The sequence below is a fragment of the Danio rerio genome, chromosome 17 (genome assembly GCF_052040795.2).
Source record: "Danio rerio strain M-AB ecotype USA chromosome 17, GRCz13ab, whole genome shotgun sequence".
Classification (NCBI taxonomy): Eukaryota; Metazoa; Chordata; class Actinopteri; order Cypriniformes; family Danionidae; genus Danio; species Danio rerio.
In genome coordinates, this window is record NC_141037.1 from 26,018,823 (window position 1) to 26,307,180 (window position 288,358).

General features: G+C 35.3%; 21 protein-coding genes and 1 long non-coding RNA gene across 57 annotated transcripts in view; 11 read left to right on the top strand and 11 right to left on the bottom strand.

The window, feature by feature from the left end:
• The window catches only part of selenon (selenoprotein N), a 7,726-nt gene extending 7,487 nt beyond the window's left edge, over nt 1–239 (top strand). Inside the window, 1 exon segment of the mRNA NM_001004294.4 lies at nt 1–239. This exon segment is cut by the window's left edge and continues 949 nt beyond it. The gene's annotated coding sequence lies outside the window, so the exon portion shown is untranslated.
• Nucleotides 240–634: 395 nt separating this feature from the next.
• On the bottom strand, nt 635–8,590 carry LOC110438041 (uncharacterized). Its single transcript, XM_087290523.2, has 6 exons — nt 8,217–8,590; nt 4,817–7,186; nt 4,548–4,700; nt 3,917–4,012; nt 3,087–3,160; nt 635–1,956 (listed from the first exon to the last, which is right to left on the bottom strand). The coding sequence occupies exons 1-2, from the start codon at nt 8,526–8,528 to the stop codon at nt 6,665–6,667; spliced, it is 834 nt and encodes a 277-aa protein (XP_087146649.1). The 5' UTR covers nt 8,529–8,590; the 3' UTR covers nt 635–1,956; nt 3,087–3,160; nt 3,917–4,012; nt 4,548–4,700; nt 4,817–6,664.
• On the bottom strand, nt 635–23,430 carry si:ch211-15d5.11. 5 transcript variants are annotated; one of them, XM_087290518.1, is made up of 15 exons: nt 23,339–23,430; nt 20,683–20,915; nt 20,419–20,582; nt 18,562–18,629; nt 15,060–15,194; nt 14,779–14,910; nt 14,506–14,690; nt 12,892–13,214; nt 12,662–12,809; nt 11,984–12,158; nt 4,817–4,927; nt 4,548–4,700; nt 3,917–4,012; nt 3,087–3,160; nt 635–1,956 (listed from the first exon to the last, which is right to left on the bottom strand). In XM_087290518.1, the coding sequence occupies exons 2-15, from the start codon at nt 20,742–20,744 to the stop codon at nt 1,821–1,823; spliced, it is 1,962 nt and encodes a 653-aa protein (XP_087146644.1). In that variant the 5' UTR covers nt 20,745–20,915; nt 23,339–23,430; the 3' UTR covers nt 635–1,820. The 5 variants fall into 5 exon arrangements, with proteins under 5 accessions (XP_087146644.1, XP_087146643.1, XP_087146645.1 ...); XM_087290517.1 differs by having other exon boundaries at nt 12,662–12,812; XM_087290519.1 differs by having other exon boundaries at nt 635–2,194; nt 3,024–3,160; nt 12,662–12,812.
• A 480-nt stretch (nt 23,431–23,910) lies between these two features.
• Nucleotides 23,911–33,009, top strand: mtfr1l (mitochondrial fission regulator 1-like). Of its 2 annotated transcripts, XM_087288644.1 has the most exons (8): nt 23,911–24,046; nt 24,609–24,724; nt 24,820–24,927; nt 26,560–26,669; nt 27,013–27,224; nt 28,012–28,378; nt 31,266–31,409; nt 31,552–33,009. In XM_087288644.1, exons 2-7 carry the CDS (start codon nt 24,710–24,712, stop codon nt 31,375–31,377), a joined length of 924 nt encoding a protein of 307 aa, XP_087144770.1. In that variant the 5' UTR covers nt 23,911–24,046; nt 24,609–24,709; the 3' UTR covers nt 31,378–31,409; nt 31,552–33,009. The 2 variants fall into 2 exon arrangements, with proteins under 2 accessions (XP_087144770.1, NP_956178.2); NM_199884.2 differs by having other exon boundaries at nt 31,266–33,009.
• Nucleotides 33,010–44,905: 11,896 nt separating this feature from the next.
• Nucleotides 44,906–46,695, bottom strand: LOC147833089 (uncharacterized). Its single transcript, XR_015513402.1, has 2 exons — nt 46,254–46,695; nt 44,906–45,495 (listed from the first exon to the last, which is right to left on the bottom strand). It is a non-coding gene; the product is annotated as an uncharacterized LOC147833089 (long non-coding RNA).
• A 6,305-nt stretch (nt 46,696–53,000) lies between these two features.
• stac (SH3 and cysteine rich domain) lies at nt 53,001–94,735 on the top strand. Of its 2 annotated transcripts, XM_087290581.1 has the most exons (12): nt 53,001–53,323; nt 62,713–63,067; nt 72,322–72,351; nt 74,595–74,695; nt 80,019–80,100; nt 80,223–80,329; nt 81,577–81,658; nt 83,804–83,871; nt 86,915–87,009; nt 89,251–89,302; nt 91,360–91,497; nt 91,583–94,735. In XM_087290581.1, exons 1-12 carry the CDS (start codon nt 53,216–53,218, stop codon nt 91,679–91,681), a joined length of 1,317 nt encoding a protein of 438 aa, XP_087146707.1. In that variant the 5' UTR covers nt 53,001–53,215; the 3' UTR covers nt 91,682–94,735. The 2 variants fall into 2 exon arrangements, with proteins under 2 accessions (XP_087146707.1, XP_087146708.1); XM_087290582.1 differs by lacking the exon at nt 72,322–72,351.
• On the top strand, nt 91,632–102,501 carry gnly (granulysin). Of its 2 annotated transcripts, XM_087290592.1 has the most exons (7): nt 91,632–94,852; nt 97,802–98,126; nt 100,891–100,942; nt 101,175–101,240; nt 101,856–101,944; nt 102,043–102,114; nt 102,198–102,501. In XM_087290592.1, exons 4-7 carry the CDS (start codon nt 101,189–101,191, stop codon nt 102,357–102,359), a joined length of 375 nt encoding a protein of 124 aa, XP_087146718.1. In that variant the 5' UTR covers nt 91,632–94,852; nt 97,802–98,126; nt 100,891–100,942; nt 101,175–101,188; the 3' UTR covers nt 102,360–102,501. The 2 variants fall into 2 exon arrangements, with proteins under 2 accessions (XP_087146718.1, XP_087146719.1); XM_087290593.1 differs by lacking the exons at nt 91,632–94,852; nt 97,802–98,126; nt 100,891–100,942 and having other exon boundaries at nt 101,056–101,240.
• Nucleotides 102,502–104,619: 2,118 nt separating this feature from the next.
• Nucleotides 104,620–109,804, top strand: LOC147833090 (uncharacterized). Of its 3 annotated transcripts, XM_087290590.1 has the most exons (7): nt 104,721–104,848; nt 104,936–105,027; nt 105,117–105,203; nt 107,095–108,734; nt 108,827–108,909; nt 109,066–109,140; nt 109,331–109,804. In XM_087290590.1, exons 4-7 carry the CDS (start codon nt 108,692–108,694, stop codon nt 109,472–109,474), a joined length of 345 nt encoding a protein of 114 aa, XP_087146716.1. In that variant the 5' UTR covers nt 104,721–104,848; nt 104,936–105,027; nt 105,117–105,203; nt 107,095–108,691; the 3' UTR covers nt 109,475–109,804. The 3 variants fall into 3 exon arrangements, 2 of the variants coding, with proteins under 2 accessions (XP_087146716.1, XP_087146715.1); XR_015513405.1 differs by lacking the exons at nt 108,827–108,909; nt 109,066–109,140; nt 109,331–109,804 and having other exon boundaries at nt 104,620–104,848; nt 106,608–107,614; XM_087290589.1 differs by lacking the exons at nt 108,827–108,909; nt 109,066–109,140; nt 109,331–109,804 and having other exon boundaries at nt 107,095–107,614.
• A 3,368-nt stretch (nt 109,805–113,172) lies between these two features.
• Nucleotides 113,173–114,155, top strand: LOC147833091 (uncharacterized). Its single transcript, XM_087290591.1, has 4 exons — nt 113,173–113,360; nt 113,457–113,569; nt 113,652–113,732; nt 113,813–114,155. Exons 1-4 carry the CDS (start codon nt 113,318–113,320, stop codon nt 113,954–113,956), a joined length of 381 nt encoding a protein of 126 aa, XP_087146717.1. The 5' UTR covers nt 113,173–113,317; the 3' UTR covers nt 113,957–114,155.
• A 130-nt stretch (nt 114,156–114,285) lies between these two features.
• spdya (speedy/RINGO cell cycle regulator family member A) lies at nt 114,286–120,295 on the top strand. 2 transcript variants are annotated; one of them, XM_087288351.1, is made up of 7 exons: nt 114,286–114,532; nt 114,786–115,029; nt 115,177–115,235; nt 115,960–116,045; nt 117,385–117,556; nt 117,645–117,930; nt 119,889–120,295. In XM_087288351.1, exons 2-7 carry the CDS (start codon nt 114,825–114,827, stop codon nt 119,948–119,950), a joined length of 870 nt encoding a protein of 289 aa, XP_087144477.1. In that variant the 5' UTR covers nt 114,286–114,532; nt 114,786–114,824; the 3' UTR covers nt 119,951–120,295.
• Nucleotides 120,292–125,827, bottom strand: trmt61b (tRNA methyltransferase 61B). Its single transcript, NM_001327933.2, has 7 exons — nt 124,942–125,827; nt 123,180–123,282; nt 122,849–123,039; nt 122,662–122,753; nt 120,796–120,986; nt 120,591–120,674; nt 120,292–120,460 (listed from the first exon to the last, which is right to left on the bottom strand). Exons 1-7 carry the CDS (start codon nt 125,581–125,583, stop codon nt 120,426–120,428), a joined length of 1,338 nt encoding a protein of 445 aa, NP_001314862.2. The 5' UTR covers nt 125,584–125,827; the 3' UTR covers nt 120,292–120,425.
• Nucleotides 125,828–126,648: 821 nt separating this feature from the next.
• Nucleotides 126,649–140,732, top strand: wdr43 (WD repeat domain 43). Of its 2 annotated transcripts, NM_001018166.1 has the most exon segments (18): nt 126,651–126,876; nt 128,401–128,535; nt 128,698–128,819; nt 130,306–130,426; nt 130,514–130,632; nt 133,533–133,635; nt 133,736–133,800; nt 133,898–134,060; nt 134,145–134,231; nt 134,777–134,902; nt 136,381–136,524; nt 137,194–137,280; nt 137,874–137,905; nt 137,995–138,058; nt 138,177–138,290; nt 138,388–138,457; nt 139,759–139,814; nt 139,908–140,732. In NM_001018166.1, coding segments are annotated over 18 exon segments (1,953 nt in total). In that variant the 5' UTR covers nt 126,651–126,675; the 3' UTR covers nt 140,052–140,732.
• A 1,782-nt stretch (nt 140,733–142,514) lies between these two features.
• On the bottom strand, nt 142,515–146,718 carry LOC137488100 (uncharacterized). Of its 4 annotated transcripts, none has more exons than XM_087290576.1 (4): nt 146,312–146,718; nt 143,857–144,452; nt 143,595–143,771; nt 142,515–143,517 (listed from the first exon to the last, which is right to left on the bottom strand). In XM_087290576.1, the coding sequence occupies exons 2-4, from the start codon at nt 144,395–144,397 to the stop codon at nt 142,565–142,567; spliced, it is 1,671 nt and encodes a 556-aa protein (XP_087146702.1). In that variant the 5' UTR covers nt 144,398–144,452; nt 146,312–146,718; the 3' UTR covers nt 142,515–142,564. The 4 variants fall into 4 exon arrangements, with proteins under 4 accessions (XP_087146702.1, XP_087146703.1, XP_087146701.1 ...); XM_087290577.1 differs by having other exon boundaries at nt 143,857–144,296; nt 146,312–146,710; XM_087290575.1 differs by having other exon boundaries at nt 143,857–144,953; nt 145,071–146,611.
• Nucleotides 146,719–146,809: 91 nt separating this feature from the next.
• gjb10 (gap junction protein beta 10) lies at nt 146,810–152,070 on the top strand. 2 transcript variants are annotated; one of them, XM_087288826.1, is made up of 2 exons: nt 146,810–146,863; nt 148,488–152,070. In XM_087288826.1, exon 2 carries the CDS (start codon nt 148,532–148,534, stop codon nt 149,429–149,431), a length of 900 nt encoding a protein of 299 aa, XP_087144952.1. In that variant the 5' UTR covers nt 146,810–146,863; nt 148,488–148,531; the 3' UTR covers nt 149,432–152,070. The 2 variants fall into 2 exon arrangements, with proteins under 2 accessions (XP_087144952.1, NP_001124108.1); NM_001130636.1 differs by lacking the exon at nt 146,810–146,863 and having other exon boundaries at nt 148,468–149,503.
• A 1,973-nt stretch (nt 152,071–154,043) lies between these two features.
• Nucleotides 154,044–158,982, top strand: gjb3 (gap junction protein beta 3). Its single transcript, NM_001017685.2, has 2 exons — nt 154,044–154,092; nt 156,934–158,982. Exon 2 carries the CDS (start codon nt 157,026–157,028, stop codon nt 157,938–157,940), a length of 915 nt encoding a protein of 304 aa, NP_001017685.2. The 5' UTR covers nt 154,044–154,092; nt 156,934–157,025; the 3' UTR covers nt 157,941–158,982.
• A 1,762-nt stretch (nt 158,983–160,744) lies between these two features.
• On the bottom strand, nt 160,745–171,794 carry hmgcl (3-hydroxy-3-methylglutaryl-CoA lyase). Of its 2 annotated transcripts, none has more exon segments than NM_201215.1 (8): nt 160,745–161,766; nt 163,931–164,056; nt 166,151–166,403; nt 166,533–166,681; nt 168,929–169,024; nt 169,153–169,260; nt 171,272–171,361; nt 171,631–171,794. In NM_201215.1, coding segments are annotated over 8 exon segments (1,023 nt in total). In that variant the 5' UTR covers nt 171,730–171,794; the 3' UTR covers nt 160,745–161,664.
• A 2,643-nt stretch (nt 171,795–174,437) lies between these two features.
• Nucleotides 174,438–184,446, bottom strand: zbtb8a (zinc finger and BTB domain containing 8A). 3 transcript variants are annotated; one of them, XM_087289483.1, is made up of 4 exons: nt 183,375–184,446; nt 179,291–180,114; nt 177,658–177,827; nt 174,438–175,382 (listed from the first exon to the last, which is right to left on the bottom strand). In XM_087289483.1, the coding sequence occupies exons 2-4, from the start codon at nt 180,084–180,086 to the stop codon at nt 175,062–175,064; spliced, it is 1,287 nt and encodes a 428-aa protein (XP_087145609.1). In that variant the 5' UTR covers nt 180,087–180,114; nt 183,375–184,446; the 3' UTR covers nt 174,438–175,061. The 3 variants fall into 3 exon arrangements, 2 of the variants coding, with proteins under 2 accessions (XP_087145609.1, NP_001035340.2); NM_001040250.2 differs by having other exon boundaries at nt 174,560–175,382; nt 183,744–184,118; XR_015512722.1 differs by lacking the exon at nt 174,438–175,382 and adding an exon at nt 175,640–176,166 and having other exon boundaries at nt 177,247–177,827; nt 183,744–184,446.
• Nucleotides 184,447–185,435: 989 nt separating this feature from the next.
• gale (UDP-galactose-4-epimerase) lies at nt 185,436–195,971 on the bottom strand. Of its 7 annotated transcripts, none has more exons than XR_015512731.1 (11): nt 195,885–195,971; nt 194,820–194,949; nt 194,389–194,501; nt 192,507–192,620; nt 192,152–192,328; nt 190,016–190,129; nt 189,446–189,512; nt 188,668–188,753; nt 188,492–188,569; nt 187,185–188,379; nt 185,436–186,203 (listed from the first exon to the last, which is right to left on the bottom strand). XR_015512731.1 is itself a non-coding variant. In XM_087289486.1 (11 exons), the coding sequence occupies exons 2-11, from the start codon at nt 194,938–194,940 to the stop codon at nt 185,745–185,747; spliced, it is 1,053 nt and encodes a 350-aa protein (XP_087145612.1). In that variant the 5' UTR covers nt 194,941–194,949; nt 195,885–195,971; the 3' UTR covers nt 185,436–185,744.
• Nucleotides 195,972–196,871: 900 nt separating this feature from the next.
• si:ch211-195o20.7 lies at nt 196,872–221,776 on the bottom strand. 3 transcript variants are annotated; one of them, XM_087290580.1, is made up of 12 exons: nt 221,671–221,776; nt 220,635–220,696; nt 217,876–218,238; nt 216,248–216,321; nt 202,981–203,348; nt 201,313–201,397; nt 201,154–201,220; nt 200,939–201,017; nt 200,745–200,850; nt 199,006–199,122; nt 198,377–198,436; nt 196,872–198,070 (listed from the first exon to the last, which is right to left on the bottom strand). In XM_087290580.1, exons 2-12 carry the CDS (start codon nt 220,672–220,674, stop codon nt 197,981–197,983), a joined length of 1,449 nt encoding a protein of 482 aa, XP_087146706.1. In that variant the 5' UTR covers nt 220,675–220,696; nt 221,671–221,776; the 3' UTR covers nt 196,872–197,980. The 3 variants fall into 3 exon arrangements, 2 of the variants coding, with proteins under 2 accessions (XP_087146706.1, XP_087146705.1); XM_087290579.1 differs by having other exon boundaries at nt 202,975–203,348; XR_015513403.1 differs by lacking the exons at nt 196,872–198,070; nt 198,377–198,436 and having other exon boundaries at nt 202,971–203,348.
• A 1,100-nt stretch (nt 221,777–222,876) lies between these two features.
• Nucleotides 222,877–224,317, bottom strand: zgc:193593. Its single transcript, NM_001128717.1, has 2 exons — nt 224,223–224,317; nt 222,877–223,534 (listed from the first exon to the last, which is right to left on the bottom strand). The coding sequence occupies exons 1-2, from the start codon at nt 224,271–224,273 to the stop codon at nt 223,226–223,228; spliced, it is 360 nt and encodes a 119-aa protein (NP_001122189.1). The 5' UTR covers nt 224,274–224,317; the 3' UTR covers nt 222,877–223,225.
• A 6,939-nt stretch (nt 224,318–231,256) lies between these two features.
• Nucleotides 231,257–242,990, bottom strand: erich1 (glutamate rich 1). Of its 4 annotated transcripts, none has more exons than XR_015513404.1 (7): nt 242,513–242,646; nt 242,333–242,389; nt 241,403–241,543; nt 241,173–241,313; nt 237,802–238,167; nt 233,945–234,335; nt 231,257–233,904 (listed from the first exon to the last, which is right to left on the bottom strand). XR_015513404.1 is itself a non-coding variant. In XM_087290584.1 (7 exons), exons 2-7 carry the CDS (start codon nt 242,349–242,351, stop codon nt 231,891–231,893), a joined length of 939 nt encoding a protein of 312 aa, XP_087146710.1. In that variant the 5' UTR covers nt 242,352–242,389; nt 242,667–242,990; the 3' UTR covers nt 231,257–231,890. The 4 variants fall into 4 exon arrangements, 3 of the variants coding, with proteins under 3 accessions (XP_087146710.1, XP_087146711.1, XP_087146709.1); XM_087290584.1 differs by lacking the exon at nt 242,513–242,646 and adding an exon at nt 242,667–242,990 and having other exon boundaries at nt 231,257–231,970; nt 234,144–234,335; XM_087290585.1 differs by having other exon boundaries at nt 231,257–231,970; nt 234,144–234,335; nt 242,557–242,646.
• The window catches only part of dlgap2a (discs, large (Drosophila) homolog-associated protein 2a), a 249,872-nt gene continuing 204,288 nt past the window's right edge, over nt 242,775–288,358 (top strand). For all 7 annotated transcript variants that reach the window (XM_087290537.1, XM_087290539.1, XM_087290543.1 and 4 more), the window contains exons 1-2: nt 242,775–242,869; nt 258,559–258,613. Coding sequence is in view for 3 of the 7 variants with exons in the window: in XM_087290543.1 (XP_087146669.1) it covers nt 242,852–242,869; nt 258,559–258,613 (73 nt within the window). In the remaining 4 variants the exon portion in view is untranslated. The remainder of the gene's footprint in view (nt 242,870–258,558; nt 258,614–288,358) is intronic.

Here is a 288,358-nt window from a genome sequence, read left to right on the forward strand (position 1 = left end):
GGGCGTGAGCAGGCCTGATGTTGTTGTTTCAGTCTGTGGAAGCGACGCCCGCTTTTCTGTGTCTGAACAGAACTCTGGCAAAAGTTGAAAACCACACAGCTGCAGGAAAGCTGCCATGGGCTCTATTAGATCACCTCTGTAATCTGCTTTTGTCAGAGGGAGGAGATGCAGAATGGTCAGTTAGGAATATTACTTTTGTGTTTTTTATAAATTAAATATAATAAAATGAAAGCTCACATGCTGTCGAGTCTTATTTCTAACACATTTAAAGTGTAAACAAAACTAAATATACAGTGTAAGTTGGCATATTAATTGTGAAATAGGTTGTCACCCTATTCTGCTAAAAACTTAGGACTATAAAAAATTGGGGTAGTATATTTTTGTTTGCTTTGGTAAATCTTAAGCTCAAACCTTTATTTATTTAAGTGGAACTATTACTGTTGTTACATCTTTAAAATATACCATTTTTATCATACCATCAAATGCAATTAGTCAATTTTGAATGTACTTTCTGACCCCAAACTTTAACAATTTCCAGTGTCTAAATATAAAATCATAACCCTATAACCACAGTTTTGTGTAACTTATACTCTAAAAATGTCTAAAACAATATTCTTTTTATGAACAAAACAGCAAGTGTTAATCTGCTTTATTAGGCAATGAGTTAATGAACACTTCCAGTATTGAGTGATTGCATTTTCACATGTATAAATATTGCATTAGTTTGACTCTTATTTACGATTTGCAGATCTATTGTTTTTGCACAGACATCTTTGTGAACTGGTGTTATTACCATTTTAAGAGTTATTTACAGAAAGAAGGTTTTCCTACATGTCAGTAATCATCCTTCCACAGGGATTTTTAAGACTTGATGTGAATTCCTAAGAAAGGATTGTGAAGCCAAAAGCCTCTCAAGACATTAAAACATGCAACTGAGGTTTGTCTGAGAGTTTATGCTTGTGGTATTCAACCCAAAGTCATTTCAGTGTTGGTTTTGTTTTGGCTTGAGTGATGCGAAAAATTTTCCATGTGTAAAAGTGCAGCTGTGGCTTTAAACTAACGCCTAAAGCAGTGTATACAGCCAATGGCGTGCTTACTAACAGCACACAAGACTATAATCAGTGGTGTTAAAGGGATAGTTCACCCAAAACTGACAATTCTGTCATAATTAACATACCCTTTAGTTTTGACTTTCTTCTGTTGAACACAAAAGAAGATATTTTGAAATAAGATGGAAACCTGTAACTATTTCTATAATAGTATTTTTTTTTATCCAGCTATCGAAGTCAATGTTTTTTTTTTCAAAATATATATTTTAGATTAAGGTATGGAGCCACTTGAGGGTTGGAAAGAAGTAAATTGACATTTTTGTGCATTTTTGTTTGAACTATCCTTTTTAAGTCAGGTTTAGAGTCCTACAATAACAGATTTAGACAAAAATGTACAGTATTCACACTGTAACAAAATGGGATTCTTCATCAACTTCAATGTTAGAAACGTACCATTGAGATAATGTTAGGTATAAAGTCCTTCATTCAGCCCAAAACTATTTCTTGTCCGATGATGTGCACTTATTTAAGTCCTGAACTCAAATCCTTAAACTCAAATACATCTTAATCACAAGACAAAGCAGTTTTTTTCTTCTTCATGATGGTAGTAAACACGATGGGTGAGCTTTCATTTAATGTAAAACTCTTCCCTTGACTTCACAGTTCGCAGTGTCTCATTCCCTTCTTTTACCAGTGTCAGTAAACTCATGATTAATGGCCATATTTTCCGCTAAATCAAGATGTTTCGAATTATTTACAATGTTTGTTCTGTCAGCCGAATGTCCAGGCTTCCAGGTCCAGAATGGTGAAATCGTTGGTCTCCGACAGACTGCAGTTGTTGAAAGTGAAACAAGGGCTGCTCCTGCCCAAAAACAACCTCTCATCCACCCACAGACCGAAATGACCACTGAGGAGAAAAGAGGCAAGTGAAATTTACAAGTAAGCTTAAGTGTTGAAGTCTGAAATGATCATAAGTCATTTGTTTTGTATTTGACAACAGGCAAATTGTCAGAATATTCTATAAATTATCATCTGATTTCATGAAGGTGATGTTGTACAAATAAATCCATCACACACGTGCTTTCTTTAGAATGTTAATATACACTACCTGACAAAAGTATTGTTGTAAGAGCAACAAATAATAACTTGACTTCTAGCTGATCATTTGGAAAAGAGGCAGAAGGTAGATTTTTCTGATGAATCATATGTTGCCCTGCATTCCAATCATCACAAATACTGCAGAAGACCTATTGGAACCTGGAAGGACCCAAGATTCTCATAGAAATCAGTCACGTTTGAAAATAATGGTTTGGGTTTGCATTCAGTATGGGGATATGCGAGAGATCTGCAGAGTGGATGACAACATCAACAGCCTGAGGCATCAAGGCATTTGTGCTGCCCATTACATTACAAACCACAGGAGAGGGCAAATTCTTCAGCAGGATAGCGCTCCTTCAGCCTCCACATCAAAGTTCCTGAAAGCAAAGAAGGTCAAGGTGCTCAAGGATTGGCCTGTCCAGTCACCAGACATGAACATTATTGAGCCTGTCTGGGGTAAGATGAAGGAGGAGGAATTGAAGATGAATCCAAAGAATCTTGATGAACTCTGGGAGTACTGCAAGAACACTTTCTTTGTCATTCCAGATGACTTTATTAATAAGAGATTTGAGTCACTGCAGAGATGTTTGGATGCAGTCCTCCAAGCTCATGGGAGTCATACACAATATTGATTCTTCTTCCACTTCACCAGGACTTTATATTCTATACTGTAAATTATTTCTTGTAAGTGACAAGATTTTTGTCAAAGTAAAGACATACCTTACTGTCCTAAATAAATAATAAAAGAATTATGGCATGATTATATTTTGTTTTAATAAAATAGGTGTAATCTAGAAGCCTTTGCCTTTCATATAAGCTACTTCTGACACCAAACGATCAACTAGAAGTCAAGTTATTATTTGTTGTTTCTTAAACTTGGATAGGCGACAAGACTTTTGTCAGGTAGTCTGTATCTGCACATGCAAAATGGTACTGTACCTTCCTCCTCCAATGGCAAAAGAGTCCAAATCTCCTTTGATGAAAAAGGAGTTTTCACCAGTCCACTTGAAACACTTAAAATAAATGTAAATCTGTTAAAGCGTATTTACCACAGATTTCCATAAAGAAATTGATTCTCATTGAAGGCCAATCCATTTGTTTAACCTCAATGAGTTCATTATACACTCTGCCTAGTTTAACAACAGCACTAACTCCAGAGCTATTTTTCACAATGGAAATTTAAAATAGGTCTTTGATAAAGTGTGTTGAGCTGTAAACTAATTCAAGCAGCTAAAAGTTTAATCTCAACAATACAAACCGCGAAGCAAACAAATGCATGGAGGATTTCTATTTCAAAATAGAAAATTGTTCAACACTACTTTATTGAGAGAAGTAGCTTCAATTCCACAATGCCTTGCGAATTACAGCAATCAAATACAGAAAATAGACAGTATATTAAACCTTAGATATTAAACGTTTATTTGCAAAACATCTACACATTTTGGACAAGGTGTCCAAACAAAAGCATTTAGTTTCTTTAATTTTATCCCTTAACATTTATTGGAGTATGTTTAGAATGCGATCCAAACTCAAGTGTATATATATATATATATATATATATATATATATATATATATATATATATATATATATATATTTTTTTTTTTTTTTTTTTAATTAAAATTAATCAGTGAGCTGAGTTAAAGATCTCTTTGCATAGAGCCACAATGGCAACTTATTGTTATGAATCCGTTTTCGTTTGGAGAATATAGACGTTATTATATCTGGAACCCAACCATTGTGCTCAATGTAAATGTACTGGAATTTACCTTAAAGCGTGGGTGAGACAGGAATAGGAAGGTCTCTCCAGTACCATAAAATGCATCACTGGGATGTAGCGGGTGTGAGAGAAAGCTCCCAAAAACCTGAGGGGAAGTTCAAACCACTCAAAGAGCTAATATACCAATATTGACCAAATTAAATCAACTGACTAATTTAAACTGATGAGTTGTGGGGAATCTTTTTTTAATCAAATCAAATGTAACCCTTGTTCATAAGATGTCCACTCTGACCAGAGCTGTGAATAATGACTAGGGCCGAACAGAATCTGTGGACATGTTTTTGGTATTTCTGTGCAGAATTTTGTAAATTATTTAGAGAGTATAGTAAATAAAAACTTACCAAATTAAATAAAAAATAATTACTTTTATTTAAGGTTTATAACGCAAATCCAGTTAAATCAACTTGTTTCGTAAACAAAGCAAGTCTCTCATATATCTACTAAAACCCATTAAATATTACTTTACAAACTGCAATGTAAATAAACTATATAACCGTTTGCATAACAATCAATATTAATACTGAATTTAATATAAAACTGAATCTGTTTACACAATGGTAGACTAAAAAAATATGTAGAAATCTGCAAGCAATTTCCATGTGGGCCTAATAATGACTGACCTGCTGGTTGTGGTCCTTGATGAGAATCAGCACAGGTGAGTCCGTGGCGCTGAGTTTCCTGTAAAGAGTCTTGAGGCTGGCACCATGTTTGTCTGTGCTGTACGACAGCTGCCATGTGTATCCAATTGTACGTGGAGGAAGCTCTCTGGAGATCTGAGAGAAGAGTCATATAGCGCATATCAAACTCTCTTAACTGGACAACCTGACTCAGAGTCTCCATTCAGAGAGAGTTGTGCTGTGACTTTGGCTATGTGCAGGTGCATACTGACCTCTTTAACTTGTTGAGCATCCAGTATGACACTCTGGCTCAGTATGTAACTCAAACTATCTGGTTCAGTAGAGCCTGGAGCTTTCAGCGCACTCTCCTCCGCTGACACAATCTGTACAGGAACAATGTGTGCGTGACAAACCACCACTGTTGTAAGCTTTAGGTCAACTACTATAAAATAATATCTCATTAGGATACAAGGATAAAACCAGTACATTTAAAGAGTTATACAGTTGCAAAAAAGACTATTACTTCTAGAAAGATGTTATATTCATTAAAGAATCTTTTAAAAAGTAAAAGTTCGTAGACAAACTTTATAATGTCTTGAGAAAGCCTAGCCTGAAAGTTTGAAGTAGTTTTAAAGTTTAAATCATTGAAGTAGATTTTAAGAAGTTAGAAACAGTCGGCATACATAGATAAGTACATGTGTTTGTATTTTTCTAGTATGGATTGTCATGTTTCTTACTAGGGTGTTTTGAGTGGTTACTAGATGTTGCTAGGTGGTTGCTAAAGTGTTCTAATTAGCATGTTACTATTATGATTAGTATGTTAGTATGTTTGTTAGTATGTTTTGAAAGATGATGTGCATTTTAGTTCAGTTGCATTTACATTGATTAAACTCTGATGTGATAAGATGGGGTGACCTGTGCCTCGACCCCCACAAACTGATAGGTGTGAACTAAATGACCCTTTTACAATCTCAATGGGTATTAGCAAAACAACAGCTGAAACATCTGAAGAGGGTCCTGCTGAGCCTCGTAAACAGAATGGTTTTTTTGATGCTAGTATACTGTCTCACAGACAGTACTTTGGGTTAAGTTACTTGAAGACCGACGGGTTAACATCACTGCTGAGGAACTGCACTATTGATTGTCTTCAATAAAGTCTTCTCTCCATAAGAACTTTGGTCAGCTTACTTATTTTATGTATTAGAGTAATCTAATACATTGGCGAGCCACCCAAGAACGGTTAAGCCAAATACAGCAAAATCTAACAGTTTCCAGTATGGATTGGTATATTGCTAATATGAATTGCTGTTGTTAGTATGTCCAATGTAAAGCCAATGGCAGTTTTTTTTATTATGGAAGTCAATGGGACAGTTGTTAGGGTGCCATAAGTGGTTGCTGGGGTGTGGCTAAAAAGTTTAAAATGATCATTGATTGGTAGTCAAAGGTAAATCAGCCCACACTTAAGCTTGTATGACAGTCTGGCGTAAAGTTATGAGGTCACAAAGTTTGGTCCAATGGGACTTTTCCAAATTTTCCAGGTCAGTTTTCAGAAAAAACGTAAGTCTGATTGGTTGAAAAAGATTTAGCAACCCGAGTCAGACCAGTTTGGAAGAGACGATGCAAACCACCATAATAAAACCGATTAAGGTTTTTACTGCAGTATAAAAATCTTACCAAACATAAAAAGTGCTGATGCTGGAACTACACCCTGCTATGTAATTAAAACAGCTGTTGTCACCATATAAGTACATTCAATTTCCATTTTGCTGGCTCTTATTCATCCTCGTGGTGTACTTAATTTAAGGTAAAACCTTTTAATAATGTATGTAGTTTGTGGACTCATTAAGGTATGCAGTGTAGTTTCTAATCTATTAAACTGAACTCTAATACCACATAAAAACTGATCATATTCTTTGACTTGTGTTCACTTTGTGTCTTCACATATAGCAGCAATACACAAAGGAGTTTTGAAATTTTATTAAAAATAAAATCATACTATTAATAGTACTATTAAATAAAACTATTCACAATTGTAATGCTGTGCAAACTCTATTTGCAAAATGGCCATATTCAAGAAAATAATCTTTCTGTAGTTCAGAGTCCTCAGTGAATGCTTTCAGTTACTTGTTGGTTCGCTCAGCCTCATATAGCATTTGATATATCTTGAACTTAACCTCGGATTTCATCCGAGGGTCAATTTTGGCCAACATGTCCACGACGACAGAAGCGAATCTGAAATCCTCACTGTCCTGATGTGGGGTCTTCTCCCGTGTCCATTCCATCTGCTCCAGCATATTCAACAAGCAAGCTTCAGAGGTGGACTTCCTTTTAGGCATCAATTCTGAAGAAGATGGTGAGGCATTGGGACTGGGTGAGATGTTTGGGACAGAGAAAGCTGAAACTAAACAAGGCGAGGGGTAACATTTGGACGATGGACAGGGTGGAGGCGGTGTGGACGAGGTAGCAGGAACAAGAGTAGATTGAGTAGGGAGAACAGGAGTGGATGGAACTGGCGATGATGGCATGAGGGACAGAGGTGAAGGGTTGTCTGAAGTCCCAGTCTCTGATGTTCCTGATGCTGAGGACATCTGTAAGTTGTCTGTCTTCATGAACTCCTCAAACGTGACTCCTTTACATCCATCCTTAATGGAGAAAACACTATTACATTCAGGTCTAAACAGCACAAATTGTAAACATACAAAAAAATAGATTTGTTTTTACAAATATCCCCATATAATACAATTAGGCATGGGACGATAACAGTTTTTAAGGTATACCACAATTTGGAAAAGCTTTAAAACAGCCAAAATTTTCTGTTATACCATTCCTACGGTATATGTAAGATTTCTTTTTATTTTATTTTCATTTTTTAGGACAACAGTATCAAGACGTCAAAAGAGGCTGTTTTAAATTGTACAGACATTAGTTTGAAACTATTAAAGACACCAAAAGTCAATGATTCATCTGAATTATTTAGCCTGACATATTTACTGCTCTAAAATATTTTAAATGTCTCTTAAAGTAAAATGTATTATGTTCAAAGGGGAAAAGGTATCTGTTTTACCCAGACATTTAAAAATAATATATTTTAGAGCAGTAATTGTGAAGTAAAACCATAATAAAAAAACGTGATATTTTTATTCATAGTTATCATACCGTCAGAATCTCATACCAGCCCATGCCTAATTACAATCTTGAATCAATATATTTATTAATTATCTCTATAGTTTGAAAGCCACTATAAATAATTTATATAGTTTTTAGATTGACCGAGGCAGATTTGAATGCGATCAGTGTATTCATGCTTTAGTTTAAAAGATTGTTCACCTAAAAATGAAAATTCTATAATCATTTACTTGTTGTTCCAGTACTGTACACATTTCTTTGCTCTAAATATATTTTGCTCTAAAGATATTTATAAGCATGTCAGATAATAAACAGATCATGAGACTCAGTAAGTGAAAGGCTTCCCAAGCCATGCCCCCTTGTTTACTTTCTGACAGAACTTAAGAAGATTTTTACAGTACGACTGTATAAAGTCTATTGATCATATAAATCATACAAGACAACATGATACAATTTAATCAGCTAGAACCGGGTGTACTTAATTAAATAGGAAGCTAATAATCTCCAGGCAGTCACGTTACTAATAAAACAACTTGCGTTGCTTACCTTCGCATTCAGACTTTTTTCTCGATGTTTAACATATTGGCACAACCACCCCAGCTCTGCCACGATCTTCCTGTATGAGCCTGGATCCTTGCTGTTCGTGTGGATCTTCCTCTTGATCCGCACAAACTTGTCTCTTAGATTTTTCCACGCTTTACGGCACACCGCTTCGTTCTTCCCCGTGGCGGCGGAGATATCGTTCCACGCACTTTGTGTCAACTCAAGATCACCATGATCGTGCAGATTCGGGTCATAGATGATCCTGTGTCGCCGTACGTTCTCCGCCAACGTCTTCTCGAAGTTACTTAATTTCATTTTAGCTGCGAAAACACGATAAACATCAACGCGCAAAGGCTCCTGGACACTGCGATGACGTCACTGCTGTGCGCGGACGCGAGTGTTTGAGGTAGAGCTGCAGTTCTCCACTCTCACGACCGAAGGCGCTGTGGTACCTGTAAAACAGCCTTTTCTTTTTCGATGAATATAACTTTTTTACAGTCATTGGGCTGGCCTTCTTATCTAGTAAGTACTTATAGTCATTTCTTATTTGTAAAACAGCTATAGGTTCTTTAAGATACCATTTATCCTCTAATCATCTTGGTCTGTTAAGGTATTTTACACATACATTTTAAAATCATAATGTATGAACATTTATCATCTTGTATAAAATGAGAATAAACAGATATATCTGAGAGGATAAAAGACGCATGTACGTAAGAGGTGACCCGCTGTGTCTTGTAAGGCCAGCAATCTAAAGATAATATAAGATAAAGGTGAACGAATGTTTCGGGTTTGTAAAAATTCTTCAAGGAACAGCAGTAATATTGTAACATTTAAAATGCTACTTTAATGCACAGGAAACATTGTAATGTATGTAATTGCAGGAAACATCATCAATGTTGAAAACAAATTTGCTGAATAAAGCAAAAGCATCTGCAACATGTAAAATTCTGAATGATTTTGTTGTTAGTTTTGACACATTTTGTGGTAAGAGAGAATTTTGAGGTTATTGCTATATCAACTTCTCTGGCTATGTCATGGCAAAAAAGGATAAAGTTTACCACATTTCATATATAACACTTTTCTAAAATTATACAAATATTCTAACAATTAAAAGTCATCAACAGCAATAAATTATACACAAGATAAAATACATAAATAATAATAATTATAATATTATTTTAAGGGGCAGTAGGTGATTGTCTAAAGAAACATGTCGTATGTTTCAGATTCGGACTTCTGCGCATTTGTTCACGCAGATCTGCCATTCGCGCGTGCCCGTCTATCAAATGCTGAATTGAAACTTTTAAAAACCTGAATCAATATTTGAGTTACTTTAGCACGCTGGAGGAAGGACGACACCATGGCTGAAGTATTACTGTTAGACAGGTAATGTTCTGTTTTAAAACTATTTTAGTCAGGTTAAGATATGTTAGATTGTGTTGTGTTATGAATGACCTATATGCACAGACCTGTTGTTCAGCCACTGAAATCTCCAGGTGAAAGATTGATGTGATTATTTTCAGTTTCATAAGGTCCTTTTACAGCATCGATAATAAAGATTTTTATTTAGTTTAACAACAAAACATCAGTAAATAGCGCTATTCCGCCTAACCTGCTTTATTGAGCTGAAGTTGCTTTTATATTCACATTGGGTAATTTTTGAACAATGACAGCCTTCCTATACTGTTTACCATGCTACTCTGAATATTCACTGTAAAATAGCATGTAAGTGTGGCTAAGTAATAAATGTAATTCCTGCACGGCGCTGGCTAAACACTAACTAACTGGCGAAGACATGAACTAGTGGGTTGGCTGCCTGCTGTTGTGACGCAGTGCACGCGCTCGCGATTTCAGGGGGTTAGACTTTGAATCACAGTCCTTCCCCGCCGTCCAAAGATAATAAGCTAAGCGGTTAGCATTTTTTATCAGATCACCTACAGCACCTTTAATAAAATGTACAAGTTTAGAAGGATTCACATTAAAATATATTTCAAGAGTTCACACTTAGCTGATGATTAATTATAAAAGCTTGTTTGGCATGCTGTCCCAGGAGAGAGCCCTGAGCTCATAGGATCCTCGAGCCCAGGTCTCCCTCCCGTTGCAAGGCGGGAGGGGAGTTTGAGCTCAGGTAGATCTCGAGAACTCCCCTGCTGTAGTAACCAATGAACAGTAAGTGATTGCTCTTGAAGGTAACTCCGTACTAGAAGCATATCTATGGTGCCAATTTAGATTATTCAATAAAAAACTTAATTGCATGTTTTTAGGCAGTGGGAGGAAACCGGGGAACCCGGGGGAAACCCACGTGAGCACGGGGAGAAGTGCAAACTCCACACAGAAATGTCTGCTGGTTTGGTAAAGCCTGGAACCAGAGACATTCTTGCTGTGAGGCAACAGTGCTATGCACTGGGCCACCGTGTCACCCATCTAAGAAGGAGGAGTAGGGGTGGAAGGGGGGACTCTTCAAAACGAAGATAGCAGTGGAATGAAACCCAGGGTATTTATAGTAGTTTAGGAGTCATCTGATTGGAGCGTACTGAATTGGATAATGCGGATCCAGCCGCTAGCAATCATAAGCACGTGATCCTCTCGAAATTTGTTTATACATAAACTTCACTTAATTTAAATTTTCTCCAGATAAAAAAAATGATGTCTAAAAACATTAAACACAGGGCATTCCACAAGAATGTGTTTTATAGTTTGGTTTCTGTTACAATATTGACATTTTTTTTCCTCTCATTTTGTGGTAAACAGGGGCAGATTTAGTGATTTTTGGGTCCTAAGCAATTCCAGCTACGGGGCCCAAAAGTAAAAAAAATTCACCTTTTAGTGTTTATTTTTTTATTATTATCATTTTGCAGATTTTTTTCTTATATCATTCCATCTTCTTTTCTACATTTTATCTTAATGCAAAATAATAATAACATGTAAAGCATGTAAAAAACCTTTGTAACGATTTGTTTTCTTAGATGAAATTCTTTACGGATTTGATTGCTGGACTGGTCCATGATTGAAGGTGGGGGAGCCTCACTATACAAAATATGATTGAAAACAATGTTGTATATATTTCATAGGTATTGTTTATATTCCTAGGTATTTATTTGGAAGCCTTCAGATTTCCTGGGGCCCTAAGCGCCCGGTTAACTTGCTTATTGGTTAAATTCACTCCTGGTGGTAAAGCAGTTTGACTTTCTGTTTTTCTGAGCCAGTCTTTTGTGATTTTAAAATGTTTGTCAAGGCTGTGGATTAAAGGTAACAATGTTCTAACAGACTCTTTTTGCCTCAATATATTGTCAGTAGCCACTGGATATCTTTTTGTTGTTGTTTTGACTGTATATGATTTTTTTACTCTCAATGTGCTTGTGGCAGCTGACTTGGATTTAATAACTCCAATGACTACAATTTAAGCAAAAAATCTTCTTTAACTGAAGACAAGTAGGTATCTACTTCTTGGATCCCTTGAAGGTGAATAAAATAGCAGCAGATTCATTTCTAAGTACTATGAACTACCCCTTTAGGAGTATTAAAGGGTAAAGATTATTAAATGTCTCTATTTACAGATACATACAGTCCAGCCCGAAAATATTCATAAACCTTGGGCATGAATAACTTCAGTGCTTGACTGTATATTTACAAAGAGAGTTTTTAGTGTTATTAAAGTTAGAGAAATCAATTCCTGCATATTCTACATGTTCTACATCGTTTTCAAATTATTTATTTGGTTTGCATTCTCTCAATTTACTTGTTCAATCTATATCTATAAAACTAACCTCCCAGTCCTCTCCAGTGTGGCTTGCTCGTGGAGACTCATCTTCTTCTTCCTGCTCCTCTTCATCCAGAAGCACAAAATCCTCTTCATCACGCTCTGCCTCGTCCTCCTCATCTCCCTCCAGGATGCACAGGTCAGGCCGATGTTGACTCAGGTAAGCGTACAGCTCATCTGACCTACAGACAGAGAGAAGGAACAACACAGAGAGATTAAGCACTGTGAACTGTGACACTTTTCATTTCACCAAGAAGGCCGGTCTATGTCAATGATCTACAATATTTTCTTCAAGAGACCTCTATTTAAAAAATTCTAAAGCCTTTTTTACCCTTAAGTTAGACAAAATATGTTTAAACTGTTTTTTTCATTTTTGTAAACTGCTAAATCTGCATGAATATTAAAATAATAACATTAATAATGGTGGCCAGATTTTAGATTAACAAAAAAAAAATGTTTATCCAGTAACATTACATAAAATTGCTACATTTTTTCAATAACTCCTGCACACATTTACGCAGTATACAAAAGTAAGATTCAAAAAAATATTTATTATTTTATTATTTATATATAAATTATTATAAATGTAATAATAATTCTTTATTCATAAAAGTTGATTTATTTGTACCCTTCAAATTAGATTGAGTTTAGTGATCCTTAATGCATGTCAGGACCCCTTAAGTACCTTTCCTGCTGCATGGTGAACCAGGCGTCTCTAGAGGCAATTTTAGATTTAGAAAAAGCCCTTTTCTTCCCATGCTGCAGTTTCTGTCGAATTCTCACAAACATCAGAGATCCGTTTATGCCACAATTTGATGTTGAAGTGCATGGATCTGCTAAGTAAAGAGAGAGATATCTAAAAGCATAAGGTGATGAGTAAAAAGATAACTTTATTGATGAAGTTCTTTAGTTTACCTAATAACTGTCTTTCCCAATACGACTGCTGTTGGGTTTTGTCTGAGTGTTCAAATGGGTTGTTTCCTCTCTGGACGCTGTCTGGTCCTCCACAGCAGAAAGTAGCAGCCGCAGTTAGCATTCCTCCGGATTGTAGAGTCAGCTGTCTCTCAGCATCGGCCATGTCTCCAGTCTCTCCACTTTCCTCATCCTCTACTTCAGCTTTCGCACTCGGAGCTGCTGTGGGATCACATGAATCAGGAGCAGGTATGTCCTCTAATGCCGAGTGGTGGGGTTTCTTGTTGCTATGCGTTTTGCTCTTTGATGTCTTAGAACTGTTACATCTGGAAAACATAAGGTTAAAAAATAAGATCTGCATGGGATAAATCTCAACTCAATAGTTGTGAAATTATTTTGATTTCAATATGTCTGTAAAAAGATTGTATTTGTATATAAACTATTTTTGCACTAAATGAAATGTGATTTTATGTAAAGAGTGTTAAAAATATGGCAATCATTATGCTGTCCTTAAAAATACAATTAAACAATCTAAAAGCTAATTTAAAGCTCAGTTACAGTTTTGTTTTTAAAAATATATATTTTTCTACCTTTTAAGGGAACTCAAATAATTTTTAAAAATGAAAGGGATAGTTCACTTAAAAATATAAAAATTTACTTACTGTTTGCTCTTCTTCAAATGGTTCCAATCCTATTTGAGTTTGTTTCTATATTCTGTTCAACCCTAAAGTTGATATTTTGAAAACCAAAGCTATATTGAAAAAACAAGTACTACAGCAGTCAATGGTTACAGGTTACCAGCTTTCTTCATAATAAATTGTTTTGTGTTTAACAGAAGAAAGCCAAACGGGTTTGAACAAGTAATTAAGAATAGAATTTTCAGTTTTGGGGTGAACTATAAAGGGCACCTATTATTTCTCATTTTACAAGATCTAAAATACATCTCTGATCTTTTTTGAGTGTAAATGTGACATTTCAGCACAAAATACAACACAAATAATGTTTTATAACTCTTTGAAACTGACTTTTTAAGGCTTCTGGTTGCTTTAATTGTGCCATTTTTGTGACTGTTGCTTTAAATTCAAATGAGATTGTGCTCCCAGCAATTCAAAAGTAGGTGGAGCTACAAATGCCTGTGTGCCAGCATAGTGAAACATTGAAAACAAGACTAACTCCTATGCTAATGATATAGAGATTGTCAATAATGGGCGGGGCTTTCCCCCTTCTGATGACATGTACAAAAAGAGAATGTCAATCAAAGTGTTTGTGCAGACTGTTTTTATGAAATGTGATCATACAAAATAAAATTAATACTTTTTACCATTAGAACCTGCTTATATTCACAGACTGCTGCCACACAACTGTGTTTAAACCCCTTATAAAAGTGTTTTTTGCATAAATGGACCCTTTTAATGACATTATAAATTGTAGAAATGTTATAAAACTTTGATATTACAAATGAACTCGGCTGTCTGCCTTCTATTAAATCCCATAAAACATTTTGTAAAAGTAAGCATATCTTGTTTAAACTTAAGCTCACCTAATTCCTTAACTGTATGAAAATAATATGTAAAAGCAACTTTTCGATTTCGTAAACAGCAGTGAAGCAGGAAGCACCTGTATGTGGTCTTGCTGAAGTAAACATGAGAGATATCCGTGTAGAAGGACACCGAGGCAAGATCATCCACAGGGCAGGAGAACACATATTCCTCACAGCCGTTCTCCTGAACCAGTGGGTGAGACTTCTGAGGGTCAAAAAAGATCTTACTGGATGTCACCAGCAGTATTCCAGACACCACCCCCTAGTGAGACACGGAGAGTTGCATGTGCTACATTCGATGAAACACAATTGAAATACAGGCCAGCATAATGTAAACAATACACTCAGACCTTTCTGTCTGTGATGTAACGAGAGAAAAGCTTTAGGCAAGACAAGCCGGCTGGATCCTCCCCTTGAGAGCATTCAGATGGAAGAGCCAATAAACACACATTTCCATCAGGTAAAGGAACCGCCTCCACATCCTAAGAGTGATGAGTACATATCACACAAAAGCAGCAGAAGAGTCAACGCATTACTGTATGCATGGCGTCACAAAGAGCTGTATTGAGGCTATGTTTACACTCTAATGCTTCAACCAACAATGTCTCTAAGCAGACTATTACTCACTCACCGTCAGCTTGTCATATTCTGCATCTGTGGAGGGAGACACAAGAGTTGCTGTTCCCACCACACAAGTGTCCAGCGAGGGATTGAGGCTTGGGACAGAAGCTGTTGGCGAAGAAGTCGATGCCTTTTTCTTGGGTAACTGTTTGAGGTGGTGCATAAGGAAAGACATAGTCAGACTGCCACCGATTTCACTTCCCTTGCTTCCAACCAGCTGTCCAACCCATTCATTTCCTTATTCATAGACCCGTGATATCAAATGACTAGAGAGAGTCACAGTGGCCAGAAACTATGAGCCAATCATAAAGGTGTATATTTCAGGCAAAAGGAATTATAGAAGTCAATGGCATTAAATAAAAAGAAGAAAAATAATGACATGTCAGCAGTTAAGGCTATTTTCATGGCAAGAACATTTCAATAATAATTATACAATAAAAAATAACAAACAAATGAATACATAAATTAAATAAGATTTTTATTGTTAATGTATAATAAAAAATTCTAACATTTTTTTTTTTTGGTGTCACTTTGTCAGAAATGTTTTTAAGTGAGTTCATTTCATAAAAACGCCTTCTGGAATAAGTAAAAGCAGGACAGTCTAGTAAAATGTGATTTACAGTAAGGGGAACAGTGTAGTATAAACATCGAGTGGGGTCTTCACTTTTAAGCAAAAAGTCATGGGTTCATCTTGTATGTCCTCCAACAGGACTGGTAAAAATCACTTGATCAAATCTACTCGTAAGATGTCTTAATTCAGCTTGAGATTTTCAGGTTGTATATCATGCAATTTAACATTTTTCAATGCATCCCACTCCTCGTGCTGCTTTTTTCAAATGTAAACGTTGGCATTTGCTCACCACTTGTTTCAAAAAGTACTTAGCAGCAGTTTCAGCTTGCTCATTTACTGAAAGGCCAGCATGTCATTGAACCCAGCAAAAAATGATATGATAAAACTGGTTTTGTAGATGTTGAACTTTGGTTAAAATACTATGAATCAAGGGATGATCACTTTTGGAAGATTCCATCCCTTGGAGGCATTATTTAGAGTCCGTAAAAATGAGTTCCTTTGTTGAACATTTTCTATATATTCCAAAGCTAAAAGTAAAGCACAGGCTTCAGCTGTGAATATTGAACATTTTTTAGGCAGACTGATTCCATAATGTTGTTCATGTAAATAATAAGTTACAAATTTGATCTCTTATTTGTTACACTGTAAAACCCGATAGGTTAACTCAAACTGTTTGAGGAAACTGATTGCGGCAAACTGTTTAAGTTTTGAAACCAAATGGTTTGAGTACTGTAAACTTATTTATATTGAATCATATACACTTAAACTATTTGAGCTGATATTGTCAAACATTTAGAATATCAGCCACTGCCACAACGTCTACATGCCATGTGGTCTTGAGGGAGAAATGTGCAAGGCTTTCCGTTCTGATGCCTGAATAATGTGCAGTTTTTTTCTATTTCTCAGACATGAACTTTTTCATTAATAGTTTTTAACCTGATTTAAATAAGGAACCCTTACTTTAAGTGTACTTCTTTGTAATATCGATTAAATATTAATTTGTTGTATGCTATAGACGAAAACTAGAATAAATAAATTTAATGTAAATTATTAGAGTTAACACAAAAAACTTCATTCATAAATCATCCAGCTTAATTTAATCAGTTTATGAGTTATTAAGTCAAAAGTAACTTTAAAAAAAATTAGGAGTTAAACTAACTCATTTGATTTAGTGATTTTCATTGTTAGGTTTTACAGTGTATGAACTAAATAGATATATGAGGGATGTCCTATTATGGTGGCCACCTAAACATAACTATAAAAGTGATATTTTAATGTTTCAAATAGATTTACGGTATTCAAATTAAAATATCAAAAAATGACTAAAACAATATTTAATCTTTATTCACTGTATACATCCTGATGGTTTATGTAAAGCTTAAACCACATACTTATTCTGACCTGTATTGAATTATATAAAATAAAATATTTATGAAGATTAAAAACTAGCGTCACGGTGGCGCAGTGGGTAGCACCATCGCCTCACAGCAAGAAGGTCGCTGTTTTGAGCCCCGGCTGAGTCAGTTGGTATTTTTGTGTGGAGTTTGCATGTTCTCCCCGTGTTGGTGTGGGTTTCCTCCGGGTGTTCCGGTTTCCCCCACAGTCCGAAGACATGCGCTATACAGTAGGTAAATTGAATAATCCAAATTGGCCGTAGTGTATGTGTGTGAAAGAGTGTGTATGGGTGTTTCCCAGTGATGGGTTGTGGCAGTTGGTGGTTTATTCTGCTGTGGCAACCCTTGATTAATAAAGAGACTTAGGCAAAAAGAAAATAAATGAATGAATGAAGGAAGATTGACAACTCAGCCAAAACAATTAAGACTTCTGATTTCATTATTTCTATATACTGAAAAGTACATACTATAGATTTTCTTCCATAAATGTTACACAAATCCATGAACTCTGCACAGTGTAATACCTGATTGGCTTTTGCAACAGAACAGAACTGTCTCCAAACATGCAAATACCGTTGGATAACATGTAAATGTAGAATCCACACAAAAGTCAGTTGTTCTTAAATAAGTATCTAATAATTTGCATATATTAAACTCTTAATGGTCACCCCACATTTGGAATTCACACTTCAAAATTATTGTTTATACATGTTTTACATCATTTGTCAAATTAAGTTCAGGTTTAGAAAAAAAAAATATATATATATATATATATATATATTGGAAAGACATTACTGAAAAACATCTGGAAAAGGTGTTAGTAAAGTATTCAAGGCAACGGTTAAGGGGTTAACTTCAATTGTTAAAGCTTTAAACCTACAGCGAAATGTTCCACACTTTGACAATCATTTAGACCTGAAATGGGTTGAAACCAGCACACTATATAGCAACCTAAGATCAGTTTGTTTCCAAATAGCAGAACAACCAAACTGAGAATCCATGTGTTACACTCTTATAATAAATGTCATTTGGTCGAGATTGAATAATTAGTAACACAATAAATAGTATTTTAAAATATTCTGTCTCTGTGGAACACAAACAAAAAGCATTCCTTCTTGCACACACAAGACACTCAATGGACATCAAATTTAGGAAATGAGAAGAAAAGAGAACATTGGATATGAACCTAAAGCATTTAGCTTGATCATCAAATTAGCCTAGTTTATCATCCTTGCTTTATTAATTACTTTTAAAATGAATAAATATTAGTTACCAAAAACTTAGTCCATTTTCTCTCATTGTATTTGCTGTAAAGTTCCCAAGTTCTCCTTGAAATATCCATTTAAGTGCTTTCATTAGAGAAGAGAAATTTCAAAGCTTGACTTCACTGAACGGGGTGTTTCAACAACCTTTGCTCTTAAGTTATCAGTAGATGACAGATATGTATGACATAATGCTGGCAGTTATATTATTGTTTTATATTATATTTATTGGCAGGAGTGTAAAGGTGGTGGAGTGTGTGAACAGGTTTAAAAACTTTTACTCACACCATCTTCATTGTTTGTGCATAACGCCAAAGTCTTCATTGTTGGATCTTTGGCTGGAAACGCTGCCTCTAAAAAGATAGAGCAAAAGTATTTAAACAGCATGAAAGCAGATGTGTTTGTTTATTCAGCTGTTCACTACAAACACACTGGGCATGTTAGGCTAGTAAGAAATATAATTTTAAACTAGTGTCATAGTCACAGTCAAATTTGAGTTCTAATTAGCAACGACTGAAATGTTTTAATTTCAGACTTTAATTCTATGTGTACAACTGGCCTTAATGTACTTTTAAAAATGTACTGTAAAAATACAGCAATATTTTTTTATATTTATATTAACATTTTAACAACTAAAAGTAAATATTTTATACGATTTCCTTGACGTAGGGTGTCGTAGGGAGTCGTAAATGACAAATTGGCGTTGTGACACAAGATTCAATCTTTTCTTGTCATGTAATGTGGCATAGTTCACAACTGTCTGCTACACCTCACGACACCATCGCAGAAAGTCTAGCATGTTTAATTTTTTCCCTGATCTTCACGACGAGCTCTGTCACGTGGGTGACACTAGACAATAGAAGCACATAATTTATCAGTTATATCTGCAGGTGCTGGTGTTAATACATGGGTCAAGTCAAAAAATAGGCTGCACATTCACTTATGGGTGGGTCGCCGGTGGATAAGATCAATCATTGATATCTGATTGATCTTATCTGATAAAGTGGCACAAATATGCAGACATCTTCTTTCTAACAACTTGTTTCTGAGTTCTCTTAGCCTTCCAAACGAGTTCGTTCTTCCGAGGTATTCTGCAAACATGTTCAGTGTTGCAAATACATTATAAAAGCCTGTTTTGCTTATTCAAATTACTTAATTAAACTGGCAATGTATGATTTTGTCATTAAAAATGAAATGTTTAATATAAATTTCTCTAAAATTGTGAATATATCACTGTAATTTTATTTAGGCTAGGTTTTATTTTATTTAACAAACCATGGCTGGTTTTGAACCACGTCACCTTAGATGCTATTCGTTATTCTTGTCTATCTAGTAGATGACTGATGAACAAAAAATACATTAAAGTTGAGATGCAAATTATACCAAACAAAATTCATTTAAAAAAAGATTTTTTTTCCAAGAAAAATACACAAATCATATTTTTGTTCCTGCCCGTACATTACTCAGCTGTGCAGGTGAATGTTTTTTTTTTTCTAAGCTCAGTTGAAAATAGGAATTTAATGAATGCTTCACTGTAATTGTTGTATCACAAACCTCTGTCATATATTTGTCCTTTTTTTTAAAATATGTCATTATTTTAAGATTATGTCTTGAGCATTTGGTTTGTCCTTGCTGATGATGTGCTTTAATTTTTCCGTCTCACTTAAGGCAAGTTCAGGCGAGGGAGTGTTCAATAAGCAACCCTAGCTGGAAAATATGCATTTAGATGTAAAAGAAACTATCTTAATATTAAAAGGAAAAATATGTTTGATCCCATCGATGTCATAATGAATGCCCTTAAATAATGTAGCCTAGCTGTCAGCAAGCGTGAGCGTTTATTGAGATTGACTTAAGATAGAAAAAACATTGAAATTAAGATGAGAAATATTGTTATAGCAACACTTGTGACTGCTTTGGGAAATAATGCTCGTCGTAGACATCGCGGGATGACTGATCGTGAAAGAACGTGTATTCTGGCCCATTTGTTACCCATGACAAGTCAAGATTTTATCAAGATTTATAAAAAAAAAAATAATAATAAATAAAAATAATTAATTATTTAAAAAAAAAACGCAGAATTTGACATAGTGACTTTCGTAACCGACAATAAAAATAGTGTGATCTGACCGGGGCTTTACAAACCTTTCAGATAGTATTGTCTTAGCTTGGGGTTTCGGATATGGTGATGTCCTTTGACGCCCTCCTGTCCAACACTCCTCCCCATCGCACCCGGAGCACCAATGGAGCACTGAGCAGAAATGAAGCCTGGAGTCTGCGAAATTCCAGCTGGCAGCTTTGATCCCAGTCTAATGACAAAATGACAGGTCGCTTTGTGACTTAGTTTGATCTATACATTTTTAACGTTTCTGTTTTATATCTATCACTTTTGACCCAACCAGACCGTACCTGTTTTTAACATTTCCAAAATAGCTGGCCCTGCTCTTGTCTCTCGGAGCTCTGTGGTCCATGAGGTCTCACTGCTGAGATTGAGAACTGGTCAGTTTAAAAAAAAGTTCACACTTCCAGTGCAGGAATCAGCGATGAAATGACTGCCCACTGCTGCGTCGGCATCTGGAATACTTCCTCTTCCTCCTCACCATCCTCATCATCATCAGCATTTTCTGAACTCTACAGTAAACCTGCAATATGAGACCAAGAACGGTGAGTGTCCGTAACTGAGTTTTATTTAGTTTTAGTTAATTGATAAGTCCTGTTTCATTATTTCTTACCTGAAAAACTGACATTTTATACATTTTACAATTTACAGAAACAGACACCCATCAAAATGCCATTCTTTCAAAGTTTGTAATTCATATACCAAAAACATCAGGTACATTATTAAGAATCATTCATTCATTCTCCTTCAGCTTAGTCCTTTTTTTTATCAGGGGTCACCACTGTGGAATGATACACCAACTATTATGGCAAACGTTTTATGCAGCAGATGCCCTTCCAGCCACAACCCAGTACTGGGAAACACCCATACACTTTCACACACACACAAACACACACATACACACACACACACACACACACACACACACACACACACACACACCATATGGCTAATTTAGCTCATTCAATTCATTTATACTGCATGTCTTTGGACAGTGGGGGAAACCGGAGTCCTCGGAGGAAACCCACACCAGCACAAGGAGAACATGCAAACTCCACACAGAAATGCCATCTGGCCAAGCCGGGACTCAAATCAGCTACTTGCTATGAGGTAACAGTTCTTACCACTGTGCCACCCTAATAAGGATCATTTGATTACATATTAAAATACTCTATTTAAAGGCAGAGTAGCTAATTTTGCTGCTAGAGGCGGCTTATTTACAACAACAATAAAGCTGTAGTTTGATAACAGCGTGACTGAGTGTGAGAATTATGGGAGTTGTCGTCTTCATTACATTCTATACGAAACACTAAAATCTGAAGCTGAAGTATTCAAAACTTATTATCATGATAGTATGAAGCAGAACAAAGCTGAAAGCCGTGGAAGCCAATTGAGATCGCTGAAGCAACTGCTGATGAGAGAAGAGCATAATGTGGCATGAAAGCAGCGGAGCTTTTATTATGCCACAGTCATTCTGCCATTTACGGTTCTTCAGCTTGTAATCACAAACAGAAGAAGCAATGCTGTTCATACAAAATTCATTCATTCATTCATTCACTTTCTTTTTGACTTAGTCCCTTTATTAATCAGGGGTCATGACAGTGGAATGAACCGCCAACTTATCCAGCACATGTTTTATGCAGCAGATGCCCTTCCAGCTGCAACCCAGTACTGGGACACACTAAATTAATTTGGCATTTTTGTTATAATGCTGCTCTGTGCAGTCTAATAAAACACACAACATATCAAATAAGTATCTTTGGTGATTCCCTGTTGTCTATGAAACTAGAAATCAATAGTATATTATGTCATTACCATGTTGACAGAACACAGCCTGTGTCACCTGTTGAAATTGCTTATTTGGTGTAATGTTCAGTTGAAGTCAGAATTATTATCCCCCCTTTGATATTCTTTCTTTTTTAAATATTTTCCAAATTATGTTTAACAGAGCAAGGAAAATTTCACAGTATGCCTGATAATATTTTTTATTCTGGAGAAAGTCTTGTTTGTTATATTTTGGCTAGAATAAAAGCAATTTCAAAATCATTAGCCCATTTGAGCTTTTTTTTTTTTGTTTTGAGAAAATTAACAGGGGGTAATAATTCAGGGGCTTTGATAATTCTGACTTCAACTATGCATATAAGTCAGCAACATATATAGCACTGTTCCAGTGCTTTTAATGTAAATAAATCTTACACATTGCGTCTTTAAGGAGGACACAGTTCAAACCTAAAACATGGATAACCATTTTAAATCTTTTTTTCCCCACTTTCCTAAAATTTAGGATGATTCTTTTATTCATTCAATATACAAAAATGTTATGCTGAACGATTTAGGTATTTTATTTCACCCATATTGTCATATTTACTTTTCACAAATGTGATTTGAAACATTTAAGCAGACGTTTGTTCTATAAACAATTAAAGCCATGCAAAAAAAAGTAAGAACCCGCTAAATATATACCCATACACATTTAATAGGCTACTCTGGAAGTGCATGTGGTCTAACAAAACCCAAATAAGCGGATTTTTGCAAACTGACTCGCTTATGCAAACATTAAATTTCAAAGTCCAGAAATGATGTGCTTGATTAAAGCAATATAACATAAAAGAGACGTCGAAGCAACAATCGGGCCCAAAACACAGCTGAAGTTGGGGATTTTTAATGCAGTGCTGAAGGCCGAGCAGCATCACAATGTCGCACTTCTGTGTCCAGCAGCAACTCTAACGCATATAAACATCATTAATAATGCTTAATGTCACTAACAACTGTCTCTTTTCTCAATAATACAGAAACTGATGATTAATGTCTGCATCTGATTCAAATTCTTCAGCAGTCTAAGATGGATCATTCATTGTGCTGGGCTCTTTTGCGCGTTTCTCTCAACTTGGCTCTAAACTTTGGTATTAATGCTGTAAAACCACCAAATATATCAACCGAGCTTACCTTGGTCTTTAATGATGCCAGAAAATGAGCAGCTGATCGGGACGCTCCGCATGATGGGCTGTCATGTGTTTTGATGCCGCTGCAGTGAATCTGTCACCAGTCATGAGATAAGAGCACAACACTGCGATCAAAATCTCCTAAATTCTCAAGTACATCAGCTAAATGTCCACATAGAATGCATTGGATAAAATATATATCTTTATATGAGTGAATCCATATTTGTAGCTATCAGTGCTTTATAGCAAAGCAGCTATATTCATTTTTTAATAAGGTGACTTTTATTTTATTTTCGATCACCGAGGGTGCATATAACAGGTGTAAATAAAAACAAATTCACTTTTTTGTAAACATAAAAATCTCTAATCTACTGTTATAAACATTCGCTTATTTCAAAACTCTATAATTTAATCTTCCGTGCATTTACTTACGTTATTTACTTTTATTTTGTATTTAAAACGCTTCTGCCAAGGACAAATTCTATTGGACTGTGAGGTAACATATGCGGAATTTGAGCCAATCGCAGAACGATGTTCCCACACACGTTCTTCCGACTCATGCACTTCTTGCAAATTAGCCGGGGGCGCGCTGGGCTATCGGCTAAACGGCTAACGGAAGAGGGATAAAGGAAGATCAGACATTTCTCACACAGTAAAGCAGAGTAATCTGCACCAGTGCAAAAAATATTCTGATCTACTCTTACCACACACGGTAGGTCTTCTATTTCATATCGATGCATAGTAAGCAGGTGCACTTTATGAGGTCGTTTGTTAGCTGAGATGCTAAAGGAAGAAATGAGGGTCACAGGACGCTTTTGGTTTGTTTACCTTGTTTATGCTATAGATTTTAGTGTATTTTTAAGTGTTCTCAATTTTAAGTGTTCACTGTTAAATAGCTTTTTTTTAAAACCCTAATCGCCTGTTCAATTAATTAATTGTTTTAATTTTTCCACTCTTATTTATTTTATTTCTTTGCTTACCTCTTTATTTAGTATTTAATGTTTTGTTTACTTGACTTGTATTTTACTTGGGTATATTTAATGTAATAGCTGCTGTGTATTGTAAAACATCAGTAATTACACTGTGCCCTCATCACTTTATTTATTTTGTTGACTAAATTTGCACAATCCGTAGCATAAGGGAGGCACTTAATATGCAGCCACTGCAAAAACATAATTGCTGTGCTCATTTAAACTGTGCATAATTGATAAGCATTGACAGTGGTTTTCATAAGAAGTATTGACTATTTCAGGTTTTTCATTTAATTTTTTTAGGCCAAGCAACTCCCATCTCAGATAAACATGTTCAGTGTGCTGTAATATAATCAAAACCCCACTACAGTCTAGGCAGCGGTGCTTTCTTTCAACACTTCAAAATGGAAACAGAAGCAGTGAGTAAATAAACAGCTTAAAGAACTGTTTTATTTATGTTTTGGTAATGTTTATGTATTTTTTGGTACTTATTTTCTGTTTATTTGCTCCTCAGGAGGTTATCCCTATTTGGCAAAATAAACCGCATGGATCAACTCGTAGCGTGGTGAGACGAATCGGCTCTACGCTGCCTCTTAAACCATGTCCCAGAGCTTGTTTCCAGGTATGGGAATGAAAAATAAAATAAGTGGTCTATACAAGTTTCTTGAACTCAGAATAGTGGACTGCTAGAAACTCCAAGGTTTTATTCCCAGAGAAAACAAGAACTGTTGAAAAAAATCTTCAATGCAGTAAATGTTTGTATATTAAATGCTATACAAATTTGTTTTTACATGTGGTGATGAAATTATAACAATTTTTTCCAAGGATTTTAGGTCTTTTAGATCTTAAAGATTAGATGACAATTTAAATATTATGCCTGGAAAACGTACATTCGGAAACTTATTTAGATATTATTAATTGATGGTTTGGTTTATATTTAAAAAACAAAGTATATTAGATTTTTTTTGCAGGAAAACTTACTGTCATATACAGTAAGTTGTGTGACTAACATATTTTTAATTAGCTAATGATGTACAGATTTAATTTAACATATTTAAAAAAAAAAGAAGTTAATATTCCTTTTATTCCCTGGGGGCAGTCAGCTATGACTGCAAATAGTCAGTGTGATTTTATTTGTTTACTCTTTTGACTGATTGAATTAGAGCCATATTTAAGATAAAGAAAGTTGTTTTTTATCCACCAAGACTGAAAAAAATGTTGTTTATTACAATTGTATATATAGTAAAATCTTTCAAAAAGTTATTTAGAATTTATAAGGGTAAAAATGTTACTTTATAGAGATGCTTTAAATCAGGGGTCACCAATCTCATTCCTGGAGGTCCGGTGTCCTGCTGTGTTTACCTTGCCTCAACACACCTGCCTGGGTGTTTCAAGTATACCTAGTAAGACCTTGATTACCATGTTCAGGTATGTTTGATTAGTGTTGGAGCAAAAATCTGCAGGACACCGGACCTCCAGGAACAAGTCTGGTGATCCCTGCTTTAAATGGTCATGATCCCCCCCCCAAATCCCCAGGTCTGAATGCAGACACAGTAGATAGCAGTGCAGCAGGTCTCTTTCCCTCTCTATTCCAACAATTAACCCTGCCGGTAATGCAGAGGATTTTAAACATTGGCGAACACAGCAGCACTGACAGAGGTGATGTGTCTGAATGGTAACGAACTCAACTGATAAAAGACAAAGTCTGCCATTCTTTAACTCTCGTACGGCTCTCCCGACAAAACTGCTTTCTGCAAACAATCAGTTTTGCTGTATCGGCCCTGACAGAATCGCGGAGAAAAACATGCAACAAACCCTGTGGATCATGGAAACAAACACATGCGACCCGTGCATGGACGCGGTCTTACCCAGTCAATGGCTGTCTCACAGCTTGGCAGGTCTGTCTTGCCTTCGGAAAGCTTGTGCTCTTATGAATAATTAAGAAGCAGGGTCTTCTCATAGGATAAGAAAACTTCGCTATGAATAATAATGAGAAACCGAGGCGTCATCACTCCACTAGCAGATTCGAGCTACATCACCGATTTTGATTCTGCCACAAAAGTATTTTAAACCTGGAAGACTAAATTAGTTGACAAGCTCAAAATTATCCAGTTTTTCCCTCAATTAGAGCTGATAGGTGCTAATGTTGTCTTACCTGATGCTCAAGACACGCAAATCTGTTAAAATGTCAAAAAAAAGTACTCCAGGGTGTCTTGAACCTTTAAAGAGATGTTTTTGGTCTTATGTTTTCCAGGAACTCCCAGGCCTTCCTTCAATGCGTTCACTTGACGGTCCGCTTGTGCCCACGCTAGCAGACATTGCCTGGATTGCAGATGATGAAGAGGAGACATATGCGAGAGTCAGGTAAGTCTGTCAGACTGATGCACTTTTCTTCACTGAGTGCATTGATTCTTAATTCCGGTCCTTGGGGGGGGCCCCCAACCCTGCACGTTTAGTATGTCTTTCTTATTTTACACACAAGGATCAGTTCATTGAAATATATGTTAATAAGCTGATGATCTGAATCAGGTATGTTAAGGAAGACATAAGGTACACGAGGTCCGGAGTTGAGAAACACTGACATATAGTCAACATGGCAACAACACACTGCTAGCACATCTTAAGCAAGCCCATTTAACTACTGAGATATTGTGACATATAAGTTTCTTAAAGAAAATTCCGGACTGCAATTGTGTATATTTTTTAGGAGTGACACTCGTCCACTGAGGCATGAGTGGAGACCTACGCCACTGCTGGTGATGCACAGAAACTCATCTGTACCCAACTTCAGAAGAGAAGGCCGACGCGTGGAGGGATTGAGGAAACCAGGAGTGACTGCTCTGAACCGCACCACAGCATTACAGGATGAGCTGAGTCGACTCCGAGCGCAGATTGCCAAGATCGTTGCTGCAGATTCAGGTTGAGCAGCTGAATAAAGCTAATTCATTTGTCTAGCTTGTTTTATTTATTTAAAAAATATTTTATTTGTGGTAAATTAATGCTTAAAGCACACATGAAATCAAAACTAACCATATTGATTTTGTTAGCTCGCATTGCTAGTTTCGTGGTGAACAATCTAAAACATCTAAAATTGAAATCTGAAAATGCATTCCTGTTTGTTTTCAGTTAAATTCTGAAAGGTATTCAGGTATTGGGCATTGTTAACATACTTAACCACCCCTCTCCAGCTGTCAGTTTTGACAGCGCTATAACAAAAGAGAAATGGTGAAAAGGAGATGTTTAATATGAAACTCTCCCAAAACTCTTTTCTGGATATTTACTGAATAAAATGCCTATTTTACTACATCCTATCAGCTCACAGTAGAAAAAACAACCCACGCCCACAGTTTTCTCATTTATTATTCGGTTTTTCCAGGAACTGCATCACAATCTGAAAAAGATGGTCATAGTTTCCAGTTTATGTGGCCTTTAAGGCAAGACATTTATGCTGAATAGGTTAAAAAAACAACTCTGTTCATATCCATGCTTCCCTAATTGAGTTGATTAAGTTAAGAATAAAAATAAGGTCATGATGAGTTATCTAAAAATCTGCTTTAAATATGCAAATTAGCCATTTTTACGGAGCACAAAATTGGCTGCAGTGTCTCGCTTAAAAGGAATGTGCATTTAGAAAGCACTTTTAAGACTGTCCTCTGGCATCAGAAATGTTATCAATTTGATGTGTAACAACTTTGACCTGTTTCAGATTCAAACCCCATCACCCCTGATCTGCTGTCCCCTGATGACACTAGTATGGGCTTCTCCATGGCTCCATTTGAGACTGCTGCTTACCAGCCTCCTCCCACAGCCTCTTTTGTCATCAGTGATGTCACAGAGGAGGACGAGGAGGAGGAGGAAGAGGACAGAGAGGAGGAGGAGGATGTGTCCGAACTGGTGCCTGATCCAATGCCTCCAGTGTCTATGACGGCATCTGCCACATTTGATCTTGATCGCCCTACGATGGACTTCCGGGAGCCTGAGGAGGACACTGTATCTCTGTCCAAATCAACAAGCTTTGCTGATGTCATGGACATGCTGAAAGACATGAACCGCTTGAAGATGAGCAAGGACAGGTGAGAGCTGCTTCAATCACTATGATATTGACTACGCAGGTTTTATGTATACATTTTTTAAATTTTTATATATATATATATATATATATATATATATATATATATATATATATATATATATATATATATATATATATATATATATATATATATATATATACAGTTGAAGTCTGAATTATTAGCCTCCCTTTGAATTATTATTTTTTTAAATATTACCCAAATTATGTTTTAACGGAGCAAGGAAATTTTCACTGCATGTCTGATAATTTTTTTTTTTCTGGAGAAATTCTTATTTGTTTTATTTTGGCTAAAATAAAAGCAGTTTTTAATTTTTAAAAGCCATTTTAAGGTCAAAATTATTAGCCCCTTTAAGCTATACTTTTTTCGATAATCTACAGAACAAACCATCATTATACAATAACTTGCCTAATTATCCTAACCTGCCTAGTTAACCTAATTAACCTAGTTAAGCCTTTAAATGTCCCTTTAAGCTGTATAGTAGTGTTTTGAAAAATATCTAGTAAAATATTATGTACTGTCATCATGGCAAAAATTAGTTATACGAGTTGTGTGCGTGTGTGCGTGCGTGCGTGCGTGCGTGCGTGTGTGTACTATTTATTTTACTACTACAAGTTAAAACATTGTTATTATTTGTATAACCTGAAATGGTTGACGATTATTACTGTTATTTTTATTATTATTGTAACTATTATAAAAATAATAATGTTATAGCATTTTGGTTTGGTTTATTATAAATAAATGCAAAAATAATAAAATAAAATGATATTTATTTACCTTTTTAATGTTCACTTGTAATATTATCAGTAAAATGTGTATTCTAAATATTATCATCATTGTAAACATGTTAATGTGTAAGTAAGCTGCATTGGTATTATAAAATTAATATTTAATAATAATAATAATAATAATAATCATCATTATCTTTAATAATAATATAGCAATAAACAATTAAATTGATGATGGTAGTCATATTAAAAATATACACTGATACAGGGTATCTGCAGGGTCTTTAAGTCTTAATGTCTTAAATTTCAAAAGCACTACTTTAGTCCTTAAAACGTTTTAAAATCACTGAAATATTTTCTTGTAGGTCTTAAATCATTTTAAACGGGTCTTAAATTTCCTTTGTTTATATAAAGCTACCCTATTGATTTACTGTAAAACACATCCAATTACCAACAACATATGTCAATAAAACTATTAGCAAAACTACTCATAACTAATATTAAAACTGTAGTTTGTTGTGCAAACATTTAGTTTTTAAAGAGTTTTTTAAGTAGTGTTGAGCAAAAATGTACAGTTAAAGTCAGAATTATTAGCCCCCCCGTTTTTTTTTTTCCAATTTCTGTTTAGCGGAAAGATTTTTTTCAACACATTTCTAAACATAATAGTTTTAATAACTCATCTCTAGTAACTGATTTATTTTATTTTTGCCATGATGGCAGTAAATAATTCATTCATTCATTCATTTTCTTGTTGGCTTAGTCCCTTTATTAATCCAGCAAGTTTTTACGCAGCGGATGCCCTTCCAGCCGCAACCCATCTCTGGGAAACATCCACACACGCATACACACACACACACACACACACACACACACACACACACACACACACACACACACACACACTCTCATACACTCTGGACAATTTAGCATACCCAATTCACCTGTACTGCATGTCTTTGGACTGTGGGGGAAAATGCCAACTGAGCCGATGTTTGAACCAGCGACCTTCTTGCTGTGAGGCGACAGCACTACCTAGTGCGCCACAGCCTCGCCGGCAGTAAATAATATTTTATTAGATTATTTTCTAACTGTATTCAGCTCAGAGAGCAATTTAAAGGCTTAGCTAGGTTAATTAGGTTAACTAGGCAGCTTAGGCTAATAAGGGAAGTTAATGTATAATGATGATTTGTTGTTTACCAAAATAAAACAAATAAGACTTTCTCCAGAAAAAAAATTTAATTGGACATGCTGTGAAAGGTTCATTGCTCTGTTAAACATAATTTGGGAAATATTTAAAAAAAGAAAAAAAATCAAAGACGGGCTATTAATTCTGACTTTAACTGTATGTATAAAACTAAGGTCTGCTTGTTTTGAGACATTATTTAAAATATATGTCTAAGAAATTACTAATTAGATTTTTTTTGTCTTCTGCCATTAAAAAATCCTTGGGGTCTGCCATCTAGCCCTATATTAGTCTGAAATTTCATTCTTCATGGTCTTATTTTGTTTTAAATTTGACATGGTGAAACCTGAAAACAACCTGTGATAGCTAGTAATTATCAAATGTTGTTTGTTTGTGTGCACGTGTGTGTGTGTGTGTGTGTTTAGATATAAAATGTTATTGTGATGTGTGTGAAACGAAAACAAGTAGGCTATATTGGTCCTATGAGGTTGTATGTATTCATTATTATTATTAATAATAATAATGCTGATAATAAAAATAAATAATTGTTGCATTTGTCTAGTTTAAAAAAATTATAAATGCAAATAAAATAAATATTTATTTACCTTTACTATTTTTTTTTATAATATATTATCAGTAAAATATATATTGTAATAATTATCATCATTGTAAACATGCTTTTTTGTTTTGTTTAAAGTTAAGTGCGATATATTCATGGTAAACATTCATATTTTATCATTATAGTAATTTATAAAAATATTAAAATGTGCATTTATTAATATCATTTTGTGATTTTAAAATGTATATCAAAAATAGAACTATATGTTGGTATATCCTAAATTTTTTATTTACAATATAGCTATAAACAATTCTAATGATGATGGTAATTTGTGTTAATATTATAAATTTATAGTAAGAGTTTATTCATCAAATTGTTGCGTTGTGTGTGTGTGTTTAGATATAACCGTGGATGCACTTCACTAAGAGAGGAAGATTCTGCCTCTCTAATATCTGAAGCGCTGAGGAAAAAATTTGTCCTGAAAGACGATGACATCAGCATGAGGAAATAATCTAGAATCCAAACCCTCTGCAGACTCTCCATGTAAGGCTGAACTGCATGGATATATCTCATATTCGGTTTAAAGTCGCATTTAGACCTACAAAACCAAGTGAATAAAGCATGGACGTGGAATTTTAACTACTTTTCTGTTCTTAAGTCTTTTTTTTTTCTACTGGCTCAATAGGCCTGTGCCTGTGGACTGTTGCGATGGAAACCCCATAAAGCCTCTGAATAGATGGAGATCTTCTGCATTCTTCAGCGCTCCCACACTGGTGGTGACATGGCTAGAAGCAAAAGATGAAGCTCTTTTCAACAAACACGTGCACACACACATACACACCCACTCCAACATATGTGTGTGCAGGTGAATAAGGGTCCATAAAGATAGCCTTTACACACAGCAGATCACTCGACCTCCAATTCTGCAAAAAATCCAGCACTACTTCCCAAATTCTTTAATAATCCAAATTTCACGGCGTATTATTCAAGCCACGAAACCAGAGAAGATTCCTGGGAGAGCCCGGTTTTGTAGACGTATAGTTTGAAGCTGTATCTCTTGCCTTACACGTTCCCTCATTCTCAACCCTGTTATACTTGAAGCCGTTATGAAGAGTGATCTGATGATATGCTAACACACTGACTTTCCATTTTGTGACAAAGCAAGGCGACGTTCTTCTATTTAAAGGGTTTTTGCGTGTGTGCATGTGCACCGAAGACTTCAAGATTACATTCACTTGTAATTAGCACTCTGTGATGTTCCCTTTTTTGAAGCGTGTATATTTTGCCAGAAGACTGATGTGGTACTGTTACATGAGTTTGAGTTTATAACGCGTGTGTGGTTTACTTTTAGCAAGTATATTGAGAGAGCTATTTTTGTTTTGTTTTTTATTGCGTGTGCAGACAGGTTGTAAGAATTTGTGTACGTCTGAATAGCATGTGTGATGTGATGCTGGATGTGAGCCAGATTTGCGGACGCCTCATGTTTTATATGATGATGAAGGACGCTACATTTTTCTTGTTTTGCAGTGTGTAACAAGCAGTCGTTTTAAACCATACACAGCTTTTGTGCCATGAATACTTACTTCCAAGTGGGAATCAAACCTAAAATGTGCTTTGACACTCTTGTTTGGACCTGCTTGCAGCCTTTTCTTACCTGTCTGATATGATGTGTTACGCCACAGTAATCTAGCTTTGTTAAATTCCTTACTATTTAGTTCTCTTCATCATTTGTTTCAGAGCCACAACTACCAATAATTCATGCACTAGTTTACAGTATAACTATTTTCATATCAGAGTTCTATTGGTATATATGAATCTGATTAAAGTCATCATTAATGATAATAGAGCTGTAATTGAAACTGTTGTATCATGCACTGAACATACTAGCATATGTTCCTGTACCCGTCAGAGTAACGGGTAAACGCGTGTGTGTGTGAGATTCTGAATGCTGGGTTTCATTTCTAGGCTGAACCATAGGACACACTTCAAAATTGCTTTCATTTAAGGCAGCGTTGGCGGTTTCATGGTCTCTTTTAGAGGACAGAATCTTGTGTAATTGCGTGTTTGCCGTTTGTCAAATAAGGGAATTCTGTTTGTATGTTGTTTGTTCGTAAGACAGGAAAACAATAAATGGTTAAAGTCATTATAGTACGTTCAATTTTGTTCAGTGTTGTTGTGACGATCAGCAGCCACGCGGGCGCGCCATTTTCTATAGTTTCTACAAATGTTAAATGTCCACTTGTCTTGCGCTATGATACATTAAGATAGCAAACAGTGACTAGAAAAGCATAATTGTTTTTAAAATAAGCTTTGCGACTTAAAATATCATGATTTCCACAGAAAAGACCATCAAGTCAGCATATTTTAATGATACCTGGAGAATCATTTGACCCTATGAACTGCTGAAATCCAGCTTTACCATCACATAAATTAATGACAATTAAGAATATATTAAAATCAGTTTTAAACAGTAGTTTGGGCATGCAATTTCCTAAAACCATTTTAGTCAATTTTTTTGTTGCTCATTGCGGGTTCACATTGGGGCTGCACAATATATCGTTTCAGAATTGGAATTGATATTGCGATATGCGCATCCGCAATAGTCACATCGCAAAGATTTTCGATGTTAAGTCTGGATTATAGTTGACCAGGAACAACAAAAATGTATTTAATGACTGTCGTTTATATGATTTAAGCAAAAAAATAAATAAAATCTTTCGAGTCCTAATATCTTAATTTCAATGTGAAAACAGGTTTATTTACCTTTATTTTTTTATTTACCTTACCCCACTGGCAGATTTGTGTTAAGGAAAAAATCTTATTTTTTCCTTATTTCATCTGAATTTTAAAACAATATTAATCTAAGACATTTTTTTTAGATTTTTGGACTAGAAATGAGACGAAGCAAAGCATTTTTTTGCATTGTGATTATTCAATTTCTGTACCTGAATACTATTAGACTTCCAAAAAAACAGTCCAATAGTGCTAATCAACTATCTTGTGAAACTGTAGTTACTTCACAACATTTATCACAGAAAACTAAAATATTGAGATATCAGATTTTTTCAGTATCGTGCAGCCCTAGTTCACATGTAAAAAAAGTTTTTACATGTGAAAATTTTAAATTGTCTGTAATGTCTATAATGTAGACTCTCCTGTTTCCTGCTGAGGTTGGAGTTGTTTTAATCGCAACTGTTATGCATCTCAGTGCTTGTGCTTGAATATCATCTCACCTCTTAAGCATACTGACTAATGCAGATCAATAAATAATTCATCCATAATCTAAAACAGATCATAGAGCTCCACAGTAAGTGATCATTGATTGTTTATCTGCCCCCCATTCTTGGCCTACTTTGTCATCAAGGGGTATTTATATGCTGGAACAAGTGTGCACTAATGTAAAAACTTACTTAATTGGCTGCTTGATCAAAAGAGAATAACACAACTCTAAGCCTAGTATAAAATACTATGGTATTTGTCAGTAGGTTGTTTTGGTTAGACCAGGGCTGTCTTAACTCAGTCCTGGAGGGCCGATGTCCTACATACTGTAGTTTAGCTCCAACTTCCTACAACACACCTCCCTGGAGGTTTCTAGTATACATAGAAAGAGCTTGATTAGCTGATTCAGGTGTTTAACTGGGGTTGGAAACAAAATATGCAGGGCACAGGCCCTCCTGAACTAAGTTTGGACACCCCTGAGCTAGACTGACGTTAGATTACTCTAAATCAGGGGTGTCAAACTCAGTTCCTGGAGAAGCGCAGCCCTGCACAGTTTAGTTCCAACCCTGCTCCAACATACTTGAGCATCACACTGCACTTTTCTCCCCATAGACTTCTTTTCATACACATGCGAATGTGAACTGCGACAAGTTTTCGCCGTTCACTGCGTTGCAAAGTTCAAGTTTGGTAAACTCTGAGCTGCGAAATCGCATCACATGATCGTGTGAGGCCAACTAATATCAAAACATGACCTCTCTGGACAGAAATTTAAAACATAAACTGATCGCTCGCTTTTTTTTAATGTCTAATCATCTTGTTTAATCATGCCCCTTTTTGCAGCGCTGTACTACAGAATTTTGCACGCACAAACTTTAGTGTGACCGCACCATCACCTGTAGGTTTCAAACAAGCCTGAAGGACTCAATTGATCAGGTGTGTTTGATTAAGGTTGGAACTAAACTGTGCAGAGCTGTGGCCCTCCAGGAACTGAGTTTAACACATATGCACTAAAGCACAGCTGAAACAAACACAACTTTTGAGATCATGTATGATCAAGTCCAAAACTTGCCAAAGACACCTTTTTAATCTTTTTTTGGAGGCTTACGTGACCGATAAAAACTAACAAACATAGAAAAAACACAAAACCATCATACAGATATACCAACAATATTATCAGTGCAACAATACTGATTTTGGGAAACATTGTGTTTTAAGCTACGATTCTCGCTATTAACAAGCATTAACTAAGACTTTTCGCTCAAACTACTAATATGCTGATCATTAATAGTAAGATAGTTGGTAGAAATTAATTATTGGGTAAGTTTAGGTATATAAAATATAATGTAATATAATAATATACCAGTAGTTAAAGGGATAGTGCACCACAAACTGAAAATGTACTCATTTATTCTGAGTCTGTACGATATACTTTATTCTGTAGAAAACAAAATAATGCACTTTCAAGCAAGTTGAAGACAACCATTAACTTCCATAGTAGAAACAAATACAATGTAAGAAAATGGTTACAGATTTCCAGCTTTCCTCAAAATATTTTCTTTTGTGTTCAACAGAATTAAGTCAAACAGGTAGAGGAAGAGTAAATGATCACAGAATATATCTGTTTAATTGTGGTAATTGGTACTTATTAAAGCGTTATTGGTTATGTAGTTTTGCCATTGATAGCAGTATATTACATTATTTACGGTATAGCACTCACAGAAGGTTTGTATCTTCAGCCATTTTAGGTTGAAGTTTTAATGGTTTATTAAGTCCCACCATTCTCTCTGAATGCAACAGTTGCTAAACTAGACATTACCGGTTGCTAAAACAAGCAATTACTTTTCTGTGACACCTGATAAACATGTCAGCTAGTGTCTGCGTTCAGTGTCCTGTCAGGGAAAATGATGAGGCCTCTCTACCTCTACTACTGAATCTCCTGCACCTATCAGAGCACAGGGACCCTCATTACTCCTCAGGGATGCCCGTGACTTCGAAGATTCTAGTTAGCCTCCTTTTTTAATTTTTTCGCAAAGACCTGATTTGATCCAGGCCAATTTCAGTGTTCAGTCTATTTTCTGTGGCAGTCCTTGGCCTACTTTATTACACCTCACCTCTGGAAAGCAGATTCTGTCTATTTTAGATCAGAGAGGATTTTTAGACGCCTGTGGAGATTTTGTTTAATGGAGTCCAGTGACACAGTGGCATTGTTTGACTATAAATATTGACCTTTGCGTGACATTGACACAATAATTTAGCCTGTTGCTCGAAGGTTTCACAAATCATTTTCCGGGTACTTAATCTACATGTTGAAACTGGTTTGGATTTTTACAAGTCTGTCAAATGGGATTAATTCCAGGTGTCTTTATGTTGAAAAAAGATATTCAACAAGCTCCTGAAAACTTATTTTCAGACCTTGAAATATTAAAGATTGAAATAAATCCATCATATTTAGCAATTTATGAGCAGAATAACAAATAGAGCTTTTTTTTTGCTTGTTACTTACTCATTGGACAAGAGATGATCACTTACACTAAGAAAACTAAAAACAGAAAAAGACACCACAGGAATCCAGTTACAATCTGAAAGTTAGAATAGACATTTAAAAAATAAATCGTATATAGTTAATATATAATAATAATTTTAAAAAGTAATGTCTAATAACTGATTTCTTTTATCATTGGCATGATCACATTACATGATATTTTACTAGATATTTTTAAGAAGGCTAATATTACTGATCTTAAAATGTTTTGAAAAAATTTTAAACAACTTTTATTCTAGCCTAAATAAAACAAATAAGACTTTCTCCAGAAGAGAAAAATATAATAGGAAATACTATGAAAAATTTCATGCTCTGTTAAACATCATTTGGGAAATGTTTAAAAAAGGAATTCACAGAATATTCACAGGAGTGCAAATAATTTTGACTTTAACTGTACATGTTGAGACTGTACATGTACCATCTGTGTAGTTATATCACAATGAGGAGCTTTGCTTTGACAGTTATTTGAAAAACAAAAAAGGTGGGAAATGAGCTCTAAGCACAAACATCACATAGAAATTGTTTCTTCAGGGCAACGGGGACCCAAATATAGCTGTAAGAACTTAAAAAAAAACTTTTTGAAGAGAGAAGTGCAAAATAAAACATTTGTTCAACATACTAGGTGGCTGTCTACATAGAAGGGTTGCTCATTCTGAAAATTACCTCTATATACATTTTTGGAGATTGTTTACATCCCAGGAGGTATATATTTTGTAGTTTTTGTTTACTGTAGTTTTGTTTTTTTTGTTTACATTAGCACCTATCGTGTAAATCCACAAGAGGCAGCTGTCGACTGACCGATCGACTGACCCCCCCTTTTCCACCCGCACTGTTTATCCAGCGCCCACCCACTTCCCTAAACCCAACCGACAGTTTTAAAAAGCAATACAGAAAAAGAAGAGCCCTGGCCTGATTTTTATCACGTTTTCATATTTTATCACATTCTCAACCTGTTATTTACTTGTTTTTTTATTTTTTGGCTTCTGTTTTTGTCTTATCCACTTTCTGGAACTGTATTTTGCAGACTCGAATGTCTTCATCATGGTCAGATTCTCTCTGCGTCTCAAGTCCACAACGTACATGGTGAGCTAATTGGATAAACTGGTAACAGCAGGAAAGCCTTCTACACAGAGGTAAGTGGTCAGCTGGTAAGCACAAAAAGGAATGGTGTCATACTGCCCCGTAGCATTCGTTAACAAGACGAAATGCAACCATATGTAGTTCTGGGTATATAATTTGTGATCTCCACAAAAGTAGATAGGGTTACTTTTTTCTGAATAAGGATGTGTTGATTAAACTACTCAATTCAAATGGATTTTATGAATGCTCTAAAGCATCGGTCTCCTGGAGGGCCACAGCTCTGCAGAGTTCTGCTCCAACACTAATCAAACAGAGCTGATCCAACTAATCAAGGTGTTCAAGAGTATTGGAAACTATTAAGCAGGTGTGAGTTGGAGGTGGTTGGAGATAAAATCTACAGAACTGTGCCCCTCCAGGAATTCAGTTTGAGACCATTGCTTTGAAGCATCAGAGTTCTGAGTGATCAGACTGATGGGTTGGAAAATCTTTTAAATTTGATTAAAATATATATTCATTTGTGTTTTGAAAGTGAAAAAAAACATTCTTATGGTTTTGGAAGAAGAAAACTAACCTTAAAGCAACTAAACACTTTTCTATAAAACCGTTATCATCAAATAACACCTTGATGTTTTATGACTCTTCAGATGAGGAGTTGCGGACTGATTTGTGTTACCAACGTAGTAATTTTCTTCCATAATGAGCTGGTGATTCAACATGCAGTTTCCTTTATTAAAACATACCTGAAGCACAGAGACAAACCAATAAAACCATTTCCTTAGAAACAGACAGACTTAAATGTGGCTGTAGTGGTGCAGAGGCCTATGTAAGAACTATAATGGGCCCAGAAGAAAAGACATTACCAGGGCACACTTCGTATGAAAAATGCAGAAGTCTTTCAATAATACATTTAGCATTTTTGCATGTTCTTTCATGGTTGCACACTGCAAGACGTCCTCTGCGGGAGAGTTTCTTCACAGAGAAACACAGTTTGTTCATATGTGTGAATACACTGTGATCAATTTTTCATGTTCTATGGCATTACAAAAAAGATTTCTGTTGAAAACCACAAAGGATTGAAAATGTACAGCTTGCATATACAATGTGGTTGAAAAGTCTAAGAGCTCATTGAAACCATTCATTCATTTTCCTTCGGCTCAGAACCTTTTTATCAGGGGTCGCCAGAGCAGAAGAAACAACCAACTGGTATATGCTTTACGCAGCAGATGCCCTTCCAACCACAACCCAGTTCTGGGAAACATTGAAAATATGTGAATTCAATTGTAAACTAAACCTGTACATATAAAGGATGTTAAATATCATAAGCAAACACTTACGATTCTTCACGTAAAGGTTTCTAATCAAAGTGCTTTTCTTTTAGAAAAAAATAGTTCCTCTCATAAAATATTTTAAACTTAGCTGCGTTTTCATTTATTTTGAGCCTGAGTGCTGTCCTTTCCTATCATTAAAATAAAGCAAGCCAAACACTCAATTTATAATTGAAAACTGATCATTTATTTTGTTAAATTATTATAATTTTTGTAGACATTTTTAAATAATTCTATTCTTAACTTTCACACTTGTTTTAAACAATTATAATTACCAAAGAAAAAAAAACTGAAAATAGAGAAATTTTTACAAATTTATCAAATTTTTTTCAAGAATTTATTAAATATTTTGATTAGTATCTTGTAAAATATTGTTTTTTTTAATAGTTGTCTGCAGTTTGTAAATAATGGGTATTTTCATTTTATTTACACAGATTGTATTAGGTAAGTATTTTTAAAAGTCACATCAAGAGTGAACAGAGATCAAATTTTAATAATAGTAGCTTTAATAATTTGTAAAAAAAAGTGTATAAACTGAAAGTACCAGTGAAATATATATGGATAACTTTTATGTTTTAGAGTGAAGTGATCTCAGGTTTTTTGCACTTAAGTAATCAATCAGTGACCTTCATAAGCAATTTCCATTGCTAATAGTCACACACAACACACCTTTCTGTCCTGCATCCTTACAGCTGCACAAGTGTTTTATTCTCTGCATGCTAGAATTCAGTGTGTTTTAACGATATGTCCTTGACTGTTTGAGGTCTTGTAGACACTACCGCTTCGAAAACACAGACCACAATCCATGCAACATATTCTTTGTGCTTTAAAAGAGAACTGTAGCCATGCACACACATGGGTAGGAGGATAAAGAGGTTTGTCTTCTGCTCTGAATAGAGTGATAAATAGTCTTTCAAAGAGTTCCAGATGTGTTCCAGCTGATATGTGTTCAATGCAGTGTGTGTGTGTGTGGGGGTGGGTGTCATATTAGGAGATATCAACAGTCTCAGACAGATTTGTCTTGTGCACTAAATAGAACCTTTCAAAGCTTTCCAAATGTGTTGTTAGTAGATATGTGTTTGATGTGGAGGTGTGTGTTATATTAAGAGACGTCAACAGTCCCAGACAGTGTTTGGAAAACATACTACATGTCCTAGTTTCACGGGTCTGTGATGTATTGGACTGTGTTGTGATCTTGATACTGTTTTTTTTTCTTGCCTTTAATAAATGCATACGCTTCAGCTTGACTCTCACACCTTTGGTTGCCAGTTGCGTAATTAAATCTTCTTTCATGTCTCAGTTCAGCCATCTGCCTTTATACATCTGAGGAAGAGCGAAAGACAGACGGAGACTGTTTTCTTGGCATGTTTTTATTACTGGCTTGGAGAGTTTTATTGTTTGAGTTTTGAAAACAACAGACCTCTAGAAGATCAAGGCTTGCCATGAAGCTTCAGGTTGATCTGATGTTTAAATTGCATCATCAAGTGCCTGCTGAAAGTGCTATATCTATGTCTTTGAGAGATATTGGCACAGCTTTTTTGATGCATTAAAGGAATGGCTGAGGACTGACTTGTGAACAGTAAAACCAATAAACATATTTGCAGTATATATATATATATATATATATATATATATATATATATATATATATATATATATATATATATATATATATATATGTATATATATATATATATATATATATATATATATATATATATATATATATATGTTTGCCCCTAAAGCTAATTACTGGTTGGACATCTTTGGCAGCAATAACTGCAATCAAGCATTTTTCCATAAAGTGGAATGAGTCAGTTACAGTGATGTGAAAACCCATCTTTGCAGAATTGTTGTAATTCAGCCACATTGGTGGGTTTCGGAACATGAACCACCTTTTTAAGTTCCTGGCACAGCATCTCATTTGGATTCAGGTCAGGACTTTGACTAGGCCACTCCAAAGTCTTCTTTTTGTGGTTTCTCAGCCATTCAGAAGTGGACTTGCTGGTGTGCGTTGGATCATTATTCTGCTGAACACAAGTTTGCTTCATCTTGATGTTACCAAAAGAAAGCTGGACTTGCTCCTTTCAAACTAGCACACAACTATCTTTCAAACACACAGCCATTTCGAACAGGGCTATGTAGCGTTGGATTTTGTTTTCCCTTCATTTAATAACTGCATGATGTGTTTAGCTGTGTTGTCTTAGACTAACATTTAAATTAGTTTGATGATCTGTGACATTAAAGTATGATAAACATGCAAAAGATTATAAATCGGTAAACGGGCAAACACTCTTTTACACAACATTTTTTTACATCACTAGAAGGTAAAATAAGTATTGAGTGCGTCTTGATTTTTCATGGTAAATATATTTCTAAAGGAGCTGTTGATATGAAATTGATTCAGTATTCTGTAAAAACCCAAACAATACAAACATACAACTAAAACAAAACAAAAAAAAAGTGACACAATCAAGGTATTAAACATTGGAAATGTATACTTTGTATTAAAGGCTTTTTTTTTTGGTAATGACAGCTTGAAGTATGAAGAATAGTCACATGCAGATGCCATTTCTCAAAGCTATATATATATATATATATATATATATATATATATATATATATATATATATATATATATATATATATATATATATATATATATATTTATATATATATATATTGATAACTTCCATATATGAAACATATGCAGAATATTCTGTATAAAATATACACAAAATAACAAATTATATTATAAATTCTTTAAACATAACAAGTATATTTAATGGTTTTATTCTATTGTTTTTCTTTTTTAAAGGGGGCAGGCGTGGTTAAAAATAGTTGACTAATATGGTTTTAAAAATCATGTGAAGAAATGTTGGAGAATTTCTGAAAACTATTTAAAACATTTCAGCAGTTTCATGAGTCATGAGTCTTTTCATTAGAGCTGACAGATGTGCTTTGATCTTTAACAAACTGACTGAAACTGCAACAAAATTTCCAGCAGTAATCAGAGGAGTCATTATGTAATTGTACCCATAGTCACCCACTCACTTCTAACACACACACATGCCAATAACCGTGCAACACTCGTGTGTTTATGTAGCAGTGGTAAAGCCGATGCAAAGCATTTGAAATATTTATATACAGAAGCATGGAATCCTCCAGTGAAATATTATATGAACTACAAATCAGGCTTCAAATGCATTCTGAACCAGAAGACTGAATAAAAAATGTCACAAGCATGTCAAGTTACCAAAAAAAAAAAAAAAAAAAAACTGAAACTACACAAAATTGCAGCATAAAATTTGATCAGTTAAAATATGATTTAAGTTTCACTGTATCCGCTCTGAAGCCAGACAGTCTAGATCAGCAATTAAAATTGATAAACACCTTTAAGGCATTGGTTCATCAGGTCTAAAGTTTTCCAATAACTGTAATGTCATCTGTAACTGATACAGTCAATTCAGATAAATGATCCATTTAGAGAAGTAACATGTAAAAAATACAGCTCTATTATTGTATTGCTGTAATTAAGATGCCCTGTAATGCACAGAGCAAAGAAGAATCTGAAAATGTATATGACAAAAGGACAGTTAGTAAAAAGTGTTTATTTCTTATTTGTTTACATCTGATTTGTTCACAAAAATACTAAAACTTCCATTTCAGATGTTTTTTTTTTTTTAACTCATAACTTGTTTTTATCCTTAAAAAATTATATGTAATAATATTATAAAGTTATATGATTGCAGTGTAAGATCTCTGCAAGATGTATCTCTGAAAGAAAATAATTCATTTTGTGGTTCCAGATGTTATAATAACTGTTTTTTTAGGGGGAAAAGAAATTATATATATATATATATATATATATATATATATATATATATATATATATATATATATATATATATATATATATATATGTATGTATATATTGAAGTGGATTTTGTTTTAAAATGAAAAAACAACATATTTTACCGTTGCAATTAAAAGTTAATGTTCTTATTTTAGTTCTTGTAAAAGCAAGTTTATTTTAACGGGATAATTTTATTTCATAAACCGACATCATTCTGATAATTTCTCTTAATTGAACGCAATTTATTTATCATAATAGTAACTTTATTTATTATGATTGCACATTATATTTCACAATGTGATTTCATATCCATCAACTTTTTAATTTATATAACAATAATGGCTTTATTTCTCATAAATGTATCTTCAGGGTGGCGCGGTGGCGCAGTGGGCAATGTTGCCTCACAGCAAAACAGGTCACTGGTTTGAGCCTCGGCTGGGTCAGTTGGCATTTCGTTGTGGAGTTTGGATGTTCTCCTCAAGTTCGTGTGGGTTTCCTTCAGGTGTTCAGGTTCCCCCACAAGTCCTAAGACATGCGCTATAGGTGAATTGCGTAAGCTAAATTGTCTGTTGTGTATGTGTGTAAATGAGAGTGTATGGGTGTTTCACAGTGACTGGTATGCTGAAGTTTGCTGAATGCCCCTAGTGGGCCCCAGTCCCTTAATAGAGAATCACAGCTCTCACAGACACCACTAATCCATAGATATAAATCAGCCTTATCTGATCTCTGTGCTATTTATCTATCACAACCAGGAATTACATTCTATTTCTGGATGCATAATGTTTACAGTCATGCTGTTCCATTAATGAGCAACTGAGGGTCTCCCTTTATCTGCTCCATTTAAACAGAAGATCTTACGCTCAGTCTACTGTATAGGGGGCCGTTGCATGCAGATGTTTTATAAAAACTTATAAACAAAACATCATGAAGTCAGAATCAATATAAATCTACAGGATGTTTTTACGGATGCATTGTGGGCTAAAAACAACCCGTGCCTTGTGCTATATTTTTCATTTTCCAGTCCAACTTGCATTTAATTTATCTAGGTAATGAGTTGTTTTCTACATTTCTTTATTAAAAATATGACCTATAAAAAAAAGTGCAGTTTTTTTTAGAGTCAAAAAATTCCCAGCCAACACCAAAGGTGGCAAACAAAGGAATTAAAAACACAGGATAAATTGCCACTTCACAAACTACACAGATGGATCCAAGCTGTTGCATGTGTAGATGGATACAAGTTTGTGAATAAGCCTCTGCCAGGAACATATGTGTTACAGAAAAGATGTCCCTCTGGTAGACACACAGTGCGCTGTTTTTAGCTCCAGTCTCATTAGCGATGGCCTGAACAAGCAGAGCGGTCTTAGGGGTTCATTGTGCGTCAGAGCCCTGTTTGCGCTCCCCAGACGAGAGGAAACATCGTTCTTTACTTCCAGACTCAGTACTCTGATATGACATGCTTCATTAATTTGCCTGTATTATAGGTAATGACAAGATGCTATATATGTACACAAGCAACCAGCGCAGTGCTGTGTGTATCAGTTTATTGATTTGTTAAATAAAATCTGAAATGTAATGGTAACAGGTATCTCTAAGTCTTGGGATAAATGAACAACATGTATAAATATAAACACTGTAAAACCCAATAAGTTGAGGTAACTCAAACCATTTGAGCAAACCGATTGCTAAACCATTTAAGTTTAAAAACTAATCTTAATGAGTACTGTGATATTAAAACTCTATTTAATTTGAAGTAATGAGGTATTTGACTAACGCATTACCTTCAACACTGAGTTTAAAACTCTTTTCAAACAAGTAGAATTAACTATCAGTATATTTTGAGTTAACAACACTCATTTCATTTGATAACGTTGGCTGTTTGGCTTCACAGCGCAGATAAATTGTTTAGGAGCTTTGGTTCTAGAAGTATCTTTCTTTTTTCATATGAAATAAAAGGATTTATTAAAGAGTTAAAAGCCAAGCCAAAAAACAAAGTACGCAAGATGTCACTGGCACGGTATTCTTTCAAAAGGTACACTTTTTTACCTAAAAGATCTTTATTCATAACTTAAAGGTACATATTCATACCTAAAAATAGTAAAATAGTATGCCTTTTAAACGTTATTGTATCTTTAAGATATCAATATGAACCAGTGGCCCAGTGACAATGTGTGCATTTTTTTCTGAGAGTACAAAATGATTCAATTCAATTCATGTGTATTTCATTAGCAAACTGAAATCCAGTTTTCAGAGTTTGTTCAGTTCAGTGTTGTGTGGTTTACACAAGTCCCAAACCAAGCAAGCCAGTGGTGAGGAACAAAACTTTACTAACTGACGAAAGTGAAGGAAAAAACCTCTAAGAACCAGGCTCAGTTGGGCATGGTTACTGCTCTGGCCAATCTTCTTGTGCAGAGCTGCAGTCTAGGCGTCCATCATGGAGAAACTGCAGGTGTGAGTTGGTCCTCAGTGGGTTTTCAGGCTGGCCCACAGGATCAATGCAAAGACTCGTCTGTCATTGTGGTCTTTTAGGAATCATTCTCATGCTCTCCACTCCACTATGACCACCACAGCATCAGCTCAGGTTACGGCCAGGTCCTGGACTATGGATACCTTGGCATCAAAATGAGTCACATGATTACAAATATTGATTTTAGGCAAATTAATTATTTAATAAAAAAAAGACTAAACATACTACAATGAACAAATCTTCTAGACTGATAAGATTGTGTTTTCTGATATGGATGCATGCAAAACCAGGATGCAAACCAAAGCTTACTATCAATAAACAACCTAAAGGTTGACAGATGGTCTAGTAAAATGTTAAGGTAAAAAGTGATTATCTTTTCTTTTGTCATTCATCTGAGAAAAGTGGCTTATTGAACAAGAAATAATACAAGCCATGAATAATTTTGTTCAATGGGCATTTAATAGATGATTGTTGTTTGCTATTTCTGTGAATCTAATGTGACTGACAGGTTATCGATTTTGATGCCCAGATCACTTTAAATCTTTATAAGTTTCTATTACAAGTTGATAACTATAAAATAAATGTAAATGTCACTATTACACTAGTGTAGCACAAAGACAACATGTTTATTCTTAAAAACAAATCTAGCAAAAACCACCTTGCGTAAAGTTCAGGCTGGTTAAGCTGGCTTACTGTCTAAGCAAACTGAACTGGAGTGGGCTCAGCATTCCCCCAGTTTCTACAGTATGTTGATGATCTGCAAACCATCCCCTTTTGCAGACAAATTTATTACAGAAACCCCCTTTATGTTATTTATCAGCAGGGGTATCTACAAACATGCTGCCACAAGAAAACAGCACATTAGGAACCAGATAGGGCTTTTGAAAGCATTGAACTTTACCTGAAGAATGTTGAATAGTGTTAGTCATGACTGCAGCCCCCTTTCCTCCAGTGCTCTCTTTCCTGCTGGGATGCTGGCTTAAATCCCTCATTAGGGGGTGGTTTAATTGGTACTAATGCTCTGGAGAACTTCTCAGGAAATCCATTTAACACATTCCCGAGTTTTCCCGCTGTTCAGTCTGTCTAACTGTGGCACTAGAGGACTCTGTTCACCGTGTGGGCGGCTTGTTTTGGGTTCACATTGAGTTCAGTTTACCACCTAAGCTGTTTAATTTCATGCCCTTTGTGAAACAAATTGCTTACAACGTGTGAGGAGTCATTATTTTGTTAATTTTCTAAAACAGTAGTTTATTGAAGCGAATTACTCAACAAATGCGGATATGAGTCGATAGAGAGATCAATCTTTGGACTGTGTTCCTCGTCAATGAATGCACTTGTCTACCGCCCTCTTGTGGAGCTAGTCATTACTGATTTGCCTTTCTACAGAACCTGTCTTTCTCATTAGATCTCTCATCTTGCGACAGGCTCGATCATCATCTGCTTTAGAGGACATGGTGTGTTGTGGTTGTAGCATTGTGTTTAACTTTCTATAACCGTGTGTCGTGGTTGTTTGCTGCATATTTTCAATGCTCATTGAAATTGCATTATGCAGGCTACTGGTTGTGTGCTGGGCTTGAGATGTTTGTTTCTTTGTGTACTTTGGAACTCTCTTCAAATGTTACCTGATTGATTTTGTTTCTTATTTTAATGTTCTCTTGATGTATTTCTGAAGCAACTAAGGCTTTTTCTTCTCTAGAAAGTATTGCAAACTTATATCAAACTGTTGCACAGGCATGCAGTTTGCAATCTGTGCTCTGTTGGCATCTGGTTATGCATGTGGCATTTAATATTTGTGTGTTTGCCTTAAAATGTTCTTGGTTTTCCGCTGTCTGCTTTGATGTAGTTTCAATCAGAAGTGTTCAGAGCATGAGCACGGTGACCTGTTTCATCTCCCAGCCTGGTGAAAACGATTAGAGTAAAATGTCATTACCGCTAGAGGTGTGTGTTGTGAATGTGTGTGTGTGCTTTCCCTTGAAGGCATTTTAACAAATCTTGAGAGGCTTTTATGTTTGTGACTCCCATAATTCATGTGGAGCTTCGAAAAGAACAGATGGAAAAATCCTGAATGCAGTTTCATCAGATTCTTACACTGAGAGTTTAAGATTTCTCTGTTTTTGGTTCAACAGTAGATGGAGGGAGGGTAACAGTTCAATGAGGCTCCACAGCACTGAACTAGCATAATATCTAGTCAAATAACTATCATTTTATACATCCCATAAACTGATTTAAGAAGAAGTACAATATTCAGGAGTGTGTTTAGGATAACATGGACATTGCGATACTGTACTCAACAGAAAATCGAGATACTGTCCCGATTATCTCCTGTTTATTGAATGCACTGTCACACTACGTGGGATGTTATTGAATATTCAGTGTCATAGTGGATCTCTGTCTGTGTGTCTGTCTGTATCTCGGCGTGTGTTTATGTTGAGTCATCAGACAAACAAGCAGCAAAAGCGCAATTACCACAGTCTATTATTCACAGTTGCTAAGCTTAGCAGGGATCAGAGGTAAAACCGATGACAAGAAATGGTTGAATCCATATATAGCGCGAGCCATGGTTATATTTAGAGTCAGAATGACACTATTTTAAGGTGAGCATACATAAGGAAGTGTGTGGATCACAAATTATTTTTCATGCTTATATTTTTGGATTGAGTCATTTTATTTTCAAAGCAGTGCCAAATCAATCACTGTAGTCATGTACACTCAACACTGGGGAAATGTTTGAGCGGTGATTTCATATGTCATTGTTACTAACAGATGAAATGCTTATTTTAGAATGGGGATGAATGAGCTAAAAAAGGCTGAATCGTGTTCAGAGCTGATGTAATACATTAGTCTGAGAAGTACATCATGATTCAAATGTTTGATTCTGATTGGAGAAGGACTAAATTTCCTCCTGTGTCCAAAATTGCTGCTGAATTGATATGACCTTGCTGTGATTGGCTTAACCTATGAAGGACTCTAAAATAATTGCTTCTTATTCTTTAAAGGTGCTGATCCAGAAACCTTTCTCATTAGTGATGCTGGTGCTCTTGTAGATGGAGTGTTTGAGATTCAATGCCCTGATATATAGACAGCAAGTTTGTTTTTCATTCTTTGATTAGAAAAATAATTAAACACTTATCCAGCAATAAACTGACAATGAACAGACAATTTTAACTGATGAATCTGTAAAAATGTGTTGCGTTCAATTCTATTGATTTTAAAATAAGCAAAAATTATAAGAAAACAGCAGTTAAGAAAGCATCTGATCACAGCAGTGTTTGCACAATCATTGCAATTGACCCGCATTATGTCATCAGATATTTAGTGGTTGTGATAGTTTGATTATTAAGTATGTTTGAGACTATTAGACTTTATAGAATATAGAAGCCCAAGGTAGGGCCCGCAGGCCAAAGTTGGCCCATTTTAACCTTTGCTTTGGCCCACCATCCCATTTGTAAAGAGAGGGAGAATGCTGGGGATGGGCTTAGAGTGAATATATTTGACAAATTTAGTCGTTTTGAATCTAACATAACCTTTTGTTTGTTTCGTAAATTAATCAGATTTTTTAACAATGTAAATACTTTCACGCGACGAAGAGATTGCAATGCACAAGACAAGACAAAAGCAGGTGGCAGCTTAGTAAATTCACTCCATTGTGTCATTATTGGCATTATTTATGTTTTTACTTTATAAATTCATTATACTTTTATTCAAATACACTGCATTAGTTATAGAATTTGGAAATAAATTAGGTAATTATTTACTCATGGAAACTTTGGTATATTTTTTACCTTCAGCCCACAGCCCTCAATCAGGTTTGGTTTTTTGCCCTTTATAAGAAAAAGTTTGGGCACCCCTGATATTATACATGCATTTATCACTTCTCTTTGCTTGACACATTGTCATCACGGTTCAGAATGGCTTTTTCATTCTTATGCTGAACATTATAACTAGCATTCAATTAGTAGGTTGTATGGAAGAGAGGTTCTTGAAGCATATGTAAATGTAACATCCTTTTGATTTTCCTTCAAATAAATATGAATCTACAGGCACGCATTTTGTAGACAATCCAAGTTGAGGAATATCCACAAATCATTAACAAATCATTAGTAATTAAAAAAATAAAAATAATTTAAACTTATGTTGGGCAACGCAGTGGCGCAGTAGGTAGTGCTGCCTGTCGCCTCACAGCAAGAAGGTCGCTGGTTTGAACCTCGGCTATGTTGGCGTTTTTTTTTTTGTGGAGTTTGCATGTTCTCCCTGCATTTGCTTGGGTTTCCAACAGATGCTCTGGTTTCCCCCACAGTCCAAAGACATGCGGTACAGGTGAATGGGGTAGGCTTAATTGTCCGTATCAGTGTGTGTGTATGTGTATTTGTGTGTGGATGTTCCCAGAGATGGGTTGCGGCTGGAAGGGCATCCGCTGCGTGAAAATTTGCGGTTGGCGGTTCATTCCACTGTGGCGACCCCGAATTAATAAAGGGACTAAGCCGACAAGAAAATGAATGAATAAATGAAAACTTATGTCATGGAATGTTGCATAAAGAACTTCATCCCAAAAAATGGAAACTTACAGACAGTTTATTTACCCTTAACTTGTTAAAAACCTTTGTATTCCTTTACTTCTGTTAAAAACGAGAAAACGAAAAAGAAGATATTTTGAAGAATGTTGAAAGTCAATGATATACTGTACATGGTAGGGAAAATTACTTTTGGAAGTCAATATTTTTCAAAATACCTTATTTTGGGTTCTACAAAAGAAAGAAGCAGGTTTGAAACAATTTAAGGATGAGTAAATGATGACAGAATTTTATATTTTGGGGTGAACTATCCTTTTTGCATTCTTTTCATTACAGAAAAGATTCTTTATTTTCTAAAAAAGTTTAGACTATAAAAGTTTCACAGTAAGAAAATATGCATCTTTTAAGAACTCTTCACATAAATATTGAACAATATTCTGAAACCCAAACATAAATGCATGAGCCCATATTTGCAAACGTTATTTTTAGGAGTGTGTGTCTGGTGTATGTGGCCTATTAAGACATTTTATATTTAACGTCAATCAAACTAAGACGGATTAAAAGAAATCTCAAGAAAATGGTGATGCTGGTAAATTTTAGTGTCACTGTGCAAAATCTTGAACTAATAGAGTAAAACCCTTCTTTCCTCTATAATTAAGACCCTGCTTTCCTTCCCCGTGGCCTTCACTCCTCTTCTGCAGCTGGGGGTGAAAATTACAGCCCTTCCTCGCTCTCTCCACTGCTCTCTTATTCCTTCTCTCATATAAATGAGATGCCATCTGTTGCCATCACAACTGATGGATTTTTTTTTTCTTCATCTGATGTCATTGTAACACATTAAGTTGGTTATTTGTGCTTATTTTTGCCAAATCTGTGAAAATAAATGATGGGATTAACTGGTTTTGACAGAGGAGATTTCTAGAATGAATGAAAACTGCACAATGTTTTTGTGCCCGGGATCCAGCAGCTCATAGGATATTGATGCAGTAGAATATCCCACATATGGTGAGACTAATTAAATAATGATGGGAATTAATCAGATCAACAACCTTGAAAAAACAGAATGTGACGTGTTTTAAAGCATATTTACAATATGGAAAGCTCCTGGATGCTCCGAACTGTATCGCTTATGGCGTCTTTACACAGTTATGCAGGTGGCTTCTTTACATAAGAATAATTGATGTTCATATTTTTTTAAATCTATATCACAAAAAATTCATATTCATAACAATTTCATTTATTTTATCATTTTATCTTTTATAGTCAGGGTAGGCTCATATACATTTTTACATTTTACAAAAAAAACTCTTGGTGTAAAAGCTTTTTATGACAAAACATTATTTTCCAGGAGAACACATATTTTTGACTGAAGAATCTGTAAAAGCACATTCAATTCTATTCTAAGTCTTCTTGTATATACACTCAAAAAGGTTTACTGCTGCTTGTTCAAACTAGCTGTTTAAATGAGCTGAACCAACACAATTCTTGTAATTTTTTTTTGCCAATTTATTTGTTTTATGTTCAAACTTAAATTTGTAAATATTAAGTTAGCAGTGTTTTGTGTTGAGACAACATGAAGCAATTGCGTTAGTCCAACTACCTCGTTTGGGGATTTGTAGTTCCCAGCATGCTTTGCATGGTTTTGAGAGGGAAATGTTGACAATAAAAGTAATCTTAAAGTTAGAAAGAAAAGAAATAGAAATAATAGAATAATTAAATCTTCATTTTAGTTTGAAGATTTAGAAGATTTTCATGCAATGCTTTGAGTTTTATGATTACCACCTTGCAGAAGTACCACTTTTTTATGTTTGCAGCTTAATAAGCAAAAAACGCAGTTTGTTGCATTGCTCAGTGAGCAATAACTGTCTCAAACAACTGTATATTTAACTGATGAAATATGCTTAAAATAGTTAAAATAAAACTCAAAAACCTCAAAATGAATCATACGTAAGCATACATGATATTACCAGACCTTTGAGTTTAAGTTAAATAAAAATACAAATTCATTTCAACTTTTATTTAAAATTATGTTGGACCAACTTAATTTCACTTAATTGTGTAAATAGATTTTTCTTGGTGCTAAACAAATTTACTAGATGGAAATCCTGCCCTCAATTAAATTAAGCTTTTGTCTGTGCGTGTGTGTGTGTGTGTGTGTGTGTGTGTGTGTGTGTGTGTGTGTGTGTGTGTGTGTGTGTGTGTGTGTGTGTGTGTGTGTGTGTTTGTGTTTGTGTTTGTGTTTGTGTGTGTGTGTGTGTGTGTGTGTGTGTGTGTGTGTGTGTGTGTTTGTGTGTGTAATTGGGAAAGCTAATGTCACCAGTTTAATGGCAAAGTATGAGTGATAACATTGACACTTTTTATGGACACACATTTCTATAAAAAACATATGCTAAAGAATTGAAATAAATTAGGTATGTTGTGGCTTTTATAATAAATCAAATAATAATACGCCAAGAGAAATGAGCAATACAGTTGCTGTATGTGTTACAAATTGATAACAGAGTTGTATATAATGAAAAACATATACTGACAAATATATATATAAACATGATTTTTAAGCTATATAAGACAATTTTGGTAAATAATATTATTTGTTATAGCCTGTAACATAAACACTGTAAAAAATCCTGGTTGAATCAGATTAAACCTATGAGTCCATTGAACTCATATAATGTTAAACTGACTTAAAACAGCTTTCGTAACTCATAAAATTAAGTTAGAACATGATTCACTTAGTTTAATAAGTTACAATGACATAAAAACATATGCTGTTACACATATACTTACACATAAATTTGAATGTTAAAATACTTTTTGTTTTGAAAGGTCTAATTATTTAGACCTAATTGGGAAACCATTAAATTAAACTAGGTTAAAAAATCAACCCAATACTTGAGAGAAAAATGAAAAGAAGGAAAGAAAGATGTTAACATTATTTGTATTATTAAATATTATTACTTTTTATAATCACTAATACTTTATTGTTGAATGTGAATAAGATTAGAGACACGTCTGCTCACTAAAAAATAAAGCAACGGAATCCATCAAAGCTGAACTCCTCCTTTAGCGGGAGTTGATTGGCTGATCCACAGGCTGACAGTCAGATCCAGTCAGTCTGCTGGACGGACGACGATCCTGACTAATGAAGAGAGCAGATCTGGAACGGACTGTGCGTCTCCACTATGCAATGAACAAACCGATGGAAAGTCGATAGGCGAGTGCGACTGTGTGCATTCAGACCCGTTATCCTCAGCGCGTTCGCCAGTTCAGAACTTCCAGCTCAACTCAACATGTAAAGTGCGACTGGCACCAGACGTACCCGACAGATTGGTGCTGTTGAACTGTTATCGGCATGATTCCGCCAGCAAACATGATTCAGGAGGACACGATGGGCAAGGAGAACGAGCGGGACCACCGGGAGCCTCAGTCCCCCTCATCCATCAGCCAGCAGGAGTCAAAGGTTGGAGAAACACACACCTCAGAAACCGACAATTATGTGTGCGGTTTACACTTTATTATTAGAGAGAGCGAGGGTTTTGGCGTTTTGTGAAACTTTGATTTAATGGTTCATAGTTTTACTTGTCTGCTTTATATTAAAGTGGTTATATGTCACTTATACTCGTGTAAACTACATTACGTCAAATGTAAAGAGTAACGTTTGTGTTGTAAATCTTGTGACACTGTAACGTACTGTGTTACTGAAAACATGGCCGTTTAAAATCCATGGCAAGCTAAGGATTTACTTTATGAAATAATTACTCCACACATTAAACAACAACACTCAAGTTTTATTTTATATACTTTAATGTAATATGTTTAATTTAATATGTAGGCCTAACATTTTAACCAACATTTAGTATAAAAATAGTTAACTAATTAGTAAACAATAGCATATTGAACCACCAATACACTAAATTAACCATCGTTTTACTACAAAAACATGTTTTTTCTTCGTAGTTAATCAATGGTAACGCCAAATTAACAATCGTTTTGCTACACTAATGAGTTTAACCATGATAAAACTGTGGCCGTACAAGTAAATACACAAAAAAACATGGTTAATGCACTTTCAATATATGCAATAGATCATAGCTCATGATTCAAGGGTAATTAACACACAAAAGGCTTTCACACAATGGAGCTGTTTCAGATTTGGTTCATGATACCAGTTCTGCTATAAAAATGATCGCAGGTCACATGTCAAAACATAGATACAATTTTAACTTCCTACCCCACAAATTAGGGCTGCACAGTATATCGGTTCAACATCGATATTGCAATGTAATTGCATAAGTCACATCGCAGGATCTGCAAGTTCAGCTTCAGTTGATTCATCCCTCACAAAATTTGAGTGGAATTATAGCTGACCAAGAACTATATTTTTAGTGATTATAATAGAGTGAAAGAGTGCTTGTTTGATTTGTTTAGAGGCCTTTAAGTAATTATAACAATGAAGATATATTGCATTAACTTTTATAAATTGACGACTATGCAGTTTTATTTGCTTACATTTGATTATTTAGCTTATACTCGAATATAGTTAGACTCCACAAAAAATGCAACAAAATTTAAGCAGGTTATCTGGCCTACGAGATCATCTCAGTTAATATAAACGTTTGAGTTATTTCCAAATTGAGCTATTCAAGTAATCTGGTGAAATTAATATTATAAATATTGTAGAAAATCAAAATGTCGCAATGTCAAATTTTTCCAATATCGTGCAGCCCTACCACAAATAGTTTTCTGATTGCCTTGTGAATAATTTTTTTCCCACAAAGGAATTTTTATTTTAACTGCAAATTTTACCCCAGTTTTGTTATTTCTAATTCATTATGCAATACAAAACTCTTTAACTCAATTTCAAGCGTTCATTTGTCCTGTGAAATACTGAATTAAAGTGATTGATGATAGTTTTAGTATTAAGAATATGTTGATTTATGTTTACAAATAACACTGTTTAATCATCTGAGCAATTATAGTTCAGATACTACTCCTATACTGGCAGTAATATCATTTGATTGATATTGTCTGCGTGCAGTCGGGCTCATGTGAGAGTATAAGTTATATTTCATTTCGCTAGGGGAAAATTGTGCTGCATCTGTATTTGTTGCAGTGATATTTAGTTTCTGCTCAACCTTGGTGTATGATTTGTTGTGTCTGATTTAGGAGTTTGTAGTGGGTGGCGTTTTGTCACATTGGTGCTGAGTTTGAGCTCATCTGTTTTTCTGGGTCATCAGTGGCCCTGAGTTCCACATTCAGCCCAGAAATGTTGGACGGGTCACTGTGCTTTTAGAGCTCAATGCCAGTTGGGAATTTTGCATATTTATTGTCACTGAGTCAGTAGAGATTGGGTGCTGAAAGGCAGTAGTGCTTTATTTATTTATGCAGTTGTTCAGAAAACTGATTCATTATTTACATTTACATTGTGTCATTCTCCTTCTCCCCATGGAATATGTGATGCTTCAGTCAAATTAATAAAATATTTGTATGAAAAGAAAAAATATATATACAATTGCCATATGGAGTTAAATGTTGACTTGATCAGAAGTGTCGTGAGGAGGGATTTGTGTGTAATTGAGAGCTGTTATTTTGAGCATTAGGAGCACTAATATTATTTATCAGAAGTGCTAGAATCAGATTATTAGGTTTGAGTTGTTTTTAAAAAGAAGAGTTCTTTTTAAAGAAACAAAATCCACATTATATTTGATTTATGAGCTTTCATATAAGTTATTTTGGACCGTTCCATTGCAGAACACTCCTGAGAATATGCCTAATAAGGATGAAGTAGTCTCCTAAGAAAGATTATGACTCATTAGTTGTTAATGGATGACTTTTGATTCACAATAAAAAAATATATATATATTAATATTTTAATTTCCTGAGCTGGTTGTGCTCCACAGAATTTCCAAGAAGCAAAAGGGGATGAAACCATCACTAAAAGAAAACACTAATAGTGAAGACAATATTTAGAGAGAATATAACTTGTGCACAATAATCAGAGGATTATCATCAGTGTCTGGGGTTTTATTTGATAATCTATCAAGCATCTCAGAGCTTAATTACTAAAACGAGATCCCGTTATTTTTGTCTCCAATTAACATATTCATGAGCACATGGCACCTTGAACTGATCCAGGGACACCTTTTATGACTGCAACCCAAAGTAAATCATCTTTCTACGTGTCTGTTCTCTTTGTATGACTATGTTTGATAAGATTAAAATGTGTTACAAGTAAAGCCGGCCTAATAAATTGTGTCCCTTTTTTGCTAAACACAGTAATCTTTTGCTAGAAAAAATACCTGACTTCCAGCTTAATCAGCTCCGTCTCTCAAAGTCGTCCTTCAGGGCAGAGCAGGACACGCGTTTGGTGCTGACAGCAGCAGAATTGATTCCTAATAGATGTAGAAGATTCGTGATTTTCTTGCACAAGTGGTCATTCATTTTGGAAAGAGGCACTTCCGTAGCATTTTTAATTCAAGCCTTATATTTGAAATTGTGTTAAACGATCTGGTTGCTCTTTTATAAAGATCAGGCATATTTCCCTCATTAACCATTGTAATCAGTGCAAATGACTTGGGGAAATCTATTGACATTATACTTTTCTCTAATATATAAAGAACCTTGCCACAAAATCTCATAATGAAGATCCAGACGTGTGCATTTATCAGCAGCAGTAGTCTCAGGCATCATTGATTTATTTATTTTTTTGGTTGTTTCATTAAATTTATTGGAACTGGCAGAAAAAGTGGAACTTGAACTTCAGCAATGGCCATTTTGATAGCCAGTTATTTACAGTCAGTTCTGCCACAAAACAAGTGCCTTGTAAATGTCAGGGGGGTGACTTGAAACCACCTTTTAAACCAATAGCATGCTTTCATTTGCTTCACAGTGATTTTAGTCTGCTTTTAAGACTGAGTTTGCAAGTAAAGGGATAATTCACCCAAAAAGGAAAATTTACTCACTATTTGCTCACCCTCAAGTGGTTATAAAATATTTTGAAGAAAGCTGAAAACCTGTAACCATTGATAGGCTTGTCACAATGAATTTTTGTTGTGCGATAAATTTTCACATGTTGGGATATTATTGTTATTTAAAAAAAAAAAATGATGCCACTAGTTATATAACGATTGTATAACAGCATAATATTGCAAATAGCCATAAACACTTTACAATACTTAGCATTCTTATGGTTAATTAAATTTTGCCTGTATAATTTGATGCTAAAAAGTAAATGTTCTACTATAAATACTATTAAATTAGATAAACATTCAATTTAAAATTTTGACACAGATGAGGTAGAACAAAAATGTCATTATAAAATGGCTTTAACATTATTTTTGAATTTGTAAATATATCTTGCAATGGCAAAGATTATTGAGGTCATCTCCAAGTATTGCACGATAAGTGGATATATTGATTGTTGTGATAAAACCCAACCATTGACTTCTATATTAGGATAAGGAAATACAATGGAAGTCAATAGTTACAGGTTTCCAGCTTTCTTCACAATATGTTCTTTTGAGTTCAACAAAAGAGTGGAACTCAGGTTTTAAAAAAGTGAAGGGAGAGTAAATAATGACATGGGTTGTAATTTTTTAGGCGAACTGTCCTTTTAGTTGACAGCGAACTATTAGCACTGATGAACTCGATTGGCGAGAAAGGGACTAATCAATAAATTACTCTCTGTCAGGCATTAGAAATCAATATGGCGTCATCATAACACACTGGCATGCGGCTCACTAAACACACTGCACTGATTCTTTATTTTGATTAGTGGAAATCTAATGTGAGAGGATTATCCAAGTGGGCCATATATCACTCACGTGCACTCAAACACACACACGGAAACATAGAGCTCAACAACAAAGATGGCCTGATTTGTGGGCAGAGTTGTGGACAAGCTGATAGAACCATCAGTTGCCTGATCAGACGAGTTCTGTATTATCAGTGTATATACATTTTTATTGATAATGTACATGCATTTTTTAATGGAATTGCAAAACTGGCTTCAAAATATCAGTTATAATGCAACCAACTGCCTATTATAATTTGAATGATATTGTTTTCCAGTAAAAGTGTAAAAATGATGCTTTTGTATAATTCTATTTATGTTAGACTTTTAAGTAATGCATTTCAATCAATTTTACATAAACACTGAAATGAAAAATGTCAGAATAAGAAAGCAAAGTTGATCTTAAAATAACAAATTATTCATTCATTCATTTATTCATTCATTCATTCATTCATTCATTCATTCATTCATTTTCTGTTCGGCTTAGTCCCTTTGTTAATCCGGGGTCGCCATAGCGGAATGAACTGCCAACTTATCCAGCACGTTTTTACACAGCAAATGCTCTTACAGTCGCAACCCATCTCTGGGAAACATCCACACGCACGCATTCGCTCTCATACACTACGGACAATTTAGCCTACCCAATTCACCTGTACCACATGTGTTTGGAAACCGGAGCACCCGATTTTTAGTTCTATTTTGGTTGCTAAGATAAGTGACCAAAATTTAATGATAACTTTCTGTCTGATACCAATGTCAGCTGACATCTAATAGCAACAACATCTGGTGTTGGTATTTGGTTGGTTTTAGACTGTGGCATTAACTAAATAAAATCCAACATCATTTTAACTCCATAATATGACATCCATAAAACGTCAGAGTCTAACATTAGTAAACGTTTATCTTTGGTTGGTTTTATGTTGTGTAATTTCCTAACTAAAATTCTGTGTCAATTTAAAGGGCACCTATTTTACCAGATGTAAAATTAGACTTTGGTGTCTCCAGAATGTATTTGCAAAGTTTCACCTCAAATACTCATCAGATTATTTATTATAGCCTCCAGAATTTGCCCATTTTGGTGTCTGAATACAGCTGTTTTTGTAGCCTGTGGCTTTAAATGCAAAAGATATTCTTCTCCTTGCGCACTATTACCATATGCGTGTTTACTTCTCATACGTTATGATAGATAAACAGCAGTCAGTGACAGAGACAGACTCGGATGAAGCTAAAATACACCTCATTAGTCAAAAATACCAAGTAAGCTTATTTAATTTATTTGGGGTGGCGTTTATTCAAGTCTTTCTGAAATGATGAGTCTCACACACATGCCGTTTGCAGTACACAAACACACACACACACACAAACAAACATTATCATTTACTGACACCATGCGGCCGGGGGGATTAAAAAGTTTGAGAATTACATAACGATTTAACTGTCTTTATTATAAACATGCTCTGTTTTATAATGTTTTAAAGTTCTAAAACGTATAAAACACAGATAACAGATAGTTGGAACAGATAGTTGGAACAGATAGTTTAATGGAACAGATAGTTTAATCTCAGTTATTTGCAAAACAAATGTTCTGTGGACTTGTGTTAACATGTTTTTATAGAAACATGGCACCTGTCAAACAATTCGGTTGGCGGGGAAACTACACTCCTACGCCACATTGGTGTGGGTCTCAAAATCTCTGGGATTTGGGTCCTATTTTAACATTAGGAAAATTTTAAAAAGAGACTTGTTGGGTTTATATCACTCCAATATGACAGTGGACACACTATGCATGCAGTTTTGTCCAAATAGCTTACAGAAGTTGATTTTTATCATAATGTGATGTTCATACCTTGTCAAAAGCTAACATCATTAGCCGTTGATCATTGGTTGACTTTGTTGCATCAACCTGATTTTCATATACAACCAAAATTCAAAGTTAGTCTGATGCTGCAGTCCCAATGTCAATTTTATGTCTGTGACATCCAGTGCTGTGTGAAGTTCTTGTGCAAAAAACAGAACAACAATCCTTATGAATATGGACTTCAATAAAGAAACTAATATTGCCAACCCAGCTAGAATCCAGGTTTAAATAATACATTTTGTCCACATTTTTAGCATGAAGAATCCGAATGTGACATTGTAGAAAATTACACTTTTTCAGTCCATATTTTCTTCCTTGCACAATCATGTCAACCATGAAATTAAATGTTTCAGATGCCATAATTTTGATGAGTCCTTAATTTTGAATGTTCCAGGTTTTGTAGAAAGAAATGTGTAAGATTGTTGATTGTTGAGAAGTCTGACCTTTAGCGCTTTTCATTTTTGTTCAGATTTGAATTACATTCCTGTGCACAGTACTTACTTGGACTGGTAGTGCAGGTTAGTGTGGCCTAGAGGACATTTTTAGTAGGCAAAGATGATCCTGGTGGGTGTTGTCAGCTAATTTAGAGGGCTGTCAGCGAATGACTGATATCATGGGTAATGTGCACCGCACAAAGAGGCTACGTACCAAGAGACATGACAGCCCATCTTTCCTTCCATTTCCTCTATTCTCTTTTATTAAACCTTTTGATGCTCAGTGTATTACAGGAACATAAATGATACGCAGTGCTCTCCTTGCTGAATTAGGTTAACATATTATGAGGACAGGAGAGGTCATGTAATCATATGGAGGTTGTTTAAGTGAGAATGTCCTCATTTGACACATGCTAAGCAAAATTGCCCGCTCAATCACTCAGAGTTGTTTAATGCTTTGAGGGATACTTGCGTCATATTGGGTATAAATGTCTTTGCACACTGATTAGATTTTTTTTGTCCTGATCATTCTAAAAATTTATCATTCACAGAAACCTTGCCTCATGTTCTTATGCTGTGAAGAAAATTCCAAGAAAAAAAACAACAACAACCGAGTAACCGAGCCTTTTAATCAATCAACCGTTATTTATATAGAACCTTACTACAACTAAGGTTGTCCAAAGTGCTTTACACCAGTAAAACCAAATTATACAACACAACTAAAAATCAAACAATGCAAAAACAATACAAGAAATATCAATACAATACAGCAAAACATTCAAACAGAGAAAAGTGTCAGTGCTACTATGTAGGCCTGTCACGATATATATATATTTTTTATTATACGTTATATTGAACCAAAATATATTGCCATAAACAATATTATTGTATTTGTCATTTTAAAATTTCAACAATTATGCACTAGAATCAGAATGTGAAAGCGCATATACTAAATAAATGATAATAAATGCTAACAAAAAAAAGTGCAAGGTTAAAAATAACAGAGGCTGCAATATCTGCTACCAGATCTGTTTTTAGTTGTCAGACACCCACATGAAAATATACTATAGTAATTTATAGTAAATACCATAGTGTTTTTTTTTTTAACTACTGACTCTGACACCTCCAGTAGAGATAGAAATCTTACACAATCAGCCAGAATTTTTTTTTATGTGTGGGCGATATATATTGCATCCCAAAAATGATCATGTCCATGTGGGATAAGCAGATGTATTCATTATTGTGACAGACCTACTACTATGCATTAATAGCTATAATAAAGCTTGGCTTTAAAAAGTTTAATTTAAAAAGTAATTTTGTTGTGCTCTAATTTCTTTTAAAGTAAGAGCGCAAATATTGGGTTCATCAAACCTGATATTTAACGTAAGAAGGAGAGTTCACCTCCTTATTAATAATGGAATATCTTAAACAATTCAAAGTTTACTTCAGGATAGTAGTAGGAATCAGAGACAGGCTGTATGTCTAAGTTGTGGAAATGTACAAATTAATTCACAATACACTGCTCGGAGTACTTGTATGCTCTTGTGGCTAGTTGTTGTGACTTAAAGGCACAGTAAGTTACAATTTACCCACTACTAAATATTTTTGTGTTGCAGCACTGAACTTAGTTTAAACATAACACTACGTTCAAACTAAATATTTACGGCAGCCTTCCCCTATTTACATAATGAAGAATAATCTCCCTCTACTCACAGCCTTATTTTCCTCCCAAATCTCTTTTTTTTCAGTTTTTTGAAAGATTAAATTTTCTATTATGGAGTTATTCTTTCTGCTCCTCACATGTAGATATGATAACTTTGTGTATTTCGCGTGCATTCACGTCTCGCGATGCAGCTATGTGCGTCAACTTATTACCCTGCAAACACAGGATGTCAACATGATGTCATTTTGACGTTGTACCATAACATCTTGGAGATGTTGGAGTTTGTTGGGAAATGAAAATCGGGTTGACTTCAGAACCCAACGTCAGGCTGACGTCAATGTCCATTGTCCAAATTAACCAAATATCAATGTCTAATCATGTTACACCTTGACATTGTGTGGACGTTACCACTATGACATATGTCAGCAATAGATTTTGGTCGTTTCTCAACAAGTCCTAAAATATACCAAATATCATTTGGACGTCAAAATAACGTTGTCCTTGGAGGCTGGCTAGACATTACATTTTGGTCACCTGGTGTCATGACCTAAATCGAACCTAATATTAACGTCTTAAGATGTTGTGTGCCTGCTAAGTAGTGATTGACTATAATGTAACTATAAAAAATGTATTTATATATATATATATATATATATATATATATATATATATATATATATATATATTTATATATAGACGTATTAGTTGCAGAATTTTAAAGCAGCTTAATGATTTAAATGCTCTTTATTGGATATTATGTCATTCAATGCGACTACACATGACTTTACGGAGAGCTTACAACCTACTAACTATGGTTTACCTTAAAAACATGTGGTGCAACTGAAGTAAGAACAAATTTAAAAAACAAACTACCTATTAGTTAGTAAGCTGTGTACTTTATGTTCTAGTTTAAGAAAGAACTAACGAACAGCTGGTGCAACCCTACCCAGTTCTTAATGTTTTTGTTGCCAAATATTCAGAGGCAATGACTCAACTAGAGCTGCAAAAGATTCCAGTCAAGAAATGTTTAATAAGTTTAAAAGAACCTTTAATAAGATGCTAAGAGATGCCTGTTGAAACATTAGTTTTCTGTTTATTTCAGCTGCAGAGGCTAAAGCGTTCGCTGTCCTTCAAGACCAAGAGTCTTCGCAGCAAAAGTGCTGATAACTTTTTCCAGCGACCGATCGAGGATGTGAAGTTTCAAACAGAACTCCTCTCAGATGTCAGCAGCAGCACAGGTCATCTGAGCAGCATCGGTGTGTCTGTGACGGCCTCCCCAGCGATGTCTCTTCCTCCACCACCTCCTCCGCTGCCCACCGTCATCCCGGGCAACCTACCAATCACAATCTGCTCTCCATCCCGTGCCCCTCGCCAGACAGACCCCAATGCCCACACCTTCCTGGAGCACATCTTTAAGAAGCCTCATTTCTGTGACATCTGCAACCACATGATTGTAGGTAAGAGGATGTGTGTTTCATGTTTACTCGATGCTCATTTTTAAACAGAGCTGTATTTGTTTTGACCGAGGAGAGTATTATGGTTCCTATTGTAATGACTATAGATTAGATGACATGATTGATAGATTAGAAATGCATAAAACTTTCTGCTCCCCATCTGCTGTCTGTCTGCCAGACACTGATGTTTTGCTGCTGTGGACGACGCCAGTGCACAGGGATTTTAGCATTTGGAGAACAGCGAACGATGATAGATTGGCACGACATAATGAGTTAAAGGCTCCCATGAGATAAAAATCGAAGTATTGTGGCTGTTAGTCAGTGTCTGTTGGCTTTAAGGTCATATATGCCAGTGTACTCGTGATGCATGACAAAACTTGTAGTATTACAGTTCACAGGTCTTGGATCATAAGCGTTCTTGTGTCTGCTTACTAAGACTATTATCTGTACAGCAAAATATAAATACAGTAATATTATAGTATAAAAGTTATAATATCACTGTTTTAGATGTATTTCAGAAAAGCTGACTAGTTATTATTACTCCATTCTTTAATGTATTACTACATTCTTTACTGATAGTTCTCTTTTAGTTTGCAAATGTATATGTCTTTACAGTTGTATTATACAATTTAATGTATCCTTGTTGTTTTTTATTATTTTTATTTTTTTTATTAACTTGCTGATCCTAAACCTGCATAAAAATACTTGACCACACTGTACATTTACAATAGGTCTCATTTGTTGCTGTTAGTTAATGCATTGAGCAACACGCTCTGACAATGAACAGTGTTACTGATTTACTGGATGTGGGTTTTTTGAAGGCCGATGCCGATATCTTGGGAAGCATGGTGGTCTATGGCCAGGGTGCGAATTACAGGGGGGTTTGGAGGGTTCTGATCCCCCTAATTAACGCTTGATCCACGATGAAGGACATCAAAACAAGATGTATGGGGGCCTGCCCTTTAATAGTTAAGAAATAGTTTGCTCTTATCTGTATCTTAAATAATATTAATAATTAAAATAATAGATACACATTTAACCACCCCTATTATGGTTTATATGAGTGCACATTTGCGCCAAAAATATTAATTCATCGTTTTGAAACTGGCAAATATAGAGCACAAAAACACAGAGTTAGTGTTCACAAAACATGCTTCTTTAAAAAAGGTGGTTGTAGGTGTCAAACAAGATGCATAGTCTGTATTTTATTATACACTGGCTCGTACATGGAAGTTAAACAGCAAAAATAAAAAATATGTGCTGTCTTTCATGGTCATCCATTAATAGGTGCAGGAAAGCAAACCTGTCACCGTTTATTAAATATCACAAATTTCATTAAGAACCACTCAATATCCCTCAAAACACTAAAAACATAATAATACACTTAATTAGAAAATTAGATGTAAGTGAATTAAATATATAAATTTGGTTCACTGAGGAACATAACTGAAAAAATTGACCCCCCTGTTCCCCGATTATCAAAGTATAACTCACACCCTGGCGATGGCAGATATTTAGCCAGCATCATTTATTTCATTTTAATGAATAATTACATTTTAATGTAATAAAAGAATATTAAAATTAAAATTAATTTAAAATTAATTGGGAAAAAAATAAATGTGTAATTTAACTCATAAATTAAACTGGTTATCAAGTGGTGTTGAGTGAAAGAGAGAGAATTATTTATTACGAATCATTTTACAATAATAGTGAACAAACAAACAATAAGAAAATTACCTCACCATTTACCCTGTTTAGTGGTTTTTAACCTTTATAAACTTTGTTTTTCTGTTGAACACGAAAGAAGATATTTTTAACAAAGCAAAAAAAAAAAAACATGTAACCATTGACTTCCATTGTAGCAAAAACAAATGCAATAGAAGTGGGTGGTTACAGGTTTCCAGCTTTCTTCAAAATATCTCAAGCAGGTGTTTGACAAGGAAAGAAATAAAGAGTGAGTAAATTATGACCAGTGTTGGAAAGAGTACTGAAAAATCATACTCAAGTAAAAGTACCCTTACTTACCCAAAAATGTAGTGCAAGTAGAGTAAAAGTGTCTGTTTTAAATATTACTCAAAGTATGAGTAAAACGTAGCCCTTTAAAAAAACTCAAGAGTAGTGAGTGAGAGTATTACGCTGTGAAATGCTGATGCATTTACATGCAATTTGTGCAGGAATGTGTAAACGTAACATTCTGTAGTGCATTTAGTTATTAGGACTATTTGAAGAGTTTAGATGCAAAAACCTCTAAAAACCATTTGATATTTTCTTCTAAAATAAACATTCTTCACCGACTCTTGTATGTAGACTCAGTAATTTTACTTTTATAGTGACAAATAAGTTTTTTTATTGCCTTTTAAGTGAAAAGACTGAACATAAACATTGAAGGCTGACAAAAATGCTTATTTTAGGAGAACATTTCAGAGGACATTTAGAGGTTTTTGCATCTGAACATCATTCCTTGATTTCAGTCATCATGCAGTAAACATCCGCCATCTTCTCATCAGTGACATGCAGTCTAAACAGTCATTGCATGTAAAGATTTTGGGCATCTTCTAGGACGCTTGTCCTAAACATGTCCCAAAATTGTTCAATATGATGCAAATTTATTATTATTTTAGCCCATCCCCATAGACTAGGAAAAAATAAAGTATAGTGACTGCAGGTTTAAGGAAAGTAGTCAAGTTAAACTACTAATAAAGCACTGAAAATGTTCTGAAGGGAAAATAAATGTACACAAATTTAAAACTACTCAGTAAATTACAATTTCTGAGTTTGAGTATTTGTAATTTGTTTCTTTACAGTACACCACTGATTATGCTCATATTTTAGGTGATCCATCCCTTTAACTGATCTTAAATCTGCATTAATATTTGCTCTGATTAACATGAACTAAGGTCTGTGGATTACAATAATATAATAATAATAAATCAGTCTTTTGTCATTTTAATTAACCGATACTTTCATGGACAGATGTTTTTATCATATGAAATTATTGCAAACCATGTTTCAATAGTGCATTAAAATAGGATGTATGTGTTGAAAAGACAGAATTAAGTCAAATAAGGTCAACTGCAGCCCATTCAGAATTTCATATTTATGCATTTTTTCAGTCGTGAGATAGTTCTCAACCTTGAGATGGTTTAGAGATTGTAAACTCTCTACTTGTGTGTGGTATTTAAAAGCATATGTCTCAGCTAAGCCAGCATTATGGTATTTGTGGGCTTATCCTAATAGAGGGCAACAAGGAGTTGTTGCTCTCAGTTTGTGTGTGTCTGTGTGTGTGTGTGGTGAGGTGAACAGATGTCCACCTGTTGAAAAAAAAAGATTTATTTATCTGACAGCAATGAGGAACACACACACACACACACACTCACTCACACACACACACACATGCTGCGTCCCAATTCGCATACTTGTACTATACCCTAAAAGTATACACACACACACACACACATTAAAAAATAATAATAAATATGGCAAAGAAAGTGAGTATTGAGGAGTGTTAGATAGGTGTGTGTGTATGTGTTAGATGTGTGGCGAGTGTGTCTAGTCTAGTTGTGGCTGGCATATGGATCTGTCAGGCCTCATCACCTTTTTACCTCACTAACACTCCCTCAGAAGAGCACACTAATGAGGGCAGGGCTCCAGATCCAGTCCTGGCACATCCTCATGAAAAGGACATCAAGCGGCCAAATGATGCATTTCAAAGCTTTGTGGTGAATGCAGAGAAACCTGAGCTTGCGCAGCGATAGATGAGGAATGATCTGTCGGTTCATTATCCCTCAGCATTCTGATTACTGAATTTTATGAGATCTCACCAGCTGCCTGAAAAAAAAGAAGAAAAACAGAGTGGAGTGTGTGTGGCTGTTCTGCTTCTTTGTGTTGAATCTCAGTTTCTTGCTGTGACTAACAGGTAATTACTAAATAGCAAACCATGACATCTCCACTTGTAGACTGGATATCAGGACACCTGTGTGTGACCTGAATCTCCACAGGTGGACCAGATACCTGTTCACTTGTGCTCGACCCAAATCTCTACAGCTTGATTAAATATGAGCTTGCACGTGCCATTGACCCAAATCTCTGCATGTGGATCAGATATCAGGATATCAGGACACCGGAATTACACCAGGCTTTCAGCATCACATTCCTTTGTTTTCCATGTTCTAACCAGTGGTGTGGTCAGCGGGATATTTGAGCTGCTGATACTGAAACCCAACCTGTTGCTGTGCTGTTCAGTTTACAGCTCAAGTTGAGGATTTTTATGTCTCCTGTGAAACTGTTAAAACTACCTTGATTATTTATTTATTTTTATATTTACATATTCAATTCATCTTTATTTCTATAACACTTTTACAATGTAGATTGTGTCAAAGCAGCTTAACATAGAACGTCTAGTAAATTCCAATTAAAACCGTGTCAGTCTAATTTTCAGTAGTAGTAGTTCAGTTCAGTGTGGTTTAATTTTTACTGCTTAAAGTCCAAACACAGAAGAACAAATCCATCGATGCACAGCTCCACAAGTACCAAACCAAGCAAGCCAGTAGCAACAGTAGCGAGAAACAAAACTTCACCAATTGACGAAAGTGAAGGAAAAAATCCTTGAGAGAAACAAGGCTCAGTTGGGCACGACCATTTCTCCTCTGGCCAAACTTCCTGTGCAGAGCTAGGCGCCAAATGCTTTAATAATATTTATATTTTTATTTAATGTTTATTTATGCATAAAATGTTTATTTATGCATCTATTTGTATAATTTGCAGCCTATTCTGCTGTGGCGACCCCTGATAAAACAGGCACTAAGCCAAAAGATAGCGTTTATTTATGCATTAATTGTTTATTGATTTAGCATTAAAAAAAAATGTATTGATCATTTATATATTTATGCGCTTATTGTTTTTTCTAGTTTGTTTAATCATTCATTTAACTTTAGGCATATTTTTAACACAAGATTAATTTTTTTATATACTTTTCCTTAAAATATATTTTTAGTTTATGTGCAGATTTTGTTGTTTCACCTTTGTCTTTGTATTATTTTTTCGTTCATAAACTATGATGTTCATCATAAGTGAGGAATTATTCTATTTACAGCAATTTTGCTAAACCGGTCTATTCAATTGTGTCTTTTTTTTCCGTAGTTTCACTTGAAAACTATTAGTTTTTATTACTTAGGAAATTATTTTGATTGAGTAAAAACTGGATTTAAAGAAAATAATTCTCTGGTTGCAAATAGTTTTACTGTTGAACATTGCAGTTGAATTAGAGGGATAGTTTAATCAAACATTTACATCACATTTAGCTTTGAGTTAGTAAATTAAATCTGTATGAGTTTCTTTTCCTGTTGAACACAAAAGAAGGTATTTGAAAAAATGATGATAAGCAGACATTTGCTGCAGCCTTTGAGCTTTAATAGTAGAAAAAATACGGTAAAGTCACTGGGTCTCTTATGTTTGATTACCAGCATTCTTCAAAATATCTTCTTGTGTTCAGCAAAAGAAAGAATTTCACACAGGTCTGGATCAAGTGGAGAATGAGTAAAATATATATTCATTTAATGTGTAGATTTAGTTCTTTTACCTTTGTTTTTGTGTTTCTACTATGAGTATTCATTGCAAATTAGGAATTTTAATATTTTCAACAATTTTATTATATAATATTATTCTAACATATTTATTCAATTGTGTCAGTGTTTTTTGCAGCATCACTCGAGAACCATTTATTTGGAGATCATTTTAATTGAGTAAAAAACTACAGATATTTAGAAAGTATTTAAAACAAATCTTCTGGTTGCAAAAAGTTTGCACTATTGATCATTGCAGGTGAATTAGAGGGATAGCTTTATCAAACATTTACATTTGTTCTCATTTACTTACCCTTGAGTTGTTGCAAACCTGCATGAGTTTAATTTTCTGATGAACACAAAAGAAGATGCTTAGAAAAATTATGGTAACCAGACATTTGCTGCAGCCTTTTAGTAGAAAAAAGAAAGTCGCTGGGTACCCTCTACTGATTGATTTCTAGCATTCTTTAAAATATCTTCTTGTGTTCAGCAAAAGAAAATAATTATTTTGGTTGCAAATATTTTCACTGTCGAACTTTGTAGGTGTGTTAGAGAGATAGTTTAATCAACATTTTTACTTTTTACTTATTTAAGTACTTATTGCATATGCTGAACCTGCACCTGCACCTATATACGCACCTGCATATTCTGAAAAATGATGGAATCCATACATTTAAAGTAGAAAAAAGACTGTAAAGTCACTGGGTACCCTCTACTGTTTGGTTACCTGCATTCTTCAAAATATCTTCTTCTTGTGTTCAGCAAAAGAAAGAATTTCAAGGGTCAAGTGTAGGACAAGTAAAAGATGACCAAACTGTTTAAGTAGTCAGCCGTTTAAGTAGTCAGCAGGTGAAAAGTGTGCCTTTTCAAAAAGACCAAAATTGAAGAAACACCCACTAAACACCCACTCAGCTGTGTGGGTGACAAAACGAAAGGACAAATGTTTTAATGATCCATCGTGCAGCTGTAAAGATATTCATTTACTGACCAAGAACTGACTGTGTGCTTCATCAGAATAAGATGATTAATTCTCGGCATTAAGTCTATTGAAAAATGTCAGTCATCAATTTACAAAGCAATTTCTGGATGGGCGAGCTGCATGTTTTTCATGCTGATGTTCTCTCTCATGTTTGGCTGGAGCCGAGGCATCTATTTCTAAAGACACTGAAGCCACGCTGTATTTCGAAGCACAAAGGAAGGCTTAGCACATTGGGAATATGGTTGGCTGTCTGTGTGGGTGGATTCTCATCCCATTGGGCAACTGATGACATTAGCAACATTAAAATTAAGTCTGCATAACATCCAAGTGCTGTTGAATGCTGAAATATATTTCTCAGTTCCTTCAGGCCAAGAAAATCCAAAGTTGGAGTCTAAACATTTCATGACTTTGACAAAATATTGTAATGTATAATTCAAGGAAGTTACTGAAGCCTGGTGTAAAATAGAATTTTTTTATTTGAGTTGTTGTGTCACCTCTCAACTCGAGAAAATCACACATTCAGCCATAAAAGATGCATAAAAACATTTTTTGCAAAGGCTGAAGTGATCAGCAGAGGGATGCATGAGAGAGTCTGGACTGGGCATGTGATGTTTGATTAATCGATGGACGGTTGGAAGCAGCTTGTTGTAGCAGACAGGGGCAAATGAGCCCTGTGACACAGTCATTCTCATAGCCACAGGGCCTTTTGTTTTCACCCTATTAATCATTTCACATTCGTGTTTCATTAATCAAAACAAAAGCTACATCTAACAATTAAATTTTAAAGCTACTCCAAATCTGAAAATATTTTAATTGCTGCTCCTAATTAAAAGCATTGATTGCCCTCCCCACAAATTTCTTTCTCTGAGGAATATATTTTAAAAAGAGTCCACACAGTGAATATCTGAATAGTTGTTTGCTTGGACCTCTTTTGGTTTGGACATCGATTTTTTCAACGTATAGACATTTCTCATAATGGCATCTTTTGTATTTCACATAAAAAGCAAAATCATAGAGATTTGTAAAAACAAAAGGGTTTGTAGATGATGACAGAGTTTTAAGTTTTTATTTTTTATTTTTAATGGACTGTTCACACAAACTGTATAAATAAATAGAGTTAGAAAAATAAGTAATGTTGTGCATTAATAATTGTCTATAGTGATATTAATTGTTGTTTTAACAATGTGTAATGTTATTATGTGCAGAATACAAACCAAACTATGGGATGATGTCAATGATCCTACAATTCAAGTTAGGCTTAATATCTGAATGAATCAGCTCTTTTGAACAAATCAGTTGAATTAGTTATGATTTTGTGATTCACTTCTCAGGACAGGTACTTGCCACTACCTACTGATGATTTCAGTGTCATTTTTATATATACATGACAGGCATAAACTAGCCTATAGGGACCAGCACAAAACACTCTTCAAAAGAATTATTAATTAATTGTTATCATAAACAAATATAGTAGTGTTTTATGTCATTACTGCATATCTGACTTTTTTCTCCTTTTACACTGCCTGTGTTTTTTTTTAAAGGACAAATGTGTTTTGGGTAAATGACAGCAGTGCTTTTCACACATAGACTTTACTTGGGCAGGTCGCCTAGGTATTTTTAGTGATTAGTATTTTTAGTTTTACTGTTATTAATCTCCTTACATTTTTTGTATCCGCCCAATAACCAAACATCTGCAATCAATTCGGTAGTGGAAAATCTTCTCTCGTTTACCAGTTTCGCTTTGTGTGAGCGAGACCTGTCAACACGCAGTCTCACATGCTCTGCAGACCCACAGAGGCGTGTCTTTTTGGGACTTTTTGGTGAAATTTTTCCGGCCCTGGTTCTAAATCTCATAAAATGTCCAGGATTCAACTTTTCCTTTTGTTTTCTAAAGCTCGTATGGGTTTTTGAGTTACCTTTTTACTTAAGCCTGTACTTTTACTTGGCTTTGCAGCTGGCTGCACATGCACAGTCACGAGAGCCAGAGAAACATTAAATAAATCCTTTTTTAATCTAAACGACTCAGAAAAACTTTATACTCAAAGAGGATGAAATGACTGGTCTGAACTGGCTGCAAAATATATGTACACCATTAGTAATGATTAATCAATGCATTTGCCTTGTTTAAATAATATAATGGTTTTAATCTTGCAATTATCATATTTTTAGAGATATTGTCTGTTTTTATTATTTTTTCTGTCATTTATTTCACATTTGCTTTTTATTTTATTAATTTGATGATGTTAATATATATATATTAGGCTATTTTATATACATATTTAAAATGCTTTGCCATTCAAGTTTATTTTGAATGTGAAAGAAAGCAGATTTGACCTGTCAGTGGGTGCACATGGTTCTGAATAGCATAAAAGTAAGAGAAATTATGGATGTCTTTTTCTTTTAAACATAAAAAAAGAAACAGTGTATAACAGTGTCATAATACATATAAAAATAGTTTAAAAAATTAAATAATATATTGTTTGTCGCACATAGTTACCTATATATGTGATTTGGGTAAATGTTGTGTTTCAATTCGGCAACCACTGCAAGTATATTTCAAACCTGTGGGAAGCACTGGACAGTTAGCATGTTTATTTTAAAAATCAACATCAAAAGAGCTATAAATGAAGTCAGGTTGTCATGTATGACCACCTTTTTCTTTTTCAACACATGAAACAACTGTAATACAAGAGGGATTTTCTCCTGTAATTTTTTAGCTTGCCAAGGTGGAGCTGGCAAGGTCTTCGGTAAGTCTGTTCCGTTTGATGATGAATTGAGCTCTTTAGAAACCCAATCCAACTCTGTTCGCCCACCCCCAACCCCAGCCCACCCTCGTCCTGCTTCTGCACTCATTATGACTTCTTCAGCACTCCCAGGAAATGCATATGAAGAAGAAACTCCTCATATGCTTGCCAGCCTGATGCTTGATACAATTTTTCCTCAGAGCGATCGATCTCAATCCGCTTACTCTGTGAAGGAATTGTTTTTTCTGATGTTTCTTGTTACAGTCATAGGAATATTTTTATTTTGTGTTTCGAGCTTTGCTATATGCATGCCGTTGTTATAAAGTGTAAACAAGGTTTTTTTTTTTTATTACCGAGGTTTAAAGTTAATGTAACATTGGAGAAGAGAGTAAAATGTTATTATAACCAGTAGGTGGTTTTATTTTTCAATAAGGCTGCTCTCAGAAAACAGCTGGAAAGGTGAATATAATTTCAGTTATTAGTATTTATTGACTCACCACAACAAAATCTGTTTATGTTTAAATTGCCTCTGTGCAGGATTTTAATTTCTGAGAGGCAATTAGGCCTGATTAATTCTCCATTACTCAAAGATCATACAAAGACCGTAATTGGTGCGAAAGAGGGTTTTTTTTTTGTTTGTTATTGAATACATTAAGCACTAGCTGTAAGAAAGAAGAGTGATTTAATGTTAATGTTTTAACAAATCATTGGTGGAGCATTTAGAAGAGTGTTTCATTATTATTTAATTGAGCCAGAGTGAAGTGCAGAGAATGTTTGTTGTCCCTTGGTGGATTTGGCTATCATTATTTTTTTATTTTAAATGCAATGTGATCAAATGTTTTGTTATGAACATAATATTATGTACAAATATTGAAATCAAAGAAATTATACTCTTTCTTCTATCACTCTTCCTTCTATTGAATCAATAAAACAGCATCTCTTAATCCCAGTTCTCAGCACCAGGTGTGATGATATCAAACTGTAAAATTGAGCAAACAGAAGAACACAATTACATTAAGAGCGCTGTTTTATTAGATGATGTCTTGTACAAATGTACGCTTTGCTCTTGTTTGTCTTCAGCTGTTTCTGTTCGGTTCAGCATTAACACCTGCTTTTCCTGTTTCCAGTTTTACTAATAAGTTTGAATTCTGCAAGTGTTTCTGGGACTGTGAATCGATCATTTGATGAGCTGCTTTTAAGGCATCTTCTTTTTTAGGCATAAGAAATGGAAACTGAAGCAACCTAAACACTTGCAGAATTGCAGCCCTTTAATGTTTTAACCCTTTAGTAACAATATGCAAAACACAGTTATTTGAGATTACATGTTGTGAGATGTAATAGTGAATGAAAATAAGGAAACTTTGATCTTAATAATACTGCTTGTCAATTACCATGCATTTATTATTCATGTGTTTTGCAATAGATTTTTTATTTATTTAATTTAAAGATACACTCTTATAAATACACTAGTTATTCAGTCTGAACAACATTTATCGTTCATGCACTGTAAACCCTTATAGGTTAAGACTACTCAAATGAGTTGAGGATAGTGATTTTCTCAGTTCGTTTGAGTAATGGGAACTCGATACCTCAATTAATTGAGTTGACCAAATGTGCTGTCTTCTTTGAATTAACTTAAATGTTTAAATCCCGATAACTTAAAATAGATTAAACTTCCAAATTTTTCAGCTTTAATATCTTTTACTTACTTATTACAAGCGCTGTTTATATTGAAGTTGATATTTAGCCACACCATGTTGATGTTTCGTAACATCTAATTTTTCAGGGTGGGTTGTTAGCCCAATGCTCAACCCCCAACCTGGAGGACCAGGACATACACACATACACTATGGACAATTTAGTTTGCCCAATTCGCCTATAGCACATGTCTTTGATCTGTGAAGGAAACCGAAGCACCTGGAGGAAACCTATGCCAACACGGGAAGAACATGCCACACAGAAATGCCAAGTGACCCAGCCGGGACTCAAACCAACAACCTTCTTGCTGTTAGGCAACAGAGCTACCCACTGCACCACCCTGCGTGTTTATCAATAAAAAAATGTATATACAGTAGGCATTTAAATATAGTCTCTTTATTACTCTGGAGTCGCCACAGCTAAATGAACATCCAGGAAAAATTGTTTTTGGAAGCTTTATTTTTAAGAGTGTATCTTTCATGTTCAATATATTTGTTCTCTGAAGTCTTTTAACCCTGATAATAATCGAAAATGATCTCGATTGCTAGGCACCAATGCTAAGCTGGGCCTTCGGTGCAAAGCCTGCAAGATGGGAATCCATCACAAGTGCCTAGATGGAGTTGGACAGCAGAGATGCATGGGGAAACTGGTGAGATATTTGTTTTCTGTGTGATTTCCGTATTTGATACTTTGTTTGTTTTTGTTGATATTTGGATAATCTTGAAACTTGAATGTGAAGCTAAACAAGTATTCATTGGTATTTACTGGTCAGTGCTTAAAACTGATACTGTTGCAAAGAAAACACACTAAAAGCAGCCTACATATAATTTGTTATAGCACTTTCCTTGTGTTCCTTTCTGGCAGTAGGTGAAGATTTGTAGTGTGTGAGTGTAAAGATATGTTACTCTTCGCAGTGATATTTTTGGTTATTTGAAAGTGTGATTCATCAGTCTGTCTTTTCCTTCTGTGAATTGGTGTGCGAGTATGAATGCTAATGATCCTCCAGTGTGTACTAGAGAAAGTGAGATAGAGGAAGGATGGGATAGTTGATACGCAATATCAGGATGCATCTATCATGTAAACACCTCTGTGCTCTACTCAGGGGACCCACAAGTCACGACTCTTCAGGGAAATTCACACGCCCCCGACACACACTAAAAAAATGGCAAATAGGAAAAAGAGTGCTAAAATTTCCATTGGTTTTTCCATGGCTTCAGTGCAGAACAGGAGTGAGTCAGGTTTCTCAGAGAACGATTGACCTTAAGAACAAGTTTACAGCTTTCTCAAAAACCTATTGGCATGTAGAACTAAAAGTCTGAGTTGTACTAAAATTATGTAAAAAGTTCACCTGTAGAGTCTTAAAAAGAAGTTTCCTCCAAAAAACATTAATCAGCCCAACTAGTTTTAACATGAATGTTAAAAGTTTCTTGAGCAGCAAATCAGCATATAATAGTGATAACTGATGGATCATGTGACAAGACATCTGAAAAGTGTAGTAACACTAATAACTGACAAATTATTGTCAGTTATTTGCCATCACAAAAACAAACAGAAATAAGAAAATACAATAGAATACAAATAGAAAAGAACAAAAGAATAGAAGACAGTTATTGCTATTTACTGTAATGCTACCTTGAAAAGTATAAGACATCTTTCAGAATCATTTAAGAATCTTGCTGAGCCTAAACGTTTTAATGCTAATGTACTGTGTTTATACAATACTGTATATTCTATTTGTTGGCAGTAGTTCTGGTGAGTTCATGTCTAGTTCATGCCAACCTGAGTTTGATTCCTGCTTAAGGTCCTTTGCCAATTCTTTGCTTTCCTGTCTATATTGTTTTATCTAAATAAAAGATGTAAACTCTCCTTAACCTCCTAGGGCTTAGTGGCCACATATGTGGACAGCACATTTTAGCTCTTAAGTGGCTATTTAAAGTATTTTGAATGTTTTGTATTTTGTTACAAACATACAATGTCAACCTGCAACTGTTTTGCAGCACATGAAATGTCCCAAACACTATTTTTAACTGTACAAAATGGGCAAAACATGTTGTTTTCACTCTCTGATAGTCAAAACATGTTAAAAAATATGTATGTTATTAATGGATTAAAGAACAGTCAGGAAAAAGTGTTTTATGTAAATTCGGACATGGAGTCCACATATATGGAGATAATTTTTTCTCTAAAAGTACATCATTGTAAAAGATGATACTTAGGTTTTATTCTAATTAGGTTCCTATAAGCCCAAATAGCAAAAAGAAATAAAAAATGCTGTAAAAAAACACCTTGGGCCTTAAGAGATTAAATATGCTTTTAAAAATACTATATTAGGGTTGGGTCAATAGACGATGCCATCGTCCATTGCCGATGGCCAATAGACATCACAATGCTGAACCGATGAAAATATCAGGTTGCATTATTTAATTAAAGAAACGCTCAATTATTTTTGAAAATCAACACATTTTAAAATTCTCCTACACTGTCAAAAATATGTTTATTATAGTTTCCATTTTTTGTGTTTTCCATCTATTTATGGTTGTTAATATCTTAATGGGATATTAACCTCTGCTCTGTCTACTTTTGATTTTAAAAATTCAACTCTACAGTTCAACAAAGTGACTTTGATTACCATTTTTGAAATAATATAATTTATAAGAAAAATATAGAGAAATAAGTCTGTAAAATAACAGAAAATGTGTTGACAGCTTATCACAAGATTTCTGCAGCATAAAATAAAACATCATCTTAGATAATATATCACTTTTAACTATTAAACTATTACATTTTCCAACTTTTTAAGGTTAATGTGATTCAAAAGAATACATATTAAAAAAATAAAAACATGAATCACAAAATAGCGAAATCTGTTAATTTACGGATATTTTTACTGAGTAAACAATTGATGTTTGAACCTATTTTCAAGAGTTTCTTGATTATTACGCTAGAACGAGGCTATAGTTCCTTGACATATCAGTCTACAAAAAACTTTTCTTTTTTTTTTTTGTCATTTTTTTACACAATGTAACTACAGAAGGATTAAGATTTCAATAGTAAAACTATTTGGTTATTTTGAAGCGAGATGCTCTAATCTGATTCAATGATCTATGCTAATGTAAGCTACAAGTGCTCCTGACCATACAGTCTACTGAATTGATTAAAAAATGGAAAAAAAAAAAAAATTGTAGAGAGTTCCTCTAAATACTCTCTTGCTATAAAATATGCAATATATGTGACAAAAATCCTTTCAATTTATACTAACTCTCTGTAAGTTTTCGCTTTAAAATCAATAGCCCTATTAACAATGAACTTTGGATAGAATCTTTGATCAGTGTTTTGATTTCTGGAACCAAGCACTTCTGATTCTGTTACTACACTATGAGGTCATCAACACAGGAAATGGAAAAAACACTGTGCTTCAGATTGTGTGGTGGGTTGAGTCTGGAGTTGTACGAGTCTCCCCGATGATGATGTAGTGGACTCTCGCAGATGGAAAATATGGCTGTGGGGGGTCAGGATTAAAAAGAGAACAACTCCCCACAGGATTCAGCTCTAATTCCACTTTTGCTCTATTTTTATACTCTGTTTATTTCTTTTGGCTTGTCTGATCAGTGAGAACCTTTGAGCTGTACGAGTGCTGTTCTACCAGCATGACATGAGCTCAGTCCTGGTTGTTGTTAGTCAACCATTAAAACCCTCATTATGTGCCAAGCGAGCGTCGCATGGTGTGGCTATTATTGTTCTTTTGGTTGATTAAACAAATTAATCACATGGAAGTTTATTTCGGTTGACTCACTTCATTCTTAGCGGGTACGTGCTCCCTGACACTTCACTTGTGTTAAATGCATTTATTAGCATCTACTTCATGTCTCTTTGCACGCTTCCTCCAGCGAGCTCTTGGAGAAATGTGACGTAGCAGCACTAGAGAGCTCGTCTCTGGGTTCAAGTGGTACTTAAATTAGTCTCCAACCCCAGTCGTGGCTAACGATGAAGTCTTCAAAGCAGATTTGTGATGCTGATTGAATAGACACCCTGCTTGGATTTAACACAACAAATACAAATAAGGGCTTGGTGAGCACAGCGAGTCTTTTACAAAGGCTGTGCATTTGCTCCATGATGCTAAATATAATGCTGCAAGTGCTTGTGTTTTAATCATTTGAACCAACGAATCCCTGTGGAAATTTGTCTTATGAGTATATAATCATTCAAATGAGTTTAGACACTATAATCCAGTTACTTTGCCTCATTAAGGATCATTTAAACAGTGCTTCTGAAAATGAAGATGAATGCTGTCGGACTAATATTGAATTAAGTCATGACAAAACCCCTGTTTTATTAGACTTGAACCACATGTAGTAATGCAGCAGTTATACTAGTGTACATTATGACTGAATATATACACTGTAAAATATCTGTTCATGCGTATTTAAAAACAATATTAAACTAAATGACTTTTATTGACATTTGAAGAAGTTTAAAAAGAAAATTGGGTCTGGGTTAGTCATATACATTTTGGTAAAAAAGGGTAATGACCTTTTATTTAGCATTTTACTGATTTATTTGTGAAATGAAAATTACTTCAAACTATTTTAAGATTTTTTGATGATGTACAAAACTTCCCTTAATGTATTTGCTCTGAAAGGAACCAAACCAACATCAAATCAGGGCATATAATGAGTATATATATAACACGGACATGTTTAACACGGGTTTCACAAAACACGCAAAGAAATAATTAGCAATTCTGAAATTTTTTATTTCTTAGTTTAAGAATACTTTGTAAAAATCAATGTTTACATCTCTTTTGTGGTTTGTTTAGATGTACTTTTTTACAATAATTGATGCTGGTTTTATTTTGTGATAATAAGCAGCCATATTTGTTCAGGGGTGCATTTCCCAAACACCAACGTAACTTGCGGCTGAACTATAATAGTACGATGCATCATTTGGGAAAAGAACGATGTAGTGACCAGTATTTCTCCAAAAGTTAATAATAATGGTGATGATGATTATTATTTTTATCATTATTATTATTATTATTATAGTAGTAGAATATTGTGTATTTTAAATTTTTTTTGAAAAGTCTACTATTACAATTTGACACATGCAAACCACTGCAGAAATGTTCTAACCAACAGGCCCATGTCATATACAGTACAGATACTTAATAAATAACCTACTATAAATTAAAAGCATTACCGTATGATATGTTTTTGTTCTCACAAGCTTTGGAGACATAACCTAAATTCCGCTTTTAAATAATAGGTCACCTATAGCTTTTGTTATGAGCCATGGCTGTGTTCAAAATGACTATAATGTTTTCAAAGTGTACTACATTGGCAATGTAATTGTAAACATGAAGAACGATATAAACTGATCTGTAAAAATACTTTGAATGCAAATTACACCTAAGAGAGATGACCTTAATTCTTTTTAAAAAATTATTCCATGTTAAAATGTTGGAATGTTCTAAATGAATATGGCATAGGGGGATAACTGTGAATAGAATACAGCCAGGGACTATGTTTCAAACTACAGCTTCAGAGGTGGAGTTGCAAGCATACAAGTGTGCAACACAGTTTGTGAATGTTCGTTTGGTTCATGGATTTGGGAAACGGCAAATCAACTAACTATGTTTGTAACGACGCAGCTTGCGACCTTAGTTGGGTAAAAATTGTTTTTGGAAAGGCACCCCAGATTGAGAAATAAGAGTGGTTTGTTTAGATGTACTTTTTTTTTTACAATATTTGATGCTGCTTTTTTTTTTTTTTGACAATAAGCAGCCATAATTGTTCAGATTGGGAAATAACTGATGGTTTAAACTATTGATTCAAGTGTTTAAAATAAATAGACGTGATATTTTTATTTATTTTTTTTACCATTTAACATGATAAAAATGGCCATGAAAATCTATTCTGCCTATAAAAAAGTAAATGAAAAGACTAAATCCAGTGACCCTGTTTATGTGATTGCAGCCAAAAGGTTTTCGAAGATATTCTAGCTCCCCTCTGCTGATTCAGGAACAGTTTGGGTGCATCAGGGAGGTTATGCCTATTGGTGAGCAATACCTACATTTTGGTTTGTTGTTCGTTTTTGTGCACTAATGTATAACATTATTAGTTAAATAGTTGTGTTCACTGATATTTTGTGGTTCCTTTTGTGTTTCCTTTTTGTTCTAGCTTGTGGCAGCAAAGTTGACCCAGTGTATGAGACTCTGAGATTTGGAACTTCTCTGGCACAAAAAAACAAGCGAACCAGTGGATCAGAGTCACCACAGAGAAACTCTGTACGGAACACTTGCTTCTTTTTTTATACCTTTAAAATACATATATAAATATATATATAGCAATTAATGTGTTTAAGTGCAATATTTACAATCCAGTTAAGAATATTATTAACATAAAAAACTGCAAACATATTTTACTTATGAAATTAAAGCAAAATAAATCCAAAATGACACTTAAAAACAGTTTAGTAAAATAAAACTAACTCTAAATAACATTTATCTAGAAACGCAAAAAGGTTTTTGTGAAGGTTTGATTTAGCAGGTAAGTATTCATAGGCCAATGTAAAAACAATAGACACAAGTCTATGGTGGATGGCCAGAAGGAAACCTGTACAAAAGTTTGTGTGTGTGTGTATTTTTAAAGGAGAGATGTTGTTTGACTGGTCAAGGCTTATCATAGTAAACATGCATCCATCATTTACCTGCAGGCAATTTGCTTCAGTTCAGGCTTTTAAAAAGATTGATATCTCATTTTAATGTGCGTCTGCTTGGCTGCTCGTGTGGAAACTGAAGTTCTCATGGTAAAAAATAGTGATGATTATTATGATTAATTCAATAAAACACTCAAAACAATTCAATTTCATCTCCTTGAGCTGCTCTCTGTCTTAATTCACAATCATTATGTCCTCTCTGCTTTAGAAGTGCTTCTTTCTTCTATTGGAGGCATTATCACAGGACTGCTGTTTCTGTAAACAGCCTGTTATAAAACTCGAATGTTGCCATCATTATGTTATTTATAGCAACATGTTTGCTCCCTGCCTTTTGCACTCAGTTGTTAATACTTGAGTAGTTTTTTTTTTTATCTGTGTGCATGAACATGTTTATACCACCTAATATTCAGTTACTGCAAGTTAATGGAAATGCAGGAGGCCCAGATGTACTGTTTTACTGTTTGAAACAAACACAGGCAAACATACACCCTGGAAGGAAGTGATGGTCCGCTTCAGATAATGCCTCTCTAAAGCAAATATGACCAAAAAAGGGAGAGAATGAGATGAAAGAAGAAGAACAGGCAGAAAACATAATTTGACAGGGTGAAGTAAATCAACCGTGAAATTATTTGCACAGAAAGATTAAACTATGTGAAATATGATATTCAATAGATGTAAATCTCTAAATAGTAAACAGTCAACGTGAATATTTTTTGCGTCTGAAATCCATAACAGACACAGTGCTTTGTTAGGACAAGTTGTGTTCATATGTGTACATTATGTGAGAGATTCATTTGTGTTTACTCGTTTGTTCAGACCAGTGATGTGGCTCAGGTACCAGAAGAAAAGGCTGCCCACTGCAGTCGAGCTCAACTCATCAGGAAACCCAGTGACAATGGTGAGAATATGTACACACACAAAGAATAGATACTACTACTACTAAAAATAATGGTAAAAAAAATATTTGAGCATTTTTGTTGCATCAAATTCCTAAAAATGAGGATTTAAAATACTAATTTGAATATTAAATTTTATTTTATAATGAAGCATATGTATTTTTTTGCATTAATGTTTTTTTCACTTATGAAATGTGTTTTATTATTGTTTTAGAAGCACAATTTGGGGCTCTATTTTAACGATCTAGGCACAAAGTCTAAAGCGCATGGCGCAAAAGCATTAAGGGCATGTTCGAATCCACTTTTGCTCTTTTAAGGACAGAAAAATACGGTATGTGCCCTGGTGCATGGTCTAACAAGGTTGTGCTTATTCTCTTAATGAGTTGTGGGTGTGTTTTGAGCATAATGTGCATCTCACATTCCCTTTAAGAGTCAGACATGGCGCATTTGCTATTTACATGGAAGACTTTGTAAGTGGTAAAACTGAATGCTTCACTAGCAAGAAAACAGTTAAACAGAGCTTCTGCAACGCGAAGATAAAGAATGAAGAATTACTCTACTCCTTTACTTTCGTGGAAAAGGAAACAGTGTTGTACGCATCCATTAGCCTACATATTTAATTTAATTTATTAAGCGCAAAGATTTGTTTCAAAACTATTTCTAAATTCAGTTTGTAATTTCCAGCAAATTAATAAATGAACAATGATAATGAAGTGCGGTCAAAAAGTTATATCCAAATACATGTCCTGTTCTTAAGTCTCAAATGGTCCAAAACCCAACAGGTGGACAAATCTAAACTTGTTTTTATTAAAACAAATAGAAATATGCAAATAATAAATATAACTGTTAATAATAATAACATACAACTGCAAATTGTCATGAAATAAACTGACAAAAGCCCCTCGAGATGAAGAAGGCATGAAAGTAGTGGTTTTTATATTTATGTTGAAAATAGTAAGTTTTGTAATCCTTTAATTGTTTTCAAATGTAAAGATATTTGTGCATTGCTGTACATCTTGTGTGTATAAAACAATGTGTAAGCGTTTGGACCTGCATAGGCGCATAACTAACGCACTCTGCGCTGGAAAAGCTAGACCAGCTTTTTGTTTTCAGTCTATTTGAGTTCCTTAAAATAGCAACGCACCAACAATGCGCCTCAACACTCCCCCTTTATAGACTGGCACACCCATAAGTCTACAAAATGGCGCAAATGGATTTGCTATTTAAACAACACGGTGCAAAATTAGAGTTGCGCTGATCTGAAAATAGAAACAAATCATGCCAAACACGTCTTGCGCCTTATTGCGCCAGATGTATGACAGGGCCTTTAATGTTAGAAAACTATGACTCTAAAACTAAACTTGTAAAATTCACCACAACTTCTTGACCACCTAATAGTTTTAATATGCTAATAATTTACTAATTATATATCAATAAAACAAACTATTTATTATTTAGTCACTATTATTTTTTTCTTTACTATTTATTGTCAGAAAACTATGACTAAAATCTAAACAATAATAACTAGTAATATTTGAATAAATCTAATTATTAATTATGTATGTATCTGCTTTTTTCTATTTATTTTTATTTATAAGTTTATTTATAGTATTAGCACTATTTATTGTTCATCTCTTTTCTTATTAGTACTATTTACGCAGCTATGATCAATCTGACCATCAATGATCATCTATCCCACAATGCCCTGTTTAAATACAAACTGAGAGCTTTTAATCAGACTCATTGTCCACACTCATTAATGCTTTAGTTATCATGATACAGCGCTGTTTGTATGGATACATGTAGTATTATTGAAATGAATGGCCTCGATCAGGGTTGCATCCTGTTGATCACAGATTGACCCCAAGTCTGAGTGAATTCATGTGCCCATAGCTGTGTGTGCTGGCACGGAAGACGTATATTTATTCTCTGGTGCCACAGAGATGACCGAGAAATGGAGGTATTTTTGGCTAATCAGTCCAGCACTCTGAACAATGACCCACTACAACTGCATCATTAATTTAGCCTCGTGCAATGATGAGAAAACAAGTGAGGTTTGTTTTGCTGTGAATTACTCATGATCAACAAGTCTAGACTCCAATTACTGTCTTAGCTCATTGATTTTTTTTTTCTGTGCTGTGTTTCAGTTTTTATGCCGTTGGAGAATGGAACTGAACATTTTCATGTTGCAGAAAGGAAAGCAGAAGAATCACTCGTGAGCACTTTTTTTACTCAGTTTAGGAATGTTCAAACTTACCCAGACATACCCAAACAGAATTCTGAAGACTTGCTTTTTTTCACACCCATTGTATGGTGTGTCTACATCCGACTAAACCATGGGTATATGAGCAGGGTATCCGCAGGGTCTTAAAAAGTCTTAAATTGACTGAAATATTGTGTTGTAGGTCTTAATTAATTTTAACAAAAGTCTTAATTTTCCTCTGTCCAAGTAAAGCTACCCAATCGGGCAGACATCCATTCAATCACCAACAATCCATCTTAATAAAATCAGGGAAAGAAAACCAAAAACATTTACACACTTCCTCAGGAAAATAAAAGAGCAATTTATTACTTTACATTACCTTTCATTCATACAAAAACTATTTATATAGGTAAGGGGGAGTAGACAAAATAATTATAAATAGACATAAAACGTAAAGCTTTATAACAGAAATGCAATAGTTTGAATAGAAGTTATACTCGATCAATTTTCACCAAAAGATTTTTGATTATTTATGTAATTGCCTCCATAATAAATATACTTTTAACAAAGTTAAACTTGTCAAATAATAAAAAAGAAATATTATGTTGAAAAAAGTGTATACAACTAGGTGAAGTTTATTTAGGAACTAATTTCAAGAGGATCACGTCCTTATGATTGCTTGCAGCCGGCCCCGCATTATTCAATTAATGATTCACCAATCAGACGATTCCTAAGGCACTATAAATATCCTAAGTTCCATATAACAGCCATCTTCATTTTGAAGAACTCCCCCTTCCACCCCTACTCCTCCTCCTTTCCTGGATGGGTGGCACGGTGGCCCAGTGGTTAGTACTGTTGCCTCACATGCAAGAACGTCACTGGTTCTAGTCCTTACCAAGCCAGCTGACGTTTCTGTGCGGAGATTACAAGTTCTTTCCAGGCTCACATGTCTTTCCCCTGGGTTCCCCGGTTTCTTTCCACCGTCCAAACTTCAAAAAACTTAAGTTAATTGACTAATCCAAATCGGCACCATAGACATGCTCCTAGTAAGTAGTTATCTCTTAAGATCAATCACTATCTGTTCATTGGCTACTACAGCAGGGGAGTTCTCGATATCTCCCTGCGCTCAAACTCCCCTCTCGCCTTGCAAACGGGAGGGAGCCCCGAGTTGAGGATCTAATGAGCTCAGGGCTCTCTCCCAGGACAGCATGCCAAACAAGCTTTACAATCAATTATCAGCTAAGTGTGAACTCTTGAAAAAAATTTTTTTTGACACATTAAAGTATGTCGCTAAAAAATATTTTGTGATTAAAAAAAAATCCATTGCCCCAACCAGGCCATTAGAAATAATCAATAGAGTTTAGCCCGGTATAAATTAAAAATTTAATTCATAAAGGTCTTAAAAGGGTCATAAAAAGGCTTAAATTTGACCTGATGAAACCTGCACAAACTCTCTATGAGGGGTGTACACCAGGGTTGTGTTTTATAACCCTGAGTAAAAAGTGGTGCTAATCATGCTTCTAAATTCATTCTTTTTCATTCAGCTTAGTTCTCTATTTATCAGGGGTCGCCACAGCAGAATAAACCGGCAACTATTCCAGCATATGTTTTACCAGCCTGATCTCACAGGAAAACATACGTGTTTTATGTTTTGTTAGTTTAGTGGTTAATTCGTACGAATTCGTACAAGTTCAGCCGTACGAAAAAGATAAGATTCTAAAGAGAAGGCGTGGCACCCACCCCACCCCTAAACTCAAACATCATTGGATGATGAGCAAATCATACTAAATTGTATGAATTAGATCCTAATTATATAAATTTATAGTTATTCAGTTTTTAAATTAATTTCAGTAATATTATTGACTAATATGAAAATATTAATATGATTTATTTAAAATACAGTTTGTAAAGTAATATTTTCTGTCTTTTAATAGATATATTATATCAGAGACTTGCTTTGTTTACCAAATAAGTGGATCTAATTGAATTTGCATTGTAAACATTAAATAAAAATTTTAAAGCTATCTTTTTTTATTTAAATATATAAGGTTATAGGTATGATACTCCCAAAATCATTTCACATAAATCCACAGATTTTTAATAAAATTCTCTTAAAATATCACAAAATGTCCGCAGATTCTGTCTGTCCCTACTTTATGATTTATCAAATTAAACAGTAAGATAATTACGTGGATCATTGTTTGCATTTTCGGGGACAGTTTTTTATTTGATGCTTTCATTTAGCAAGAATACTTATAAACAACAGTAATTTAACAGACATTTTCATTGATACAAAAGATTTATCAAGTTTAATAAGTTTCAATTCATTAAACAATCGTATTTTCCACAACTGTTTTCAAGCTTGATAATAATAGGAAATGCTTCTTGAGCATAAAATCAGCATATCTGAATGGTTTCTGAAAGATTGTGTGACAAAAAGCAAAACTAAGAAAAAGAAGCACAACTCAGCCTTTATAGGAAACAAACATTGATATAATTGAACTCCTGACTCAAATCTGTAAAGCTCTGGGTTTTAGAGCTTTACTGAGCCCTGGTCTACAGTGGTTTCTCATCTAGAAAATCAACCTATTTTCCAAAGTCTCTGCTGTTTGCACAAGTGCTTGAGACACAGAGGTCATGAAATTTCAGCCAGAGGAAAGTTACACTTTTTATAATGAAGCTCAGTCAATGTAATAATTGTGTGTGTGTATCTCTCTTTTTTCTGTCTTTTTTTATGTTGAAATGATACAGTCTGCCGCACTTCTTAAACTCATGTGCCTTCTAAGGCAAGTTGAGTGTATGTGCGGCTGCTTGTATGCACAATTTCCCAAGAGCTAATGGAAAAATCCAAATTTATGTAACGCCTCTCCCACCTTAGCCAATGTCTGCAGACCAGTAATATCTGGATTCTGAAATCAATCCTTGTTCAGTCACAATATATCCTAAATAATAATATCTTTTTTTTAGGGTGTAGGGTTTAGGGTATATATATATAATTTTTTAACCTATAATAATTTTGTTTAGTGTTTTCCTCTTTATATCTCTGTATATGTAGTCAGAAAGGGAGCTGAAGAGAGACCCCTTGCTGCTAAATACCTATGTGGCTTTGTTTGGATTCACAGCCCAAGACAACCAAGATCTAGAAATGAGGTAAGTGTAAATAAAACACACACACACACACACACATACACACACACATACACACACAGTCACTCATCCAGTGCTTAGTTATTTTCTCAGTTAATTTGAGTCTTCACACCTGTATTATGTGAAAATTTGTGATCTCCCCCATTTCCTGCTTACTATATTATCATCAGGAGATGCAGTTAGTTTTCAGGAGGAGGTTGTTGGCCTTTTGCTGGACCATTAGCTTAAGATTTCTTTGTATGCACAATACACTGTGTGCTTAGTAATGGAAATGTGCATGTAGCATATGTGCATAACTAGCAGTATAAGAATTAAAGGTGCAATAAATTACTAATTCAATCATTTATTTTTCTTCGGCTTAGTCTTTTTATTCATCAGGGGTCGACACAGCAGAATGAACCTCCAACTTATCCAGCATATGTTTTATACAGCAGATGTCCTTCCAGCTGCAACCCAGTACTGGGAAACATCCATACAAACTCATCTACACACACATACACTAGGGAGAATTTAGTTTATTTAATTCACCCACGCCAACACAGGAGAACATGCAAACTCCACACAGAAATGCCAACTGACCCAGCTTGGACTCGAACCAGCAACCTTCTAACCACTGAGCCACCATGTCGCCCTAAATGACTAATCCTTTTATTAAATGTAAAGAATCATGGCAGAACAGAGCATAAGCTTTGTATAATTCAGTCTATATGAATATACTCACAGTCAAGATGATTCGTTGGTCCTGGATGAGCCTGTGCTATTAGTTTTAGCGTTATCTGGGAATGGCATATTTGTTGTGAATCAGAATCAAGTATTGTAGAGAGCCATGCAAAAAGCCACTCTAGAATGAACATAAATTTTCTTGTGAGAAAAGTTGTAAAAGTTTTAGCTTTCAGGTTCTTTCTTAAAATATGTTATTAGTTTTTTATGTAAACATTTTTTTTCAGTGAACTTTGTTTTTTAGCGAAGTTACTAAGGTGCATTTTTGCAGTGCATTAAGGCAAGAAGGCAGAGTTTCTATTTAGAAAGTGCCCCTACTGTGTTAAAACACTCACTTTTTCATAATAGAAATTACACCATCACATTATTTATCACAGTGTCTGAAAGAGTTCATTCAAAAATGTGGTTTTTGGTCAAAGTCCCTCTTCATATAGAGTCTGCTCTGCTCAAATTGATCAAATGACAGTCTTTTGTGATTGTTCTACTACTTGCATTGTGTGCTGGAAACCAAACATTATGCACAATAACAGGGATGTCAGTTTCCTTATCAGTTCAGGTGTCTTCATTTTTTGGAAGTGTTTGCAAAATAACTTTGTTTTCACAGCACAGAAAACAGCCATTATGTTGGCAAAACCAAGGTTACTTGTGTTTGTGTACTGCAAAAAAATAATTTTCTTACTTACATTTTTTTTGTCTTGTTTCTAGTCCAAATATCTAAAATTTCTCAAATCAAGAAGCATTTTCTAGACAAGCAAAACATATTGTCTTGTTTTAAGAAATAATATGCCAAAGTAAAGTGAGTTTTTCCTTAAATCAAGCTAAATGCCAATGTGGTAAGCAAAATAATCTTATCACAAATCGAAAAACTAGATTATTTTGCTTATCCCATTGGCAGATTATTTTGTTTGATTTAAGGAAAAACTCGCTTCATTTTGCATATTATTTCTTAAAATAAGACATAATGTTTTGCTTGTGTAGAAAATGCTTCTTGATTTGAGAACTTTAGGATATTTGGACTAGAAGCAAGACAAAAAATTTAAGTAAGAAAAGCATTTTTACGATGCTTAATAAATACGAATAATAATAAATTAAATTAAATTAAGCAATCTTTCCTGCTGTAAAAGCTACTTAGGTTCTTAAACTGTATGAAGCTGGAGTTTCAGTGCTAAAAAGAAATGATAAACCTTTAAATTTGTGGATTCAGCAGAGGTTAAACTCGCACAGTTCGACCTGGTACTTTGAATATGACTGCTGTGTTATTTTTCTCCCCAGACTTATTCTGATTGCATTGCACATCCATTTGTCTTTACAATTACTCCCCCAGTAGTAATTTCAGGTCTGGTTCTCAGAAGCTCTCCGGGAGGCATATGCATGTGCAGGTTCATTCTGGCCTTGTGATATATCATGAAGCTATCGCAGAGTTTCAGAACAGCCTCATCAAAGCTTTCAACCCAATTCCAAAAATAATTTCTAACTGTTGAGAGGGGTGATGCAGGTTCCTAATGTGTTACTCTCTCCCTGTAGACCCGGAGATCGTATAGTCCTGGCAGATGATTCCAACGACGATTGGTGGAAGGTGAAGTCATGATTTTTTTTGATTGTTTGTTTCAAAAAAGACATGGATGAATCATTCTGCTTTACTAGAAAGAAAGTTTAAAAAGTTCATTTTAAATTTTCAATATTTTTTACATTACAGTATATTTAAAATAACATCAGTGTTGCTCAAAAAGTCTTTCTGCAAAGACTTTTTTTTATCAAAAGCATATAAAAGTGAAGCTATTCCAAGACTTTTGAAGGGTACTTTAAATTACAAATTCAGTAAAAGAAATATAATGCAGACTAACTATGTTTCGTACACTTTTCGCTATTAAGCGCACTCAAATGACCTCTCCTCCGTCATTGAAAGCCAGATAAGCATGTTTGTGTGATCATTCTCTAGGAGAATACCTATTGCACAATCCAAATTTTGATTGATGTATTTTGCACCAGTAGTTTTTTCGAGAAAAGAGGGAAAAAGTACTGCCTCAGCAAGTGTACAGAAGATGTTAGGTGTTAACGGTGTTCCGTACAGGATTAAAATAGTGTTTTGTACAGAGCGCATAACTTTATTTCACCAGCAAAAATGGACATTTTTTTGTCTTACTAGAAACCAACATCAGAATATACTATTATTGTGTTTAACTTATAGATTGTGATATTTAATAACTTTTTATAAAAGTTTGAAATAAAATAACTTTACAATCATTTGATTTTCAGATCATGTTTATTTTATCATCCACAATATAAATTTAAATATTGCCCCCAAAGCATTTATTCAACAAAACATCATCTATAAAACAATTTGTGATAACATGATATCAATTAGATAAAGACTGTTATACCATGTGATGCATAAATTAAATGCAAGTGCATATTGTCGTTGATCAAAATATCTCCCCTCCCAAGCGACACTCGCCCTTTGCTTGCCCACTGTCAATTTTCAAGTGGATTAGGTGGACGTACTTACTGAATTTTCTCAGAAACATTTGGTAGGAGGGTCTCTGCTGTGCTCAGGGGTGAAAGAGTGAGAAACAAGATTACACAGATATACTGTTGAAGTCAGAATTATGAGCCCCCCTTTTTTTCTTTTTAAAATATTTCTCAAATGATGTTTAACAGAGCAAGGAAATGTTCACAGTATGTCTGATAATATGTGTTTTTTCTGGAGAAAGTCTTATTTGTTTTATCTCGACTAGAATAAAAGCAGTTTTTAATTAAAAAAAAAAAACATTTTAAGGTCAAAATTATTAACCTCTTTAAGCTAATGTTTTCAATCGTCTACAGAACCAACCATCGTTATACAATAACTTGCCTAATTACCCTAACCTGCCTAGTTAACCTAATTAACCTAGTTAAGCCTTTAAATGTCTGTATAGAAGTGTATCTAAATAAACGAAAATATCTAGTAAAATATTATTTACTGTCATCATAGCAAAGATAAAATAAACCAGTTATTAAAACTATTATGTTTAGAAATGTGTTGAAGAAATCTTTTCTCCGTTAAACAGAAATTAGGGGAAAAAATAAACAGGGAGGCTATTAATTCAAGGGGGCTAATAATTCTGACTTCAACTGTATAGCTTGTCTACGGCCTGTAAGGATTTATTCAGAGATTGGTGTTGAAAGGTAAATTGTATGGAACGTTGTTGCGTACAGAACATGGTAAGTCTACGTTATAGATTTTTGTTTTTAGTGCTGCAATGCAGTTTGTAACGTAGTTCGCTTGGTTGTTTCCTTTTAAGTATTTTAACTTTGAATACAAAAATCTATTGCTGAACTAAAATGAAGGAATGAGTCCAAAAGGAGAAAATATGAAAACCATTTTCAGTGCTCTTGTCCATGAAATTATATATTAATGAAGACTGAAGCTTTCAGGCTTTAAAAAGACACAAAAGCACCATTAAAAAATCATTAAAGTGGTCTGGATGAATCTTACACCCTATGTGTGCTATATTCCAGTCCAAAAATTCAACTCTGAAAAGTAGTTTTGTTGTTATTTTGATATACTTTTTTTTTTTTTTTTAAATCAACTGTTTAATTTATTGTGCATTTCTATGAGTTAATTTGCCTTATGTATGTTGCTAACAATTTCAGGGTGTGATTGAAGATAGAATTGGATTTTTCCCAGCAGCCTTTGCACATCAAGTGACGTCAAGTGACAGGGTGTTCAGGTGTAACCGAACCTTTATTGGCTGTAAGGAGCAAGGACAGATCACCCTAAAAGAGGGACAAGTGAGTACATGTGAGCAATGTTATCAGTCTAAACATTTCTAACCACAAACAGCACAATTTAACTGCTTCATGATCATGATTTCAGATTTGTGTCAGCGGTGAGAACGAACACAATGGCTTCATCAGAGTAGCCAGTGGGAAAAAGAGAGGATATGTGCCCTGTGACGTCCTGGAGAATATATGAGGTTCAAAGAACACTCAATGGTAAAGTAAAAGAGACATTTCAAAACGATGGCTCCACCACTGCCTCAAGAACCTGGAGGGCTCTCAGGAGGGGCCGGGAGACTCCACTGACACAAAATGAATGTACAGTGACCCGGAAGAGTATTTGGATATTTAAAAATGTATGCATTTCATTTATTAAAATAACAAAACCATTAAATTCTGCAATCAAATAAAGCCAGAGCTTTTCTCAGAACTAATTTCACTAAACTTAAAAAAAGTTTTGCCCCCGTTTACACTTGATGTTCAACCGAATATCTTGTCATTGTTTGCTCACCCCCAACTTGTTCCAATCTTATTTGAGTTTCTTTTTTCTGAAGGAAGTTATTTGGAAGAATTATGGAAGCCAAGACAAATGACTTAAATATGATTTCTTTCATATATTTCAATGCAGATTTTGGAATATTCTATTAAAAATGCTTAACTTTTGAACCAAATTTTGAAAATGCACATAAAAAGTTATGTGCCCAAATTACAGCATGTGCATCAAAAAGGCCATGTGATTCTGTTTTATCAGATCTTGTGATAACACAAATTGATGCAAATGGACAAACCAGCAGACTGACCACATTATAAAACACAAAACTGTTGGCGCCAATAGCCTGACATATAGCACTGAGAGGTGCTCACAGCAGCGTGATTTCAGTTCCTAGCTCAAGATCTTTTGCCAATCCTTCCCGTCTCTCTGCTCCCCACACTTTTCTATAATCTCCACTGTCCTGTCCAATAAAAGGTGAAACATAGCTGAAAAATAATAATAAAAATAAACCTTGGTCTTAGTTTTGGTTATTCTAAAATGCCTTAGTTAAAGTCCGTCAACAAAGTTGTTTAGTGTTATCACCATACCCAGACAGAATCTGCAGACATCTATGTGCAATGATTTTGGGAGTATTGTAACTAAAACCTTAATATACGAAATAAAAAATAATACCTATTTTACTTTTATTTCATGTTTACAATGTAAATCCAATTAGATCTACTCATTTGGTAAACAAAGCAAGTCTCTCAAATAATATACCTACTAAAAGACTGAAAATTTACAAATACATTTTCTTTACATTTTCATATTAGTCAATAATATTACTGAAATCAACTTAAAACTGAATAATTTACTCACATTTACACAAGTAAATAAATAGACTTAATGATGGGCTAAAAATGTGTGGAAATCGTGCAGATTCCATGCAGGCCTAGTCATTATCTTCGAGAACTGTCTGCTCAGCCGAAAGAGAACTATCACATCTCCAAAAGTCACGATGTGTTCATTGCATTTCATCGACATCTTCTGAGGCAAGTAATTTCTTATATAAAAAAGCCCCACAGTGGCTTCTCCTACCACAAATTTTTTTAATATTTGCAGCATGTTTATCAGCAAGTGATGGTTTTATTGTCTTTGACTCGTTGCACTGAAACAGTGCTTTATTCACAAATGTTTTATGCGATATTTCATTTTTGTGCAGAAATCTAATTTGCATATTTGGAAGAAAACAGCCAATGGCTACTTGTTTTCCCATTTCAGGATTTTTTTACATTATCCTTATTTGTGTTTAACTGAAGAAAGAAACTTAAAAAGGTTTGGAACAAGTGAAGGTAGTAAATAATAGCCTTTTTTGGGGTGAACTGTTACTTTAGGGTGCATGGCTGTTGTTTGAGGAATTACACCAAATGTTATTGATTTGTATTAGAATCAGCAATGATTAGAGAGTGTTATGTTTTTTATTTTTGATTCTAGATTTACACTCAGATGACAAAGTTGGTTTTGAAAAAACACTTCAGCAATGCATCATAATATTGACGAATTAACTTAACAGGCAGAAAAGTCGACAGTTTTTTTTTGTAGCATTTCGAAAGCAATCTGCAATTTAGCATTGTCTGCTTTTAATAATAGACCAATATGTGCATCCGAATGCCTTTATTCTTAATGAATGTCTTAATTCTTTATAATTCAAAACCTTCAGGAAGTTGTGCATTTCATTAAATGCCACTCGGTTTGATATTTTGTTATTCTATTGCAATGATATGCTTGCTTAATTATCCAAATACTTCTTGGGGCCATTGTATGCGTTTTAACTGCATTAACTGCTGAATGTAAGTGTCATTTATTTTACTTTTCTCATCTTTTTGAAGGAGAATTGTGTTTTCTGTATTTAATTTATTGAATGTTAGTACATGGGGGTCATCAACCATGCTATTTTTTTCCACTATCAGATATTCACTATAGCATTGCAAATCACTGCGCTGCTTTTTGAATTATCTTAATGTTAAGGCAGCATATTTAATGCTTCATTTTTTTCAGTAATTTATTATTATTGTTATTGTTTTTTTCTTCCATAAAAATGTTTCAGACATTTTTTCAATAAACATACAAGTGCTTTTTTGGTTGCTGTCAAAAACACTTTGAACAATTTGACAACTATGTTAATTTAACTTGCTCTTCCAGAATATTATTTCCCACTTACGCTTCTGAGAGTAGTGCAGAAGAGAACAGATCTATTCAGATGCAACTTCTAATGAAAAATAGAAAATAATTATTCTTTAATTAAAAAAAAAACACTGGGCTGATAAAGCTTCAGCAAACAAATCTCAGCAAAAAAAAACATCTGTTTTTTCAATGTCTGCGTATTGGGCTGTCTTGATATTTCAAACATATGTCATCTGTACCGATTATCTTTTTATTAATAAGATATTTTATTTTAGGACAAAGAAACATTTTCACATTTGAATTTTGATTATTGAAGGCTGCATGACGCAGGGATATGTTTTTGCTGCACTATAATAGTAAGGATATTTAAATGGATGTTTAATTTATTTGAGTCTAGTCACGGAGGTATAGGCATCATGTATTGTCTGGTTAAAAGGATACATAATCTCTGTCTCTTGATAAGATTTTTAAAAAATATGTATAATTTAACTCATTTGGTCTTTTGATAATGTTTTCATTTGAGCGAAATGAAGCTACAGCATCATGCTTTGTATATACTTTATGTACAGAATTAAAATTTATTTATTGATTTAATTGTGATGTGCTTTTGTGTGTCAATAAGTCTACATCACATTTATTTTTTCAGATAGACATGATGTGAGGTGTGACGTTAAAAGACTTCTTTTAAGAGCATCATTGCTGATTAAAAATGTAACTATGACTTTTAATTTTCCAGAACTTTGTTCCAGTGTTGTGGATTACTTACAAAAAAGTCAGTAATCTACAGTGTTAGCCTGTTACTGTTTACGAATTACATGATCAAATCACGCTTATTGTGATTTAGTGTAGGAATATTTTACAGTTTAACCCAAAAATGACCATCTATCAGATGAGGAAGAGCTGGAGTCAGAGATTCAAATAAATAAATCAAGTTTACTAAAGATAGTTTCAGTCTCATCAGCAGAAGCCAGCTTCAACCCTCGCAATGAGATCGTAGACTGCTCTGCTTACAATTATAAGTCAATAACAATTATACTCTAACATAACATCATTAACTGCCTTATACATATAGGTGTTTTAACCTGACTGCTTAAAACACAGATAGACTAGGAAAAGTTCAATGTGGGTGCGTACATACAATTGTGAACAATATCTCAAACATATAAACGTCAGACATCCACTAGACTGTTTAGAGCTGACCTCGGACCTGTTAAAAGGATCCAAAATTGAATAGAACACACACACTCAAAGTACAATCTGTTTCTTACCCAAGGCTGAGTGTACTTTCAGCCGTCTTTATCAAACCTGGTTAAAAACTGGTAAAAATCTACATTCAGCCAGTTATATTCTCACTACACAAAGTTTATATGAATAAACAAGAAAATCACTGTAAACAGAATTGGCACATAGCACTACAAACAGGAAAACAGTTGTTTTCAATCATCAAGTCCTTCGGTTCCACTTAAGGTCTCCAAGACCTCTGACCTGGTTAGGTCATCCTACAAATAAAGTAACAAAGAGACAGGCAAATGCACTGAACATTCATATATTAAAGAATGTGTTAACTTTATTCATTAGTCAAAATCATTTAAAGATTGAATACTGATTAAAAAAATCATATTAATAAAGTAATGAGAAAAAGGATAAACCTTGATCCATGCTGGACGGATTGGAAGGCAGAAATCTGAATCCATCACTAGAAAACTTATCTTAAGTCATTTTAAGACTACCTTTGAATTAATTTAAACTACTTCTGATATAACCTAATTATTTTTTGGTTAAAAAAAAAAAAACATTCAGAGGTATGAATTGCAAATGAGTTGACAAGACATTCACATGGCCAACTTTTACGATCATTTATGAAAAAAGTAACTCATTTTATTCTAAGCTTTCAAATGAATATTGTAACAGAAATAACATTAGTCTCGTAAGGCAAAAATAGTTGATTTTTTATATAGCAGTTACTAATTCTTTTTTGTTTTAATGAATTATAAATGCCTGCCGAGACCTTAATATTTAGCTTCAGAATCACTACTGTGCAGGCACCAAATGACAACATCAATGCAAAGATGTCAGCGGCTATATCTTTAAAGGTTAATTCCCTAAACCTTTCTACTAAATCCTTTTTTTTGTCAACAAAATAAATAAAACCATACAGAAAGATTCTAAGAATCCACCCATGTTAAAATTTCAATATTATTCACTGGGTCTGTCTGTATTTGACCAAAGAACACACAGATTTTAGGTTGCGTTAATATTATTGTTTTGCAGGCTTTTTCTTGTTTTATGCTCATTCAGACATACCGCGTCATTAGACATTAATATTAGGTTAGATTTAGGTCACCATCATCTAAGATCAACATTTTTTTGATGTCCAATAATGATGTGAAATGATGTTAATATTTGGTTGGTTTAAGACCAGAATTCAATGTCGAATCAACATCTTAAACCAACGTCATATTGACATAAAATAATGACATTTATTGGTCAGTTATTGCAACCGTTGCCATCCAATGTCTGATAGAAGTCATATTTGTAACGTCCACACAGCATCAAGCTGCAAAATCATTATACGCTGATATTTTGTTGTTTTTAGGTTGCGTTGGAAAGAAACCAAAATGCAACCTGATGTTTGACATTGACGTCAGCCTGACATTGGGTTCTGATGTCAACCAATTTTCATTTCCAAACAAAATGCATCCTTCTACAATGTTGGGGAACAACCTAAGATTATAGTACACAAGATGCGTCACTCATATAGTTTTGAATTGGGAAGAGTGTAATGGTTATCATGGTGAATGAAGCCCCGCCCTCTAGTGCAGAAGCCAATCAGCGATCGCTATAGACTGACCAGTCTCTGGGAGAGGGGCTCCAACCAGATGGAAATTTCTGCAGATTTTGTGTGGTTCCAACATTTAAAAATGAAACTAAAGATACAGTTTTTTGGTTTTATTATGTATTCCTAATTCAAAATTGAATTGTAATTTAACCGTTTGATGTTTTCCCATGCTCAATGCCTGAGCATACTGCCTGAGATGGCCGCCGAGGGAAATGACTTGCCTTGAAGCATAGGTCTTAAACTCAATTCCTGGAGGGCCGCAGCTCTACACTGTTGTGCTTCAACCCTAATAAAACACAGCTCATCGAGTTGTGTCTACTCTGGAATGCCTTGATTAGTTGGATCATCTATGTTTGATTAGGGTTGGAGCAAAACTGTGCAGAGCTGCGGCCCTCCAGGAATTAAGTTTGAGACCTATGCCTTAAAAGGACTTTGGTACAATGTCAATATGATGTCTAGTTTAAGTCCGGTGTGTGCAGAAAATGAGCACAAGAAAAAGCCTGCAAAACATTACAGTAATATTAATACACCCTAAAATTGTGGTGTTCTTTGGTCCAATACAGACAGACCCAGTGGATAATATTGAATTTTTATTTAACCCAATGTTTGGGTTTGTCCATATTATTACCATATTTGAGTCCTAACAACAAAGCATTTTTACATGATCATTTTCATTGATAACAGGACTTAAATAAATACTTTTACAGGACTTTAAATAAATGAATCAATTATTTTACAGTCTTTCATAAATAATAATATCCAAATGCACATATGAATGCATAAGGAAGTAAGAGTGCTGAATGCTTGTTTGATAACTGCAGGTACACGTTCAGCATCATTACTTGATGAGAGACGCTGTCCTGTCTGATGCCTGCAGGAGGAATTCACTAAATGAGCCGAGAGCAGACATTGTTCATCTCTGACTCCTTTTCGCCATCGTCCTGTTCTTTGTCACTGCCGTCAGCGAGTCTGAAGTGAATCTGGTAATAGAGTTGGCCTCCTTAATTAGTTTGATCAGATGCCTGGAAAGGCCTGAGCTGCTGCTGTTCACCCAGCACAACACAGCGGTCATTAGCACACGACTGGCAGAAGAAGAAGAAATCTCTCTGGAACCACTGGTGCTCTTCAAAACAATGCATCGTTCAGGTACATTTACATAACTGTGACACTTCACACCATCTCGATGTCTTCTACTTTCTCCACACCGAATATAAATTCTCTGAGGCGTATTTGGTTGAATTGTCTACAAACCAAGGGGAAAAAAAACGAAATAAATGACGACAGAGATCGAAACATTATTAAAATCCCCTAAGGCTGCTTTTTTTTTTTTTGATGGAGAGAATACAGAATAATCAAGTCATTCATGCTTTCAAGAGAATATTATCAGTGTAAAAAGGACTGAAAAATCATACTCAAATACCATTTCTTGGCAAGTTGAGTAAAAGTATGTGTTGTGAATAAATACTACTCAATATATGAGTAAAAAGTAGCCCTTTTAAAAGAACTCAATAGTAGCGAGTTTTACGATGTGAAAGGTTGTTGTGTTTGCATGCTATTTGTGCATTTGTCTGTGAAAACATAACCTTTTGTACAAAATGTAGTGATTGTTTAAAGCCATAAGTGAAGATGTATGAGCCAAAGTCCTCATACATCTTCATCATCATCTTCTAGGGCAGGGGTGGCCAATCCTGTTCCTGGAGATCTTCCTTCCTGCAGATTTCAGTTGCAACCCTTATCAAACACATCTGTCTGTAATTATCAAGTGGATTTCAGGTCCTAATTAATTGGTTCAGGTGGATTTGATCAGGGTAGGAACTAAACTGTGCAGGAAGGTAGATCTCCAGGAACAGGATTGAGCACCAATGTTCTAGGGTACCTAAATTTCGTATGAAGGGCGAAAAACCGAATATAATTGAAAGCTGTGGGCCAAAACTACATATACCAAACAGTTTTACAATAAAGTTGCCATGGGTAATTTCATTACTTAATTTCATTTTTAATTCATTATAATTTTTCATAATATTACAAAAAATAAGTAGAAAACTTTACTTTGAATTGTATTAACTAATGCAGTATACCTTTTTTAATTATAACTTATTGCAATAAAGAAATATTTATTATTATTTTAAATATTATTATTATTATATTTAATATTATAAAATTCATATTTATAACACAGTGGAGTTTAATGCTGAACAACACTAGTCAAGCAGAAGCTGTCTTAAATAGTATCTGGTTGCAGCCTTTATGATGCAAGCTGAGACTGCATCACTCAGCAATGCAATGTCAGACACAATGCACTCAATGGAGTGAGTGACGTCACTGTGACGGGTTGGGTTAGGGGTGGGGTTAGGTGAGTGCATTAAAAATCATTGGATGCAGCTCAGATTGCACTGGACCAGGTCTACATCCAGACCCCTCTAACTGTCTTTGCCTTGATTTACTCACCAAAGTCTCTGCATTTTCCTCTATCTGTCGTGTGCACATTTTAAACTAAATCTGATTCATTTACACCATTTAAATTGAAATGTTTAATTTCAGATAGCCTTTTTTCTTAGCTTAACAATAAAATAAATAAAAGGTTACATTAATTTAAATGGGTGACGAGGTTTCACAGTGGGTAGCACGTTCACGTTCATGGGTTCGAGCCTCTGCTGGGTAAGTTGGCGTTTCTGTCTGGAGTTTGCATGTTCACCCACAGTTCGCGTGGGTTTCTGAGTGCTCCGGTTTCCCTCACAAGTCCAAAGACATGTGCTATAGGTGAATTGGCTGAGCTAAATTTCAGTGGTGTATGAGTGTGAATGAGTGTGTATAGATGTTTCCCAGTGATGGGTTGCGGCTGGAAGGGCATCTGCTGCGTAAACACATGTGCTGGATAAGTTGGTGGTTCATTCCGCTGTGGCAACCCCAGATTAATAAAGGGACTAAGCTGGAAAGAAAAATAATGAATAAATTAATTAATTTAAATTACAATCTTGAAACTATTATCAGATGAGATGGCCCGCAGGTCCTAGTTTGGGCATCTCTAACCTAAACAGTCAGTATTTGCATGTAATGGGACACTTGGACACTTTCAATGGTTCCACACTGTACATGTTTGCTGCATATAAAATCTAATTTAAAATTAAATTTTGTAATGCTCAACTTAATTTGTTTGTTTAAATTCAGCCCAAATAAGTAGTTTTTTTACTGCATGTGTCTTGAGATCCTTCTGTATGATGTGATTTTTCCATGCATATTGGATGGGAATCCCGGGACTGATTATTCTACTAAGCCAATCCAATATAAGTGAATTTTATTTATAAACTAATTTCAAGAGGATCACATGCTTATGATTGTTCACGGCTGGTCCCGCATCAGCTCACAATTGATTCACCAAACATGATTCCTAACTCACTACAACTAACCAGAGTTTTCTTATCTCAGTATCTTCGTCTTGAAGTAGCAAGGATGATGCAATCCTGGATTTACATCTGTGTTGATCCTGGAACATCATTTTTGTTGAAAAATGTAATTCATACCTATTATCTACCCCTAAACACAACCATAACTCTCAATTATTCCCAATATCAGAGGGAAATAATAGTTGGATAACAATCATGTAGAAGTGCATAAACCTAACTGTAAGCCTAAACATAAATGGGAAACGTATATCCCTTAATTCTGATTGGCTGATTGGAATGTTGTTCCAGGGTCAACATATATGTTAATCCAGGAACATGTCTTACTTAGTGAAATCATGTTGGTGGTAAAGTAAAAGTACACATAAAATTACTAAATTATTCCTGAGAAAAACTACTCAATTACAGTCATTTGTGTATTTGTAATTTGTTACATTGCACCACTGAATAATATCCGACTATAACCACTGAATTTCATTGTATTTTTAAATATTTTTTATTTCCTACAGTTTCATCAAAATTTCAACTTCAACAGAAAAATAACTCTTTGGAACCACTTGAGTGAGTCTATTTTCATTTTTATGGGTGGACTTGTGAACATTTTTTCGCAAAAGTCATGAAGTGTGAATTCATACCTTTCACAGTTTTTGGTGTGCGTGAAATAAGCTGACAGTAGTATTGCATGTCAACATTTTGTATGTCAGCAAATGTAACGTCCGCTCTAATTTGGAAATACAAATATAATTGTTGGCCAAAATAACAGGCAGGCAGTTTACTAGATTGCTTATTGCAGACGGTGACACAAAGATGACAAAAATAGCACTTGTTTTCCTTTTGGGGTCTCTGCTGTTCTGTTCAGGTGAGATTCACTCTAATATTTATTGAAATAAACACCTAATAAAGGACTTAAAGTATTCTGTTTTTTTCATGGTTAGTTTTCAAAATATTTCATATTTGAGCACTCAGATTAATTAAGTGCAAAAATGTTTTGGCAATTTAAAAATAATGTGTGATTCGACTGGATCAAAACAAGTCTTTTGTTGCACTGCTTGATATTTTGGAATAGCCAAAAATACATTGCATGGGTCAGAAATTTTTTATTTTTTTTGTAATAAAGTATTGTTTAAAGACCATAATCCACTGAGATATTTTGTTCTGTAAATCTGTCAAAATATTTTTTTTTATTAAGTATTACATTTTTTATTCTCAGATTTCATATTTTCAACTAGTTTTATCTTGGCCAAATATAGTCCTATTATTTTCCCAGTTATTCTCAATTTCCAATTCCCATTGACACTTATGACTGATTTTGAAATCCAGAGTCACATGAAATATTTTTGCAATGTCAATAAATTAAATAATTGCTCTGTCAGTTGCTGTATACAGAACCACTCCGTATACAGTTGTTTTACATGTGCAGTTGTCATATCTATTTGTGTTCCAAAGTTTTACCCTATTTTGTGATTTCTTTAAGGTGTTTCAGATGTTCAGATGGAAATCTTGCAGCAATCGGACCTTCTGGATGTGCAGGGGTTGAAAATCGATGATTATGACAACAAAATGGTAAAAAAAGTTATCATCTTCACATATTTAACAAAGGAAACTGCTAAACACTCTTGTCTTGCCCAACATTTCAGCTTCTGTGTTTATTTCTCCCTCAGCTTGCCATTTGTGTTATTTGTAAATATGTCATGAGGAAAGTAATAGTCGGTGTTGGAAAAACTGTTTCTAAGGTTTGTAAAACATATTTGTCTGCTAAACTCATTATATAGTCAGTGTTTTTCCTTGACCTTGATTTATTGTTGTCTCTGTGCAGGACGAGGTCAATCGGCAGCTTAATACGATCTGTAGAAAAATAAGAATACCCGGATGTAGAAACTTTGTGCGAAAATATAGAAATAAACTGATCAATGATCTGCTCGCTGGTGCCCGAGCCCACACCATCTGTGTTCACCTGAAACTGTGCAAAAATATGTAACTGTGTGAATGTTCAAGCATGATTTGTAATTGATTATTTTTTTTGTCATTTCCTCATCTTATCATTTGTTAACCTTTATAATTTGTAACTTTGAAACCTGTAAGTTAAACATTTGATCAAAATAAAGGTAAATCAACAGGCAGTTTTTTTTTGTTTAGTTTTCTTGGGATAATCATGATGAGTGTCTTCTGCAGGTGATTATTACAGCTTTATAACTCAGGAATTTATTCTTGTGCTTTGTCACATGATCCTCAATAATCATTCATTTATTCAGTAATTTTTCTTCAGCTTAGTCTCTTATTTATCAGGGGTCGCCACAGCGGAATGAACTGCCAACTATTCCAGCATATGTTTTACAGAATGGATGCCCTTCTAGCTGAAACCCAGTACTGGGAAACAACCATACACGCTCACATTTACACACATACGGCCAATTTAGTTTATTTAATTCACATATACTGAATGTCTTTGGACTGTGAAGGAAACAGGAGGAAACTCACATAAAATTAGGGAGAACTTGCAAACTCCACACAGAAATGCCAACCAGCTCGAACCAGTGACCTACTTTCAGTTAGGCAACGCAACAGTGCTAGCCACTGAGCCACCATCCTGCTCTACTCAATAATCTTTTTTTTTATTGTTATAAAAGTAAGGGCAGTTTTGTTGTTTAAAATCTTTACAGGAACATTTTTGAGGTGTACAAAGTTCAAAACAATTAACAGTGTTACTTTAAAAATATTTTGTAATATTTCAAATGCAATTTAATTATTCAAATGTAAATGCTTTTGTAAATAAAAGTGGTTTGAAGAAAACAAACATGAACGATTTCATTTTTTTCATACATGTTTATATTATTTTTTTTAGACGTTAACACCACATTTAAAGTTCAGAAATGTTAGGAAATTAGTATTTTAAAAAATTGATATTTTGAAGGCAACACAGTGACTCAGTGGTTAGCACTGTCGCCTTACAGAGAGAAGGTTGCTGGTTAAAGGCCTGGTTGGATCAGTTGGCATTTCTGTGTGGAGATTGCTTGTTTTACCCGTGTTTGTGTATGTTTCCTCCAGGTGCTCCGATTTTCCCCAAAGTCCAAAGACATGCACTATAGGAAAATTGCATTAACTAAAATGGCTGTAGTATTTGTGTGTGTGCATGAATGAGTGTGTATGGATGTTTCCCAGAACAGGGTTGCAGATGAAAGGGCATGCGCTGCATAAAACATATGCTGGATAAGTTGGTGGTTCATTCCGCTGTTTGTCCCCTGATGAATAAATGGACTAAGCCGAAGGAAAATGAATGAATGAATGGTATCTTGGAAAATTCCCTTTTTTCTTTATAAATTCACACTAAAATTCATTGAAAATCATTGAAAAAGACTAAGTAATAAATGAATTAAAATAGTCTGTGTTAATTTACTTTTCATATTTGAGCAGTCAGATCAATCACAAAAATGTTTTAACAATTAAAATATAATATGTGATTTGGATCTCTATCTGAAAATAAAGAATAAATGCTTTTAAAAATGAAAATATTTTTACACCTTTACAGAAAAAACCAATAATCCACAGTAAATTGAAAAATTCTGAAAAAGACACTTTAATGACAAAACCAGGGGAAGATGTTGTTCCAAAAAATAATAATAATACAAATACATTCAGAGCAGCATTCATTCCTCCTTATGCCATGTCTATAACATTTATGGCCAGTCCAGCTGGAAAACTCAAGTTAGATTTATCTAAGCTCAAATCTCAGGTAAAGGAGTTTCTTTGCTTAAAATATAACTTCAGATGTCTTTCATATATCTAAAGTTATATTCACATTGATGTTTGTGTAATTCCCAGCATGTAAAGTTAAATACATTTTAAAGAAACACTTATTGAAACAGTGTTTAGTAACACCTTTGGTTTGATCTTTGTTGTTTTAAATGAATTGTATGTTATATATTTACTGTACTGGTTTCTGTAGTTATGGTTCAGTCTGTTCAGTTTGTAAGTTTGTCTATATTTAGTCGAGGTATTGGTGTCTACAGTTTAGTGGAAATTTGTCTTTTTATTTGGTTTCAGTATTGTTCCTATTGTTTTAGTTTAATGATATTCTCTCTTGTTTTGGTATTGGTTTTGATTATAATTAGTTGTAAATTTGTCTTTATTTGTTGGACTCCATAAAGAATTGCCACCACCTATGAGATCCAAATACACAATAAAGTCAAAGTAACCGTTTAGCACTGTGGTATATTTTCACTTTCTTTCAGCTATTTTACAGGACATGAGTAAACAGTTTAACACACCAGACCAAAAAAAAAAAAAAAAAACAGTTAACACTGCAAAAAAAAAGAAAAAAAAAACTGACCATGAAGTTTTCAGTGCACAGTATAGCTATTTTTCTATTATTTTTTCTGTGTGTGCATATGGATTTTTTTTTATCTTAACCAGGGTAATCTGACGAAATGTTTTCTGTTATTAATTTTCTTCTTCTGATCTCTTGCTCAGGTAAGATAACAGCAACTAAATTTTCCAATCCGTCGATTGCATATCTAAAATGAAGTAACGATTTCATTACTTTCTTTACTTGGAAAGCCCTTGCAAACATTGAAAATGAAGCTCCCGAGATGCCTTCACAGCTCGAAAGTCTACACAGTTTGATGAGCAACTATGGAAAGCACTTAGCGGTATGGACAACACACACGTTCATTCAGACTCTTTCACTTCTTCAACTGAAAATTGTTATTCTCTGTTTTTAACCTAATTTCCGATTCAGAAAGTGCGGCCGAACATCATCTTCTGCTGTATCTGTCAAGAAGCTGTACGTCGAGCAAAGCAAACAATATATCAAAAGATGCAAGAGGTAACTTTCTAATGTTTTGAAGCCAAGTGTTACTGGAGATAAGTAGCCTATTTGAGTCAATCTAAACAAGTTATTGACACTTTGATATGAACAAATTGAAATGAGAAGCAAGATTCATTGGACTCATCACAGTTTTCTGAATGAAACTACAAAGTATAAAAATTACATAATTGATTAAAACATTTATTTACAGTTTAAGACAATATTATTAGCCCACCTTTGATATTTTTATCATTTTCAGATACATCCCAATTGCGGCAATAACCTATTTCTTGGAACTCATTTTCTTTGCCAGCATGATGACAGTACTTATATTTATTACGTATAATATTTTACTAATTTTATTATTTTTTTTTTGCAAAATAGTATTTAGCGTAAAGTGCCATTTAAAGGCTTAACTTGGTTTAAAATATAGGGTAGCTATAGTTATGCTGGTTTTAAAACAATAAATTTAAATGTCACTTTAAGCTGTATAGAAGTGTCTTGAAAAATATCAAGTCAAATATTATTTACTGTCATCATGGCAAAGATTAAATAAACCAGTTAAATGAGATATTAAAACTATTATGTTTAGAAATGTGTTCTTCTCTCCGTTAAATAGAAATTGTGGGAAAATAAACAGGGGGTTAATAATTCAGGGGGACTAATAATTCTGACTTCAACTGCATATATCAGGAGTGCCCAAGCTCTTTCCTGATGGACCGGTGTCCTGCAGATTTTAGCTCTAACTTGCCTCAACACACCTGCAGGGATGTTCTAGAAAGCCTAGTGAGAGCTTGATTAGCTAGTCCAGGTGTGTCTGGTTGGGGTTGGAAGTAAACTTTGCGGGATATCGGCCAGGGCCGAGTTTGGGCACTCCTGGTATATATATATACACACACACACACCAGGAGTTATTATTATATTATATATTATATTATTTTATTAATATATATTATATACATTAATATTATGTAATGTTGCTTTGCTCTGTTTTGCAAACATCGGGTATATCTGAAAAAGATTTTAAAAAAAATTTTTTTGTCTGTATTAAACTGTATTATGTGTTTTATTTATTCAGTGAAGCATACTAATGCTTTATTTCCATTTTAAATTAGAGACTTCATCAATGTCAATGTATTTATTGGACAGCTTGTGTCACTATTTGTTTAAATTTGATTTGTTTTGAAGAAAGAATTTACCAAGCAATTTTTTAAAATAGAAATGACATTTAATTTTTAGCTTAAAAATGCAAACAATAAAAATGAAAAGAAAGAAAAAACTATTTCCCCAAACAAAAAGTCTGTCTACATTCTCTACATTGTATTGAATCATAAAGTCCTTTGTGTTTCTGTTTATTATTATCATTATTATTATTATTTTGTTATTTTATTCATTTATTTATTTATTTATTTATTTTTACAGAAGATACACAAAGTCTGTTCCATGTACATACCAGTTTTTCAAAAGAAATGTCTTCAGCGAGCAGGCCGACTTCGAGACCGTATAATGCACACAATCTTCCCTGGCGGCGGTCCGAGAGGAACTTGCTCCAAGATAAAGCTTTGCTCTTAACAACTCACTGTGACTGTGCACTGTCCAATGGGTACATTTACATTGACTAGCTAAATTAGCATCTCTTTTTACAATATAGCAAAGCTGCTTTTCATGATTTGATTGCAAAAAGTATGTAGCCTATGCAGTAAAGTGCTTGTTGATATTTGTTCACTTCCATGTGTGTTTGTATTTGAATTGCATATATCATTCCATTGATTGAGGTTTGAGGATGCTTTCATCTTTGCGTTTTAGAAAATCAATCAAACATGCAGAAACTGGATTTTCTTGTTGCGTCGCCTTTGCTATTCTATAGGCAATGGATATAAAAGCTCTGTAATGAAGGCTCTTTTTTCAGGACACACTCCTATCGACACCTGCAGAAAATGGAGGTTCTGCGACAACAAAAAACATCAGTTCAGAAAATGCAATTAAAGGGATAGTTCAACTGAAAACGAAAATTCTGCCATCATTTACTCATCCTCCACTCATTCCAGACCTGTTTCAGTTCCTTTCTTCTGTTGAACACAAGTGAAGATATTATGAAGAATAATGGAAAAAATAGCCATTGACTGATGGTTCCTGGATGTCAGTGTTTTTTTATTTTTCCAACATTCTTCAGAATATCTTGTTTTTAATGTTTTAATGTTGTTAATAACCTCTTGTGTGTGTGAGGAAATGTTCATGGGTGAACTTCTATTTTAAGAGTTACATCCAGTAAGAAATGTGATAGACTGATGTTTATTCTGTAACTATGTTATGTTTTATGTCATCTGCACGTTTAAAATTCCAATAATTTTCATGTGTTTTTCATGATTTTTTTGTGATAATCATTAAAGACCAGTTGCTCTCTCATTAAAGTTGTCGTCTGTCCACTTCAGACATGTATGAGTTTCTTTCTTCTGTTAAACATAAAAGAAGATATTTCGAAGAATGGGGTAACCAGAAATGTACAATGTTTTTGGATCAAATCAATTTAAACATCAGCTCTTTTATTTAGAAACAAAACATATAGTTTGAGCCCCATTAAACTATCATTAAAAGAGATTTTGAATGAAATGCAAATAGGTGTAAAATGTGCATAAATGTCTTCTTTTTTTAAGACAAAAAAATATTTTTAATTTTACATTTAAAGTCCTAGAGGATTTTAGCTGTTGTGTGATTCCTCTCCATATGCACAAGACACTTTCCTACAAACACTTCATTACAACACTGTAAAACCCAGCAGTCAATTTGATCAAATGAGTATTAACTCAAAAAATACTGAAAGTGAATTCTACTCATTTGAAAAGAGTTTTGAAATCAGAGTTAATAAAATACCTCATTACTTCAACTTAAATGGAGTAAGTTCATGGTACTAGTATAGATTAGTTTTTTTTAACTCAAATGGTTTGAGTTGCCTTAATGGGTTTTACAGTACTCCGTTGGTTTGAAGTTCTCTTCATTTATTGGGTTTTGCTGTGCTTAAATTGCTTCATTTATTCAAATGGATTAAGTTCACAGTACTCATAGTTTTTTTAACTTAAATGGTTTGTTGCAATTGGTTTCCTTTAAATGGTTTGAGTTACCTTAACTTTTTTTACAGGGAAGGACACAATAATATAAACAAAGATTAAACTGCTAAACTAACTTAGACTTGTCATATATTGCTGCTCTCTGGTGATTTTAAGTGCTTCTTTTATTCTTATTAAGTTGCTTTGGATAAAAATAATGTCTGCTAAATGAATAAATGTGAATGTAAAATAAACCTGAAAAAGCCTACATGAAAATTCTTTCACTGAGCCATATTTTCACAGAGCTTTCGCGATGAGGGTTCAACTGACTTCACTTCACACTTATGTTTAACAGCTTCATACAGTATATCCTCACATCAGCAAACCCAGAGAGAAAAGGCAGTTGTCGGAGTGCACTGATACTTTAAAATACAAATAACAGAAAATAACAATTGCCAAGCAATGTATCTCACCTGTATCATTGGATCCTTCATGATTCTCTTAGGTAAGATACTGGACAAACAATATTAACTTGTGTGATTTGTTCAACCTTGAGCAATATGTTTTGTTGTATTGTTAAATTTATATTTCATGCAGCTGCTGCTGCTGAGAGACAATTTGAGATGAAACAAGCCGTCACCATTCAGGACAACAAGAAAGATGTGTGCAATCCTTCCAAGGTAATGAAATGAGATTTAACTGAAGGAATGTTTTCATCCCTCAACCTTTAACACGTATTATGTACAACCTAAAGCTTTACTGTGTTTGGAGGACATGTGAGTATTATACCAAGGGTCTCACTGATAGACACCCCTTAATTCATTCTCTCTTTCTAGGATGCCATAACATGCTGTATATGTTTGGAAGCCATAAACCAATATTTACCCCAGATAATTGCTCAGGTTAACCAGGTAAATGTTTCTGTTTTTCTCTTTTCAAAGCACAGACCAATACTTATGCATTTATACTATTAGTTAAACAGTAAATAAAGTAGTACATTCAGAGAAATGTATTGGACAAAAATATTTTTATTGTTGTTCATTTACTGTGATGTAAGTTGATTTTTTATACAGTTATATTAATATTTTTCTCCTCACCCAGAAAATCAGAGCTGCATGCAATGTCAACAGGTTTCTGAGGAAACTATGTTTAAAGATCGCCACAAAGATAAAAATGAAAGTTTTAAGAAAATTTTTCCCAAGAGGTCCTCTACAATCCTGCAAGAGGTATAAAATGTGCAAGTAAAAGACAACTGTAAACAGTCCATTAAAACATCAACTCTTTAAGTAGGATTGCTCACTTGTTTGTTTTGGTAAAAGCATGAGATGAAAATGCCACCCCTGGTTTCTGTAAACTTCATTATACACTGGACAAATCCTTAAATCAGAAAATGCATTCAGTCATAAATGCTTTTTAAATGTTCTGAAATATGTATGTTTATCATGTTTTGGAAGATTTTGTTTTTGCTGTTTCTCATTTACTGCTCGTTAAAAATCTAATAATTTTTATGTAAAGACATTTATTTCTGTCAATAAAGTTGTCATATCTCCTGTAAAAATAAAAAATCTGCCATAATGTACTCCTCGTTTTTCTTCAGTTGAAAATAAAATATATATGTTGAAAAATGAAGATAACAGCTGATGTTCTAGAAAAATAAATAAAAATACACTCAAAAAAATTTATTTTTTGCTCATCAAAGTACTTCTTTTTAAATGAGCTGAAACAACACAATTCTTGGGATTTCATTGGAACAATAACATTTTTCATGTCCAATCCACACAATTTGTAAAAAAGTGTTGCCTTAATTTGTTAATTTAAGTTAACTTAATTTGTGTTGGGACAACATGAATGAATTGTGTGGAACCCTGCTTTTTTTAGTGTACAGTGGAGGTCAAAATTATTAGCCTTAAATTATTTAAAACTTAAATTATCAGGTGAATGAAATATTTTTTTAATAGATCATTTCTTTTGGGGCGGCACAGTGGCTCAGTGGTTAGCACTGTCACCTCATAGCAAGAAGGTCGCTGGTTGGGTCAGTTGGTATTTTTGTATGGAGTTTGCACATTCTCCGCATGTTCATGTGGGTTTCCTCCGGGTGCTCCGGTTTCACACACAGTCCAAAGACATATACAACAATACAGGTGGATTGAATCACCCGCTTCAAATGTTATCACTTCAATTGAATGGGTGTTATCAGTGGTTATTAGCTAGTAGGTTTTTTTTGCGCCTATAGACTCGGAAAGTTTTTCTCATAATTAATCAGCTATACTGATAGAGAAGGCTCCAGATACGGTTCTGTTTTTATAGTACTGTGGCTGTTAAGTTTAGGGTTGGGGGGTAGACGTTAAAAAAATACATTTAATGGGAAATTTAATTAATATTATAATTAACTTTTGTTAATTCTTGTGATTTATAGCTGATTAATCATGTGGATGGATGATAACAACCTTCTGAGCCTACCAGTAGGCGCAGAAGGCTTCTACTGGTCCATATCCATCAGCTGATAACCACTGATAACGCCCATTCAATCGAGTAAAAACATTTGAATATGCAGATTAAATATACTAAATTGGCCATATATGGTGTGTGTGTGTGTGTGCGTGCGTGCGTGCGTGTGCATGTGCGTGTCCGGGTTTTCCACTACTGGGTTGTGGCTGGAAGGGAATTCACTGCAATAGACATTAAGGCGAAAGTAAATGAGTGAATGATAATTTATTTTGTATTTGCAATATATATATATATATATATATATATTTTTTTTTTCTATTTGCAAGATATAGTATTCTGCTAAAAGTGCAAGTTAAAGACTTAACAAGCTTATGTTAATTAGACAAGTTGATTGGAAAACAGTGGTTTGTTCTGTTCTGTTAGACTTTTTAAAGGGGCTAATAATATTGACATTGTTTAAAACAAAGTAAAACTGCCTTGATTCCAGACAATCTAAAAGAACTAAGACTTTACCCAGAAGAAATAATATTAGGAAACACTGTAAAAATGTCCTTGGCCTGATAAATATCATATGAGAGATATTTGAAAAAGAAAAAATAATTCATTGTAATTTAAAGTACAAGTGAAACTAAATATTTTTATAAATTAACACAAAACACTGGGCTATATTTGTAGTTAAGAGAGTAAGGGGAAGGTTTGACTGACTTCACACTTACTTTTCACAGCTTTCTCTTCGATCTCATCAGCAAAACAGCAAAAGTAAAAAAAAAATCGATGTTAGAGCTTAAGCAATATTCAAATGACAAAAAATAAGGAGCAATGTATCTCACCTGTATCGTTGGATCCTTCATCATTCTCTTTGGTAAGATATTTACTGTTTGGTGCACAATGTTTACTTGTAATCTCTGTCAAACAATATTTCATGTATGAAGTTATATTTCATGCAGCTGCTACTGAGAGACAAAATGAGATGAAACAAGCTGTCACCATTCAGGACAACAATAATGATGTGTGCAATCCTTCCAAGGTAATGAAATGAGATTTAACTGTGAAAATATTTCCCATCTCTCAATCTTTAAACACATATCATGTACTGTTAGGAGGACATTAGAATTCACTTGTACAACCTTATTTTTATTTGCATCTCATTTTAATTTCTCTTTCTAGGATGTCATAAAATGCTGTATATGTTTGAAAATGATACAAAAATATATACCCATGATAAATGCTGTAATCGACCAGGTAAATCATTCCTTTTTATCATCTTTGTTCTAAGAACAACCCAATATCTGTGCATTATTTTAATTATTTATTCAAAAAGTGCAATCATATAATATATAAAATCCTTGGAATTATCATTGTGTTTCGTTAAATTACAGTCACAGGTCAGGTATTTACATTATTTTTACTATAATGTAAGTTAATAAAATCATAAACATATTTGTCTTGGTTTCCTCAAACAGAAAATCCAAATCATTTGCCGTGGCAACTTAATTTTTAGGAAAGCATGTAGAACGTTCATCGAGAAGGTCAAAAATAAGGTCATCAAAGGATTTTTCCCAGGAGGCCCTCTGAAATCCTGCAGGAAGTATAAACTGTGCAGGTGAAAGACGGATCAATCAAATATCAGCTCTTTACAGACGATTGTTTACTTGTTTGTTTTGCCAAAACTGCTATGTAATAAAAAATGTAAAGCAACAAACAGCACTTAGTTCATTCTATTTTTTAATAAAATACAGAAAAAAATTAAGCAGATGATCTCTGAATTAAAACATACTGATGGTTATAAAGCCAATTAATGTACACTATTTTATTTATTTAATCATTTACTGATGTAGAATGTGTATTAGCTTACGTTGTTAAACATCCAAAGTTCTAGGATTTGTTCACATTGTCCCAACAAAAATAGATTAAGCTAACTTAACTGTTTTTGCTAATTTCAGTGGATTTAACATTCATTCATTCATTTTCTTGTCAGCTTAGTCCCTTTATTGATCCGGGGTCACCACAGTGGAATGAACCGCCAACTTATCCAGCAAGTTTTTACACAGCAGACAATTTAGCCTACCCAATTCACCTGTGCCACATGTCTTTAGACTGTGGGGGAAACCAGAGAACCCGGAGGAAACCCACACGAAGGCAGGGAGAACATGCAAACTCCACACAGAAACGCCAACTGGGCCGAGGTTCGAACCAGCGTCCCAGCGACCTTTTTGCTGTGAGGCGACAGCACTACCTACTGCGCCACTGCCTCGCCTGGAGTTAACATATATTTTTTAATTAACACAGAGGTTTTAACTCATTTTAAATAAGTAGTTTGAACAAGCAGCAGAAGTCATTTTTGGGTGTAGATTCAATATCTCTAGCTGAGCGGAGACAGTCAGAGTAGAAAATGCTGACAGAAGCTCCACCAAAACATGCTTGACACATTTGGTCCACAGTGGTTTTGGTGGCCCGAACATCAGCACTTCAAAAGTCACACGTAGACATTTGTTATCCTCAACGGTATTCATAGCTGCATGTGAGAGAAGAGAAGGAGCACAGACAAACACAGGAGAGACAGAGAGTCACTTTGACAGAAAATCACATAAAAATCCATTTAAAAAATCAGACCCCTTTGGCAGTTCGATTTGAAGAATCATGTCACCTGTTGTTCATTTTGGATTGCTTATCGCATGCTCAGGTGAGACCAAAAGCATAAACAAAGCTCTTTTGTGTACTTATTAGAATTATAATAATCAAATTCAGCGCATAAATGTGGTCTGTTTTTGTCTTTCAGTTCTTGTTGGGTGTAGCAGTGTTGCTAACCAGGAAAAATGGATGAATCTTCTTGAGAGAAATGAGATGAAGTTTCCTGAAGAAGTCAAAAAGAGTGATGGAGTACAAATAGAGGTAATCCGAAGCACAATGTACTGTGATTCAATAAAACGGACATAAAGTTACTGATACTTCATGTATTTATTATCTTCTGAAGTCTGAGAATGTCATTGCCTGCTGGGTTTGCAAGAAGTCCGTTCATCAGCTCAAGGGTTTGGTTCTTCATGAGATTAATAAGGTGATCTTTTCTAAACTTAAATTGTATGTTTTACTTAAAAACGCAGACACAATCATTAATAAAATATGTATTCATTTCAGGAAATAAAGGCTGTGTGTAAATCAATGGAAGTCTTCGAACATATCTGCAAGAAACAGGCATATAAATACCAGCTCTTTGTACTTCATCTGCTGTTTCCTCATAATAGCAGTCAAACCTGTCAGCATTTGAAGATGTGTAAATAAATGTGTTTGATCTACTGTGAATAAACATGGTAAATCTTTGATAATGTTTTGAATAAATTAAAATTATTAATTAAAAAATGTGTGTGCTTAATGCCTTGACAGTTTTGTTTTCAATATAAAGTGTGCATTGTTACTTCTGTAGTGTAACTTGTGTGAAATCTTAAGTCAAAGATTCAATAAATTGTTGGTTTGGAACCTTTCCTGCTTCTCATGTCTGATAATACTTGAGTCTCATTTGGTCGTCCTGTTTTTAGTCCGCTAAATTATTAAACTATTTTTATCTACATTTACTTTTAATGTTCATATTGTAAGTGTTCTGACCAGTGATTGAGGAATATTTGAACACGTGACTGCTGACATGATACTCACGCGCTACCTGCCCAAGGGTGAGCGGGACATCCACTTTGAAATACCTAAAATTATGATTTTGTTGTAATTAACGTTTAGAAATATTATCATCATTATTATACACATCGGCTAAAATTACATCCCACCTACTCCAGTGGTTAATTTAAACGCACCCGCCGTGAGCGCGTCGCACCATGTCATTCCTGAGCGGCGGGTTTTTAAACTGAGGTAAATGGGTTTACCGGTAAAAAAAACTCGATTAAATGGGCATATAAATTATCATACCTCGTACAATTAAGCATATAAACATTCGTGGTTACATTTTAGTCAGGGTGGAGCGTCTGGAGACAAGTTTTTATCTTGATATAAGTTGTTTAGTCAAAGAAACTATGCTAAATGTATCGAGGAGATTATAAACATGCGGGAATACGCATAACGTTTGCATTGCGATGTTTAAAAGTTATAATACATGTACACACAGGGGCAGTTCTGTAACTCCGGCTGATTTGATCATTGAGACATGATTAAATTGAGTCTACCGTGGCTCGAAACAGCCCCGTCTGGAGCCGCTCACAGTCTACAGATCCGGCGAGGTCCACGGAAAACAAGGCCGGGCTCGGCGGGTCGGAACTCAGCAGACTCATCGCAGCAGCCCCGCACAAAGACACCCGGGCCGACCCTGCTAATCCAGAGGCAAGAGATGGCCGCCTTCTTCAGACTGTTCGGTGGGTTCAGCAAAGCAGCTGCCAGTGAAACTCATTAAACTAAATGTCACTTGATGTGCCCTAGGATAGTAAACAGTTTTATACTTAGATCAATTGAAAATTGCCAATGTAAAAATGCAATTCTGTAGAACTAAACTGTGTTCTCAGATGATGATCTAATACAGGACTTTCTGTGGATGGACTGCTGCTGCAAACTTACTGACAAGGTATGGTATGGGACGTTCTACCAGAAACATACATTATCTGTCCCTGAAATAAAAACATAAATACAGTTAATTAAAATGTATTTCATCAAAAAAAAAATATCTAAAATAGACTGATGGTTGATTTTTGAGTTGTTCAAGGACTTTTGGTTCTCAGATTTTTTTTTTTCTTTATTAAAAATACTTTACGCTGTACAAACCCTGTCAATGTCCGTGTCCTCAGCCTAACTGAACCTACAGCTTTAATAGTTTTGTTAAGCTAAAAACTGTTATTTAAAAAAATTTCAGAACTAGCAAGTTTAAGCTGTTATCATTTACATCGATTAATTAAATACAGGAAATTATAAATAAATTCTACAAGTAAATACTACAAACATATAATCCAAATAAATGTACAATTGCCCCCATGTTTCTGTCAGTCCTGTCACATTTGCATTAAATTTAACATAAATGGTGTGCAATACACCTTTAAAGTGACATCATTTGATGGAGAAGCTGACAGTCATCAAGGATGCGTTCAGTAATTGAATTGTAAGATTTTATTCTTGTTTTGTATGATTTTTTGAGGACAACAAGCTTAAGGCCGTGTCACATTTTTTATAATTAAAAAAGTACGCTTCTGGAATAATGTCCCAAATATGTGTGTTCTTTTAATATTTAGTGGTATCTGGATAGTGCTAGGTTTTGTTTGTGAACTGAGGGCAGTATCTTTCTTTGTCTTTTACAGTATTTGTTGGCAATGACATTTGTGTACTTCAGGAGGGCTCGCTTCAGTATCGGTGAACACAGCAGAATAAACTTCTTTCTTGCTCTGTAAGTTGATCATTTAAGCAGAGGATTTTAAAATTTGGACAGGGGACCTACATGTCAGTAAAACACAAAAGTAAATAGAAAATAAAATAGAAAATGCAAATATTAACAGGGTATCTGCGGGGTCTTAATGTCTTAAATTTCAAAAACAAAGTTTTATGCCTTAAAAAGTCCTAAATTTACTGAAATATTGTGTTGTAGGTCATAATTGTCCTTTGTCCATGTAATGCTTCTCAATCAGGCCAACACCTATCCAGTCAAACATTTCATCTCAATAAAAGTTTTAACAAAAGTTTGTTTATCATTTTTATTCACCAACATGGCTTGATTATTTTCCTTACAATAACATTTTAATTTTTCAACTGTGCCATTAGAAAAAATCCTTAGCATTTAGTCTAGAATTTCATCCTAAAACGTCTTACATTTGACATGTGTCAAAATGAAATAAGAATTAGTGTGGATTAAAATGGATATTAAATAATCTAATAGTTTATTTATTGATAGAATAATAGAGAAATAATTTATTGATATTTAAATAAATAAATAAATGACAACATATGTGAATAATATTAAGTAAAATTAGATTTTAATAAAGAGGTCAATAGAGGTCTGTGACACCTAAAGGATCGGAAGCCCCTGATTAGTGGACATTTTCTACATTTAAAAAGATATATAGAAATGGCGGTTGCCAGAAAATGTACATTCAATTTATATGAAAAACACACACAAATAAAATACCAGCAATGTGTCATATTTTTATAAATTAACATTTGAATACATTTTTCATATAGTGCAGGGCAAAGATTAATTGCAATTAATTGCATCTAAAATAGTTTACTATTGTATTGTGTATATTTATGTATGTGTAAATATACAAAAACACATACCTGAATATATTTAAGAAAAGTTTTAAATTATATCTGTTTAGATGTAAAATATACATATATATATATATATATATATATATATATATATATATATAAAAATAAACATTTAAATAAATTTAAATATCCATGTAAATATTTTTCTTTTGTGCAGTTTTGTTTTATGCAAGTGCATGTATTATATATAAATAATAAATATGTATACTAACTAACTTTTAGTTTGGTTGCGATTAATCATGATTACTCTTTGCCCAACACACATTTTATGTTTAAATCATCTTTTTATTTTATTTATTTGTATATATTTGCATCAACAATGTGTAGAATTGTATCTGGCCTTATAGAGTTTTAGGTTCTTCAACAGAACTGCCATATATTATTATTATAAGAGGAGCCATCCTATTTATAAAAATAGACTTAATTCCAAGAGTCCAAGTGCTCAATTTTTCATACTCTAGCTATCTGGCAAACACTATGGAAGAGGATGAGGAGGAGACCAAATATGAGATCTTCCCCTGGGCTTTGGGAAAGAGCTGGAGGAAACATTTCCCACGATTCCTGAAGCAAAGAGACCAACTGTGGGCACGTATTGAGTACAGAGCTGCTGTCAGCAGACGATGCTGTGAGGAGGTATGAGGCTCTTTAACCTGCATAGTAAAATATTTTAGAAGATTCAAAAATAGCTCTCCATCATTGTGTGCTTTATGCATGGTTGCAGGTGATGGCTATTGTGCCATCTCACTTCGTCTGGCAGCGGGAGCGTGCAGAGCATCACAGTGGAGCCCAGAGACTCCAGCAAAACCGCGAAGAGATCCTTGTTCCTCGTGGACCCGCTGCTTCGCCAGAACCTTGCTTTCTGTGTGCCAAAACTTCTGCCCTTCCTGTGCCTCGGCCATCCTCTGCTGGACCCCGCTCTTCATCTGCACCCCTGGAGAGAAAAGCTTCACACAAAGCCAGCAAGACGACCAAAGCCCAGCACACCTGCAAATACAAGCCTATTGCAGGTGAATAAGTGCATGGCGCCCTCTAGTCGTGGTACAGCAGCACTGCTGGTCCTGTTTACATCTATTGAGATTAGGGCTGCAAAATATTGGGGAATAAAATACACTGCCATATTTTGTTTTCCTGATATATATATATATATATATATATATATATATATATATATATATATATATATATATATATATATATATATATTTATTTTATTTTTTTTTTTTTTTCACTAGATGATTTAATTTGCTCCTTTTGAAAATAATTTATAATTTTACATTGATTGAGAGGATTTTGTAAGGTATATAATGAAATATATATATATATATATATATATATATATATATATATATATATATATATATATATATATATATATATATTTATTTTATTTATTTTTTTTTTTACAGTCATATATAAATGCAATTGAAAAAAGATACAAATGCAATAACCAGTTCTTTGTGGTCTTCTAAAGAGTCTGACAGTATTGAGGTATGAAAAATCAATTCTCAAATGTCAAATAGCACTGTACAGTCTTCATTGTATAAATAAATACAATTAGGCCCTGTCCCCAAAGCAATGTAATTCAATCCTCACAGCTTTAATATTGTTTCAGTGTTTCAGCAACACAACACTGCCATTGTTGGTGCCCTCAAACTAAGTTTTTGGATAACAGGTAATAGAGTGGAAAATCTCAAAATGCCATCCTGTACGTAATTGTGTTGATAGTCAAATTGCATGATGCAGTCACTGGACCACGTTACCAGAAGGAGGAATCCCACATGTAAGCAGTAATAACCATGGTGAAATACAGATCTGTGTCTGTGTTGCAGGCACTGCTAAGTTTATTAGCATTATAACAACAAACGTGCTAATGCTATCAACTAGACCCAGCATAGATGCTGTTACATGTGTCAGATATTTTTAGATATGCTTGCATTCGCGATAATCTTGTGTTTATGTCTATACTAGGCATTCTGAAAAAATAATTCATGCGCATGCTCCTGATTGCAGTGTATCATAGGGCTCTGTCTGTGTATTTATTTATTTTTTTAATAGTTTCACATACGATTTATTACACTGGTTTATCCCAGTTTTCCCATTTCCATGTGGAAGCAGACATTTCTTGAAAGGATATGTATAATAACTATAGACTGTAAAAAAGTATGAACGCAAAACCTTTTTCTGCATAGCCTTAATCTTTGTTAAAGCTACAGATATTAATTTGTAGTACCCAAATGGCTTAAATTAACTCGAAATCTTATGGTCACAGGCTTTAAAACACATTTAAATTAAAAACTCTTTTAGGGTCCGACTTTGCAATGTCTCTACAAATCACAAGTTTTTGGCATTGCATGTCCTGTGATCACTGCAGATTCACACATTGTGATGCTGATGTTCCAATAATATATTGTGCAGCCCTAATTGAGATGCATTTTTTTTTGTCAAACCAATCACAAGTGAGAGCTAGTTGACTAGATTGATTTCAGTAGTGTAGTTAAAATTCACCATCTTATATGATTTAGTTTGAGTTTGGTTTGAAGGCAAAACGTGTAAATGGCATGATGTTAAATACAAACCCTTAGAACACAGGTGTCAAACTCCGTTCCAAAAGGGCCGCAGCTCTGCACAGTTTAGTTCCAACCCTAATTAAACACACCTGATCAAATTAATTGAGTTCTTCAGGCTTGTTTGAAACATACAGGTAAGTGTGTTGGAGCAGGGTTGGAACTAAACAGTGCAGGGCTTCGGCCCTCCAGGAATTGAGTTTGAAACCCCTGCCTTAGAGTGAAAGATAAAGGGTTAAAAGAGTGATCCAATTGATTAAAAAGCTTAACATGTATAAACAGGACCACTGTTTTCACAATAGCAGCATCTTGACCACCACAGCTAACATATTTGCCATGATCTGTGCCAGTCACTCTGTACAAATATTTACAATTGGCTTTTCTTTTATGGATATTTACAGGAAGTGATGTGGTCAACGAAATGTGTCATGATCACTCGATGGACTGGATCAATGAGGAGTAGCTCCATCATCAGGCAGATCATATACTGTATGCTCTGTTGCCTCTCAAAATGACCTTGTACACCATTGGGGATTAGAGCTACAGTCATATTGTTGTTCAGATTAGATCTAAAAAAACATGTCAGTCAATCCTCTCAATGTGTGAAAGTATTAACATGCACTGTATCATAATCCTTACCGCTAACAATTTCTTATTATTGTACAATGTATTTCTCTAATATGCACTTTGTGATTGTTAAAGTCTTGGACGAAAGTGGGAATGAAATGTTTGGGTGTTAAAACATTGATGAAATAAGTATAACATTTGGCTGATAATATGAATAAACACTGATAATTTATTCCATCAACAGAGATTAAGATTCTTTGGCTTAAATACAAAAGTAAAAAAAATGTACAAAACAATTTAGCTAAATTTTTATTGTAGGCAAGATACAGTAGCTCTGTTGTTGTGATGAACACATTAGGCGTGTGAAACATCTATTTCAGGATCTTTCGTAATTTCACAAGGAAAGCTGAAACAGAAAAACATTTGATTAAGTTGCTCAAAAAAAAAAAAATTAGTCATGCAGCACAATCACACACTAAATATAATTTATTTTAAACATGAATATCTGATTATACAATTAAATAGCTGTAACTCACCTGTATGACCAACCTGCTCAGGATGAGGACGTGCAATGTACTGGACATCTCCAAACGGCACTGCATCTTGACTATTCAAAACCTCTACAACACAGACAGGTTAGTGTGTGTGTGTGTTTTAACTAATGATTTGAGCTAATTTATGAAGTAAAACATATGTAACCAATCTAAAAAAAAAAAAGAGGAAAGACGTTATAAAATTCACCTTCTGTTTTTAAACTTGGTTCATCCTGATCACTATTTTCATATGGAGCTTTTCGCTTATTGAATGTTCCATCTTTTTTGAGTGATGGGACAACTAGCCAATCCCTGTGCTGAACCTCAGTTATGCATTCACAAACCAGAGGAAGCGCAGAGCATCGCAGTGCTTCTAACAGATCAATGACCTGTGTGATGCTGTGAAAACAATTAGAAAATATATAGTTATATATATACACAGCTGTTCAAAATATACATTTAAAAAAAGAGAAATATGTGATCTCGTTCAGTTGGTAAATACTAATTTAATCAAGAGTAATAGTAAAATGTACAATGAATGTAAAGAAAAAAATGTTTTATTTTCAATAAATGCTAAGTAAGTTGAGGTTATTCGGAGACATCACCAAAAATGTATCATTTTAATCAACAAGTAGGTTATTGAATTTATAAAAAGGGTAATAATCATAAAAGAAACAATGATTGCATGCGGGCCATTCGTAGGTTTGAGGTTATTAAGAATTTTTTAATACTTTTATTTGGAAATGAAGGATCGAGGTGATCAAAAGTGACAGTAAAGGTTTTTATGCTGTTACATGCTAATGTGCAAAAATATATCAAATAAACTTTCTAACGAGAAGCATGGTTTCACAAAAATGTTAGGACAGTATATAACTAATGGCAGTGGTGGGAGGCGTGCGTAGGCACAAGGCCGCAGACAGAGTGCCTTAGTGTACCACCAGTGACCATATACAGCCATATGGTACTGCTATGACTGATATTGTGTTTCTACAACAGTTCAACGGCATAATCGTGTATATAAAAAAGAAAATCAAACACAGAGTCTAAAAATCCTTTTGTATGAAGAACTTTCTTCCACCATTTCTTGACATCTGCAGCTGACATATGAACAGCAGAAACCATTGCTACTTCACCAACGTCAATTTAGAGCTAGTATTTAAATGATTCTCTAATGTAATGTCTAAAGTGATGACAAAGCAGGGGATTTTACTGACATTTAAGATTATAAGGCTGGAAGGCATGAAATGCCATGAGTCTACAGACATTTCCCAGTATTTCTCTGTTGCAATCGGGAGATCACAGTAATTAAACCCGAAAAAGCCAAAGCAACGCAATCACTACCAGGTTACTGTTGTGTTTGCAAAAAGGAACAACGGCAGACACATGCGGGCATTTCTTCTTTCTTTCTTTTTACTGAACTTGTCTGCAGTAATGAAAACAGAAGGCTAATTAGAAACAAACAGATGACCAACCAAAAAGTAACTCAGGGTTATACAAAGATTGACCAACATAAAATACATCCATTCCTGATATGCAAGTCCCATCTTACACTCAATACACTACAATTACTATAGTATAAATGCAGCATTGCAAGATACAAAAGAGAGAGATCGACTTAGAATATCACTCACCAATTTTATGTTTTGATTAGCTGTAGTTTGAAAATATGGCAATCTTTTCTCCTCTAAGGGCTTATTATGCTGTCTCTGTCATCATCTTGTGGATGAACACTGTCAACCATCTTTGCTCTGTTCAGTATGACAGACTGATGGATGCCGACGCGCTGTATCTCCGACATTATAAATATTTAAAATAGGCAGTCCTTATTAATAATAAGCATAGTTGCAATCTAAACAACTACATTCTCGTCTAAAAAGCCTCAAAAGTACATTGTTGTCCAACAGCTGCAATATTTGTCAAACTGGTGAGTTTATTGATCTGCTGTCACTACGTGGGCGGAGTAATACACAAGGGTGAAGAGGCTGTACAAGTGCTATGTATATCTCACAGCTATCAGATTCAAGAACCAGACAGTGTGTGCGTGCGTGCGTATAGATGTAGAATTTTGTATTACTTTGCTTGATAAACTGCACACACAGATCCAGGATGAAGGTAAGGAACCACGACAGGTAAAGCCAAATGTGGATTGATCATATCCAAAGCAACCTAAACACATGTACACACAGTATTTCATATTTAAACAGCAATTGATTCTGATATAATAATGAAACGCAAACACATCTTGGGGTGTGGATCCTCACTGAGTTCAAACCCCGTCCAGCCAGAAGAGGGCCAGCAGATATGATATCTCCATGATGAAAGTGGACATTATCAGGCCATTCCTGTCCTCGCCGGCGACGCCATGTGTTAAGCCAGCGCTGATAGTTTAACACTGAACGTTTATGATGATCCTCTCTAATCTCCACACTCAAAACACTTCCTTTATATCCCACTGATGACACAAACAATACATGCATCAGTTTGAAAATGCATTCCTCTGCAGGACAGTATCAGATATGACCTCATTATCAAGTGACTCATCATTATATTGCAGTTAATGAACACCTAGGAGGAGGAGGAAGAATAACAGACCTGCTCTAGACAAGAAGAGGCTCATGCCACCAGAGCCGGAGCCGCATTCCAGGACACAATCTCCTTTAGTCACATCCATCATGGTCAACATCGCACTGGCGTCCTGCAGAGGGGTAGAAATTGCTCTTTTCAGTCTGCGCTGACATAAAACTTACATGGTGTAAGCATCAAAGAAAAACATAATATATTTCTTTACACTTTAAATGCATATGTATTTTACAATTCAAACATTTGGTCATATAAAAGCTGCATTTATTTGATTTACGGCATAAAGAAGTTTTATAGTTTTTAAAAATATATATATTTTTTTGTATGACATTTACATTTTTGACATCATTACTTTAATCTTTAGTCTCACATTCAGAAACAAATTTATACTCTGTATTATCTGATGAACTGAAATCAAGTTGATTTCCAGCCAGCTAGTGAAGTGCTGTGGAGGTAAACCTCACGTCTCTGACTTTTAAATAAAAGGCACTCTAGCGACAGACATTAGAGGCCATGGTCTTTAGCCTTTTAAAAGACAACCAACTACCATGCGGAAGGTTGCCAGCTCAGAGCGGGTTGGGGGGGGTGTAGTACCACCAGGGTTATATTGGTGCCGAAACCCGGGATGGGAGTGAGGTTTAAGGCTGATTTATGATTCTGCGCAGTCACATAGCCCTTGCCGTGGCTGACGCCAATACTGATGTATACCCCTCAAAAGATTTAACTACACATCACAACGACACGTAGCGAAAGCTTTGTGATTTCTTGGCTTGGTACCGGTGATGATCGTGGGCGGTGCTGAGAGCCGCAAGCCCAATGTAGCGAGTATTTACAAGTGCTGAGTCCCGTAAAGGAGCTCCACATGGAAACTTTTGTATTTACCTTTATGATTAAAGTTGTTGCATGTTCGCCGATTGCCGCCTCTAAATGAGTGAGTTTTAGCGACAGCACTTGTAGTGTTCAGAAAAAATTAAGTATCTGCTAAGAAACTCGACACAGAGAAACATAAAAACCTATTGCTAGCTAGCGTTTCGGAAGTGTCATTGCAGAGCAACACAAACAGCGAGCAGAAGTATAAATGCATGGCAACGTGCAGGGCAGGCACCATGAGTCACGGCGATCACTGGACGCAGAAGTATAAACCAGCCTTTAAGGGAGTGAGTGTAGCAGAGGCCAGCTAACGTAGTGAAGTGCTGTGTAGGTAAACATCACTCCTCTGACCTCTAAAAAAAGTCAGTATAGTAACAGATGTTAGAGGCTATGGTCTTTAGTCTGTGTTAGAGCAACGGACTCCCATGCGGAAGGTCACCGGTTTAAAATATAATTTATGTAATTTAGTCCTGTACTTTAAAGCTGAATTTTTGTCTCTCATTATTTATTCATGATTAAATTCTGATTTACTCAGAAATTGTTTGCTGTTCATTATTCATGTATTTATTGTTAAAATAAAAATGTTTAGCTTATAAGACAGGTAGACTTTTTTAATACTCAGAGGCTGCTTAACATCATTTTTTTTTCCGCCATCTGACTAACCTGAAATTATTTATTTTTCTTGTTTTGTTAATTGAGTTCATCACTGAGAGGTTAGGAGATGGGATTAAAAATGGACAAAATATTAATGTTTACCTCTCTCAATATTTAACTAGTTTTGCCATACAAATACAAAAGACCAAAAAAGTAAATAAACTTGTTTAACTTCATACATAGTTTTTAAAAAGCAAATAATGTGATGTATAATTGACTGACTGCTGTGTGTGTGGTGCTCATATCTTACTTTGGGGTAAGCAATAGCTGGTCCTCTCTTCATGAAGAGCACGAACTCCTCCAGACTGACTCGCCGAATGACGAACGGGATTCCTTTTGAAGTGCGGATGACGCTTCCCGCAGGACGACCCTCCATGTCATCATGAGCCACTGATCCCCAATTACTGTAGAGCTTCTGTCTCTCCTTCAGCTCGAACATCTTCCGAAACTCCACATCTCTCGCTCGTCTGAACTCAGCCATCAGAGTCTCTCCGAAACACATCAGCCTTTCTCCAGGAACACACACATGATGATGATGATGATGATGAGTTTCTTCTTCTCTCTCCTTCTCCAGACTCGGACTGCTCGGTTCCTCCTCGGTGGTTCTGGTGTCCCGAAGACCCCAGACCTCCGGGCTCAGGCTGTCCTGGGGTAGCAGCTGACTGACCCTCTCCAGCGGGGACAGAGGTCTGCGTCTCCCAAGAACTCTCCTAGAGAACTGAGAAGCGGGTGCAGGAGCCGCTTCTGAAACATCTCGGTCGGTGTCTTTGGAGTCCGTGCTGCAGCTCCTCAGTCCACAGACAGAAGGTTTAACCCGAAATACATTGTGTCCAGAGACTCTGGCAAATTTACGAGGCATGAAGGAGAGAACCAAGGAAAATGGAGGCGTCATGATGTTGAGCTTGTGCGCTTCTGCACCAGCACCAACCAGAATGGACGACACAAAGTCAAATAGATTTGCTCTGCAGAAATACGTTCAAACGACCCGTTTTAATACACAAGTAGTTAGTTATATAGTTATTCATTTGCTGGATACAGGTGTTCGCGGCAGCTCTGTTATGTTAGATGAAAAACAATCCATGAGTAAAAGCATGATTCTCACAGGGAGCCGCCATGATGGAACGGACGTCACTGACAGATGCAATACTGCTGCTCACCGGCAGAGGGTTTATTTTTCATGAGTACAATTATAACCATAACAAACAGCCTTCATTGTGTAGTTTTATTTTCCAGATTTAGTTTTTCTTTTGACAAATATATGTCTGAAGAAGAGTCAAAACAATTTGTAAGGCTTTAGATTAGATCAAGGGCATTATTTATTTAAACCTTTATTGATAAGTACAATCCTTCATCATTTTTTCCTTCAAAATCAAACGTTTTAGGGGTTATAGTAATGGGGGAGCAAAGTTAAACAATATTTAATGGGCGTTAATTTGGCTTTATGATATATTATATAAAAAGTTTTTATAACACATGCACTCAGTAATGAAAATGTGCACTTATTTTTTCCAAATCTCAAATATTCATAACCATCATTCATAACATATCTTCTACATCTACATATTGTTACAGGTGCCAAATAAATATGAACGTTTCAAGTAAATGTTAGGGAATGTTTTTCTTGTTTTCATTTATTTTATACATATAGCAGAGACATAATGACATGGCAGGAACATTTTAAAATGAGATTAATTTGCCTATTGCACTGAGTACTAAAACGCATAACCTCCAGTTAATTAACACTGTATTTTCATGGGATCTCCCAAATATTATGCTCACTTTCAAAATTCCGCTACACTACAAAAAAACTTGAGAACATTTCCGCACCCTTTAGTTATTGGTTAATGACAGTATTGTCACGCCCACACTACCCAGCGGGACCAATTAGCTTTTTCGCAGAGCCAGCGCTGCTGCGCATGCGCGCCTTCCAATTCTCTCTCTCACACGTGTTTCCCGTGCAGACGGACGCACGCGGAACGGTAAGATGGCGGCGGACGGAGGCCGAGCTGCGTTACCCTGCGCCTTCAGCCCTAAATCACATCAGTTTCTGGCTCTCTGCGCGCAAGATGGGAGACTGCGAATCTGGAATACCGAGAGCAAAACCCTACAACAGGAATACGTGCCTTCCGCGCATCTGAGCGCAGCCTGTACGTGTGTGACATGGGGTCCGTGCCGAGCAGTTCAGGTAACGTTAGCGCACAGCAGTCGGGGGATGAGGCCTGTTATAACACATTGCACCGTTGCTGTATCTTCAGCTCTATTTAGTGGGGTGTTTTTCACGAATGCGATCCTAAAACTGAACTGGGGGTCATTTAGTAATGTCTGTTATGGCTGTGTTATAAGTGCGCTCGTGCAGTGCGCTGCGCACATGTTGAGTGTGGCACATGTTCAGAAACAGGCCGCGAGCTCCACACGTCCTGCACAAAATCACACACAAAGCATTGAAAAAGCTCTAAGCTGATGCCAGAACGTCGTTTGCTTACCCATACAGGACTCCTACACTTAGTTTATCCTTCTGCTGAGTGTCTGTGCCTAATGGCATTGGTAGAATAAGTTGATACTGACAAAAGTGATGGTTTTGTGTAAGTTGTTTTGTAACAAAAAGTATGTCAACGCGTGTGTTCGTGTTACAAATGTTTGTCGTTTCAGTTATCCGCGTTTTATTTAGAGTGATTTGAGTGAAATGACGAATGGTCACATGGCGGTGGTTTACTTGTTGCTGTTTGATAAATCAAAGATCAGCACCTAACCACTTCAATACGATGGAGGTAATGGATAATTCTGTCAGAAGATTACATTATTAAGCTTTGACAAGTAACTATTGCATTGTGACTAGTTACAGACAGCAAATGCTGCATATAGAAATCAAATATTCACGTTCTGTTTTCACATTTTCTTGTTCATTTGTTTCTGGTACTAATTCCAAAGTTTTCCAATTAGTCAACATTGGTAGTAGTGACTAGATATTAGGAGGAGTTGAAATGGCTTCTCTTTGTTTTACAGTATATGCACTTGCACTGTACATACCCTGGAAAGCACTGTGTTATGCCAAGCTCTGGAAAAATGGAAAAACCTTAAATTATAAATTATTATTTAGATTAGTTAATTACAGACAATAGCTCACTAAATGTATATTCAGTTGTTTTCTGACCATAAATATTCAGGGGAAGATTGATAGTTTTGTGTATATACTTAACATTACTCAGTTAATGTATCTACAAATGGTAAATCCACATTAAAATTAAAGTTTTGAGGTGGTCTCTCAATTTATTTTTTTTACAGCTGCCTGTTTATGACTATAATGGGTTCAGGTTAATTTCAAGTTATCACCAAGGTATCTTAATTTCGAGTATTAAAATACTGTAAATGTTTTTAAAATATACTTTAAGTACAAAGCAAATGCAGAACAGGTCTGTCATAAAGTAGTACTGGTAAAGTACAGATTCAGGAAGTCAATGCCAAAGATTTGTCTCCAATATCAGTGTTTGTTTTCTGTAAGGTAAAATTACTATCTTATTTAAAAACTGTTGTTGAAATAAAATGGATACTAGCAAGTATTTGATAACTTAAATGTTTCTTAGTAGGTGATGTGGTTTAAAGTTGTCTTATCGGAAATTGGTGAATTGACGTGGAATAATTTCAAGTAGAAAAAACTTGTGTTGAACTTTAATAGACTGTGTTTTAATGATAATGTTTTTTTGTGTTTTAGGAGGTGCCTCAGAGGAAGAGGAGGAAATGTGATGCGGCTTCATCAGCTGAGCAGTCAGATCTGTTGGCACTGGCCACTGCTGCTGGCACCATCCTCATCTACAGCACACTGAAGGGAGACCTGCATTGTACATTGGTGAGAAATCATGACCATTAATTATAGTATTCATAGCGCACATCTCAAAGATTTGAGAGGTTTTACTTCAATTTTTCCAAAAGAGATAATCAAATTGCAAAATAACAAGATTCTTAAGGGATAAAGTAGGTAATAGATGTTAATGATGATTTACCATAACAGGATGGAGGACACAGTGGGCCTGTGAACAGCGTCCAGTGGCATCCAGAAGACTCTGTGTTATACAGCGGTTCAGATGACACACACATAGCCGAGTGGGACTTGAAAACGGGGAAAGTTTGCTGGTAAGTGTTCGATGTTTGACCAGTGTGGGTTTCTTGCTTTATTTCTGTTGTTTTACCCTTTGTGTATTGTTCAATTAAATACCATTTCAATATTTAAGTGGCTGTTTTTGCCTCATTAAATGTCATTATAATGAATTTTTTAAATGCAAATCCTTGACAGCATATACATTCTGCCTTGGTGGTGGTTTTCTCTTTTTGGATGAGGTTAAATGTGTAATGTTACGGCTGATCATCAGTTGGTCCCATTAACCCATTAGATAAGGCACTGCAGACAAGTTTCTGGCTTTTATATGGAGTTCTATGGAGTATGTTCACTTGCTATGCTTACTATGTACTGAGAGCTGAAGTGCTTATTTTGATTTTATTAGGCATATCAAGATCAAGTGCACAAATGTTTCTCTTATAACACACAAACACACATTTCAAATAAAAGCCAGAACCTAAGGCCCAGTCCCAATTCTACCCCTTAGCATTTCCCCATTACTTCTACCCCTCATTTTGCATGTTCATGTGAAGGGGTAGGGTGTCCCAATTCTCTTTAGCTTCAAGGTGTTGGGCTAAGGGAAAGGGCTAGATAGCTTTTGAAACTTGAGATTTTCCAAGGCCAAACTAGAAACCAAGGGGTACAAAAAATTTCCCAGAATACAACGGCAACATGGCTGGCACGCAAGTCAGGAGACGCATCAATTTATTAATAAATTTTTTGCCATTATGAATTTTTACAACAAATGTTTAAATACATTCATAACAGAGTTTGTGTTTTACGGTCATGCTTTAAAAAAATGATTTTAAAAAAGCTAAATTTCACTATCCATAATCCATAATAATAACTCCTGTATCAGTCCCACAACATACTTTTACATGTCACTCTGACACTCCGATACCCTGTAAAAAAGTCTAATGGCTGGTTATTATCGTATTAGCGTTAATGTTGTTTTCTTGTTTTTATAGATGAATAGGGCCATAGTGGAAATGCACAGTACAGTTATGAGCTTATTGTCACATTATATTGTTATGACAACAAGATATTGTTGCCTTAGGTGAATTCCTGAAGGTAAATACCAAAAAATAATGCAACTGGAATAACTACAATAAAGAGCTTACGATTACGTGTTAGGGTGTTGTAGTGGTCTCCCATTTCTTAGGGGACACTTAGGGGATTGTTTTAGGAAGCTCTTCACACTATTTTGAAGGGGTAGGGGTAAAAAATAAGAAAAGAAATGGGATTGGGCCTAAGTTTTTTTTTTTTGTTTTTTTTTTTTTTTTTTTGAAAATAAGTTATTGGAGCAAAAACAGACACTAACATAACAAAGGCTAGTAAAATAGTGTATTGTTGAGGACAATACATTTTCTCAAAATATGGTTTAAAATAAGGTTGGTCACCACAAATCATCATATTTGCTCAAACAGAGAAAGTTGTGGCTAAATTAAGAGTTAATTGTCCCCAACAGCACGCAAGGGTTAACTGTACATGTTCTGTGTTTAGCAAATGGAAGGCAGACAGATCCGCTATCAGCAGCCTGTGTATAAGTCCAGATGGAAAGATGCTGCTCTCTGCAGGAATGACCATCAAGATGTGGGACCTGGAGACTAAGGAAGTGTACAGGGTAAGACTGAGCTCTGTTCATACTGACAGCCACAGATAAATCACAACAAAGGCTTCAGATTTAAAAATCAATCTTCCCAATGTGCAGAAATTCACAGGTCACTCTACCATGGTTACGACTCTATGCTTTGCCACAACACGACCTCCAGACAGCAATGGGATGTATTTCCTTTCAGGAGCCGTACATGACAGACTCCTGAGTGTGTGGTATGTTACAGCTTTGCTATTTGACATTGGTGCGCAACAATAAGACCGTAATGATTTTTTAATGCTCATTGTCATTTAAAATAAAGACAGAAGCGATAGACAAATAAGCAGTAAGATATTTTTCTTGGTTTGTTTTAAAGAGATCATGAAGTATGAAATCAAATTTTTAATTATCTTTTTAACATATAAAAGTCATTGTACTATGACCTTTGACCTAGCATTCTGTAAGTTTTAGACATCAATGCTTTCTTGTTGTTATTAAAACATTTAAATCCAGACCATAAGAATGTTTGAATTGGTCTGAAAGGGGCTCCTATTTTCACCCCTTTTTTCAAGATGTAAGTTAAGACTTTGGTTTCTCCTTGATGTGTCTAAGGTATACCCTGCTAAAAATATGAGTTTGGGACTAAGAAAACATTGTAGCTTGTGCTTTAAATGCAAATTAGCTGGTTCTCTCTGCCCACTATTACACCATGCATGTCTTCTTTTTCCTGCTGCAACACATCAGATAAATATCAGTCAGTGACAGAAACAGACTTGGATAAAGTTTATGAGTCAAAATAGCAAGCAAATTGATGTATTTGTTGTGAGGTTTATACAAGTTAATATAGACTGCTTTATAAAAGTCCATGATGCTACTGGATATGTTTATGCGCATTACTTTAGAGACATGTTAATAAGCGCCTGTCAATTAATTCAGTGAGAGAGGAAAACTGCACTCTCATGCCAAATTGCAGTGGGCATCAAAATTGCTGGTATTTTATCGTCAAGAAATAAAAAAAAACATTTATTTCACTCCAATATGACTGAAGTCACACTATATACCTACACATAGTTCTGTTCAAGCCGCTTCTAAAAGTTGATTTTGCATCATAGGTGACTTAATTAATGCTATGAAATGCCCTCTTCTAAATTATATCCTCTTTAGTCCCCACCTACCACAGAGTGCCAAGGCTTTTTTGTGATTATAACTCTATATTTGCACTGCACTAGAGCTGCACAATTAATCGTAAAAAGATCGCAATCTCGATTCGACCCCTAGATGATCTTAATCCAGCATTTCTACGATTCTGCCAATCATATTTTCAAGATCAGGGGAGAAGCAAAGGCGGCCGCACGGGTCTTTTCATTCTTTCTCATACATTGCTCTGAGACATGGACACCTCCAAATGATGTTAAAAGAGTCACACTGTATTTATAAAGTATAATTCACCTAAAAATGTCATTTTTGTCTTAATAATGCTGTATTCGTGGCTGGGAAATCACTCGTGACGTGAGCTGCTGACTGTAAGCTGTAGTGCGGGCGCGCGACTACTTAATGATAGACGATTATTGTTTTTGTTTTTTTTTGACAAAAAAACAATAATAATTGCGCCAATTCATATTATCCTTTATTTTACATCTACAGACTATTCTGTAGCTATTCTCATTTTAGCCAGAATCGTGCAGCTCTACACTGCACAGGATGGCTGTTGAGTCTTGTTTTAAATCTACTCTTTCTTCATGTCCAAATAGTTGGAGTTCTATGAGAAAGTTCAGACCTGATTTTACCCCTGTGTTTTTGTTTTCACACAATGGTATGTACTGTGTAGGCAGAATCCGTAATTATAATGTTCTGTAATTCAACTGTTGTTCTAATTCAGTGGATGATTTAAGAAACCTGTCAAAATGGTGATTCAAAGTGGACTCAAACTGCATTGGTTCATTCTACATTAGGACACAAGTTAACCTTAGAAAAAACAATTCAACCTAAATTTTAAAATTGGCTTGTTTTCATTCAATAAACCACAGATTTCTATCCAAATGAAATCTGCTTCATGGTATTGTCAGTATTGTATACTCCAAAGGTCTGTGCATGCCAGGATGATTTCTTACATTTATTTGTCGTTGAAAGTCTTGACACTAAAGAAAGTCTGGCACACTGTGGCACCGGTCTGTGTGAGAACACATTTTTAAGGATAAGAAAGATGTATCAAGGAAGGGAAAGATTAACCTGGAGCTGCTTTTTTCATGAGGAGTTATGCCTGGTTTATACTTCTGTGTTGAGTGATCGGCGGGACCCACAGCACATGCCTTGCGTCTTGCCCTGCATTTATACTTCTGCGCACTGTTTATGTTCCTCTGCAATAACACTTCCGAAACGCTAGCGGGTAGTGAGGTGTTTATATTCCTCTGTGTTGAGTTTCTTTGCTGGTGTTTTGTTTTTTCTGAATGCTTCCTTAATGTACAAGTGGCTCAATCTCGCTTGTTTTGAGGCAGAAACCGGCGAACGTGCAACAACTTTAACTATAAGGTAAACACAAAGCAACAGTCTCCATCTGCAGCTCCTTCACGGGACTCAACACTTGTAAACACTTGCTCCAATGGACTCGAGTGGCTCTGTCCGGCCCACACTTGTCAGTGTTACCAAGCCGACCATTCACCGAGCTTGCGATACGCATTGTTGCGACGTGTAGTAGACATTTTTTTATGAGGTGCGCGTCAGCAAGGCCGACAGCCACGGCGAGAGCTATGCGTCCACGTGTAGCATATGCATGCTCTTGATGCAGAAGTATAAATCCCCCTTTATGATAGCGAATAAAAATAAAATATCAATAAAATAAAAATGTCAATAAAAGGGAGTTATGGAAAGAAGTTGCAGATCAAATAGTATATGATGGTGTTTCTTTTCACATAATTTTCTTTTGCGTCTCTTAAGCACCATCTAATGTCAGAGAGAATTTTTGCACAGTGTGTTCTTCCCCGGTGAAAATCTCTTGTGTGTGAATGCTGAAAAATGTCTCTGCTCATGTTAAGCATAAACAAAAATCGTCCTGATTTGCACAAGCCTTTTGATTATGGAATTGTGATGATCTTTAAACTGATGTGTTTTTTTATTTTGTTGCCTTTTTGCTCCTTAGGCAGGTACGGTCCGATGGCAAAGACAAGAACTCTGTGGTGTCTTTTACTCTGACAGATGAACCCCAACACATAGACCTTCAGACATCCAACAGCAAAGATGAGGTTAGGATCTTTTTCACATTTTTTTTGACTCATTAGCCCTCTAATCTGAGTTTACAGTCATGTGCATATTATTTTTAACACCCCTCTGTGTGTTTTTCAGGCTGTGCGGTTAGCAGTGGTTTGTAAGGATGGGCAGCTTCATCTTTTTGAGCACTTTTTGAATGGGTCAGTTTGTCTTTCTCTTCATAAATATCAGTGTAAATATTTTAAATCTTTAAAACTAGATTGTGCTGAAGCTGATGTTGGTATTTGTCTCCCACAGGCAGTGTAAGAAGCCACTGTCTCCAGCGTGTTCCCTTCAGGTGTCCACTATGAAGGGAGAGTCTCCAGTGCCTGTGCCTCTACTGGCAGCTGCTCTGTGTGCGGACAGACAGAACCTGATGCTGGCATATGGACATCACCTGCAGCCCGTCATGGAGAAAACAGTGAGTACAGCAGAGACTCCTGTTTGATTATAAGAAGTTATTTAATTGGTTAGTTGTACTATCATGCCATGTTTCTTTCCCCAGCCTTTTAACACATCAGAGAGGCACACATGCTTGAACCGAGATGTACATGCCACACTTTCTCTTTCTGTAGACACGACTGTCTCCAAGGTAAGACTTGCATGTGTGCTGTTAATGTATATTTTATATTTTTAAATGATTAAATATTGATTGTATCATCATCATTATTATTGACTCGGCATACTTTTTAAAAACAATCAAAATTACAGCTTTTTTTGTTCTGCATACTTATTATACATGTTTTTTTACAAGTTGCATGACTACCCTGATATTTTACTTTCATCATATTTATTGGTCAAACTGCAGTACAATGTATGTGAACTACACATTTAATAGATGAAATGTTTAAAGAAATGTTTAATCACTTACAACTTAAATATACACTATATAAAAAAAAGCAAGTCTTAGGCTCTGTTTGGCATCTTTATTATATTCTAAAAAAATGTACTTGATTTACTTGTGAAATCTCTTTTTTTGAATTAAAAGAAAGTTAAAAGTGATTTTCTTTAGATTTTCTTATTCTATATCAATGAATATATTACTTGTCTGCTACCTGTATCTTCTGCATCACTGGCATGCCATTACTTAAGAGTCATTAATTAATTTACTGCACTTATTTGAACATTTTCCTCTAGGTGAAGACACCAGTTGTAAATCAGCAAAGCAAAGTTTTAATCCCAGGAGTTCCAGGACATAAGGCACCAATTAAATTAACTCCCAATGAAGGAGAGAAAAGGAAAAAAGGGGCCAGTACTACAGAGGTAAGACCACATTTTGTCACAGCTGCCTTGGATGTTTTCTTTGTATTTAGATCTTACACCATAAAACATCTATTTTCCCAGAATACTACAAAGAAAGTTTTCTTCTGTAATGCTCCCCTATGTTTAGTATAGATTTATAAACTGTTGTCCTTACAATCTTTTGAACCATAGCATTATTAAATGAAACCCCAGTTTTTCCTCTAGGTTTTTCTTTTTCAGCTGTGATGTTAGGCCTTTTACACAGATCTTCCAACTGCCCATGGCATTATTTCTATGACGCATGCCTTGAGCGCAGTATTACAAGTCGAGATCGAGTATGCAAATTTCTTTGCTTGCTGTACATAAGCTGTAATCTAGCCGTGGTGGGATTTAATTTTGGTGTGGCGCTCCACCTTGGAAGAATAGATGTAGCAAAAGCCATGGACCCATTAGTGATTATTTCTTTCTCGTTAGCATTACCAGCTCTGAGTAAGCAGCAGCTGTCTGCTATTAGTTTTCACCTGCTGAAGATAGTCATTGACTAGCATTTGTAGCTCTGTCCTCTTCTTAAAAAGAGCCCAATCTCATTTGAATTTAGTGACAGTCACCAAAACGCCAAAATTGTAAAAAGCGGCATAATTGGTCCCTAATGTTACGGTGTCTTCCTTAGGAATTTTCTAATTCAAAATCAATACAAGGATTTTACATGCTCATGAAATGTCCAGTGTTGCCAAATTTAGGTGACTTTTTCCAGCCCAAAAGTTTTCCAAAACATTTTATTGAATTTTAATTTATTTAATGCAAAGTTAACAGATGTTTTCACTCCTGATTTAAATGTGTCTAATGATGGAGCACATCTGATCATTTCTGGAAGCTGATTTCAGCAGCGAAGGACATATAGTAGCTGAAAGCCAATTCACCCTGCTTTGACTGAATTTCTAATTCAGGGGCAGGCAAACTCTGTCCTGGAGGGCCGTTGTCCTGCATAGTTTAGCTCCAACTCTAAGCAAACACACCTGAACATGCTAATCTGTGTCTTCAGGATCGCTAATTATTTATAAGCAGCTGTATTTGATCAGAGTTTGAGCTACACTGTGCAGGACATCGCCCTCCAGGACCGAGTTTGCCCACCCCTGTAAAATGTAGTTTATATGATCCTAAAGATCTTAGTGATTGGTTTGTGTTCAGTGAGCCTATCGGTTATGTATTGAGGTCCTAGACCATTTAGTGATTTATAAATTAAAATAGTAATACTTTAAAATCTATTTTAAATGTAACCGCAAAAACCTTGTTTTACCCACACAGTCAAATTTAAAATCGCCCAATTGGACAGAAAACCGCCCAATCTGGCAACACTGAAAATGTCAAACTGGTCTCTTTGACACATGTTCATTTTTCAATTTTGTGAAAGACTTGCAGTTGAGAATTCAATTACACTTTGTGTAAAAATGCTTATATAGTTTTTTTTTAACATGATAATCCTCTCTATCCTGCTGTAGGTGTCTATCGAGGAACGGTTGGAGCAGATTGAGTTGAGTGCTGGAAGAAAAGGTGCTGATAAAGGCTCGTCCTCCCTGCAGACAGACAGTTTTGCTGTGCTGCTTGTCCAGGGCTTAGAGAGCAAAGATGAGAAGATCCTTAATGTAAGTTGCACTACAGAAATGCTTGTAATCATCTGAATTACGATCACTTTAAAACAGGGGTCACCAAACTTAGTCCAGGAGGGCCGTTGTCCCTGCAGGGTTTAGCTCTAACTTGCCTTAACACACCTGCCTGATTGTTTCAAGTATACCTAGTAAAGCTGCAGTCACACTCGGCTTTTCCTCCCGTAGACTTCCATTCATATGCATGTGAATGCGTCAGACTGGAAACGCAGGGTCATGCGTCAAGTTTCGCAGGTTGCTGCGGTGCAAAGTTCAAGCTTGGTGAACTCTGACCTGTGAAATTGCATCACTAGACTGCGTGAGACCAATCGAGGATCAAAACATGACCTGCCTAGACAGAAATTAAAAATATGGAAATTTTTTAAATGTCTAATAAGCTTGTTTAATCCCGCCCCTTTTCGCCACGCTGCACGACAGAATATCGCATGCTTAAACTCTAATGTGACTGCAGCTTATGACCTTAATTGGCTTGTTCACGTGGGTTTGATTAGGGTTGGAGCTGAAATCTCCCTCCATGAACAAGTTTGGTGACCCCTGCTTTAAAATATAAGTTAGGAACTCTGCAGGGTTTTAAGTGTGCAGTGACAAGTAGTCCTTGCCTTTTGAAAGTTGTTCATGTACGCCTTCTGATTTGTTTTATTGTAACAGAAAATATTTCAAACCAAAAAAGAGACGTTGATCAAGAACACTGTTGCTCGGTTACCACCTCCTGCTGTCCTGCCATTGCTGGAAGAGGTATGTTGTCATTTTGACATTGTATTATATACATACATGCATGTTAAACTGCCTTTCAAACGTTTAGGGTTAATAGTTTTTATTTGGCTTAAATTGAGGAGTCATTTAACATACAAAAACGTGTCCGTAGGGTCTTAAAGTTTTTAGCTAGTATTTATACAACTAGATCTGCTTGTTTTCACACATTATTTTAAATATGTGAATATTAAGATGAATATGAATGTAAAGAAATAACTAATTACAATTTAGTTTTAGTTTTTGATGGGGCAAGTTAAAAAAATCTGCTGGGCCATTAAAATCATTCGTGTTAGCTCTATACAAGTCTGAAATGTAATTGATGCTCTGAAAAAGTTCCTAAGAAGTCTTAAATTTGACTTGGTGAAACCTGCAGAAACCCGGTACATAACAGCATACTAAAATGATTTCAGAAAAAAAGGTTCTTTGTTATAAAGAAAACCCATTGTAATTCATTATCTTATTAATTTGCTGGTTATGTTTTGTTTTTAATTTAATAAATGCAGCTTTGGTGAGCATAGGAGATTTATTTTAAAACCCTTTGTTTTATTTTAATGATTTTTTGTGTTTTGTTTTAGCTCTCCAGAAGACTGCAGGGACATCCATACGCGTAAGTCACTTCTGTTCATGTTTGTTTATTTTTTTTAGGGTTTTTAAAGCTGAGCTTTTTATAACACCTGATTTTGTTTTTCTCCGCAGGGCTTTGCTTATAGTTCATTGGTTTAAGGCTGTACTTACGCAACACACATCATACTTGTCTTCAGTAAGTGTGTACTAGTTAATAAGGTTTTGTTGCTGCCGTTTCATCTTTGTATTTATGGTAGATTATATCATGTTTTTGTGTCTTGCTCATTTTTTGTGTGCATCTCTTTTCCCGTCAGTTGCCAGATCTAGTGTCTCAGTTGGGCTCAATCTACCAAATGATCGAGAGCAGGGTGAAGTTATATCATCAGATCACCAGACTCCATGGAAAACTCTACCTGCTCATGACACAGGTGAGCTGCTCAAAACAAGCGACCAGAACACATTAGGAGTTAAGTGCAGCTTGAATTTATTTTTCTGGGCAAATTTTTAAACTTTTTTTCCCACTAGGTGGCGACAAGCAACAGTGCAACAAAAGTTGGTGAAATTGATCACACAGCAAAGCTGGTATATGAAGAAGGTAAAGAATTTCCTTTATTTTAAAAGAATTAGAATCTGATATAAGTAAATGTATTTCTGACACAACAAAAACAAAGATTGTAAAATGTGATCCTCTTTAAATTTTGCAAGTTTTGTCTAACAATCATGGTGCCAACACTTTTTTTTTTTTTTTACTGAAGAAATTGGAAAATTTTGGAAGAGATCTTGTAGCAGACAATGCTTTTGAATGATATATTCAGAATGAGAATGTGCCTCAAACTAGTTTTAGATTAAAAGCAGGCATCTATTTGACATGTTTTGTGTGGTTGGCAAATGTACAAGTATATTGTCTCGCGTTTCTGTATGACAGTAACAGAATCAACAGAAAGATAAATACAGTGGTCCCTCATTATTCGCGAGAGTCAAGTTTTAAAAATAACCTGCAATAGGTGAAAGTTGTGAAGTAGTCAGCTTTATTTTTACAATTATTATAGAGGTTTTAAATCTGTAAAACCCCTCACTACATACTTTATACACTTTCCTCAGACAGGCATTCACATTTTCACACATTTTTCTCTAGCTTAAACACTCTAAAAATTCTAACCTTTGTAGAAAAATAAGTCTAATATTATAAAATGAAACCAAAGATTAAAACCATCTAATCTTCATTTATTTATTCTTTAATGGCACCCTAAATCAACACAACTTCCATCTTTAGTATGTCCAGAAGGTCAACTTCTAGTGCGAAGGTTGGCGTCTTCCTCTGCCTTTAGGGTGTTACTGCAGGTGCCTTTGACGGTGCAGAACGTTTTTCGACATTGTGAAGAGGAAAATTCCAAACATACAATACAGCAGTTCAAAGTCAAATCTTCGATCTTCGCTAGCAGTGTATGTAAATTTAGCAAGCTGAATGCATTCTGTAGTGTACAGGAGACACGGCATGGAGGAGATTGATTGACAGTGGTATACAGCTAATTAGGACACAGAACACAATGTGCTAATCAGAACATCAAATAGAATGACAAAAATCAGCGAAACTGCTAAAAAGTAAACTGCGTTACAGTGAAGGACCACAGTACTCCATTTTTGCTATTTAAATCAGATAGTTAACTCTTAAACTTTCTTTTTATTATATTTATAAATATATACACATATATACATGCATGAATACATACATACATACCAAACCTGTAATTCTGCTTAAAATATATACAATTTATATAATTTTTTTTTCTCAGAAGTTTTTAGATGGAATGTTTTGACTTTATCCTTTAATGCTGATATGGCAATAAAATACATAGAGATCTTTTTTTTTCCTCTTTTTTTTTTTTTTTTCTACAGAGTCTTCAGAGGATGAAGATTCAGGAGATGAAGGTCGTCCTGAGGATGACTCTGATGTAAGAGTCTTTCTTTCCCACTTGCTGTTATTGTCGATTTGCAAAATTAATAACATAACATAATAATTTAATTATGTTGATTTGTTTTTTCAGAACTGGGAGGAGGATGAGGAGGCTATGGAGGTGACTGGAGACAAAAAGAACCACAAAGATGAGGAAGACCAAGACATGAATGAGGAATCAAAAGCAAATGGAGACTCAGATCTGGACCCTGAAAATGAGAGTGAGGAGGAATAGTACTCAATCAGGCTGCAGGATTCAGATAAAAGGACCCTTACATTTATATATATGATTTTGTTTTACTTTTCATTTTATTGTAACAAAACAAAAAGGTGAAGTTTTATAGAGTTTCGATAACCGTTGCGGCCTGGATCTGTGGTTGTCCTTTTTTGAACTGTTATGACCCAGACTGACAGCCCAAACAAACACATTCGAGGTCCATTTCAGTCGCTTTTCCCTTGATTTGGAAACGGCCTCTGTTTTGTTGCCCGGCTTTTTATGGGATTCTCTGGGGTTCCCAAAATCTCCATCTCCCTGCAAGATTACATTCTTAATTGGGCGTCCCATGTCCATAAGATCCCATTATATGACATGATCATGATTCTGCTCATCATCAGTGTCCATCTTTAATTTATCTGTGGTCATTACACTCGCTGTCACAGTCATTTCTCATGTCTGACTTCTGTGTCCTGTGTGTGATTTGAGAAGAAGATTATTACACCCTCTGGAGTCATGACTGTTCTCAGTTTTGAGGACAAAACAATGTGAAGCTTTCCCAGAAAAACGAATATCCTAAAAACAGTCACAGAGGTGTGTATGATAATTATACAGTGGTTGCAGCCAACCAGAACTTTTCATGCAAACAATATATCAACAACTGTTGTACAGTTTAAATGAAATAAATACTGTTTTTGTTCTCATCGCTTGTTTACTGGATCTTCTCTTGGATCTATTCATGGAGATTATATAGTTATGCTTATTGTGAATCCATTCGGTTAGAATAGTAAAGGTTCAAAACATGCATTGTAATTATATATATATATATATATATATATATATATATATATATATATATATATATATATATAATTTTTATATTATATTTTAACCCTACAAGGTCCACTGTTGTAATATTTCAACATTAGTTTTAGCTGTACAAAAATCTGCACACATTTTTCTCTTCAAGATTGCACTCTCAACTCGGATTCTGTTAAGTCTTGCAATGCTGTTAACTGTTCATTTGCAATGAACTCGCAAACCTTTCCTTAAATTGCAGCATCTTGTTTTACTAAACATAATAAATACTTGCATAAAATATCAGTGTATATATATATATATATATATATATATATATATATATACACACACACACACACACACACACACACACACACACACACACACACACACACACAGGCCTGTAGCCAGCCTGGTGAAAGGGTGGTTCTTTATTTTTTTTAAAAAGTGGAGCTAAAAAAACACTAAAAACCAGCCCATCATCATTTAGGCAAATTATAAATAACAAACTGGCCAGCACATTCAACTTTCCTCAGTCAGAATTTGACCATTTGAATAAAAATAGCAATAATAATGTAGAGCTTTACAATTTATCTAGCCTCTTGTAAAAAAAAAAAAAAAAAGTGCATTTGACTTAATATTTAAATTCATTTTAACATGAGCCACTTTTGGAACTTCATATCTTTTTACTGCTCTTTTTTTTTTTTTTGTTTCAAGAGTAATGCCCAAGATTTAGAACAAAACCTGTAAACTGTTTTCTCTATTTAAAAACAATACAGTAGTGAAAGATGACTTCTCTTTTGTCAGATTGTGTGTTTTCCAGCAGCTGGATGTTGGACTTATGAAAATAATTGTTTGCGTTGGCCAAAACTATTGAGAATTACACTGTTTTCATTCATTCATTTTCTTTTCGGCTTAGTCCCTTTATTAATCCGAGGTCGCCACATCGGAATGAACCGCCAACTTATCCAGCATATGTTTTACGGAGCGGATACCCTTCCAGATGCAACCCATCTCTGGGAAACATCCATACACACTCATTCACACTCATACATACGTACAATTTAGCCTACCCAATTCACCTGTACTGCATGTCTTTGGACTGTGGGGGACCCCCCACTGTTATATATATTTAAACAAAAATGATAATTAATCTATTGCAAATGTTTTATCGAAAAATGGCATCTCTTCATGTCTGTTGTGAGTCATTTCTAATCCCAAGCTGTTTTAGAAACCCAGAGGAGACAAAAAGAGACCAATTTTAACTGCTCACTATCCTAAACTTACACATAAACAGATGTATTTTGCTATCTTTGGACAAATAAAGGTAGTTTTATTTTATTTATTTGATATTTGGATTTATTTTGATCTACTGTCTGTTTAACAGGCTGATATATTGCAAGTGGTTTGAACTTTATATTTGTGTATAATACATGTGAATTCATTCATTTTTAAATCAATGGCTTTTAAATAATGAAAAAATAAAATGCAAAGCTCATTTCATAATTTGTCAAACCTATCATCATAAATAAAATGTTATTGAGATTATTATTTTATGCAAGCTGATGGAACCTTTTAAAGCAAGTTGAAATTGTTTCTGACCCACAAAAATCTGACTTTCCTTAATGCTCAAATAACTGATTAATACACAAAAAAGCATTAATAAAAGAATAACACAGAGAATAGTTTTAAAGTATGACAACATTTATTGACACAAAAAAACAAGAATAATCCTAAAAATAGGTTGCAGAGTGTAATCTTGAAAGCAGAGGAGGGCTTCTTTTTACTGAGCGAGCCCTCTTCATCTTGACATCCTCATCATCAAATGGAAAAAACATGAAGTTTGAAGGAAGAGCAGGTCGCACTGGAACATGAGCTGCTTTCAGAGCAGCCAATTTTGTAAACACAGGAACATGCAGAGGCACATGTTTGTCCATCTTCTCTCCACTTGTAAGACATGGCAGGCTGGGTAAGGAAAGGTGAGACTTAACTTTCCAATCAGACCCACATGAAGGGTCAGTGCCGTTCCTCTCTGCCTTATTCACTAAAGGAGGAAACCTGGACACTTGACGTTCTGGAGCTTCGTCAATGAACTTCTGTCCAGCCAAAAGCTTGACAGGAGCACAGCGTGGCCTCGAAACAGGCAAGTGTGTGGAAACAGCAGCTGGATGCTGGGATTTGCCTACTCTCACATCCAGAAGAGATGAGGAACACTCAACACTGACATTCAGGTCAGACTCACATGGAGGATCTGTCAGTGAAACTTTCACCTGATGCTCACAAGACTCCACGCCCAGCCATTCTGAGGGTTCATCTGTGAAGCACTGCTGGTTGACAGGCTTCCCAGGAACATGGTTTGGCTTCAGAATGGCCAATTTTGAGTGTGGAGCATCAGGATGCTGCTGGAAAAGCCTATGTTTATCCGTCCTCACTGGTCTGCCCTCAGAATAAGACAGAGGAGATGAGGAACGGTCAACGCTGCCATTCAGATCAGACTCACATGGAGGATGGCTGAAGTCATTCAGTGAAACTTTCATCTTGTTCTCTGGAGGTCCATCAGTGAATTTCTGTCCACTGACAGGTTTTACAGGAACACACCTTGACTTCAGAACAGGCAGTTTTGAGCGTCCAGCAACAGAACGATTGCGGAGAGGTGTACGCTCGTCCATCCACACTGGTTGGCTCCCTGAAAGGGCAACAAAAATGAGCAAGGGGCAACACTGAGGTCAGACTCACATGAAGGGTTGATGGTTTTCACTGTACCTTTCCTCATATGATTCGACCCCACACCCAGCCATTCTGAGGGTTCATCTGTGAAACTCTGCTGGTTGACAGGCTTCACAGGAACACGCTTTGGCTTCAGAATGGGCAGTTTTGAGCGTGGAGCATCAGGATGATGTCGGAGAGGCGTATGTTTATCCATTCTCACTGATTGGCTCCCTGAAAGAGGCACAAAAAATGAGCAAGGGGCAACACTGACAGTAAAGTCAGACTCACATGAAGGGTTGATGTTTTTTAACTGTACCTTTCCTCATATGATTTGACCACACGCCCAGCCATTTTGAGGGTTCATTTGTGAAACTCTGCTGGTTGACAGGCTTCACAGGAACACACCTTGACTTCAGAACAGGCAGTTTTGAGCGTGGAGCATCAGGATGATGACAGAGAGGTGTAGGTTTATCCATTCTCACTTCTCGACTCTCAGAATGGGGCAGAGGAGATGAGGAATGGTCAATGCTGGCATTCAGGTCAGGCTCACATGAAAGATAGCTGATGTCTTCCAGTGAAACCTCCATCATATGCTTAAGAGACCTCACTCCTCGACGTTTTGGATGCCCATGACCATCAGTGAACTTCTGCTTCTCAGCAGGTTTCACGGGAACATGGCGCAGCTTAACAGTCATGTTTGAGCATACAACCTCAGGATGCTGAGGGAGAGGCGCACTTGTGTCCATCCTCACTGCACTGCTCCAGGAATAGGGCAGATCAGACAAGGGACACTCAGCATTGGCGTGCAGATCAGAAACAGGTAAAAAGTAGCTGACACTTTTCACTGAAACTTTCATCTGACGCTTAGGAGAGCTCACGTCTCGATGTTCTGGAGATCGTGGCACGGATTGACTGTTAGACCACATGTTGAAAAAGTGGAGTGAAGATTATATCACAACAACAACGACAAACAGGATTCAACAAGCGATATAGCGACTGTCAAATGCTATGTAACTCTGTTCACCGTGGAATGGCCGCTATGATGTCAACATTCTTTTAGATTTAGAACGTTCGCGTGCCTTCAAACCTGTGACGTTTTATTAGGCATCATTTAAATCTCGTGGAATAGCCCATATTCACTTATACAGGCCTTTTATTAACATAATATATTTGTTTATTTTATTTTTTAATTCATCAAATCGGTTCTCAATCTACTCTGAGCGCATTTTTAAACGATGGATTTTAACGCAAAGATTTGGTAGATTCTAATATAGAAATCTATATAAAATCTTTGGTAGATTTTAATATAGCAGGTCCACAGCATAAATGAAAGTGTGGCTCCCTCTAGAGGTGAAAATCTTATATTAGGCCAATATTGAATAAATATCAGTTATTCCTCTCCCTTCACTCACACTCACACACACACACACACACACACACACACACACACACACACACACACACACACACACACACACACACACACACACACACACACACACACACACACACACACACACACACACACACACACACACACACACACACACACACACACACACACACACACACACACACACACACACACACACACACACACACACACACACACACACACACACACACACACACACACACACACACACACACACTTCTGTGATTAATCATATGTCTAGATCACACATATTTGAATATTGTTGAATGTGTTAATTATATTAAATCTTAAACTTGCTGTTGCTATTTGCCAATGCACCTTTTACATTATGTGGAAAAAAAGTAATTACATAAAGATTTTTTTAAACATTGAAAAGGTTTTAAACACCTTTTTGTTACAATTTTCAGTTTTAAACTAAATGAAATAATGTTATTTCTTTAATAGTTAGAAAGTAAAAGTCATATCTCAACCGTTTACGATTTTTCATTTATAAGATTAAATGAACTGGCCCTGTTTTTCTGGGATTTACTTGCTCGCCCATATCGGCCTGCTGTATTGAGGAACAGGTGATAATGTTCAGGAATGTTTGGCCATTAGTCCTATTGGCATATAAATAGAGAACACTAAATAGTCACACAACATTGTGTGTATTGTAAAAAAAAATGGTAAAATCTTTAAAACAAGTATTTTTGGGATTCATTTTCTTTGAGATTATTTAACATGAAAATCAATCAGTGTTTTTTCCCATTTAAAATGCCTCTGACCACACACATTGTGGAGTATTAAAACTGAACATGACTACAAGGATAAACATTTATTTAATTACATTTTGTAAATTCAGTATGAACATTTTACATGTGAAGATGCAAAAACCTTTACAGCCAACTGAAATTTTATTCTAAAAAGCATTTTTCTAAGCCGCCTGTGTTTGTTCAGTTATTTCAATGAAAATAAAAGTGAAATTGCTGAATAGGAAAAAAGAAAAATGCTGATTTTAGAGGAAAATTTCAGATGGCACATAGAGGTTTCCATTACACTGCTTTTTCATAAAAATAAGACTACGATTATCATTATTGTGTGATGGTTTGTGTGTAGATACACATAGAATACTGTAAAATTTACAGTAACTTATGGCTATTTTGGTTGCAAGACTAAAATTACAAGCACACTAAATTAATACTTGTAAAAACAGTGCAACTGTAATTATTTATTTACAGTGTGCTTGTAAATTTACAGTCAATCAAACTGGCCAATAATTGTATTTTGCACAATGTTTACAGTGTTATGGGCCTACATAAGCAGTACCACATGTAAAGAACCCTTAGATGTTGTTTACCTGTGTTCAGACAGTGAGTAGAATCGCTGTATTTCTGCTAACCCAAAGGCTCAACGTTGCTTTATGGTCCGACATTTCTCTAAAAATGTCTAAAATGCTTGAGGATGATTTTTTTCTTCTTAAGTTGAGTCTTTCGGGGTTAAAATGTAGCCTAGATTAATTTTAAGCATTCTTCCTGACATTTTGTGTGGTTTCCAAGTTATGATTCAAGAAATCAAAATTTGTTTATTTGTTATGCTAATAATGTTAAAATCTCATGTAATGAGACGTAACTTCATCATTAAATCATGGACATTCCAGAACAAAAGTAGTGATTAACCGTTTTTTTAGCATATTACTCCGCGCCGCTGTTGCTCTTTGTCTGCTTTCCTCTAGGTGTCCTCAGCGCGTCGCTCATGTGTTTCTCCAGCAGGTGGCGTGTTGTGAGACTGTGTATGTGTGAGTGTATTTCATCACACGTGTGCAGTGTTTAACGGCCGACACTCGCCAAACTCCTGCACAACACAATCACTGCGCTCCGACTCACTGTTCACCACTGTCACCGCTCAGACTGTAAGTACACACTTAACAGCCTCCTGCTTTTGTTTTATTAATAGCTGTGGTTTTGCACACATATTTGTTTTAAATGAACATTTCGTAAGGTTTTTAAAGAGTAAATGTGTTTATAGATGAGTTTGTGAATTGAATACACGTTTGAAAACGACCGTATCGTCAACGTTACACGAGTTTGTACACAAGACACATCACTAACGTTATAATAATGTAACGTATATCTGTACACGTTATTCCGTTTGACCTCATTGCTAAAAAAAAGTGGATATTGATAACAAAACGGTTTCATTTGTCAACATAAGTTAACTGTTAATTAACGTTTACTAACAATAAATATAAACTGTTTTCACTACAAATACAATTAAAACGATTCAAACCGTCGAGTTTTAACAATGTAAACATATACATATTAAAATGTTTTGGTGTTTCTTGGGACATTCTGTTAGGATTTCAGGTCACACGTAGTAGTAGGTTTCATTAGATAATGCTATGTATTTACTAACACGAAATAAGAATGAGCAATACGTGTAAGAATAAGAATGAGCAATACGTACATTTACTACTACTAATAGCTTAACATTTACTAATGCTTTTTTAAAATCCAAATCCATGCTTGTTAACAATTACTATAATTATAGTAATGATTGCGCTAAGAGTTAAAATACTAACAAACAACTAAGTTTTTCATTTTTCATGAACTAACTTTAACAAATAAATTTTATAATAAATGTTTAGGTCATTGTTTGTTTATGTTAGTAAAATGAAAACTTATTGTAAAGTGTTACAGAACCCACAGTTAAGCATGGTACGATGACCGGTCTCAAGGTTTACAGTGGTTTGAAAAAGTCATGGTTTAATACAGCTAAAATGTTCTGTTATACCGTTTCCAAGACATATGTAAGGTTTTTAATGTTATTTTTATGTGTTGTAAAGAAATCTGTGTTTTTGAAACTAATAAAAACAGCAAAAGTCAATAATTTAGTTAAACTATTAAGCCTGACATGTTTGCTATTACTTAAAGTAAAATAAATTGTGTTCAATTGGGAAAAAAAGTAACTGACTAGGCATGGGCCGGTATAAGGTTCTGACGGTATGATAACCTTAGCAGTACGAATACTGCTCTAAAATATATTCTTTTAAAATATATTCACAATTTAAAACGTCATATTTGGAGATATTGTCTGCTGGAGATACTGTTGTCATAAAAAAATGTAAATGAAAACTCTTACATATATACCCTAGGAGCAGTATAGCAGAACATTTTGGCTGTTTTAAAACCTTGACTTTTCCAAACCGCAATATACCTTAAAAACGGTTATCGTCCTATGCCTACTTATGACTATTTCAACAGTGCTAAATGTAAATAAGTGTATTAACATAGGCTCTACAAGTCTCTATAATAACCCTGGCTTCAATAGCAGCAACACTTTTATATATGTGACTGTAACAAGGGTCTTTTCTCCAGATTTCTAAAAAGTTAGGAACCTCCTGCCTAACTAAATCTTTGAATGACAATGTGTACTTTAACTTTATAAACTTTACATCTGAATATTTTATATGTGCTATGACATGTTTCTTTGTGCTCTTTTGTCTCACTCTCTTTCTCTGCACTCCTCCCTTTCAGGTGAGAGGAATTCAGGTGAGAAAACCTGAGCGCTCGCAGGTGCCATGAATTGGGCTTTTCTTCAGGGTCTCCTGAGCGGGGTCAACAAGTACTCCACAGCGTTCGGCCGTGTCTGGCTCTCGATAGTCTTCCTTTTCAGAGTCATGGTTTTTGTAGTCGCGGCTGAAAAAGTGTGGGGCGACGAGCAGAAAGACTTTGCGTGTAACACCGCCCAGCCGGGATGCCATAATGTATGCTATGACCACTTCTTCCCCGTGTCCCACATCCGCCTCTGGGCTCTGCAACTCATCTTCGTCACTTGTCCGTCATTCATGGTGGTTTTACATGTGGCATATCGTGATGAACGTGAGCGGAAAAACCGTCTCAAATATGGTGAAGGATGTAAACGTTTGTACGACAACACCGGAAAGAAACGTGGTGGTCTTTGGTGGACGTACGTGCTCTCGCTGGTTTTTAAAATGGGAGTGGATGCGACTTTTGTGTATCTGCTGTACCACATCTACGAGGGCTACGATTTTCCAGTTCTGGTGAAATGTTCTGAAGCTCCATGCCCAAACATTGTGGACTGCTTCATCTCGCGGCCCACAGAGAAGCGAATCTTCACCATCTTTATGGTGGTGACCAGTCTGGTGTGCATCCTGCTGTCTCTCTTCGAGATCCTCTATCTGGTGGGCAAACGCTGCTTTGAATGCATCAATAGGGTGCAGAGCTCACGACATGTGAACAGAGAGAGATCCATGGCTAATATGACAAACTTGAATGCTCATTTAGAGTCAAACAACAAAAAACTGGCAAGCGAAGACCAGCCGGCACCAGCATACAGTGTGGTCATGTCAGCCAAAAAGAAAACCAGCTTGGAAAATACTTTCAATCCGAGTTGGACCTTGAGAGATGACAAATGTTCAACTTCACATTCACTTGGAGGTGAATGCGAACGTGACTGACTCAGTAGAGGAAACTGATGTGTGCCTACACTGTATCCACTGGATCTTTCAGCTGGAAATTGTGGCCCAGAATTGTATATTTGAGAAGCTTGATGGGTCAAAAGATCAACATTCAGAGTGACGCTGTCTTTAGTTGGACTAAAGCGAGTCAGGTCAGGGTTTTGGGTGTGGTGTGTGTGGCTTCAAGCTTTAGAACACCAAAACACCAACTGACACTTTGAACAAACAGCCAATACAGAATAAACAAAAGATGTTATAAGCTCTGATAATTACAATAATTGCTGTTGATTAAAAAGTACATAAAGCAAAACATGGCTGAAGAGGATGCTAAAGCACACAATTGTTCATATATTTTAATAATTGTTCAGTTGCACCAAAAGTAGAAATCAAAACGTATCAATTAATGAACAAAGCAATTATCTTCTAAAACCTGTTTCCAACTCAGAGGAAAAATGCTGAGTAATTGTGAGTTTAAATCCAGCAATGTGTAAAATGTAAAAGTCATTGTTTACTCATCTGCGTGACTTTTTCTGCAGAACTCTTTTATTTTTATCCATAAAATAGAGGTCAGTGTGATCTAAAACCCAGCGATTTCTTCAGAATATAATTATGGAAAATGGATGTGACATTTCTGTAAAAATTCAAAACATGTTAACATTATATTGAAACATCTGTTTATATTTTCCAAAACTACTAACCACAGTTTTATGGGATCAGAAAAATATCAATCCGTGCCATTTTTAAATTTTAAATAAGGGAAAAGGTACGGTATGCCAATTTACAGTATGCAACATACTTTGTAGAAATTCTGTGAATTTAACTGCACAACCCAATAGAAATACTGCTAATCAAAAAGCATAAGTTGACTCTCTATAGGACTAAAATTATTGATTTTATTTTAGTTGACATTTTTGCATTTATGAGGAAAAAAGCTTTGTTTTGGATGTGCTGTCTTTTCGTTATGGATGTAACAGATGTGAAATTGGCACTTGTGTGTCTTTGGTGAATCAAACATAATTGTTTGTAAACATTGACAGACATTTTTAGTATTTTTAAAATACTGTAAAATGCCAGCTCACACAAAAAAACAAAAACGGTTTCGCTATTTTGGTGAAAATTTATTTTTTTCATGGCAAGGTTGACATTTGCATGGAATTGCACTATTTTTTTTCATTCAACAGAACAAACAAAGTCATGCTGGTTAATGAGTTAATCCTCATTTGCACTACGAGCAACTCGCAGTGGCAAGCAACAAACGACCGTTCATTTCAACAGATCATCGATTGCTGACGACCAAGTGGGCGCGTTGATTTCTAAACGTCCAAATCAAACAAAATCTGCAGAAACTTAGTCCTGAGTATCGTCAGTCTATTGCGATTGATCATTGGCTCTTGTATTAGAAGGCGGGCCTTATTCACAAAATAGTGATCGATAATTTGGATAATTACTAGTAGGTGGGGCTTTATTCACCATATTGACCCTTACACTTTTCCCTATTCAAAAAGATACGAGTGACATGTCTTGTATTCTAGAGTTTTGGGTTGTATTCGAGCTGTATTGACCTTATTCTAAAATGTGGAAGTGCGCCTGTTTTCGCGATTGTTTCAGAACTTCCATTTCAGTCACCTATGGTAGAAATGGCTAGGAATAATAAACGGCAGAAAACAGTCAAACTACTTGCTCTACAAACAAATGTTTGCATGACTATACAGACCAAGTAGAATAATATAATAAGAAAATATCAGTTTGCAACATCAAGCAGCGTAACAAGCTTTTTTAACGTCTAAAAATGAATGGAAGTGAATGAGACCGGATGTCTCGAGCCAAAAAGATTCAAATGGCTGCGCCCGCTCGTCTGCAAAGAATAAGGTGTATAGACTTACACGAACCTACATGAGCAGGCCACCATCCAGAGCAACAGGAAGCTTCAAAGTCGCAGCTAGTGTGAATGAGGCATTAATAATGACAATTGATCAAACTTATTAAATCTAGTGTTAAAGTCACAATGTCTTTTAAATGCCTTTCATAAATACTTTTTTTTTAAAGGTGGAAACAGGCTTTGGTAATTGCCTTCGTTTGGCTTTAAGATTTTCATGCTGCTTTCCTGTTGGGTGTAAGAACCATGTGCAGAGAAGTCTGCATCTCTTCTTTATCTGTTTTTACAAATGGAGACATCGTTTTGAACACTAATTTATACCTAAAATTTAAATGTACATTTAAATTTGTTTACAAATTTGTACAAACTGTTTGTCTTGTATTTTTGTATTATTACTATTTGATGTTTTGTGATGATTGTTTTTGTATTTTAGCTGGTCTGTATGTTTATGCTAATGTGAGCTTAAGCTGCAGTGCTGCAAGTCTTCCAAGAATTTTCAGTATTTAAAGTTTCAAGAATTTATTGAAAGAACTATTACTGCCAGAACAACCGATTCAAAACAATCTGTTATGGGTTACGTGTGTATATGTGTGTATGAGAGCGTTTTCATTCACTGATAAACATGTATCCATAAAAGTAAACATTCTCTGAGGTTAGAAATGCTCTGTTTGTATGCTGACCTACTAGAGTTCTTTCCATATTACTGCCTGTTTAAATTGTTTACATTTTGAATTGCATTAAAATCTGCTTTTTTATTTTCTTACACTCTGTCCCTTGTTTAAATAAGTGATTTCTGGCTTTAGGAGAAGAAGACGAGAGCTGTGACTTCACAGATTTGATTACACTCTTAAATCAGTTGTTCTGCATGTTAACTTTCTGCAGGGCATGAATGAAAACATGCAGTGATAAACAGCAGTGTGATATTTCGACATGAAGCTTTCACCATTTTGAGGAGGAGAAATCTTTATTTTACACCTCATACTAGTAGCTTCTCTAAGTGTTTGGACAATTTCATGAAGCATTTTATTTTCTGTACCAGTTCTGCCTGGAGATTTGTTGATGCTTGTTGCACAGCTGTAATCTGGTTGCACCATTCAGTCTTTGACTTCTTTCATTAGACTATATAAAAGCACATCAAGATAACAAAACAAAAAAAAGGCTCCCTCCCTGTTTCATGAGTTGGCCTGTCTGTGTTCTTGCTATCTTCATAACCCCTGTACAGTGAATGGGTAGGGTAGATGTAGTTATATCATGTTGAAACAGGTTTGTGAGTCACATTCACATTCTTAAGGGTGAAACCCAACAGACAAGTCTTTTCCCTTTTTCATGTCACAAAACCGACATTCCACTCCCTGTTCATTGTGCTCTCACTTTACTTCCTCTCCATCTCTTTTGATCATTGTTATCTGGCCAATCTGTAAGCACCAACATTCACAAACCATACCTACTGTTTATGAACAAGCATGATGTTTTAAAGTTCAGATTCTCTATGTGCATGCAAGAGGGCTTAATAATTCCCTCACATAAACAAATGTAAACCAGTTTTAAAAACAGACCTGCTCGATCTGGTTCAGAGCTTTTTCTACATTGTTTCATAATGTTTCCTCTTGCTGAACAAACACATTCAGACAGAACACATGCCTGAATAACTCAAAGCAGGCATGAGCTGCTGAAAGGCTCTAAAACACACACTGAAGAAGACTGGCAAGACAAAATGACAGAGGGCAGCTTTTAAAGCTATAGCTCTTTTTTTATGCCAGGATCGGAGAATGAATCATCAAGAGGTTTGAGCAGTGAGTCAGAGAGCTTCATGCGTGTGACTGAACAGAATCCCTCCTAAAGACTGTTCCTGTGGAAAACTCCATTTCTGGGTGACTTGGGACCAAACCGGCAGTGTTTTTTTTTCATAACCAGAACAAATCCTTAACCATTAGGTTCCCACAATTGCTTGCATTCATGTTATAAGAAGAATCAAGCTGAGACAAATTCATGTCCACATCAAAGAACTTTAAGAAAAAAGTTTTCTCTATCCCAAACCAAATTCAAGAGTTACTTTGAACACATAAACACTAATTAACCAAGGTAATTAGAACTGGATTCTCAGAGTAAAACCGCCTGACAAAATATTTCAAGTATGCCCCAGAGACCCACTACACTGTGACGAGCATCTAAGCAACAAAAACTGATGAAAACATATCTAAAGCTGTTGTTCGGGACGAGGTGTGGTCCTTTACGTGACTATGGAGCGGAGACATTCAAGTCTGAACACAGAGAAGCCGCCTGCAGACGTTGGCAACACCACAAACCACTAACACGCAGAGTGTACTTGACAGAGCTGTCCAAACAAAGGCAGTCTTATTTATTGAGCAATAAGATGGAAAATGTTACTAGGCTGCACAGGCAGGGGTTTTCTATTTGTCCCACAAAACACAATGCAGCACCATAATAATAACAATAAAAAACTTAAAAAAAAATGTTTTTATGAATTCATTCAGTCTATTTTGAGTTAACAATGTAACTGCAGAAACATCATGTTTTGTTCTCTATACTGTATATTTAATACACAGTCATTCACGATGATCTTGACAGCATTAAAATAAAGGTATGTGTTTGATTAGCCTGCAATCTTTAAAGTAAGAGAGTTGCTGTAAAGCTTAAGTGTGGACATGAACTCCACCCATCTGCAGTGAGGCGGGTTACCAAACCAGATCCACAGGGAAAACAAAAAAAGTCATCAGAGAGGAGTTTATAGCCGTTCAATAATAAGAGACGGGGAACAGCTAACGTAAGTAATGAATTTTGTTTTTCGAAGCAATTTTAGAGGCTTTTCACTGTTTAAAAGAAGACACTTATTGAAACGTCCGTTCGTTTACCGACCTGTCATTTCGATAAAATTGATTTAACTCAGCTGTAGCTAATAAGGACAAACTAATTTACGTTTCTTTGAAAAGTAGCTAGGTTTACTACATTTGCAGCGTTTACAGTAATATGATAAGCAAGTAACGAATAATTTGGGAACTTTTGATCGCCATTACAAATAAATTGTGTACGAATGTTGCAACGCAGTGGTTTCACTGTAGAAAAGAAACTGTTAAAGAGCCGAATTCCGATCTTGAACGCAGTCTTTAACTTTATTCCTCTGGTTGAGGAAAATATTGATTGTGGGATGTTTATTTCAGGCAAAACACTAAAATTACTAAGAGTTCTGATACATTGTACCTGTATTGGGTGCAATTAGTTACAAAGTAACTTTTTCATTCTTTTATTTATATATAAATAAATGTTATACTTTATTTTATACTTGTCTTATATGCTGTAAATAAATTAATCAGTTCTATATTGATCAATCGAGAGAAGCAGAGTAATTGTATTTTTGTTACACAAATATTTTGTAGAAAAAATATTTATTTAATTTAATTTATTTATTTTTTCTTTACAAAAATACATTTAAGTTAAATTAAAACTAATAAAATAATTAAGAGTTCAATCTATATTGTCTATACTTTGGGATATTTAGGGATTTTGATTTGTATTGAGTCACGTAATTAAACTTCTTACTGAATTAAAATACTTACACAGTAATTATAAAAGTAATATAAATATGACTTTAATATTTTGAAGTAACTTACCCAACTGTCCTCCTGTCAATGAAACAAATAGAAACCTTCAAAGAATGTTTTAATGGTTATAATGGGAATTTATTTGGTTTTAATGGAAACTATCATGGTCTCTGGGTCATATGCAAATATATTTTCTTCCTGGTGGCTTTAAAACCCTAATTAAATATGTCCTAAACACACTAAAATCTAATAAAATGCACTGGTTTTAATGGTTAACTAGTTTAATGGTTATTTGTCATGTTTATAGTTGTTTTTTGAAGAGGAATCCTAACTATTGTTTATATTATTTTCTTTTTTCAGCAGGGGAGACATTTATTATTTGAACATACTTTAGACTATTTAAATGGATATTTCTCAGAAAAATTAAACATTTGTCATTGTTTATTCAACTTCATATTGTCACACTGTCTTTGAAAAAAAAACAACCAAAACTCACTGCGACTTCAAAAATGGCTCTGTAGGTGTGTAGATCCAAAAATTTCTAAAGATGAAATGACTGAGGAAAAGTCAGCACACTCTCAAACATCAGAAACCAAAAGTTCCAGCGAGATTAAATGACAAAAGGCAAACATTTTGATCAAGTGTTGACTATTATCAGTGCCAAAAAAAACAATGTGGTAAACACTGTTACGTACATATATTGTTACAAAATGTAAAAGAAGTGGGCCAAAATATTACCAAAATTAACAAACAGTGATCTGTTAGTGAATTGTATTAAAAGTTTTTTTTTTAAATCATACAGCGACAAAAAGATTGAAATTACAGTCATTATTTACTGATAATTCTGCCATCCAATGACCTGCTAACCGCTGTGATCAGATTAGTGAGTCAGTGAATTAATTTCAGGAATCAGATGAGTCATTATGATTTGGATATTCTTTAAAAAAATTCACCTTTAATGTGCGGTAGTTGACGAAATAGGCATATCACGCACTTGAGTGAAAGTACATTAAGGATTAAAAGTAGTCACAGAACTAAGCACTTAAGCTTAGAATGTCCCATTTTGTGATTATTTTGAATTAGAGTTGTGAATCAAGTGAATCATCTACTGGAGATTTAGAAAACTGATGATTCAAACAAAGTCAGATTCACAAATGAATTGCACATGAATTGCAATTGATACTGCTATCTCAACATTTTTTTTAATAAAATGTCAGCAGCATAAAACAATAGTAAAAAGTACAAAAAAGAGGGAGGGGGGGTGGTTGGGGGTTAGGGAAGGGCAGGATTGGTTTAGTTCTCATTCTTTAAAATAAAGATTAAAAAGTGGGGTTTCATAATGGTTCTACATGCAACAATTAAACTGTTTGCTCACACTGTGCAATTCTCACATGAAGCATCAATTATTTTAACTTTTGGCACAATAGTTTGCTACTTAGTTAGGTTTAAGTATTAGTTATTAGTAGGCCCACATGGAATCATCATTGAGTCTATGTATTTACTTGTGCAAATGTGTGTAAATTTATATTTATTCAGTTTTTAAATTAATTTCACTTATATTATAATAATCATAAAATTAAAATGTTTATGGTTTATTTAGAATACCGTTTGTAAATTAATATTTTCTGCCCTTTAGTAGAGATATATTATTAGACTCGCTTTGTTTACCAAATAAATATATCTAATTGGTTTTGCATTGTAATAATTAATTACAAGTTAAAAACGTATTACTTTTTATTTCATATATTAAGTTTTTAGTTGATACTTCTTAAATGCATAAATCCACAGTTTTTTTTATTTTTTTTTTTTACAAAATTCTCAGCAGAAATAGCAAAAAATGTCCAGAGATTCTGTCTAGCCCAAGTTTTTGGGTATTAGGTATCAAATGCTCTCTATAGAACAATTAATGTCAATGAAGGACCCTTCTTTCGTTTAAGTACCATAACATTAAAAAAACTGTTTAGAATTGGATTGTACTGGAATAACATTACGGTAACAATTTTAACTTTGGTTGAACATAACAAGTTCACTTATTCTGATTAATTCTGTTTTGTTTCTGTCTCCAGGTTGCTGATTCTTTATCTGACAGATTGAGTGTCGGAGAGGATCAGAAGACGTGTTCAGAGGACACCAGAGTGAGCTGGCCTTTCTCTGAGCCATGGACTGGAAGACTTTTCAAGCCCTGCTCAGCGGGGTGAACAAATACTCCACTGCATTCGGCCGGATATGGCTCTCAGTGGTTTTTGTGTTCAGGGTCATGGTTTATGTCGTAGCGGCAGAAAGAGTTTGGGGTGATGAGCAGAAAGACTTTGACTGCAACACCAAGCAGCCGGGCTGCGCAAACGTCTGCTATGATTTCTACTTCCCCATTTCCCACATAAGACTATGGGCTCTGCAGCTCATCTTCGTCACGTGTCCATCACTAATGGTGGTCATGCACGTGAAATACCGTGAGGAACGTGAACGCAAAGCCAAAGCAAAACTCTACGCCAACACGGGAAAGAAGCACGGTGGACTGTGGTGGACGTATCTGATCAGCCTTTTTGCTAAGACTGGCATTGAGATCACCTTCCTGTACATCCTCCACCACATCTACGACAGCTTCTACCTGCCAAGGCTGGTGAAGTGTGACGTCCAGCCATGTCCCAATGTTGTGGACTGTTACATTGGCCGGCCCACAGAGAAAAGAGTCTTCACTTATTTCATGGTGGGAGCGTCAGCGCTCTGCATAGTGCTCAGTGTCTGCGAGATCATCTATCTGATCGCCAAACGCATCAGCCGCTGCGCTAACAAATACAAGCAGCATGACAAAAGAAGCACACCGATTAATCAGCGATATCGAGATGAGGACAGCAACTGCACTATTCCTTTGCACGAGCTGGAGAGCAAGCCCGAGTATAAACCAGAGACTAAAGAAGACTTTAGGTCTGAATATAAACCTGGCCCTAAACCGCAGTTTAAATCTGAAGTCAAGCCCACTTTTAAGCCAGCCTACAGGTTGAGTGTAGACATGAGAGCGTCTGCTCCAAATCTCTCAGCACCAATGTACAAAATACAGTCTGGTATCATCTAAAGATCTTCTTTCTTTTCTTCTCAAGTCATCTGGAGGCATAAAGACGTTTTGAATGTCTGGACAATCTCAAAGTCTTTCACTGTCCATCAGGATCTGTAAAATAATCAGTAATGGGAGATGGAAGATGCTTTATGGCAGATTCAGGAACATTTGCCCAGAAGCTGCCAGATTAAATGTTTTACTAAATGGTGCAGTGGTGGTTGCCAGCCTAGTTCAGAACCAGCTCAAACACCTGCATTTTTACAATGGTTTCTTGAACTGAATGAGGACTGAAAGCGTTGCCTTTCTTCTGGTTCATTCTTTCTTCTAAAGAACAAAGGTGAAAACCTATGAAAAACAACCTGAGAGTTATCAAATAACCAGTAAGGCATTCATGGAGAACACACCTTACATACAAAACCCACCTCCGCCTTCACACGCACACAGAACAACAGGCGGAAGTGTGGAGCTCCAGAAGACGTCATGGAGATACTGTCCTTTTACAGTGTCTCGTTTCTCAATGTCCTGGTATTTGTCACAAAGATCAGATCAAAGATTTGTAGTTGATGTTGTTTCAGCTATCAATGTTTCATAAGCGAGGCTTAAGGTTTACGTGTAAACACACCTGATCTCTTTTTTTGAACTCAGATCCTCATGCTGGAAAAATTAATGGAAAAGATACCACCGTCTCCATAAGATGGAGATTAAAGAAAGTGTATCACCCATTTTGTGTTATGAGCTGCTCTTACCAGAGCTAACCTTGGCAAGCATTTGTAAAAGTCTGACTTTGTTCAGACTTGCTGTTATGATCTTGTTACATTTAGCCAAGATGTATCATTTTGCTGCACAGTCTGCCTGTTGAAAGAAATACTGAATATTTGCCTGTTGTAACAAATACTGAATCAACGCACTTTCATTTTATATAAAAATATTTTCAGGTTATTTTTTTAATGGCAAAAATGGAGCTCTGGTTTTGTATTATATTCTTTTATGGCGTTATTGTGATTTTTAGAATGTTTTTTAAAGATGATTCCTTTTGATACTGTTTAAATAAAATATATAATAATATTTGTAGGAGATTCATTTGGTGTGAAATCACAGTAGTTTATATAGTGAAAAGGCATTTCAATCAAAGCGGTAATAAAGCAAGCAGGTAAACAATTCAAACTTACCTTTATGGGAAATTAAGATTTTTTCATAATTATTTACAACAGATAATCTATTAACTATTATAATAGATCATAAATCATAATCTATTTACGTACTGCTATCATGAAGACATTACAGTGCATGTAAACATTTAAAACAAATGCTCTTAATTTTCTACTTAACAAAAAAAAAAAAGTCAAATATTAAGTAGCTTCAGCAGCGATACAAAGATGTTTCTTGAGCTCCAAATCAGTATTATTAAAATGATTTTCAAGGTGAATTTAAATTGTCTGTAGTGTATGACCGTGTATGGATGTTTCCCAGTGATTGCAGCTGGAAGGGCATCTGCTGCATAAAACTTATGCTGGATAAGTTTATGGTTTATTCCGCTGTGGCAACCCCTGATTAACTCCAGATTCAGATGCAAAAACCTCTAAACACCATCTGAAAAGTTCTCCTAAAATGAGCGTTTTCTCTGCCTCCTATGTTCAGTTATTTCATTGTAAAGGCAATGAAAATAGCTTATTCGTCCCCATAAAAGTAAAATTACTGAGCCTGCAAGAAGTCTTTTTAGAGTAGAAGAAGAATTTTTAGAGGAAAATACCAAACGGCATTTAGAGGTTTTTGCATCCAAACTCTATATATACAGTTGAAGCCAAAATTTTTAACCCCCTGAATTTTTCGCCTGTTTATTTTTTTTCCCCATTTTCTGTTTAACAGAGAGATTTACTCAACACATTTCTTAACATAATAGTTTTAATAACTCTTTTCTAATAACTGGTTAATTTTATCATTGCCATGATGACAGTAAATAATATTTAACTAGATATTTTACAAGACACTTCTATACAGCTTAAAGTGACATTTAAAAGCTTAACTAGGTTAATTAGGTTAACTTGGCAGGTTAAGTTAATTAGGCAAGTTATCATATAATAATGATTTGTTCTGTAGACTATCGAAAAAAATATTAGCTTAGAGGCTAATAATTTTGACCATAAATTGTTTTTAAAACAATTAAAAATTGCTTTTATTGTAGCCGAAATAAAACAAATAAGACTCTCCAGAACAAAAAAATACTATTAGACACTGTGAAAATTTCCTTGCTCTGTAAAACATCACTTGGGAAACATTTAAAACATACTGTTTCTATATACTATGATCTTTTATGTGAAGCTGCTTTGACACAAAACACATTGTAAAAGCACTATACAAATAAAGGTAAATTGAACTGAATTTAAAAAAAATAATAAAATAAAAGGGGGGCTAATAATTTTAACTGTGCATAGCGCAGAATTCCTCTTGAGAACAATCAATCACATTCAGTTTGTACATGCAGCCCAAAACCTCCTGATGTTAATTGGTGGAAGGAAAAAAAGTTTAAAATCTAAACAACTTTTATAACACTTATACAACACTCAGTATCTTCAGAAGGATTTTGTGAGTAGGTGTATGATGTCAAACAAAAAGTTTAAATGTACAAGACTAGCTGATCCAGTTCGTCAGCTTTCAACAGATAAGCAGAAGTTGTTGCTGCAACTGAAACAGTAACTGTCCTGACAAGCCTAATCCAGTTAAGCTGTTTGGTAAAGTGCTGATATAAAATCAGTAAAGTTCAGTTATCAGACTAACCTGTAAATGTGAATCTGGTATGATGTTAAATGAAGCATAGACTCATGTTTCTTGTCAAAACTTAATTTAATAATTAAAACGAATAATCTCCATTTAAACAACATACAGAGCAAAAGTAAAAAGACAGAAGAAAATAAATACATCATCATAATGTCAACTGCACAAAGACAAACAATAGTCCATTTCACCAACAGGAAATCAATCACCAATAGCTTAAAGGAAATCTACAGACATTCTAAAAATCTTTTTTATTTCTTCCTGTAACAAACACAAACACACACCCCACTTGTGAAAAAGGATTTTCCCCGGTATGAATTGTTCCTGGAGTAAGAAACCATTGTCAATTTTCATAATTTCCCACTATGTTGTTATCTTAGGTTCCGTGCAAGTCTTTTCATTTGAATGAGGTTTGTTATGACTACTATTACTGTAAAGCTTTTGCCGGTAATGACAGTTCCTGTTCAAAAAGAGCCAAAATGGCATTAGCAGGCAAAAGAATTGGGAGGAATCAGATACGAAACTGTGAAGCAACATTACGGGAAACATTCAAAGTAATACTAATCAAATTTAGTAATGCGATGCAGTCGAACCAGAAACTGTTTTAAAAACTCAAATGAGAGCTGTCAGCTAGAGCATCATAGCTTAATCTAGCTTCAGCTATACATGAAATATTTTCAGTTATTAAAACTACATATTCACTGTAGCTATCATTTATGTAGTTCATCAGTAATTAAGGCACATGAACTCATCAAGTCAGATTGTGAAATTCAGGATACATGATCTCTTATAGAAAGGAGTCTTTTCACCCCTAGACTCACCTACACTCAGTGCTTAAACTCAACGCTCAGCTCAGCTGAATATAGAGAGATTTATTTCCAGCAAGATGTAGTTTTACTGTGTGCTAAGAAGTTAGTGTGACGAAAACGTACCGTAAGGGTACTGTGTTCTCCAAGAAGAGAAGCAGACTTCAGAGCTTGCAGGAGGCCTGAGCTACTTTTGAATTGGTCCTTCTGTTGAGTGAATGACAGATGAATGAACCGGCGTCCAACAGTCTGGGCAGATCCACTCCCTAAAACACACAATCAACAGCTTGATCAACAGAGTGCTGCATTTCTTTTTGGACTATTAGTTAGTTGTACATTCAAAAGGCACATTTGAAAAGAATACCTTCACATTTAATGTTTGTTTTCCACTAAATTTAGATGATTTTTAGCCAATTACCATAGTTAAAATGAGTTTCTTTCGGTTCTCACACTAAATTGATCAGTAAATTATAACATAAAAAGGTAGAGGAGGTAAATAACATTAACAAATCCTTTCCTTCCTAGACCCCAAAGGCCACTCATCTAGACTGACAGTAAAAGCATATTAATGTGGCAAAAAACAAATCTTTTTTTTTTTACTTGCGTGTTATAATAATGGCAGGTGTGGGTGTGAAAAAAATATTGAACCACCAGAGTGTTTACCAATTCACCACCTCTGGAAGTAAGTAACCAAGCCTAAACAAGGCATGGGCTAGTTTAAAATTTCTAAAGACATGACAACCTTGGATAAAAATATCATGGTTCCACAGTATTGTGATTACTGCTCTAAAATATATTATTTTTTAAAAATGTCTGGCTAAAAAAACTAACACTTTTTACGCTTTGAACCCAATGGCTGCATCTGAAATTGCATACACTTCAGATTATATAGTACATTAAAAACAGTGTTTGAGCCGAGTAGTATGTCTGAATTAATAGACATACTATTAATTAATAGAACTCTTACAGCCTACCACTTCCGGCGAGATTCTGAAGTGCGCATCGGATGGATGCTACGTTATCTCATGATGCATCACGAGAGAATTCATAAACAGGAAAGAAGCGATGCAACTGACACAGGTAGGTCACGTGATAATGACAAAATGGTATCTGTAGTACATCCACGCTTCATTCATACTGCTCACATTCATACTGTATAGAACATACTTCTCTAGTGGTCGAGTAGTAAATTCTTACTTAAATGCAGTACCCGAGTAGAAAGCGATTTTTGACAGAGCCAATATATATTTTTTGAGAAACATTTAATATTTTGGAACAGTAAACATGTCAGGCTGAATAATTCAACATGAATCACTGACTTCTGCGATCATCATTAGTTTCAAAAACACAGATTTCTTTACAATTTAAAGCAGCATCTGTGGATATCTTTTCTGCTGGAGATACTGTTGTGCTAAAACAATAAAGCAAAATAAAAAAAATGAATGATATAGCAGAAAATTTTGGCTGTTTTAATACCTTGACTTTACCAGCACGCAGACTGGTATTTAGCTTCTTACATCAGGTGTAAACAGCGCCAAAAATGAATATGGTTTCCACAAAGGAATAAATTACATATTAAATTTATTTTAGGTGTTTTTTATTGTACATCTATTATACAACAGTACTGTCTTTACTACATTTTGATGTGCATAAGGGTGTGTGTCCACTGAAGCTTTTCTCCTAAAGATGGGCAGATTTTTTTAGTTGTTGGGATGGAAGCTCAACCTTTTTTTTATTATTTTTTATTTTTATTTTTTTTTTTACAAATTTGAGCATCAGTTTTAAATAAACATCTGATCGCTTGGCGGTTTCAAAATGCTTTAACAGTAGAAGAAGCACTCACAGCGGAGTGTTTTTAGAAGAGGGGGCTGACATTTTCAGCTGCACAAATACTCTTTGATAGACGCGCATCCTTAGAGACTTCCTCTCAGAAACAGTTCATCTTTCTGACCTCAAACTCTAGAACAGTAGTGCACATTACAGCGGCACCATTATCAAGTAACCAGTCATTAAATGTGGTTTCTTTGTCATAACGTCTAAAACCAATTTTAGGAAAAACTGACATTGTGACATTTTGAAAACACTTTCACCATATCAGACGTGTTTTTGTGCATCTGCATAAAATATAACACACAAATGACAAGCTCAAATAAATACATTACAGTGTATTCCTTTCATTCCTTTTGTATAGAAATACAAAAGGAAGGAAAATCATTGAAAAGCAAATGAAATAAACAGTGCTTTGAGTTTTTCTGGGAAGTCCAAAAGTTACAAGTTAAATATAATTAATATTTCATTACTTTAAACTGGCTAATGTTTACGGAGAAACAGGCCTTTAACACATGCAAACTTTTTTAATAGTTTAAATTTGAAATTAAACCACAAATCATGCGAGTTCCTAAACGTGGTGCCTGGTAAACTGGGACTTACAGTATGGATTCCCAGTCCATGCAGCATATAGACCACATCTTCAGTTGCCACATTCCCAGAAGCCCCCTGGGCATAAGGGCAACCACCAAGCCCTGCGACAGACGAGTCCACGACACTCACCCCATTCTAGAAAACAGATCAGGAAAAAAAGAAGACATGTTATAGTTGAATGCAGTGCTGTAAAGTAACAGATTACAAATATTCTAATTACTGTAATTAAGTAGTTTTTTTTTTCAGGAATTGTAATTTATTATAGTAGTTTAAAGAATGTGCACTTTTACTTTTTCTTAAGTACTATTTTAGTGCAGTATCAGTAGTTTTACTTCACTACTTTCCTTTGTTCTGCAGTCCCTCCTTTATTTTTTCCTGTCTATGGGATTAAAAAAATTTCGGTCATCCTACAAGGCCCTTTAAGGCCCTAATCTAAATCAAATCACCTCTTTTTTATGATGTGACAATAAAAGTGATTTGATTTAGATTTTTGTATGATGACCGAAAGGGCCTTAAACACCCAGCAGGCATAAGACGTCAACATGACGGGAGATTGATGTTGTACCCCAATGTTGTGGGGACGTTGCATTTTGTTTGTAAATGAAAATTAGGTTGACATCAGAACCCAACATCAGGTCAATACCAATGTCCAACATCCTACCTAAAATGATGTTACAGCTTGACATTGTGTGGACGTCATCAACATGACGTCTATTAGATGTTGGATTTTGGTTGCCATAAATGAATAAATGTCAGTATTTGACATTAATATGACGTTGGATTAAGATATCGGCTCGACGTTGGATTTTGGTCACTTTCTAACGCAACCTTAAATCAACTAAATAGCGACGTCATTTAATGTCGCTCTTGAACATCAAAATAAAGTCATACTCAGATGCTGGCTAGACACTGAAGTTTGGTCACCTGACATCACAACCTAAATCTAACCTAATAGTAACGTCTTATGACGTTGTGTGCCTGTTGGGTAATAACTAAACGCACTACAGAATGTTACGTTTGCACATCCACAGATTACATGTAAATGAATCAGCTTTTTACAGCGTAATACTCACTACTCTTGACTACTTTTGAAAGAAGTCCCCTTTTTACTCATACTTAAAGTAATATTTACAAGAGTTACTTTAACCCTTCTTGCACTACATTAAGGTAAGTAATGGTACTTTTACTTGGGTATGCTTTTCAGTACTCTTTGCACAACTGCTTAAATGTATTTTAACATTTTAACAATGTGAAAAATCAACAATGTGAAAAATTATTACAGCATCCATCTTTTCCCCCAACTTATGTAGCTGTAAACAGTAAGGTTTGTAAGCAAAGTGTTTTTAAAAACGATAAACAGTAAAATGTCATTATTATCCTCACAGTTCGCCGTCAAATATTATCAAGCAATTTATTACAATAACAAATTACTTTCAGCCTATCGTGAATAACCCTAAAATCTTGAAACAAGTCTTTCTGTAGGATCATTACATGCATACATATTACTGTATTCAATAGAATACAAAGAGAAAATAACCTGGAGGAATAAAACACAGTGGACTAAAAAAAGAGCTTTGGCCACACTAAAAAGATCAAGTGCACATTGTAAAATTGGGAAATCTTAAATTACTTCAACTTATTACACCAAAAAAAATGTTGAAAAAACTTAATTATTGTACATGTACTAAGTAATTTAAGTTGATCCTGTTTTATTTTTTAGTATAACAATATCATGTCGAAAACACAAAGATATCCAAATACTACGGCCACTACTATGTGTATAAACCACCTTATGTATGCATGTTGCCCTTTTGCACCCCAACCCCCCAGTGTGTGCGCTGCGGGAGTCAGTCTGCGTGTGTGGGAAAAGGGAGAAAGGACTGTGTGTGTGTGCAGCTCTTGCCTTGAAATGGTATACTTTTACATATCGTTAACTTTTGTGTTTTGTATTATAATTTTTGTGATGCTGAAGGAGGCTGATTATAAAGGTTTGTGTCTAAATGCCATTTTGTCTTGAAGCTTTTTTTTTCCATTGGCAAAGAGTCACAACCTCTCACTCAGGGTTCACAACAATGTTATTATGTAAAACTCTTTGTGTCAGTTCTTATGAAACTGGAAGTGCAACCCACAGTAGTGACATCTTGAAAAGGTGTATAAGAGTAGGTGTCATTAGACAATAAAACAATACAAATATGATCTTTCCATCACGACAGCCATCATTCCACACACCTGTAATGCCACAAGTATGTTTGCCAGTGCTTGCCCATAAGTGTCATGACAGTGAACTGCTAAAGCCTCCACAGGAAGCTCTTTCTTCACAGCGTTCAGCATCTCCGTCATGCCGCCCGGAGTGCCCACTCCAATGGTGTCACCCAATGAAACCTCATAGCAGCCCATGGAATACAGTCGCTTAGCAACCTCTGCCACTTTGCTTGGTGACACCTTTCCTTCATATGGACATCCCAACACACAGGACACATAGCTGAGAAACACAGAGCATTTGTCAGACACAAGACTATGATGTTAATGGGATTTTGGCAGAAGTCATTGAAAGAGACGGAATGTAGAGAATGCAGAGAAATGTGGAGAATGCGGAATGTGGTTGTTTTACCCTCGCACAGAAACACCCTCCTGTTTGGCAGCTGTCATCACCTCCTCAAAGCGCACAAGACTCTCCTCCACCGAGCAGTTGATGTTCTTCTTACTGAAGAGCTCTGATGCAGCACCAAATATTGCCACCTCTTTTGCACCGGCTTTTACCTAAGAAGATCGTTGTCAGGTGTTTTTGGATAAATGTTTGCATAATAAATAGCATGATTTTTTTCTCATTTGAATTTCATTTAAAATAAAAATAGTTAAAGCAAAAATATAAATAAATAGATTTGTTAAATGAAAAACTAATAAAAAACTATATCTACTGTAAAATTAAATACAAAAAAAACATTAGTTATAGGGGGCATATTATGCAAAACATACTTTTATAGGGGGTTTAAACACAACAATGTGTAAAAACAGTGTGTGAATATTGATGGCATGGATTTTTTTGATGAATGTCTGCTCCAGGATGGAGTAACACATATCCTTATGTACGTCTTTCTGATTATTAAAACGATTAAATGATTAAGAGCCAAGACCATAGGATGACCTTATTGTCAACCCACTTCAGAGTAAAACTGGAATAATATGTGTATGATTGCTTTTCTGTATGCCAAATAATGTTTCCTTAGCATCTAACCAGGCAGGTCAGAGGTCATGTAGACCTCTTGAGTGGACCTGGACTCTTGAAGAATTGGAAACCACTGTTCATATTGTTATTTGCCATGTGGTAATTATGTCTAAAGTGATATTTGCCATTTTAGGTGTCAAATCCTTTGCATGTAAATTGCCAGTTTGGATGTAGATTATACCGGTTATAATTGCTAATTTATGCCTTCAGTGATTCCCTGAAGATAACTACAGCAGTTGCCGTCATCGATCGCATATGACGCAAGAGATTGTGATGACATATGATGACTTGCAGGTTTTGTAGTGGTGTCCCATTTCTTAGGAGTTAATTCTGAAGCCCTTCCCCTTCACACTCTGTTTCAAGGGTCAAGGGGAAGGGGTACAAAAGTAGAATTGAGATTGGGCCTTAGTCTATCCGTTTAAACCAATCAGGTTAAAACACCTATATGTATGATGCAGTTAATGACGTTATGTGAGAGTTTAGTTGTCTATGTTTTGAAATTGTAAAGCAAAGTGGCCTACAAACTCATTGCAAGTGCTGAAGCTGGCTTCTGCCGATGAGACTGAAAGTATCTTCATTAAACTTTCTTTATTTGATTCTCTGACTCCAGCTCTTCTTCATCTGACAGTCATTTTGGTCTTCAAACTGTAAAATATCCCTACAATATAAGCAGCCTCAAATTGCAAAAAATAATTTGTTTTGTTTTTTATAAATTACACTACATAAAAGCAGTCTGCAGAAACACTTTGATTGACATTCTCCCTTTGTGCCTGTCATCAGAGGGGGAAAGCCCCGCCCATCAGTAATGATCTCTCCCTCATTAGCATAAACAGCCCTGAGTAAGAAGCAGCCATACACCATTAGAGTTTTCACCTTCTGAAGATAATGTCAGCGACTAAGAGGATTTAGGATCTACAAATGAACACTGTAGTCTCCATAGACTGCCTTCTTCTGAGACATTTCTTTTGACATTTTCAGCTCATAACGGAGATAAAATTAGTCCTGTTTTGAATCTGCTGCTATGCTGAAGCACCGGTTTTTGTAGCCCCGCACTCTATCGAAAAGAGCACAATCTAATTTAAATTTAAAGCGACAGTTACCAAAATGGCACAATTTGGATAAAAGCTTAAAAGGGACGGTTTCAAAGAGCTATAAAACATTATTTGTGGTATTTCGAGCTGAAATTTCACATATACAGAGACTTATTTTACACCTTGTAAAAAGGGGCATAATAGGTCCCCTGTAAAATAAAGATAACAAACACAAACAAAATAAAAAGATTTAATTGTCAATGCTGAAAACAGAGATGTTGTTTAATGCCATTGTGAAAATGCAGATTCTTATTTAAAAGGAAAGTTCAAAAGAACATACTGTTACTTACTTCTGATAAATGTAACACACCCTTGTGATTGACACTATCTGCTTGTCAAATGTGACGTCACATTAAGCGGCTTTCAGGTTTAATCGCTCTCAGACCGTATGGGGAGACTCAACAATGCTGAATATCAGATGGCCAGAAAATTATGCATTTTTTATAAATTGTTCAAATATTGGTGTTTGTGATGCTGCAAGTCCAGAGACTGTTGTCTACACCATGATTTTATATAAAATTGGTCAAAAGTGGTCATAAACAAATATTTTCTCAATTCAAATGAGTAGCGGGTTGGACCCAGAAACAGTATGTCATACCTTACACCTTAACAAGAGGATATTTAAATCTCCACACATATGAGCTTTTTAGGTATCTGAGCAAATAACAGTTTGTGTTGTATTTCACTCACAGCAGCCTGAAATCCCTTTAGGTTAGGGGTCAGAACAGGGTAATTCACTCCAGGTTTCTTGTGGAGGCCACGCATCACTTCCTCCTGATCAGCCATCTGCCAATCAAACATAGCCAAACATCAGTGTTTACATCAATAATAGATGCCATAGTTTCCTCTGTTTTATGTTGTGGAGGTCTATTAATGAAATGCTTTATGTTTTGATGGCGTGTTCTGAGTCTCACCTGAGGCACCCATTTAGGTGAAACAAAACTAGTGGCCTCAATGACAGGAAGTCCTGCCTCCGAGAGCATATCAATGAGCCGGATCTTCACCTCCGTGGGAACAATGGTCTGATGGACACAAGTTTGTTTCACAGAAATATACAGACACATACACACACATAGATGACTACAGTAACAATGCTACAAAAATTCAGCTTTAAATCAAAGGAATAGTTTACATTTTAAACTAGATTCAAAAAGAATCCAGAAAACTAACAATAGTTGTAGCAGTTTTAACAATTAAACCATGAGAAGGTATGGTTGATGCGAGACTGACATTTCAACACAGTGTCAAGATCACAAAGCACAAGTGTTTCGAAACACTGCTCTGAAGCCTGATCCGAAGCACTGAGTGATTCAAAGCATAGAACATTCAAGAAGCGTTTCAACACATGGCGAATCTGTGTTTGATTGACAGGGTGGGGAAAACCCTCTATCCCATGTAGCCTAGTGGAATGTGCTGTGTCCAGAGTGCAGCAAATGTCCCGAGTTTAAATCTCGACTAGCACAAATGCTCAGAAATTGTGACTATGTATTTTCGTAAATTGATTTTATTTTTTAGGGTTAGTCCCTAAAATAGGGGTTGCCACAGTGGAATGAATTGCCAACTTATCCAGCGTATGTTTTAAGCAGCTTTCAGCTTCAACCCAGCACTGGGAAACACTCATACACACTCATTTGCACACATACACTACGGACAATTAAGCTTACCCAATTCGCCTATACCACATATCTTTGGTCTGTGGGGAAACCAGAGAAACTCCACACAGAAATGACAACTGACCCAGCTGAGGCTCGAACCAGTGATTATTGTTGAGGTGACATCGCTACCCACTGTGCCACCACTTGATGAATTTTAATAATGTTCATTGTTTATAACAAAAACAAAACATATTTACTCAAAGTGTTCAATAGGATGTCAAACCAATGTAAAACAAAAAGCGTTACAAGAACAGCATTTAAGATCCGAACCAGCAGAGCATCCCTGGATTCAAACCCATTACCTCTGCATGCTAATCAGGAACTCAAACCACACCACTAAATCACTTAAAATATCAATTCTACAACAAGGGGGTTTAATACCTCAATTTGTGTAACTTTCTTTGCTAAAGCTGTTCCAGAGTAATACATTACAAAAATATATCTAGCTGACGTAGTAGAGATGAGTTTTAAAACATTTTGAAGCTGACACATTTGCTTCACTGTTTCAGTATTTCATGAAGCCTCGCTTTGCCCAGCGCAAACCAGGGGTGCCCAAACGCAGTCTTGGAGGGCCAGTGTCCTGCATAGTTTAGCTCCAACTTCCTTCAGCACACCAGCCTGGAAGATTCTAGTATACTTAGAAAGAGCTTGATTAACTGGTTCAGGTGTGTCTAATTGAGGTTGGAACTCAACTCTGCAGGACACCAGCCCTCCAGGATTAAGTTTGCTCACCCATTAGGGGTGTATTAAACTGGTAAAACATTTCACAATGTATGCATTTTACTGCATTTTTAATCAAATAAATAGAACAGTTATGAGCAGAAATGTAAAAACTTTGGACTGGTGGTATATATCATTAACAATGGGTGATATTCAACCCAATTTTTGTAGTTTTAATAATTTCTTGTCAGCTTATTCGCAGCGGATGCCCTTCTAGCCGCAACCCATCTCAGGGAAACATTCACACACACACTCATACACAACGGACAATTTAGCCTACCCAATTCACCTGTACCGCATGTCTTTGGTTTGTGGGGGAAACCGGAGCACCCGGAGGAAACCCACGCGAAGGCAGGGAGAACATGCAACCACCACACAGAAACGCCAACCGAGCCAAGGTTCGAACCAGCAACCCAGCAACCTTTTTGCTGTGAGGCGACAGCACTACCTACTCGCTGTAGTTTTATATGTTTAATTTATTTTGCATAAAAACACTTTTGTGAATTTAATTCGATGTGGACACTAAAATGGAATGTCTAATTGGACAGGAAACATTTGACAGTCAAAACAGAATAGTTTAACCTCATTGCACAATTAGTCCAGTGCTGGGTTGTAGACAAAAAAGCATCATGTGTTGTATGCAAACAAAGTCGTTTACCTTCTCATTCTGAAGTCCATCTCTGGGTCCAACCTCCACAATCTTCACCCTCTCTGGTAAAGCCTGAGAGGCAGCGGCAGACACACTCACCTGTCAAACAAACACGCACGCACATGAAATAAAGCACATAAACAAAGACGCGCGCACACACAAACATATAAAACCAAACACAAATAAAAACAAACACACAAACATACGAAATGTCATATGCGCATATAAATATCATGGTTAATGTAAAGTACAAAAAGGCATGATATGTAAATTAAAAATCAAAAGCCACGTCAATAGAAAGCAGTTTCTTCTAATAAGACAAACACACGTATATCATCGTGACATTAGATAATGAAGAATGAACTCACGGATCTGATCAGGGCGGACGCGGCACAGTGCAAGACGGGTCGATTAACCCGAACAGAGGCAAAAGGACCAGGAGCAACTCTCATCATGAGCGCCGCCATCTTCACACGCCCCCATTCAGCCTGACGTCATAGCCTCGAGATACATCTCGCGATAATACAAGCTTAGAATTGAAGAGGCGCGTCTCCATCATATCTCTGCACCAATCATGGTCATAGGTGTATGGCAAGCCGTTTTAATCTGTCAACTGTTCTAGTGTGTCTATTTTCATGCTACCAGTAAGTACCTATTTTATTTTTGACACTTGTATATGTTCCACTTTTTTTCATTAGATACTAGTACTTATTAGGTAGAGAATGCTTATTAGTAGTGCTTTTTGTTAGATAGTAGGGATAGGCTTTTATCTATAAAAAGGTGATTCACCTTTTGCGACCTCGCAGTTTCGCAGACTTTTTTAGTGCCATTTGACATGCTTTTTTTCTACAGCGCATTGTGTTCTGTGTCCTGATTAGTTGTAGACCATTGTCAATCAATGGTCAACAATTGTGTTCTGTACAGTACAGAATGCGTTCAGCTTGCCAAATTTACATAAATCTTCAATCACTAACAGTGTGACTCTAAAGTACTGCACTGTATGCTTGGAATTTTCCTCCCTACAATGTCAACGAAACATTCTGCATCGTCAAAGGCACCTGCAGTAACACCCAAAAGGCAGAGGAATATGCTAACCATTGCACAAAATTTGACCTTCTGGACATACTAAAGGAAGGTAGAAGTTACGAGGCTGTAGGGCGCCATTATGAAATGGTTTTGATATTTAGTTTCATTCTAAAATACTGGATTCATTTTTGTAAGAAGGTTTGAACTTTGATAGTGTTTAAATGAGAGAAAAGTGTGAAAATGTTAAGTGTGTACCGTATACTTCTGACTACTTCATAGATTTTGCCTATGGCACGTTATTTTTCGAACGTAACTCCCATGAATAACGAGGGACCACTTTATTAGAAAATGTTTGCACCTGAAATCTTTGTGTATTCCTGCAATGTAAATTTCCAATATTAGCATTCTAATCACATGGTTATATGTTTCTTAGAAAGCATATCTTAGAAATGTTAACAGTTGAAAATAAATGTCCTGTGTATATCTGCCTAAACCAATCAGCTTCTTATTTTAGTTTATTGTGCAGCGCTTAAATAAGGTGCTTGTTTAACCATCTGGTAAGTAAATGTTCATTAAATTAGTTTGGTGCCAACCATTTAACGAATATAATGGTGATTTAGTGAATGTTTATTGTATTTGTATATGGCTCCATGAACTGCTTTAAATGAGATGTTGCTTGCCTCTAAAATTGGCTAAATGCACAGCTAATGTTTTTCAGCCAATGATGAATCTCTTGAAAGCTTTATGTGAGTATTTTCAATTTCATAAGGTTCCTTTTACAGTATCGATATTGTAATGTAATTCAAATATAATCAGTTAAGTAGACTTAAGCATCTATTTGATTGTTAAAGCGTAATATTAGACGAAAGACTAACACAAGCTAGCACAGAAACATCATTGAAAATACTGGGGTAAAATGAATTTCCATATTTTAAAGACATTGCGCGGAAAAATATAATTTATCAGTGCTTCTTGTTTGGGCTGATAGCCACTTTATATTGTATCTCAGGCAGGCATCACTGTTTTTTTTTGAAGAAATCAGATCTTTAACGCTGCATGCGATAATGTATGGGATGACAATTAACCAGAAGCCTTGGGGCTGGCTGACTGAAATTAAAAGTCTGTGTGTATATACCCCATTGTCTGTGGATGTCATTATTGGCAAAAAAGGGCTAAATTAAATTAAACTGAACTTTACAATAGGCATGGGACGATAACGGTGTTCAAGGTATACCGCGGTTTAGAAAAGTCAAGGTTTTAAAAACGTTAACATTTTCTGCTATACTGTTCCTAAGGTATGAGTAAGATTTTTTATTTACATTTTTTAGTTTTTTAGGACAGTTGTATCTCCAACAGAAAAGAAATTCATTTAACTATTTAGCCTGAGATGTTTACTGCTCCAAATGAATTTAAATGTTTCCCAAATTAAAATATATTGTGTTCAAGGGCAAAACAGTTTTGTTTTCACCCAAACATTTCAAAAGAATATATTTTAGAGCTGTAATCACAATACCATTATGCCATGAAACAGTGATATTTATATCCAAGGTTATCATACCGTCAGAATCTTATACTGGCCCATGTCTACTTGAGAACAGATTTTCCACATCCCATTGTGAATTTTTTGCAACACCAGAGGTTATTTTTTAAGAAGGGGCTACTGAGAACTGTAATGTAAGCACTGCAGCCTCAGTTGGATTAGAAATGGAACATCAATATGGCTGCTCAAACACTTCTAGTGGCTTCATCAAAAGTGATAATATTAAGATATCAGCTATTCATTTTTGGCTAGTATGTTTTCCATTTATGACTTGAACAATTTTATATAATAATATTCAGTCATTAAATTTCTAAGATTATTTTACTTATTAAATAGACACTAGATCTCATTTTAAATATTAATATATAATCTATCATATTGTGCTACAGTATATTATGCACTAATAAATAATAATTTGTCTATGAAGATACTGTTATCTTAATGTTAAAAGTTAATGTTAACAGAGCTTGCCATACCCAATGCACTGAAAGGAACTCAATGTTTGCTCAAAAAGTGAAAAATTCCTAGGGTTTGTGTTAAATGTTGGAATGTGTGAACGTACTCTCCTCTTTTATGTGGGTATAATGTAAATGACGATTCATACGCACATTGCATGTGTATAAAATATATTTTCTTTTGTCCAAATAAATCGAAACACAAATAAATTGAATGTCAAAAGCAAGACAAATAGCAAAAGGTGACACATCCAGAGTGAAGCATAAACACATTCATTCATATATACAATATTTTATTTAGACGCTGTTTATGTTTGGCCTGTGACTGATAATTTGTTTTGTTGAAAATAAATAAATGAGTCTGTTACACATCACAAAAAGTAGGTCGCCTGGACTCCATGCAGCATAAAACATAAAATCATATATGTAAGCCCTGGCATTGACTAAAGTCTGAAAACTGAAGTCAAAGCAAGAAATCTGGCAGAATTACAGAGTGAAGTTCCATTAGATCAGCTCTGTATCAACAATAACTGATCACGCTGTCATCGTGCCCATAAAAGCCTTCTTGAAATAAGCTAAATATACTTTCAATTACAGAAATATACTTGTACTTTTATAAAAGCAGTAATATTTAATACTTTATATATATATTTTTTTAAAAGACAAAGTGTTTTATTTGTACAAAAACGCACATAGATTCCCTTATGAAATTTCAACAGACCTTAAACCGCCAATAAGGCAGCTCTGCCCATTCACACAATCACACACAAATCTATCATCACTTTCCACTTGCTTCCTCGTCGCTGTCGTCCACTTCCTGGATTATGAGATCGGCTCCAGAATCTTCCGCTAGATCATCATCATCCATGACCCATGTAATTTGCCTGTTTTCACTCATGTCCTCGTCCACACCCAACAACAGGCCTTCCTTGTCCTCATTTCCATCTGTTTCATCTGTGATTAAATCATTGTAGCCGCTCTCCTGAATGCAAACGTCACAGAGCCTGTATTTGCGGGTCCCTTCACTGACCACACGTCCACTGACTTCAGTTACATGCCGCTTACACTTCCTGCAGACCAGCTTACGGGCCTGATGAATCTGTCAGTGTGATAAATGGAGAAGGTGTATTTTAGATCTCATGTCAATCTAAATTATTCATTTGATGGACAGAAACATTAGCCAAATACTAATGTACTACATTGTACTGTAAAAAATGCTGGGGGTCCACTAGGCATAGGATGATAACCGGTTTCAAGGTTAACCGCAGTTTAAAAAAAGTCAAGGTTTTAAACACCAAAGTTTTCTATTATACCAATCCTAAGGTATATGAAAGATTTTTTTCGTTTTTTATTTTTACACAACTATTTTATTTTTTTAGTAAAAGTATTTAGTTTTTAGTAACAGTATCTCCAGCAGAAAAGGAACCTCTACATTAAAAGCTACTGTTCCAAAAAGTTTATTAAAATAACATATATTGTGTTCAATGGGGTAAAAAAAGTCTTTGTCAAAATCTTACTAGGTTTCACACAAGTCTTTCATGTTGTCCCAACACAAATCGATTACATTAACTTTGTTATTTTACAAATTTAGGCGGATTGAATATAAAACAATTAAGTTGTCCCCAAAAACTCAAGAATTGTGATTTTTCAGCTCATTTTAAGTAAGTAAGTTTGTAGAAGCAGCAAAACCCTTTTTGTTGAAGTATATAGAAAGTCATTTTAAAATTTAATATTTAAAATGAAATACTACTGTTTTTAAGCTAATTTATTTAATAAATACTAATACTTTCTTGGGCGAGACACTGGCGCAGTAGGTAGTGCTGTTGCCTCACAGCAAGAAGGTCGCTGGGTCGCTGGTTCGAACCTCGGCTCAGTTGGCATTTCTGTGTGGAGTTTGCATGTTCTCCCTGCCTTCGTGTGGGTTTCTTCCGGGTGCTCCGGTTTCCCCCACATACCAAAGACATGCGGTACAGGTGAATTGGGTAGGCTGTGGGTAGTGTGTAAGTGTGTGTGTGAATGTGTGTGGATGTTTCCCAGGCTGGAAGGGCATCCGCTGCGTAAAAACTTGCTGGATAAGTTGGCGGTTCATTCTGCTGTGGCGACCCTGGATTAATAAAGGGACTAAGCCGACAAGAAAATGAATGAATAATACTTTCTCATTAGATACAGGTATCTTATTTTTACACTGTAAAGCCAATAAGTTAGAATAACTCAAACCATTTGAAACCGATTGCAACAAACCATTTAAGCTAACCCTAATGAGTACTGTGAATGTAATCCATTTGAGTAAATGAAGCATTTTGAGCATAGCAAAACCTAAAAATGTCCTGAAGTTTGTTCCCTTAAAATTTTAGGTTGAGTCAACATTTTTGGTAATGTTAGTTTGCGTAATTCCTGCTTCAGTGAGTAAAATGTATGGGTTCATCATTTGAATTACATCTAATTTATTCATAAAATTAATTTGCGTTTTAAGTGATTTGTGGGATAGGCTATTTACTGTATTCTGACCTGATTAGGTATTTCGGCTTATTTTAGGACATACTATACAAATAATGCATCTAATCTTACGCTACTTTTAGGCAATATCTAGAAACCAACACCTATTATATGAGAACACATTGTTTTCTCCATGTCTTGTGAACGTTTACGGTGTCTATCTGTGCTCTAAATCTGCTGGTGTTAGACTAATTGGTGCGATTATGCATTCACAATGGTATGAGGTGGTCAAATGGATGTCTATTATTTTAATTATTAACATAATTTTTTAAAAAACAGATCAGACATCAGAACAGATCAGACCAGACACTGCAAGTATCTGAAAAATAAGTACATTTAAATAACATTTAGTCATTTAGCAGAATTTATAATATAGTCAGGGCAACGCGGTGGCGCAGTAGGTAGTGCTGTCGCCTTACAGCAAGAAAGTTGCTGGTTCAAGCCTCGGCTGGCTCAGTTGGCAATACTGTGTGGAGTTTGCATGTTCTCCCTGTGTTCGTGTGGGTTTCCTCTGGGTGCTCCGGTTTCCCCCACAGTCCAAAGACATGTGGTACAGGTGAATTGGATAATTAGGCTAAATTGTCCGTAGTGTATGAGAAAGAATGAGTGTGTATGGATGTTTCCCAGAGATGGGTTGCGGCTGGAAGGGCATCCGCTGCGTAAAACATGTGCTAGATAAGTTGGCGGTTCCTTCCACTGTGGCGACCACGTATTGATAAAGGGACTAAGTCGAAAAGAAAATAAATGAATGAATCATATAATCAGCTTGCCATATAAGCATATTTCTACAAGATGTGAATTATTGACCAGCAGTGCAGGATGTCATGTGGAGGTGTGAACGGAACAAACAAGAGTGTGAAGCTGCATGTGTTTCTCACCGTCTCAAAGTGGCTGCGCAGGTGCTCCAGGCGGGTGAAGCGTTTGCTGCAGGCCTGACAGGGATACGGACGCTCACCAGTGTGACAGCGGAGGTGACGCTTCAGATCTGCCTTTCTCTTTACTGTATGAGTGCAGAACGGGCATTTGTAGCGCATAGAGGGAGTGGCATCTGAGACGGAGAGAGACGAAAAATGACTGTAAGCTCCTTTTCATGCATCACTACATCAGAGAATTATTCTGAAAGCTTGATAATATAATAGAGATACAGAGAACGAAAGAGAGCCAAGAAATGTGATACAGGTCAAAGAGATATTTCTTGCATGCAGCTTCTTTATAATCTGTTAATTAAAACCTTCAGTGGCTTCTGTTGCCAAATATGATTTGGATTTGTGCAATATGAACATACTTTGTGGGAAGCAGAGATAGTCTTGCTGGAGTTCAAGAAATACAAAAATCTGTATATACTACAGTTCAAAAAACTTAGGTTGGTTGGAAAGATACATGTATTTTTGTCATAGATGAAACATCACTGCAATTTTAAATGACCATTTGATTACACACTACCGGTCAAAAGTTTGGGGTCAGCATGATTTTTAAATGTTTTCAAATAAGCTTCTCCTGCTCACCATGCTGCATTTATTTAATCAGAAATACAGTACAGATTGTACAATTGTGAAATGTTATTGCACTATAAAATAACTGTTCAAAAGTAGTTTATTATATAATTTAATCATTTATTCCAGTGATTTTAAAGATGAATTTTCAGCTTCATTACTCCATTTTTTACATGTAATAAATGCCACCTTGATGATCAATCATTTTCTTAAAAAAAAGATGAAAAAAGAACTGACCACAAACTTTTGACAGTAGTGTATATATAAACAAGACACTTCTACATAGCTTAAAGTGACATTTAAAAGCTTAACTAGATTAATTAGTGTAACTAGGCAGGCTAGGGTAATTAGGCAAGTTATTGTATAACGATGGTTTGTTCTGTAGACTATCGAAAAAAATATAGCCCAAAAGGGCTAATGACCTTGAAATGGTGTTTAAAAAACTAAAAACTGCTAAATAAAACAAATAAGACTTTCTCCAGAAGAAATAATATTATCAGACATACTGTGAAAATTTCCTTGCTCTGTTAAACATCGTTTAGGAAATATTTAAAAAAGAAAAAAATCAAAGAGGGGCTAATAATTCTGACTTCAACAGTATATATATATATATATATATATATATATATATATATATATATATATATATATATATATATATATATATATATATATATATATATATATACAAACACACACACACACACACACTTGTACAGCTAACTTTATGGGATTTGAACTTCCCATGTACATAATGATTTTTCTATACAGACTGTATACTCTGTCACTCAACCCCACCCCTGTACCTAAACCCAAGCCTCACAGGAAACATTCTGCATATTCAAATATATTCAAAATACTTCATTGTGTTTGGGTTATGAGCTTTTATTCTCATGGGGACCAAACAATTTTCCCACAAGGTCGAAAATGAGATGTGGTAATGCTATACATGCTAGTACAGTTGGTCCCCACAAAGTAAGGAATACAAGGTACACACACAAACTCACTTCACACTCACCTTTGTTAAACATCCCGACCACCCCAACAATGGAAGGCAGGTTGGCGTAGAGCTCGTCTGCTTTCTGCGAGCAGTGTGACACCACCCCCTGCAGGTCAATGAGGGAAGTATCTTCTGCCACCAGGCGACTGGAGGCCGTCCTCTTCCTGCTCCCCCTCCTCCTGCGTTCTGGGAGCACCGAGCTGTACTGCTCCTCCAGGCTGGACTGTGCAGGAGAGTTGTGCTGAAGTCCTGACGGCTGCGGGCTCGTCCCTCCAAAGTCCTCCTGCGGCTGATCATCCTCCTGCTCCTCATCCCACAGTCTGCTTTGAGAACTCATGCTGACATCACACATGTTGGACGGCTCGATAGTGCTCTCACGTCTGTCCTGAAGAGAGCTGTTCTCAGACAAACACAGATACCGATTCTCATCGTCCTCTTTCGTGCTGATCTCGAGGAACGACTTGATGAAGGCTTTGCAGTAGGAAATGACGTCGTTCATCTGCAGGTAGCTTGCAGCTGACATCACCTCGATTACGTTGGAGCTGTTGAGCTCCAGCTGACCGGAGTAAATGAAGTCCAGGATGATGGTGAAGATATCAGGGCTGAAGACGTCAAAAGAGGCACTTACAGAGTCAACAGTGTCTTTGGCTCCCTGAGTCAGGAGCATCCGGAAATATCCGCTGCTGCCATATAGGACGTTCCGGTGAGCGTGGAAAATCTGGCCCTCCACCAAAACACTGCAGTCGCAGAACAGCTCCTGCTTTCTCTGCTGGTCCAGCTGCTTGAGCAGACAGCTCTGGTGGATGGCTGACATGTCTGCACTGGTCCATTTGTTAACAGGCCTGAAAAACAGAAGGGGTGGGGGAGGTTCAAAATCTGTACACACACTGTATGATTGTGAATGTTAAGCTCAATACAGGCCCATAGCCAGGGTGGTTCGGGTGGTTCCAAAGACTCCCCCACACTGACAAATTCTAGAATTTGACCCCTATATGAGCTCATTTATCACCATTTTGACTGCTATGCCATCATAAATTGTGAATTGTGAAAATTATAGGTACACTGCAAGAGAAGGCTTCTCTTACTTAGATTTTTTTGTTGTTGTTTCTAGTCCAAATATCTACAAATTCTTAAATCAAGAAGAATTTCCTAGAAAAACAAAACATATTGTATTGATTTAAGAAATAATATGCCAACATTAAGTGAGTTCTTACTTAAAACAAGCAAAATAATCTGCCAATGGGGTAAGCAAAATAATCTTACGTCAAAAAGAAAAACAAGATTATTTTTATTGGCAGAGAATTTTGCTTGTTTTAAGGTAAAACTCACTTAATTTTGGCATTATATTTATTAAATCGAACAATATGTTTTGCTTGCCTAGAAAATGCTTCTTGATATAAGATTTATTAAAGATAATTGGACTAGAAAGAAGACAAAAATCTAAGTAGAAAAGCAAAATGTAATTTTGTTTTTGAAAATTTAATTTTTAAAGACAAATTTAATTTCTAATTATTCAAGTGGCCAAACTCTGACTGAGGAAAGTTGAATGAGCTGGTCAGGTTTTTATTTGCTTATAGGTACAGTTTTTATTTTACCAGATTCCTATTTTATGATAATAAATTTGTATTTAAAAATAAGCATTTTAAAATATTTATTTATTTGTTTTTTTATTTAAAATGCTAATCTCAAAAGAATATTTATCAAACTGAATTAATTTACAGTTTAAAGCCAAATTTGTAAATATATACTTTGTAGTAAAATAGTACGGTAAGTACTTTGACACAATTGTAGGAAACATTTTTGATGCATCAAAAAAGTGTGGTTATTATCACTATCTGAGCATCCAAGTGGATCCAGCATTGATTAGTGCTTAAAATGTCACTACAATGCACAATTGAATAGAAAAATGAGGCGAATAACTGCAAAAAAGGTCCACTTTTTCAGAAAGCCACCCCTTTTAATAGGCTATCTACTGGCCTGTAATACTTTGTGTGGAACAAACCCCCTGCCTGCACACAGTAATTAGAAATGGCCATATTGTCTATTTGTGTACTTGAAATGGATGCTGCACTATTTGTTGACAGAACAACATTGTTTTTAAAAGGTACATTTTAGCCTGCTCTGCCTAAGCTGTGTCTAAAAGTACTCAAAATGACAGCCAATCGTATCAAAGAAGGCAGGCTTTACCAACCAGCTTTAATGACAACAAAATTAAAATCTAAAAAGAAGTGTAGGAAGAACATTTCTAGTCATGCAAACAAGATTCATTGAGAGACCATGAACATGCACCACACACTCCACACACAAATGCCAACTGACCCAGCTGAGGCTCAAACCATCAACCTTCTTGCTGTGAGGCGACAGTGCTAACCACTGTGCCACTGTGCACCCCCCCCCCCCCCAAGTAGTAAATTGTGTTAAATTTTGCAGCTGAACAGCTTAAACTGAAGATATTGACTGAATCATATGTGTAGTTTATAACTGAAAGGGATGAGAGATGTTTTAGCCATTTGTGTTTTCATCATATGAACTTTTCAATATGTCTTAAATAGATATCTTAAAATAGAAGTTTTTAGTTTAAACAGATTACAGAACTTCTTTTTCAGTTTAAGGTTCTTACTATTAATACATTCAAATTCAATAAAGACAGCTAAATGTGCTTTGGGTGATCCACAGTGCTCAGCATAAATAAGTACACCCCCACACAAATCATTCATTCATTCATTCATTCATTCATTCATTTTCTTGTTGGCTTAGTCCCTTTACTAATCTGGGGTCGCCACAGTGGAATGAACCGCCAACTTATCCAGTGTGCCTTTACGCATCCACACCTTAACATCCACAAACACTCACTCACACACACTCATACACTACGGACAATTTAGTCTACCCAATTCACCTGTACCACATGTCTTTGGACTGTGGGGGAAACCAGAGCACCCGAACGAAACCCACGTGAACGCAGGGAGAACATGCAAACTCCACACAAAAACGCCAACTGAGCCGAGGATTGAACCAGCGACCACTGCGCCACTGCTCCCCCCCCCCCCACAAATCTTTTTTTTAAATTAATATTTTTAATAATACAATAATAATACATTATTATATTTGTGCATTTAGACCTGGAGCTTATCAAACAAAATAAGTTGCGATAACGGTCCAAATACACCAAAATTTATGCTATAGAAAAATATTAAATAAAAGTTTAAAAAGAGGAAAACCAAAAGAAGCAAAAAAATTTTTAAAGTTTAGTTGAAAATTTGTAGTTTGAAATTATTTTTGCAATAATTTGCTTGAATTGTATTATCTTTCAATTTCTAAATATGTTTGATGACTCAAATATTATTTTAATAAATATATCTGTTTAATAAATCTGTTTTGTTTAAAATGCACTAAAACACATATATAAAAAATATTTATTTTCGAAATGCAGTGTATAAGTTATGCTGAGCACTGTATAAGCACATTTAAAAACATAAGCACAAAAATATATAAATTCAATAAAAATTAAGGAACGTCTTAATTTTAGTAGTTTTGGCTTATTTTAAAGTTTGTTTCGTCTGATTTTAAGTAATCTTGAGGCCCTCTGTTGGGCTCCGGTCCCTGGTTAAGAGCCACTGGTGTGACGTAATGACAGCTACTTGACTTCATGAGGAGGCGGTAAAGCTCCGCCCACTGTTCCCTGACTGGATGACACATCTGTCAATCACATTCATTCGCTGTGGAAGAGGCAACACCCGACTTTGCGCATCGGGTAACGAGGGAGAGAAGCAGGGAGAGAGAGAAAAAGAGAACCGTGTGCAGGAACAAGGAGAGAAGAGAAGCACGGGTTACGCTCAAAACACGAAGAGAATAATAAAAAAGGGACGTTCATACTGTGGAAATAAATCTCTCCATCGCTCGTCTCCCTTCGCAGCACGCGCACACAAATACAAAACTGGGTTACAGTGCAAGACATATATAAATAAATTAATAACCAACCCAATTAACATAAACCCATATAAAAACGTGGCACCACAGAAAACGCTTAAAGTCATATGATATTTAACCCACTGCGCCCTTTTTGTGTGCACAACGCCCGTCGGAAAAAGTAATATCCTACCTGAGGTACCGCGCACACACTCCCGTGCTTCACTAAAATGAGATTTAAACACTAAACACACATTTCATTTCTTTCAATGCGACTCGGAGCTGTCAGATAAGGGGAAAGCGGCAGCGGGGTGGTTTCTGCCAAGAGCACTGCCGTCCGCGCAGAGCCGCCCACCGAACCGAGCTCAGCTGGAATCGTTCCAGACTAGATTTTAAACGCAAAACACCCGTCTTCGCAAGCACCCCCATCACTCTTTTCATATTCCTGATCACCTGAGCTCGGACGACCCGCGGGTTGGCGCTGAGCCTCGCTGTTGGTCCCCATCGCCCACCCTCTTTACCCGGGCACCGTTTCCCCCGGTCCCCCAAACATAATACTCACAGATGCCCCGCGTCACCCGCGCTCCGGTACGGTCGACATGTCCCACTTTCACACACCATCTCCATTTCTCTGCCGACTTTGGATGTATTTTTCCAGCTTTTGTTATCAGGGCGAACGGCTTTCACTTCCTGCTTTGCCCGAAAGACCGAAACCCGTTTGTGCTAGAAAAACGTTTTGCTGACGTGGGTGTCCGGAGCGCCCGGGACCGGAGAACAGCTTAAAGCACACGCGCCCCCGTACAGCAACCCCTGCACATTTACACGACCAGCTTCTGCCCTTCAAAATGAAGAAATGGCTCGTTTTATGGTATTTTTCTGCACTGTGTTGACCCGCCTGTCTTACAGTGCAGGGGTTTAACAATCTTTTAAACGCCTCAGACCCCCGAATATAATAACGCCGTGAGGACCACCATCCTAAAATGTAAAAGCTGGATAATTTTTTTATATGATGACCCTTTTTATATTGGTAAAAATTTAATTATAGTAAAAAATATTCTAAAAATGTGTAAAATAATCTCATTTAGGCCTACAGTTTTATTTATTTACTTATTTTAATAATCTATGTTATTTTCCTTAAATCTTATTGGCTTTTATTTGTCATATTGCAATAATGTAACCATATTTTTGTATGATTTTATATTAATTTGTCCATTTTTAATCGATTTTATTAGCCTAATGTTTATCCAAATCTTAAGTCTCAAACTGGATTCGGGGCTGCAGCTCTGCAGTTTAACTGCACCCCTAATCAAACACAGCTGATCCAACTAATCAAGGAGTTCAAGACTACTAGACTATTAAGCAGGTGTGAGTTGGGAGGTGGTTAGAGCTAAAATCTGCAGAGCTGTGGCCCTCCAGGAATTGAGTTTGAGACCAATGATCTAAAAAAAATAAAAGTTAGTTATTAAATTTTATTCTCTATTGCAGTAGTTCAATTTATTCACTTGCTTTGCATTTCTAATGCTTTTTCTCCAAAAATTTCTACCGAGTTTAATAACACATTAACGCAATTGGTTCTAATATTTAGGCTATATATAAATGAATATAAACGTAAACCATATAAAACAGATTCATAAGCAAGGCTACAAAAATGTGAAAATTTTGGCCCCCCCATCAACAGCAACAAAAAAAAAAAAACTGAATTTCTTTCTAAAGAAACGCAATAGTCTTTATTATTTCACACTGATGCGGAAGTGTCAGTGTGCTTTAATAAAAGTGAGATGACATAATGACATTCAAGAAAAAAAGACGTTGAATCAGAGGGAATGATTTGTTTAGCCTCAAGTTTTTTAATCATTGTTATTTGTCGTTTTAATCTAATGGGGATTTATTTGTAATTGTGCACTTAATTTAACTATATTTTTCTATGATTTTGTATTAATTTGATTATTTAATCAAATTTGTTTTTTTTTATATCAGCCTAATGTTTATCTAAAAAAAATGTTGGATTATTTAATTGATTTGTATTTTCTATTTCAGAAGTTCAATCTATTTATTTCTTTTGCATTTCTAATGCTTTTCTACATACATTTCTAGCAAGTCTAAAGAACATTCATGCATTTGGTTCTGATATTTATATATAAATGAATATAAACATAAACCATAAAATACAGATTCATAAGGAAGGCTACAAAAATGTGAAAACGTTGGCCCCCCCATCAACAACAATTGACAATTGACATCAACAACAAAAGAATTTGTTTCTAAACAAATGCAATAGTTTTTATTTTTTCACACTGATAAGGAAGTATAAAAAAACTCTACATTAGAAATACGCCATACAGTGTGCTTTAATAAAAGTGAGATGGCAATGACAGTGCACATTCAAGAAGAAAAAGACAGTGAATCAGATGGAATGATTTGTTTAGCTTCAAGTTTTCAGATAGATGATTTTACATACAATGAAAAAAAATGAAAGACTTCATTGTCCCACTTTGGCTTCATTTTTTTTGTCATAGGTGCAATTCCCTTTTTCCCATTAGAAATGGTCTACATTTATCCAGCTTCAAGGTAGTGTTCCATTACTGAATCCTGTGGGATTCTGGGATTGCCAGCGCCACAGATCCTCACCTGTGTGATGAGATGAAACAGTCGGATTAATCGAAAGCTGCAGCACTTCACAGCCCATTACTCTCTCATCTGTTCATGCACATGGAAGATGACACGCTGAAGGTGAACAGGGTAAAATAAGCCAAACTTTCCCAATTGATTCATTAGCCTTTTATAGGGCATTCATTGAAATGCTCATAGATTATTACAAGACTTTTGTAAAAAATATTGTCATCAGTATCAAAGAAGTCTGATAAAGGGATGAGAATGGCAAAAAAAATTTGTATTACTAAGTTTTCTCAAATGTTATGTTTAAATACACCCCATTTCATTTAATGTATTAAAGTGCATATATTTGTAGCAAGAGTGTAATTTGCACTTGACATAAATCCCTATATGGCAGGGGTGGCCAACCCTGTTCCTAGAGAGCCACCTTCCTGCAGATTTCAGTTGCAACCCATATCAAACACACCTGAACCAATTAATTAGGACCTGAAAACCACGTGATAATTACAGGCAGGTGTGTTTGATATGGGTTGCAACTGAAATCTGAAGGAAGGTGGCTCTCCAGGAACAGGGCTGGCCACCCCTGCTATACGGCATGCATAGAACAGCACAGATTCTCTTTCATGCTTTTAAAAACATGAATAAAGGCTTTAAACACTTAACATCACGAATAACAATTACTGAAACACGTCCCATACTGCAAAAGTCAATTTACATGATTTCACTGCAATCTGGCTTTGAGGAGGTATGAATGTAGAGAAATCTAGAGAGGCACGTGATGCAATTTAACTGCTTTATCCCGATTATCACTTTTTTATAATCAAGACAGCCAAAATACAAACCTAACTTCGATGAATTGCACAGCCTTGGTTATTATTATAATGGTGGACTCAAAAACCTGACTCTTTGAAAAGTTGCTACTTATGTCTGCCATGTACAGTTGAGAAGGACATGAAAATTTCTTTGTTTTGGCGCATTCCACATTCAAATGTAATTACAGCTGTCGTTAACAGCATAAATAGGCTCAGCCAATCACACTCTTCTTATGTGTTTTGTGGAAGGGAGGACCTGAGAAGAGAACGGGATTTAACCCTTTCTGCATGTCTAGGTTACTAAGGATTGACAGAGCTTTATTTAATTTTGAAGGTGATTAAATTATTGGCGTGGACATTTCGGTAATTACTGGATATTTATAGGGACAAATCCCTTCCATCCATGCCAAATCTACACCCTTGATATGCATCACAAATTTGTGAACAATAATTGAAGTTCTCACAATTTTTGTTCAATTCTAATGTATTTTGACACATCAGAGTCTACTTTTTGTTAAATATTAGGTTTTTAAAGGGGATTTTGGGAATCTCTTTTCATGTAATTTTGGGTGTTTCACTTTTAATTTGTCAACTTTAACTGCGATTTGGCACTTTCACTTTCATTCACGAACATTTCATGCACGCCCTCTGTGACAAATAAGATATTGAATGCAACTATGAACTGCTAGAAGAGTGTTGTTTTAATAGAAGTTCATATCACATGCTGAATGGAAGAAAAAAAAAACTGCATTTACGATGCAGGTGTCTGTGGTCTGCACTGACTGGCTAGGTGCAAAGAGTGTCAAACAGTTGTGCGCGTGTAACGGAGGCCAGCTAGTAGGTGCTGTGCAGGTGAACCTCGCTCCTCTGACCTCTAAAGGTGCTCTAGCGACAGACGCTAGAGGCCATGGTCTTTAGCCTCCTTGGTAGAGCGCCCGACTCCCATGCGGAAGGTGGCCGGTTCGATCCCAGCTCGGAGTGGGTTGGGCGGTGTAGGACCGGTGGGGTTACACGTGTGTGTGTGTGTGTGTGGACTATCCTGTCGCAAAACGCTGCAAAATGTTCTACATGACAGTAATAATTGGATTAGGGTGATTACACGTCTGTACTGCACTTTGATAATGCGACTAAAAACAGCATACTCCACACGTCTTAATTCGATTTCTCTTTAGTTTAATTATGACCTTAATCTGATAAAAATTAATAAAAAAATTGCTGGTTACATGGTAGACTCTATATCAGAGTATTGTCTTAATCGCATTAAAATCGAATTATTGGTGTCCACCTAAACGTAGTGAATAATGCCACTAAAATCGGCATACTACATGTTTTAATCCCATTTCTGTTAAGTTTGATTACCTTAATCTGATTAATTAATGAAATTTCACTGTTTACATGGTTGACTTTTAATCAGAGTATTGTCTTAATCGTATTAAAATCAGAATATTGGTGTCCATCTAAACATAGAATTTTATGACAAATTATTACCTGAAATATGTACTATAATTAAGTATGTAAATCTACTGACATAAACTGTCATGCGACAAATTAAACACTTAAATGTGTATTTTGGATGTTTTCTTTTCTATTAGACCGAATATTGACATCATAAAGAAAGTGGTTTGGCCCTGAGCGTCTTGATTTGACTTGACACCTACACATCCTCTCCAGGTCGAATTCAGCCTTCCAACCCAGCTCTTTCTCCGCCAGACTAGCATCTGCATAGCAGGAGGCCACATCACCGCTCCGGCGTGGGGCAATCTGATATGCAATCTGAGACCAGAACAAAAATATTACTATTGAAGGAAAGACCAAAACACAGATGCCAGTATAAACGTCATAAAGGTGAACTCAGGCTGTGGACGACACCAGCTTCAGCTCTCACCTTTCGACCTGAAGCTTTTTCCATGGCACTGACCATCTGCAGCACTGAGTACCCTGTGCCCGTGCCCAGGTTATAAACCTACACACACACACACATACCAGCACAGAGAGGTAAGCCTGATGGGGGAAATGATGTGAATAATGAAGCACATTAATGAAGAAGAGAAAACGTCGTACTTTACACCCACAGCTGTCCTTCAGTTTTCTGACTGCAGCAATGTGGCCTTTTGCCAAGTCAACAACATGGATGTAATCTCTCACACCTGCCCAAAAGCGGAAAAAGAATCTGTGTTTTTCCTCATCAAAAATTAATTAAAAAGTTTTATAAGCACTAAAGTAAAATAAACTGGGGAAAATGGAATTATACAAAACATCATGACTCCAAAATGAACTCAGCAAAAATAAAAAATCTTATTTATTTAAAATCAAAATTAATTTTAGGCTTAGAGACATGTTATATATTAAACTTGTTACAAACTATAACAGGTAAATGTAGGCAGATCTAACCAATTATATTAAATGGAAATTAAATTTAACTTATTCTTTAACAGTGTTCATTATAATTTTTATATTTTCAGCTTCACTTTATTATTAAGTAGATTTTTAATAAATTTATGCACTTTTTACTATTTTTAACATTTTATTAACAATACACTTTCTGTCTTAGTGATTTTATATCCTTGTTGTTTTGTATGTTGTTTATGTAATATTAATGTGTAGATTTAATTGTAAGATTTTATTTACACATTCTATAGTATTTATTAACATTTTACAATAACTTCTTTTAGTTTAAGTTAAAATTTTCATCTCATTATTATTCTATTTTAGCTTTATTTTCAAATGTTTATTTGTAGTAAATAAAGGAAAGAAAGAAATAATAGTAAAAACAAACTAGAAAAACTTTTCAATCAAAAGTTTCATACAAAAAACAGCAAAGTGAAAAATCCCCCCTCACCTGTCCCATCAGGTGTGCTGTAGTCATTTCCAAACACATTCAGATGTTTTCGTCTGCCAATAGCAACCTATCACAAACACAAGGAGAAAGTACATCACAACAAGCAGTAATTCAGTTATACAAAAGATTTTGCTGTGCTTTGGGTCAATTCATAAGATAGTCGGAATAAATCGTATGCAAAATACAGCGACAATAGACGTACATAGAAAAAGAGACTGAAAAAAACCTAACATGAAAGAATACAAAGATGTTCATGTTGGTGTAGTTGGAACTCTTGAATGCTGCATGAACAGACACCTATGGGCCAGGGGTGGTACTGAAAGTTGTAGCAATCAGTATGCTTTCAAATGTCCGTCTACACCAGGGGTATCCAAACTCGTTTAACTAGAGTTTAACTTTAACTTTCTTCAACACACCTGCCAGGTGGTTTTCAGTTTGTCTAGTAAGAGCTTGATTAGCCGGTTTAGCTGTGTTTGATTAGGGTTGGAGCTAAACTCTCCCGGACACTGGCTCTCCAGGACCGAGTTTGGACACCACTGGTCTGTCAAAAAACTTCACTTTGGCGTTTACCTGGGCAACGTAAGGCAGAAGGTTGTTTGGGATTCCCTGCGGATCTTCCCCAATCTGACCTGAGATGTGAGCACCAATGGGATTGAAGTACCTGAGCAGCACAGCATTCCAGTCCTGCAGAACATATTAACAGTCAAACACTCTTTACACAAATTGATTAATGTCACGAGACAGAATGCTCAATCATAAGTGTCATATAGGTATGCGTTTATATTTATTGTCATACCAGCATCATTCGCTATTACATGGCAGATACTTGTTGAACATTTTAACAACATATTATCCTAATATAACTAAACATTCTATCAAAATAAACTTCCACAAAAATCTAATTATTAATAACTAAATATAAATGTAGGTAAAAGTTCTACAATTAAATTTAGGTGCAAATGACCCCAAAAGGTCACTCACTCATAAGTAGAGCCAGGCAGAATTTAGTTGGCTATTTCTGCTCTGAATTTTGAAAAAAAAAAAAAAAAATAATAATAAATAAAATCCAAGGATTTTTATTTTTTTTTGCAAAAAGATTTTAAGAGTACAGAAGCTGGAAACCTAACAAATGACTTTTAAAAACAAAGAAAGTCTTTTGTTCAAGTTTTACAATGGAAATCCAAGTAGAACCACAATGCAACAATGGGTTAAAAAAATAATCATCTACATTTGAAAAAAAAAAACATAACCACAAATGATCTAAACAACTGTATAATTTTCAATAATATAATTTAAATAAATACTGAACAAGTTTACATTTAGACCCTTTTACATTAGTAAATAAACAAAAACATTGACATTTCCTTGCGGACAGATTCTGTCTGGGCCTACTCAAGTCAAATCAAGTTGAGCTTTATTGTCATGTATGGGCATGCAGGCCCATAGTTAAACATAAATAAACAATCATAAATATGAACATGACACTGACCATAAGAACCATCTTAACCTAATAATATATACTACACATACTATAACTGTACAAATAGCCTAAGGCCCCGTTTACACTAATATGTTTTAGTTTTAAAAAGCATATGTAGTGCTAGGGTTACACCTTCCGTCCACACTACCCCAGATTTTTTCAAGCCCAGAAAACAGAATTTTTGAAAATGCTTAAGAAGCCATTTTCATTTTAAAACGCTGATGCTCCGTGTCAGTGTGAATGGGGGGAAAATGGAGAATAATAAGGAACTGCCCATTTTCATCTTGATTTTAGCAATTTAACAGACACCAAAAATGCTAACCATCGTGTAGCTACATATTCATATGACCACTTCACTGTATGCATATTTATAACAAAACGAAGCCTGTAAAATTTCTACCTCCAGTCATTTTTATTGAAAATACGAAACATACTCTTTTGCTGAATATCATTTTTAATAATCAATAATGGCCATTCAAAAAGTATAATGTAAAATAAGTTTATACAATACAAAAAATAAATGCAAGCAATCAGTCGGTGAATGTGGTTACATTAATATTTTAACTTATTAACCAAAACACGTTACCTGAGATCAAGTAATAGTTTCAAAAGACCAAAAAGTCATTAGATAAAGACAAGATGAAATAAATATCAAGTTTAACAGCTATAGTGACATGATCCAGCAGTTTATCCTTAATGAAATCTCCGACATGCACTGCTCTCACCTGTGGAGTTGTGCTCAAAGCACATGCTGACTGCATGGGGCTCAGACATCCACATATGCTGCAGCGCATGCCAGAGTGTGTGTGGTCACGTGATGTGTGTTTTCAGCGGTGTAGTGTGGACCGAGATCTTTTCAGAAACGCTAGATGAAACGCCACTGTGGATGTGGATCGCTTTCATTCTAAAACGCCATTTTAAAACTAAAACATATTAGTGTAAATGGGGCCTGAGACAGACTATACAATAATAAATACACTTTTACATAAGACATGACAATATCATGCACGATACTGTGCAACAGAGGTATTTAAGTTAGAAAAAAATAGCATTGCAACATGATTTGTGGTACATTCACAAGTAAAGATAGTTTTGCTTATTGAGTCCTTGGGAGGTGGAGTTAAAGTAAGTAAAAGTAAAGCAAGTAAAAGTAAGTAAGTAAAAAGTCTGGTGCTTATGAAAAGAGACTGTTTGTCTCAATACATAATGGATAGGTGTTCGTCTACCTTCTCCGCTGTGCACTGGTCTCTGATCATCTCCTCTATGAAGTATTTGGTCTTGCCGTAGGGGTTTGTGCAGCCGCCTACTGGATGCTGCTCATCAATGGGGAGTTTTTGAGGGTCTCCGTAGACTGTGGCGGAGCTGCTGAACACCAGATTACGCACCCCATGAGACTGCATCACCTGATCCACACATACACAGACAGGGCCACAGCCAGTAAGGCATTCCTTTAAAGCCAAAAGCACTAACATGCATACACAGATTGTAAACTGGACTGTATCTGCATTTCAACAATCAGATTCATTTGGACACTCCATTCGTAAAAACACAAAAATCCATGCAAAGAGTCAGATTTCTCACCTCCAGCAGATTGATGGTTCCTGTGAGATTGACTCTGTAGTACCGCAGAGGCTGTTCTACTGATTCACCCACAGCTTTCAGACCTGCAAAGTGCATCACTGCATAGAAAGAGTGCTGGACAGAGAGAGAGACGAGAGAAAACGATCAATATATATGACCACTAGAGTGTGCTGTAAACATTATTTGAAAGGTTGGTTTAGAAATGACTAAATTGATCTGAAGGAAGTTAAAAAATTAAAAACAAGTTACAAACATACACCAGCAGAGATAATGAGGCAGAATGAAAAAATATATAATAGGATGAAATACAAAAACATTATATACTTTATATTACGTAAAGCAAAAATAGAATAAGACATATAGTGACTAAACAAAAGTAGATTATAGTATATGAAAATATATAAGAATATGTAGAATAATTAAAATATGTAACACATTTTATATAATTAAAGGTATTTGTTTATATAATTACATACCCATGTTAAGGGTAAATGATAAAACATAATAATAAAATAATAAAAACTAAATCATAGGGCATGTTGCTGCTGAATAATTAAAAAGATATATATATATATATATATATATATATATATATATATATATATATATATATATATATATATATAATAGATACTTAAAATCTATTAAAACATTAAGAATAATTGTTTTTAAATTCAATTGATTCATCGGTCACACTTTACAATAAGGTTCATTAGATAATGTTAATTAATCCATTTACTAACATGAACAAACAATGAACAATACATTTACAACTGTATTTGTTCATGTTAGTTAACGTTAGTTAATGAAAATACAGTAGTTCATTGTTAGTTCATGTTAACTCACAGTACATTAACTATTGTTATCAAGCATGGAGTTGGATGTTAATAATGTATTAGTAAATGTTTAATTATGATTAACAAATGCTGTACATGTGTTGTTCATGATTAGTTCATGTTAGTAATTGCATTAACTAATGAACCTTATTGTAAAGTGTTACCAATTCATCTTTATATGTATAGTTCAGTTCATTGTGGTTTAATATTCACTGCTGAGAGTCCAAACACTGAGGAGTAATCCATCGATACGCAGCTCTACAAGTCCCAAACCATAATAATATGCATTTCTTTTAAATACTTAAAATAAAAACTTTATAAAAACACTTTAAAAAAAAAAAGCCAAGGGTGGCACGGTGGCTCAGTGGTTAGCACTGTCACCTAAAGGCATGAAGGTTGCTGGTTTGAGCCCTGGCTAGGTCAGTTGGCATTTCTGTGTGGAGTTTGCATGTTCTCCCCGTGTTGGGGTGGGTTTTCTCCAGCTGCTCCGGTTTCCTTCACAGTCCAAAGAGATGTGGTACAGGTGAAATGAATAAGCTGAATTGGCTGTAGTGTATGTGCGTGAATGCCAGTGTATGGGTGTTTCCCAGTGCTAGGTTGTGGCTGTAAGGGCATCAGCTGTGTAAAACATATTCTGTATAAGTTGGTGGTTCATTCCGCTGTGGTAACCCCTGATTAATAAAGGCACTAATCCGAAGGAAAAAAAATTCATTTTTAAGCCAGACACATTGTGGCTGAATATTCATAATAATAATAATAATACTAATAATACTAATAATACCACTAATTATAATAACAATACTACTACTACTACTACTTATAACAATACTAACCCTAATTTATAACAAATTATAGAACAAATGAAATATTTATATATGTGATATTTACATTATATAATAATAATAATTAATAATAATAATTAATAATAATAATAATTAATAATAATAATAATAATAATAATAATAATTATTATTATAAAATATTTTTGTTTTAAATACTTAAAATACAAAAATATTACAAAACTATAAAATATATTACAATTTTACCATTTTGAATATTTTTTCCAGTCCAGGTTTATCCAGGAGGTCGAGCTCATGGAACTCAATCTGAGTATCCATAAACTTCTCTATCCTCCGCAAGCTCTCAGGTACATCCCCCTCTCCTCAACAAAACACACAGAACACACACACTTCATTATCTGCTAGGACAACAAATCTGTTACTAAATTAAGCAGCAGTTTTATTACAGATTATTAATATTTTTATATATTTAACTTTTAAAAGTAAAACATTTTAATTCATTTTATATTAGAAAATAAAATGTATATTATGTTGAATATCCCATATTATAAAAATATTTTTATTTTACTTTAAGTTTTACTCAGACTGTCGATTACCACACAAGGCCTGACTGTGTTTGCAGGATATTTCTGAAGCTCTTTATATAAAGTATTGTGATTTCTCTGAAGTCTGCTCACCTCTGACAGCATTACTGAAGTTATCAATGACCACAGGATGAAAACCAGCCTCTATGAGCTCCACAACACAGTGGCTGCCGATGTATCCTCCTCCTCCAGTCACCAAGATCTTTTGACGCATGTTGAGAGCCTTCAGCACAAACACACAAAGGTGAATTACTGTAGTTACCGGATCATTGTTAACAAGTATGTGGGTGTGTCATTTTCTTACTCAACCTGTACTACTATGTGTGCACTACGTGGCTTTACCGTCACCTGCAGTATCCTGGATCAATGGAGCTCTTTCATTCATACAGTGAGACATGCCAAACAAAAACACTCTTAGCTTTAGGATTTTGGCCTTCATGGCTTTACATTAAGTGTTTTTTTTTTAGTGTTATGTAAAGAAAACATCCAAAATGCACTTTTATGTGTTACTTTGGTTGCACTTTATCAGTTTGTGTCTGTAGATTTCAGTTGCAATGCATATTTTAAAGGCTGTTTTCTCAATGTGAACCGTAAATCTAAACTTCTGCAGCTCTTACATACTTCACAGTTTAAATCACGTCTATATGTTCTGAAGGTTTTTGTGGGATTTGTTCATAGATATTTTGCCTAACTATATACTGTTTCCTATATACTACAACTATTTCCCCTACAAATATTGTGAATATTGTCTTATTTTCTGGCTGTTCACAGTATTTTCTATATTTTGTAAAGAAGAAAAGAGATCTCAATGCCCCCTGCATAAAACATTTGACACTGTCAAAGAAATAAAGAAAAATGGACAGAAATTTGATATAATATATAAAGTATAATGCTAAAGTTAACCATAGTTTAACTTTTTACCCTATTCACCTTTAGTTATTTTGTCTTAATGATCGTCACACCACAGTGTTAATCACACACAAACTACATCCTTAAAAACCTCCAAATTACGATACAATTTGATCAAATCAATTGGACTACGAGTGTATGCATACACTGATTTCAGTAACTTTAAAAGTCACCTGACTGAACAAAGCAGTTGTGAGCTGTCAGAACAGACAGTGTGTGTGTGTGTCAGGTTGTGAAGTTCACACTCACCGTGTTGATTAAAGCGGATCAGGAGAGTTTCGGGGACCCGCGACTGACAGGAGGTTCACTGACAAACAGACGAACAGTTTACTACTCGGTTTATTCATTCGCGCTTCCTGGTTTCATTGACACGTAGAAGAGTGTGAAGCCAAGAAAAGCCTGTATGATTCACTTCCAAATTAAAAGTCTTTAAGTGTTGGTAAATTCCATCTATCCATACATCTCTTTTTTTCTTTCTTTAATTAATTGATATATCACAAGAGTTCAATTCATGTATGAGGGTTGTGTTCATTAAACTAAAACTGAAAAAATGCCCTCAAATGAATCTAAGATTCTAATGTTTTATGCTGTTTAATGTATAAAACATGCTTTTAGGAGGCAGCATGGTGGAGCAGTTGGCGGCATGATCACCTCACAGCAAGAAGGTCGCTGGTTTGAGCCTCAGCTCGGTCAGTTGGCATTTCTGTGTGGAGTTTGCATGTTCTCCTCGTGTTCGCATGGGTTTCCTCTGAGTGCTTCGGTTTCCCCCACAGTCCAAAGACATGCGCCATAGTCAGGTGAATTGGGTAAGCTAAATTGTCCATAGTGTATGTGTGTGAATAGAAGTGTATGTGTGTTTCCCAGTGATGGGATGCAGCTGGAAGGATTTGCTGGATTGGCGATTCATTTCGCTGTGGCGAACCCAGATTAATGAAAGTCCAAACATGGTGCTGGAGGGCCACTGTCCTTCAGAGTGTACTTGCCTTCACACACCTGCTTGGCAGCTAACAAGACTTGCAGTAAGATAAAGTTTTGTTTCAAAATGCTAAATACCCCTAAATTTAACTAAGGCCTAAAGAACCGAGTTTACACACCCATGAATGCTATTTGCTCATTTCCTGTAGGCAAATGTAAATACAAGCAAAGACTTAAAAAGTATTAGTGAAAAATATAGTTTTCGTCATCATTTACATGTAAAGTTTTATGACCAAATTAAACGTTCTCACCACTAGTCAGTATTTCCCACGATGACTTTTATTTTGAAAAAATGTCTTCCTGACAGGACAGGAGAAATATTTTCCTTCCACAGCCTACAGTTTGACGTTTGTTTTAACTATCATATGCCAGTCAGCTGGCTTATTAAGTTATTTCAAAACAGGAAGTCACCATAGCCATCAAATCAGCGTATTTGACTTAGTTAAAAATTGCCATTTCAGTACACGTTATGAAAACAAACGTGTTTCTTTACCAGAGTAATTTTATGCTGTCACTAAAAATGTCTTTCACCCGCAGTCTATTATTTTCACATTGGCCAAACATAAGCAAGAAAAAAAAAACAATAGTAAAAAACTATAAATAAAATTATCAAATTATCAAATGCTTTTTTGTATTTGAAAATTTATTTTCAAATACTTTACACGAAGGATATGGTCAGGGTATCAGAGTTGGAACACATAAAAAAAAACAACAACAAAAACTACCCAGGATGTTAGAGCTGCATTACCAACCGGGGTAAATAAAACATGGCAGACATACTGATTTCTGTGATTCACACTGTAGTAAATCTACTCGTTTATGAACACGAATGAAAGAAACAAAAGGAAAAACGAAACCTGCAATCCCGCAAGAAGACCAACAGAGGGCAGAAAGCAGCAATAAAAAGTTTTGACGAACTCTACCAATTCAAAGACAATGATCTTCTTCAGGAATTCTTCAGGTCTTTAATACTCAAAGAAGGCGAGCAACAATCACTCCGGTAGCCTACGTCTCTGCTTTATCTGTTTTCTTCTTTTTTTTGTGCTCTCAGTTCAAAGCACACATTTTCTGGTGTAATCACTTGAACTGTAAATGCTGATTGACTAATGGTGCATCAAGAAAGCACAGTCACAAAGTCTTTAGTCCACTTTTAAGTGCACTTCAATATAATAAAGTGAAACGAGCAACTCATTTGTTGCTTGCAAGAAATCAGAATATATGGCACAGTTAGCGTGTCATGCTAACCAGCTCTTAACAATACTGTCCTCTGAGTAATTTAAAATCTGATCCTTTTCAAACAGGTACGCTTCCCATGGTCATAATCATTCGTGATCATCGTAAATAATCCAGATGTGTAAATCTCCAGAGTCTCACATCTCAAAATGGCGGTAGATGCTCTCTACATATTCCAGAACTCTGTGCCAATCTGGTGCATCGTCTTTCAGCATCTCCTCCACCGTCTGAGAAATCACAATAAAACAGCACTCATGATTGTTTCATTTTCATGTTCAGCTTTAACACTTGAGCAAACTCCATATGCGTATCTAAATCCATCACTATCAGTCACGATTAGCTCATTTTAACATCTGGCATGCTTGTCTGAAGTAAATACCAATATCTGTTTGAAAGTGTATTATTCAAGCTGGAACTAATTAATCATGCATCGGTTGATTAGTTTGGGGATGAATGAATCAGTGCATGGTAATTATAAGAATGAGTTATTGAAATGAAACGCAACTGCTTATGAGGAACTCAAGTTGACGCACCAGTGATGTTGAGATTCCAAATCCTTCTCCAGTCTGGAACGCTAGAGTGAGGTTTTCTTTCTGTGGATTAAATTGTCAGCATCATTATAACAATCCTTACCTTAATATGCTTGCATTTAAAGTAGGGCTGCACAAAACTAGAAAAATTTAACTTTGCTTTTTTTCCTGCTATATATATATATTGTGATACGAATACAATTGAACTAGATGAGTTGAATTTGGAAAACAATTATTATTTTAGATTGATTGATATGATTCTGTATGGAAGTTTATATGCATAACATATAAGAAATCTAAATTAAATTAATTAAACAAACAGCATTTGATTTTTTTCCGAGGGGTCGAACTGTATTGAGGTACATACATTAGTTGAATAATCAAATGTAAAACAATACTGCATAGTATTCGTTTTATAAACAATTCAATTCGGTACAATTTCCCTAGTTTTAAATCCTTTACACAGTCACAGGCCTCAAAAACACGTTTATAATCTTATTATAATATATATTTTATTGTATTATATAATTTGAATCCAGACTCAATGTTGCCAATGATCAAATTGCGATATCCATGCTGAAACGGTATATTGTGCAGGCCTAATGTAAAGGTATGTATGATGTGAGTGCTACCTTGTTCTCTGGGCTGAGTCTGTTATATGGTATGTGAGAGGGGAGGTAACTGTGGTAAATGGCACAAAATGCCAAACCGTCCACCCAGCAACTGCTGAAATTGGTGATTTCAATATTCTGTAAAATAGGACACAATATAGTTAGAGATGGACAAATCAGACCAAATTTTACTGCATTTTTTTCTCACTTTTACTCACAAATAAATAGACCAAACACAGTTAGTTTTGTCTATACATGCTGCTTGGTTTTGTCTGAAATAGTTTTGTCATCACAATAACATCTGCGTATGCTTATATTTAATTAACAAAAGTGAACTGTAGACATAAAATGCAGTGTTTTTAATAACTTATGTGAAAAAAAAATCTAAAGACGGGTGATGTACTATGTTCTACCACCATTCAGCATTCATTCATTCATTTTCTTTTCGGCTTAGTCCCTTTATTAATCAGGGGTCGCCACAGCGGAATGAACCACCAACTTATCCAGCATATGTTTTACACAGCGGATGCCCTTCCAGCTGCAACCTAACACTGAGAAACAGCCATACACTCCCATTCACACACACACACACACACACACACACACACACACACACACACACACACACACACACACACACACTACGACCAATTTAGTTTATTCAATTCACCATTAGCACATGTATTTGGACTGTGGAGGAAACCCGAAGGAAACCCACACGACATTGCATGTTTAAGATAATGAGTCTGATCTGAAATTTTGGATATAGGCATTATATCCAAATTATTAGCTCCCCTTTTATTTATCTTTTATTTTTAAATATTTACCAACTGATGTTTAACAGAGCAAGGAAATTTTCACAGTATGTCTGATAATATTGTTTCTTCTGGAGAAAGTCTTATTTGTTTTATTTTGGCTAGAATAAAAGCAGCTTTTAATTTTTTAAAAAACATTTTACAGCCAAAATTATTACCCCTTTAAGGTAGATTTTCTTTTCGATAATCTACAGAACAAACCACCGTTATACGATAACTTGCCTAATTACCCTAACCTGCCTAGTTAACTTAATTAACCTAGTTAAGTCTTTAAATGTCACTTTAAGCTGTATAGAAGTGTCTTGAAAAATATTTAGTCAAATATTATTTACTGTCTTCATGGCAAACATAAAATAAATCAGCTATTAGAAATGAGTTATTAAAACTATTGTGTTTAGAAATGTGCAGGTAAAATCTTCTCTCTGTTAAACAGAAATTGGGCCAAAAAATAAACAGGGGGAGCTAATAATTCAGGGGGTTTAATAATTCTACTTCAATTGTGTATGTGGGTGTCTTCTGTAAATCATCGTAAATGTTTATTATATTGTTTTGTTTTTCTTGTTTAAAAGAAATCTCATATTAATTGTTATTAATTGCATCATTGTATTTGGTTCTTTAAAAGCATCATATAACCCATACCAAATACTATTGAATGGTAGTGTACTAGCTAGCGAGTAACTAAAACAAAACCAAAACTGAACTGGGAAATCCCACAACTTTTCATTTTTAAAACTGTTTATTGTTTCAGCCCAGTAAACATGATTTCCAGGCTTCCTCTAGCAGGCAGAATGATAAATCCCAAGAACTTCCCAGCTCGGGAAAGTGCTTTACAGACGGTCAGTGAAAGGACTGTGGGTGGTCCGTGCTTTCTGAAGCGGAGACAAGGGGGTGTATGGCCGACTGCCAAGTTTGATCTGTCTAGCTTGGTTTGGTTCTCTTGAATACCTTGTAGCCCTGAGTTCTGCATTGGCACCAGCGAAGCAGGGAGTTCCGCCTGGAGCCTCCATGAAGCCTCAGCGACCTGAGTCCTGATGGGAAATCCTCCTGCATCCTGATGGGAAGCAAGATCAAAGTCATTTTTGCATTCCTCATCTATCATTATAGTGTTTCTAATAAGCAAATGTTTATGTTTGATTCACCTCATCCTGCTGACTTTATTTGTTACATCTAAAACTGAAGAGGTGCCTGTTTGTGGGAGTGAATTCTCCACTTTCTTGTCTATTGGACATGTAGAGACATGCATAGATAATAAATCATTTGAGTCGGTATGAGACTGGTATGACAGGATATGAAAAATTGTGCAATAAAATCAGGAATCAGAATAATTTTGTAAACGAAACCCCAGTTTACGCACCTTTAATGGAGTTGGTCATGTTGTTCTGCTGGTCTAAACTTCCTGCTGGAGTTTTACTCTGAGGAGTCTGAAAATTTTAGATAGAAATGTACTGATAAATATTTTAGATGTGTTAATAATAAACAATACAAACATGAAATTTTAAAGTTTTCTTCTCACAGATTCTATTGTGGTAGTGATGGAGGGTTGGGAGGAACCATTTACAACAGCATCAGTGTAATCTGATGGAAGTCTGCACAGGCTCCTACAAAATGATGGAACAGTCCATAAACTTATCATAGGTCACACTGTCTCTTTCACAGACTGTGGGCTGTAAACAATGAATCATTTACAATCACTAAACAATGATCTCTGTTTGACAAATCAGAAATGTCTGCAGCTGGGATCACACAACTGATTCACAATGCATCAGTTTATTGATGGAACTCACTGGATGAACAGATGAGCATAAATCAGACTCGATCCAATTCGATTCTTTGATTTCACAGTTGATCAAGAATACTGTAGATGCCCAAAGGTGTCAATTGTTTTAACTCAAAATATCTCACAGATCTTTGATTATATGCTATGGATGCCCCTTTTTTTGTTTTAAAATAAAAACATATTGTTTTCATTTATGTCTCTTTAAATGCAAATCTCTGGTGCATTTACAGCTTGTGCCTCAGATACTCTGGCAACAACAAATAAAACATCTGAATGTGTTTTAAAGCCTTGTCAGTTTAAACCTCTGCTAAATAGTTTTCTAAGCAAAGATGCAAAGTAGATGCCGACGCTGCAAAGAATTTAGATGCACTGACATGGCTGCAGTAGTTACAATGATATTACGCAGTGACAAAAATAGTGTCCAGTCAGCAGATGAATGAATTTAAATATGGTAAAACCCAACTGTTTAACTCTGGGAGAGTTAAATGAGTATTCCTTTCAGGAATTTGGCCTTCGTCGGCGCATTAGCCTAGTGGTTAGCACGCTGACATATGGTGCAGTAGCTCATCAGGGCATCTCGAGTTTGAATCCTGGCTCAAGGACATTTGCTTACCCTCCCCCCTCTCTCTCCAACCTTGCTTCCTGTCTAAATACTGTTCTATCTAATAAAGGCAAAAACTCCAAAAATAAATCTTAAAAAAAAAAAATAGAGTAGGGAATAGTTCAGGTGGGTCTCGAGAACCCCCCCTGCTTGATAATGGTGGAAGTAGATTATGAATGCTATAGAGTGTCTATGATGTCAATTTAGTTTAGTCAATTTACTCATGTTACATGTTTTTGGTCTGTGGGAGGAAACCGGAGGGCCCGGGAAAAACCCATGCAAACACGGGGAGAACATGCAAACTCCACACAGAGATGCTGACTTGACCAGGTAGTATCTGAGCCAGTGACATTCATTGCTGTGAGGCAATGATGCTAACCATTAGGCCTCCGTACTTCCGTGACAAAGAAATTGGAGGAGTAGGGGTGGAAGGGGGGATTCTTCAAGACAAAGATGGCTAAGGTAAGATACTCTGATTATTTATAGTGATTAAGAAATCGTCTGATTGGTGAATCAGTGTTGGCTAATGAGGACCAGCTGCTATGAATCATAAGCGCATGCTCCTCTCGAAATTGGTTTATAAATAAACTTCACTTAAATTTAAAATATTGTGATGTTTATTTAGTTAGAAGGACTACAATCTTGGCATTTGAAGGATTTCAGAAACATAACTTCTTTTTGAGTTCTGGAACTTTTCAATGCTCAAATGTCTATATTAATTTATTTGAAAATCTACAAATTTAAGCATTTGTGTTTAAAATTCATTTTCAGACATTTTTGATATAAATACTACTCATCTTGACCTCTCTGTGTTGCCAGAGATTTCTCTTTTCCCCTTCATCTCATTCGTCCACAGTTGCTCTATGTGTCCAGTGCTCTTTCCTGAACCCTCCACTCTTCTCTCCAGGCCCCTCAGTGTCGCCGCCCCCTGGTGGCTACCATTGACCTGCTTCATTTTCTGCTTGCTCTTCTCCAACTCTGTTCTGAGGCTCTCCAGTTGACCTTCGACTTCTCTGCGACCCTGCAAGGAATCGGCTAACTGTGTGCCCAGGTCCTGCCTTGCTGCTCTTAAAGTATTCAGCTCCTCCTCGGCTTCTGCTCTCAGTCTGTCTGAAACAACTAGTGCCACTTTCAGGTCTGCCTGAAATTGCTGCCACTCTTCACGTTCAGCCTACAGAAGGATAAAATGATTAAAGTGTAGCATTACTGGGATTGTTATTAATATAATGTATTCATTCATTTTCTTTTTGGCTTAGTCCCTTTATTCATTAAGAGTCACCACATTGAAAACAAGCAAACTCCACACAGAAATGCCAACTGACACAGCCAGGGCTCGAATCAGCGACCTTCTTGCTGTGAGGTGATCATGCTGCCTACTGCAAAACCGTGTTGCCAATATAATATATATATACACAATGGAAATCACAATTAGAGAACAACCTTTTCCTAAAATCCAAGATCACTGCTTAGTCCTATTTGAAGTTTAACTTAAATAAGATCTTAATATTTAAGAGAATTTGGACATCTAAAATGAAAAACTCATACTAGGCTAGTCACAATAAATACTTTTTGTTGTGCTATATATTGTCATAGAAAATATCAAGATAAGTGATGTTATTGCCAATTTTTTTCTTCCACTGATAATAAGATGACAATACATCAGCATGATAATGCAACCGACCCTTTGCAAGTAGATTGACAAGTGATTCGGCCAATCATAATGCTAATATTCTGTGGCAAGTGTCGATCAGTGGTGATATCATCCGCTGAACAAATGACTCGAAACTCAAGATCTCAAGACTAATCTTTTCTGATATAGAACCTTTTCACATTTCCAGGTTTCTCAGTAGCGGAAGTCAAAATAGTTAGGAAAACTGTAAAATGAATGGAACAATACAACAAATATATATATTTTTAGAACCCTATTTGCTGAAATGATAAAAGAAAAACTCCCTGATGATGTTATGAAGACTTTCAGAAAAAGGAACAAGACTGTCTCACACTATTAACCGCAGCCAGAGGAGAGAATAACGTCAAATTTACTGTGCAATGGACGCGGCATTAGAAACACCTCAAGTGTAATTCGTTTTTTGTAATTTGAAGTAAAGATGATATAATGCACAAATACATATGCATGTTTATACGTTTAAAAAAAATCTAAATATTAAAAACTTTCAAGGATTTAAGATGCTGATGACCGTAAAACACATCATAACAGGGTTGTGAAAAAGGTCCATTAGACCGGTGTCCTGACATTTCAATATACCCCTCAGATTTTGTTAGCAACAATGCATTAGAGTGCTTCTGAAGCTGGGGTAGATTAGGTGAATACTACAGCCACATATGACACCGTTCTGATGGGTAACATATTTTGTCATCAAAATATGCTACCTAGTTTTTGAATGGGAGATAGGAAAATCTGACAAGGTAGGACGAATCAACAGACACCGACACAGCCCTACAAAACTCAGAAGATGACAGGTGAGGTAACTTAAACTGCACAGTCTAGAGAGACCCAGATAAACAATGAATTAGTTTTTACTGTCTTTTATAATTTCATAGATGCATTATTGTTATGTCTTGTTTGAGATGACCCTGCTTGCGTCTGTTTGTGATTTATGTGGAAATCAATATGTAACATTTTAATTATATTCAAATGATCCAAACTTCTCATTACTAGACTTGTAGGTGTCACTTTTTTTTTTATTTAATTTTTTTTACAAGTTATGAGTTATTACAAATCTGAATATATCCCTCTTATGCATGCTTCTTTATGAATGAAATCAGTAGGCTATTAATTTTTCAGAAATTATTCACTATTTTGCTGGGTAGCACAAAAGATAAGATAGGAGAGCACTATGGTTGATACTGAAAGCTTGTCGGACAGTGTAAAGTGGGTTTGCAAAGGGTCAATTCAACGTAAACATTTCATTTTACAACAACATTTCATTCTTAGCGTCTTAAGGTTAGAAAATGTGAAAATTCATCATTTCCCATCTGTCAGGAAGCATTGTTTCTAAAGGACTGTTCTAAGCTCATCAACATCTAAATCATTCCTTTACATGTATAAGAAAGATGTCATATATAATCTATCAGCAGAAATGAGTAAGGTTATGTCCATGTATTGCACGATAAGTCGATATATTGATTATTGCAACAGATCTACCACTCATTAGGAGAAAGAATCAAAGGCCAGACTAATCATTGCTGAGGAGGAGCATGGTGTGTGGACAGATAACTGCTCCAAAGTTCACTTCATCAATAAAGCAAAATACATTTGTTTCTCATTGACCCTTATGTATCCCAAAGAGTGTAAATGTGTCAGTGAAAGGTAAAGGAGGAACTGTTATGGTTTAGTGGATGTTTTCTGCAGCAGGAGTTGGGCCAGTTCTCTACTTTTGATCATTGCATCTATGTACACATATATACCTGCTGTATACATAGGCATGAGCCGGTATAAGTTTCTGATGGTATGTTAACCTTGGATAGAATGTTCACGGTATCACGGTATTGTGATTACAGCTCTGGGTATAAAGCAGAAATGTTTTAACCCTTTTTATTCTGAAACATTTATAATATTTTGTAGCAGTAAACATGTCAGGCTCAAAAATTCAAATAAATCATTGACTTCGGCTTAATTTCAAAAACACAGATTTCTTTACAATTTTAAACACCATTTTTGGTGATCTTTTCTGCTGCAAATACTGTTGTGCTAAAAAAACAACAACAACAAAAAAAGTAAATAAAAAATCTTACATAAACCTTGGGAACAGTATAGCAGAAAATTTTGGCGGTTTTAAAACCTTGACTTTTCCAAATGGAGGTATACCTTGAAAACAATTATTGTATGTCTATGTATATACACTGCCGTTTACACATGCCAAGAAAAGGAGGTCTTAAGTGGGTCTTAAGAAGCAGAGCAGTAAACTGAGGATATGAATGTTTTCCTCAATGTTTCCTCTGAGTTGTAACTCAGCTGTGAATCTATGAGGTCAGAAGGCTTTGTTGTGAATCTCACCCCTATGGTGATCATACTGTGCTGCTGTCCACCGCTCACTGTTTGCTAAACACACTCTCGCACACACTATGCTTATATAAAACTGAGGAATTTGAGCATGTTCTGCACGTCTCAGCAAGATTACAGTCTTTCTTCAAAGGCACAAGATGCATCCTGTACTATTTACATGCATTGGAGCAGGGCCTTGTCATATTTATACACACATTCTCAGGAAATCTTACTCTACTTGCAGCTTTGAGCAAGTTCTGGCAAAAAAAGCGCGATTGCTCAATAGCCAGATGTCAAGAAAAACAACAGCGATTCCCTGGAAAGATAAGTTTTTGGTCTATTTAATATTATAATCCTAAAGTAAAAAAAAAAACATGACTGATCATTCTTTTTCTCTTTTATCATCTTATAAACTCTGTCTCAATTCTGCTAGAGACTCAAATAAACACTACTTAAAATATATCATTAAATCATTGCGCAATCCTTACAATAACATTAAGCAGACAGAAAATTACCAGGAAAATCCATTTAGGAAAGGCTGTAAGTGGGGGGAAATTCATAAGAACTTAATTATATACATATATAACTAACAGATAATAAGATTGAAGGGTGGAGAACAACTATGTGGAAACTTTGAGAAAGAGACATAAAACCATCTGGAGGACTGCCAATTACTGAGGTAATTTTGTGGGGAAAAAGAAAAGAAAACATACATCAAACAAAAAATGATAGTATGTTAATGCCAACCAAAGTTATACAATTACATGACTCTGTGATGATCATTTCTATGGCTTTGTAATGTAAACATACAGTATGATACTATATGAATGTTAGTATAGGCAAGTCTTGAGTTCCTCAGCCTGCAAAAGGTTGAAGACCCCAGCTGTGATTAAACAAACAACACTGAAAGAGGATGGGAGTAGGAGAGAGAGAAAGAGAGAGAGAGCAAGGCAAGTCTCAGGACCCTCTTCATCATTCGGAGGCCTCCAGACCCCAGCTGGAGCTGATTATAGCAAGAATACATTACACTTTCTCTGACACACACACACAGGAAAACAGTCATTTGGGGGTATTTAGGTATTTCTGTATTCCCTGAATTGTGAAAATCATATTGAAATCAAGAGTCCTGATTACCCCCATCTACAGTATAGCTTATCAATATTTTAATCGTCAAACCAATATTTAATAAACAATGCTGTTGAAATTGAACCCTATATGCTGGAATACACGACATGATCTTTAATACCTAATAGATTTTAAGGGTGTATTCACACTTTTGAACTTTGCTGTAACTGCTCTTTAGTGTGGTTCATTTAAATAAGTGTGAACGCTGCCATCCAAGCTATGGTGTGCCCTATACAAAGTAAATTGAGACCTCTGAAAAGGTGGTTAATAAATTCTGTTATTAAATGCTCATTTCCATTCAAACGTCTGAGACTTCGTTCATCTTCCAAACACAATTAAATCTTAGAGCTCCGTATGCATCGGTACTGAGACATTGTCATAACATTCCATGTGACTTGAAAAATTATATGAAGCTCCAAAAACCTTTTGTGCGTCTTAAAGAAATGACTTTGTTTGCCTATGTCTCCTCTGTTAGATCAGGGTTTATATTTACTATGGGTAATGTTTGTATGTTGTGCTGCTGACTCTAATGGCACTACATCATTCTGCCTGTAGTAAACACTCACCCTGACTTGATGCGGGAGAGAAGACATTGTTCACAAGTTGTTTTGGCTCACAAAAGTGTTCTTGGAGCTTCGTATGATCAATCATTGAAGTGAAATGGAAAGTTTGGATCATGTTTTTGATTCCTTGTCAATGTCAAACATCTCGGGGCCATTGCTGTATATAGAGTATGAGGGAGCTCCAGGATTACATCTGAAATATCTTGATTTGTGTTCTGAAGATGAATGAAGATCTCAGGGGAGGGGATTAGAAAGACATGAGAGTGAGTAATTAAGTACAAAATTGTAATTTTTGGATGAACTAATGCTTTAATACGAGTGTCAAAAACAGCCCCTTGGAATATATTTTTGCTTATAATACTAAATAGTTCTTATTTTACACATTTTAGAAGCTCACCATGAGCTCTCAACTGAAAAACAGCATTCTTTTTGATATTCGACAAGTTCTGTTGCAAGGTAAGTACATCATAAAACAGCTTTTTCTGATTGTTTTCTATCTGAAGGTTTAATGTTAAAAATGGCTATGTAAATGCTAAGTCAACCAAGACTAAACATACACCAAACAGACATTCAAACACAAACACAGGACATCAACATGACATTAGATTGACATTATACCCCATCGTCGTGGGATGTTGCATTCTGATTGGTAAAAAAATTAGGCTCATGTGAAAAACCAATGTCAGGACAACATCAATGTCCAATGTCAGACAGATATTGTTTTGGTGACTTTCCAACGCAACCTAAAAACAACAAAATATCAACATCTAATGATGTTACAGCTTGACGTTGTGTGGATGTTACTAATATGACGTCGATCAGACATCAGATTTTGATTGCCATACATCAGGGTTTTTCAAAGTCTAAGACAGTGGGCCTCCCTTTTAACACAACTTATCCATTGGCGCCCCCCTCCTCCAAAACACGCACGCACGCACAAACGCGCGCACACACACACAAAAAATTCTGGAGGTTTTCCTGCTACCTCATCATGCTTGGTTTCAAGGTCTCGCCGAAGTTTAGCAGGTCTCATGCTGTCGCTAGCCAAAATATATTGACAAACCACACATAAAGGTCGAGGTTCATCAGCTGGTCCTGTCCACGTAAATCCTAAACTCAAATACTGATCATCATATCGTCGTCTTTTGGGTTTAAGCCCTGAACTTGAAGGCTTTGAATCGGGGGGTCTCAGAAACCGTTCCATTGTATTAACAGGCATATACCTGTATTGGTGGGCTTGCCAAACAGAAGCGAATTCACAGCTATGGCCTTCTGGGTAAAAAAGGTTTTCTTATTTTTGAATTATTATTTTTTTTAGCTTTGTTTAATTAAAACGTTTAAAAATTATAAAAAATACATATAATAATTAAACTTAATAATTATATTTTTATTATATAATATTTTTTCCCGCGCCTCCCCTGACATGCTCTGGCGCCCCCCAGGGGAGGCGCGCCTCACACTTTGAAAACCCCTGCCATACATGATGAATAAATGTCAGTATTAGACCTTAATATGACATTGGTTTAAGGCTCGACGTTAGATGTGGTCAACACAACATAAAATCAACCAAATATCAATGTCATTTCACATTATTATTGGACGTCAAATTAACGCTGTCCTAAGAGGCTGGTGACCTAAATCTAACCTAATATTAACGTTGTGTGTCTGCTGGGTAGTTGCACAACATGATACATTCTTTAAAATCAGCTCAACATATTTGATATCCTGCAACCGGAATGACCCCAAGTTTGTACACTACATAATTTTCTGTGAAATCTATCAACACTGACTGGCCAAATCTACAGAACACTTCTGGATTTCAGTTTCTCATACTCCAGACTTGAAGTCGGGGCAAGCCAGTTTTGTAAACTTGTAAATATTAATTAATATAAGTAAATGCACTCTTGAATTAAAAGCAATATTTGTCCATCACAAGAAGGGTTTTTCTTTATGATGGAAAAAGAACCTTGTTTAAATCCTAAATCATTTCTCCAGTAAGCACACTTCATTTTATTGATGAATAAGGCCGGAATGAAACGGCATTAACACATGTTGGCAATCAACCTTGTTAAAGTCATTACATTCTGTCTTTCTCTCTGCTCACACTCAATGCTTTCCAGCCATCTAGACAGGACAGAAATGACCCCACCTCTGTTTCTCTGGACAGTGGTGATGTTTTAGACATCAGCTCATTGACTCGGTGGGATTTCTAAGGAAGTACCACACCCATCTCACACGATAAGAAGCTTGCTGTTCTTTTTTGGGGGCTTTGCTCAATGCTTGTAGAAGTGGCTCTCTTGACAACCCCTCGCACAAACACTACATAATAACTACACACTACTACAGTATATGCATCTAGAGACTGACACAATGGCCTAATACAAAGTGTAAAAGTTTTTTTTAGCCAAACCCAAAGCCAGTGTGTGAGTCCGGCATTGAGAGCAGTCCATCTGGAACTGATCCGCCAGCTTCTTACATTCAGAACGTGTGTGCGTCTGTGAGAGTGAAACAAAAACTATAGATGGAGGGACCCAAAAAACACACACCCATAGCAGATTTCATTCTCTGCAAGTACAGTCATTATTTGCACATGGTTTTTAGTATTTTAGCAATGTCCGGCAGAGCGAGGGAGAGCTTATTGACATTGTGTGGAAGTCAAATTGAAACTGGGCATATTACAAAAAGTGATGCATAGATCTCATGAGTGAATGTGATATTTGTATGGTTGTGTGAAAGAATTATTGAGTATGTTTACATATGCAAATTTAAGAAAAAGTAAGGACATTTTGTTTAATTTAGTTACAGGCTTCTTATCTCTGTCCAAGTAAACATGGCAAATGCGTTATCGAATATTTGTAAAATTGCACATCAACAACAAGACCAATTGTTGACTAAGAGGAGTGTATGCATGCTGGAAGAGGTTACAGTCAGTCCAGCTGCATTATCTGTTAGTTAAGAGGTGTTTATACAACACAGAAAACCTTTTATATGTTTTGGCCATTCATTTAATGTGAAATGGCATTTTGGTGGCCTAAAAGTGGAAACCTTTGAAAAACCTCTGACTTTCTTTTACATTTAATTGAAATCTAAAACCTAATATTTCAAAACAACACTGTTAGCATCCCTGTCAACTATAAAAAGCTTGATTTTGTGAAATATTGACATCATGCATATGCATATTATAGTTTAGTCTATAGGTGTAAACAAGTACTTGACAACCAAAACAACAATTGTGCACAAATTACCGGCCCAGTATGGCCAATACAACTTTTTTAGTCCTTTTTGCATAATTGTGTGTTTGGGGATAATCTTTACATTGTTATATGTTCACCCAACTTAATTCATAGGAAAAACCTTTCCATTTTGCTCATCATTGCTGTATAAATGTAACCACGAAATTTGCAAAAATGCCACAGACAAATTGTTCTATGGAAAATGCAGCAAAAACTAATTCAGTAAGACTGATGGCCTATTCATACCAGAGACAACAACCATGACAATGAAGCACAGTTTCAAAATTCAATCTTCATTTAGTCCAAACCACACCTATGATGATAATGACAAAGAGGAACAATCCCATTGTCCCAGATCATTTTAGGATTTTTTTTTACAACAAATAAACAATTAAAACACTGACAATCCATCCTGCTTTACTTAGAAGAGCTACTGAGGGTTATTAAAAGACTTTTGAACTTGACATTGAGAAACTGCATCACTGCATGAATGCTAATATTTTACATTTATGGTTTTTGGTGTGAACAGGGCTTAAAGCCTATTTTTGACATTTCAAACTGAATTAATTTAAGATTTTCATGATTATTATATATTAAAATGTTCCTAAATTAATACTTTTTTATATCATTTTTTTTTTGTAATTATCTAAAATTTGTAAAACTGTTCTGTCTGGGTCATGAAACTGATAGCCGTGCGATATTCTGCAAAAAAACATCACTTTACAGCCTCTTCACCTTTGTGCATTACTCCAACCACATACAGCGACAAGCAGAGGACACTTTACAATTTGACAAATATTGCAGCTGTTGGACAACATAATGTACTTTTGAGGCTTTTTTAATCAAGTATGTAGTTGTTTAGATTTTAACTATGCAGTTTATTCATAAGGATAGTGTCTATTTTAAAACATTTATAATTTCTGAGATTCAGTGCAGCGGCCGCCATCAGCCTATCTGAGCAGACCAAAGAAAGTGACGGTTGACGTTCCACATCAAGATGGCTACAGAGACCGCATAATAAGTCCTTAGAGGGAGAAAAACTCAGCGTTTTCTCAACATAAAAGTTTCAAACTACAGCTGAACAAATCATTATAAATCAGATAAGTGACATTCAAAGTTGATCTCTCTATTTTGTATGTTGTAGTACTGTATTTATACCACTTAAACTGGTAGTGTGTGCTTTGCTTTGTTTTTTCCGGGATTAATTATTACGATATCCTGATTTAAACAGAAAAATACTGGGAAATCTCTGTTGATGACATTGCATTTTATGCCATCAAGTCTTATAATCATAAAATGTGAGAAAAAATTACCTGTTTTATCATCACTTTAGACATTAGGCTGGAGAAAAATACAAATACTAGCTCTAAAGTAATGTTGGTGAATGAGCAACGGTTTCTGCTGTTCTGACGTCAGTTGCAGATGTGAAGGAATAATGGAAGAAAGTAGTTCCATGTGCAAAAGGGTTTTCGTGACTCTCTTTGTTTGTTTTTCTTTTTTATAAACACCAGTGGATCTCAAACTTTTTTACACCAAGTACCACCTCAGAAAAAAACTGTCTCTCCAAGTACCACCATAATGATCAGTATTAACATACAATAGTGTAGTAGGCCTGATTAAGCAGCTACAGCACTGCACAGTTCTAAAGTAATATTCATATTTTTGCTATTTTTGAAACATTTTCAAATATATAATCCATCTACATATGACATATTTGTAAAACCTTTTTAATCTAAACATTAACTTATATGTAGATTGGTAGGGAACCTGTTTTTCTCAGAGGATGTCAAGCTTACAAAACATTACTGCACCCTGATAAAAGTTTTATTTTGGAGAAAGTTAAAAAGCACTGCAGTGTTTAGGTGTTTTGTGTTTGTCTGAGATAATAAGTCTAAGTAAATTATATTCCATACAAAATATGAAGCTGATCAGATGCCGATGCCGCTCTGTGGCCTGAGGGTTGGGGACCACTGCTCTAGTGCGTATCTGCTCTGCAAGCACCATGCACCTCTTTCTCTAGTTCTGCACCAATTGGATTGATTTTTAGCAGCTGATGACAGGATGCACTAAAGTAAACATACTAAGCACATCCCTTTAATCGTAGGCTTTAGAGAACAGTCAATGCTGACCACATTAATTATCTTACACATCAAGTGATTAAAATTGTATAAATTTTTTTTCCATGACTCAGTGATTCCCCTGCGTACCACTAGAAGTAAGCCCTTGTACAACTAGTGGTACGCGTACCACAGTTTGAGAACCACTGATATACACGATTATGCTGTCGAACTGTTGTATAAACACAACATCACACTCGTAACAGTGCAATAAGGGTGTATATCGGATATACTGTCAAATCGCACTGCTACTCGTGTGATATTGCTCATGTATGACTTACACTGCACCAGTCAAGAAAAAAACAAAAATTATTCATTTGGTTTTGGTTTCTTTAAAAACACCAATCATTCCTTTCGTCCACTGAAGTGCATGTAAGTGCACTTAGCGGTAGAGTTGCATTATACAGAGATATGTGCACTCACAGGAAGAAACACACACTCACTCTGTTGTTTGGTCAGTGATTCGTTACATGCTGACTTCTACTGTCACAGCAGGCAAACAAAAAAGTTTTGTTCTTGCAAGAGCTGAACTGAATTCCCCACATCCCCCTCAGTATCTCCGTTCACTCCCTGTTTCCATCTGTGTCTCAAACACTCCTACTTATTCAGGCCTGACACCTTCTATAGCTGCTTTGTGAGCACTGTTCTGTTCTTTAAATGTTGCTGTAACTAACTTGAATAAACCTTCTCTCTCTGTGCAAGTGTAAGAGAAATGCACAACTGGAATCCCACTTTCTCTGTTCTTCCCTCCCTTCCCCTCCTTCCTCTCAAAAATAGATATTTTTTATCTGATTCTCTAAAAGAAGATTTTAGCAGAACCACAACACAAACACACAGACACACACAAAACAATGTCCATTCCTCAGCTAAGACAGGAAGGGAGTGATTTGTAGGATTGCATGTCCCAGAAGCCTCTTCTGAAGCTGACAGGCTGTTATCAGACTCTCCCTGACCTGCACCTCTGGGAACAATGTGACTTCCTGTTGCATTTCTTCAAAAGAGGGAATTTTGGACACTGAAGTGTCAAGCACACACTTATGGAGTCAAATCAGTCTCAAAAATAATACATTTCCAAAATAAAACGTATACATCCACAACACAGTTCACATTTACAAAATCCAATTTGTAAGTTCAAAACACAATTCATAAATACAACACAATTTATGAATTCTGAAGTAAAAATCATAAATATTTTTGCCAAATGAACAGGATTTGTGTATTTTTAAATCTTGTTTTAAATTAATAAATTTGATTTGTAGGTAAGTAAGTAAAGGATTATTTATATAGCACCTTTCCCAGACATTGCGTCACAAAATGCTTTACAAAAAGAGAAAACAAGTAAAAGAACACATAACAATAAAAGAAACATTTGAAAACATATTAAAACAAGTTAAGAATCCAAATACAGAAACACTAATACTGTTAATTAAGAGCTTGACCATAAAGATGTGTCTTTAAATGCTTTTTAAAAGTTCAACTGATCCCAGAGATCTCAGTGTTATAGGGAGAGAGTTCCAACGCCGTGGGGCCACCACGCATTTGTGTATTTATTAATTGCGTTTGAATTACTGAATTGAATTTCTGTATTGTAACGGTTGCCGTATATTGGTAGAATTTTTGCGTCCCATTCTCTCTCTTTTTTTTCTCTCTTTCTCTCTCCCCATCTCTACCTGTCATATCCTCTAGGTCCGCCTTCGCGGAAGCCGATTGGTCAGGAGACCAGTCACTCATCATTGGGTGACGTGGCGCTGTCACATATAAGGACGCCAGGGAGAGCGGATGACAGCGCGCTTTTCCTTTGATCCCGTTTTTGTGTATTTTTGCCGACATGATTTTGTTATTCGTTAATTTTGCTTAACTTTCGTTTGGATAAAATTATTTAGTATATTTTCTGCCCATTTTTGAATGACTTTGATTTCTGAACAAATATATTTGATTGTTTGTTTGTTACTTTTGGTACAACTCTTACCTGACAAACCAAAAAAAGATCATTGAGAGTTGACTTTGTCCTCAGAGTAAGGCGGACAGGGAAGATGTCGTACGACTTCCATCTTACATACACGTAGTCAATCCATTGTTTAAAACACCAGGTAAGAAAGTGAATGCCACTTATGTATTTGCTTTGTTTTTAGTTCAGAATAGGTAAGATTACGGTGCTCGGCGCTGAAGATTTTTCTTTCCTTTTTCTTTTCATGTTTCTAGCGAGGTAAGGGGTTTGCTTATGAGTTAAAAATGTTTTGTTATATTTATTTCTTTGATTTGGCTTCACTAGCGTCCCCTTACTCTTGAGTTAACTAATTTTGTTTGATACTTTGTTTAATTTGTTACTTTATTGTTGTAAATATTTTTTCTTATTGTATATATATTTGGGCATTATTCTGATTTCACTTTCTTTTTACATTAAATCACTTTTGTTGGCAGTTTTGTTGTTTGTGTCTTTTACTTTCACCCATCATCTTGTAAAAGTACCACACCTTTTAAATGTTATTACTTTTACCCTAGACTGACATCAAAGAGGTTGTAACAGTATTTATGAATTGTGTTTTGAATTTCTGAATTGGATTTGTGTATTTATGAATCACGTTTTCAATTTACGAATTGGATTTGTCCATTTTTGAATCATGTTTTGAATTAAAGAATTTAATTTGTGAATTTATGAATTACATTTACAATTTATGAATTGGATTTGTGTATTTATGAATCAGGTTCTGAATTAATACATTGGATTTGTGTATTTATGAATTGTGTTCTGAATTTCTGAATTGGATTTTTGCATTTATAAATTACATTGACAATTTATGAATTGGATTTGTGTATTCATGAATCACGCTCTGAATTATTAAATTGGATTTGTGAATTGTGTTTTGAATTCATGAATTAGATTTGTGTATTTTTGAATTGTGTTGTGGATGTATGCATTTTATTTTGTAAATGCATTATCTTTGAGAATGATCTGGCTCCATACACAATGACTGTCATGGATTAAAGAAGGTGAAACGGAATGTGTCAACAAACGTTTAATTTACCTGAATCTTCTCCTTACAACTTCTCAGTTCCTCCTTCATCTTCTCTCTCTCCACCAGAAAACAATGTAATAGATCTGAAAAACATACAGAAATGTGATTCTCACTGCTGATCACATTCTAAACAATAAGCATGTTTACATTAACACCAATACGTTGATAATGCACAAAAATCAACTTATTGAAATAACCTGTTGTTCTGGTGTACATGCAAACCATAACCTGACAATGCAAGTTATTAATGAGTAGTGACATTAGAGTGTAATAAATTGTCCATCTAACTCCAAGTACTTAATTTGTTATGTCAGTTGTCATAATGAATAAGAAGAGTATTGCAGCATGTCAGTGGGAAAATGACTGCTCTTATACAGTATGATTCTTTCAAGATGCAAGTATTTGAAGTTCTTCTACTTGTGCTACACAAGAAGAAAACACATTTTTATAATTCTTTGGGTCAAGAAAGCATCTGAATTTGTGGTATAATTCCTCCTCCCTAACTACTAAGTGTTTGCTCTGTCTGGAAGTACTTACATCCACACGTGTTAAGCACATGTCAATGTCATATCACATGAAAAAGCAGGTAAACGCATTTACATGGTTGTCAAAATCATCATAATGGGGCAAAATCTAGCTGTGATGATTGGTTTATGTTTAAGCTGTTTTTGGTCTTACTCTAAAGCAAAACAGGTAAATGTGTTGATGACCACTTGGATTTTAGGCTAAATGGAATAATCAGGTTTAGAACATGCATGTTAACATATTCAATGGTAGTATTTGTTATGTAGATAATAAAGTAGTTACTAGGCCCACACGGAATCTGCACGCGCAAAACTCCGCAGATTTTCCGCAGAGTTCTGCAGATTTTTACCCCATCGTTAATTCTGTTTATTTACTTGGGTAAATGTGTGTAAATCTAAATTTATTTAATTTTTTAATTAATTACAGTAATATTATTGACTAATGTGAAAATGTTCATATAATTTATGTACAATGCAGTTTGTAAAGCAATATTTTCTGTCTTTTAGTAGAGATATTATATAAGAGACTTGCTTTGTTTACCAAATAAAGTGAATCTGATTAGATTTGGAATTTAAACATTAAATAGACGTTAAAAATGTATTACTTTTTATTTCACATATTAGGGTTTTAGTTATGATACTCCCAAAATAATTCAGCAGAAATCTGCAGATTTTTACCAAAATAGCAGCCAAAATAGGAAAAAACTCAATATGTAAAGTGTGTTACTTTTAATTTACCACAGTGATAAAACCATTGAAATGCATAACCTCAAAAGGCTTAGTAAAAAGACACAGCAACAGTATGATAAAAGACATAAATGACATAAATGTTTGACATAACACTTTGTAATCAACATGTAAGTATTTACAACATATGTGTCTGAGGTTTAGAGTTTAGGACTGACACTGAAATTCAATTTTAATCTCAGTTTTAATCTCAATTTTAATCTCAGTTTATAATAATTAAACCGTGAAAGCGATTATGTCTGCATCGCTCTCTAAAAACAATGAGAATGTGCACAGTTTGTGCAAATATGTGCCTAGTCCTGAATTTAAGGAATGAATAAGTTTAAAGAATGAATAAGAAAGACACGCCACAACATTTCCTCTCACCATTTAGTATGTGTGTGGATTCTTCAATGTTGCTGAGCTGCAGTGTGTTCAAGCACTCTTGCAGAAGTTTTGCATCCACTTCTGTGTTTCCATTTAAACACACACCTGAGACATAAGACACATTCTCAAGTCCCTGTGTCATATTCAGTCCCTCCTCCTCTTTTCCAGGACCTGTTTTACAGACCAATATTGGCTCATTCTGAACGCTGGATTCGAGAGGTGGACTGAGTGTATCCTGGGAGGTTTCAGGGGTGCCTGTGTTTGTGCAGTTGGAAATGGACACCAGCTGAGTTTTTGGTGACCAGGTAGAAACAACACTATATGGTGAAGTGGGAGGTGTTTCATAGGTGTCCACAGCAGCGCCTGCAGAAAGACAGACATAGAGCTCTTAGACAGATGCTTCTCTGAATAAAACATTTCCTGACATTATAACTTTGTGCATGGATTAGTCTGTCACAGAAATGAAACTTTATTTCGGTTATTCATGGGATGTACAGAAAGTGGTTAATATTCATGGTTTCAGGGGACAAGAAGACATCGCCTGGGTACAGAATGATGTGACTATTAAATGAACTGAATGCTAAATCTTTTAAAACACTTTATCTAGATAGATGACGCTATTATCAAGATTACTTTCTAAATCATATTTGCTTCTTGCTTTTCAGGGAAGTATCTTTTCATGACTATTTTCATCATTTGAAAACAGTAACAAAACATTTTAAAAATGTATGTGTTTGTACATAATAAATAAAAACTAGAATCAGTTTTACATTACACTCTAGGTATCACACATTACAATTTAGGTGTTGTTGAATGACTGTATGTTCATCGTAGACTAGGGTAGAATATATCATTTCAGCATCGATATAGCAATGTAATCATTCGAAATAGTCGCATCGCGAGTATATGCAATATGAGTCTGGATAATAATTTATCCTTTTTAATTTATGTGTTTTTTTAAGCCTCGGGCAGAAGTTTATTGTTCAGGCATAACAAATTGTAAAATTTTTAATTAATTTTATTGAATTATATATAAAATGAAGTATTATTTTACATTTGATTATTCAATTACTGTATAACTGAGGCTGCACAATGGCACAGTGGGTAGCACATTCGCCGTACAGCAGAAGGTTGCTGGTTCGAGCCTTGGCTGAGTCAGATAATATTTCTGTGTGAAGTTTGCCTGTTCTCCCCGTGTTCGAAATTGTCCGTAGTGTATGTGTGTGAATGAGTGTGTATGAATGTTTCCCAGTGATGGGTTGCAGCAGGAAGGACATCTGGACAAGTTGGCGGTTCACAGCCCCAGATCAATAAAGGGATTAAGATGATAAGAAAATGAATGAATTAATGTATAATTGAATTCTGTTTGATTCCCTGGAAAACAACCAAAGACTGTCAATTTGATTAGTATCTTTTTCATTCATTGATTTTCTTGTCGGCTTAGTCCCTTTATTAATTCAGGGTCGCCACAGTGAATGCCCTTCCAGCCGCAACCCATCTCTGGGATACATCCACATACACATTCACACACTACGGACCTGTACCGCATGTCTTTGGACTGTGGGGGAAACCGGAGCACCCGGAGGAAACCCACACGAAGGCAGGGAGAACATGCAAACTCCACACAGAAATGCCAGCTGAGCCGAGGTTCGAACCAGCGACCTTCTTGCTGTGGGGTAACAGCACTACCTACTGCGCCACTGCCTCGCCCTGTATCTTTTTCATTATTGAATTTATCTATGCTTGTAGATTGTTTATTATAGTTAATTCACTCCCTTAATCATCACAACCAATCTAAAATTCGAAATTCCTTCCAAATAGTTATTAAATTTATCGTGGTGGAATTGTGTTATTATCGCAATATATATCCTAGAATAAAACAATTTTTTAAATATTGTGCATCCTAACCGTATACTTTGTTTTACACATTAATCGATATATAAAACATAATAAGAAAAACTGGGAAAACTACATTTATATTTAAAGTCTGTGGATGGCAACTTATTGTGTTTGTGCTGTTTATAAATGTTTTTTTTGGATTAGCAGCTTTTGGAAAATATCAGCTTACATTGTTGTCTGTTATTCACTATATAAGAGCTTTAAATAGTTGGAACATTGTGACTAAATCATTAGATAAAATTTATGAAACACCAATTATGTTTTTACATTTTACACAGCTTGATATTACTGTATTATTATTATTATTATTATTACTACCACTATTATTGTTATTAGAGGAATCACCATATTATTCTGAAGTATTTATTTTACGCTCCAGATCTGATTTGACTTTTTAAAATAAATTTATCTAATTTGCTGTCAAAAAAAGTCCAGATTCAGAGTTAGCTTTTTCTGAATCCAATCCAAGAAGAGCGGATTTGATTGGATGTGTGTGAGTGTGTGGGTGTTCTTCATTAAGAAGTCTCCCTGGGTGGGAAAGGTTTGCTGAGTCAGTGAGTCTGAGAGATCTGGACACCACCAATAACACAGAAGAGAGCACAATACTGTATGCCAATAATCTCTCTCCTCTCTCTCTCTCGCTCGCTCTAATATATTTAATAACTGTCCTGCAGTTCCATCTTTTTCAATATTCCTGTGACTGGAAAAAATATACTTCACTCAGCACTATTTATTCCTTAATTTATTTAAATGTTAAAAAAAATCTCAGTTTTTATGATTTCTCAGATCTCTGGGTCATGTCAATAAAACAACAAGTATGTGCATCTGTGTGTGTATATTTGTTGTCAAAAGCTAGTTACCTGAAGATCCATGTCGCTCTTTTCCAGAATTATTCCCCATATTACCAACAGCTTGCTTCAGTCTAGTGGATAATAAAAAAATGTATTCATACACAATTTAATTCCACACATGCTACACATCACAATCTTTATCTACTCTTGATATATACATAATACACAGTGAGTTTGTGTATATCTCCACTCATGCTCATTCTTTTAGGTCTCTGATATACTCTGGTAGGGCAATTTGAATGTGGCTTGTGGACAAATTTGCATGAAAATGCAAACGCACATGCAGACACTGTGTTAAACTTACACTGCTGTGAGATTATAAGGAATAAATAAATTAAGGAGGCAAGGGAGTGTTGTAATACATTTTGTTAATTAAAAATAATGATAAAGAATGTAAGAAATACTACAATCAATAGAATTTACTGACAATCATTACTTTTTCATTTTATTTGGTCAAAATAATATCAGGTCTACTGATAAATGGCACCATTTGGCTGGTTTCTGATGAAAAGCACACAAGCACCTTACATCATTGTATGTTCAACAGGTAGAGTAAATTGTATTGTTTGCACAGTAACTTTTTATAGCCATCCAGTCTGATGACAGTGTAGCCAGAGCGTGGCTCAAAACATGGTCATATATTTGTGATCACTATTTTAAAAATAGTAATAATAGTAAAACGTTGTTAACAAATATGGCGAACTTAGTACAAATTCCTAATATTAATATTAATTTCTAATATTAGCCTACTGCTATTAAAAATGTTAATGATCGGCTAAGTGTTTTTGGTAGACGAATCACTTTGGCTATGTAGTCAAATACATTACCGGTTACATTTTGCGTGCATGCGCTCTCATTTAACGCTAAACGTTATTGTTACTTCTACCGTTTTAATATTCTAATGCTTTTTAATTTAATGAACTAGCAACTTTAATCCAAAGTACTAAAGTAAATAGCAGATTACGGACACAATATGGTAAAGAATTGTACATAAATGACTAAAAAAAACATAAAACAACAATAATAGTGTTTGTTGTTTACCTACCTTATTTAAAGTCTCGTGTTCGGCGGAAAAGACAAGCTGGAAAGTTTTACATGTTGTCGCTGGTGGTGTCGCACCTCTTCACGGGACGCGGAGCAGAGTAGACCACGATCCGACTCCAGGATGTGGGTACAGTATATGAAGTTCGGTTAAAAAACTGTCCTTTTGCCCCCTCATGAGGTCTGAGTCGTAGTCTACTGCTGGAAACAGCATAAACTGGATCTAAAGCTTCATGAACACTCGGCTTTTGAATAACGTTACCAGTCTGTGTTGCAGTCATCGAGTTACTTTCCAACGGTGTCACGTGTGAGTTTGCTATAAAGTGAATTTTCTCTTCATTAGTCTCATCATCATTAGCGTTTATTATAATAACTCAGACAGGTGTGATTTGGTCTTTAACATCTGACCTGATGCTGGCCTTGATCCTTAAGGCTTACCTTAAGCACTGCGAAAGACTTTTAAGATTATGTTGTTTATCTGAATCTGACCTACTGTAAAAGGCTGAAAGCCAATAAGCTGAATTGATTTTATCACAATAAAAATATACACCCTAAACTATACACAAATAATTTCTAAGGTTCCATTAAAAACCTTTATCATCATTATGAACCTTTTATTTAAAAGTTTTTAGTGTAAAATAGTTATTTAGAATATTACAATGTTCACCCCAGTAGAACAATTTTGAGAACTAAAAATGGTTCTGTTTTACTGCAATAGAAGAAACAAATGAAACTTTTTTTTTCAACAGAGTATCATAATAATCTATGGCTTTGAAATAAAAAAGAAAAAGAATAATTGAATTTTGTTTTTTATTCGCATAAAAGGTAAATGCATACACTTCTAAATGCACATCTTATAGGATCAGGGCTCTAGAAAACTGCAGCAGCAATATAAAAACCACTAAAATAAGTATTTAAAAAGATTATAAATAATACAAAATGTATAAGAACATTGAAATGTCTACATTTAGTTGCATTCTGTGTGCATACAGTACTGTTTAATAATGCCATATTCTCTCTAGACGAGCTGAGAATCAATCAGTTTAAGCAGCTTCTGACTCACTCAAAGTCTACCTGTATGTTTACACCTCATTAACAAGCTTTAATAAATATATTCACTGAACTAATCCGCAGGAAGTGATTTAGCTTAGGGAACATGCCTGTCATAGTGGGTGTTATTGTGACTGTAAATAAACTTGTCATTCACAGATGTGCAAATCATGCCTGGTGTGTGGCCTTGATTCAGCATATTAAAATGAAGTGAAGTTTACAATGTTGCATGACATCATCATACAATACTCCTCGGTGAAATTACACACATTTAAATAAAATGCAATTTTACAAGGATGCCAATTCAGTAAATGACTCATCAGATAATGAACAATTAGTCACATCTCCTGAACCATTGTTACAAATTTGATCAAAAAAACACAAACTACTCAGGGCAAACCCGCTTTCTTTCACAAAGGCACTGTCCAAATCACTTTTGACTAGATGGTTGACTATGCTCCATCTTACATAGTAAGACCTCACAAGTCTCTTCTTATTCATATGCCAGCTTATGTCTTCACAGGCTGCTGGGTGTCACTGATGTTTTTGATTGGTTCTTCTTGTTGGTCATTTTTAATGGATGCCATGCCAGCATTGGCCGGAGCCAGACGGGCTTTAGCTGATGGGGATCCAGGACTATCGGCATTCATGGCAGGTCTGGACATCCATTGCAGGATGCGGGTGGATGGTCGGTGGTGAAAAGTGAGTTGGCGAGAGCTGTAGCCAGACATCGCAATACCCAAAGCACCCAAAACAACAGCCACCCGGGGCAATATGAGATCCTGGAACTTGCTGGTCACTGTTTGTACGGCTGACGTCTGGAAGAGAGTCAAAAATCATGGTTAGTTTGAATGATGACAGACATCAACTTTTAAGTCATGTATAAGTAGGAGCACCTTCATTAGTTAATGTTAGTAAATATTGAAAACAATTACTGAACGCACTAAAGTAAATCGTGATAATTCTTTAACTGCTTAAAATGGGTTGTAATTGCATCAAACAATACTCTCATGTAATAATGGCTAATTAAAGGCTTAATCTGTTATAATAATGACTGAAATTGGACCGTATGGAATGTTGGAAAAACAAGTATTCAGTATTACTTCAATATCTAATCAGCTTCATGTGTTTAGCACTAAAGTACTGCTCTAATTCAGGTATAGCTACACATATTTCACATATGAACAATTATAAACATATGAATATGTTCAGACTTACACTAAAGTCCCATTAGTTAACAAAAAGTAATACGTTTATTACATTATTTATTAATCTTAACTAATTTCACTTAATAAAAAACTTTAGCTTTAGTCCATTAAATGTTAAGATACAACTTTTAAATTTAATAATGTATAACTAAATGTTACAGTAAACACTAGCAAAATGTATTAGATGTGTTTTCTGTTAGTTCAAGTTAACAAATGTACTTAATAGAATTTTATCATAAAGTGTAACCTGTATTTTCAATTTTATAACCTGCACATCTGTACAGACTCTCTCACTCACCTGCAAGTAACGAATGTATCCTGCAGTAGGACGTGGGAAACCAAAAATCATATCAAGTTTGTCAAGGCCTCAGATGTTTGTTTGTTGGCAGCACCTATTCCTATGGTTCCTTGTTTCTTTCCTTTCTGATAGAAAGATGCTTTAGCTCACTCGGGTAGAAGTGGATCTGTGACCGTCTTCCTCTGATCTGTGCTTATATAGACAGTCCCCATCTGTCTGTCTGTCTCCTTTTCAATGAGATTACCAAAAGAGGCTAGCACGCACATGGACATGCTAGCTATGACGACAGGGGAGACAGCAAGGGCTGCGAGGTTAAGTTGTTGTGAAGGACAACATTCTGCTATAGCTCGACATGTGTAAAGCCGGAAATGACTGTGAAGTCAAGTAGCACAGATCAGATGCGACCCAGTTATCTGAACTAAAACCAAAGCATCAACAAGAAACATTAAACAAAACAAACCAAAAGTCACAATAGACTGTACACAAAAAGTAAATAAAACAAGAAAATAAATGATCAAATTAGATGGTAATTACTGTAGGTAACCTTATGTTGATAATGGACTGAGGCAACAACTTTTCTGAGGGGTCATATGCAAAACATGCTTATTCAAGATGATAATGCTTACCAGTTATATTGTAAACACAGCTAATTTATGTTAACTGTATGCTAACTGCATGTTATTTAATGTTAAAATGATGGTAACCGTGTTAGAAACTAGTTTTTCCTAATTTGTGCACGCTTCATGTTAATTTATTTCAATGCTAACAATAAGCTAACCATGCTAAAGCACACTAACAGTATACAAAACATACTTCAAATGTTAATTCATGTGAGAAATGTGTAAATCTATTAGAAACCCTATTTCAAAATGCTAATGTAATGTAATGACCATACATCCAAAGCGCTTCACACTTGTAGGGGGTCTCTCCTTATCGCCACCAGTGTGCAGTATCCACTTGGAGGATGTGATGGGAGAGATAGAGCCAATTCAGTGGATGGGGATGATTTGAGGGCCATGATGGACAAGGATGGCTGAGAGAAGGAATTTGGCCAGGACACTTGGGTTACAACCCTACTCTTTAAGAGAAGTGTGATGGGGTTTTTAACAGAGAGTCAGGACTTTAGTTTAATGTCTCATCCAAAAGGTGCATACTAAAACTAACTACAACCTAAAGTTCATTGACGAACTTTGATGTTGGCTTAAGAAAGTCAACGTGACTTTGCTAGGACTGGGAATGGCAGTTGGCAGGAAGCACAGTAATTTTAAATAACAACGCTTGTGTACATGTTTGATCAAATGCTAATACTATTGCCTATATAGTAGGTATTTCTAGCATATGTTATTTCACTTAGATAATCATTAATAGCATGTAGCTAATCGTTACTAGTACTTGGCTTATCATTGTTACCTTGCATAGTACACACAAAGTCCCATAAATCCCATTTGCTAGCATGAGTCAAACGAGCCAATACCCAGATCCATACTATGTTCTGATGTAGAGATATTGCTGTTTTTAAATGATTGCTAGGTTGAGAGGGTTTTGGCTGCAGACTCGGTGCAGATGCAGTCTGAGCTGCATGCAATGCTTTCGAATGGGCTCACCTATTCCCACCCCTTACCCTACCTGCTATGGGGACAATTGACAGCTTAGTGATGATACATCAAAGCTTCTTGCCAATGTGAGTGATATAAATCAACCCAGATGTCTCTATGGCAGTCTCTATGACAGTCAAAAACTGGACTTGGACATTATGTAAAAATGGCCATTTTACTGTTTTTTTGGGCAATGAGAACACTGAAAAACCGATGATTTGCCGGAAGTTTCATCTCCAAAATCACTCAAAAAACACTTTCAAACAGGCAATATCCTTATAAATATAAACTGCACATTTGACATTTAAACAACTACATTCTTATCTTAAAGTTGAAAAATGTTTAGTGTGATCTAAGACTAGTGAGTTTAGTCATTCTGCTTTGTAGTCGCTGTGTGTGAAGTGATGTGCGAGTGAGAAGACGCTCAGTGATGATATGAATATTGCAGAAGATTGATATAGAAGATTGCTTTTACCCAATCAGATTCAATAATTTGAATAAGAATTGTTATATATTGCAAATGTTAATATTAATCATGAATATTAATCATGCTAGAAACATGCTAACTGACTTTCTCTGACTTCTCTGAGTAAAAATTTTAAGTTTAAGCTTCTCAAAAGTTGAGATCCATCCAACCATCCATCTATTCTCACATAAATCAGTCAAGTTTGGTGAAGAAAAAAAAATGTTTTGGGGTTGCATTCAGTATGGGGTGTGCGAGAGATCTGCAGAGTTGATGGCATCATCAACAGCCTGAGGGATCAAGACATTTGTGTTATCCATTTCATTACAAACCACAGGAGAGGGCAAATTCTTCAGCAGAATAGTACAAGCTTACACCTCAGCCTCCACATCAAAGCTACTGAAAGCAAAGAAGGTCAAGTTGCTCCAGGATTGGCCAGCCCAATGTCCAGGCATAAACATTATTGTGCATGTTTGGGGTAAGATGAAGGAGGAAGATGAATCCAAAGAATCTTAATGAACTCTGGGAGTCCTGCAAGAACGATTTCTTTGCCATTCCAGATGAACTAATAAGTTTTAATCTATTAATAAGATTTAAGTTTTATTAATAAGTTAATGAGATTTATTAATAAGCTATTTGAGTCAGTTATTCATTCTTTTTCCACTGCACCATGACTTTATTTTCTATACCAGGGATCACCAAACGTGTTCCTGGAGGTCCGGTGTCCTGCAGATTTTAGCTCCAACCCTAATCAAACACACCTGAACGAGCTAATCAAGGTCTTACTAGGTATACTTGAAACACCCAGGCAGGTCTGTTGAGGCAAGGGCATCAGACCTCCATGAACGAGATTGGCGACCCCTGTTCTATACTGTACATTATTTCTGTTAAGTGACAAGACTTTTGTGTAAGCAAAGTCAGACCTTACTGTCCTAATGAAATAATTAAAAATCAAGGCATGACCATAATTTATTATTTATAATCTAGAGGCCTTTGCCTTTTCTATAAGCCACTTCTGTAACCAAATGATCAACTAGAAGTCAAGCTATTATTTGTTGTTCCTAAAACTTGGAGTGGCAACAATACTTTTGTCAGGTAGTTTATCTATCAATTTTTTTTAAAGATTTTTTGAGATCTTCTGTAATATTTAAATAATATTCTATAACATTTTAAGTTATATAAAAAATGTAGCAGAGCAGTATAGAGACTGTGAGATCAGGTCCTCATTGGAAATTGACAAATCAGAGGCAGATCATTTAGTATGATTAACTTAAATAGAGTTTCTAGCACTTATGAGTGGCATAAATCTGCAGGATTGCCTTTCAAATTTGAATCCATAAATCACAAACCATTAAACTGTGATATTAAAGATGCAGTGAGCCTTTAGTATGATGATATGCCACGTTTATTGCTGAAACAAGATAATTAGCTATTTTATTCTGCTCATTTCAGATGCCATAATTTCACGATCACACCTGCTGTGTCTTCCGCTCCATATTCCAGCAGGTGTAAGGAAACATTTCTGAGAGAAACAGCAGGGTCCTTATTTCTGAATGCTGTAAGCGAATGGGATGCATGAAAAAAACGTATGCTATGTCTAGATCCTATAATGGGATACAAGCCTATGTTGTGGGTTCCCTGGTGTATTTCAGATTAGCAGAACAGACATGGACAGTCTAGTGATGTTTGCACAGCTAAAGTCATCCTTCCTTGACGTCATGGGTAAGCCATCGGATCCATTTAAATGTATCTAGCATGTAGTGCATTGCCCTTGATGCACGTACGCATCAAAGTCACAAAAAAACAAGGACACATTTGTTTTTATCTTAGAAAAAAAACTATCTTTACACACTTTTAATTGTAGTTTTGGAAAACCTCGGGCAAATAAAAGTGTGTATCAGAATTCATTGGTGCCAACTAAAATTAAAATTTGAAATGCTATGAATACCAGTTATTAATATACAATGAATGTATGTGCTGTAAACATGAGAATTTATATATTGTCCAAAGATGAAAAGTGTTTTTACACAATTGCAATATACAGAATATTTGGGACAGGAGTCATTTGATGACATTAAATGCATACAAAGGCCAAAGTGCAACCTCAAAATGTACAAAGTATTTATGTTCCACAGCAAAAGTAAGTCGGAGGCGCTCGAAAAATACATATTTGTACACTATACTAGTTTATTTGATTATCTATACATTTTGTTGTGGTTTCATTCTATATACATCCACTTTGTATTATTTGAGAGTTATGTTGTGTAACATAAATAAATACCTTTATTTTTTTATACGTTTTATTCTTTATTTTATTTTCATTATTAATTCTTTTTCTCTCAATGCTGAATTATTAATGATTGTTGAGTTGACCTTGTGTTCAACATATGGTTTTGGTATTGTTTGGATATTCTAATGAGTCATGAGACCATAGTGTTCAAAAGAAACTCCAGATGCACACGATCTCTGTTATCATGATGAAAGCAAGTGTTCGCTGAAATGCGCAGTTTTAAGGAATAGCCTTGTCAGTAAAAGGCATTTTTATATTTTTTCCTACATTTTTTGACTGCCTTGGACTTACTTTTGCTGTTTATTCTAATGAATCCCTTACCCAAATAGCACTAACATATTAATTAAGCTACCCTTTGAGCACTTTTTGTTTGATTTTGGTATTTATAATCTACTTTTCTCCTATCTTTCTAACTACTAGGTATTAAACATTTGCCTGCATTATATTTTTGTAAGCAAGTGAAAATAATCTTTATGAAACAATTAGTATAATATATTATCACTTTATTTTTTTTAAATAATTCATTAAGTCAGAATAATTGTTTTATATTTTTTATGCTGAATGACACAGGTATAGACCATTTCAATGTGGGGATGTCATTGGACCATGAACATTTGCTGTTTATTGTAAAACTATTTCAAAACTGTAACAAGAGGCAATTCAATCAACTTATCATTAAAACAGTCGTCATTCCATTATTTATCAAAATGTGGACCTTTTTGGACTCTTGAAAGCTATGAAAATGTAAAATGTGAAACAGGAAATACGTTGGGACCATTGTTATTCTTTACTTCTCTCAAAATGGTCTATATTCCTCTGAATGAGGATTTTACATGGATAGAACTTTGGTAATAAAATGTTTTGAATATATGTTTGGTATTTCAACTTTTTAGGTGTGCGATACGGTGGCTCAGTTGTTAGCACTCACAACAAGAAGGTAGCTTTTCGAGTCTCGGCTGGGCCAATTGACATTTCTGTGTGAGGTTTGCATGTTCTCCCCTTGTTTGTGTGGTTTTTCCCGAAGACATGCTGTATATGTGAATTGAATAAATTAAATTGACCGTAGTGTATGTGTGTGAATGTGAGAGTGTATGGGGGTTTTCCAGTAATGGGTTGCAGCTGGAAGGGCATGCGTAAAACATATGGATAAGTTGATGGTTCATTCCACTGTGACGAACTCTGATGAACAAAGGGACTGAGCTGAAAGAAAATGAATGAATGAACTTTTTAGGTGACCAAAACATTCATTCATTAATTTTCCTTTCGGCTTAGTCCCTTTATTAATCTGGGGTCACCACAGCGGAATGAACCTACAACTTATCCAGCATATGTTTTACGCAGAAAATGCCCTTCCAGCTGCAACCCATTACTGGGAAACATTTATACACACTCATTTACACACACAGACTACGAACAATTTAGCTTACCCAATTCACATATGCCACATGTTTTTGGACTTGTGTGGGAAACCGGAGCACCCTGAGGAAACCCACACGAACATGAGGATACATGGCCAAATCCACATATAAATGACAACTGACGATGTGACCACAAAATGAAAATGTGAAATCATTAAATATTTGAATATAAAATATAAAAAACTCAAGGAGACTTTTGATGATGCCACAGACTGTTAGATGACTATCAGTTTTTTTCAATATAATTTTTAGAGCATTATTTCATATTTTAGCTTTTTATTTTCATGTAACTTATACAAGGTCAAGAATCTTGTTATTCTAGAGTCAGATATGAGCTTCAGTAGTCATGTCAAAGCAGAAACTAAATCAGCATACTGTTATCTCTAAAACATTGCAGGAATCAGATACTTTGTTTCCAGTGAGGACTTAAGAAACTTGTTTATGCTTTTATCAGCAGCAGGGTGGATTACTGTAATGGACTCCTCAATGGCCTTCCTAAAAACCCAGTCTGACAGTTGCAGCTCATCCAGAACGCTGAATCCCAGTCACATTCAGAATAGATTTTAAAGTATTATTACTTGTCTCTAAATCACTAAATGGCCAAGGACCTCAATACATTACAGATATGCTCACTGAACACAAACCTAACAGATAACTCAGATCTTTAGGATCACATCTATTAGAAATTCCAAGGGTTCCGTCAAAGCAAGGGTGAATCTGCCTTCAGCTACTACGCCCCTGTTGCTGGAATCAGCTTTCAAAAATGATCAGATGTGCTCCAACATTTCTAATTCAAACCAAGACTTAAAACACATCTGTTTAGCTGTGCCTTTACTGAATGAGCACTGTCCTACGTCAGACAGATCCCACTATTATGTCTTTCTTTTCTTTTTTCATTCTTGAACCTCTTGTGTTTTAACCTGTAAAAACTCATTTTAATGTTTTTATTATTTATAATTTTCTAATACTTGTCTTTTTTGTTCCTATTAATGTAAAGCCCTTTGAATTACCACCGTATATGAAATGTGCTACATAAATTAACTTGTCTTGCCTAAAAACATTACAATTGCATCTAATATGTTTTCTATGTATACAAATCCACTGTTGTAACATTGATTTGATCTGGACTCCAAAATGGGACGTCTCAACTTTGACCCTAATAACTGTCAGTATATGTTGAAATGTAAGTCTGAATTTAATGTATAATATTCAGGTGTATATGTTTGTTCTGTTGGAGTCCTTGTTTTTAAAGAATTAGCAAAAACTAATTTCCTCTTGTGAATAATTCATTTAAAAACTTTATAGACAGATTTACCGATGGCCACAGTGGCTTTTCACATCAACCCCCAAAAGTATCTCATTTCAAAGGAGAAAAAAACAACGTAAACAAGGCTCTGTTTCGGTAAAATAATGTTAATGAGCAGTCTAGAGCGCAAAAGCTTAAATGTCATGATCCAAACAGTCTCTGAGATCAGCGAGGACCTGCTGACGTCCCGAGGTTAAGATAATTAGTCACTAAGAGGCTAAAGCACAGACTCCTCATAATGAGCTGTGGAAGTCCCATGATCCAGCGTCACGGTCAATCTAGCGTTGTTCTTGCAACAAACATACATTCGAAACGTCCTCTCAAAGTGTATGCCAGCCCGATGAAAAGCAAAAAATGTGCAGAAATATATTTTTCATGAGTAATTACTAATGCAAAGGCAAGATAAACTAGAATACATCAGTCTGGGTTTTCAAAAGGAGGCCAATTTGTTGCCGCAGCCGATTGATCTTGCGTTTCTTAAATTCCTTCACTATAAAACAGCATGGGTGAATATCTCTTTCATAATGAGATATTACAATCAGAGACCTGCTGCTTGTTCACAGGGGTTTTCCTCTTAGACGCTGAATCTGGAGGCGTCACGTCTTCTGTTCGCTCTGCATGGGCAGAATTTCTGTCAGCCAGTACTCAACGAGAGAGCAGACTACTGAAACCTCATCTGGAAGGGAAGAAAGAGAAAGAAATGAGCACGCTGTTACCTGCTGGCATGTGTTTCCATGATATTTGCTTTGTTTTTATGCAGTTATGCTACCTCCTGTTTGGTTTATATTCGTTTTAGATATCTCTTGTAAATGAGATTTAAATCATCATAGGATCAACTTGGTTAAAAAATGGCTAAATAAAAATACAAAGCTACTGAAATGTACCCTTGTTCATGCATTTACACAGTGATTTGGTATAAGGAAGTCATATGGAAAGGACATGGCAGCAATAAAAGACTAACATCATCGATGACCCTCTGCATGTACTGGTGGAAATAATGGTGTTTGGGGAAAAAAAAATGGATAAATGGTATGTCCCGTGGTTGTCCTGGAGACAGAATCACCATGGACACCTGTTTGGAATGTCCTGAATCTGCCGAGTGCTTGTAGCTCCTCAGTAAAACATCTCATTAAGCAAGTAATCGTATTAAGGTCTAATGTGACTTCACAAGCACACACAGCAAAAATAGTAAGGGCACATTCATTGTAAACACTGATTTGTTTATATAAACAGACCTGGACAAAACTGTTGATACAATTTTATTTTGTCAAGGCCAGTTTCATTAGTCTGTCTTTTTCCTTTTTTAATGCTTCTGTTGTACCATAATTCGAAAGCAAAATCTGACTTATGTTTCTTTTCAGTCATTTTTGACTGATCGTGACCTTTTTCAGGCTTTTTCTTAAACTATACTTTGGCCAAGGATGTAGAATTAGCATGGACAGAAGGGACGTTTGCCCACCAATATCCACAGATTATTAAAATGTCCCCACCAATAATTTAATCGCCACCAAAAAAAAAAAAAATGCTTTGTGGAAATTTTCCAGTCAGGCTTAAAACTCAGTTGAGACATGGACATAAACAGCTGCATTTCAAAGGAAAGTGTCAGTCACTTGGAGTCAAGTTCGCTACAGTACAAGTCTACTGTAATAGTAAACATGGATGTGCAATTTAATGAAAAATTTGTTTTCGAATTTGGATTATGAAAAAGCAACAATCTAGCTTAAATGGTTATTATTGTGTCATATGCCTCCCCCTTTCCAGAAGTCTGCATTCATTCCTTGTCAAAGTAAAATCATGTCAATTTACTTTTGCACCACAAGACATGCTTGACTGAATGTTGTTCGATTACTAATTGTAGTTGATTTACTTATTTAAGTGTTTTTTTTTTATTGCAAAATAAAACATTCCGTTCTGTTTACACACTCAGAGAAGGAAAAGAACACGGACATGTAAAGTCATTTTTAGCTTAAAGTGCATAAATGGCAATATTATACTTAATTACAATATTAAAAATGTGTTTAGATGTGGTGGTAAGCAATTATGCACAAATAAGCCCTCAGTAAACGGATGTCTTTATTAAACTTTTTGTCAGATTTAAATCTTTTTGTCAGACATTCATTTCACTTGACATTTTAAATGTGATGTCACTATACATTTATAATTGACACTTTTTTTCGGGGGTGGGAGTTGGTGTCAAATTTGGTCACCGCCAATGTCAAAACCATATCTGCGCCCTCGACTTTGGTCGGGGAATTGAACACTTGTACACTAACTGGTGCACAATATACAGAACACACAAAAGAAGTAGCAAACAATAAACATTTAAAAGCAATATGATATATTATTATCATTGGCTTATGACGTAATATGAAGTTAAAGTGTTTTGCACATAAAAATAAAAAAGTAAAACAAAATATGACACAAAAATTAAGATTTACATTATTTTTTTTACAATTTTTGTCATTTTTTGAATGAATACATTAACACAGTTGTGCTGCTTTATATAGGTTTGTAAAAATGTTATGCAGCTATTATGTGAATTATATAATTATTTTTGCTTTACTGCAACTTTCAAAGCATCTTTGATCAGGTTTTTTTATAAAAAGCATGCTGACCACAAAGATTTTTTTTTTATTTTTTAAGTATTTACAAGTTTTTGTGTAAAAAATGTTTTTACTGTTCCTTTTGATCTATTTAATGTGTAAGCTTTGAACTGTAGTGTATTTTCAGGCCATCTTATTGGTGGCTAATATCACCCCTTCATCTGAATTATAGTCTAGTGTTTACAGCCATTATTAAAAATTAAAATACATACTGTATTTTTATGTTCTGATATGGCCCTCACTTACCTGCAGGTAAAGTGCTTGTGCCTTTGAACTGTTCCAACTGTGATTTTAACTGTGCTTCATTTTTCACCAGTAAAGCCCTGAGGCCACACAGCCTGGAGATCTCAGCAGGGGGCAGCGTTGAGTCTGAGAGACGAGAAAATAGAGCCTCTGCTGCAGAAAGCGAGAGACGGGGGCTACTTTCTACACTGGAGCCTGATAAGAAGAGTTGAAAAATACAGTACATTTAAATTATTACATTATATTACATTTTACTGTTCAAATTTTTGACTATACTGTTAATTTTTTTTCTTTTTTAACAGCTTTGATACGATTGATATTGTAAGAATTTAAGTAAAGATGACTTGATTGTGATGTTTGTAAGAATTTGTTTTTAAAAAGATATCTACAGTAGAATTGGATTCAGCAAAAATTCATTAAATTGATAAAAAAAAACACATTGCTAAAAATATTTTATATTTTAACTTTGTATTCCTGCAAGAATCAAAACCAAACAAGCATATCAAGATGATTTCTTAAGAATCACTTGACACCGAAACAAAATTCAGGCGCCATAGCATCCAGCGTCTTTCAGTAGGATGCTTTGAAGTTCTGTTTACAGCATTTACAACAGGTAAATCTTGATCCGAAAATGGTTGACAATACCATTTTATGTGTCATCCACAACTTTGATTTTGAAAGACGGATGTCAAAGCCATTATACTTCCGTCAGATGCAGTTTAAGGGTAATAGAAAAATGTTCTCCTAATTCAGTGTCTGCCGTCAGATCAGACGCTGTAATAGTTTCAGTGTTCAGCTTTACTGTACTCGGCAGGTCTTCAATGTGCACACACACACACATAACACACACACACGATGCAACTGATCACTGCGGTAGCATTGGCACAGTATGTGTGTGTCAAACAGTTTTTTTGAAAAAAAGAGAAAATGATTAATTTTGTGATGACAAGGCTCTATTTAAATGGCACAAAATGTAAATGACTCGCAGATGTTGTTTTTCATTCCTATTAGGTTGCATTTTGTAAATAATCAGTCCAGGAGGTGGTGCTGATCAACAGCATTATTAGCTCAAAGACGTTTAAAGCATGTAAAGTAGATTAAAACGATCCTTTCAAAGAAAGGATTTTTTCTAGAAAAAAAGGTTTATAGTATGCTTGATTGGTTTTGAGATTTGCATTTATAATTTTTTTGCCCAATACTTTATTTTTTTTTGCTTAACTTTCTTTTATTTTGCAAGTATATATGGTCCTAGACCAGGGATGGGCAAACTTGATCCTCGATGGCTGGTGTCCCTGCAGAGTTTTGTTCCAACTAGGGTTGGGCATCTAAGCTATAATGCCGATCCGATACGCATCTCGATACAAAGAATACGATCCGATATATTAGCGTTACATTTATGACATATTGCGATGCGACACGATTCACACCCATATCACGATACGATGCGATAATTCAGCACTAACTAATTAAATCAAGTTTATGAGATGATGTGAAAGAGGATGCTGTGCCATTGAATGAGTTTGATTATTTATTAACCAAGCAACACCAAGACTTTTTTTTACAAACTGGCTCTTCTCTCAGAGCCAGAGTGTCAGTTTACAGTAGAGGGCCATTTTAGAACATATAGCACATATTATTTAAGTATTTTCAAGATAAACAGAATGGATAAGTGCAATATATATTAAAATATATATATTTGCACTCTTTCAACATAAAGGTTGAGCATTGCACAACAAGAATTGTGATTTAACTTTAACTATGAAAACAAGTTTTACAAAGATATATTTTGCCACTGATTATTCAAAACTTAAGGTGGTGAACTAGCAGTGTTATGCTGCGTTGAAACATCACTGTCACTGTAAACAACAGGCTAATAAAAATATAACAAACCAGCAATCTTCTTGCTGTGAGGTGGTCAAACTACCTACTGTGCCACCGTGACACCCATTATTTTTATCATTATTATTATTAATATTATTATTATTATAATTAAATAAAAATTAACAGGAGGAGGTGTTTAAAACCGCCTAGTGCGGCAGTATAGAGAGGGCGGCGTCCGCAACACCCAGTTATATCCGCGCATAGGGTGGCAGAATAGAGGTCCGCGACACCCGCGCGTCCTCAGTTATATCCGCGCATAGGGCGGAAGAATAGAGGTCCACGACACCCGCGCGTCCTCAGTTATATCTGCGCATAGGGCGGAAGAATAGAGGTCCGCGACACCCGCGCGTCCTCAGTTATATCCGCGCATAGGGCGGCAGAATAGAGGTCCGCGACACCCGCGCGTCCTCAGTTATATCCGCGCATAGGGCGGCAGAATAGAGGTCCGCGACACCCGCGCGTCCTCAGTTATATCCGCGCATAGGGCGGCAGAATAGAGGTCCGCGACACCCGCGCGTCCTCAGTTATATCCGTGCATAGGGCGGAAGACTAGAGGTCCACGACACCCGCGCGTCCTCAGTTATATCCGCGCATAGGGCGGAAGAATAGAGGTCCACGACACCCGCGTCCTCAGTTATATCCGCGCATAGGGCGGAAGAATAGAGGTCCGCGATACCCGCGCGTCCTCAGTTATATCTGCGCATAGGGCGGCAGAATAGAGGTCCGCGACACCCGCGCGTCCTTAGTTATATCCGCGCATAGGGCGGCAGAATAAAGGTCCGCGACACCCGCGCGTCCTCAGTTATATCCGCGCATAGGGCGGCAGAATAGAGGTCCGCGACACGTCACTTCATTTTCATAACCGGTCACTTTCATTTTCACATTGGGGTTGAGGGCGGCGTGATCGTCCTCTGCCTAGAGCAGAAGTTCAGCTTGCTCCGGCCCTGCAGATGAACAATGCAATAACATCCGTTATTGGCATAGAGCGCACAAAACTTTTGCGCATAGAAAAAAAAAACTTGCAATGCTTTTCTCACAATGCTTTCACAACAACACCGTGGCGCCGCTTCAAGTGAGATTTCAGATTACTCGTACTGCCCGCGTATTTTATAGATGCGCGGCACATTTTGCAAATTGCATCTGTCCTGTCAAGTCGTCCATCCTTAAATCCATAATGTTGCCATACTTTAGATTTAAAACTCAGTGGGGAATAAAATGTTTGTTTTGCTTCTCGCGCTTTCTGAGGGCGCACCACTAGCTTCATCCGCACACCTGATACACTGAGTTGTAGTGTGAGTGTACACATCCGCAAATCCGTTGCTAAGGCTTACTTTATGTAGGTCGATTAAATTATGCGCCAAAAACAGGTTGACAACACTTGTTAATAAATAAAAAATACATTCTATATTAAAAAAATAAGCTGTATCTCGGAAAAACCGATGCATCTCGCAAAAACCGATGCATCTCGATTTGCTTCCAAAATTTCATTCATCCTCTGCTGCTCAACCGATGCACTCGCATGGTGCACGCGCATGACCGCGTATCGATACATATCGATTAATCTTCCCATCCCTAGTTCCAACACTAGTCAAAAACACCTGAACGTGCTAATCAGTGTCTTTAAGATCACAAAAATCTAAGCAGGCGAGTTTGATTAGGGGTTGGAGCTAAACTGTGCAGGACACCGGCCCTCCAGGACCGAGTTTGCCCACCCCTGCCCAAGACTGACTCCATAAAACAGATAAAAACGGATTTTTTAAAGTTTATTAAACATTTTTACCAGAGGACTTGCGGTCAGAGAGGTAGATCTCCAAGGTTGTCTGAAGAAAGTCTAGCACCTCCTCTGAATTCCCCTCATCTTTCTGTGCGAATGTGAATTCGACAGCTCTCGTCTGAGGCACCAGTCCAAGGGCGAGGAGTTTCTCTTTGTGGCGTTTCTTCTTCATCTTCCTCTTTCTGTTCTTGCTCAGTCTCTCTGTGCTCAATGAGCTTCCAGTGTCATCTCCATCATGGGGAAGTGCAACATCTTCCTGGCCCTCAACATCGCCCTCTGCTGGAAGGGTGGATACTTCTGCTGTAGCACTGGGAAACACTTTTTTCTTTCTCCTCCTTTTCCTCTTCTTATGTAACTCATGATCACCAGCATCTGAAAGATCCAAATAATAAAAAAAGGGCTAATGGCATGCAGGATTACAGATTTTCTCACAGTATTAGAATTATTACAAAAAAGCGTTTTAAATCCGACAGGCATCAGGCTCTATTCTCTGGAGAAAGAGGTTTAAAGTGGCTGATTTCTCATGAACCGAGTTATATAAATTCACTATAAGAGCTGAATGACTTCAGTTACAGCCTCATTATATTTACATTTATGCTCTTGGTAGACTAGCTCAAATAAAAAGCAACTTACAAGAAATATGGACACACTCTGTAAGACGCAATTACGAAAGTGGATGGCTCACGCACATACACACATATCCCTTTGCCCTTTCAGTATTTTTCTGCAGGCTTTTCAAGCTCCTCGGAACTATACAAACACACTGAGTTGTGCTGAGCTATTGATTTTATTCATCTGTATTCAGAGCAGAGAAACTGACCGCACATCTGAGTGTCACACCGCAGGAACCAAAGACTCAGCTCATCAGCATACAGCTCATACAATGAGACCCGTTTGCAATAAAGGAGGGATCAGGGAAGGCTTGATAACACGGACAGTATGAGAGCGTGTTTGCGCGTGTGTGTGTGTGTGTGTGTGTGAGAGACAGAGGTTATTGCTGCTCTGCGGGTCTACTGAGGTCTATTGAGATCAATAGCAACAAAAAGACAGGAGGAGGAAGAAATCTGTGGAGTTTTTTTAGTGAAAGAAGACTGAAGTACACAAAGCTAAAGCACAGATATCTTACCTGAACTAACAGGCTGTGCAAAATTCACGTTTTATTTCACACAGTACAAGTGCAATATTTATTTATTTTAAATGATTGCTTCAACACTTACTTCTCCAGCTCTTATAAATGTAAAAAGAAAGCAGAAAAATAGGAATGCAATGTCCCAAATGATCAAATGAAGAGCCTGATTCCTGTTAGTAGCATGATTTTGTTAAATAAATGAAATTTTGTGTTTGTAGAAATAAAAGAAAAATGCGTTGACACATGCACTCCGGTGCTCACGGCGACCCGAGTTCGATTCCTGCCTTGTGGTCTTATGCCGATCCTTCCCCTCTCTCTGCTCACCATCCTTTCCTGTCATTACTCTCTACTGTCCTGTCCATTAAAGGTAAAAAAAACCCCAAAAATAATTATAAAAATACAAATAAAAATAAATAAATAAACAAAAAGATAAAAAAAAGTGTCTTTTCACTGTGAATAGTGATCCTACTGTTATCCTATATTATAGTGGCTTCATAATATGCTCCACTAAATCTTATGATTTGATCATTTGGATTCACAACAGGTGTGGTTTGATTATGATAAACAGAAAAATCACTCAAGTTTAAAAAATAAGCATAAAAAATAAATGTCAAACAGGAAAATTAAAAGCTGCAAAGTCTGTAGTGTCTAATAATTAGGCAAGATTACTGATAGGATTTGCCAGGATCAAAACTTGTAATTTTTTGTTGTCACTCCTAAATGGTGGCCCTTTGACGAACCGTTTACACCTGCTATTAAGATGCATATCTTATTGTTGAACAATGAGTTTACATTTCCATTTTCAACTCGTATTTTAAAGGGCTCCTATTTTACCCATTTTTCAAGATTTAAGATAAGTCTTTTGTGTCTCCAGAATGTGTCTGCAAAGTTTCAGCTCAAAACACCCATCAGATTATTTATTGTACCTTCAGAATATAAGAATTTTCTGCTCTGAACACAATGTAGCTGTAGCTGTTTTTGTTGCCTGTGCCTTTAGTGCCGTGTCTATCAGAGTCTGCCTCAATCTTCACCTCGGCTGTGTCAGATAAACAGCACAGTGACAGACATGTCACTACAAAGTTCACGGACACACAGTGCACGCGTTAAACTTTGCACTGTTTTTACATGCAAATATGACAGGATACACATTAATATCCAATGCTGTATGGATATCCGTTATGTTAATGTACAAAATAAGCCTGATTTAACGTTTACAAACCGGGATTGAAGATTGTTCTTTTATAATTGTACTGACACTATGCGGCTATGGTGTTGAATTACATAGTGTTTTATTTTTCTTTCAGTATTTATTACAAATATGCACTGTTTTAAAAATGTTTTGAACTTGTAAACTCATTCTTGATCACATTTGATGATGACTGATAATCACAGCAAGCTGAACAGATCTTTTATTCCTAGTTGCATTTTGCTATACTATGCGTTACGACGGAGACATGTTAATATGCTACTGTCAATCAATTCGGTGGGCGGGGAAACCGCACACCATGTCACGTTGCGGTGGGCCTCAAAATGGGAGGGATTTGGATGGTATTTTAACATCAGGATATTTAAAAAAGAGATTTATTGTCTTTATATCACTTCAGTATGACTGTGGACACACTATACCTACACACAGTTTTGTCCAAACAGCTTCCAAAAGATGATTTTCATTATAGGTGCCCTTTAATGCATTTCTTTTGTCTGCTGTCAACCACTTTCCTGATTTCTTTGAGAGAAGGATCGATCGGAGGATGCATATATAAGCCTTTTCTAATCTTTCTTGCACAATTTACATATGAACATGACAGGACACAATAGGAAACAATACGAAGCACATGAGCTTTCATTTCTGTTCTGATAGCAGCAAAACTTTGTTGAATGCCATTGGTTTGTTGCAATCATTTATGGCAAGAGAACGTTGCATTTTTTTATTATTTCACTTTCAAACCAAACTTAGGCTTTCAGATTTTGAAGATTAAACCCTATCTGTACAGCAGATTAAAAAAAAACCAGCCATAATGTTTAGGTATTAATTCAGTAAGTGGAGTTTTGTGGATGTTTGAGTGTTGTTGACCGCATCATTGTTTTTACTACAAAAGTAATGAGATAAAAGTGGGACGGAAGAGGGTGAAATTGAACAAGCTCAAACAATTTCAGATCAAAAACTTTTGAAAAAAAAAGCTTGAAAAAAGCTGAAATCTTACAAGACTTGGAAAAAGTATGACATTAATCAGAATCACCAACTCACCAGCTGGGTTGTCCTCAGAGTCAGTGGGATCTGGATTGGACACTGTGACTGAATTATCCCCGCTAGTAATGAAGTAGCCTTCAGGAGGAGGAAGTACAGTGTAGAGCTTTTTACCCTGCACAGCTGTTCTCTTCACATTACCTAAAAGGAGACACAGAAAAAAAAATCAAGTGAGAAGTGAGGTCCCCTATTAAAACTTGAAAAACTTGGAGATGAAGCAAAACTCAGACCTGATGTGTTGGATGGGATGGACTGAGATTTTTGTACAGGTGGCACAGGTGCAAGTGCACTGCTCTCCTGTGCAGCAGGTTGTAACACACTTGGACCTTGTGCTGCAGCATACAGTCTTTGCAGGACCTTAGACTGGAATACTAAGTTAAAACATTTATTTTCATTAATCGATCGATTCTCAGTCTTTTAGTTCAGTAAGGATAAGCACATTCATCTATTCTGATATGGACTAGCAGGCTATTCTTGATGGAGAAAACCATGCATTTATCATTAAACCCTTTTCAAACATTAACATCAAATTAATGAAGATTATTTATAGTCAAGCACAATGTAAAAACTGATGTAAACACTTTATATTATATTAATTTTCAGTTCTATTGTCTAACACTGCTCTTTTGTGGTTAGTAATTTTTCAATAATCATACTAAACTTATTGAAGTATAGTTGGTTTTATATTCACACATTCGTTCAGTGACAACTTGTGAGAGGGTCCCTATATTGTTTACTATGCTACTTTGAATATTCGGTCAGTAATAACATGCAAGTATGACTTCAAAACATCATTAGCAATATTTAATTGACTGAACAATGTACTTTGATAGTCATTGGCTGCTAATAAGAGTTCTTTATTTAGAATTAGCAAAGAATACTTTTTTTGAAAATATAATATGAAGGAGAAAGTACAATTGTGTTAATGAAAAAAAAACATTACCTCAAAACAAAACGTTATCTTGTCAAATGTACATTCATATCCTTATCTCTAAAAAATGCTATCAAAAGTTAACAATCAATCTTCCATTCAAACAACAACAAAAACAACACCATTTTATCTATTCTTTATTCTGTAAACATTTAATGTCAACAAAAGCACGTGTCTCGAACAATTGTTTTTGTTGCACGTTAACGTTACAAATAGTTTTACTACATACCTTCTTTTCTGACGGACATATCCGCGGATTAGGTTCAAAACGACACTTTACCCATGCCTAAATAAAATTACACATTATGATAAAAATAAAAAACATGTATAATAGATGTAAACAGGCACAGTGGAAGGTGAGGGCAATTATCCGAACTCAAAGCATTTCAAATGAAAAAAAAATATTTACTTTAAATCCACAATTAAACATGTAGGCTATCTAAGAAAATATATCGAAAATCCACATCTGAACAACAAATACAAGAATCTGGAAAAATCCCTGTGCCGCTTCTCGTGTGGTTCATAGACTGTAAAAGATACTGTGGCGTTGTCTTATTTCCGACCTTATCATCATGGCTGCTGAGCGCGTAGCATCTGAACAGCGCCACTCAGCGGCGGTAACGGGAGCTACAGCAGCAGCATCAGGGGAGCCGCATCTGCACCCGCGGGGCGGCGACTGCTCAGCACACACACTCAAAACTTCCCTGCCATCATTACAATGTAGCCGCAATCTCAAGGAATACCTAGAATGTCAGCGTGGAAGAAGGTACGTTCAGCAATTTGTGCATGCATATGTCTTGAAATCTGCTGAAGAAAGCAACAGAAAAGTGTAGGCTCTATTCTCAGGTGTGAGCATGTGCGCGGCGGGATGTGGAGCTCGTAATTGCAAACTCACCTGCCGAGAGAAGGCGTGATGTGATCACCTGGACCCTTTTTTACTTGATTTGTTATCCATTTAAATATTTGTTTTAAAAACATTGCATTTTAATAGTTAAGTTTCACTTTATTGTGATTTACATTCTTGAACTTTTCAACTTTTAAACAACTTTAAAAAATAAAGGTGGTTTATTGGCGATAGTGGTTCTATAAAGACCCTTTAATTTACATCCATGGAATCATTACGTTTTACAAAATGTTCTTTATAGGAATAAATACATCTTTTAAAATGTTCTTCACACACAATTAAATGAATAACCATTAACTGAAGGTTCAACCGAAGTGCAGTGTTTAAAATGGCTAATTATGTATTCTGCTTATGCATACAAACTTAAAAATGTAGGCCTATGTGCTACAAACATTTTGTAGTTGTGGACTGCACTGATATGATGTTTAGTCATTTGGTTTTATGTTACTTGCTGCTCCGATAACGAAAAAATTAGAATATTTAGGGTAATTTCTTTCAAAGCGTGACATGTAATATTAAAAACTAAGACTCTAATCCTTATTTAACTGTATTATAAACATTCATTCATTCATTTTCATTTTCAGGTTAGTCCCTTTATTAATCAGTGGTCGCCACAGAGGTATGAACTGCCAATTTATCCATCATACGTTTTAAGCAACGTATTCTAAACAATCTAAAGCAAAAGAATATGTTGGTACATTGAACCATATAGATTTTTTTGTATTATGTTTGAAATTTCAATTATGCAAGCAGATTTCCATTACTTGTAGATTACACTGACCACTAGTGGTGGAAAGAGTACTGATCATACTCAAGTAAAAGTACCATTACCTGCCCAAAAATGTAGTTCAAGTAGTGTAAAAGGATCTGTCGTAAATAGTACTCAAAGTATACGTAAAAAGTAGCCCTTTTAAAAGGACTCCGGAGTAGTGAGTGTTATGCTGTGAAAGGCTGATGCTTTTATATGCAATTTGTGCTAGTGTGTAAACGTAACATTCTGCAGTACATTAAGTTATTGTTTAAGACTATTTGGAAATTTTCAGACTGTGTAAACAGTCTCTTGGTCATTGCTTGTAAAGATTTTGGCTATCTCTTTGGACACTTTTAATACTTTTAAAACAGTTTGCTGCATTTAAAGCGCCCATGTGTTGAGGTTGTTCAGTATGATGCAATTTACTTTCTAAGTGCGATTTGATTGGAAAGGTGTAAGGTCCAGCCAGTTAGTCCAATGACGGTGTCTACTGGTGGACGAAGGTTCACTGCATGTTCGGTCTTTCCAGTGCACAATTTTGATTTACTTTAACATAACTCTTATCTGATTCCAATTTTTTTATGAGGTGTTTTAGAATATTAATATATTTATCCTTGTTTTATCTGACTCCATTTATAAAACATTGAAAAGATTATTTAGTTTCTTTTAATATTGTTGTTTATTATGATTGAATATCACACAGGAATTGCAGGACTGATTTTTCTGCTCGGCCAATCACTATACACATGAAAAAATAAAGTAGTGACTGCAGGTTGAAGGAAAATAGTGGAGTACAAGTACCGATACTGCACTAAAAATGTACTCGAGAAAGTAAAAGTACACATTCTTAAACTACTATAGTAAATTACAATTCATGAGAAAAACTACTCTATTACAGTAGTTTGAGTATTTGTAATCTGTTCCTTTGTACCACTGCTGACCACCATCTAACACTCACCCAAAATAAACACAATAACACATCAATTAATAATGCTTAAATGTAACATTTACCATATCTCAATTCATTTGTATGGATACCATGCTTTGCATTTATTGCAAAAAGTGCCTATCAGGAATGTCAATATGCAAAGAACAGGAAGACACTCCTTCTACAAAAACATGTGAAAATTTGTCGAAAGTTTGCTTCACAGCTTTCAGTGTCAAAAATAACAAGTTTTAGATTTTTCCAAATAGCCCGTTAAATCTAATCAAAATGAAATTAATAAATAATTATCAAAACGATAATTTACTTATCGGCCATATTTCAGCTCTAGTCTATAGTATAATTATTAGATAAAATGTCATTATTTTCTTTTCCATGTCATTCATTCCTAGGTCCAGTTGAGCATTAGTCGATGCTGTTCGGTTAACAATGGAAAGCAGTGGCTGTGTAACTTTTGCTGGAAAACTTAAGGATTTGTAAGAGTTTTCTCTGTCCTAGAGTGCAAATGTGTAAGAGATGGCGAGAGCAAATTTTTAACAAAATTTGCATCCATTATCTAAGCTGTTCTCTAAAATGACTGTAAGATGCCCATTTTAAATGCATTACATAAGCCAGTAGCAGATGCAGTACAAAGCTTCCCAGATGCAGCTGTCAGTCAATGTAAGTGCAGGGTGCAGCATTCATTTGCAGTTTCAAACACCGGCTCTACAGAAATAACTCAGACTGGCAGAATCAGCCTTCTCTCTGTGTGTTGCACTTATGCTGATCGACAGCATGTTTAACTGAGGATCTTCAGGCCCGTGTTGAGAGTTTATTAAAGATTCTCATAGACCTGCTTTACCTGTAAATATCTTTAAAACCTGGTTTATTTAGTAACTTGACACTTTATAAAAATACATGGTTAAATCGGTTAAATCCAAAATACCTCAATATGTTTGCCGATATTTAAGTAACATGCCAAGTGAACTGAATTACAATGCTGAAGTCAGATATTCTGCTTTGAAAATTTGCGTTATGTGCTGAAACGTCTGTCTTTGTTTTGGTTCTTTTAACCAGCCCAATGCCAGAATCGCCAATTGTAATTCAGCACCCTGGGTTGCCTTGATGGAAAGCAGCGTATTTCATTCATTCATTCAGAAAGGCTCTCAAAGCATGCGTCTGTGACCGAATTGCGACTTCTAGTGGGCAGTAGCAGAATATGAAATGAGACTCAGATTCAGAGTTCCAAATGAGGTTATTAATTAGCAAATAATATTAATATTAGGAATGTAGACATTAGGTGAGCAGGTTACATTGTAATCCCATGTTCAAACAACACGCAATGTGACTAGATTTGCAGTGATAAGCAATTTGGCTGTTTACACCAGACACAGCACGAAAGAAATTTACACGTAAATACAGCCATTCAGAAGTACAGCATATGCACTCACTTACAAAATGGTAAGGTTTATAATCTAATGAATGCATATTAAACTTTAACATTAAATGTAGATGCTGATTCACTAACGTGTTGTTTCACAGTTATTTCTAAAGTTTAATTTCTAATGTTTTTTTTTTTTTAGTTTATCCGCTGCTGTTTTCAGTAGTATGGCAATAAATGTCATTTTAAAATGGGATTTAAACTCGCATTGTTACAATTTAACACTGAATAAAGCACATGAGGTGTACCTGAGGTGATCATTTTCAGTTTGTCCTGTTCAGCTGCAAAAAATAGAAGCTGTTTTTTAGTATTCGAGGTGTTGGTTAGAAAACAAACTTCTTATAATATGGAAAATATACACTTTATCAGATGCCTTTGCTTTTATATAGAATACCATTTAAATCAGCCTTTAGGCTCGATCTTCAGACTTTCTCCTGTTGGTTGTCAATCTGGCAACCTGCGCTTGCAGGTGTCAAACTTATATAATGCACCTTTAAGGATACGATCAGAGACTAATTGAGAGAGCTGTTGTCATGTATGATTATTAAACAGATTGTGTCAGTAGTATTTTGACTAGTCTTATTTTTACTGAGTTACAAACATTCATATTGTCACAGAAATACAGGCATTACAGTTTATAGTCAGGCTGTAAACACATGACCGTCTTCCATAGAGATCAAAATCACAGTTTTAAAGTCTGTGAAATTAAAATGTGCAATATTAATTTTGCTAGCACATAATGCCATTCTTTTGGTGGACTTTCATATATTATAAGGGACTGTCAGTGTCAATAGCTAATATATCTTTTTTTGTTTTTAAGTTTGTTTTCTACATTGATGGGTCTTCTTGCTGATTGTGTTGTTATCAGAACTTTCTGTAATTAAGTATTTTTGCATAAAAAGCAATATGAGTAAACTATGAATCTGCACACAAATATATTTATATTTAGATTTCTGCATTTGCTGTTATCCAATGTGAAATACATTACTTTATATTGGGCATACATATCATTGGGTAATGTAGTCTCTTGAGTTTTGGTCTTTCAGTTTGGTATTTTCACTGGATTTTTTATTTTCTATGTACATTTTTTTCTTTTAAATTACATTTAGGCTGTTTTTTGTTTTTGATCGACTGTCTGATGGAATATTAAAAAAATGTTCTGTTAAAAAAAAAAGTACTTTTGTAATTACATGTTTCTTTGAAAACAAAGACAAAAATGTGAAAACACATTTTGGCTGTTTAATTCATGCCTTGTTTTGTAATGAATAAATTATAGGGGAGAAAAAAAAACGAACGTAACAAACTGCATACTTGATCATACAATGAAATTGCATCCTGACCAGTTAAATATATGATTTGGTTCCTCTGTTTTTCTTTCCTCATAAATAGTGGAGCCTTTTGAATAAAACAGTCCATGGGATTGCCTTTATTTTTAGATCTGGAACCCTAAAGCGTGTTTTGACAGGAGAACTCATGGATAAAGAGCCACAAGATGCTTTTCATGTCTCGCATGTGTGCATGTGGCATCAGTTTGAATGGCATCTAGACCAACCCTTGTGTTTCTGTGTGTGTGTGTGGCGTGTGACGTCTGCCATTCATAATATAGGCATGCGTTTGTGCCTCTGTGGAAACCCTGCTTCACATCAAAAGCAGAAAACATTGCAAGGATGGCACAATAATTAATGACTGAACAAATTATTAAACAATGAGGCAGTGCTCTGTCTATTGTTTGAGGTCTCAGAGATCACAAGGTCATAATTTGAAAATCTATATTAGAGATTTGTTTATATAAAATGTTTATTGCTAATGCATATTTCCTCTATTTTTAGTGTACGATTGTTTTGTATCATCTGCAAAAAATGCTAAAATTTAATAAGTCATACTGTCCTCTTTTTTTTCCCCCCTGAAATGATTATTCATTTGTAATGATATTAATGTTTTGCCTAATTGTTTTATGCAATGCCCAGTTACTCTTATTTGTTGTTATTTAAGAAAAAGAGTTTTATTAGCTCATTAGCTTTTAATTAGCTAACTAACCTTTTTTATTAAAAAAAGTTATCTCTTGTTATTGCTGGTGTTACTGCTCAAAATGATAATACTTCCACATGAACCAGACTGGACCCTTTTCACATTTCCGGGTTTCTCAGTAGGAAGTCTTCATAGTTGGGTATCCGTGAATGGAAGAGTACAACAATTTATTTTTTTACAATTCCATTTGCTAAAATAATAAAAGAAAAACTCCTTAATGGTGTTATCAAGGAAAAAATGAAAGAATTGTGAGACTGATGACAACAGCCAGAAGAAAGAACATTGTCAAATTTATTGTCCTGCCCCTATAGACGCTGCAGTAGAAACACCTCACACAAGCAGTAACTCGTAACTAGTATTTTGAAGCAAATATGTTATAATAGATATGTAAATGCATATTGTACATACATTAAAAAATCGGTGTTGTAATGCAAGAACACTAGGAAAAAAATTGGATTGCATATCCTAACTCCTAATGTTGCTAGTTAACACAATGCATTTTCTTTTAACATCCCATAATCTCTAAAATATCCACCTCTACCAAATGGTAACTATGTCGGTTTATGATAAAAGTACCAGAATTGTTAAATATACTATGAAAAATCTGAAAATATAACCAATTTATTTAAAACATGATCAAAATAAAGCATTTTGCATACTAAATCACCTTTATTTTTTTGAAGTATGCTATACAATTTCACATTCTCATTTAACAAGTCAAAATATGGTCAACCATTTGATAGAGCTGTCAGTTATGGGTTAATGGGTTTATGTTTTTGCATTCCATGTAGCATGGATCAAATGTATTAATTAATTAGGTCCCAAAGTGTACACAGCTTTAAAAAAAACAACAAGACAAGACCTAATGTAAACACGTTGTGACAGAATAAGAATGTAAATAACACCATTCTGAGTTTTCCAGTTCCAGAAATAAAACACTATCAGTCTTAACAGAACATGAGGGTCTAAAACTTATCAGCCGTTATGCAGTTTCTGACCTTATCATTTTTAATCTAGTCTCTCAGGATTTTTTTTGGAGTAAAGTGTGAAGCATTTCTCCTGAAAAAAAAAACTGTAATTAGTGCTGCTGTGTCAGAGCTCCTCCTTTCCCCAATTGTTCCAGGAATTAAGAGGTGCCTAAAAAATTGTGAGTTCTGGAAGCCTGAGACGCACACACACACACACACACACACACACACACACACACACGGTTTGCTTGTGCAGTATACTGTTTTTTTGCCAGTGATTGTGACAGTTGGAGCTATTTAGTAATTTAGAGAGCTGCGATTAGACACACACTGATTATATACACACTGATTAAGCTCATCGTGAGTGTACACACACTGATTACACAGAGATTTCACACACTCACGGATGCACACACACTTTCATGAGCTTGCTGGTACCCTGTAAAAAAAGGTCATGTAGGGCAATGATTATTACAGAGATGAATTCTCTGTCACACATGTATTTTATACAGAATCAGGTATTGTATTGCAGAAACATTCAGGCATGTGTGGTTTATAAATGAGAAAGTGAGTCAAGCTTATGTTTTGTTCTTGGGAAGATGTACATCCAGACAGACCACAGGGATCATGACACTATAGACGTTTCAGATGAAAGGCCTAAATTGTATATTGCTTTCTATATGAAAGCAAATGTGCAGCTTGCACACATAAAGTGGTGAAAATTGATATGATTTGGTTCTTATTCATTCTTTATTTGCTGAAGAAATTGTGAAATTATGCAGTAAAAGTCTAATGAAAAATTAAAAACCCTCATTTGAATTCTCTTTAGTAACTGTATACAGTCAGTAACCTTAAATAATATGCAAAAAAAGTGAAAATTTTAATTAATTTATTTTCCTCGTGTTTACCTTGAAGCAAAAATAGGCGTTTTAGTGTTCTATTAAATATGAGATGGAGAGTTTTAAATTTGCAGTATGAGATTTCAGTAATTAATTTAGGCCTGACAAAATCTTGTGACAGTTTCTGGTGTTTCGTTCTGTTGTAGAAACTTATGATAAGGGCAGGAATAAGCTAAAGCAATGTGAGTGAAAAGTTTGTAAATTTCATGGTTAAGTCATGGTTAAGTCATGGTAAATTTATTATTAAAGATTATTTTTGTCATTTATTTTTTGCTCATGAAAATGTATTCTTTACATACAATATTAAAGCTGTTACACTATTTTTTGAGGCTTGAAATTCCTAATTGCATATTGCATTCAGTATATGAACTTGCTTTTACAGCTAATTTAGATGGCAGGTAAGAAAAATGATGTTCCCCGTGTACTATACACTCATCGGCTGCAGTTCAAACTGAGCATCAGAATGGGAAACATTTCAAACCTTGAGGTGGATGTGCTACAGCAGCAGAAGTCCTTTATGACCACAGTGTACCCATCTTCTGATGGCTACTTCCAGCAGGATAATGCGCCATGTCATAAAGCACGAATCATCTCAAACTGGTTTCTTGAACATGACGATGAGTTCACTGTACTCAAATAAACTCCACAGTCACCAGATCCCAATCCAATAGAGCATCTTTGGGATGTGGTGGAAAGGGTGATTCGCATCATGGATGTGCAGCCGACAAATCTGCAGCAACTGTGTGATGCTATCATGTCAATCTGGAGCAAAATCTCTGAGGAATATTTGCAGTACCTTATTGAATCTATGTCAGTTCTGAAGGCATAAAGGGGTCCAACCCGGTACTAGTAAGGTGTGCCTAATAAAGTGTCCGGTGAGTGAATATACCAGTATTTATGGCTCCAAACCATTTTGTATTTCTTATATTGACAAATCATTAGTAAAAAAGTTGCATTCTTTTGTCTCAGAGTAGTATAACTCGCTGTTAGAGTCTAGAATAGAGGATTTTCATCAGTGACTCATTTCCGATGACATCTGCTGACTATCTCAAACAGTTAAATGAGCTCTAATTGGCTTTTATATTGCTATTTGCTGAGTGAACTCCTATTTTGTTGTTTGTGATGAGAGGAAAGCCCTTGGGTTTGTGAGTACGTTTTCTCTCTCTTTTTTTGTTCTTCTCACTTTATCCTTGTCACAGGCGACTAAGCAGAACATTGAACGTGACAGTGCACTTTAGTTTAGGCAGAAAAATGAGCTTTGGGTTGCCAGCTCCTCCAAGTCAGTTTCCCTGCAGCGGAGGTTCATTAACTCCAAAGAAAACAGTCAATTTCATTTTGTGCACTATGACGCCAGTGCAGGTCCTTGCACGTCACCGTCCCAATTTCTTCATTACTTCCTCTGTGGAGAGCTTGAGTTTTGCTGTATTGATAAAGCCAACAGTGTTTTTTGGGCTGGTTGAGGTTTGCTGTTTTGAATTGAGTCTCTGTGCCAAATGAATGCTTCAGATGTGTTATATGAATGCAAAATCAAATCTCACATTTCGTTTGAGGTGTTGAAATCGGGTTTATTAAAAGAAAGTGATTTGTCAGTCTGTTGAGCGTTGTCAATGTATTTGCATTTTGATTGTTCTGTTCTCTGCTTGCATTTTTTTTTCAGCTTAATTTTTGTTTTTTCTTTACATCAGTTTCTTTCTTAAATGCTACTTAAAACACAACAGTATATATTTAATTTACTGCAGATATGTTGACCGTTCATTCCGCTGTGGTGACCCCTGACTAATAAAGGGACTACGCTGAAAAGAAAATGAATGAATTATGTAACAAATTATTTTGCTATTCTATTCATCCAAAAATAATGAATAATTGCCACAAAAATATTGAGCAATATTGTTTTCATCGTTGATGATTATTTTAAATGTAGTTGAGGGTCAAATCATCATATTTGTCATGATCGCCAGTTGGCATGGGTCGGTTTAAGATTCTGACAGTATGATCATTGTGGATAAAAATATCACAGTTTCACAATATTGTGATTACTGCTCTAAAATATATTCTTTTTAAATGTCTGGGTAAAAAACAACGTTTTCTCTTTTAAGAACAATATATTTTATTTTGAGAAACATAATATTTTGGAAAATTAAACATGTCAGGCTAGATGAATTATTGACTTTTGCTGTCTTCATTTGTTTCAAAAACAGATTTTTTTACAAAATAAAATGGCATAATTTCTGCTGGAGATACTGTTGTTCTAAAAACAAACAAACAAAAAGTAAATAAAAAATATATACCTAATGAACGGTATTGCAAAAAATTTTGATGGTTTTAAAACCTTGACTTTTCCATACCGTGGCATACCTTAAAAACAGTTGTCGTCACATGCCTAATCACCAGCAATCTAGGCTTTGCTGATCAATGGAAAACATGCATTATCACCTGGACTACAATTTTGCCTCTATATGTACTACAAATCCCCTAAGTCATTGCTCCAATCACTCCTGGTACAGCTGACAGTCATCCAAACACTGACACACCCATACACAGCTGGTAACTCATCATGGACTATCTCGACTATAAATTTACCTCTTCAACACGCACACATTGCTGAGTCTTGTTTACCCTGCACAGCACTACAAAGCGTTTTCCTTGTTTGTCCTGCTGTGTTTTGACCCTTTGCATAATTTATTTCTGTTGTCTCGTTGCCTAGCCCGACCATTAACCTGTGTTTTGACCACGTATTTTAGATTATCCTTATGCTACTGTTTGCTTCTGTCTTTTGACAATTGCCTGCACGACTACTCTTGCACGTGGATCCCCAACTTTATTTTCAGCTTCCTTTGTGACAGTACTAAACTGATTAATGATTTTAGGATCAACTCCAGAGAATCTAGAGCAGAAGTTTTAAAACTGAGCTTCCCGGAAAAAAAAATTAAATATAAAAAAATACCAATAACTAACATTAGAGAGTAAAAGTGTAACAGAGTAATAGATTAACTAGGCCTGTCGAACCAGCAACCTTCTTGCAGTGAGGCGATTGTGCCATTGTGCCGCCCTGAATTATTATAGAAATAAAGATGTATAAAAATTCTGAATGAATTTGTTTTAAAAATAATCATTACATTTTTACTGTATTTTTTATCAAGTAATCAAGTAAGTTTTTTTTTTTTTTTTTTTTTACAATTTTCCATAAAAAAGCAATTTAGAATAATTATATAAAAACTGTGAAATATCACCATTCAAAAAAGCACGTCAGTCAGCACAACAGCAGTTCTGCTTTAGAGTGCGAGGTTGTGTTGGTCAATATCAGCAGAGCTCCAGCATGTCCTTGTGTTTGGACTGATCAGCACTTCTCTCTGATTGGCTGTGTTGAGTCTGATTTGACTTCTTAGTTCAGTCAGTGTGTGATGTCTGTTCTGTGCAGGGAAACCTTGGAACCGCTCTTGCATGAAATTTCTCTCCCTCTTTCTTTCTCTACTTCTTGATTTCAGGCCCTCTCTTTCTCTCTCTCTCTTTTTCTCTCCGATGGCTCATCTGAATTGTGAGCGTAGGTTCTACATCTTGATTAGCATTCAGAGGATGTGGTGTTGAGGATGCATAGTTTGGGCTGAAGAACTGAATTGCTGAAGTAAAGCTGGGTGTTCAGCAAATGTTGAACTCACCTGGCATTCTGTTTCACTGCAATTCAGAGTGACATGGTTTTATTAGCTATAATTAATCTACGCTGACATAATTATTAATTTAATGCACACACTTTAGCTTTGTTTATGTAGTGCAGGTTTTAGTTTAGTAAAATGAACTGTAGTGTTGCTCTGTTCATTTGAACTAAACTTCACAGAACAAACCAAAAAGAGGACCTGATTTCACAAAATGACAATAAAAAAGAGAGAATGCTCAAGTACAGTTATAGTTTTGGCCTTTAAAGTTCAGTAGAGGCATTGGAAAGCATATCTTTGTAGTAGATCTTTATTGATGTGTGTGGTAGAGAAATTCTTACTGCTTTGACTCCTAGAGATTTTATAACTATTCACTTTAAGTTCTTACTGACGAAATGAATAGCAATCTCAATGTTTTGGGTGTACGTTAGAGTTCATTACAAAATATTTGTCATAAAAATATGTTTTTGTTGTAGTCACATTGTATGTGCAGAATCTGTCTTAAAATGCTAAGCAAACCAGGATCATTTTTCTTGTTAGTCCAGGCCAAACGAACCCCCTTCTCAGCAAAAAATTATAAATGCACAATTTTTGTAAACATGCACAATTTTGGTGCAAATTAATACAGGTTAGGGGCTTATATGTAACTTTAAAGCATTAATTTAGCATTAGCTTTTTTGGGGGTGTTAATAACATATATGGCTTTGTCCCAGTGTTTTCCTAAATGTAACATGAAGGTATTAAATTAATCATTCAAACTCAAAAATAAAATATATTTACACTCAGAAATAAAGGTATAAATCTATTACCTGGTTGGTACCTTTTTCAAAAGGTTCACTTTTGCACCAGGTGAACATTAATATCTTTAGGCAGTGCTTAATTTGAGCTGGATCTTGACGGTAGTCAACATGCGCAAGTTAAACAAAAGTTGTTTAACTATTAGCCCTCAACAATATTTTTAGCCTATCGGCTTTCTTAAGTTTACAATCACTCTCATTGGTTAGTGATTGTTTTGCACGCAGTGAGCAGCAAAATAAACAATGGCATAGTGGCCTACCTAAATAATATTTGTATTTTCAAAATGGCAAAGAGGCAGTCAAGCATATTTTCATTTTTAAAACCACAAGTAAATCTGACAATGAGCCTGATCAAAAGATATCTCAAGAAGATTGCTTGAATTGAACAGGATTAGCAAGAGACAGAAGCAAAGTGATCTGAAATCACCCAGAAAACATGAGAGAGGAGGTAACTACAGGCTCTTCTTGAAGATTAGTTGGTCATTTAATTATTTGTTTTTCACTTGGCACATAATGGTGACGTGAACTGAATAGTGATTGTTCATACAATTTATGTTTGGCTACATGTTTTTATTTTTCATGACTGACCTATGATGCTATAAGGCACAAAATAAAGACCGTTTAGAAATGTGATGCTTTTTTTTGCTTCCTAATGCCCCAATATAGTGAAGGAAACACTGACTATACTGTGAGTGGGCGCCGTCTTTCGGATGAGACGTTAAACCGAGGTCCTGACTCTCTGTGGTATTAAAAATCCCATGGCACTTCTGGTAAAAAGATCAGGGGTGTAACCCCAGTGTCCTGGCCAAGTACCCTCTATCGGCCCTTAACCATCATGGCCTCCCAATCATCCCCATCCACCGAAATGGCTCTGTCACTTTCTCTCCACTCCACCAATAGCTGGTGTGTGGTGAGCACACTGGCCCTGTTGTCCTGTGGCTGCTGTTGCATTATCCAAGTGGATGCTGCACACTGGTGATGGTGTGAAGAGACCCCCCCCCCACCCATGATTGTGGAGCACTCTGGGTGTATGGCCATACATGAAAAATGCGCTATATAAATATACATTACATTACATAGGTTTTGTATCTTTATTTCTGAAAGTGTGTATTAAGGAAATTTGTTGAACAGAAAATGTGATATTTTGAAAAATGTTGGTTTACTCAAAAGTGATATGGCTTGACTTTGATTATATTTTTCCCACTATAGAAGTCACCAATTTCGAACATTAGTGGAGTACCAACTTTTTTTAAAACTATTTTTCTTCTTTTGCGCTTAATATTGGGAAGAAACAGTCTGTCAAATGACAGAAGTATAATCTTTTATTAGCGTAATCTGTCTCTTTTTAAGAAAGGTTGAATATTTGGACAGAGAAAGTCTTAGCTGTGGTTTATGTTAAAGATACAGCTTAAAATAGCAAATTGAGGCTGTCTCTCTCCTGACTTCAGGATGCATAAATACTGTGCTGCATCTCCGGCAGCTGATTGCTAATATGAATTGTTTAGACTCTGTTCTAATCAGATTTCTCACTTATCTTATTTCATAAATGTTAATCCGTTTCCTGTAAGCTTCCTCCGATGAGCTTAATATAATTCATGGAAGATGGAAGGCATTTATTTTGGGAAATGAGGGATTGTGACAAACATTCTTCATTTTTTTTCTTTCGCACACATTCTACACTTTCTCTCCCTCTCTATCGCATTTAATCCCTCACACTTACAAATGCTTATTTTTATGGTTTAAAGCTAACAGTACTCTGTCTACTTCATTTTATCTCTGCCAACACAAGTGATAATTTTCCACCTGATCGGTTAATAAGCTGTTCTTTTGTGTGCTTTAAGCCTCTGCACACCTGAATCCTCGAGTTTAAATAAGTGTAGCTTAGGCTTGCCCAAAAATTCTATTCTATTCTTTTTAATGTGTTGGATGTTGTTGTTGTTGTGAATGCTAATAATAATGCATTTACAGTATATTTTACTTGGCCAAAAAATCTTATATTCAATATTTGTTTTGTGATGTATGGATGTTGTTTGGATCTGGGAATGCTGAGAAGTTATATCCCTATACATTGATTCTATTCTATTCTATTCTATTCTATTCTATTCTATTCTATTCTATTCTATTCTATATATTCTTCTTCTAAATGTGTTGAATGTTGTTGTTGTTGTTGTTGTTGTTGTTGTTGTTGTTGTTGTGAATGCTGATAATAATGCATTTACAGTATATTTAGCTTGGCCAAAAAACCCTTTTATATTCAATATTTTTTTTTTTTGGGATGTATGGTTGTTGTTTGGATCTGGGAATGCTGATAAGTTATATCCCTATAGCCTGGTTCTATTCTATTCTATTCTATTCTATTCTATTCTATTCTATTCTATTCTATTCTATTGCTCTTCCAAATGCTTCAAATGTTAGGTCACCAATCAGAGTCAGAAGTAAACTATTGTCAATAACCTATGCAAATATGCATAAACACCAGCATTGGTGCATATACTAAACAATGTTGCTTGCCAGTTGGCTAGTAACTCAAATTTGATAACTTGTAAAAATGCCCAAGTATGTGATTGGGTTTAGTGTGATTATAAAATCGCAAAAACTTTATTACAATGATAATATAATATTCAATTTGATGTGCAGCATTGTAAACTTTTCACAGGAGCAGGTGATGATAAGAGTATTTTCAGTGTTTTGGAATAGCTTAGTCAGACCTTTCCAACTGATCATTTGAAATGTTTTGTAAATCTCTTTATAACAAACGTGTTCGTTTAAATTAGTCATTTTACCAATGTTCTATAAAAATAAAAATTTAATTATTATTGTAATTATTATTGTTACATAAATTATTATTATGAAATACTTCAGTCAGATGTTAGCTTGCCATGCCACCAAATTATTTGAATATTTAATTATTAAATATTTTGATTAAACCAGTAAAGCATGTGGTATTTATTAGTTCTGAAAATGCTCTATTGACATCTGTGCTCTCATACCTAGTGGTTTTTCTGATTAAACAGATTGTAAGCTCTAAGTAAAGGCTGAACAGGACAGTTGTGTATCTGTGGTACTAGCTGTGTCAGACTGTCTAGTAAATAGTCTAGTGCTCATACCACCCTGCCACTAGATGGCAGCCTCATTCTAATCTTCTTTAGAAGGGTAAATCTGTTCTGCTTGGCTGCAGATGTGAAATGCAGTGAAATGGAGATTGATTTATGGTGTTTTATTTTAAATTCGGCATAACCATAAAATATGAGCAACATCAGAGGCTCACAGTGTGAAGGATACTTGTACAAAAAGAAAGAACTTTTCAAAGTCAAACACCATTCAAAGCTTTTCTGCTTAGAGCAAAAATTATTAAACTTAAATGCACAAACAAAATCAAATGGTTTGCTCATTTAACACCCCGAAGCTTATGATGATTACATATTTGCACATTTTCAAGGTTACCTAAAGGGATAGTTCACACAAAAAAAATCGGAATTCTGCATATTTAGTGGGTACCAGCAACCAGCTTTCTCTCTTATGTTTTCAACAGAATGAAGAAACTCGTAAGCGTGTAAAACCTCATGAGGGAGAGTAAATTATGATGTAATTTCCATTTTTGTGTGAACTATCCCTTTAAATAGTGTTTTAAACTGCAAATAAATGGCATCATAACTTCCAAAATCACCTGTGAGAGAAATACAGATTCATATCAGAACAAAGTCTTGATTTAATTACATCTGACTCCACATCCATGTACAGAAAACTCTCCTGTAACAAACACTTTTCACAAGGATGACAGAGTATTTTATGTTTACAGACACCTTGTTTTCTCGAAGTGAACAAATTTGTGCTTTAATCTTCTGTTTTGGCTTTATTCTCCGCTTGATGCTAAGAAATTCTCTGTATGAAATTTTTCACCCTTACACACACACATACACACAGCAGGCAAAGCTGGAGGCCACTCAATGCTTTCTAGACCTGACAGTCCCTTCCTGTAATTAATGACTGTTTAGACTGCATATGCATTCATGCATCCTCTCATTTTCTTTCTTTAGCTCTACGTATTTCTCTCCCTTTTCTCCTGATGCCTTTATCTTTCTCTCCACCTGACAGGTGCTTCTGAGCATAGTGCATCAACGCTGCTGTATCCTCCAAGACAGGAACACAGGTAAAAACCACACACCTGCCATTCAAATGCAAGCCTCAGAGCCAGAAGCCCTTTGTTTTTTCAAATGATTTGTAGACAGATGCTGATCTAAGAGTTTGTGCGTGTTAGACAAGTTTGTCTACATAGTTTTTTTTTATACAGAATTGATTTAGGCAGGTCTGACTCCAAAAAGTCTGAGATGGCAAGTATTGGTCTTCAGATGTGGCTCCAGCTTCACACTGGGCCGAAAATAGCACAAAAATTACTTGGAAAATCAAAATTTGGAGCACAACACGTATTGATTCTGAGTAAAGGTTTAATGGAGGGAAGCGACTGATTTGATGACTGAGTGTGTTTGGATTGTACCTGTGCTTCTTGCACTTACAGCTTCATCCATTTAATAGTAACCATTTACACACATTTTAGATAATTAAGCCTAGCGTTTGTGAATACTTGGCAGTGTAATGGATGGACTGGAGGGCTTTAAAAGCTAAAATGGATCGCATTTGTTAACTGTACACTGGAAAAGTCTGTTTATAATGGAATTTTTAGTGAAGAGGCAGTTTACTCTTTTTTTTTCTTTTTTTTTGATGAACAGCAATTATGGTTCAGCTTTTCCTATTTTTTTAATGTTTTTTTGTACACTTTGAGGCACTGAGCATATTTGTGTATAGAACAAATTTTTTTTTCCTGTACAGCAAACATATTAAAACCAAAACAAAGATACAAAACATATAAGATACAGTATAATTAGTGTATTATCCACATTAATTTTGTCAATATTGCACATCCTTGCATATAAGTAGCTTGAATATAAAAAGAGTGAAGAAAATAAACTGGAAATGACTGTGAGCATTACAATCTCCTACCCTTGCCATGAAAATCTAGTGATGCAGTACTGCAGCCTCATCATAATCATCATAACATCTCTATTCTTGTGAAGATTAAGTATCCTGATAAATGTGAAATATTTTTTTTTGCTCTCATTATACATTCCGGTATTGTGTGTGTGTGTGTGTGCTGATGACAGTAAGGGCATGTGTCAGAACAAAGCTTGATAAACAAGCGTGCATAATTTTTACATAAAATACCAAGTGGATTTCTCTGCTGGGGCATTGACGAATCTCTTTCACAGAACACAGAATGAGTTTACAGACTGAACCAGAGGTGCATGTTTTAATTAGATAATTGAAGAGCATGATAGATGCTAGAATGATTTTTTTAAAAATCATGAGTTTCATGTTTTGTGTTGTAATATGCAGTAATTTTTCACTTTACTGTATTTTTTGGGATATTTGTATTATTCAGGACACAACTTCAGGCCAAATTTAGAGGAGCTTGCTGTGTTTTAAAATTGAAGTTTTCATGCTGATTTTGGTCAGCCTTAGACATGTCATGTGATGTACATTTTCTATTTACCTAAGAAATAGAAACAGAATGAAGAAACTCTTAATGATGAGATCCATCAATGATGATTCCATGTAGTGTGTAACACAGCTCTAAGTGAAGTGAAATATCTAGCGAAGGCTTAAATCTGATATTACAACGTGTTTAAAACTATTGATTCATCTACAAAAGAGTCAACTCATTGTGTTTCAAATGAATCATCTTGATATCGAGTCTTTAGCCGTGCTGGCGTGACGTGGATATGGGGAGTCATGGTAAAAAAAATATATATATAAAAATTACTGCAAAGATTGTTGCTGCAAATTTGAGAAAGCCAGAACCAAATTAGTCATGCAAGGACACAAAATGTCATGCAAAATCCTTGATTGACTCAATAACCACTCTGCCAAGTTTGGAGGTTGGTAGTTTTTATTCCCAGTGGATGTAGAGCCTCTGAATGAATTGGTAGAGTTTGCACCAGTGCTGTGGCCATGGTTTCATCCTGTTTCTATGGAGACAATGCAGATTGTGTCAGAATAGGTCCACTATCAACGCCTACCATCATTTTACATCCTGGTCTAAAAGCCATTTTACCTGATGCATCTTCACCATTCACGGGCCCCATTAGAAATTTCCGCTTTGGCCTTTGCTTTACTGCTGATCTCAAACTCCAAGCTTTTGAAGGTGGCCACCACAGAACTTCCCCTCATTATGCAAATTGATGTCCGTGATTTTCCCCTCGCTCAGCCTTGTATGGACCTGTTGTGAGGCAGGAAGCAGCATCTGTGAGTATAAAGACACTGGCTGCTCTCTCTCTACCATATGAAGAGAAAGACAGATGCTTATGCTGTATGGAGCAGCTTCTGATGACGCAGAAGAAAACATGCTTGCTTTTGGCAATGAGCTTACAATTCAGAAATAACAGGAATTCAAGGCTCAGTGAGTAAGATTCAGTTATAAATGCCGTGAAGCCTTTAAGAGTGCAGAGAAATGGAGTGTGAGGTTATTTTTTTTCTTTAAAGCATGACGGCTAACAGAAGCCACCCACACGACTCTCTAGTTTTACAGATGTGGATGGCCGTGATAGTCAGATACAGTATCATGGCATGAGAAAAGTGGCATGCAAACACCAGAGCTTTGTGGTGGATCTGTAAAATGAAGAGGCAAAGCCTCCGCTTTGTGCTTTTTTTCAATATATATTTCAGTTCCATTGATGTGTGCAGCAGACAAAGTTTTCAACAAACTGGACAAAATGGTAACAATTCGTTTTACAAAAGTTGTACTTGCTATAGTAATTACAAGTAATCATGCATATTATCTTGCATTCTAACCATAAAGGGTATATTAACACGTGGCGTATTAACATGTGTCCGTAGTAACGCGTATAATCATATCAACAAGACAGGACGTGCGCAAAGCAACTGAGATTAAAAGATCTGTTCGGCTTACTGTGATCATCAATCATCATCTAATGTGATCAAGAATGAGTTTTGCAGTTTAAAAATGTGCTTGTTTGTACTGAATTACAGTGATTTTTACCATCTTTACTTTATCACCACAGCCGCATATCAGTACAATTATAAAACAAGATTCTTTAAGTCTGGCTTATACTTCTGGGTCGAGTGATCAGCGTGACCCACGGCGCATGCATTGTGTCTTGTCATGCATTTATACTTCTGTGCGCTGTTTGTGTTCCTCTGCAATAACACTTTCAAAACGCTAGCTGGCAGTGAGGTGTTTGTGATCCTCTGTGTTGAGTTTCTTTGCTGGTGTTTTGTTTTTTCTTGCTTCCTCAATGTACAAGTTGCTCAAACTCGCTCACTTTGAGACTGGAACCAGCAGCCGTGCAACACCTTTAATCATAAGGTAAAAAAACACAAAACAAAAGTTTCTATCCTTCACGGGACTCAACACTTGTAAACAATCGCTCGGGCTCGCACGTCTCTCTGTCCCTGTCACACTCGTCAGCGCTACCAAGCCGACCTTGCGCTACGCATTGTTGCGGCGTGTAGTTACATTTTTTTTGACAGGTGCATGCATAGGCTGTGCCGTACCATATGCATGCACTTGACTCAGAAGTATAAATTAGCCTTGAGTCCCGGATTGTGGATATTAAATCAGGTTTATTTTGTACATTTATCATTACAGATATCTATAAAGCAGTGGATAACATTGTGTGTGACTCATCGTTGCAGAAAAGCTTAAATTAACTCCACAATCCATCAAATAATCATTGGGAAAGTTCTTACTGTAGTATTTCTCAGAAACATTATGTGAGATCTGTTTCCTTCATGTCTGTCACTGTGCTGTTTGTCTGATACAGCTGAGGCAGAGATTGAGGCACACTCTGACAGGCACGTGGGAACGTTGCTCAGGGAGAACTACCATTAAAGGCACAGACAACAAATACAGCTACATTGTGTTCAGAGCAGAAAATCCAATATTCTAATTGTAATAAATAATCTGATGGGTGTTTTGAGCTGAAACTTTACAGACACATTCTGGAGACAAAAGAATAAATCCTAAATCTTGAAAAAGGAGTAAAATAGGTGCCTTTTTACTATAAAGTAAGAACATTTAATTAACTGTAATATTAGTCAGTAGTTAAATGAATAGTTAAACTGTAACAAGGACATATTAAAATAAGGTGTAATCAAACATTGGTGTATAGAATTCATTTTCATTAAATTTTACATAGAATGTGAAATGCTCTGAATGTGATGACTAAACTACAAGGGACTAATATTTTCATGTAAAATGTTCCCTAGTGTTCTGAAAAAGAGTTTCAGTACACCATAATTTGTTTGCATGCAATATAAATTGTTCAGTACAAATACAAGGCAATGGCAACCAAAAACTTGAAAGTAAAAAAAAATCAAAAACAAACAGGAGCTCAGTGGTGTGAAGTAGCAAATTACAAATACTCAAATGACTGTAATTGACTAGTTTTTCTCAAGAATTGTAATTTACTAACTAGGTATAAAAATGTTTACTTTTTCTTTCCCTTAAATATGTGTATAGTGCTGTATAAGTACTTTTATTACTTGCCTTCAACCTGCAGTCACCAATTTATTTTTTCTTGTCTGTGGGGTCGAAAATGTACAACCTAAATTCAACCAAATATTGGTCTAATGATGTTACAGCTTGATGTTGTGTGGACGTTACCACTATGATGTCTATCGGATGTTGGTTTTTGGTTGCCATACAATAAATGTCAGTATTTGACATCAATATGATGTTGTTTCAAGATGTTGGGTGGAACTTAGATTTTGGTCAATTTCTAACACAAGTTAAGATCAACCAAATATCAACGTCATTTGATGTCGTTATTAGACATCAAAATAAAATTGTACTTAGATGTTGGCTAGACATTAAATTTTGGTCACCTGACATCACAACCTAAATCTAACCTAATATTAACGTCTTATGACATCGTGTGCCTTCTGCGCTTTTACTAAATGGACTACAGAATGTTACGTTTACACATCCACAGATAACATGTATTTAAGAATCAGCATTTTACAGCGTAATACTTACTACTCTTGAGTACTTTTAAAAGGGCTACTTTTTACAATTTTTTTGAGTAATATTGACAACAGATACTTTTACTCGCACTACACTTTTAGGCAAGTAATAGTACTTTTCCTTAGGTATAATTTTTCAGTACTCTTTCCACCACTGCAGGAGCTAAACTAAATTTATTGTAAAAAGGAACACTAAAACCTCATGAGAATCCAGTGAGCTCATTTTTTGTGAATAACATAATAAATATATAATAAATAAACCCTAATACCCAAAACTTAAAGTTGAAAACTTAAATAACCATTATTAAAAAAAACCTATTCACATTCTGGAACTTCAGTCTTCCAAAGCTTCTTTAATATCTCCATTTTTCACACTCACAAAGTTCAAAAACGCCTCCCAGATATTACAAAATTCAGAGGATTTTGTTCTTATTGCACATGTTATGCTTGATTTATAAATTTAGTCTTAAAATGTAATGCATTTATTATATTTTATGTTACTTTGTTTTAGTATCTGAGTTTTTGTTGCAGAAAACCCACCTGCTTTCCTCACATATGTGTTTAAGAGACTCCTTCCTGGTTGTTTGACCTCAAAATGGACTCATTAGTTCTTGAAGAATGTTGCACGCCTGCGGCTGCTTTTGCCCTCAGACTGGTGAATGACTCAAGGTGTGTTTGTGTGTGAGGCATACTCTGTTTTTAATAACCATCTTAATATTTCAGCATTTTGTTTCCCTGTTTAAATTTCGGTGATTTGGAATCAAGTCAAGTTAAATCTTGTGTGCATATTTAACAACAGAAACTCGTTCAATAACAAAATTTTCCACTTGTTCTTGTGAATGATTTTTTATGTATGCTAATGTTTTGATTAGTCTGCAGAGGCGCAAGGTTTATCAGGAAAGTTTTTTTTGGAATTGCTGATGTTCCACAAAACTTTTCGTGTGGCCCTGCTTTGCATTCTTCGAAGAGCGTTTGTATTGATTTCTTGGTCCCTGAAGGGGTTTTGTATGCTCTCTCTCCTTCTCTCTGTCTGATATAAAGATTGCATTTGACAGAGAAAACGCTCTCCTTGCTTTCTCTTCGCTCTGTGTCACGGTTATTCAGATTTTAGGACTTCAGTCTGCAGTGTTATTCTTTTATCAGTATGTAGTGGGAGTCCTGCGAGCTAATGAAAATTGCTATAGAGAAACAAGTCTGTCCTGTGTATTATGCCCAAGGTCTTTTTTTCTCTCTCCAGAAGATGCACTCTGGAAATCCAAAGGAGGGTTGGATAATATAAATAAATCTTAAAAAATGCGCAACATATAGTGTGATGATTTTTATCCATTTTTTTAAATTTGTCATTTAGAGTAAAATTGTATTTACTGTTTAATCTTTTGTAAAAAGAAAAAAATAAATAAATTTAAATATACATCAAATATTTCAAATATTTCCCAAATTATGTTTAACAAAGCAAGGATTTTTTGCAGTATTTCTTATAACATTCCTTTTCTTCTGGAGAAAGTTTTATTTGTTTTATTTCAGCTAGTAGTTGAAATTTTTTTTTTTTTTTAAGGTCAGCATTGTAAACCCTTTTAAGCAATATTTGTTTTTGGATTGTCTACAGAACAAACCTTTGCTATGCAATGACTTGCCTAATTACAATAACCTTCCTAATTAACCTAAATAAGCCTTTAAATTGCATTATAAGCTGATTATTTAGGAGGGCTAATAATTCTGTCTTCAACTGTATGTCTATATATATATATATATATATATATATATATATAATAATAATATAATAACGCAATAGCACACAAGTAGCAGTGCAATATGCCTGTATATCAGCACTGGTGGAAGGAGTGTGTTGGCTCAAGGGTGCAGGCCTTAGTATCCCACCAGTGCCGATATACAGCCATATCGCACTGCTACTCGTGTGCTATTACGTTTATACAACAGTTCAACAGCACAGTTCATGTATATATGTATATAAAAAAGCAAATCAAACATGGAGAGTCTCAAATCCTTTTGTACGAGGAACTACTTTCTTCCGCCATTCCTTCGCATCTGCAGCTGTCAGAACAGCAGAAACCATTATTAATTTACCAACTACACTTTAGAGCTAGTATTTAAATGATTCTCTAAAGTGATGACAAAACAGGTCATTTTTTGGCTCACATTTTAAGATTATAATGCTAAACGACATGAAATGCCATCATTCTAAAGAGATTTCCCAGTATTTCTCTCTTGCAATTAAGATTTTACAATAATTAACCATGAAAAAGACGCCATCTAGTGGCAGAACATCAACAGTCTTTTTTTTGGTCTGCTCGGACAGGTTGATGGCAATCGATGCACTGAATCTGATGCTCCGAAATTATAAATATTTTAAAATAGGAACTATCCTTATAAATAAATTGCATAGTTGCAATCTAAACGACTACATTCTCGAAAATACTTTAAATGTTTATATATGTCCTTTAAAATTTGTTCGGTCAGTTGTTAGAATTACAGTACCATACATATTGCTTCAATAATTTATTTAGTATATTGTGGATGAAATGCTCAGCCAGTGCACAAAAGCTGGACAGAGTAGTTTTCTGAGGATGAGTAAATAAATGGAATGATGGGGAAAGGAGAAGAGAGGTGCATTGCCTCAGGAGTGGTTGATTCCTCCGATTTGATGGCAGGATGAGTATTATATTGAGGTGAAGAGGTGAAATCAGATTTTTTTTTTGCATGAAGTCACACTCAGTAATATGCAGTGAGTGGCCAGTCCTCAGAAAATGACAGCTAACCAAACTCTGTGCTTGTGTTCATGTAACCTTATGTAACCATACTTTTAAAGTATAACTACTTTGGCTAAATAGTCATGTCCAATTTTCTCTTTTGATTAGTTTTTCATCATTCATTGACCCTCATGTCTGGCCTTCTAATCACTTATATCACCTGCAGAGCACAAATGGAGACATTTTGCATAGTGTCAATGCTGCTTTCTTCCTTTTTGGAAGTGACCTATTAACCCTTTGACATGTACGATTACATCATTGAGATTAGTCCTAGCTTGTTGCTGGAGTGTATGACAATCACCATTAGATTAGACCATTCGATACACCACACGATCAGTTGCTAAATTTAAAACTGCTTGTGCTGAGCCAGAGAAAGACAAATGCAGTGCTTGTCAAAAATCTCAATTTATTATTCTTTTCTAACCATTTTTTTTTTAGGTTTCAGATATTTAAATGCACATGCGTACTATAAAAATTTAAAGTATGGTTTGTAAAATACAATCTGATATCTAATGAAATGGCAACACTAATTATTGGTAAAAAATAATCGTGCTGTGTGCTTTATACTTATCACATTCACATTGTTTACATTGTTCGTTTTCAGTTAAACAGCCACATATTCATTTATTTCAGGAGAAGTTGATGAATTAACATGTTGTAAATTCAGCAGCTGTAATCTCTCCAACCCAGCCTGATTCTGAAAATGCACTGCTATATACATTTCAAGAGAGCATCAATATCATCCCAGGAGGTACATTATTTTGCAGTTTTTGTTTTTGCAAATCCACCAGAAGGCACTGTGCATGATTTTTGAGATCTGAAATTTCTCGCGCAAGTGCCATTCGCACCTGTTGTTCTCATGTAAATCCACCAGAGTCAGTGCTGTCGACTAAATTACTGACTAACTGACAGACTGATCGATCGACTCACCCACCCTCTTCCTCTCCTAAATCCAACCAATAGTGTTTTCAACTCAACTGACAGTTTTAAAAAGCAATCCAGAAAAAAGAAAAGCCCTCGGCTGATTTTTACAACGTTTTCAGATATTTTTTGGCTTGTTTTTGTCTTACCCGCTTTCTCAAACCGTTCTTCGCTGGACTTGAACCCTGTTGCCATGGTCAATTCCTTTCTGCATCTCTAGTCTGCCAACGTACATGGCGAGCTAACTAGATAAACTGGTAATAGCTGGAAAGCCATCCATACGGAAGTAAGCTGTCAGCTGGTAAGGGCGAAAAGGAACAACGTCATATATACGTATTTAAATGACGTAGCGTTCGTTTTAAAGATGAAATGCAGCCATACATACTTCTGGCTACATAATACACGATCTCCAGAAATGTATATAGGGCTTCGGTATGTTGCATCTCTCCATTGCAGCGAATGCTAACACGAGGTGGTGCCCATTATCCGATACCGATCAAATAATATAATCTTCAATAAGCTGTTTAAATTTCAAAATGCTCAAAAGGAAATCCCCGTCTCTACTCAATATTCTATTTCAGTTATAAATGCATTACCACAAAATGGAGTAAAAGTCACTGCAACTTTCAGTTCAAACAGACTTTAAAGTGATTTTGACACAGAAAGTATTTAAGTCGATTGTAAAAACCTCACAAACAAAATTAGGAACTTTTTAAAATGGCATAAAACATCACTTAAATATTCATTGCATTTAATTTTGCATCCATTCTTTTGATTCATCTATGCATCTATGCAGATACACCCATCTGCAGGAGACGTGGGAAGCAGCGTCCACCTGCACTGAAGTAATAGGGTGTTTGCGGGGAGAGGAGGATGAAATCACTTTCATGCACAGGAAATTAGAGAGCAGAGAGCCTGACATGGTTGTGTTTGTGTGTTTGACCTGCCTGAGTCAGAGATCTGAGCTGATGATGAAAGAGATCAAGACTCCATCACACGGCTCATCTGCAGCGCTCGGCAGACAACACACATTGCTGCTTCCTGCTGGAGATGTTTACTAGTTTAGACATGCAAATCAGGGAACAATGGGACAGTCTCTAAGGTTTAGATATTACAGAAAGAAGTCAGATAGGTGAATCAGCATGATCTGTTCATAGAGCTTGAAGGGCACCAAAGGGGCTGCAGTGAAGATGATTTGGGTCAGTGATGATGTTGTGTGGCCAAATACATCAAGCATTTTTAAAAAAAAACGTTTTTTTAAAAGATTAGATTTATTTAATAAAAAAAAAACCAGTAATATCGAGGGAACTGTTTTTATTAATATTTCCTAATTTATTATTTTTTAAAATTGATTTTAAAGTATTTATTTCGTAAAATTTAAAGCTCAATTTTCAGCATCATTACTCCAGTCTTGGTGACACGATGGTGCAGTGAGTAGCACAATCACCTCACAGCAAGAAGGTCACTGGTTCAAGCCCCGGTTGGGTCAGTTTGCACTTCTGTGTGGAGTTTGCATGTTTACCTCGTGTTTGCGTAGGTTTCTTTCATGTGCTTCGGTTTCCCCCACAAGTCTAAAGACATGAGGTATAGGTGAATTGAATATGCTAAATTGGCCGTAGTGAATGGAAGTGTATGGGTGTTTCCCAGTGTTGGATTGCAGCTAGAAGGGCATCTGCTGGGTAAAACGCTGGATAAGTTGGCGGTTCATTCCTTTGTGGTGACCCCTAATTAATAATGGTACCAAGACGAAAAGAAAATGAATTAATGAATTACTCCAGTCTTCACAGTCTATCACATGATCTTTTGTAAATCATTGTAATAGTATTTGTGCATTATAAAGCACTTGATTTATGTTTTATTTTTGTGGAAATCATGATATTCACATTGTTCCATTCATTCATTTTCTTTTGGCTTAATCCCTTCATTCATAAGGGGTCGCCACAACGGAATGAACCGCCAACTTATCCAGCAAATGCCCTTCCAGCTGCAAGCCAATACTAGGAGGCATTCACACAAACACTCATAAACTACGGCCAATTTAGGTTATTCAGTTCACCTACCTCATGTCTTTGGACTGTGGGGGAAACCAAAGCACCCGGAAGAAACCCGGGGAGAACATGCAAACTTTAAACAGAAATGCCAACTGACCCAGTTGGGACTCAAATCAGCGGCCTTCTTGCTGTGAGATGACAGTGCTAACCACTGAGCCACCCTGTTACCCCACATTGTTCCACTTTTTGACTATTTTCAAAATATTACAAAGATTTTATAAATGTATTTTCTGTAACTTTTTAAAACCGTGCACATGTCAACCTGCATAACCATATAGAGATAATTAGACATGTATTTTGAAAAGAAAGCTGACAACTTGTAAGGTGTACAATGGGTGTCCTGTTGAGGAACGTTTGAGGTCACCATTGTTTGGAGCTGCTGGAGAATGAGTTTATATGTGAAACATTGATTGCATATGTAAAACAAACATATGAAATTATGTCTGTGAGAAGCTTTCAGGAAGAGTGAGTGACGTTTTATAAAATTCAATGTACCATCATGGCAATGCATGTAAATACTCAAGAAATTGAATCTATGAGAGATAACTTTGGTGTGAAAACATACTGAATCTCTCAGTAAAAGGAAAACATCATAAAATGAAGGAAGTTCAAACTAGAATACCTAGAGGTGGGGAGAGAAAATCTGTATAAAGAATGGACAGAACATAGAACACTTTAGATTTGTCCTGGGAGAGACTGTAGATGGGTTTGCTCTGGACGGTCAAAGCGAACAAAATCTTCACTTCCTGATTTTTCACCTTTATTGGCATTATAATGGAGATTAACAGACAGGAAAGTATGTGGAGCAGAGAGAGGGGAAGGATTGGCAAAGGACCTCGAGCCAGGAATCGACCTCAGGTCCCTGCAAGCACCTGGATGCTACATGTCAATGTACTAACCACTAGGCTATTGGCGCTGACTTACTTTTTTTATGTGCAAAATGTATGCGCATCTTGGCATTTCCATCAGCTTTTTTGTGCGCATATCCAAAATATATATTTTTTGAAATTTAGAATAAAGAAAAATGTAAATTTTCATTTGCAAAAACAGAACCACAGTTTTTAGATATTTTTTTTTCAGAGAGTTTTTTTTGCAGATAAACTCTTTAATACTAAATGTAAAAACATGATTTCTGAAAGCTACTAAGAATCTCCAGTTTTATCAACTTTCATAAATCTTAATTTTGCTATTGTATCCTTCAGTGACCAAAATAAAAACATATCTAAAAAAATACTAAAAATAGTTATCCGTCTTTCCAAAAATGCTGTTCATATATATTAATCTGCATTTGCTTGTAGAATAAAACAAACTGTAAAAACGTCTGTATAATTTGTAAACATCCAACATCTATATCCTGACCACTATGAAAAAAATATTGCTGTAATTTTTTTTGTTGAAGATAATTTTTGAAAGTGTAGGGGTCAATCTCTTGTGTTGTGTCCTCCTGCTTCCCCTGAGCCTGTAGTGCAGACGCTCATGAAGACAGATGGTTGTTATTAGAGGCTGTAAGGCCTGCAAGCACTGGATTCCACTTCAGTCACTGCCGTCCTCAGACCCCAAACTCATTACACAATGCAGTGTGATTTTGCTCACACCTGCTTCAGCTGTGGCCAAACTTTCAAACAGATGCACACACACAAACACTGATGCACATGTGGGCTTCACAGAGAGACGCATGGATAAAAACAAACACAGATGTGCATATACTACTCTTTTCACCCATGCTACACATAAAGCAGTTCAGATGTGACCGTGATGTGGCTTCTTTGTTTTAGAATTACAATTAAGAGGACGGACTTTTTCGGTTTGTCTTTCATAATAATATTTTTTATTGGCATTGATGGTTTATTAAACATCCATGAAACCTTTTTATTCCACAAAAGATACTTTATTGTTGAAAATGTATTTTTGATGATTAAAACGCTGTTCACACTTATACAAATAGGTCAAGAACTCATATTTTTTGATATAGTGAAAAAGTCTGCTGGTAATATCACATTACTACTTTCTAATAGATCTTTTCAATTTAGATAGTTGATAGTTTTGATAGTTAAGTAAATTCAGCAGCTGCAATCTCTTAAACCCAGCTTCATTTTGAAAATGCACCACTATATACATTTCTGGAAAGCATCAAATACATCCCAGGAGGTACTTTTTTTTATTTTTGCAGGTTTTTTTATTTTTATTTTTGCAGCTTTTGCAGTTTTTGTTTTCGTTAATCCACCAGAGGCTGCTGTGTACTCTTTTTGAAATATCAAATTTCTCTCGCAAGTGCCATTCGTACCTGGTGTTCTCATATAACTGCACCAGAGGCGGCTGTCGATTGACTGACTGACCGATCGACTGACCCAACCTCCTCCTTCCCTAAACCCAACCAATAGTGTTTCAAAAGTACAGATTGACCTATCCACCCACTTCTCTAAACCCACCCGACAATTTTAAAAAGCAATCCAGAAAAAGAACAGTCCTCACGGCTGCCTGATTTTTACCATGTTTTCAGATTTTACCACATTCTTACCCTGTTATTTACTGTTTTTATTTTTTTATCTTTTGAAAAAAAAAAAAAAGGTTAAGAACTTATTATTTTTGGATATAGTGAAAAAGGAACATTTGCTGGTAAAAATCACATCACTACATTCTAATAGATCTTTTCAAAAGACTACATTTGGATAGTTGGGAGTCACTAAGTAAATTTAATTAATTTAAATTGATTATTTTTCTGTAAATATACTTTTGTTGAGCTTTTTAAATAAAAATAAGCATAAAATATTCAGATTGTATTTGTTTTAAATAAAAAAAATCTAGTCATCCCAATCTCCACAAAAAATTAAGAGGCTAAACTAAATTTAACATTGTTGATGATAATAATGAATGTTTGTGAGCAGACACCAGCATATTATAGAATGATTTGTGAAGAATAATGTGGCACTGAATAATTAAGTAATGATGCTGAAAATTCAGCTTTGTCTTTAATTAATTAAATAATTCATTCATTCATTCATTCATTCATTCGTTCATTTGTTCATTCATTCATTCATTCATTTTCTTTTCGGCTTAGTCTTTCTATTAATCTGGAGTCGTTACGGCAGAATGTATTGCCAACTTATCCAGCATATGTTTTTCTACAAAGTGCATGCCCTTCCGGTGCAACACATCACTGGGAAACACCCGTAAGCTCTCATTCAAACACATACATTTCTGACAATTTAGCTTATCCAATTCACCTGTACCGCTTGTCTTTGGACTTGTGGGGGAAACCAGAGCACCCGGAGGAAACCTACGACAACATGGGGAAAACATGCAAACTCCACACATTAATGCTAACTGACCCAGCTGAGGCTTGAACCAGCAACCTCTTTGGTTTAAGGCGGTGCTGGACCACCGCGCCGCCCCTCAGCTTTGTCATCACAAGGATCATTTACATATTCAAATGTATGAAGAGTTGTTATTATACGTTTTCCTAATGTTTTATAATATCACTGTATTTACTGTGCACTCAGAAATAAAGGTACACAAGCTGTCACTGGGGTGAAACCTTTTCAATAGATACAAATTTATACCTTAAAGGTCCATATTAGTACATCAAAGGTACATATTAGTACTAAAAAAGTACGAAAGTGTGCCTCTAAAAATTTTAAGTACTAATACATACTTTTGAGATACCAATTTGAAGCCTTTAAGTACAAATGTGTACCTTTTGAAAGGTACCACCCCAGTGAAAGCTTTTGAACCTTTGTTTTTGAGAGTGTAGAAATGCCGCCTTGATATTAAGCAGGGTAGAATTTTTATTAATTTTTAACTTTTTTCCTTTAAATCAATCGACTTGATTTTCTTATGAATTAAACATTAACAATTCAGAAACAGTGGTTGTAGTTTTTTCTTCATATTTTAAATTTTATAAAAATAACATTTCTATATTGTTCACTACTGTGGTGCTTTTATTTTTATTTTAAAATATTAATTAAATATGGAAGTAGAAGGTGGCTTTATAGTTGACTTGGTGGCTCAGTTGTAAGCACTGTTGCCTCACAGCAAGAAGGTTGCTGGTTTAAGTCCCATCTGAGTCAGTTTGCATTTTTGTGTGGCGTTTGCTTGTTCTACTCATGTTGGTGTGTGTTTTCTCCGGGTGCTCCGGTTTCCCCCACTGTCTAAAGACATGTGGTATAGGTGAATTGAATAAACTAAATTGGCTGTATAGTGTATGTCTGTGCATGAGTGTGTATGGGTGATTCCCACTACTGGATTGCAGCGGGAAGGGCATCTGTTGTGTAAAACATATGCTAGATAAGTTGGCTGTTCATTCTGCTTTGGTGACCCATGATGAATAATGGGAGGAAAAATAAACGAATGAATAAATGTTTACATAAATGCAAATAGGTTAAAAACTCTAAGTACTTAAAATTAATAATTATTTTTGGATATAGTGAAAAAAAGGAATGTCTGTTGGTAAAAAAATCACAATACTACTTAATAATAAATAAGGTTTTTGGAAAGCAATTATTAAGGGTATTATATTATGAATATTAAGGGCAATTATAGGGGTTTTAAGGCAATATCATGAAAAAATAAATAACATTGTTATACTGTTAACCACTGTGCTGCTTAATTTTTATTTGGACTATAAAGTATTTGGGTATATTTATATATAGGATATTTAGTACATTTATTTGTTTTCATCAGTTTCCAACTCTGGTAAATTGAAAAATTTCAAACAGAAGAGTAAATGTTTAGATTTGTTATTGTTGTGTTTTGTTCATATTTCTTATGATAGTACAGTGTTGTAACAGGACAATCCTGAATTTAACAACTACAAACGAGCTCCTTAGAGAAATGATCAGGTCTTTGCTTCTGAACTGCAGGATATCAGCATCTGCTGTTTCCTGGTTGGTACAATAATACCATTAGGTGGTGCTATAGACTCGCTTTATCTGGTTAATGCGAAATTATATCAGATACACACACAAACATGCACACCATATACTTAAAGAGCATCTGTAATGATCCATCAGGGTGCTATAATTAAATGAACCAAAACAAAAAATTGGTTTCCATGTTTGTGTTTACATTAGTTCTTCTTAAAGTGATAGTTACAAAATAGAAATAAAAAAACAATAAATAGCATTCATAGTTCACTAACATAACATATTTACTAACATTAACATAAGTAATTTACTTACACTCAAGTGGTTTTTAACGTTCATGAATTTCTTCTGATGAACACAAAACAAGATTTTCTGAAAAATGCTGGAAAAAGCAGCCCTTGACATTTATAAAACATACTATGGAAGTCAACTGTTTTTCTTTATATCTTCCTTTGTGTTTAACAGAAGAAAGAAACTCAAATAGGCTTGGAACAAGTGAAGGGGGAGTAAATGTTGACAGACATTTCATCAGTCTTTATCTTCCTTAGTTTTGTTGGTTATAAAACAATATTTTGACTTGTTCAGCTCTAAGACAGGGTGCAAGAATGGAAGTATCATCCAGTTTATTTATTTATTTTTTACAAGAATTGCATATACAATCCTGTGCATTCACACAACCCTGCTGAAAAATCCAGCTTAAAAATGACCAGCTAAATCCAGCTAAAATCAGCTTGACCAGCCTGGTTTAAGCTGGACATAGCTGGTTTTGGCTGGGCTCCCAGCCTGGCTAAGCTGGTCAAGCTGCTTTTAGCTGGTCATCTCCCAGCCTGACCAGCTAAGACCAGGCTGGAAATGGCTGGAAACCAGCCTGGAAATGGCCAAAACCCCTCTAAAACCAGCCTGGTCGACCAGCTAAAACCAGCCAACCAGCCTAGGCTGGTTTAAGCTGTTTTTCAGAAGGGAAAGTCATTTTTTTCCTGTGTTGCTATAGAAACCAGAATATGCATAGAAACATACATTTTACTGTATGTGTGTGTTTTTTAGGTATGAGATTATTGATTAAGATTATGATGGGAAAGCAGCAGAAAACTAAAAATTGGATTAAAATAAACTCTGGAGTGATTGCTCTTAGCGCTGTTCATTTGAAAAAGTGTGAATGCAGCAACCCTACTGTATATGGTTACCTTGGCAATAGAATCGCCATTGGCTAGTTGTTTATTTTATGTGTTTGCTAACTGTGCTCACAAGAATATTAAATGCACACACACAAACATGTTTACATCTTTATGGGAACTTCCCATGGATGTAATGATTTTTAAACTGTATAAACTGCATATTCTACCCCCCATACCCCAACCTTACGCTGAAATTCAATCATCACAGGTAACAGTTGGCATATTTACAATTTCAAAATACTTCATTCTGAATCATCTGTGAACCATTTTCCTCATTGGGACCAAAGAATGAGCACTTTTCTTGCTCTCAAATTAGTAAGTACATGACCTATATGCATAATTACAAAAAAATATTCCAGTGAACTTAAAACATCAACAGAAGTACTTAGATTTTTAAATAAAATCAACTTGTCATTTTAAAGGCAAAGGGGATTTAATTTTTTAACTAATCACTTTTTTACATTGTAGGGTGTGCAGTATATTCATTCATTCATTCATTCATTCATTCATTCATTCATTTTCTTTAGTAAAGGCTTAGTTTCTTTATTAATAAAAGGTCATTAGAGCTTAATAAACCACCAACGTATCCAGCAGCAGATGCCCTTTTTGCTGCAACCCATCACTGGGAAACATCCATACACACTCATACAGTATGGACAGTTTAGTCTACCCAATTCACCTGTAACACATGTCTTTTGGACTTGTGAGGGAAATCGGAGCATCCAGAGGAAACCCATGTGATGTATTATAGTGCTTAAATTTGTTTGTGTTGTCCTCAAAAGTCCCCAGAGGGTTTAGGAGTACGTTTGGAATGGGGGATATAATATACTCTACAAGGACTTAAAGAAGTTATGGCAAAATTTCTTTAAGTCCTTGTAGAGTATATTCTATCCCCCATTCCAAACGTACTCCTAAACCCAACCCTCACAGGAAACATTTCGCATTCAAAATACCTAGTTCTGTGTGATTTATAAGCATGTTAACTGTGGAGACCTCTATTTAGGTCTCCACACTAACAAAAGGCCCCATGAGTCTGTGTGCATTCAGCCTCCACTGAGATACACACACACACACACACACACACACACACACACACACACACACACATACACACACAAACACACACACACACACACACACACACACACACACACATACACATACAAACACACACACACACACACACACACATACACATACACATACACATACACACACACACACACACACACACACACACACACACACACACACACACACACACACAATCTTTTGTAAAGATGTCAACTGAACATTTTTATTTGAATACTTTGATCAAATTTAGTGCGGCTTGACACATTATTGGCCAAACAAATAGAAATAGTAACAATAATACTAGTATACCACTAATTTTGCTGCAATGAAACTACTACTGATATGCTGCTGGGCCCCTGAACATTGTACACATCACATTGTATTGCTTTTGCTAGAACTGTTTTGATGAAATCAGAATGTGAATGGTAATATGATGTGCAGTGCACTATTCAACTATGAAAGAGCCATGGATGGCTCCAGCAGTCTTCAGCATGTTCTTAATAGCTGAATGATTTCAAATGATATACTTTTACATGTTTACAATAATGGCTATATACATAAAATGTTATTTACATGTAGTGTGTTAGTTTTTAATAGTGTGAAACTCTCATGTTGTTTACAGCTTATCAAATACACAAAGCATCTACTGATATGAACAATAACAGTCCTTTACCTGTGCTTTTAACACTTGAATTGAACTCTCAAATGCTCTGTGTGCGTTAAAGCTGAGGAGTAAATATATGCTAAAAACTTACTCTAGATGTGATAATACACAGGGCAACTTTTAGAGCATTGTTGGCTGGCAGCTCTTGGCAATGTTTCCGTCAACTGGACACCCTAAGAGACAGGGCAACTGTTTAGTGCAACAAAAATTCATTGTTATGGTCTGCTCCCATCAGCTTGCTCCGAGCTCCACTGTCTCCGAGCAACCGCCATCTTGTTTCCATTTTTCTGACGGGGTAAAAAAAAAGGAATACCGCTTGGGATGGAAAATAACATTATGTTAAGTTAAATAATTATTTATATTAATACAACAATACAATTACTGTACAACAATAATAACTGTTTTTGCATTACTGTGAGGAGTAGATTTATTGTTGGGGTTGAGGAAGGGGTAGACATTAATAAAATACAATTTAATGGAATTTTTGTTATAACATAAGATGTAATTACAAACTTTTATCTTGTGTGCAATTACTGTATCATTACATTGTAATTGTTAAGTCATTACATTAAAAATACATTGTAGTTATATCCAAGATAATATATTTCAATGTAAATGTGTTTTTGCTTATTTCATGTACAGTATGTGTATTTATACATAAATATACACAGAACATATATAATTATAAACTTTTAGTTCGGATGTATTTATGTTGTCATTATTATAACTATGTAATAACATTGTATTTACGGTGTCATCCTTTTTAAATACCATGTTATAACATTGTAATTACAATGTAACAACATTGTTATAGCTATATAATGACATTGTAATAACATTGCTATAACTGATTCCATTGCAATAAAATTTCAATTACACTGTTATAACTATTTAATGACATTGCTGTAACATTGTAGTAACAATTTAATGACAATTTAATTACATCTGTAATAGAATTGTAAATGTGTTTTTGTTTAATGTACAGTATTTGTGTATATGTAAATATACACAGTACGTTTAATTACAATCTTTTGTTTTTTAGATGTAATTACATTTTCATTACATTATAATTACTATGTAATAACATCTTTTGTTAACATTGTAAATACTTTCGAGTTGTCATGTAATTACAAACTTTCATCTTGATTGCAATTATTGTCGTTACATTGCAGTTACTATTTAAATACACAGTATAAATGTAGTTACTAACCTTTAGTTTTGTCATTGCATTATAACAATGTAATAACATTGTAATTATATTGTCATTGCATTATGACTAATATGCAATAACGTTTTAGTTACTTTGTAATTACTTTGTTATAACATTGTAATTACATCTATGATAGTATTGTAAACGTGTTTTTGTATATTTCATGTACAGTAATTGTGTTTTTATACATAAATATACAGCACAAGTGATCACAATCTTTTGTTTTGGATTTAAGTATATTGTCATTACATTATAATTACATTTAAAATTACTACGTAAAAACATTGTAATTACATTGTCATGTCATCTCTTGTCATTTTTAGATTGTTTTGCTGGTTATGTTATGTTAACAAATTAAATAGCTGGAGCACTTTGGTCGTTGTTTGTTTATGTTACATTGTCTTTGGTTCACGAGTCATATTTAATTTAGAGACTGTAACATCATTGTAATTACATTGCTATAACATACACTCTACACCAACCACCTTAAATTGAAAATACATCTGTCAAATAGTGGCAGTTTATTCCGCTGTGAAAAAACAGGGAAAAAGCAGTAGAAAAATGAAGGAATAAAATCTGTCAAGCTAATGCATTATTAAATAACATTCAAACTGACATAATTAAATCGTAATAATCTGTTGTCTTTTCCAATATTTGAAATTTTTATTTGATGTAAGTAGAACAATGTAAACATTGAAAACATTTTAAATTAGGCTTGTTAGATTCAGATAATGTAGTGTAAAGACATTGTGAAACATCAATATCTGTGCATTGGCCATTAATATATAAAGCTTATTAGATGTATAGGTATTTTTAAGTAATACAAATAATAGATAGCTTTTTACATTGTATTTATCTTTTATAATGCACAGAGTTTTGAGGTAAGGGATGTTTTCATTTGCCATTTACTGACAGTCGGACAGGCTCATAGAGTTCGTCAAACTTCTTCTTTTAAAATTAAGAAAGTTTTCCGAAAGCGGAATATGTTTCTTCATAAAAGTCGGCACATCAGCGCGATGCTACATTGAAAACATATGATTCTATTTGTGCGTTCTGATTGGTTTTCGGAATATAGAGGCTTTTCCTGTCAAAGGCAAGTGGCATTTAGCGGCTTTTACCAACAAATTGTTATTTCTGAATGCGCTGATGTTGCGATCTATATGATTAGAAGCAAATCTATTTGTTGATGGTGTACTACGTGCCTAAAGCATTCACTTAATATCATTATCTCATTTTTAGTGGAAATGGTGTTTAGCAACTTTTGCATCTGGACTCTTCATATGTAATTACAATCTTTTATTTTGTAGGTTGTTATAGCATTGTGATTACATCTGAGCTGTAATACGTAATTAATGTAACGTTGTCGTTACATTGTAACTACTATGTATTTACAATGTAATTACAGCCAAGATAATATTTCTTACCGTAAATGTTTCTTTGTATATGCCATGCGCAGTATTTGGTTATGTATAGTTGTATACGTAAATATACACAGTACACATGTAATTACAAACTTAATTACTACGTCATTACATTGTTTTTACATAGCTATTACATGTAATTACATGCAAGATGACATTTTTAAACTTAAATGTTTCATTGTACACTTCAAGTACTGTATTTGTGTATATGCGTAAATATACGCTGTACATATATAATTACAAACTTTTAGTTTGGACGTAATACTGTCATTACAGTATAATTACTTTGTAAAAACATTGTAATTACATTGTTATAACATTATAATTACATCTATGATGGTATTGTAAATGTATTTTCTTATATTTCATGTACAGTATGGTATATTTTATATTGAAGAGTACAAATGCAAAAAAAAAAAAAAAAAAAAAAAATATATATATATATATATATATATATATATATATATATATATATATATGTGTGTGTGTGTGTGTGACTAAAATTGGAGATTTTTTTGTAGTTGTCAGAAATCGTGATTTTACATTGAGTATTGAAGATTTTAAAATAAACGTCTTTTAAGAGATGGAGGCAATTTTCACCATCAAGAGATATAGTATAATATTTTAACTAATTATCTGCATTGAAGGATTTTTTACAGTAATTAAAGAGATCATCTCCTGTATGACATTTCTACAAAATCTATACTAAAAGAGGAAAAAATTACATATTTTATGCTTAGTAAAAGTGAATGTGTTGACAGAGAAGCTGAATCAAACTTGCTCAGAGAAATGCTGTTGCTGTCAAACATTGTTTACTTAACTAAGCTAGTTTAATGGTGAAGGGATTGATCCAGTAGGCCTAATGATAGAAGGTTTGCGAAGAAATTTCAATTTCTTATTTTCAAAATACAAAAATACAGAATTTTATTTTGATACTTTTGTAGTTTTCTGCTGTATTTTGTAGTTGATTTTGATCAACCTAAAATTGAGTTATTTGTTATTTTATTTTAAATTACATTTTAATGTATTTTTGCCCATCCCTGCTGATAGCTTTAAACCAGTGATGTGATCCGGTGCTTGCATTCTTATTGGAGGATTTCAAAAATGTCCAACAACCGATATCAAATCCAGATACAGTTTTGTTGCCGATTCTAAATAGAAAAGTAGATAAGCTACATCCTTAATATACTCTGTGAATTATCACCTGAAACCTTCTGCTCAGTTGCTTATTAGTCAGTTGCAAACTAAATGGTTACCATCAAGGCTGTACAATATATCAGCTGCGTCCCAAATGGCACACTATACACTATGCACTCATGCACTTACACACTCAACAGTATAGTGTATGTATGTAGCATCGTCCCAAATGGCACACTAATGGTTTTTTACTTAGCAGAAATTCAAACCGTTTCCCTAATGACGTTTGACGGTTGCCAAATCAGTGAAATAAACAACCGAATTATCAAATAATACCTGCCACGAGTGTAACTGCATTCACCATCGGGAGGCACTATAATCACTCTCATAGGAGAATTTTTCTTTCACCATCCAAAATAAATAAAGTTATCCAACATGTGCGCCCAATAGCTCCGCGCTTTCCTCTACGTGAGCAAACCTGTGGTCGTTGAGTGCGTGAAGTGTCAATCATTACACACTTCACTTTACCGGCTGAATGAGTGCATCATCCAGGTAATTAAAGTGCACTTATTATTTTTAGAGTTTTCAGTGTGAACACACTACTTACACTATTTATACTACAAAATGATGTAGAGTAGTGCATAAGAATGCGATTTGGGACGCAGCAATCCTTTCAGCATCGATATCACAATGTGTGTGTCTGCAATAGTTGAGTTGGGATCATAGTTGATAAGCACAACAGCTGGAATATATGAGATTTGTGGAGTCATTGCAAAGTATTACCATAACAGATTGAAATAATATCATATGCATGTGTTTTAAAGGCATTTCAAGAGAGTTTAAAGCATTGGAGACAAAAAAAGTACATTTGTACAATACGGTTGTGATGTGAAGTGCACTGACAACAGGGGTGCGAGAACGGTCAGGCAAGCAACGGTCACAACCAGGAGCAAACAGATGTATAAAGGCAAATCCAGAGTGATCGTCATAAAACACGCAGATGGTTAAAAAGGCAGGCAGCAGACAACATAAACAAACAAACAAGGCGAGGGTCAAAAGCACAGCACAGCAAAGCAAAGAAAACGTGTCATAATGTTCACTAACACTGACAAGACTCACCAATGAGGGTGTCAGAGTAAGCTTTATATATATATATATATATATATATATATATATATATATATATATATATAAAAACGGGTGTGAGTGTGTGGTGCATAACTGGATCTTACAGTCCATATACTGGCGGATTTGTAGTTCTATGCGATCTGTCAGTTTTACCAGCGATCTGTAAGGATTGGATCGCTGGTGATGGTGACAACGATAAAGACTATACACTTTCTGTCCCTGAATACTGTTTTAGTCTCCAAAAACACAGTTTATTTGACTTTTTCGTTGCTCTGTTGTAATTTTTTGCTAGTAATTTGTTAATTATTTTATACAACATTTATACCCTTATAATGAACTCAATCAAAATGAATGATTTCTTTCCTAAATTTAAGCCATCTGGTGAAATTGTATTCATATCACAATATATATCACAGAATAACAAAATATGGCAATGTTCATTTTTTTCAGTATCGTGCAGCTCTAGTTACCAGGATATTAAAATTAGTTTAGAAGTGATTTACTCTCATTGTACAGGGTTAATTCTGCCATCTGAACCTTGGTAGACACCGTACAAGTGAACAGAGACTACTGAAAAGATGATTCTCATTCAGCTTCCAAACAAACTCTGGTACTTTGACTAAAATATGAACAAAACACGGACAAAAGAAAAATCTGATTGTCTTGAAGTATTAAACATAACTTGTCTATGCTAAGTGCACCAGGACATGTTCTGTAGATCTTAAATTACTGCTACAACTTTGTCATTTTATTCACAGTCTGGAGCCTTTCTCGGTTTGGTTCTAAACTCCTCAAAGCAATCATCTACAATTACTGGAACATAATTACTTTTTTCCATCCTAGTTGACCCGTAGACAGCGAGTCAGTGTGAAAACGTCTATTGTCTTCTGAGGTGACAGAAAATCAGATGGTGGCGTCAAATGAAGATTCTCAGCTACGTTGGTTGAATTTAAATGATCACTTGTGAATTTTTTTTTACTCCGCATGAAACCAAGCTTGACATGTGTAGTTCAGCAATAATCCTTTCACTCATTCAAGAGAAGCAATAATAAGCTTGAACAAATGTAAGCAAGAAGGATGAAGAGGATAGATTTAGCTTTGCATTTGAACAGCGTGCTTCTTTCCTAGACTTATGAAGGTCAATACTCTCCCCCTCTCTCTCCCTCTCTCTGAACTTTAGAGAGTTTGCCTCACAGTAGCAATCAAATGTCAGTCTGGTTTGTATCAGGTGCTAAAACAATGAACTCAAGAGCATTTTAGAAGAATATACTGAAGTCATACTTTCATTTTAATATGGATAGGCAAATAAAGCACTTTTCTTTTAGGGATGAAGGGTTTAAAATGTGAAGTGATTTTGAAAGAGGAAACCCTTCAGTTTTGTGCTGATGCATTAGCATAAACCTTAACTTTTCATTTCACACTTAATGGTTTTGTTTATTTTAATGGCTCGTCAGTGGGTTCTATGATTGGTATGTTGCATAACCTTGTTTCAAAGGCTGATTCTTGCGTTAGGATGTAGCTTTTTCACAAACTTTTTCTAGAAAAACAACCTGAACAGTGGTTCCCAACTAGTTCATCCAATGGAATAATTAACTCAAAAATGTTAATGAAAAACAATGAAAAAATTATTTAAAGATGATTCCTTGGATTTACAATTTTTTTTTTGCATTAAGTGGTTGTAAACAATTTATTTAGACTGAATTCAAACAAACAAATGAAGTTACACATTTGTAAATTTAATTTGTTTGTTTAAATTTAACCCAAATAGTTTGCAACAGTTTTGCAGAAAAAAAAATCAGTGTACTTGACCATTTTTTGAGCCTGTTAATTACAGTTAACAATATCACAAATTTATAGTGTACAGTGTTGGGCAGTAGCATTGCTTTAAGTATGCTACTAGCTTAACTACATTTCTCAGTAGCGTGGCGGTAGCATCGCTACTTTCTAAATCAAATAGCTTTTCAGTAGCGAAGCTATTATTTTAAACAAGTAGTGCAGTAGCATCCCCACAAGCTACATTTACTAATCACAGATCATTAAGTGATGCTATATCACCATTCACGGAGTTGTGAAGCCGGTGTCCAGCCAATGAAAGTTCCATATAATAGCCAGAATGATGAATTCTTCTTCATGTTTTATGGTCGAAAACAAACTTTTTGGTAAATTACTTTATACACATATACACACTTTCCTATATATTTCCTTTTACTAGACATTACTTGGGTATTTTAAATATGGAACAGGATTTTTACTTGAATTTTTAGTTTTTTCTGTCTAGTAAAATTTGTTTCATAATATTAATTGCAGTAAACAACTGAACTTAACACTTATGCCTTATATGCTTAATTGTCAGTTTTATTAATTACTAAAACAGATTTGACTTGGATTGAAGTTGGTTAATTTTGAAAACTAAAAAAAAAGCTTAGATATAGCCATGTTTTGCCATGTAGCTTAGCTTGCTACATTTCTAAAGGGGGTAGCTTTTAGTGTAGTTGGGCTACATTTTAAGTGGAGTAACTAATAGCTTAGCTCACTACAATTTCCAAATAGTTTGCACAACACTGATATTGTAAATAATATTATTGTACAAATAGCACAAAATGAAATGATAACATAATATTTTTTTTTACAAAAAGTCCCTTTAACTTTTCCAGGAACCATGGGTAAAAATGTTTTCGTTTCACCTGTATGTGTTTTTTTTACACTGAAATGTTACTCGTTGGCTTGAATTTTGTCAATCTATAAGGTCTCAGTTAAAAAAAAAAAAAAAAAAAAAAAAAAAAAAAAAAAAAAAATATATATATATATATATATATATATATATATATATATATATATATATATATATATATATATATATATGAACAAAATAAAAAAACTTAAAGTAAAAAAAAAAGTTTGAAAAATTAAGACAAAATGTAGAGTGCTTATTCAAAATTATACTGTAAAAATGTTATTATAATTGATTAAAGGTATTTAATTAATAATCAAATAACAATTAATAATAATGAATTAATAAACCATAATCAAGGGTGACACAGAGGCTCAGTGGGCCCCACAGCAAAAAGGTCATTGGTTCGAGTCCCCGCTGGGTTAGTTGGAGTGGAGTTTGCATGTTCTCCCTGTGTCTGTGTGGGTTTTCTAGGGTGCTCCGGTTTCCCCCACAGTCCAAATACAAGTGGTATAGGTGATTTGAATAAACAAAATTAGTTGTATGTGTGAATGAGTGTGTATGGAAATTTCCCAGCACTGGGTTGCAGCCAGAAGCGCAACCGCTGTGTAAAACATATGCTGTATAATTTGGTGGTTCATTCTGCTGTGGCGACCCCAGATTAAAAGGTACGAAGCCGGAGAAAAATGAATTAATAAATGAAAAAAGTATTAGTATTTTAAAGATTTAACAAGTCTACAGCAGTAATAGATAAGCGTATTAAAAAAACACGTCCAAATATTTTGCTCAAGTTAAAAAAAGATAAAGGTTGCCCACCATTGAGTAAACTGGAATAATATGACTCCATATCGCCATATCGATCACAAACACACACCAGAAAAGATTCAGGCCAGTGCCAAATAAACAAATAAACTCTCATTTAATGTCCCCTGTCAGGATAAACACACTAACCATAATCCATCAGGCTGTCACGGCGCCAGATGTGGGGGTAAATATCATAAAACGATGCCGTTTGCTGCATCACAGACTCCCTAATGAAGTCAGAGGAGCCATCCTGTTGGATGTTCATTAATCTTAAGCTCCCTTTGTGAGCTAAAGCCTCAAACCACCGTCTGAAGTCAGGATCACTGACTTGAACACAATAGTTTTCGTGCATTGATTTTTCATTGTTGCTGTTGTTGTGCACTGGATTTTGAGATATAGCGAAGGCCCTTCAGATGAGAATCGCTAACATGGTGGCCAGGAGTTTGAGCAAATATATATTGGTATTCAGCCTCCATTTATTTCCCTGTAATCAAATCGTGCTTGGAAGTAATTGCATTCGCTAATTTCTTGCATTGTTAACCATGAAGAAAATTCGTAACGGATTTCAATTTATCCCTCTCATTAAGGTGACTTTCAGCCGAGAGAGTGATATCTCGCTAATTAAATAAATAGATAAATAAAGAAAGGTGTTTAAGGACGACTTAAGGAGAGCTTTAATCAGTATTCATACCACTACAAGCACTACTTTAAATCCGTATGTTATGTATGTGAAGGAAAACTGTGGTAAACTAGGCCTTGATGTCATATGTCACAGTTATATATCAGTGTCCGCTTTGAGGCACGTGTGAATTAGCCTCCTGCGATGCTGTTCTGCCTGAGATTTGTTATATGAATGGAAAAAGTAATTCAAGCTGAGAGCCTCATTGCCAATTGCAAAAGGAGAATTGTTTACAAAGCTCCTGAAAAGCTTAGCCGGATACACAGATATAGTATAATAACACGCTAGTGAGGTGAGGTTAGCAGTTTGAACGGCATGTCACAGCCTCAGCGTCATACTGATTTTCACAAGGAGCAGATGGTGACGGTTTGGGATATTGTACACGATTACGAGACTTGGCATTAATTCTTTTTTTTTTTTGCTCAGTAGTCATTCACTGTGGTTAGTGGTTTCTTGGGAAGTTTTATGTGGTTAATTAAGCAGTAAAAAAGGAATGTTATTGATATTTGCCCGCCCTTCTCTGTTTCCCAACTCTATTCCTGTAGGCAGACCAACAGTACACATTTTCAACCTCTTCCTATTTGAACACACCTGAATCAAATTATCAGAATATTCAAAGAGATTCGATAACTTATAATTAATGATTCAGATTAGAGAGACATCCAAAATATGTACTATTGGTGTGCCTCCAGGAATAGGGTTGGGAAACACTGTTCTAAGCAACATCACCAGATGGAAAACTTTATAGTTCAGCTAGCAATTACAATCCCAAACTTTTAAAAAAGGTATGTTATAGACATTTGCCCGCTATTCTCTGTTTCCCAATTCTATTCCTGTAGGGACATCAACAGTACACATTTGCAACCTCTTCCTATTTGAACACACCTGAATCGAATCATCAGAATGCTTCAGAAAAAGGGAGACATCCAAAATATGTACTGTTGGTGTGCCTCCAGGAACAGGGTTGGTAAACACTGTTCTAAACAACATCACCAGATGCAAAACATTAAAGTACAGCTAGTAATTACAACCTCAAACTTTAAAAAAAAAGGTATGCTGTTGATATTTGCCTGCGTTTCTCAGTCTGATCTTAATATATATGCAGTTGAAATCAGTTATTAGTCCTTCTGTGAAAAAGCCTGTCAGTTTTTTTTTTTTAAAGAAGATTACATATTTTCTATCTGCCCAATATGGCAACACTGGTTGAACCCGGTTACTTTATATACATTTCAGCCTGCCAAAGTAGAACAACACATTTGCCGTTCATCATGTATTAATGTAAAGCCCTGTATGCCTACCATGTCTTTATAGATGCATACAAGTTATGAAGCATCACATTTTAAACTTCAGGGTAATATGCCTTGAAATTAAAACATGTAAAACTGAATTGCCGCTGTCTGTGCTCTTGCTCCTTCATGTGGAGAAGTTATACTTTCCTCTTTGTCATTGTGCTCCAGGCCCCTGTTTTCAATTGTTCATACTATTTCTTCCCCTCCACCGCAATCGTCCCCATTATACTTCCTGTGAGAAATGCCAGCCAGAAACCGTAAATGATCATTAGGTTTGTTTCTGGGGTCCACGCTGTCACAGGAGACTGAGTTTAGCAAACGGTTGAGTGTACAGTAGCAGTAATGATAGAAGCATAAGAGGTGAACAAACTCTCTGCAGCATCAATAGAGTTGGCTGTAATGGTGAGAGAGATGACTTTACTGGAGGGAGAGGAACAATGTGGTCATTTGTGAGGTTTGTAGCATGCAATTATTCAGTTCTTTTTCAGTTGTTCAGTTTTTGGTCTTATCTTGTGTGTACAGTAGGTTATAAAAGATTTGAAGTGAGTTTTTTGGATTATTCCTGGATAAATATGGAAGGGTTATAGAATCAGATCCTCTGAAATAATTGGTGTTTGGTGTAATTGGTCTGAAATTGGCCAAACAGACTAAAGGATAATTTAGATAGTTTAGTTTAGACTGTTGACTATTTGTAATCACTGTACAGGTAAATACACAATCGTGTTCTTTATCACAGTGATGTGATGTTGTGCACAGAAGCTTCGAAGCATGTATCAAAAAAAAAATTATACATCTCGCAGTGAAGCAGTGCCGGAGCTTGATTCATTCACACGTAATCAGTGACGTCTGAAGCTTAATTTTCGCCTAAATCCATGTGACTGCTTCGAGTTTTAATTCAAAGGTTTAAACACCTCAAGAATAAAGAGTATAGCGAGAGATTAGGCATTGATTACATACAGTACATTTTTACTGTTTCAAAGCACTGCACCGGCCCCACGCACC

Coding starts and splice junctions, on each gene's coding strand:
- trmt61b (NM_001327933.2), bottom strand. CDS start 125,583: ATGACGCCTCCATTTTCCTTGGTTCTCTCCTTCATGCCTCGTAAATTT. Junction 123,040..123,179: donor CCTCTTCTTGTCTAGAGCAG/GTCTGTTATTCT, acceptor TTGTGTCATCAG/TGGGATATAAAGGAAGTGTT. Junction 120,461..120,590: donor TGAGCAGGTTGGTCATACAG/GTGAGTTACAGC, acceptor TTTCTGTTTCAG/CTTTCCTTGTGAAATTACGA.
- si:ch211-195o20.7 (XM_087290579.1), bottom strand. CDS start 220,674: ATGGGGAATAATTCTGGAAAAGAGCGACATGGATCTTCAG. Junction 203,349..216,247: donor GTTGTAAGGAGAAGATTCAG/GTAAATTAAACG, acceptor ATCCTTCTGTAG/GCTGAACGTGAAGAGTGGCA. Junction 201,221..201,312: donor TCACTACCACAATAGAATCT/GTGAGAAGAAAA, acceptor TAAAATTTTCAG/ACTCCTCAGAGTAAAACTCC.
- LOC137488100 (XM_087290575.1), bottom strand. CDS start 144,466: ATGTGGTCTAACAGTCAATCCGTGCCACGATCTCCAGAACATCGAGAC. Junction 143,772..143,856: donor GTCAAATCATATGAGGAAAG/GTACAGTTAAAA, acceptor TGCCTCTTTCAG/GGAGCCAATCAGTGAGAATG. Junction 143,518..143,594: donor GTCGAATCATATGAGGAAAG/GTACAGTGAAAA, acceptor TTGCCCTTTCAG/GGAGCCAACCAGTGTGGATG.
- si:ch211-15d5.11 (XM_087290517.1), bottom strand. CDS start 20,744: ATGGACCACAGAGCTCCGAGAGACAAGAGCAGGGCCAGCTATTTTGGA. Junction 13,215..14,505: donor TTCAGCAAGACCACATACAG/GTGCTTCCTGCT, acceptor TATGTTTTCCAG/ATGTAACAGTTCTAAGACAT. Junction 4,928..11,983: donor ACACTGGAGAGGACTGGGAG/GTTAGTTTTATA, acceptor GTTCCTGTACAG/ATTGTGTCAGCGGAGGAGAG.
- LOC147833091 (XM_087290591.1), top strand. CDS start 113,318: ATGTCACCTGTTGTTCATTTTGGATTGCTTATCGCATGCTCAG. Junction 113,361..113,456: donor ATTGCTTATCGCATGCTCAG/GTGAGACCAAAA, acceptor TTTGTCTTTCAG/TTCTTGTTGGGTGTAGCAGT. Junction 113,733..113,812: donor TTCTTCATGAGATTAATAAG/GTGATCTTTTCT, acceptor TATTCATTTCAG/GAAATAAAGGCTGTGTGTAA.
- gale (XM_087289486.1), bottom strand. CDS start 194,940: ATGCGTCAAAAGATCTTGGTGACTGGAGGAGGAGGATACATCGGCAGC. Junction 194,505..194,819: donor CTTCAGTAATGCTGTCAGAG/GTGAGCAGACTT, acceptor TGTTTTGTTGAG/GAGAGGGGGATGTACCTGAG. Junction 190,130..192,151: donor ACCAGTGCACAGCGGAGAAG/GTAGACGAACAC, acceptor TATGTTCTGCAG/GACTGGAATGCTGTGCTGCT.
- gjb10 (XM_087288826.1), top strand. CDS start 148,532: ATGAATTGGGCTTTTCTTCAGGGTCTCCTGAGCGGGGTCAACAAGTAC.
- hmgcl (XM_087288785.1), bottom strand. CDS start 169,302: ATGTGTCTGTATATTTCTGTGAAACAAACTTGTGTCCATCAGACCATT. Junction 166,404..166,532: donor GAGGGTGTTTCTGTGCGAGG/GTAAAACAACCA, acceptor TGTGTTTCTCAG/CTATGTGTCCTGTGTGTTGG. Junction 161,767..163,930: donor ATGGACTGGGAATCCATACT/GTAAGTCCCAGT, acceptor TGTGTGTTTTAG/GGAGTGGATCTGCCCAGACT.
- LOC110438041 (XM_087290523.2), bottom strand. CDS start 8,528: ATGAAATTAAGTAACTTCGAGAAGACGTTGGCGGAGAACGTACGGCGA. Junction 7,187..8,216: donor AAAAAAGTCTGAATGCGAAG/GTAAGCAACGCA, acceptor TTCTCCATTAAG/GATGGATGTAAAGGAGTCAC.
- stac (XM_087290581.1), top strand. CDS start 53,216: ATGATTCCGCCAGCAAACATGATTCAGGAGGACACGATGGGCAAGGAG. Junction 72,352..74,594: donor TGGAGCTGGCAAGGTCTTCG/GTAAGTCTGTTC, acceptor CTCGATTGCTAG/GCACCAATGCTAAGCTGGGC. Junction 83,872..86,914: donor GGAAAGCAGAAGAATCACTC/GTGAGCACTTTT, acceptor CTGTATATGTAG/TCAGAAAGGGAGCTGAAGAG.
- LOC147833090 (XM_087290589.1), top strand. CDS start 104,806: ATGTTTTCTGTTATTAATTTTCTTCTTCTGATCTCTTGCTCAG. Junction 104,849..104,935: donor TCTTCTGATCTCTTGCTCAG/GTAAGATAACAG, acceptor TTACTTGGAAAG/CCCTTGCAAACATTGAAAAT. Junction 105,028..105,116: donor ACTATGGAAAGCACTTAGCG/GTATGGACAACA, acceptor TTTCCGATTCAG/AAAGTGCGGCCGAACATCAT.
- gnly (XM_087290592.1), top strand. CDS start 101,189: ATGACAAAAATAGCACTTGTTTTCCTTTTGGGGTCTCTGCTGTTCTGT. Junction 101,241..101,855: donor GTCTCTGCTGTTCTGTTCAG/GTGAGATTCACT, acceptor GATTTCTTTAAG/GTGTTTCAGATGTTCAGATG. Junction 101,945..102,042: donor ATGATTATGACAACAAAATG/GTAAAAAAAGTT, acceptor TTTCTCCCTCAG/CTTGCCATTTGTGTTATTTG.
- spdya (XM_087288351.1), top strand. CDS start 114,825: ATGATTAAATTGAGTCTACCGTGGCTCGAAACAGCCCCGTCTGGAGCC. Junction 115,236..115,959: donor GCTGCAAACTTACTGACAAG/GTATGGTATGGG, acceptor TGTCTTTTACAG/TATTTGTTGGCAATGACATT. Junction 116,046..117,384: donor ATAAACTTCTTTCTTGCTCT/GTAAGTTGATCA, acceptor TTCATACTCTAG/CTATCTGGCAAACACTATGG.
- erich1 (XM_087290584.1), bottom strand. Junction 238,168..241,172: donor CTCTGAGGACAACCCAGCTG/GTGAGTTGGTGA, acceptor TGGATCTTTCAG/ATGCTGGTGATCATGAGTTA. Junction 231,971..234,143: donor CACAAGCACTTTACCTGCAG/GTAAGTGAGGGC, acceptor CTTCCCTTCCAG/ATGAGGTTTCAGTAGTCTGC.
- zbtb8a (NM_001040250.2), bottom strand. CDS start 183,808: ATGGAGATGGTGTGTGAAAGTGGGACATGTCGACCGTACCGGAGCGCG. Junction 180,115..183,743: donor GCGGGTGACGCGGGGCATCT/GTGAGTATTATG, acceptor TCTGTTTTTCAG/GCCTGTTAACAAATGGACCA. Junction 177,828..179,290: donor GGTCGGGATGTTTAACAAAG/GTGAGTGTGAAG, acceptor TCTCCGTCTCAG/ATGCCACTCCCTCTATGCGC.
- mtfr1l (NM_199884.2), top strand. Junction 24,928..26,559: donor GTCCCAGAGCTTGTTTCCAG/GTATGGGAATGA, acceptor TATGTTTTCCAG/GAACTCCCAGGCCTTCCTTC. Junction 27,225..28,011: donor GATCGTTGCTGCAGATTCAG/GTTGAGCAGCTG, acceptor GACCTGTTTCAG/ATTCAAACCCCATCACCCCT.
- gjb3 (NM_001017685.2), top strand. CDS start 157,026: ATGGACTGGAAGACTTTTCAAGCCCTGCTCAGCGGGGTGAACAAATAC.
- zgc:193593 (NM_001128717.1), bottom strand. CDS start 224,273: ATGATTTTTGGTTTCCCACGTCCTACTGCAGGATACATTCGTTACTTG. Junction 223,535..224,222: donor GATACATTCGTTACTTGCAG/GTGAGTGAGAGA, acceptor ACTCTCTTCCAG/ACGTCAGCCGTACAAACAGT.